Source organism: Colletotrichum costaricense (assembly GCF_030867565.1).
Source record: "Colletotrichum costaricense strain IMI 309622 chromosome Unknown Scaffold_18.1, whole genome shotgun sequence".
Taxonomy (NCBI): domain Eukaryota; kingdom Fungi; phylum Ascomycota; class Sordariomycetes; order Glomerellales; family Glomerellaceae; genus Colletotrichum; species Colletotrichum costaricense.
This window is the reverse complement of record NW_026848247.1, coordinates 702,031-970,430: the sequence shown is the minus strand read 5'-3', so window position 1 is coordinate 970,430 and position 268,400 is coordinate 702,031. Positions and strand designations below refer to the sequence as shown.

The 268,400-nt window shown below is 49.7% G+C and overlaps 84 protein-coding genes across 84 annotated transcripts in view, besides 1 other annotated feature; 43 read left to right on the top strand and 41 right to left on the bottom strand.

The window, feature by feature from the left end:
- CCOS01_13866 (U2 snRNP auxilliary factor) overlaps positions 1-1,396 on the bottom strand; it is a gene marked incomplete at both ends in the record, with an annotated part of 1,950 nt that extends 554 nt beyond the window's left edge. Inside the window, 4 exons of the mRNA XM_060462010.1 lie at positions 1-52; positions 106-1,209; positions 1,267-1,295; positions 1,372-1,396. The exon at positions 1-52 is cut by the window's left edge and continues 210 nt beyond it. Of these exons, the coding sequence (XP_060307730.1) occupies positions 1-52; positions 106-1,209; positions 1,267-1,295; positions 1,372-1,396 (1,210 nt within the window). The remainder of the gene's footprint in view (positions 53-105; positions 1,210-1,266; positions 1,296-1,371) is intronic.
- Positions 1,397-2,547: 1,151 nt separating this feature from the next.
- On the bottom strand, positions 2,548-2,796 carry CCOS01_13865 (uncharacterized protein; the record flags this gene model as incomplete). The annotated part of the gene is made up of 1 exon (XM_060462009.1): positions 2,548-2,796. The coding sequence occupies one exon, from the start codon at positions 2,794-2,796 to the stop codon at positions 2,548-2,550; it is 249 nt and encodes an 82-aa protein (XP_060307729.1).
- Positions 2,797-4,102: 1,306 nt separating this feature from the next.
- CCOS01_13864 (extracellular serine-rich protein) lies at positions 4,103-5,528 on the top strand (the record flags this gene model as incomplete). The annotated part of the gene is made up of 5 exons (XM_060462008.1): positions 4,103-4,291; positions 4,346-4,537; positions 4,590-4,694; positions 4,750-5,255; positions 5,315-5,528. The coding sequence occupies 5 exons, from the start codon at positions 4,103-4,105 to the stop codon at positions 5,526-5,528; spliced, it is 1,206 nt and encodes a 401-aa protein (XP_060307728.1).
- A 1,175-nt stretch (positions 5,529-6,703) lies between these two features.
- On the bottom strand, positions 6,704-8,976 carry CCOS01_13863 (uncharacterized protein; the record flags this gene model as incomplete). Its single annotated transcript, XM_060462007.1, has 5 exons — positions 6,704-6,895; positions 6,956-7,724; positions 7,794-7,944; positions 8,038-8,573; positions 8,681-8,976. 5 exons carry the CDS (start codon positions 8,974-8,976, stop codon positions 6,704-6,706), a joined length of 1,944 nt encoding a protein of 647 aa, XP_060307727.1.
- A 659-nt stretch (positions 8,977-9,635) lies between these two features.
- Positions 9,636-12,337, bottom strand: CCOS01_13862 (beta-glucosidase; the record flags this gene model as incomplete). The annotated part of the gene is made up of 3 exons (XM_060462006.1): positions 9,636-10,271; positions 10,334-12,228; positions 12,277-12,337. The coding sequence occupies 3 exons, from the start codon at positions 12,335-12,337 to the stop codon at positions 9,636-9,638; spliced, it is 2,592 nt and encodes an 863-aa protein (XP_060307726.1).
- Positions 12,338-13,085: 748 nt separating this feature from the next.
- On the top strand, positions 13,086-13,304 carry CCOS01_13861 (uncharacterized protein; the record flags this gene model as incomplete). The annotated part of the gene is made up of 1 exon (XM_060462005.1): positions 13,086-13,304. The coding sequence occupies one exon, from the start codon at positions 13,086-13,088 to the stop codon at positions 13,302-13,304; it is 219 nt and encodes a 72-aa protein (XP_060307725.1).
- Positions 13,305-13,483: 179 nt separating this feature from the next.
- On the top strand, positions 13,484-17,277 carry CCOS01_13860 (sugar transporter; the record flags this gene model as incomplete). The annotated part of the gene is made up of 7 exons (XM_060462004.1): positions 13,484-13,595; positions 13,653-14,444; positions 14,574-14,850; positions 14,946-15,315; positions 15,711-15,762; positions 15,852-16,942; positions 17,260-17,277. The coding sequence occupies 7 exons, from the start codon at positions 13,484-13,486 to the stop codon at positions 17,275-17,277; spliced, it is 2,712 nt and encodes a 903-aa protein (XP_060307724.1).
- Positions 17,278-17,768: 491 nt separating this feature from the next.
- Positions 17,769-18,600, bottom strand: CCOS01_13859 (uncharacterized protein; the record flags this gene model as incomplete). Its single annotated transcript, XM_060462003.1, has 2 exons — positions 17,769-18,122; positions 18,190-18,600. The coding sequence occupies 2 exons, from the start codon at positions 18,598-18,600 to the stop codon at positions 17,769-17,771; spliced, it is 765 nt and encodes a 254-aa protein (XP_060307723.1).
- Positions 18,601-19,440: 840 nt separating this feature from the next.
- Positions 19,441-22,667, top strand: CCOS01_13858 (TAM domain methyltransferase; the record flags this gene model as incomplete). Its single annotated transcript, XM_060462002.1, has 9 exons — positions 19,441-19,620; positions 19,719-19,758; positions 19,967-20,076; positions 20,155-20,402; positions 20,467-20,597; positions 20,676-21,002; positions 21,431-21,820; positions 21,947-22,151; positions 22,208-22,667. 9 exons carry the CDS (start codon positions 19,441-19,443, stop codon positions 22,665-22,667), a joined length of 2,091 nt encoding a protein of 696 aa, XP_060307722.1.
- A 16,673-nt stretch (positions 22,668-39,340) lies between these two features.
- On the top strand, positions 39,341-39,532 carry CCOS01_13857 (uncharacterized protein; the record flags this gene model as incomplete). Its single annotated transcript, XM_060462001.1, has 1 exon — positions 39,341-39,532. The coding sequence occupies one exon, from the start codon at positions 39,341-39,343 to the stop codon at positions 39,530-39,532; it is 192 nt and encodes a 63-aa protein (XP_060307721.1).
- A 132-nt stretch (positions 39,533-39,664) lies between these two features.
- Positions 39,665-39,895, top strand: CCOS01_13856 (short-chain dehydrogenase; the record flags this gene model as incomplete). Its single annotated transcript, XM_060462000.1, has 1 exon — positions 39,665-39,895. The coding sequence occupies one exon, from the start codon at positions 39,665-39,667 to the stop codon at positions 39,893-39,895; it is 231 nt and encodes a 76-aa protein (XP_060307720.1).
- A 5,762-nt stretch (positions 39,896-45,657) lies between these two features.
- Positions 45,658-46,530, bottom strand: CCOS01_13855 (uncharacterized protein; the record flags this gene model as incomplete). The annotated part of the gene is made up of 1 exon (XM_060461999.1): positions 45,658-46,530. The coding sequence occupies one exon, from the start codon at positions 46,528-46,530 to the stop codon at positions 45,658-45,660; it is 873 nt and encodes a 290-aa protein (XP_060307719.1).
- A 1,183-nt stretch (positions 46,531-47,713) lies between these two features.
- CCOS01_13854 (PA domain-containing protein) lies at positions 47,714-50,235 on the bottom strand (the record flags this gene model as incomplete). Its single annotated transcript, XM_060461998.1, has 3 exons — positions 47,714-48,508; positions 48,582-49,148; positions 49,222-50,235. The coding sequence occupies 3 exons, from the start codon at positions 50,233-50,235 to the stop codon at positions 47,714-47,716; spliced, it is 2,376 nt and encodes a 791-aa protein (XP_060307718.1).
- Positions 50,236-51,436: 1,201 nt separating this feature from the next.
- On the bottom strand, positions 51,437-54,095 carry CCOS01_13853 (multicopper oxidase; the record flags this gene model as incomplete). Its single annotated transcript, XM_060461997.1, has 6 exons — positions 51,437-51,621; positions 51,677-51,860; positions 51,996-52,172; positions 52,232-53,029; positions 53,081-53,170; positions 53,265-54,095. 6 exons carry the CDS (start codon positions 54,093-54,095, stop codon positions 51,437-51,439), a joined length of 2,265 nt encoding a protein of 754 aa, XP_060307717.1.
- A 2,154-nt stretch (positions 54,096-56,249) lies between these two features.
- CCOS01_13852 (beta-lactamase) lies at positions 56,250-57,434 on the top strand (the record flags this gene model as incomplete). Its single annotated transcript, XM_060461996.1, has 1 exon — positions 56,250-57,434. One exon carries the CDS (start codon positions 56,250-56,252, stop codon positions 57,432-57,434), a length of 1,185 nt encoding a protein of 394 aa, XP_060307716.1.
- A 1,158-nt stretch (positions 57,435-58,592) lies between these two features.
- CCOS01_13851 (uncharacterized protein) lies at positions 58,593-60,124 on the top strand (the record flags this gene model as incomplete). The annotated part of the gene is made up of 6 exons (XM_060461995.1): positions 58,593-58,828; positions 58,899-59,061; positions 59,112-59,198; positions 59,253-59,682; positions 59,752-59,799; positions 59,859-60,124. 6 exons carry the CDS (start codon positions 58,593-58,595, stop codon positions 60,122-60,124), a joined length of 1,230 nt encoding a protein of 409 aa, XP_060307715.1.
- A 797-nt stretch (positions 60,125-60,921) lies between these two features.
- CCOS01_13850 (uncharacterized protein) lies at positions 60,922-62,178 on the top strand (the record flags this gene model as incomplete). The annotated part of the gene is made up of 1 exon (XM_060461994.1): positions 60,922-62,178. One exon carries the CDS (start codon positions 60,922-60,924, stop codon positions 62,176-62,178), a length of 1,257 nt encoding a protein of 418 aa, XP_060307714.1.
- A 545-nt stretch (positions 62,179-62,723) lies between these two features.
- CCOS01_13849 (acetyltransferase) lies at positions 62,724-63,431 on the bottom strand (the record flags this gene model as incomplete). The annotated part of the gene is made up of 1 exon (XM_060461993.1): positions 62,724-63,431. One exon carries the CDS (start codon positions 63,429-63,431, stop codon positions 62,724-62,726), a length of 708 nt encoding a protein of 235 aa, XP_060307713.1.
- An 856-nt stretch (positions 63,432-64,287) lies between these two features.
- On the bottom strand, positions 64,288-65,745 carry CCOS01_13848 (GEgh16 protein; the record flags this gene model as incomplete). The annotated part of the gene is made up of 3 exons (XM_060461992.1): positions 64,288-65,123; positions 65,214-65,564; positions 65,628-65,745. The coding sequence occupies 3 exons, from the start codon at positions 65,743-65,745 to the stop codon at positions 64,288-64,290; spliced, it is 1,305 nt and encodes a 434-aa protein (XP_060307712.1).
- A 3,710-nt stretch (positions 65,746-69,455) lies between these two features.
- On the bottom strand, positions 69,456-70,526 carry CCOS01_13847 (streptomycin biosynthesis protein StrI; the record flags this gene model as incomplete). The annotated part of the gene is made up of 1 exon (XM_060461991.1): positions 69,456-70,526. One exon carries the CDS (start codon positions 70,524-70,526, stop codon positions 69,456-69,458), a length of 1,071 nt encoding a protein of 356 aa, XP_060307711.1.
- A 1,627-nt stretch (positions 70,527-72,153) lies between these two features.
- Positions 72,154-73,735, top strand: CCOS01_13846 (uncharacterized protein; the record flags this gene model as incomplete). Its single annotated transcript, XM_060461990.1, has 3 exons — positions 72,154-72,180; positions 72,220-73,285; positions 73,332-73,735. 3 exons carry the CDS (start codon positions 72,154-72,156, stop codon positions 73,733-73,735), a joined length of 1,497 nt encoding a protein of 498 aa, XP_060307710.1.
- Positions 73,736-74,000: 265 nt separating this feature from the next.
- On the bottom strand, positions 74,001-75,831 carry CCOS01_13845 (phosphotransferase enzyme family protein; the record flags this gene model as incomplete). Its single annotated transcript, XM_060461989.1, has 4 exons — positions 74,001-74,424; positions 74,514-75,133; positions 75,258-75,626; positions 75,751-75,831. Coding segments are annotated over 4 exons (1,494 nt in total), but the record flags the coding sequence as incomplete, so codon positions are not given.
- An 854-nt stretch (positions 75,832-76,685) lies between these two features.
- CCOS01_13844 (uncharacterized protein) lies at positions 76,686-76,949 on the bottom strand (the record flags this gene model as incomplete). Its single annotated transcript, XM_060461988.1, has 1 exon — positions 76,686-76,949. One exon carries the CDS (start codon positions 76,947-76,949, stop codon positions 76,686-76,688), a length of 264 nt encoding a protein of 87 aa, XP_060307708.1.
- Positions 76,950-77,130: 181 nt separating this feature from the next.
- Positions 77,131-78,039, bottom strand: CCOS01_13843 (CCAAT-binding transcription factor subunit B; the record flags this gene model as incomplete). The annotated part of the gene is made up of 1 exon (XM_060461987.1): positions 77,131-78,039. The coding sequence occupies one exon, from the start codon at positions 78,037-78,039 to the stop codon at positions 77,131-77,133; it is 909 nt and encodes a 302-aa protein (XP_060307707.1).
- A 920-nt stretch (positions 78,040-78,959) lies between these two features.
- On the top strand, positions 78,960-79,331 carry CCOS01_13842 (uncharacterized protein; the record flags this gene model as incomplete). Its single annotated transcript, XM_060461986.1, has 1 exon — positions 78,960-79,331. One exon carries the CDS (start codon positions 78,960-78,962, stop codon positions 79,329-79,331), a length of 372 nt encoding a protein of 123 aa, XP_060307706.1.
- A 9,611-nt stretch (positions 79,332-88,942) lies between these two features.
- On the top strand, positions 88,943-90,388 carry CCOS01_13841 (flavin-containing superfamily Amine oxidase; the record flags this gene model as incomplete). The annotated part of the gene is made up of 1 exon (XM_060461985.1): positions 88,943-90,388. One exon carries the CDS (start codon positions 88,943-88,945, stop codon positions 90,386-90,388), a length of 1,446 nt encoding a protein of 481 aa, XP_060307705.1.
- Positions 90,389-90,660: 272 nt separating this feature from the next.
- CCOS01_13840 (uncharacterized protein) lies at positions 90,661-92,414 on the bottom strand (the record flags this gene model as incomplete). Its single annotated transcript, XM_060461984.1, has 6 exons — positions 90,661-91,015; positions 91,082-91,700; positions 91,786-91,858; positions 91,910-92,084; positions 92,158-92,221; positions 92,282-92,414. The coding sequence occupies 6 exons, from the start codon at positions 92,412-92,414 to the stop codon at positions 90,661-90,663; spliced, it is 1,419 nt and encodes a 472-aa protein (XP_060307704.1).
- Positions 92,415-93,104: 690 nt separating this feature from the next.
- On the bottom strand, positions 93,105-94,479 carry CCOS01_13839 (uncharacterized protein; the record flags this gene model as incomplete). The annotated part of the gene is made up of 4 exons (XM_060461983.1): positions 93,105-93,406; positions 93,463-93,692; positions 93,742-94,179; positions 94,271-94,479. The coding sequence occupies 4 exons, from the start codon at positions 94,477-94,479 to the stop codon at positions 93,105-93,107; spliced, it is 1,179 nt and encodes a 392-aa protein (XP_060307703.1).
- Positions 94,480-96,802: 2,323 nt separating this feature from the next.
- CCOS01_13838 (uncharacterized protein) lies at positions 96,803-98,246 on the top strand (the record flags this gene model as incomplete). The annotated part of the gene is made up of 6 exons (XM_060461982.1): positions 96,803-96,994; positions 97,054-97,285; positions 97,367-97,625; positions 97,676-97,744; positions 97,799-97,825; positions 97,880-98,246. The coding sequence occupies 6 exons, from the start codon at positions 96,803-96,805 to the stop codon at positions 98,244-98,246; spliced, it is 1,146 nt and encodes a 381-aa protein (XP_060307702.1).
- A 63-nt stretch (positions 98,247-98,309) lies between these two features.
- On the bottom strand, positions 98,310-99,171 carry CCOS01_13837 (short chain dehydrogenase; the record flags this gene model as incomplete). Its single annotated transcript, XM_060461981.1, has 2 exons — positions 98,310-99,034; positions 99,141-99,171. The coding sequence occupies 2 exons, from the start codon at positions 99,169-99,171 to the stop codon at positions 98,310-98,312; spliced, it is 756 nt and encodes a 251-aa protein (XP_060307701.1).
- Positions 99,172-101,151: 1,980 nt separating this feature from the next.
- On the bottom strand, positions 101,152-102,036 carry CCOS01_13836 (TPR domain-containing protein; the record flags this gene model as incomplete). Its single annotated transcript, XM_060461980.1, has 1 exon — positions 101,152-102,036. The coding sequence occupies one exon, from the start codon at positions 102,034-102,036 to the stop codon at positions 101,152-101,154; it is 885 nt and encodes a 294-aa protein (XP_060307700.1).
- A 650-nt stretch (positions 102,037-102,686) lies between these two features.
- On the bottom strand, positions 102,687-103,187 carry CCOS01_13835 (uncharacterized protein; the record flags this gene model as incomplete). The annotated part of the gene is made up of 1 exon (XM_060461979.1): positions 102,687-103,187. One exon carries the CDS (start codon positions 103,185-103,187, stop codon positions 102,687-102,689), a length of 501 nt encoding a protein of 166 aa, XP_060307699.1.
- A 343-nt stretch (positions 103,188-103,530) lies between these two features.
- On the top strand, positions 103,531-104,352 carry CCOS01_13834 (uncharacterized protein; the record flags this gene model as incomplete). Its single annotated transcript, XM_060461978.1, has 2 exons — positions 103,531-103,662; positions 103,723-104,352. 2 exons carry the CDS (start codon positions 103,531-103,533, stop codon positions 104,350-104,352), a joined length of 762 nt encoding a protein of 253 aa, XP_060307698.1.
- Positions 104,353-104,392: 40 nt separating this feature from the next.
- On the bottom strand, positions 104,393-105,352 carry CCOS01_13833 (uncharacterized protein; the record flags this gene model as incomplete). Its single annotated transcript, XM_060461977.1, has 1 exon — positions 104,393-105,352. One exon carries the CDS (start codon positions 105,350-105,352, stop codon positions 104,393-104,395), a length of 960 nt encoding a protein of 319 aa, XP_060307697.1.
- A 735-nt stretch (positions 105,353-106,087) lies between these two features.
- Positions 106,088-107,365, bottom strand: CCOS01_13832 (uncharacterized protein; the record flags this gene model as incomplete). The annotated part of the gene is made up of 1 exon (XM_060461976.1): positions 106,088-107,365. One exon carries the CDS (start codon positions 107,363-107,365, stop codon positions 106,088-106,090), a length of 1,278 nt encoding a protein of 425 aa, XP_060307696.1.
- Positions 107,366-108,077: 712 nt separating this feature from the next.
- Positions 108,078-111,831, top strand: CCOS01_13831 (uncharacterized protein; the record flags this gene model as incomplete). Its single annotated transcript, XM_060461975.1, has 3 exons — positions 108,078-109,079; positions 109,176-109,617; positions 109,673-111,831. The coding sequence occupies 3 exons, from the start codon at positions 108,078-108,080 to the stop codon at positions 111,829-111,831; spliced, it is 3,603 nt and encodes a 1,200-aa protein (XP_060307695.1).
- A 798-nt stretch (positions 111,832-112,629) lies between these two features.
- Positions 112,630-114,263, bottom strand: CCOS01_13830 (apurinic endonuclease; the record flags this gene model as incomplete). The annotated part of the gene is made up of 3 exons (XM_060461974.1): positions 112,630-113,069; positions 113,137-113,748; positions 113,807-114,263. Coding segments are annotated over 3 exons (1,509 nt in total), but the record flags the coding sequence as incomplete, so codon positions are not given.
- Positions 114,264-114,791: 528 nt separating this feature from the next.
- On the bottom strand, positions 114,792-116,410 carry CCOS01_13829 (diacylglycerol acyltransferase; the record flags this gene model as incomplete). The annotated part of the gene is made up of 2 exons (XM_060461973.1): positions 114,792-116,102; positions 116,165-116,410. The coding sequence occupies 2 exons, from the start codon at positions 116,408-116,410 to the stop codon at positions 114,792-114,794; spliced, it is 1,557 nt and encodes a 518-aa protein (XP_060307693.1).
- Positions 116,411-118,056: 1,646 nt separating this feature from the next.
- On the top strand, positions 118,057-120,344 carry CCOS01_13828 (kelch domain-containing protein; the record flags this gene model as incomplete). The annotated part of the gene is made up of 4 exons (XM_060461972.1): positions 118,057-118,104; positions 118,183-119,679; positions 119,731-120,012; positions 120,069-120,344. 4 exons carry the CDS (start codon positions 118,057-118,059, stop codon positions 120,342-120,344), a joined length of 2,103 nt encoding a protein of 700 aa, XP_060307692.1.
- A 392-nt stretch (positions 120,345-120,736) lies between these two features.
- CCOS01_13827 (WLM domain-containing protein) lies at positions 120,737-122,435 on the top strand (the record flags this gene model as incomplete). The annotated part of the gene is made up of 3 exons (XM_060461971.1): positions 120,737-120,869; positions 120,919-121,090; positions 121,139-122,435. The coding sequence occupies 3 exons, from the start codon at positions 120,737-120,739 to the stop codon at positions 122,433-122,435; spliced, it is 1,602 nt and encodes a 533-aa protein (XP_060307691.1).
- Positions 122,436-125,304: 2,869 nt separating this feature from the next.
- On the top strand, positions 125,305-125,835 carry CCOS01_13826 (uncharacterized protein; the record flags this gene model as incomplete). The annotated part of the gene is made up of 1 exon (XM_060461970.1): positions 125,305-125,835. One exon carries the CDS (start codon positions 125,305-125,307, stop codon positions 125,833-125,835), a length of 531 nt encoding a protein of 176 aa, XP_060307690.1.
- Positions 125,836-126,115: 280 nt separating this feature from the next.
- Positions 126,116-126,754, top strand: CCOS01_13825 (uncharacterized protein; the record flags this gene model as incomplete). The annotated part of the gene is made up of 2 exons (XM_060461969.1): positions 126,116-126,306; positions 126,448-126,754. 2 exons carry the CDS (start codon positions 126,116-126,118, stop codon positions 126,752-126,754), a joined length of 498 nt encoding a protein of 165 aa, XP_060307689.1.
- Positions 126,755-127,298: 544 nt separating this feature from the next.
- On the bottom strand, positions 127,299-128,279 carry CCOS01_13824 (HIT zinc finger; the record flags this gene model as incomplete). The annotated part of the gene is made up of 2 exons (XM_060461968.1): positions 127,299-127,909; positions 128,015-128,279. The coding sequence occupies 2 exons, from the start codon at positions 128,277-128,279 to the stop codon at positions 127,299-127,301; spliced, it is 876 nt and encodes a 291-aa protein (XP_060307688.1).
- A 484-nt stretch (positions 128,280-128,763) lies between these two features.
- CCOS01_13823 (uncharacterized protein) lies at positions 128,764-129,162 on the top strand (the record flags this gene model as incomplete). The annotated part of the gene is made up of 1 exon (XM_060461967.1): positions 128,764-129,162. The coding sequence occupies one exon, from the start codon at positions 128,764-128,766 to the stop codon at positions 129,160-129,162; it is 399 nt and encodes a 132-aa protein (XP_060307687.1).
- Positions 129,163-129,197: 35 nt separating this feature from the next.
- CCOS01_13822 (uncharacterized protein) lies at positions 129,198-129,974 on the top strand (the record flags this gene model as incomplete). Its single annotated transcript, XM_060461966.1, has 3 exons — positions 129,198-129,346; positions 129,503-129,608; positions 129,888-129,974. The coding sequence occupies 3 exons, from the start codon at positions 129,198-129,200 to the stop codon at positions 129,972-129,974; spliced, it is 342 nt and encodes a 113-aa protein (XP_060307686.1).
- A 2,081-nt stretch (positions 129,975-132,055) lies between these two features.
- On the bottom strand, positions 132,056-133,647 carry CCOS01_13821 (protein disulfide-isomerase; the record flags this gene model as incomplete). Its single annotated transcript, XM_060461965.1, has 2 exons — positions 132,056-133,449; positions 133,518-133,647. 2 exons carry the CDS (start codon positions 133,645-133,647, stop codon positions 132,056-132,058), a joined length of 1,524 nt encoding a protein of 507 aa, XP_060307685.1.
- Positions 133,648-134,761: 1,114 nt separating this feature from the next.
- CCOS01_13820 (uncharacterized protein) lies at positions 134,762-135,848 on the top strand (the record flags this gene model as incomplete). Its single annotated transcript, XM_060461964.1, has 2 exons — positions 134,762-135,024; positions 135,212-135,848. The coding sequence occupies 2 exons, from the start codon at positions 134,762-134,764 to the stop codon at positions 135,846-135,848; spliced, it is 900 nt and encodes a 299-aa protein (XP_060307684.1).
- A 1,143-nt stretch (positions 135,849-136,991) lies between these two features.
- CCOS01_13819 (uncharacterized protein) lies at positions 136,992-140,165 on the top strand (the record flags this gene model as incomplete). The annotated part of the gene is made up of 2 exons (XM_060461963.1): positions 136,992-137,669; positions 137,727-140,165. 2 exons carry the CDS (start codon positions 136,992-136,994, stop codon positions 140,163-140,165), a joined length of 3,117 nt encoding a protein of 1,038 aa, XP_060307683.1.
- An 850-nt stretch (positions 140,166-141,015) lies between these two features.
- Positions 141,016-142,287, top strand: CCOS01_13818 (uncharacterized protein; the record flags this gene model as incomplete). Its single annotated transcript, XM_060461962.1, has 1 exon — positions 141,016-142,287. One exon carries the CDS (start codon positions 141,016-141,018, stop codon positions 142,285-142,287), a length of 1,272 nt encoding a protein of 423 aa, XP_060307682.1.
- Positions 142,288-142,471: 184 nt separating this feature from the next.
- Positions 142,472-144,265, bottom strand: CCOS01_13817 (vacuolar fusion protein MON1; the record flags this gene model as incomplete). The annotated part of the gene is made up of 1 exon (XM_060461961.1): positions 142,472-144,265. The coding sequence occupies one exon, from the start codon at positions 144,263-144,265 to the stop codon at positions 142,472-142,474; it is 1,794 nt and encodes a 597-aa protein (XP_060307681.1).
- A 1,208-nt stretch (positions 144,266-145,473) lies between these two features.
- Positions 145,474-151,392, top strand: CCOS01_13816 (uncharacterized protein; the record flags this gene model as incomplete). Its single annotated transcript, XM_060461960.1, has 6 exons — positions 145,474-145,573; positions 145,630-145,757; positions 145,823-148,209; positions 148,265-148,509; positions 148,558-150,020; positions 150,076-151,392. 6 exons carry the CDS (start codon positions 145,474-145,476, stop codon positions 151,390-151,392), a joined length of 5,640 nt encoding a protein of 1,879 aa, XP_060307680.1.
- A 66-nt stretch (positions 151,393-151,458) lies between these two features.
- Positions 151,459-152,278, bottom strand: CCOS01_13815 (RNA cap guanine-N2 methyltransferase; the record flags this gene model as incomplete). Its single annotated transcript, XM_060461959.1, has 2 exons — positions 151,459-152,131; positions 152,196-152,278. 2 exons carry the CDS (start codon positions 152,276-152,278, stop codon positions 151,459-151,461), a joined length of 756 nt encoding a protein of 251 aa, XP_060307679.1.
- A 442-nt stretch (positions 152,279-152,720) lies between these two features.
- On the top strand, positions 152,721-153,889 carry CCOS01_13814 (GRASP55/65 family protein; the record flags this gene model as incomplete). The annotated part of the gene is made up of 2 exons (XM_060461958.1): positions 152,721-152,885; positions 152,960-153,889. The coding sequence occupies 2 exons, from the start codon at positions 152,721-152,723 to the stop codon at positions 153,887-153,889; spliced, it is 1,095 nt and encodes a 364-aa protein (XP_060307678.1).
- Positions 153,890-154,234: 345 nt separating this feature from the next.
- On the bottom strand, positions 154,235-155,073 carry CCOS01_13813 (DAD family protein; the record flags this gene model as incomplete). The annotated part of the gene is made up of 4 exons (XM_060461957.1): positions 154,235-154,301; positions 154,389-154,452; positions 154,506-154,563; positions 154,732-155,073. 4 exons carry the CDS (start codon positions 155,071-155,073, stop codon positions 154,235-154,237), a joined length of 531 nt encoding a protein of 176 aa, XP_060307677.1.
- A 600-nt stretch (positions 155,074-155,673) lies between these two features.
- CCOS01_13812 (uncharacterized protein) lies at positions 155,674-156,208 on the top strand (the record flags this gene model as incomplete). Its single annotated transcript, XM_060461956.1, has 3 exons — positions 155,674-155,676; positions 155,737-155,860; positions 156,015-156,208. 3 exons carry the CDS (start codon positions 155,674-155,676, stop codon positions 156,206-156,208), a joined length of 321 nt encoding a protein of 106 aa, XP_060307676.1.
- A 387-nt stretch (positions 156,209-156,595) lies between these two features.
- On the bottom strand, positions 156,596-157,021 carry CCOS01_13811 (uncharacterized protein; the record flags this gene model as incomplete). The annotated part of the gene is made up of 2 exons (XM_060461955.1): positions 156,596-156,813; positions 156,988-157,021. 2 exons carry the CDS (start codon positions 157,019-157,021, stop codon positions 156,596-156,598), a joined length of 252 nt encoding a protein of 83 aa, XP_060307675.1.
- A 521-nt stretch (positions 157,022-157,542) lies between these two features.
- CCOS01_13810 (prefoldin subunit) lies at positions 157,543-158,495 on the top strand (the record flags this gene model as incomplete). The annotated part of the gene is made up of 4 exons (XM_060461954.1): positions 157,543-157,576; positions 157,682-157,772; positions 158,174-158,366; positions 158,463-158,495. 4 exons carry the CDS (start codon positions 157,543-157,545, stop codon positions 158,493-158,495), a joined length of 351 nt encoding a protein of 116 aa, XP_060307674.1.
- A 4,476-nt stretch (positions 158,496-162,971) lies between these two features.
- On the top strand, positions 162,972-164,076 carry CCOS01_13809 (histone-like transcription factor and archaeal histone; the record flags this gene model as incomplete). The annotated part of the gene is made up of 4 exons (XM_060461953.1): positions 162,972-163,128; positions 163,463-163,573; positions 163,650-163,777; positions 163,864-164,076. The coding sequence occupies 4 exons, from the start codon at positions 162,972-162,974 to the stop codon at positions 164,074-164,076; spliced, it is 609 nt and encodes a 202-aa protein (XP_060307673.1).
- Positions 164,077-165,342: 1,266 nt separating this feature from the next.
- CCOS01_13808 (RNA polymerase I specific transcription initiation factor RRN3) lies at positions 165,343-167,403 on the top strand (the record flags this gene model as incomplete). Its single annotated transcript, XM_060461952.1, has 1 exon — positions 165,343-167,403. One exon carries the CDS (start codon positions 165,343-165,345, stop codon positions 167,401-167,403), a length of 2,061 nt encoding a protein of 686 aa, XP_060307672.1.
- A 1,353-nt stretch (positions 167,404-168,756) lies between these two features.
- CCOS01_13807 (uncharacterized protein) lies at positions 168,757-171,640 on the top strand (the record flags this gene model as incomplete). Its single annotated transcript, XM_060461951.1, has 3 exons — positions 168,757-169,054; positions 170,286-171,018; positions 171,100-171,640. The coding sequence occupies 3 exons, from the start codon at positions 168,757-168,759 to the stop codon at positions 171,638-171,640; spliced, it is 1,572 nt and encodes a 523-aa protein (XP_060307671.1).
- A 1,917-nt stretch (positions 171,641-173,557) lies between these two features.
- CCOS01_13806 (WSC domain-containing protein) lies at positions 173,558-177,393 on the bottom strand (the record flags this gene model as incomplete). Its single annotated transcript, XM_060461950.1, has 4 exons — positions 173,558-176,631; positions 176,690-176,826; positions 176,883-177,194; positions 177,254-177,393. 4 exons carry the CDS (start codon positions 177,391-177,393, stop codon positions 173,558-173,560), a joined length of 3,663 nt encoding a protein of 1,220 aa, XP_060307670.1.
- A 2,524-nt stretch (positions 177,394-179,917) lies between these two features.
- CCOS01_13805 (uncharacterized protein) lies at positions 179,918-180,465 on the bottom strand (the record flags this gene model as incomplete). The annotated part of the gene is made up of 2 exons (XM_060461949.1): positions 179,918-180,113; positions 180,194-180,465. Coding segments are annotated over 2 exons (468 nt in total), but the record flags the coding sequence as incomplete, so codon positions are not given.
- Positions 180,466-185,824: 5,359 nt separating this feature from the next.
- CCOS01_13804 (uncharacterized protein) lies at positions 185,825-187,056 on the bottom strand (the record flags this gene model as incomplete). Its single annotated transcript, XM_060461948.1, has 2 exons — positions 185,825-186,295; positions 186,379-187,056. 2 exons carry the CDS (start codon positions 187,054-187,056, stop codon positions 185,825-185,827), a joined length of 1,149 nt encoding a protein of 382 aa, XP_060307668.1.
- Positions 187,057-187,243: 187 nt separating this feature from the next.
- Positions 187,244-187,396, bottom strand: CCOS01_13803 (uncharacterized protein; the record flags this gene model as incomplete). Its single annotated transcript, XM_060461947.1, has 1 exon — positions 187,244-187,396. The coding sequence occupies one exon, from the start codon at positions 187,394-187,396 to the stop codon at positions 187,244-187,246; it is 153 nt and encodes a 50-aa protein (XP_060307667.1).
- A 1,077-nt stretch (positions 187,397-188,473) lies between these two features.
- On the bottom strand, positions 188,474-191,643 carry CCOS01_13802 (carbon-nitrogen hydrolase; the record flags this gene model as incomplete). The annotated part of the gene is made up of 12 exons (XM_060461946.1): positions 188,474-188,601; positions 188,675-188,722; positions 188,783-189,026; positions 189,180-189,307; positions 189,541-189,554; positions 189,608-189,630; positions 189,697-190,172; positions 190,238-190,310; positions 190,370-190,879; positions 190,958-191,350; positions 191,420-191,497; positions 191,590-191,643. The coding sequence occupies 12 exons, from the start codon at positions 191,641-191,643 to the stop codon at positions 188,474-188,476; spliced, it is 2,169 nt and encodes a 722-aa protein (XP_060307666.1).
- Positions 191,644-192,676: 1,033 nt separating this feature from the next.
- On the top strand, positions 192,677-193,882 carry CCOS01_13801 (Pex2/Pex12 amino terminal region; the record flags this gene model as incomplete). Its single annotated transcript, XM_060461945.1, has 1 exon — positions 192,677-193,882. One exon carries the CDS (start codon positions 192,677-192,679, stop codon positions 193,880-193,882), a length of 1,206 nt encoding a protein of 401 aa, XP_060307665.1.
- An 898-nt stretch (positions 193,883-194,780) lies between these two features.
- CCOS01_13800 (LYAR-type C2HC zinc finger) lies at positions 194,781-196,589 on the bottom strand (the record flags this gene model as incomplete). The annotated part of the gene is made up of 3 exons (XM_060461944.1): positions 194,781-195,923; positions 195,998-196,120; positions 196,569-196,589. 3 exons carry the CDS (start codon positions 196,587-196,589, stop codon positions 194,781-194,783), a joined length of 1,287 nt encoding a protein of 428 aa, XP_060307664.1.
- Positions 196,590-197,310: 721 nt separating this feature from the next.
- Positions 197,311-197,523, top strand: CCOS01_13799 (uncharacterized protein; the record flags this gene model as incomplete). The annotated part of the gene is made up of 1 exon (XM_060461943.1): positions 197,311-197,523. One exon carries the CDS (start codon positions 197,311-197,313, stop codon positions 197,521-197,523), a length of 213 nt encoding a protein of 70 aa, XP_060307663.1.
- Positions 197,524-202,543: 5,020 nt separating this feature from the next.
- CCOS01_13798 (uncharacterized protein) lies at positions 202,544-203,969 on the top strand (the record flags this gene model as incomplete). The annotated part of the gene is made up of 4 exons (XM_060461942.1): positions 202,544-202,759; positions 202,818-202,861; positions 202,955-203,593; positions 203,792-203,969. 4 exons carry the CDS (start codon positions 202,544-202,546, stop codon positions 203,967-203,969), a joined length of 1,077 nt encoding a protein of 358 aa, XP_060307662.1.
- Positions 203,970-205,509: 1,540 nt separating this feature from the next.
- CCOS01_13797 (NF-X1 type zinc finger) lies at positions 205,510-208,942 on the bottom strand (the record flags this gene model as incomplete). The annotated part of the gene is made up of 3 exons (XM_060461941.1): positions 205,510-206,731; positions 206,787-208,445; positions 208,497-208,942. 3 exons carry the CDS (start codon positions 208,940-208,942, stop codon positions 205,510-205,512), a joined length of 3,327 nt encoding a protein of 1,108 aa, XP_060307661.1.
- Positions 208,943-211,446: 2,504 nt separating this feature from the next.
- CCOS01_13796 (TAM domain methyltransferase) lies at positions 211,447-212,585 on the top strand (the record flags this gene model as incomplete). Its single annotated transcript, XM_060461940.1, has 6 exons — positions 211,447-211,599; positions 211,659-211,696; positions 211,762-211,899; positions 211,981-212,229; positions 212,323-212,493; positions 212,558-212,585. 6 exons carry the CDS (start codon positions 211,447-211,449, stop codon positions 212,583-212,585), a joined length of 777 nt encoding a protein of 258 aa, XP_060307660.1.
- A 1,148-nt stretch (positions 212,586-213,733) lies between these two features.
- On the top strand, positions 213,734-215,373 carry CCOS01_13795 (TAM domain methyltransferase; the record flags this gene model as incomplete). The annotated part of the gene is made up of 10 exons (XM_060461939.1): positions 213,734-213,772; positions 213,825-213,857; positions 213,964-214,054; positions 214,123-214,164; positions 214,225-214,379; positions 214,451-214,488; positions 214,551-214,688; positions 214,747-214,995; positions 215,065-215,235; positions 215,289-215,373. The coding sequence occupies 10 exons, from the start codon at positions 213,734-213,736 to the stop codon at positions 215,371-215,373; spliced, it is 1,041 nt and encodes a 346-aa protein (XP_060307659.1).
- Positions 215,374-216,790: 1,417 nt separating this feature from the next.
- On the top strand, positions 216,791-217,912 carry CCOS01_13794 (sphingoid long-chain base transporter RSB1; the record flags this gene model as incomplete). Its single annotated transcript, XM_060461938.1, has 2 exons — positions 216,791-217,104; positions 217,183-217,912. 2 exons carry the CDS (start codon positions 216,791-216,793, stop codon positions 217,910-217,912), a joined length of 1,044 nt encoding a protein of 347 aa, XP_060307658.1.
- A 951-nt stretch (positions 217,913-218,863) lies between these two features.
- On the top strand, positions 218,864-219,679 carry CCOS01_13793 (uncharacterized protein; the record flags this gene model as incomplete). Its single annotated transcript, XM_060461937.1, has 2 exons — positions 218,864-219,274; positions 219,335-219,679. The coding sequence occupies 2 exons, from the start codon at positions 218,864-218,866 to the stop codon at positions 219,677-219,679; spliced, it is 756 nt and encodes a 251-aa protein (XP_060307657.1).
- Positions 219,680-220,278: 599 nt separating this feature from the next.
- On the bottom strand, positions 220,279-220,473 carry CCOS01_13792 (uncharacterized protein; the record flags this gene model as incomplete). Its single annotated transcript, XM_060461936.1, has 1 exon — positions 220,279-220,473. One exon carries the CDS (start codon positions 220,471-220,473, stop codon positions 220,279-220,281), a length of 195 nt encoding a protein of 64 aa, XP_060307656.1.
- Positions 220,474-220,657: 184 nt separating this feature from the next.
- Positions 220,658-221,148, top strand: CCOS01_13791 (tubulin-specific chaperone Rbl2; the record flags this gene model as incomplete). The annotated part of the gene is made up of 2 exons (XM_060461935.1): positions 220,658-220,837; positions 220,951-221,148. 2 exons carry the CDS (start codon positions 220,658-220,660, stop codon positions 221,146-221,148), a joined length of 378 nt encoding a protein of 125 aa, XP_060307655.1.
- Positions 221,149-221,315: 167 nt separating this feature from the next.
- On the bottom strand, positions 221,316-222,380 carry CCOS01_13790 (tho complex subunit 7; the record flags this gene model as incomplete). The annotated part of the gene is made up of 1 exon (XM_060461934.1): positions 221,316-222,380. One exon carries the CDS (start codon positions 222,378-222,380, stop codon positions 221,316-221,318), a length of 1,065 nt encoding a protein of 354 aa, XP_060307654.1.
- Positions 222,381-222,954: 574 nt separating this feature from the next.
- On the top strand, positions 222,955-224,601 carry CCOS01_13789 (uncharacterized protein; the record flags this gene model as incomplete). Its single annotated transcript, XM_060461933.1, has 4 exons — positions 222,955-223,006; positions 223,078-223,840; positions 223,894-223,946; positions 224,069-224,601. 4 exons carry the CDS (start codon positions 222,955-222,957, stop codon positions 224,599-224,601), a joined length of 1,401 nt encoding a protein of 466 aa, XP_060307653.1.
- Positions 224,602-225,836: 1,235 nt separating this feature from the next.
- Positions 225,837-228,239, top strand: CCOS01_13788 (uncharacterized protein; the record flags this gene model as incomplete). Its single annotated transcript, XM_060461932.1, has 6 exons — positions 225,837-226,561; positions 226,774-226,987; positions 227,100-227,133; positions 227,218-227,276; positions 227,606-227,670; positions 228,188-228,239. The coding sequence occupies 6 exons, from the start codon at positions 225,837-225,839 to the stop codon at positions 228,237-228,239; spliced, it is 1,149 nt and encodes a 382-aa protein (XP_060307652.1).
- Positions 228,240-230,807: 2,568 nt separating this feature from the next.
- Positions 230,808-230,873: a sequence feature (Short protein (CCOS01_13787, KAK1514506.1) was converted to a misc_feature.).
- A 3,815-nt stretch (positions 230,874-234,688) lies between these two features.
- CCOS01_13786 (bZIP transcription factor) lies at positions 234,689-236,571 on the bottom strand (the record flags this gene model as incomplete). The annotated part of the gene is made up of 2 exons (XM_060461931.1): positions 234,689-235,733; positions 235,784-236,571. The coding sequence occupies 2 exons, from the start codon at positions 236,569-236,571 to the stop codon at positions 234,689-234,691; spliced, it is 1,833 nt and encodes a 610-aa protein (XP_060307651.1).
- A 2,972-nt stretch (positions 236,572-239,543) lies between these two features.
- Positions 239,544-240,089, bottom strand: CCOS01_13785 (uncharacterized protein; the record flags this gene model as incomplete). Its single annotated transcript, XM_060461930.1, has 2 exons — positions 239,544-239,741; positions 239,826-240,089. 2 exons carry the CDS (start codon positions 240,087-240,089, stop codon positions 239,544-239,546), a joined length of 462 nt encoding a protein of 153 aa, XP_060307650.1.
- Positions 240,090-248,649: 8,560 nt separating this feature from the next.
- CCOS01_13784 (Mob1/phocein family protein) lies at positions 248,650-249,900 on the bottom strand (the record flags this gene model as incomplete). The annotated part of the gene is made up of 3 exons (XM_060461929.1): positions 248,650-249,190; positions 249,238-249,349; positions 249,399-249,900. The coding sequence occupies 3 exons, from the start codon at positions 249,898-249,900 to the stop codon at positions 248,650-248,652; spliced, it is 1,155 nt and encodes a 384-aa protein (XP_060307649.1).
- A 2,097-nt stretch (positions 249,901-251,997) lies between these two features.
- Positions 251,998-253,255, top strand: CCOS01_13783 (uncharacterized protein; the record flags this gene model as incomplete). The annotated part of the gene is made up of 2 exons (XM_060461928.1): positions 251,998-252,252; positions 252,302-253,255. 2 exons carry the CDS (start codon positions 251,998-252,000, stop codon positions 253,253-253,255), a joined length of 1,209 nt encoding a protein of 402 aa, XP_060307648.1.
- A 10,677-nt stretch (positions 253,256-263,932) lies between these two features.
- CCOS01_13782 (patatin-like phospholipase) lies at positions 263,933-265,922 on the top strand (the record flags this gene model as incomplete). The annotated part of the gene is made up of 4 exons (XM_060461927.1): positions 263,933-263,992; positions 264,128-264,258; positions 264,328-265,144; positions 265,200-265,922. The coding sequence occupies 4 exons, from the start codon at positions 263,933-263,935 to the stop codon at positions 265,920-265,922; spliced, it is 1,731 nt and encodes a 576-aa protein (XP_060307647.1).
- Positions 265,923-268,400: the final 2,478 nt, after the last annotated feature.

Genomic DNA, 268,400 nt, shown 5'->3' with positions numbered 1-268,400 from the left:
GAATGGCGACGTCCGTAGCTGCTGGATCAACGTACTCGCAGAAAGCAATTCCCTGCAAGGATAGTTAGTATGGTACGTATGATGGCCAAATGCGACTCAGCTTACCCGAGACTCTTCTGTGCTTCTATCACGAACAAGCACAAACGCCTTGAGCTCGCCAAACGATACCAAAAGCTCCGATACTTGCTCGTCTGACAGGTAAGGAGGCATGTTCACAACGCTAATCTTGTTAGGGGTGTCGATCACCGTGTTGGAAACGACACCCGGCTCATATGGGACGTCGTCAACCACCGCGGGAACGATGTAATCCTTCGGGCGACGAATCACAAGGCCTTGGCTACCGGCGGCGCCATTCGTGGCATCGTCGGCCTCCATCGAAATGCCATCGAGAGCGAGGGCTACGGTGGCCTCGGAAGCGTTTCTGAACTCAACTACGGCGAAGGAGTTGTCCTTCGAAACTTGGCAGCTGGTGCAGGGGTCGGTGCTCTCAATGATGTTAAGGCCGTTCAGCTGCAAATTGAAGAAGTTCTGGAGGGTTTCTTCGGTTGTGGATGGGGGAAGGTTGTTGATGAGCAGACGCTTGGCCTGGCGCGAGTTGCTCGGCTTCAGCGCAGCGCTGTTAACTTGGCCACCTGGCTGGTTCATGATGGCTTGAAGCTTGCTGGGATCCATGGGTTGCTGGCGAGGAGCCCCGGGCAGAGGGAACATGCCTGACAGCTTGGCTTGTTCAGCAGTGACATTCTCATAGCCGGGGGGTTTGATATCCCACTGAGTCAAACGTCGCTTGCGCTCCAATACTGATGTGATGTTTGTCAGATCAGGTGTAGGCTCTCTCTTCTTGGGAGGTGGCGTCGCGCTGCGTTGGCGTTGCTGTTGTTGTTCACGGCGGCCAAATCCGGCATCCTCATTTCTGTCTCGTCCGCCTCGGCGTCGGTCGTCGTACGGGTCGCGATCTCTCCGCGGGCGATCGTCGTCGTCTCTTCTGGCATCGCGTCTGGAGGATCCGCGGTCGCGATCCCACTCTCGATCTCCACCGCGCCTCTCGCGCCCAGAGTATCTATCCTCACGCTCACGCTCACGATGGCTGCGACTTGTCGCGTAACTGTCCTCATCCTCGCGACGTCTGGAGCTTCGGTCGTAGGGGGAACGGGAACGTCTTCGGTCTCGGTGTCTGTCTCTATCGCCACCGCGTCTATCATCGCGCTCTCTCTGTATCAAGCGTCAGCTTTGGGTGCAGGTACTTCATCATGACTGATGGACACATACCGGATAGTCGCGAGATCCCTTTCCTCGACCTTTTCCCCCAAAAGGCGTTTGTTAGACACAGAGGCACCGGTACAGACAGGTCTGTTAGACATCGTGCAGACTTACCACGAGAATAGCCGTCGCCGTTCATGATTGCGATTGCACGTGGCGTGTTAAGGCTAATCGTAAATGATGGTCAACCCAGGCTAGAGAAGGCAATTGGCGATGGAGTTGAAGATTGCCGCGTGAGGCAGAGGCGCAGTCGTCCAGTCCACAGGCGCGAGGCTGGAACTTTTTTCCCTGAAGAGGTCAAGCTCTGAAACTGTACTATGATTGGCCAAGAGCTTTGATCAAAGTGGATCTGTCCTGACCTCTGGGCCCGCTTGAGGTGCTTCCTTCCGCGCTAAGGTGATCCCTGGTCGAAGTGCGTTAGTCAGCAGATACTATCCAGTATCAACAGCCTCGGACACTGGTGATTTCTTTTCGTCGATTTTGATCTTCAGGATGTAACATGATCTGGCCTGGATATTCTCAGAGGATTAGACTATTGGTCTCAGTACGTTTCAAAATATCTCCTTTTCTAGACACCGCTCCGCGCATACTGCATCTACTTCCGAGATTCATCTCCGCAGATGACCTGGATCTTATCAGTCGCTATCAACTCCTGATGGAAATCGACTCCTGAGAGCGAATCCACTCGATCGTTTTTCTTCGACGTCTGCTTCTCTTCATGGGAAGCCTGCTCACCAACCTCCTGACTCGCTTCTTCCGCTCTCATTGCCCACGCCTGGTGTAAGAGTTAATGAAGAAGCAACCACCATTTAACCATTGCATTACCTTCAAATTTCTTCTCGAAGATTCACTGCGCATGCGACTGATCTCAAACTTTGCTACCTCCGGTCCCTACGCACCCAAGTTGCGCGTACCAAAGAGTCTCGGAATACCGTCAGCCGCTGCGCGTCAGGGAGCTGGTCTGTGCGGCAGCTGTGCTCTCGCCCAAGCAGAGTCCTTACGCGCTTTGCCTCCAACAGCTTCTATGTCAAGGAGCCAGAAACTAAGGCATGGCTTTGGTATCGAATTTGCTATCAGTCACGGACATGGTTTGTTGAAATCGGGAAGCTGGAACTATGCTTCACCGTGCCGAGCCCAGCGTGACTAGGGTTTCTCACAGTGAGATGACCCCAACCATGCGAGTTCTCCATCTCGACACTCCTCAAGTATAGACTCAGTCAAAAGTTTGTTCTTCAGCTTGGTGTCTGCTTCCAGGCTTCATAACACGGCTCAGCCATGCAGTCAGCAATTTCAAACATCACAAGCCACCACTTCTGATTTTGAGTCTGGTTGTCCCGCACCTCGGCTCGCGGCTTTCACCTTGGACATCGTGTTAGTGTCTATGGAAGACACCCGCTCAAAGAGAATCCGAAACCAAGGGAGGATGGCCAGCTGTTCTTCCAAACATTGTCTCGTTCTCAGCCCTGGATGTGTTCCCCAGAGCCCGATGCTCGCCGCTAGTGCAACACTAGGACCCTGACAATGTCTTAGCGCCTGCATTGTCCGGACACAACTCGTCTTAATCGGTACGTCAGTTGTGTCTTCGGTCTCTTTCCAGGATAAATCTTGCTGTATCACCGCAGCAAAGCCGTTTGACTGGTAGTCTTTGAGATGGGCACTGCACTAAGTTTGATCGACAGTCAAGGGATATTGGTATGTGGATGTTATAAAGGTGAGCAGCGCAGCCACTCCAGCAGCCTCTTTTCAGATATCTATTCATAGTGCAAAGTTTCAGACCTTCTTCGTCTAGTCCAGCTTATTGCGTCCTACCACATAAGTCACTAGACCAGACTCACAGCAAGTAGCTCGGCGAGGGACCTCACTTATGCGTGGTTCTGCTTTCCCAAACGGCTCTCCCTGTAGGACAAACGCCACCAAACATTGCCCAGGTGAGAGCCGGTCGAGCGCATTCAGAGTCTGGGCTAGGGCAGCAAACATGTATGAAGCCGCCGGCTCCCATAGTGTGATAAATGACCTTCATGTTCTTCAAGTGGTCTTTTACGACAGTTCGCCTCATTCATCCTTTCTTCTAGCGATAGCTGTCCTTTGCGTATGATCGTCTATGACACTGGCTCAAGCCAATCCAGCTCGGCCATCTGCCCCGTATCACATCCTGAAATCGAGTATTTCTCTGGGTTTCGTCAAATGATTTATCTGCCGTGTTGGTCTGAATACTTCAAGTATCACAAGGAAATCGCACGTTACATTTTCACTCATGGGTATGCCATATTCGGCACTTCGCACGTGTGCCTCACGATGGCAAACGTCTCAATATCCTTGCGAGTCTTTGTCTCCTCTCTGTTTCCTCTCAGTCCGTTAGCGACGATAGAAGGGCGTAGTGAGGGAGCCCCTTGCTCTGAAGACTCGTCTCGTCGATCGACATTCAATAAAGGCTGTTTTGAAGGCGCGACCATTATTCAAGACTCATGGCTGCATAGATATCCGCCACTTTCCTTTCTTCCGGTTACCAGGCCTGGAGCATAGTCAAACCGAGAGCTGTAAAGCAGCCTCTGCCATGTGGGCACCAAACCAACGGGTCTTTCATGCATGCTTTGGGCGGAGTTCTCGAGCAGGATGCAGACTGATGGTCTCAGCCATCGGGCCCGAGTCCTCCGCTCCAGCCCCATCGTCAGCCCGGCCCGGCGTGTACATGGGGATGTTTGCCGCAATAAGTATTGCCATTGGGCCTTCACACGTTACATTCCCCCTCTTCCTTCGAGCTGTCCTCTCTTCTGGTATCATTCCCGTTACCATTGCTTGGTCCCAATCTCAATCCTGTGATTGAGCAACATAGCTTCCTGATAAAATGCGGTATTTCACGTTGGGAGTAGCCGCTCTAGCGGGCCTGGTGAATGCTCAGGTGCTGCCGACAATAACTATCTCGCCTTTCCTCACCTCTACAACATCTAGCTCCACGACTTCTGGGACACCAGTGGTAGCCTCCGCAACGGCTTCTGCTGCCGCTGCGCAAACGCATACTATTGCCGTCGGAGCGGTAAGTGACTGGATCCCCCCAAAAACCGCTTCAAATTAGCTGAGCTCTTGGTAGTCTGGATTTGCATTTTCACCCGCGAAGACGGAAGCCAACGTCGGCGATACCATCGAATGGATCTTCTATCCCGATGCTCACTCGGTTATCCGCGCCGAGTTTGGATTTCCTTGCACGCCATACGAGTACATCGACATTGGCCGCGAGGGCTTCTACAGCGGAAACCAGTCGGTCAAGGCCATCACGAATGATGTCAGTATGGCCCATGGGAATCAGGCGGGCCATGGGGAATAACATGATTCAGATGCCACGATACAGAGTTCGCGTCAATGACACCCTTCCGATCTTCTACTACTGTGGTGCTCCCGGTTCATGCTACAAAGAGAAGATGATCGGTGTAATCAACGAGGTAAGGCACACCAACAAGAATGCCAAAAGATTCACGTATACTCACAAAGTCTCAGAACTCGACCCAGACCCTCGACAAACAGCTCGAGGCAGCCCTCCCACTGACCACCCAGATTCTCCCTGGTGAACCCTTCCCGACTGAATCAGATGCACCAAAGGCAACCAGCGGCGGCTCCAACAACGGCGCCGTCATCAACAACTACCATCACAGTGTGAGCGGCGGCCAAATTGCCGGTATCGTGATCGGCTCTCTAGCTTTCCTCTTCCTGGGAGGCCTATTGGTATACCTGTGCGGCCGACGAGGCGGCATCAACCGCGCGTATAAGAGAACCTCTACCGCATACCAGGCACCTCCCACTGCTCCATCCCAGCCCGTGGTGGCGGAGCTCAATTACTCGATGCAAACCAAGAGTCCATCAACTCAAGGATGGAGAAATAGTCACTACAGCAACTTCAGCGGCCCCTACCGTGACCACGCCACTCCGACGGCCCAATTCTCCCCTCAACTGAGCCCCCAACCTACCGGATTCACACATCCTGTTAACGGCATGCAGACCTACTAGTAAGTATCTTCGAATCTTGCTGCTGTTTTAGTATTTTGCTAACCTAGGCCGGTCCCAGCGATCACCGGATCTCGTCTGTAGCTCCTAGCGTCGTCGTCGAAGCCCCAGATAACCAGGCGACGACTCCTGCTGCGGCCCCTCCTGCACCCGCCGCTGCGCCAGTCGAGCTGCCAACGGCGAGGGACTTGGGTAATTCTCCGCCACCCAGATACATGCCACGTTTCTCATTCGCAGAGCAGGAAAGTGAATATCGACCATCGATAAAGGAGTGATCTGTTGAAGAGGAGGAGGGCCGGGAAGTTAGTAGAAAATGATGAGCGGCAAGCTCGCTCAGTAAGGCGTTGGTGGTATGATGACTTGATATATGTCTTGTATTCGTTGGAAGGATGAGCCCTGGCCCTTGTTTAATCAGCCAGCTCTCCATTTTCGTACTAAATGGTTTGAATAGCGTCTATCGAGGATGAACGATATCCAGACCACGAACCCAATTTTTCTTCCCAAATTTTAGTCTTCTCAGTCCACAGTCGTTGTGATTCAAGTGACGAAGTCCCAACGGGTCTGGAAGCGCAGTTCGACAACGTATAAAGAAGCCGAGGTTGCCAAGTTGTGGCTTATTGACATGGCGATTCAGATAGCTCAAGCCAGAGGGGCCAGGGACTTAGATCAAGCCATTTCATTGGTGGCAGAGCCCACTTGGTCTCTTCGGGAAAAACTTGGGGAAAAGGAAAAATTCCCTTCAAAGTTTCATACTTCCCAGGCTTTCAACCCAAGTCCTCGATTGCACTCAGAAACTTTCCACTTTCATTGTATAATTTGTTTCGAGCATACTCTCGCGCCTTTGTTCCGAGCAAAGCTGTGGCGCCAAGCTGGCAAACCGCCCACCACAACAAACATTGCTTCCGCCTGGGCGCCCGGAAACTCGAGCAAACACGGAGGAAACAGGGAGACACGCAAGATAGACCCGCAACCGAGCGGTTTCCGGCGCAACCCAGGACCCGTAACTCAGTTGGTTAGAGTGTGATGCTTATACTTCGTGATCACCACGGCAGTATGCTTCTTCAAAGTCGAGAGTTCGAACCTCTCCGGGTTCAAATCTTTTGATTGTTTTGCCTTTATTCAAGACATACTCACTCCTTGTGAATGGGCTATTTACTTTTGGCCTCAAGGAACCGTGCCGGCAAGTTTTGGGCCTGTTTTGCTGCGTTGAAGGTGTAGCGATGCACCACGCAACACTGTAAGCCGCTAAGGTACTGTCGCTTGAGGAAGCCAACTACCAGTGACGCATAACATCACCACATACGATCTGATCATTTCAATACGATTCTGCTTTGAAACAGGATTAATGCCGTTTATATGCGACCCTCATTGGTAATTCGTGGCAGCGTTCCATAATCCGACACAGTCATCATTTTGACTTGTCGATGCCGAAATGCTGTAGACCACCCTGTCAAATTGCAGGCTCCCGGTCTATGTCGATCCAGCTTTTAAGACTATTTGTGTTCACAATTTCACTTCGATCGAGCCGTGATAATGCGCGAGTGAAGTCCCGCATGTACTCCACCGCACGACGGGCAGGCCGTTCATGGGCTTCGAACGGACAGTTGAGTAGTGTTACAGCCACATCGCGGACCTTGTACGCCTGGAGAGATGTGATTAGAGACTGAACTTTGCACAAGCTGGGATCGAGCGTTGAGCATACCAGGTAGAGTCCGTTTGGTTCCAGGTGAACATATGGAATACTGTGTAGCAAGTGCAGCATTTGACGGCAAATGTCCTCACGCTCAGCCCAGTTCGCTTTCAGGGCGGTCGACACTTCCTCACGTCCAGTTGTCGAGGGGTTGGCAATCGCGCTCTCTTGAGTGACACCGTCGACTTGTTCCAGCAGCAAGCTCTGCAACCACAGATGCGTGACATGGATGTTAGCTCTCATGATCTCGGCTTGGCCCTGAAGCACTTGTGAGTAGGATCCGGCCTCCGGGACACGGCTATAGTCTGCCGGGCTGCCATAGCTCGACGCGGCAGCTGTAGCTCTTTCATCGTCAAACCGCGGCGTGCTGGGGGCCGCATCGGTACCCCTATCGTTGGAAGCCCATTGCCGCATGGGGCCCGGAACGTCGTCGAGCATGTATCTCATCTCTTGGAGAAGATCGCGCATGCGTGCGAGACGGGCGGCGGGGGTGCGACGGAGCTCACATTCGCAGCCCAACGTGGCTATGGCTTCTTGGAGACCCTTGTGGAACACCCGGGAATGGATGATGAAGCCGCTGGTGAGTGTGAACATGGCTCGGGGTTCCTGCGCATGTGCGAATGGTGTTCCATGCGATGCCATTGGAGAGACGGGGTCTAGGATCCTGTCTCTGAAGATATGTTCATCGTCGATGCCGAGGGGCATGAGAGCGTCGTAGTTGACCTCGCGTAGCTCACCAGGCCCAAAGTATGTCAGCCGTTCCCAGCGTCCTGCTTGAACTCTGGTATGCCTGGTAGTTGTTAGTCTTTCATGATCGAAGTGGTATACTAGGGATGAGACTTTGGCTTACGCGTAGCCATAGAAGAGCATCCAGAAGGCCTTCTTCCGTAACTGGGTCTCGATGCAGTTGAGACCCTCATACTCGGAAATGCGATGCAGCCCAAGAAGTCGCGAAACTTGCAAGTACTCCACATCGAACATCCGGCTCCGGTTGACCTGACCTGTTTGAAAGCAGGCGACGGAAAGGACATAACACACCGCCCATTTCCGATGGTTAATGTGGTCCCAGTAGTTTGCAGTCCGTTGTCGAGTACATATCTCCGCGCAACAATTGATCATTGCAGTTCTATTTTCAAAGCGCATCGCAGCTTCGGGGTCAACTGCCCTATAGTCGCGGAAGCGCGACGGCAACAACCCGACAGTGAGCGCGGCTAAACTCATGAGGACAGCAAAGAAGTCCGGATCGGTTATGTCCCGATTTGTGGCCAGATCATGACGGAAACTGGGCCGATGGACCACAGGCACCAGCGGGTAGACCAAGTCGAGGTAATCTGCCATCAAGATGTGTATAAGTGCTCTTGAGCACAACTCATCTGTTGGGAACCCAACGCCGGCTACCGAGGGCGATTCCGTCTGGGCCGGGGCTGCGGCACGCGGAGATGGGCCATGAAGGGCAGAATGAGGAGGGCCATAGGGAGACCTGGCTTGTGAAGGTCTTGATGGAGGAGTCTGACCTGACAAGACGAGGACAGGCTCAATGCTCACTGCAGGCTCAGGAACTTGTTGAGATTGCTGCTCGACAGTCTCTACATGATGAGTCTCCGCTTCATTGGGAAGCTCACTCTCGCTCCTATCAGACATTGATGGGAGACGTTTCCTGCCAAGCCAGTAAGTGAGTGACTCTGGGTAGAATTTACACACAGAACGAAAACCCCCTGCTACCCCGGATCTTCATACCTTCGTTTAGGTCCCCGCGGCCTCGTGGGCACCAGGAAGCTGCATGGTATGCCGAGTCTGCAGCAATCACGACACTGCGTCGGAGACGGCCCCTCAGCATGGGGCGAAGACCCGTCAAAGTGGCATTTTCTTCTCCGAGCACGACAAGCGTCGCACGCTCTGCTGGCGATGCTCGATCTCACCGCTGCCGTCGACGATAAGCCTGTAGTCTCATCTGGCGTTTTGCTAGCAGCCCTTCGAATCGCAGTTGGCGAGACGCTGACGGACGCAGCCTGAGTGCTCGAGCGACGGCGCATGCTGGTGAAATTCGGACCGATAGGGATGGTGGTGCCGCACCCATCCTGCCGGGATTTCTGGAAAACGTGGAGAGGGAAAATGAGGGGGAGAAATGTGAAGAATGCGGAGAAATGGGATGAAAGGGGGTTGACATGCTCCCTTTTAGTGTTATTTGTTCCCAACGCTAATTCATGGTAAATGGGACTTGATGGAGGCGCGTTGTGGCCCCGGCCGATAAATCCCGGGGTCCCCAGCGGATTTCCCACTCTCGAATGGGGTTAGACATGGGATGGCAGCTTTGCGCGTGATCGGAAGATGTTTTACCACCAGGGATGACTCGGGCAACGCCCGAAGTTTGTTGATGGGTGATCGCGGCGAAAGGCCGACAATCTCTGAGATTAGATCCGTCAAGTGGGATGGCACGACTCAAATTAGCATACGGAGGTTCTCGAGTGGAACCTTTAACGTGAAGTTCTACGAAGAAATCTGCAAATCACCAAGATTACTCAGAAGGCACATCCCCCTGCCAACTGCTTTGATCGTCACCAGTTATATTCAACATTGAAATGTGCTCTCATGAGCAGAACATGCGTTATGAGGCGTTTCTAATCATCGTCTCAACGCACGATGTCTAATATCCCATCCACTTATGTACAAATGCATATCTAAGTCTATTCGTCTACGCCCGCAATCCCTTCCATGTCCTCGACTTCTCCACCTTGACTGTCTTCTCGAGGAACTCTCCACGGCTGCTGGTTCCCACGAGAATGCCGTAAGAGCCGGCATCGCTACGCCAACAGTCTTCCATCTCGCTCCAGTAGCTCGTCGCACGCAGAACATCCAAAGAGATCTCTGCCGTGGCGCTGGCTCCAGCTTCCAGCGTGACCTTTGCGAAGCCCTTCATCTCCTTCTTGGGACGGGTTATGGTATCGCGAGTTGTGCTGGTCAATGGCGTGCGCGCCGCCGGTGTGACGTAGACCTGAACGACCTCAGAGCCGGCACGAGAGCCAGTGTTGGCAACCTTGACGCGGACGGTGAGGCTATCCGCCTCTTGAACCGTGATTGTGTTGTTGCCATTGGCGTGGCCATTCGTCTGGGCCGACGCATCAGACACCTCGAGATCGGAAACCTCGAATGTCGTGTAGGAAAGGCCATGTCCGAAGGGGAACAGGGGCTCAATGTCGAGCGTGTCATACCAGCGGTAGCCGACGTAAACATCTTCACTATACAAGCAACGGCCATTATCTGAGCGGAAGCTTAGTGCTGCGGGGTTGTCTTGTACTCGGCGCGGCATTGTAAGGGGAAGCTTTCCGGCCTGCGATGTAGCTTGTTAGTAGGGTAACTTCACGCTCTCCGATAGTACCTGAGATAACTTACCGGGTTGACCTCTCCAAAGAGTACATCCGCAATGCCGTTACCAGACTCGTTGCCACCAAACCAAGCATGCAGGACGGCACCGGCCTGGTCGATCCAAGGCATGGAGACCGGCGTACCGCTCTGAACGACAACAGCCGTGTTAGGGTTCGCCGCCAGCACAGCAGCAACAAGCTCGTCGGTGCCAGGAGGCAGAGCCATCGTCGTCCGATCGAATCCTTCAGACTCCCATTCGCCGCTCAGACCGGTGCACACAACGACCTGGTCGACGCTCTTGGCGACCTCCACGGCCTCTTGGATCGCGGTAGCAGGCTCGAGCTTAGGGCAGCCGCTGAAGCGGACGCCGCCCTGGCCAAAGTCAACGGTGCCGGAGGCCTTGACCTTGCTGGTGGCCGAGCAGCCGAAGCGCACCAAGACGCGGTAGCTTCGTCCGGCTTCCAGGTGCATAGTGCCCGTCTCCTCGACCGTACCGCAGCCGAGGAAACTGCTGCCCAGGCGCTGGTTCTCCACATTGGAGACGACCAGCTTGCCGTCGATGAAGAGTTCGCCGGTGCCATGAACTGACAGGCCAAAGTCCCACTCTCCTGATCGCTCGGGGACGAGTGTGCCCTCAGTCTCGGCCCACCAGATGGGGTTGAGGTCGGCATTCTCGTAGTCGACGAACCAGATGTTGGCATCGTCGAGGACGCGCTCCTCGAGGGGTGTCCGGCTGTCGGCTGAGCTGGCGGTGTCCTTGGGTGGGGGGTCGTTGTAGATGCGGAGCACGAAACCCCTTTGCTTCCCGTTTGGTGTTTTGAGAGCCTTGCCAAGGAGAGGCAGAGACTGATGACCGTAGGCACCTTGTGAGAAAACGACGTCGCTTGCGAGGGACTTCACGCCCTCCAGAGGAGTGACGGTGTTATAGGCTCTGAGTCCGGCGCTACCACCGCCGCAGTAGGTCGCAATGTTCGCGTTGGGCCCGATGACGGCGATCTTCTTGTTCTTGTCAAAAGGAAGGATGCTTCTCTCATTCTTCAGGAGTACCAAGGACTTAGCGGCTGCTTCGCGCAGGAGCGCAATGTGCTCTGGTGTGTTCGCCTCGGTTTCCGGAGCGTTGGGTGGGATGGAGGTGTTCTCGAGGCCCTGCTTGACCAGCTTCAGGACGTTTCGCACCGCCGAGTCGAGCTCTGATCGCTTGACCTTGTTAGACATGATGGCGTGGGAGAGGGCTCCGGCGCGCCATCTGCTAGGGCCTGGCATCTCGAGGTCGAGGCCTGCCTTGATGGCCTCAGATGTGCTGTAGGTACCGAACCAGTCGCTCATGACCAGTCCGTCCCATTTCCACTCGTCCCGCAGGATATCCTGCAAGATCTTCTTGCTCTCCGCCGCATGGACACCGTTGACCTGGTTGTAGGCGGTCATGATCGCGCGGGGCTTGCCCATCTCAATGGCGATCATGAAGGGAAGCAGGTAGATCTCGCGCATGGCACGGTCGGTCACAATGGCGTTGACAGCCATACGCTCGCTTTCGAGATCGTTGCACACAAAGTGCTTCAGCGTGGCTGACACGCCTGACTCTTGGACTCCATTAACGTAGTTGCCGGCGAGGATGCCAGACAATACCGGATCCTCGGAGTAGGACTCGAAACCACGTCCGCCCAGGGGCCCACGCTGGGTGTTGATTGTAGGGCCAAGCAGGACATGGGCGCCCTTTGCGTGAGCTTCGTCCGACAGTAGGCGGCCGAGCCTTTGGACCAGCTCGACATCGAATGTTGCGCCAATGGCAGTTCCGCACGGAAGGCACGCGGAAGGTGTGCTGTCGAAGAAATGTGTACCGCGAACGCCGTTGGGGCCGTCAGAGAGACGGATCGGCTTGATTCCCAAGCGCTCGACTGTTGCAGTGTGCCACCAGCCAACGCCTTTTTCTAGTTAGAATTGAGCTCGAGTGATAGTTTTTGGTAACTGACCAGCCGTGAGTGAGATCTTCTCCTCCAGCGTGAGCTGTTCAAGAAGTGCTTCGACATCCATGATGAGACGTGTGACAGGAAGCTGGTCTTTGGAAACAGTTCAGACGGCGAAGAGACAGGTAAATTCCAACAACAAGATCCGAAATTCGTCTGAAAAAGAACAGAGTAGACACCAGCAATTGATCAAGGGAGAAACTGAGCCGATCGACGGGCGCTTCTCTTTATTCCGAGAGTCCAGAGCCAACGCGGGGAGCCCCAGGTCTCCAGCATGGTCTCTGTGTCTCCCCTCGACCGCGGGGTTCTGATCCACACGTCGGGCATAAAGAATCGCATTCCGAAGACCATGACGTAGTCACACTTGAATCAGTGAGTATTCTGGGTCTTTACCGTCCACTTTACTGCTTCAGAGTCGCGTGGATGGTGAGCCGACGCGCCGGCAATCTGGTCACGATGGGGAAACGGTTTCGAAGGCGGAGAAATAGAAGAGATGGTCTGAAAGCCGGCCTCAACTGCCACGGCTTAGTGGGGTGAGGCACAGGGCATTGTTTGGTCTAAGCAGCTTCAGCTATGGAAAGGCCAACGTTAGCCAAGACCACATTTCTCCGCCTCAGTGTTAATCCCCTTAGTCTCTTGACTCTTGAAGACCTCAACTCTGACTATTCCCGTCACATCAAAGCATGAACTGACTCAATTCTCCGCCCCCGTGTCCTCCTTTCTCCAGACCAACCTTACGACCTTACGACTACTTCGTAAACCACTTTTACCATTGTTTGTCAAGTGGGTCGTATGGGCCCCCGCGACGGCCTGCAATGGAAGCGTTTTCTCCATGGGGCGTGACACTGGAGAGTTCTGGCCCCTCCCCAATCCCCCATCCGACCCAAATCTGCGTTCCGGACGAACACGCGACGACCGGGGCATCGGGATGCCATGCTCCACCTCCTCGGTTTTTTTTCGTATGCAAATCGCAAGCCAGATTCCGACTTGCTTCCCCTGTTGTCACTTGTGAAGGGAGTATCGATTGTATATAGACCTTGCTTTCTTCCCCCCCGGACTGTGTGATGTGACCCTGCTTCACGGCGCTCGCAGGCTCTAAAGAGTCCAGACAACTTGACGACAACATCTTTGAGAGTTTCTCTTTGTATCCGGAAACTTCTGCCTCTGATCCTTTTGCCAGCCTCTCTTGCGACCCTGATAACCCAACGTCAACATGGGTAAACCTGTCGAGGACCTGGCCGTGATCCCCGGCGATGACCTCCCTTGGTGGAAGCACGCCCACTTGCGGAAGCTCAATTTCATCACCTTGTCTATGGTGTTGTTCTGTGTGTAAACTCGGCTCAACAAACAGTGGCCTGTTGTAGCTAACTTTGACTTTCCAGCTTCTGCCAACGGTTACGATGGATCCATCATGGGCGGTCTCCTCGCCCTTCCTCGATGGAACGCCTTTACGCACAACCCCTCCGGCGCATACCTTGGTTGGATTACAGGTATCTACTGGCTCGGGAACGGTATCGCTTTCCCCATCGCCGCCATGTGCTCCAACCGTTGGGGTCGCAAGCCTGGCATCTATGTCGGATACTTGTTCCTGGTTCTCGGTGTCGTCATGCAAACGGCAGCCCAAAACGAAGCAACCTTCACCTACTCCCGTCTCTTCATCGGTATCGCCGCCTCGTGGCTCGGAAACTCGGCTCCTCTCTTGATCAACGAGATCGCCCACCCGAAGCAACGATCCATCGCCAATGCCCTATTCATGGTCGGCTGGTACTTTGGCGGTACGCTCTGCGGTTGGGTCACTTTTGCCTGCCGTGACATTGCCTCGGACTGGTGCTGGCGTATTCCCGTCGTTCTTCAGATTGTCCTTCCCTTCGTTGCCTTGCCCGGCTTCCTCTTGTCGCCTGAGAGTCCTCGTTGGCTGATTAGTGTTGGACGCGTCGAGGAGGCCACCGAGATTCTGGCTACCCACCATGCAGGTGGTAACAGAAACGATCCCTTGGTAACCTACCAGGTTGTTGAGATCCAGGCCACCATTACCGCAGAAAAGGAGGCTTCTTCCAGCGCTTCGTATATGGATATGATCAAGACACCAGGAAACCGTCATCGCCTCTTTATCTCTGTTACTCTCGGTATCTACGCCCAATGGGCTGGTAATGGCGTGGTGTCATACTATCTCCGTGAGTTTTGACCGATAACATCGCATTCCTTGTCTCGATAGCTAACATCTGCCTAGCTCGTACGATATCCCACCCTTTCGACACCTTTCTATAGGTTGTGTCAATCTGACTTTGCTAACATTTGTCTAGTCATCCTGAACTCGATTGGAGTCACATCAGTCACGAACCAGACCTTGATTTCGGCTTGCCTGAACGTCTGGAACCTGCTGTGGGCAATCGCTGCCGCCACCAGCGTCGACAAGCTGGGTCGCCGTTTCCTGTTCTTGACTTCTGCCAGCGTCATGTTGGTGAGCTTCATCATCATTACTGGCCTCAGTGGTTCTTTCGCCACGACCCAGTCATCGGCCATCGGATCCTCGGTCATCCCATTCTTGTTCATCTTCTTTGCTGGATACGACATCGCCATGTAAGTCTATGTCTTCTGAGCCCCTATAGGGCGATTCCCGAACTCGCAAGAACTGGGCGGTCTTCTCATGAGAACACTCACTTACATGAAACTAGGACCCCCTTCCTCACGGCCTACCCTTGCGAGATTTGGCAGTTCAGCCTTCGATCCCGAGGTCTCACCGTCACCTGGTGCTCAACCGTCATCGCTATCTTCATCAACACCTTTGTGAACCCCATTGCACTGGAGGCTATTCACTGGAAGTACTACATTGTATTCATCGTGATGCTTGCTCTTCTTTGGATCACCGTCTTCTTCGCCTACCCCGAGACTCGCGGACACACCCTGGAGCAAATGGCTGTCATCTTTGACGGTGATGATGCTGCGGTTCCTCCTGCGGCTGCTGTGAGCGAGAAGACTGAGGCTTTGGTTACTCATGGAGATGATGAGGATAAGAGACAGTACCAGAGCGATGCTGAACACAGAGTTTGAGGCATTGCAATTCGCAAAGCAAGGAGCGTTGAAGCTTCCAAGTAAATACCCATTTCGCATTAAGTATCGTAAAAGTACTATGTAATGCATCTAATCCAAAGATTCACCGTCACATTTGTCCCTCATAGGCAGCTTTGCAATGTGTTTTGGTGTTATCCCCTGATATTGGTTCATGGTGTAAGTTCGATATTGGGTTCCCGGCCCATGTTCTGATCTTCACCCTGTTGACGAGTAGAGAGCAAGTAGCTGTGACAGTCAGAAAGAATGGAGAACACACAAGCTATCGTGCCAATTATGGTAAGTGACTATTGGCTTGGATGCAGCGTGACAAGCGACGCTATTGGTGCATCATGCATGTTACCTGCATGACTAGGATTCACGACAATCAGCTAGGCCCTCAAAGTCAGGCACCCGGCCCAAGCGGCATGACCGTTGATTATCGTACGTGTTCCACGTACTTTCCAGGGCCACTCTGCTACTCTTTGACAGAAAGCTCTACGACGAACACGATATCTAAAGCATACTTACAGGTCACCAAAGATTCCAGGTAGCAGATTCACCACGCAGCATGTCAATCCGGCTCATCGAAACGGAGACTCTCCAGTTGAGGCTCTTTACCGCCAATTTAGCACCAGCTTATGCTATTCTCTCGCATACATGGGTCGACAATGAGGAGGTCAGCTTCCAGGAATTCACGCAAATTAGTGAAACACCAGATCACAAGGCATCGCGAAAGTCTGGCTATAAGAAGATCGTGGCAACATGCCGCGAAGCCAAGGCCAACGGCATAGCGTACGCATGGATCGACACCTGCTGCATCGACAAGACGAGTAGCGCCGAGCTCGGCGAGGCGATTAACTCCATGTTCGGCTGGTATCGTGATGCCAAGGTATGCTACGCCTTTCTCTCAGACTGGCCAGCCGCCGGTGATAGGGGGGAGTCTACCGACGATGCTTTGAAGGACTGCAGATGGTTCACCCGCGGCTGGTGTCTCCAGGAACTCATTGCGCCCAAGGTCCTCCGATTCTACGACGAGAAGTGGAACTTCCGAGGACACAGGTCAGACTTCAGGGGCGCCATCTCTAGAATCACGCGGGTGGATGCGGACGTGCTAGGGGACTGCACACTACTTGATTCGAAGCCGGTGGCGCGCAGGATGTCATGGGCATCGAGACGGACTACAACGAGGGTTGAGGATATTGCCTACTGTCTCATTGGAATCTTCGACGTCAACATGCCGATGCTATATGGCGAGGGCGACAGGGCATTCCTTCGCCTGCAGGAGGAGATCATCCGGCGTTCAAACGACATTTCCATATTCTGCCACGCGCCGCTGCGCCCTGAATCAACGACAAAATTTGATGGTGAAGAAAAGATGCCGCAAGATCTTTCAGACCTTTATTTCTGCGGCATGCTCGCCAAGTCTCCAGAAGCATTTTCTGAATCCAACAGTATCTCGCGTATTAGAGGGACGTTGCTGGACGGACGAGAGTTTTCCATGACCAATCGCGGGATCCGATTCGGCCGGCGACGGTTTTTCGAGGTTCCGGAGATTAACTGCCTGGGAATGAAGCTTGACTACGCTGCTTCGCCAAATTGCAAGAACCCAGAGATATTCAATGTTTTTCTTCGAAAAGTCGGCCCGAATCTATTCTCAAGGGTACTGCCTATGACAGCAAAGTATCGATACACGCGTGTGGAATTGGATGACGCCCGGAGAACTATGTTGGTAGAGGAAGACGCCTGCGTGATCTCCAGAGTGACACCGTCTATTCAGAGGCAGATACAAGAGTCCGTCACCAGGAGAGTAGATGTATATCTACAGATATTACAGAATCACGAAGAGCATCTCAAGTTGCAAGTTGTGGAGGGCTTTCCCCCAGATCGTTGGGATAGTCTGAACAGCAAGTTTCTAATTCCTAAGGACGCGCCATATAGAACGAGCCTGCGGCTTAGAATAACTTTGGGACAAAACCACACTGATGTGTATCTCACCTGTGGTATTCCAAGCACCGGTGGAAGGGACGGACGCAAACAGCCATGGACTGCATTCTCTACCTCTGATTGTAGACAGTTGTGGTACAGCGGCAACTGGGGAGATGATGATGAAAGTCAGATGGCACAAGAAACTGCCCAGTACCTTACAAGCAACATGAAGGCATTACTCAAGGCTCGGATCTGTCAGGAACCTAGGAACATATGGGGTTCCATGCCATTCACGTGCAAAATAGACGCTTATCTGGCGCTGTAATTTGGCCGAGGGCAAGTTCGACTTCTTCTTGCATCTTCCACCTGGGAAGTAGCGAAGTTGACTTGCCGGATGAATATCTGCTGTCTGATAGCATCGATAAAACAGTCTTCCTGGCATCTGATTCATAGTCCACATGAAGTCCGGCTACTTGCATGCATCACTACTCACTTTTAACTTGCAAGATGTACTATTTAAACTATCTCAAGCCCTCTGTCTTTGCGACAGCCGTTTTAGCAGCTTGCTGCAGAGCATCCCCAAGGTCCTTGGGCATACTGAGGAACGGTGAGTGGCTGGCCGAAAGGCTAGCTGTGAAGGAGCTGGGAGAAAATTGAGAAGCCATCATGATCTGCAGATCAAGCGGTATGGCTTGGTCATCCTCAGCAAAGATGTAACCCATCTCAAATCCTTCGTTCCAAGGTTCGAAGCCGGATTTGTCTTGAAAGGTCTTGAAAGGCTGAGGACGCAGGGCCTCGACGGCCTTGGCGGCGAGAGCGGGCTCGACATCGGCATAGAATACGGAGATCGGATCGAGAGGTGAGATAAAGCCGTCCTAAGAGGTAAGAGTGATGAGCTATTGTCTCTGACTTTCCGGAACCTGCATATGAATGTTGTCCCACCTTGACGTCCCACCAGGGCACTGAGCCCGCGCCGTCGGAAAGAGCTGACCCGGCACCGATGGCAAAAGAGGTCATGTACACGACCATGAGAACGCCGCCAGTCTTGCTCTGCGCAACTCGATCTTTGTAGTTAAAACCCTCTACCGCATTCGCAGTAGGGACACCGCCATAGGAATGCGCAACCACGACAACCTCACGCCCGTCGTCGATGAGCTTCTGCAGCTCGGTGCGGACGGCTGCCGTGTCTTGTTCCAATCCCACGTTCACATCGGTGCTACCCACGCCGGCCAGTGCCACCGTTTCAGTACTGAACCCCCGGCCGTGGAGGTCATCGCGCAAAAGGTCGAAAGACCATGGACGATGCCAGGCGCCCGGTACCAGAAGGAAAGTGGGAGGCGTACGAGAACTCATTGCGTCGATGATAGTTGCGGTCTCGAGGAGTTGATTCAGATTGAAGAGGGTCCCGCTGAAGTTGATGGTGAGTGAGAGTGAGAACTGAGATGAGGAAGCTTGATCGGGTAAGAGACCTTGATCAGGGGAACACCATGTTACTTATTATTTCATTGAGCCGGGAATCGAATTTGGAAGGTGTTCATCCCCTGTTTCTTTAGCAGGCGGGATATGAACCAGAGACCGGCGATATTGGGGCGCATTTACGTCCAGATGGGCCCTATTTCGTGGGAATTGAGCTAGGGCACCTGGTAAGTCTTAGCTTGGTTGTGTTGGTTGGTGACTTGGAGTGGATATCGCACGACTCAAGCAAGCTACAGTGACATTTCCAGGGCAGCCCAAAACATGCCATTTTTTCGCACTACGGCCGACTCTTAGGGCCCTTGTCACAATTCCCTTCAAGTCCAATTGGTGATACTTGACGAGTAAGACGAATGCCAACCAGTCGTTATGTGGACCGGCGGGTTGATGTTCCAACGGATGGTGTAATAGGTAATCGGCGGTCCCAGGTTGTGCCCGGATCGTGGAGAAATCAATCTCGATTTTGTACCTGGCGGCCCCAGTTTCCGGGCGCAAGAACCAGGGCCAAGAGCCTAGTTCTGTTGCATCTTACTGTTATGAATCGAACCGAGTTATTGGCCAGCATGGAACGGCAAGTCTCGGTTTCCGGCTGGTCACACATAAACATGGCCATTGTCTGGCTCAGGCGCCCCAAAAAAAAGTCTGAAAGTCTAACCTGACAGATGTCTGTTCTTTCTTTTCCAGCCCAAGCACGGAATTCTTCAAAGAGCCGAAGGCAAGATGGCCTCTCTGCCAGTTCCGGATGGCATAGATCTCAGCGAGTCCAGAGTTGCCAGCATCATTGGTGCTCTCAGTTGCACGTGGGCACTCGCAGCCATCGCAGTTGCGCTTCGGTTTCTTGCCCGACGAATACAATCCAATAAGCTTTGGTTGGAGGACTGGCTGATCACTGTTTCCTTGGTATGCAACGAAAATCCGTGCCTTTTGGAATTTTTAATTTCTATTTTGCGATAAAAGTGCACGAAGGCAACGCATGTTCGCTGACAATTCAATTTTAGACCGCAGCAGCTGTGCACGTTTTTATAAGCATAGGATACAGTAAGTCAACTCCATGAAGTTTGAAATCACAGTCCAATCATTGAGAGCCTGAATTCTACTACATTCCAATACTGGTAATCTGATTCTTTTGTAGTGATACCGAATGGTACCGGTAAACACATTTGGGTAGCGCCAACCTCGGCGACAAGAGCGTGGGCAATTGGTCTTTTCGTATCAGAAGTAGCGTACACAGTGACGTTATCAACAGTCAAGTGGTCGACATTGGCGCTCTACTGGCGAATATTCAATGCCCGTAAAAGCATCAGGTATTACATCTGGGCTATGGCCGGCATCGTCTTAGCTTGGTTCATTGCTGTTGTATGTTGAAAGACCTCGACTCCGAATGCAGTCTAGGTGTTTGAAGATCTCTGGGAACTTCACTAACAAAGCTCGCAGATTCTCGTTACGATCTTCCAATGTCTCCCTGTTCATGCCTTTTGGGCACGCTACGACACAGTCAACCCCCTGTCGTCTGATCAGTACACATGCGGTGTTGATGTCAAGATGTTCTTCAAGGGAAACTCTATTCCCAATATTATAACGGATGCACTAGTTGTATTGTTACCTATCCCCTATGTGTGGAAGCTACAGCTGCACAAAGCACAGAAGTTCGCCCTTGCAGGTATTTTTGCGCTCGGCACTTTGTGAGTAAATTAGCAGTCTGCAAAATCTTCAGGAGAAACAACAGCTGCTGACGAATTTGAATAGCGTTACTGTCGTCTCCATGGCCCGGTTAAATGTGATTCTTTCAGTTGACCTCACGTCACCTGACATTACTTGGAATTTCATCGACACCATTATCTGGACTAATGTCGAAGCTAACACAGCTATCATCTGCGGTAGGTCCTCTCGCCTCACAGTCAGCCCAAAAAACTTTACAATGGGATTCAGCTAATACATAATTTGTCATGAACTAGCCTGTCTCCCATGCCTGAAACCGATCCTCAACCTCGCGCTGAATGGCAGACTGAAATCTTCGATCAGACGAAGTGGCCAGAACTCTGGCGGACAATACATACTCAATGACCGTACGAAGCCCAGCACTACAAATGGAAGCAGTTACCTAGGAGGCTCTGGTACTGGGGCGATGCGGAAAGGGGTTGGCGGCGGCGGTGCCGAGGACGAGCGCCCCTTTACTCGACTGAGTGAACGTGACTCTGAGCCAAGTATCGATATCGCCAATGATGACGGTGGCAGTGGACATGGAAGTTTGAGCAAAGCGGGAGTAACGATAAATACTCAAGGTGCGAGCGGGAAGCCAGCTTCATAATTATCGTCACATTCAGCTTCAGTTGAAATTTTTAGTAAAGATTTGCATGGCAAGCCTGTTTCCTGAGAGAAATGCTACTACGTGTAAGACGAGTTGCTCAATCAATGTCTCACAACGTATGTCCAACGAACTTCATTTGGTCTGGTGGGTTCGATGTCATCCCCATACCAGATGGATACAGGGTATTGGTCATGATCCTTGCTCTGATGTGAGCCCCAGTAGGAGGACCCAATCGAAGTTATCGAACGACAAAAATGGGGCGATAATGTTCCAGGCATGTCTGTTGGTTTGCATGCTGGACATTATTCCCCTCACTTCAACATCCCTTGCGTTGAGCGAGATATCCTGAACAGACTCTATGTCTGAACCCTTTCCCACAACCCACAACCCACAATATGGCAGAAGGGCGCGTCGGCGAGGCAGCCGCTGTGGAAGCGACCCCTGAAGTTCCCCCGACAACTGAAAATGCCGGAAATGCTACTCAACCAATAGCACCGGTATCACCGGCTGCTGTCGCATCGTCACCGGCCGCGCCAGTGTCACCAGCTGCAGCGATTGTGGCTGAAGAAGATCCAGACCCATCCACTGATGGATACGAGACTGGCAGCGACGGCAGTTCCAATGCCTCGACTTCACTGTCTTCGAGCGTTCGTGACTATGAATGGGAGAATAAGCGTCGCTACCACAAATTCAAGCAAGGCCGATACCTGTGTCCAAACGATGAGCCTGAGCAGGATCGCGAGGACATGAAGCACGCTTTGGTGGTTCACATATGCGACGGAGATCTACACAGTGCGCCTCTAGATAATCCGCAAAAAATTCTTGATATTGGTACTGGTACTGGCATTTGGGCGATCGATAGTACGTGAAGAGACTTCTCTACTGTATACAGAACCGCATTACCTGACTAGATGAAAGTGGGCGACAACTATCCAGAAGCAGATATCGACGGGATCGACCTGAGCCCTATCCAACCCGGCTTTGTACCACCGAATGTCAGGTTCCTGGTCGACGATGCGGAGGCAGACTGGCTGTATCCAGACAACTCAGTTGATTTAATTCACCTGCGGCACATGGCTCCTTTCATCAAAGACTGGCCTAGGCTTCTGCGTCAGGCATATAGGTTAGTAACCATCCGTCATAGAGACAAGTTACAAGAAATTGTGCTCATAATAGCAGGGTACTAAAGCCGGGCGGGTGGATCGAGCTGCAAGAGCTGAGATGGAGATTCGCTTGCGACGATGACACGATGGGTCCTGACTACACCCCAACCAAGATGGCGAACCTTATCGAAGAAGGTCTCGGTAAGTTCGGCTTCGAGCTCTACGCATCGGAGACCAACCCGGAGCGTCTCAGGGCTGGTGGTTTCGTGAAGCAGGTTCACGATGTTAAGAAGGTGCCATTGGGGAGGTGGCCCAAAGATGACAACCTGAAAACCATTGGCTTGTATTCTCAGGCGGTGTTGTTCGACGGACTACAGGCTATTACGATGGGTCCCCTGACGAGAGGGCTGGGCTGGACTCCAGAGGAGGTCGAAGTGTTACTGATGCAGGTACGGAAAGACCTCAGGAATGCGGCTTTCCATACTTATGTTTACTATCACGCTTTGTCTGGACAGAAGCCGGTGGAAGGAGCCTGAGAGTTGAGAGACTCTCAGTGAAGGGTCTGTGGTTCAATTCACATATTTGTATTTACTTCGAACTCAGCGCTGTATCGCCTACAGCCAGATCGAAACTTCGAAAGTGATGGTAACTGAGAGCGCCGGAACCATCGGCTGTTGCCCCTGCCGGGATTAAGCGTTCACTAATGACCAAACCGCAGACACAAGATTCATTGATATAGTATTGATCTTACATGCATCATTCGTCATGAGTCTGATCAAAATTGTGCTTCGCAGCTCAAGCTATTTCAATATATTTTTGATGGTATATAAAAACAGACTAAGTACCTTACGTATTGAACGTTTTGCATGTCTAGCCTTACCTCTTAGAGGCGAAATTATGAATTCCTTTCGCCCATCACTGCATCGAATTCAAGTAAGTACCGGCCTTATTCAAATGTAAAAAAACAGATTCAGTGTAAGGTAAGTGAAGTCAAGTCGTGCTTTGACTTCAACAAAGCGACAGCTAAGGTACTAGCTAAAGTAGCCATACTCCACGACTTCACCCATGTTCAGGAAGAACTGTAGAAGTGCACCAAATCGTAATGACTGAACATCCAGGTCATATTTTCTCGCTTCCAGCTGCCCCAGCTCTTCACAAGAATACAACATTGAGTGCTGAGATGCGGACCGCAAGTCGTTCCAATTGGTGTAAGTGCTTACACCCTTGCCAAAACTAGGTATTTAGCTGTGCTGGACCCTGTCGTGATAGTGTCCATGTGGAGTGCTTACACTCTTTTCAAACACTTATTGGAACATTGAACCACTAGGAATCAATTTCATTTGCGTTTACAACTCGTTCGACATTACTTCCCGCCCCTGGAGTAGGGCTAGACCCGACTTCCCGATCTTAGAGGGGATGGATCGTAATTAAGTACAAACCCCAAAAGCATCAAGAGAGGATATATTTCCAATTGTCCACGTATAGACGCATTACTTCGGCGAGTTGTAGTCCATTGAGTACCTCGAGTGTCCCTATTTTGATATATAGGTATTAGTATCCCTATTATAGGGTAATTAGTTCGAACCGTAGGTTAACAAAGAGATTAATTAAACTTATATAAATTTCTATATAAATATAAAAAAGAAGTTCTAATTATAAGTTAAGTTAGCTATAATAATTATAAATAGGGCCCCTAATTAGCCCCTATATAATTAGCTATATATTATAATTAAATTAAACTTTTAATTTAATACTAACTTTCTCTTTTTTTTATTAATTTACTTATTATAATTAAAAATATAATTTAACCTCGGGCCCGTTTACTAAGTTATCTCTTTTTTATCCTTTTTTTTACTTTTTTTATATAACCTATCCTTCTATTTATATATTAACTTTTTTATTATTTATAAATTATTCTAACCCCTTATTAAATACTATTTTTATAAAAAAGTTAATAAGGTTATTATTATTATTAATCTAATAAATCTTAAAGATCTTACGCTTTTTATATAATTACCTAAGGGCTATAATATTAATTATAAACCTCTTTTCTTTTATTATTCTTAATTTAATAAAGTATTTATATAATAAATAAGAATTAGTATAAATAACTATTAGGATTAATAAAAGGTTAAGTCGATTAATAATCTTTTTTAGTATTATTAAAATTATATAAGCGAGGTTAATATTATTAATTATATTATAAACTTTTAATACTAATATACTCCTTATTACCCACTTATTTTTAATTAATAAGTAATATATTATATTATTATATATAATAAATTTGCTCTTACCTATATTTTTATTAACTAAGATAATAATATATTCTAATTATAAAATAAAGTTATTATTATTTATAAATAACCTATTAATAAAGACGTAGAGCTTATTAATAATAAGATCGATTAGGTAATAAACGAGGCCTCGATTAAGATTTATTTATTACTACTTAAGCCGCTTATTAAGTACTTCGATATCTTATTTAGCTAAATCTATAGCCTATACTACTTTAATATAATTAAAAATTACCTCGGGCTAATATATATTTATAATATATATCCTTTGCGCGAGCTTAGCTTTATATTACTTTTTAATATCGATTATATTTAAGTTAATAAGAGTAATTTTTTTACCCTACCCCTTTTATTAAAAAACGACGTTTTCCCCTTTAATTATAAAAATCCCGCTATTAAATATTAATAAGTTATTTATTATAAGGGCCTCTTTTAGCTTTATTATAAAGCCCGCTTTTTAAAGCTCTTTATCCTCTTTTTTTATAAAGTTAATATTAGATAGGCTTAGTATATCGTTAGTTTATATTTTAATAATTTTAAATTACTTACTTTTATATTTAGAGATTAATAAGTACGGGTCGTACGTAGATATAATTATTAATAGTTAATTAATATAAAAATCGTAGTATATAGCTTATTAATAAGTGCCCGATTTTATAAGCTTATATAGTAGTTTAAATACTTTAATAATCGTACTTTTTAAGTATTTACTAGCTATTTCTTTTAGTAAGTAGGCTAGGATTTTTTTTATAAACCCTATAGCTAATTAAATATAGGCCTAAGTAATATTATAGCTCTAAATCTTATATCCCTTTTTTTATAGCAATATTATTAGTACTATTATTAATCGTTAGCTATAGCGCTATACTATAAGTAATTAAATAAGTAGCGTTACTTTTTTAATATTATTATATCCCTAAATTATATACTTAAATTTCTTATATAGTTAGGGTATTTTTTTTTCCTTAATTTTACGTACTATTTACGATTTAAATATGCAGAGATTTTTATATTTTTCGGGGTCGTAAAGAATAAATCGATAGACCCCTCGATTACGTAAAGTATTTATTTTAATAAGATCTAATCCCTTATATAGCTTTTTAATAGTTATAATAATACTATTTTTACGTAGTTTAATTATTAATTTAAAATCGGCTTTTCTTTTATTATATAAAAAGTATTAATTACCTCGTTATTAATAATAAATTACTATATTAGGGCTTACTATCGTAATCTTTTATAACGTCTTATTAGTAATATTAGTACCCTTTTAATAATTTCCTTTTTTTCGTTATTTATTAGTACTATTACGATAATTTTATTAAGGATAATTTCCTATACTTTTATTACGGGTTATATAGTTTCCTCTAGCTCTTTTTCTTTTTATAAATTAAAGATTACTTTAATAAGATCCTTATAATATAATTTAATTACTATAATTAATACTTTAAGTAACTAGTTACGATCTCTCGTAATTATATAAGAACGCTTATTAATAAAAATTAATTTATATAGCCTAGCCTATTACTAAGTAATTTCTTATTATACTTATATATCCGAATTTAGTAATATATCTAAATTAGCCCCTATATCGGGCCTATTATATATAGTAATTACCTTATTAACTTATTTTTTTATACTTATCTCGCGTAGCGCCCGTATTATTTTTTTAATTATTTAAGCTCGTTAGTTTATATTTAATAATAGTAATAAGGCTAAAGTCGTCCTTAAGTATATTTTAAATACTAATAGTATTAATATAAGCCTATTAGGCCCTATAATATCGTTATAGTACTTAAGTACCGTTTAGAAATATTCGTTATTAATAGAATTAGGATTTTCCTTTTTAATAATTCTAAACGCCCTTTTTAACTACTAATATACCCTTTTTACTTTTTTAATATTATAATACGCTTCTATAAGTACGATTTTTAGCTATATATTATAGGCCGTCGTATTTTCTTTAAATTTTATTAACTTAAAACTCGTATTAGCGTCGGTTCTAATACTATTTAATAATCTTTAGTATATATTAATCTAGCTTTTTTATAGGGCTACTTATATTATTTTTATTTATAAATCCTAGAGAAATTAGCCTATTTAAAATAATATAGCCTCGTTAATTATATATAAGACCGGTTAATTATTTAAATAAAAAATATTAATAACGATTTCTTAATTAAAGTTAAGCTTATTATATAATTTAAATTTAAATTTATATAGGCTCTACGTATTTATTTAGTATTAGTAATATATTTTTATTAATTACTCTAGCGCCCTTATTTCGATATTATTATTACCTAATTATTTTAAAAAGTTATATAGCTTTATAACCGATAGGTACCCGAATTTTTAGTATAGTCGTTTAAGCTTATTTTTTATTAAGTAATTAATCGATTTCGTATTATTAATAAGCTTTATAAACGCGTATCTTTATTATTATTTAATTATTTTAAAGTACTTATTACTAAAGATTTTGTTCTTTATATTATTAAAAATAATACTTAGTCGATTTATATTTTTTAGGTATAAAAGAAATAGGGTATTAATAAATAAAATATAGAAAGTTATCGTTCCGAAGTATATTTTTACTTTTATTATACCTAGGGCGACGATTTCCTTACCTAGGCTAAAGCTAATTTTTATAATACTTATTATTAACGTATTAAGTATTATTAGTGCGATTTTTTATAGCACTTAGAATTACCCCTTTTCTCTTATTAACTATTATAATACCCTAGTATTTAGGATAATTTTATAAAAATTATCTAGGCCGTACTTTTCGCTTACGTAAAATACCTATATAAGCTCCGTATTTAAATAATTTAGGTAGTATAAAAAGGACCCCTTTAGCTACTTTTAGAATTACTTAGTACTATTTTTTTTTAATATTAATAAAAGTAATATTTTCTTTTTAAATATTAAGAAAATAGAATTTTATATTATTAAATTCGTCCTTTTATCTATTTTTATATTTATTATTTAAAGGACCTTCCCTTACTATTTATAAATAAAAGCTTATTTATTAAGAGCTTTTATTACTTTTTATTTATTTAGCCTCGTATATTTTTTAGAAATTAACGGTATAAAAAATAAGTAATTAATATTATCGATTTTATTATAATTTAATTTATTAATATAGGGGGTAAGATCTTTTTTATTTTTTAAATTTCTTAGGGGGGGCGGATATTTTAAGTTATTACTTTAGCTACTATTACTAAGTTCCGTATCCCTAGATTTATTTTTATATATAATAAGGAATTAGCTAAACTAACGAGGGCTAGTTTTATTATTTATTACCCTCGACTTTTTATACTATTTATATAATTTAATACGCTCTTTTTTAAAATAGTTACTTAATTAATATTTATTTTTTTTATAAATAAAGTATTACTTCTTTTATTATCTTACTTATAAGTTAAATCTTTACTTATTTAATAAATCTAGGCCTCCTTATTAACGATTACTATACCTAGTCTCTTTTTTTTTTTTTTATATATTTAGTTAACTTAATATTATTAATAAAAGCCGTTATATACTTAAAAATAAGTTTAGTACGGTATTTTTATCTTAATATTAAAACTAAATCTTAGCCTCGAGTAGAGCGTTTTATAATCTTTAAGTACTTAGTATAAAATTATTTTTATTTTTAATATATACTAAACTATAATATATAAATATCTAACTTTTCGCTTATTAATCCCCTTATTTAGCTAGGTTTTTATTAACTTATCGATTTAATTAATAAGCTTTTTAAAATTTTTTATTTATAATTTACTTTTTATTATCCTAGCTATAAATATAAAAAAAATTACTTATAGCTTAAATAGGAGCTTTAGATTCTTATTATAAGTCTCGAAGCGGCTTTGAATTACGTTAATAATACTAAAAAAGTCGTTTTAATCGAGATTACGTACCGCTTTATAATAATAATTAGAGACTTTACTTACGAGTACGATATTAATTACTAAATAATACTAATATTCCCTAATCCTAACTTTTTTATAATAATTATAAAATATTATTAGGGTTTTTTATAAAACCTCGTACTTCCCCCTAAAATATAATTTCTTTTTTAAAAAGATCTTTTTAAAATTTATAAATTACTTCGTATTTATTACTATATTTTTAATATTTATATACGATCTTTATATTATTACGTATTATTAATAACTTTAGGTCGTTTATTTCCTTTTTTTATTAACTAATTAGTACCGAATTTTATATTAATAATAGTAATAAGCTATAGATTAAAATAAATAGAATTATTATATTACGACTTAATATATATAACTAAGACCAGGGCCCGCCCCGTAAGCTTATAATAGCTATAGTATACTATATATATAAAAGTACGGGAATATAGGGTAATTCTTATAAAATAAAAGAACTATAAATAAGTTATATATAAATAAAAAATAGTAATTATATAATAAAGTAATTACTATAATTACTCTAAATAAGCGCTTATTAGTATTTATTAAGTAATTACTTAATAAATAAGAGTAATTACTAATAAAAAATATATTTATAGTTAGACTTATATATAGTATAAACTTAAGCTAGGCTTAAGAATAGACTTTTTATAGCTTTTTTAATAATTAACTTAATATTAGATCTTCTAATTACTTTTAGCTATTTTTATTAAGAACCTCTTTTAATAAGATTACGATTAATTACTAAAGCCTTACTTATTTTATAACTTATAAATATAGTTTTAAAAAAGCTATTTATAATTATAATACTATTTACTTAGTATTAGTAGCCTTAACTTCTATTAATATACTTACTATAACTAGCTAGTTATAATACTTTAATTATTCTTATTTAGTAAGTTAATTCTATAAGATTTATAAATAGTAAAACGAACGACGATATTTTCTAAGACCCTAAGTACCCCTTTATTTAACTCTAAGTAACCCGTTAACTTAGCTAATAAGCTAACTAGGGTTAAGAATAATAAGATATTTAATATTACTTACGACTTTAATAATAATATAGTTCTTAAAAAAGTAGACTATAAAAAAATATAGCGTATAATTAAGAAAAGTAATAAGTAGAATAAGGAACTTATAGAACTCTTTAATAATAACTCTACTTAAATAGCTATAACTCTAGTTAAGAATAATAAAAATATTACTACTTTTTAGAATATAGTTAATAAAACTATAACTAACCTAGGAATTAAAAAAAGAGAAATAGACGACTTAGAATAAGAAGTTAGAACCCTCCGAGCTATTATTAATATTATTAAGACTCCTATAAATAAATAAGAGAAACTTAAGCTTAATATACCTACTATTTTTAATAGAACTACTAAATATTTTAAGGAGTTCTTAATTTAAATTAGAACTTACTAAACGTTTTATATTATTAACTTTTATAATAAAATTAAATAAATTATTTATATAGTAACCTTCTTTAGGGAACGAGCCCTAGAGTAGTTCGAACCCTTTTAAAAAGAATTCTTTAGTAATAATAGTTATTTACTATATTATAAAAAAGAAATTGCGAACATTTTTAGTAATATAGTAGGATTTTAAAGTACTCTTAAATCCCTATTTTAAGACTTTAATAAAAAGTAATAAGCTAAGAAGGACTTAGTTAATTTTTAATAAACTAAGTCTACCTCTTATTATATTACTAAGTTTAAAAAACTTATAATACGATTTAATTTTACTAAGGAAACCTATATCTTTTTATTTTATTAAGAATTAAAAAATAAAATTAAAAACGAACTTAGTAAAATAAAAATACTAATAAAATTCTTATAGTATATCGAGCTTATTATTAAGATTAATACTTAATTATATAAATAATATTAAAAAAAAAGGAGAAGTACGATGCCCTTAAGCTAACTCCGTTAGAAAATACTAAAACTACAGTAAACTACTAAGTAATTACTAAAATAACTTAAGAAATTAATAATAATAAAGTACGTCTTATAGATAATACGGAGGACCTATAGACCTTAGTATTACTAAATATAAAGAATTATAATAAAAAAAGGATTTTAAATACTATAACTATAATAAACTAAGATATATAGCTAGAGATTATTAATAACCTAAGTATATTTAATATTAACCTATTTTAGAAAAACGAGCTAATATTATAAATAAAAAAGTCCCCTATAAGTAGCTTTTATAAATAGCCTACTATAATAATAACTATTTTACTTATTAAAATAGTAAGGAATAAATAGAATAGTACTTAAAATAACTTAAAATTAAAGGACGATCTAGTTATAATACTATACTACTCCCTATTAAAACTTTAGTAATAGTAATAAAAAAAAAATACTTACTTACTAACCTTATATTCTTAAAGAAAATAATATTAAGTATATTATTACGCTCTTTTAAATTTATAAGAATATAAAAGAGAAGGCTAAAATAGACCCCGTTATAAGAAATATACTTTACCTCTTTAAAAACTAAATTAAATAAAGACTCCTAGCTAATATAAAAAAGTAACTCCTTAAATTTAAAAAAAGAGGACCTAATACTAAAAAAATTATAAGTAGCCTCGTCTATATAGTATAATAAAACTATATAAACTAAAAATAATTTACTAAGTTTAAGAAAGGACCCGACTTAGATAAAGTCCTAACTAAGTTTATATATATAATATAAAAAGTAAATAGTAATAAGAAATTTATTTATAAAGTTAAAAAATAACTTAAGGACCTTATATATAAAAATAAGATTAAAGTAATTAAGAAACTAACTCTTAACTTCGGAATTATAAATAAAAAAAAAATCGACTTTAATCTTAAGAAAAAAGAAAATATTAAAATAAAAACTAGCTTCTTTTATTTTAATAAAATAGAATTACTTTATAATTTAAATAAACCTCGTAATATTACTTAATAACGTACTTAAATAGAGATTAATTATAAAGTACTACTTAGTATTAATAATACTAGTTCTAAAAAGAATAATAATAAACTATAGTATAAATATATCTACCTATTTAAAAATAACTAAACTATTTAGTTCTATAGAACTAAAGAACGTAAGAAGGTTATAATAACCCCCTATATAGATAAAGACTATTTTCTACTTAACCCTATGGACCCTTTTTATAAGGAATTATTTTAAGTAGAGTACCTAGATAATAAATACTTCTAATACTTTATATATAAATAAGATAGCCGTTTTTACTTATAAAAATATAATAATAAACCTATTAAGGATGTTTATATAAAAAACTAATTACTTAGTTAGACGTTACTAAGTTTCGATAATAATAATAAAGTAATATTTAGTCTAGACCCTAGCTTTTTTATAAAATACTTTAATAATAAGTATATAAAATAAGAAAATTATAAATATAACTAATATTAAGTTTATTATATTAAAAAAGCTAAGGTATAAAAAGAATAATAAGAACTATATAAATAAGGCGCTTAATAAAAGAAATATATATTAAAAAACTAAGAAAGCTAATTATAAAAGAATAATAAGAGATAAGAATAAAAAAAAAGTTCTTACGTATAACTAAATAATATAATAATATATATTTATAAATTAACCTTAATATCTACGGACGAGGACTAAATACTATTATTAATAATAGTATATAAGAAACCTATATCTTATTAAGAATAGTAAATAAACTTAATTTATTATAAGTATAAAAAGATAACTTATATTAACTATAAATAGTAAAAAGAGAACGAGTTAACTATAACTACGGATATATTAATTAAGAGACTATATACCTCTTAATATATATTAATAACTAATAAGAATAATTATAATATAATATTATAAAGATCGGAAATATTAATATTATCCTAGGAATCTCGTAGTTACGAAAACATAACTTATAGATAAATTAGATTACTAGCTAAGTCCTCTAGGAAAATCTAGTTACTAAATAACCTAAGAAAAAAAAGGGTTTAAATAGATTTTTAATAATTCCTAAAGAACGAGAATAAATATAATATATAGCTTTTATTAAAATAGTAAAAAGCTCTAGGAAGTTTATATATAGTATTAATAATTAAGAATTGTAATAACTCTAAACTATATTTAAAGAGTATTAAATATATATAAAACTATTTATAAAACCTAAAAAAATAGAATTATTAGAATATAGTAGCTAGGATATAAAAATTAAACTAAAAAAAGGAGCATAACCTAGGTTCTATCTAATATATTTAATAAATTAAAAAGAATAAGAATATCTTAATAAATATATTAATAAGAAACTCGAGAAAGGATATATTCGATTATCGAACTCTCTTATAGGATTCTTATTATTCTTTATATTAAAAAAGGGTAAGAAATTAAAACCTATTATTAACTATAAAAAACTTAATAAAATTATAAAAAAGAATTACTACCTCTTACTACTTATTACTAAGCTTAGAGATCTACTTTATAAAGCTAACTAGTTTATTACTATAGATCTTAAGAAAGTATTTAACTAGATTTAAATTAAAAAAAGAGATAAATAAAAAATAGTATTTTAAACTCGTAAAGGACTTTTTAAGTACCTTATTATACCCTTTAGACTTACTAATACTCTAATAACTTTTTAAATAATAGTTAATTACGTACTCTAAGAGTACGTTAATATCTTTATTATTATTTATATTAATAACGTTCTTATCTTTTTTCTTAATTTCGAAATATATAAAAAGTATATTTATATAGTATTTTAGAAGCTCTAAAATACTAAACTATATACTAAACTCTCTAAGTATAAGTTCTATATATAAAAAGTAGACTTCTTTAAATATATTATTATACTAAGATAAATTTATATATAAATATTAAAAATAAAAATAGTTAAGAACTAGCCTACGCTATAGAACGTTAAGGATATATAAGGATTCTTAGGATTTATTAATTTTTACTAATAATTCCTTAAGAACTATACTAATATAATTAGATTTCTTAATAACTTAATATAAAAAAATACCCTATTTATTTAAGATCCTAAGTATAAGAAAGTATTTATTAAAATTAAGAATATAGTCGTTTCTAAACTAGTTATTATAATCCCGGACCCCTAAAAACCTTTTAAAATTAAGACTAATACCTTAGACTTTACTATAAAAGCGGTCCTAAAATAATAAAATAAATAAAAAAAGCTTTATTTATATTACTTCTATTCTAAAGTATTCTATAGAGTAGAATTAAATTAATAAATCTATAATAAAGAACTAATAGTAATTATTAAAGCATTTTGAAAATAAAGACTATAGTTATCTAGAACTAAATACGAAGTTATAGTTTATATAAACTATAAGAACTTTATAAACTTTATAATAAATAAGAACCTAAATAAATAATAAGTTAAATAGAGCGAATTCTTATTTAAGTATAACTTCTAAATTATTTATTAAAAAGGTTTAGAAAATAATAAAATAAACGCTCTTAGTAAAAGACTTAACTATAAAGTCGTAGTCCCTAAAAAAATATAAGTTATTTTTAAGTAGGAGAAGGATAGTAGCCTTATACTAACTATAAAGCTTCTTATAATAACTAAGAAGATTAATACTAACTTAATTAAAAAGATAACCTTTAAGCTTATTATAAAAATTTATAATATACTAATATATAGTTACTAAAGAGTTACTAAAATATAAAAACGGATTTACTAATACTATAATAAATCCGCTATATATACTAAAATTATAAAAGTAATTAAGAACTATACGATCTATAAAAAAAGTAAAAATAGCTTATATAAGCCTTATAACGAGCTATAACTATTATAACTACTAATAAAAGTATAGTATTTAATTATATAAGACTTTATTATTAAACTATTAAAGTTTAGAGAACTATTTACTAAAGTATAGTACGATAGTATCTTAGTTATAGTCGACCGACTTACTAAGTTTACGTACTTTATCCTCTATAAGGAATTTAGTATAGTAAAAGACCTAGTATACGTATTTATTAAGGTTATACTTTCGAACTACGGTTTACTAAAAGAAATTATCTCTAATAGGGATAAGCTATTTACTTCGAAGTTTTAGAAATTACTAATTTTATAATTTAGTATAAACTATAAATTATTAATATTATTTTATTTATAAACTAATAAATAGATAGAAAGGATTAACTAGATCCTTAAAATATACCTCTATTATTATATAAACTATAACTAGAATAATTAGGTAGTACTTCTATTAATAGCCTAGTTCGTATATAATAATATAGTTAATAAAAGTATAAGAGAATCCCCGTTCTACTTTAACTACGGATTCTAACTAATAGTATATAAAAAAGTATAATAAGGACTATAAGCTATAAAAACTATAATAAATATAAGTAAACTTAAAGAGATTTATAAATAAGTATTAATAAACCTTAAATTCGTATAATAGTATATAAAAAAGAATACGAATAGATTAAGGATTAAAGGATTATCCTTAAAAGAGGGGAATAGTACTTATCTCTTTTACTATAATATTAAAATAAAATAACTAAATAATAAGTTAGATTATAAAAAACTTAGACCCTTCGAAATTATTAAGAAAGTCTTACTAGTTAATTACAAATTAAGACTACTAAATATAATATAATACTATCTTATTTTTTATATTTTATTACTCAAGCCTATACTAAAAAGTTTATATATAAAAGATTATATTATTATTAAACTAAACTAACTAGAATACGAAGTTAAATAAATTATTAACTATAGAATTAGGAATAGAATATAAGAATTCCTTATTAAATAGAAAGGTTATAAATATAAAAAAAATATATAGGAACCTATTACGAACCTCTAGAACTCCTAAGAATTACTCTAAAAGTATTAAAGTTAAAATCGAAACTAGAACTCTTAGTTATTATTGCGTTCTAGTTAATTATATTAAAAGTACTATAGGATTACGCCTCCTATATAATAAATAACTTATTCTTATTAATAACTATTCTAAGAGGATTAGGAATTGCCTTTCTTTTTTTAAATACTATTCTCTTTTCTTTTTAAAAACGGTCTAACTTTAATAAAGACTTATCTATTTTAGCCTATATATAGCGCAAGGCCTCTACCCGTTTTTAAAAAAAAAGCTCCTCTATTTCTTTTTTATATTCTAGCTTATTAGCTTTAAATAAAAAATAATCTACTATAAGTACGATTAGTATAAAAAAATACTAATAAGAAAAAAAGAAGAAAAACTTATGATTATATATAGTATTAGTAGTTATATTATAAAAATAACTACGATATATATACTTATAATACCTTAATTTACCCTTTAATATCTTATATTTTCGCCTTAATAAGTAATAAAACGAGTAAGGTATTATAATTTTAAATCCTTACTCCTTAATTTTAAGAACAAGCTTTAGATAATAATATATTAAAAATCTAATAAATATCTTAGTATTTTTAGAAAAACTACTTAACGAGCCCTAACCTAGGCTATAATAACTTACTTATAGGTCTATAAGAATAAGACCTTTAAAAAAAAAACCTAATATTACGACCTAATATATATAACTAAGACTAAGGCCCGCCCCGCAGGCTTATAATAGCTATAATATACTATATATATAAGAGTACGGGAATATAAAATAACTCTTATAAAATAAAAGAACTATAAATAAGTTATATATAAATAAAAAACGGTAATTATATAATAAAATAATTATTATAATTACTCTAAGTAAGCGCTTATTAATATTTACTAAGTAATTATTTAATAAATAAAAGTAATTATTAATAAAGGATATATTTATAGTCGGACTTATATATAGTATAAACTTAAGCCGGGCTTAAGAATAAACTTTTTATAACTTTTTTAGTAATTAACTTAGTATTAAATCTTCTAATTATTTTTAGTTATTTTTATTAAGAACCTTTTTTAATAAGATTATAATTAATTATTAAAGCCTTACTTATTTTATAACTTATAAATATAGCTTTAGGGAAGCTATTTACGACTATAATACTATTTACTTAGTACTCGTAACCTTAACTTTTACTAATATACTTACTACGACTAGCTAGCCGTAATATATTAATTATTATACGTTTAGTATTATATTTTACCTTTATATATCTTTTTATAATAATAAATTATTATTAATAATTATAAAAAAGAAATCTAAGTCGTTTACCCTTTTTTTAAATTTATTAAAATAATTATATACTTTATTAACCTATACTTAGTTCTATAATACGAATTCCTTTTTTATAATCGTTATTACTAAGATTTTATATAGTTTTTATAATTATAATTACGTTAGTAATACCCCTTATTTATAAAAGAATTTATTAACTACTTTCGTAATTCCTAAGCTTATATTTATAAACTATTTATCTAGTTAGTAACTAAGGTCGTTTATAATTTTATAAAATAGGGGTTACCCCTATAGCCCCTTTTTTTTTATAAACCTTAGTTAAATAGATTATTATTATATTAATTTACTTATTATTAAGTTAATCCGCAATCCTATATATCTATACTCTTTAATAGTCTAGGTTAATATTTACTTATTTATAAAAGATTAAGATTCTATTTAAAATCGGGTTTCTTTCTTTTCTTTTTTACCCTAACTTACTAAGGGTCGTACTCTAGCTTATACCTATATTAATAGTTATTAACGTATTTAATTTTAATAAGAATATATTTAATTTATATACTAACTATAATAAATCCGTACTTTTATTACTTAACGAATTTATTAGGGTCTAAGTAATTCCCGCTTCTTCTTACTATCTTACTATTACTCTCGTTTTTACTATTTTTAATAATTATTATTACCCTTTTAAATTACTAACTATCGTACTTATTAAGATCCTCCTTTTTATTTAGTATAAAAAAGTAGGTTTTAATAGTTTTCTTTTTAATAATAATAATAAACGTCTATATTATTATAAAAAGACGAAATAATTAGTCTTGGGATCTTTATTAGTTACTAATTTCTACTATTCTATATATTTCTAACTTTTTAAACCTCGTACTCTCTATAATCTCTAAATTACTTCCTTTCTTAACCTACTTCTTTTAAAGTAATATTCTAAAAAAATAGTTAAAAATAGATATTAAATAGCTTATAAAAAAGCTAGATAGGTTATTAGGAGCTAAATAAGCTATTAAATATAGTTAGCGAGGTTAAGCTCTCTTTTTTATAAAATCGAGGACTTAAAAAACTTATTAAAAATACTTATTATTTTATTACTCGTATTAAGTAAAGTTAATTATTTTAAAAATCTTTCTTCTTATAGTTTCTTAGTACCCTATTTTATATTTTTTAAGTAGTCTTTTTTATAACTTAATTATTATTAAGTAATTATTATTTATTAATAATCCCTTTTATTATTTAGTTAATTTTTTAAAATTAGTAATCTCGTACTAGGAGTTAGTATAAAAAAAAGCCTTTTAGTAACCCTCTAAAAAATTCTTTTTTTTTCTTTTTAAATCCTTATTTTTTTAACCTTTTCTTAAGCTAATAATAACTTTATTAAGAAGTTATAAGACTATTTTAAAGTAGCTACTTTTTTTTTAAGTTAATTTCTAAGATTTATAATATTTTTAATTTAATATTATTAGGACCTCTAAATCCCCTCTTTTCTTATTAAACCGTTCCCTATATTATATTCTTAAGTAATACTTAGGGGGTAGTTAAGGGGGCTATAAGAAGATTATTTAAATTATGGGCTTAAAGTCGTACTTAAAAAATCCTCGTAATAATAAACCTTTTTATATATTATAAATCTCTTAGTTTAATAACTCTTATAAAATTACTTTTATTACTAAGTAAGAATATTTATATTTAAAGATCCTTTTTTTTAATTACATAGTACTCTTTTATATTATATTATTAAGCTTAGTTATTATATTAATTAATTAGGTAAGTAATTATTATATAAATATTTCCTTTTACTAATTTAGCTAGTTAATTTTTAATTATAAACTAGTTATAGAAAAATTAGTTAGTAAAAAAGCTATTTAAGACGACGGTAAAAAGCTAGTTATTTAAGTAATTTTATTAATTAATATAATTTAACGTAATAAACGTCGACCTTTTATAAGTAATAAAGGGCTATAATTATTTAATTCCGTGCGGTATTTAAAAGTTGCCCCCTTTTTTATTTATTTTTATAAAGTTAATTAGTACGAATCTTCTATTCTATATAGTATTAAGAGATCGTCTTTTTTATATAATAAGATACCTTACTAATTTATAATAATAGAATTTAATTACTAATTAGTATTAATATCCTTATTATAAAGTAGTTAGTTTAAACCGTAGGTTAATAAAAAGATTAATTAAACTTATATAAATTTTTATATAAGTATAAAAAAGAGGTTCTAACTATAGGTTAGGCTAGTTATAATAATCGTAAATAGGGCCCCTAATTAGCCCCTGCGTAGTTAGCTATATACTACGGTCGAATTAGATTTCTAATCCGATAATAGGGTTCCGTTTAGCTTTTGATCCGAGAATTGCCTTCTAGCTAAGTATATAAGGTAAGAGAGGTCTCCCTACTAAAAGCAGAATTTCCAAGTTAGTTATCGTTATACCGATTTGATCTTCTAGTCCAAACTGATTTACCGTTATTAATATTAGCACCATGCCCTCCAAAGCTGGCTTCGACGGGTTGACCTCAGCCATATGAATTGCTGATGCGTACTCTAGAAGTATTATAGGCAAGACTGTTATTGTTACTATCGTCTTACCGGATGGTCTTGCTCTGGCTACTGCTTCTGCCTTTGCTTCGCAGCGTCCGGAGCGCCTCATTCTGGCGGGCCGATCACCGGAAAGGGTCAGGCCTCAATCGCCACTTTGAAAGCATCCTACGCAGACGTCCAGTATGATGCTCTCATTATGGAACTGTCGTCTGTAGCACCAGTACGCGCTGCTGCCATCAAGACCAATAAAGACAGGAGAGTTCCTACGGCTGGAATTGTTGTCAATAACGCGGGAGTGATGGCCCTTCCGGACCTTCAACTTTTCAAAGTTGGCATCGAAATGACATTTGCCACCAATCACGTCGGCCACTTCCCCCTCACGTACCACATCCTGCCAAAGATTATAAAGGCAGTAGAGATATCTCCCATACCTACTAAAGATATCAATATCAGCTCCTCCGGACACCAAGTCTCGCCGGTTCAGTTCTAAGACATCAACTCAGCAAGATTCCTGAGGAAATTTCCGAAGAAGAACTTCTGATCTTAAGAAGGAAGCTTCTTGACGGGCCAAGATTGGTCCGACAAGTCTTACGTTGGTTTCCTGTCATACGGCCAGTCCAAGATGGCCAACATTCTATACTCGATGTCACTTACTCAGACGCTGGATGCCAAGTATTGCATCGGATCCTACGCTATCCATCCCGGCGCAGTCACCACAAACATCAATCGTCACGCCAAACCGGAGGAGATTGAGCAGGCACTTAAGAGGGTCAGGGAACTTGGATTCGAGGCTCCTGCTAAGACACCAGATCAAAGCGCCAACTCCTCAGTTCTCTCTGCCGTAAATCCTTAATTACCGAGCCCGGACCTTTCGAGCCTTGGATCAAAGGGCTTTTACATGACTGACTACAAGCTTGATGACGAGCACTGCGCTGGATTTGCGAGAAACCTAGAGTATGCTGACAAGCTCCGGGCGCTGAGTGAAGAATTCAATGTTGATCAAAGAAAAGTTTGATGTCTAGATACTTTACTTAAGGGAGGATACTTGCGCTACGCGTGTCGAACGAGATCTCTTAGTCAACTTCTCAAATTACCAGGCGACTCAGGGATATTAACAAACGCTATCTTTGAATAGTTCATCCCGTTCCAGGGCATGCAACTTTTACATATGGGGAGAGCAGCATCGATCAAGGCGGCGGATTCAGCAGAGGCCCATAGAATTAGCAATCTATCAATTAGGTTATGGCTTAAAAGTCAAGCTACGTTGCCGTGTAGAACCATTAGTGCACGCAGTTAAACACGAGATTCTAGATGTTACTTGATATAACTTAGTACTTATGAATAGAGTCAATGCTCTTAACGTAGGCTTAACAGCCCATCCAGATTAGCATCGGATTAACTTTTTACCGACTACTTAAGAAGGTCTTAAAGTATATAAACATCTTATTACCATAATTTCAAGTTCAAGTAGACGCTATCGAATACGATTAATAACGATATTTTCAATTTAAAAAGGCCTCGTTAGTATTACCTACCTAAAGTAGATTATAAATAAATACCCTTCTTATAAATAGGCCTAAAACAAGATTAAATAATCTGTTATTCGGTTAGATAAGAGAGGGTCTAACATATTTACGAAGCTTTTATAGCATTTTATATAATTTTAACTATATAGGGATTTATTATAAGCTTATTAATTTTATGTACTTAAATGAGATAGGTTCTAAATAAGTTAAACTACCCACTTTTAGCCTACCCCCCCTTTTAGCCCACCCTAATTTCCTTCTTAGCTACTAATTAAAAACCCTACTTACGATTTTTAATTTAATATAATAATTATAAAAATCGTCTAAATAAATTTCTTTTTTATATACTTATTAATCTATAGTTAATAATATTATATACTAAAAATAAAGTCTAATAGGCTCTTAAAGCTATTAAAAACGGTCTCTTTCTTAAGAAAGTATTATAACCTAATATATATAACTAAAACTAAGGCCCGCCCTATAAGCTTATAATAGCTATAATATACTATATATATAAAAATACGACAATATAAAGCAATTTTTATAAAATAAAAGAACTATAAATAAGTTATATATAAATAAAAAACGGTAATTATATAATAAAATAATTATTATAATTACTCTAAATAAGCGCTTATTAATATTTACTAAGCGATTATTTAATAAATAAAAATAATTATTAATAAAAAATATATTTATAATTAAACTTATATATAATATAAACTTGAGCTAGGCTTAAGGATAGACTTTTTATAGCTTTTTTAATAATTAACTTAATATTAAATCTTATAATCGTTTTTAATTATTTTTACTAAGAACCTCTTTTAATAAAATTATAATTAATTACTAAAGTTTTATTTATTTTACGATTTATAAATATAGTTTTAAAAAAAAGCTATTTATAACTACGATATTATTTATTTAGTACTCGTAGCCTTAACTTTTATTAATATACTTATTATAACCCCTTTAGGGTCTAGTCCGCCTTATTAGGGGCTAACTTTACCCTCACGGGTAAACTAGTCTACTAGGGTTAATACTAAGTTTTTATTACGTAACAAACTTTATAACTAATAATAGCCGGCCGTAGCTATTAATACTAACTAAACTTAAAATATTAATAACCCCGCTGCCGCAGTATATTAATCGCCCTCTAAATAGCTAAAAACTACCCCTTATTTTCCGCCCTATTTAATAACTCTAGAATATCCTTTTTAATCCTTCCTACTCTACTCCTACGCTACGTTTTTAGAATATTAATAGTACTTTAGAATCGGTTAGGCATTTCGAGGCTATTATATTATATAAGCTAGGCACTAATTAGGGTAATAGCTATATTGATATATATTTTTCCGATCTTTAAGTCGATAGTATCTAATCCGTATTCTTTAAAACGATCGTACTATAGTTCGGGGTCCTTTAGTATAATACTTATAGAATTAAACTTCTAGTTATTGAGGAAGTCCTAGGGGTCGACGATAACTAAGCGTCTTAGTATTTCGATAGTATATATTTAAGGTAAACGATTCGATAGTAATAGTAATAGGGCAATAGCGATAGGGTAATAGTAATAGGGCGATAGTAACAGACGGTAAGGGAAGCGTTTTTTAATTTTAATAAAAGAAACGAGGTAACGAATATGTATATGTATGCGAGTTAAAGTTAAAAGTGTTAGGGTAAATATTAGGTCGATATTATTTAACGATAGCGACGAGGGTATCTCTAATACTACCGTTATGAGCTACTATACTTAGAAGGGTAGCTAACTTAGCTAAGTACGTAGTAGGCTTATAAAGTAATAGTATCGGGTACCTAATATTACTATTAATAATCCGTAATTATAAACTTTATAAAAGGGAAAGTTTAAAAAAGTAAAAAATCTAAAAAAAATAGTCTAACGAGATAGTAGGAGTATCCACTAATACTATGTATTATTACTATATAACCGATATCGAGAATCGCCCGAGCAGCTAGCAAAAATAAAAATAAAAAACAAATACTTATTATAACTAGCTAGCTATAATAGAGAGCCTCGATTATATTCGGGGTTCCTAAGTTAATACTTCGGAATTATAAAAAAGGCTACTAAACGAGGGTAAGGGCATTCGTAAACTTTTAAAAGCTTTTTTTATAATAAAAAGACTAGCTAGCTTAGTAAGTTCGAATTTAATATACCTAAAGTATTATACTAACTTATTAATAAGTTAGAGAATTCGCTAAGTAAGTTCTAATATCTTAGGGGGATATTAAACAATTTAAAAAAAAATTAACGCTTTTATTAAGAAGAATTTATTAATAAAAGTCTAGAGAAGTTATCTAATAAATTCGCGCTATATTAATAAAACTATTATTAATATAATTAAATTATAGTTTAGATTACTTAATATACTAGAGATTAGTAATATTAAATAGGCTAATAAGTATAATATAAATAAGATTAGTATAATAAAAAATAAAGGAGCTAATAAGCTAGTTTTAAATATAATAGAGGCTATAGTAATATAAAAAAAAGAGCTTAGTTCGCGTACCTAAATAATAATTATTAAGTATATTTTTATTAATAATAAATCTATTAAACTACTAATTATTTATAAAGGAAAGTTAGTATAATAATAATAGTTTTTATTTTAACTTAACTCTTATAATAATTAAAAGTTTATAATAATAGATAATAATTAGATAACTAATAAAACTACTCTTTATTAATTAAAAAAAGTATTCTTATTATAAACTAAGACCCCCCTTATTAAAGGGCTTAGTAAGCTAAACTAGCCTCGACTATTAATACTAAATAAGTATAAGAGTTATATAATAATAGAATTTATATAAAAGTATTATAAAAATAATATTTACTTATTATTTTTATTACTATATACTTCCTATATCCTCTAGCCGTTAAATATAGCTATTTTTAAGCTTATTAAATCCTATTATAAAAAAGAGCTTAGTAAAGAAAATATAATAAATAATTTTACTATTATTAAAAAGTAATACTTTTTAAGCTACTATTAGCTCGCTCGTTTAGCTAATTTAACGTCGTTAAATATATAAAATAAATAAAAAATAACTAAACTATAGCTACTTAATATAACTAAGTTACTTCTTAACTTAATAATCTTATTTATATAAGTTATACTATTTAAAAGGGGTATAGAAACTAAGTAAACGACTAGTAATATTAATAAACTACTTAATTAAGTATTAATAACCTTTATTATTAACTAGTTAACTCTTAAGAAGGCTAGCGAGCTTAGTAACTACTTAAAACTATTTATAGAGCTTAGTCTAAATAATACTACTTAATAATTACTATTTAAAAAAGTAAAAAAAATATTTCGTAAATAGGCCTACTACTTAGCTATATTTTAGTACTAAATTCGACTTCTAGAGGTAAGGGTTAAGTATATAAGGCTTAAAAACCCCCTAATAGAGTAATCCGCCGGGGCCGTACCGTATATTACGTATTAGGGAAAATTAAGTATATTGCGCTCTATATTTAATTATTAATTAAAATAGCTCTTGACCTTCCCCTACCCGTTTAGAGGGCGAGCTATACCTATTTTAACGTATATAAGACCTCTTAGTACTAGCTTATATAAGTAGCTAGATCTCGTATTATATACTCTTTTTTATTAAAGGTTAGGGGGCCCCTTATATATTCCCTTACGTTTATAATATAGCCCGTATTAAAAGGATTTTTAGCTCCGTAAAATATAATTTCTAAGCTAGTATTAATATATTAAATTTTAACGTCTATATTAGCCTAGCTATTTATAACGTTTATATTATTACTTAGCTAAATTCTATATTATTAAAAAGTACTTTATTAATTTTTAAATATACTTACGTTAGCTATAATAGCTATAGCGTTAAGCTAGCCGAGGGTACCTAGCTTAAGAGGGATAAACTTATTAACGAGTATTTTTAAAAAGTTCTAACTTATTAATTACTAACTATATACTAAGAGAGTAGGTTCTTATTAAAATAATAGTTTATATATTAATAAGTTTATTTACTAAATTTATTTAATAAATTTATTTAATAAATTTATTTAGTTTAAATAGAGAGCAGCTTTAAATAATATTAAAAACGATAAAAATAAAAAAATCTTTACGAACTTTAGTATAAGTAATAAATATTAGCCTATTTAGCCCTTTTTTTTAAAAACCTCTACGTTATTATTAAAGTTTAGAACTTCTATAATTAAGGGCTATTTTTAATTATTATGGCCGACTATTATAGCTAATTATTACGGCTAATTTCTACTATTAACCTTTTTAGCTAGTGCCGTTATAAAGTAGCTTACCTATCCCGAATTATATAATAATTTTCGTATTAAAATTATTATATTATATTAAGCGCATACTTAGAGTATATTATGCGTATTATATAATTAAAAAGTATACCGTATTATATAATTTTTTTTAAAAGCGTAATCCTATTAAGGTCGATCTTTTGCGCCTATAAAGCCGGAAAAAAACCACTATCTAAGGCCTAAAAAAGAAAGAGTATTTTAATAAACCTAAATACTAGGTTCGTAAGTATTTAGGATATATAAAAGGCTTAGGAGGACTTTAATAACCGTTTAGTTAGTCCTAATCGACTCATAAGGGTCGAATTACTTAATAATAATTTTAATTATATTATTATAGTAGTAGAAGGTAGTTAATTAATTAACTATAGTTAATACCGATATTTTAAGACTATGTTATTGGGGTGGGCCAAAAGGGGGGGTAGGCTAAAAGTGGGTAGTTTGACTTAAATTCCCAACGAGACAAAGCGGATTTATATATACATTTTGAATGGAAGTCAATTCTACTGAACCGTGAAGATAAATAATCCAACCACCACCGGCGAAAGGCTCATCTCGCGTACAAGCAACTCCCAAACTCCCTCTGTCTAGAATGGTATCTCTTAGCCCAACCGCTATACAAATATGTACAAAATGAAAAAAGAATTTAAGTTTCAGAAATGCCAAAGGTTGGCTAAAACAACGCTGTTGCCGAGCTGAAAAGCCGCCACATTTGATGACGGCGTTTCAGCCCAGGTAGAATGTATAAATGTGTGTGTGTGGGGCAACGCCGGACCCTCAAACTATTGCCCAAGATGCGGCCAAGATCAACACGAGCGCCGAGGACTTGGTGACAAGGCCGCCGAGCAACTTGGCACCCGCATCGCTGGTCTTGACCGCATTGCAAGATAACGCTGAAAGCTTTCCCTCGGGGTCAGGCCAGGTCCCGTTCTGGCAATTTGCACGAGTGAGCATCGCCGCCTTGACCTGCGTCTCTAGAGCCGCGTCCATCTTGATTTCACAGGCCTCAGAAGTGGGCTCCTTGTCCGATACCACGGGGCAGATATCGCCATAGTCATGGCTGTTGCCTGTAATTTGGAAACTACCGACAAAGTCGGGACAGGAAGTCGTGTCGACAAGAGAGGGGATCTGTCCGTTGGGATCAGTTGTGAAGAAGGCGGTGCCGTTGTACGAGACGTCGTAGACTTTTGATGACGGGCCCTCGCCAGTGACGTTCTTTGGACAAGCGCTGAACATGGTCGCCGTGTATCGTAGGCGAAACTCCCGCTGCGTCGCGTTGACCAGGTCTCTCCGGGAAGTGTCGATGATGGTATACGTGTCAGCGGTTTTGTTCTTGGCCTCGGTTTGCCAGACGCCCGAACTGAAGAGCTGCCCTGTGTCCGCATCGTTGATATCGGTGTACCCCGTGAGATCCCACTTCACCCAAAAGTTGTAAAAGTTCTTTTCGTCGGACTCTGGCCAGAGCTTCGAGGCGTTTTGAACGGTGAAGACGAAGGGAAAAGGCCAGACGGGCTTGTAGGTGCTGCCATTGCGCGGGAAGATAAGGTCAACTTCGACGGAGGTCGTGGGCGTCGTTGTTATCGTCGCCGCAGAGCTGAAACCCGTTAAAAACGTCAGCAGCTGCAGCGAGCGGCTGAGTGAGACGTGCATGGCCAATTCTTTTGATGTGTGATGTGATTTGTCTTTCAGCTTTCAAAGAAAAAGTGACATGCCGTTGGGGGAACACAAGTTCAGATAAGGGACCCAAAAACGCGGGAATGTCGTCCTTCGGGAAGTAAATATAGATCGTCCAGGCACCCCGAGTTGCCCAAGGGGGCTGATCGTCATTTACATGACATGTCACCACCGGGCTGCGGCACGGCCGCACCGGGGGTGGAAACTGGGGCCAGGGTTACCCGGGATGGGTTGCTGAAGTTTACGAAGCCAACCTTTCCGATTTTCCGTGTCAAGAAAACTTAATTGAGAAGCGGAGTGATTATGAGTGGACAAGACCGCCGTGTTTGCGGGTTTTCGAACAAAGATCCAATTTCAAACTAGAGACTCGGCGAAGAGCCTCTGGCGCCATCAGCTAAAGCCCAAAGTACCTAGTTTAGTGTTAAATAACTCGTTTTTGGCTTTTTTATCGCAAAGCTTGGTCACGATATCAAGAGAGTGAGTAAGGCAGAGCTTTTTTATTGGTTGCGATTGCATCACCAGTAAGCCTACGCAGGGGTCGCAAGCCACGCGTAGTTAGCGTGTAAGTCGGTGCTCGTATCGGGCGTTCGATATGTCCATCTTACCCTTGACGGTTCGTTCCTTTTGCCTATCCGTCATTTGTCTAAAGCTGATCCCGCGAATCCTTCACTCCGTTGACAGCCTTCACAATAGTGACAATACTGAAGTTGATCCTTCAATTATCGCTAGCGCCAAGGCGTACATGGTCTAGTGCTGACCCTACCAAGCAACACGGCCACACTTGATGTGGCCAAGATACGGGACTTTGGCTCGTGTGCCTGACGGTTTGGCGGAATTCCATTGCCAGCCTAGAGGAAAAGAAATCACAAAGTGTCGAATACCAGATTACGTCAACAACGAAGGATTTTTGGTTTGAGATTAACAAAATGAATTGAGTTCAGCTACAGGCATTGTGCCTGAATGCGGCTCTACAAAGCCCCGCGAGCAATCTTCTCGCTTTTCTCGCTTTTCCCAAAGACCCACAGCTCGAAAAGATAACTCGACCGCCCACAAGGCTACTTCCTCCAGATTTGAAGAAAACATACAAACAAAGAAAGCTAAAAAGGCTTCGACGAAGGTTCTGCAACGGCGCGACAACAATGTCTCACGTCTACAGGAATTAAGCGGCATCTGGAGCCGGAATGCCCCACACAAACGACAGTGCGCTGCCCACAACGTGGGTTCCGTCAGACCACGCGAGTCTGCCCCAGGAAGTAGCGTCGGCGGTGGGCGGGGAGCTCATCGTGACGGTGAGCTCGAACGTCTTCTTCTCTCCAGCCGCCTCAAAAGTGAGAGTCTCGGGCGTCACAAAGGCCTTGGCCAAGTCAGCGTCGTTGAGAGAAATGTCGGCCTTGTACGTGCCGGCACCTCCGACGTTGGTCACGGTGCGCTTGAAGGTGGCGGTGTAGGATCCGCCCGAGGCAGCTGCGCTATCATAAAGAGCAGAAAAGGAGGGGTAGTTGAGGTCGTAGACGCTGTAGGTCTGGTTGGATGCGCAGGTGAAGTTGCTTCTGGTGATAGCGGTCGTGAAGGCGACGGTCGAGTTGACGGCGCAGAGCCAAGGGAGGTAGTCGGTGGGCGCGATGTCGTAAACGAGACCCGGGTTCAGGGCGGCGACGGGGTCCACGTGGCCGTTTCCGTAGAGGAAAGGGGTCGCGGCCTTGGAGTCGGAGGAGTCCAGGAGAGGGGTCTTGGCACCCTTGGTGTTGGTGTAGGCGGTTGTCATCATGGCTGAGCGGATGGCGGCCGGGCTCCATTCCGGACGGCGGGCCATGATCCAGGTTGCCAGACCGCTCAGGTGAGGGCACGACATGCTCGTACCCGAGATGACGTTCTGGTCGACTTTGCGGGTATCAATGTCAAGACCGGTAGGTCCAGTGCCGGCCCAGGCTGCCAGGATGGAAACACCAGGTCCCTGTCATTGTGTTAGTCTATTGACAATCATACACAGCCTCCCTCACAACTTGACGTTGTTGCTCGTAACGTACCGTGATATCCGGCTTCAGGAGCTGCGGGACGATGTAGTTCGGGCCGCGCGAGCTGAAAGCCGCCATAAGCGGAGCCGGGACTCCGAGTCTAGTGCCCTCAAAGTCCAAAATAGCCGTGCCGTTACCGGTCTTTGCGTAGGCCTCCACCTCGGCTCCATCTGAGGCAGTAAGGTGCAGGGCAGGCAGGATATGGGCGTCGGCAATCAGCTCGTCACCGTTAGCGGGTGCATTCACGAGGACCATACCGCGACCACCGGCAGCCTTGACGACGCCACCCTTCTCGGTTCTGCCGTTGTTTCCGCGCACGCAGACGACGACCTTGCCAGCAACCTTGGCGGGGTCAAGGCTGTCTGCCAGGCATAGGTTGGCGTTGGTGACGTTACCCTTGCCCGCCTGGCTTGCGTGGACGAGGGGAAGTACCTCGCCAGCCTGGAGAGGCGTGATATCCGTGACGGAACCATTGCTGTAGAGAGAGAAGCCGGTGTAGTTCTTGCCGTTGCCGAGGGTAACATGAGCAGGGAAGTCACGGTCAAGCGTGCTTGCGGCGACGGTCAGAGCCCAAGGGGCCTACCAGAGTGTTAACAAACCACACCAATGGAGTGAAGCGAGAAAGGAGAATGGAAGCGCGAGAGATACTTACAAGGTTGGCAACAGTGCCTGCTCCCGGACCAGAGTTACCGGCAGACATGGCGACGAAGATACCCTTCTGGACGGCAGCAAACGCACCGAGTGCTGAACCATCATCCTCGCTGAAGGAGGGCTGATCGGGGCCAAGAGAAAGAGACATGACGTTGACGCCATCCTCAATGGCCTTATCCATGGCCGCGAGGATGTCAGAGTTGAAGCAGCCCTCCTTCCAGCAGACCTTGTACATGGCGACACGGGCGAACTCGGCCATACCTCGAGCTGTACCGGAGGCCTGACCGAAAAGGCTAGCGTTCGGTACGGCGGCTCCGGCTGAGGTGGACGAAGTGTGCGTACCATGTCCGTCGTCGTCTCGGGGGGATTGGTACTCTCCGGTCCAGTTGAAGGAGCCCGTGTCGTTGGTGACGGCGGCGACGTATCCCTTGTAAAAGGCCCTCGCGCCAACGAGCTTCTTGTTGCAACTGGTGGCCGGGAAGTCCTCGCTGATCTCACACTCGCCCTTCCAGTTGGCAGGGATGGGCGGCATGCCGTCATCCTTGTAGCTGGGGTTCTCGGGCCAGACGCCCGTATCGAAGATGCCGACGATGAGGTTGGACTCTGGGTTGGTGCCGTTGTAGTCGTCTCTCTCGTCCAGGTAGTTGCCGACGTCGAGCCCGCGCCCAAGGAGCGAGGCATCGTCGATGCCTAGAAAGTTCGGGGTTCTGCTGGTGTGAAGGCGGCAGGCCTTGTCAAGAGTGACAGACAGGACGTCGTCCCGGTCTCTCAGGGCGTCAGCTTGGCCATCTGTGATCTTGGCGGCGTATCCGTTGACCGTGTTCTCATAGTGGTAGAGCACGTTGGCAGGATCGGCGGAAACGGAGATGAGGGAAGAGTCGAACAGATCTCTGCGTCGGAGACCGGAGGCCCCGGTGTGCTTCATCTGGACGATATACGTCTTGCGAAGCTCAGCACCATAGGCGGCCCCCGCGAAGAGGGTGCCCAAGAGGAGGGTGAGAGAAGTCTTTGCCATTGCTGCGGTATTGTCAACTCAATCTGGAGTTGAGTCCTTGGCGTATGGAGGAGATCTTGACGCTGGAGACAGGACGTCGTTGCATTCCACATGCCAACCGAACAGCTCTATATACTCCAATGTGACATAGCTCCCACGGACGGTGAATTACTTCCCCATGTCAGGGGCGGAATGAACAAGACCGTGGCACCACATCGGCGGGATCTAGCCCTTGAGGGTCTCGCAATCTGCACCAGTAAACTTCTCGTACCTGACGATCTCGCAAATAAGCGAAGCCGACATGCAGTGACCAGTCCCAGGAACACTGTTCGTCTGCACGTGTATCCGTTAGCGACCTACCCTTTGCGACCTAAGGGCCGGGATAAGAAAGCTTGAGATAATATAACCCAGGGGTTTATTATTGTTCTGATTGGCTAGAGACTCCGCAACTTGCGGCAGTCTACCAACACTCAAATAGAGTGCCAGGCAACCTTAATCCTAGGAACTAATGTTCGTCCGACGTTGCCGACTGTTGAAGATTTGCGCTAATCAACCAAGAAAGTTTAGCATAACGTTGCCCACCCCGGCTGGGAAATTGCCATGTAGCATCCCGCAGAAACCGGTCCATTGTCACACCCGAATCTCGGTGCTTGGTACAAGACCGCAGAGCTCCAGGTGGTAGGACGGGCGCTGCAGCCTGGAGTCAATGCAAAGGTTCCGTCGGCATACGTGATTTCTAGATGCGGGGGAGTCCTTTTACTTCACGATCGATCCAACGACGAGCGGAATTTCACTAGCGGCGGTTATTCTGTCGTGTTTTTGGTTATTTTAACACACAAGTCCACTCAGTAAAGTTCAGGTCAACTTCTTCCGGTAGCTTTTCGCTAACCAAATGCCATCATATCTGATAAATTGAAAAGTGCTCAGTCTCACTGGCCTTCCTCTTCTGGCATTACGTTTTTGATGACTGTCGGAACGATTACTGATTGGTCGCAAATGGCAATTATCATGCGGCTCTGCCGGCGCCGAAGACCTACGACGGGGCCGCCATTCAATGAAGCTATCTTGAATTGGTAAAATCATCGTTACGCTGGACGATAGCCTTTCAAAACCTCAGTAGCTGCACAAGTGTATCGGGTTCAGTACATCCAGTGTCTAAATGTGTACTCAAGTATTTACTTCTATCAACAGCTCTTGTCACAACCAATCTAATTTACATACATCAAAGGGTCCGAGGCGGTTTAGGCGCCCCAGTCTTAACGGGCTGTGCGAGAGGAGCACCAGATTGTGCCTTGGCCATGGGGCAGAATTTCTTCTTGATGGCACCGGCATCACCGTTGGCGTCCAATGTACCCAGCATGCCCGCGAGCTCGCCCATTCGCTGAGCGATGGAAACGAACATACCAGCTGCGGCAATGTTAGTTCATATTTTGAGCTATGGGAAAGTAAGTGGATGACCGACCTTCAGCGTGCCACAGATAATGGCAATGGAACGCCCAAACACCCGGATTGTCTGCTGTTATGCGGATTACCAGGTGTGAGTATCCTGGGATTGTGATCGTGTCACGGCGCATTGGGTTGTCAAAGTTCCATGTAGTCTTGCTGGCTCCGAAAAGGCCATTGCCCCAACCAATGACTTGGAAGTTCTGGCCTGTCTATAGATTAGCACGTTGGCGGAGAGTAGAGGGAAGTTTGTAAGTAAGTACCACTAAATAAACGGTCAGTCATAGGTTCAGAGTGGATGGTCGTGAAGCAACTTACTGCAAATGCCAAGGATGAACCATCATAGCGTCTGAGTTGACTACGATTTGTGCAGCTTTATCGTCTCGGGACACCAAGACGAACTGATCCTTTCCGAAGTCTAGTTTCGGCTGCGGCGAGTTCAGGTTCTCTGGTGTGATGTCCTGCTGCATGACCTTCCATAGCGAGGCATCGTCGGTCAAAGGTGTATACAGAGTCTAATCACTGTCAGCAGGGTATTATTCAGCAGAACAGCCAAGAGGTTCTTTCAACTCACATCATTGACGTGTGTACGAACGACATCGTTGACGCGCTCCTGCTTGAACGTGAAATAATGGTAATTCCTGTCGCCAACGTCGTAGGCCGGCCTGCTTCTGACAGGCTTTGGAAGGTTGTGTGGCAAATCCTCGCACCTGTCTCCCCATGGCTCCTTGCCTACGCCGGGGTTCGAGTTGGCGTTAAGATCCCACGCCTTGCCAATCGGCGGGACGCCAAGATCCGTCTCGTCATACGATAGGATGGCGGTGGCCCCAAAAGGTGTGCCGTGCATCATGCCCGCCTTATGGTTCTTGTGGGACATGTGGAAGCACCGCACCGCGGCGTCGGCACGAATCAGGTAGTTTCCGGCAGTCTGGTTGGCGTGGACGAGGACGGAGTAGCGTTGACCGGGATTCATATACACACGGGATGTGGCGATTGGAGCGACCTCGACGCCGTCAATCTCGACGATTTGCAGAGGGTGGTCGTCAATCGTAACAAAGATGGGGGTCGATGTGCCGTGGTTGATGAGACGCAAACGAGCTGTTGAGCCACTCTTGACCCGTGTATTGAAGAGGGAACCCCATGTGCACTTGGAGGGAGGCGCACCATCTCTCGGGGTGTTATGGCTTCCCATGTTCTCCATGTTGTGGCCGCTATGGTCCTCGCCTGACTTGGCCTTGTTTGAATCATGGCCTTCAATGCTGGAGCAGTTGAATGTGTTCTTGCCATTGATGATGACATTGTCAGGAGGAGGCTCTCTACCGGGCTTCTTAGGGGCCCAAGGTGGATTGGCGCTTAGGTACTGGGTGAGGAGCTAGAAACCTGTGAGAACCGAATGAGAGTGATAGAGGCCGAGTCAACTCACAGTGCCTCCATACTCATGAAAGAGATCTCCGACCATCACAATCTTGTCATCATCCACAGGGGGTATCTTTTCATCCGGATCGTGGATGATCTACATTGTAGAAGAGCATGTTAGTATCGTCAAGCGCTCACAGGCCTAGGCTTCACCAGCGATGTCTCATGAAGTAGTATGAGAGAAACCTTACCAATGGCCCAAAGAGTCCGTCAGTGACTTGGACTGAAACATGAGCGTGCCACCAGAACGTGCCCCGCTGGTCGGTGACATTGAATTCGTAAGTGAAGCTCTCGCCGGCAGGAATGGCACACTGGCTGACGCCAAAGACACCGTCCATCCAGACCGACTTTCTCTGGTCAATGCCGTGCCAGTGAATCGTGGTACTCTCCTTCAACATCTGGTTGTGCACCGTGACACGGATGGTGTCTCCCGTGTTTGCCTCAATGAGAGGGCCGGGAGATTGTCCGTTGACGAGGATCATTGACTTCTCAAAGCCATCGGGCGAGTGCTGCTGCCGCGTGATGTTGAACACATACTCCCGCATCGACGTCGCATTCGACACCTGGAATCCTGTCTGCAGATTAAACTGCTGATCAGGCGTCAAATTCACTTGCGGTGTTTGCGTAGGGACAAGAGACGAAGTCGTTGTTGGCGTTATCGTCGTCGTGAGTTCCGGCACTGGGTCCGCCGGTGGTGGTGGTGGCGGCGGCGGCGGCGGGGGGCTTTCTTCATGATTATCCTCATCGTGGGCCGGTTCGGCCGGCCGGTCCTTGGTCTGTACATTGAAGAATTGGGCGAAAATGAAAGGAATGAGTGTCAGGATAGACACGCAAGTGAGTACCATGATCCATCGAAACGTCTTCTTGTGGCCCGCATAGCGTCGGTAGTGGCCCTTCTCGCTGTAGTCGGCTGAGTCGGGAAGCAGGCGATCCTCCACGTCAGTCTCCGACGACGATCTGACGCCTAGCATGGGGTCTTGCTCGTCGCGCGTCCCGTCCCGCGGGACCAGGCCGGAGCTCATGGTTGCTGCGCTAATGAGGGAGGGTATACAAATATGACGGCTCAAAAAATATACACAACGAACCTGGGTTCGCTATCAGAAAGAGAGAAAATAATCAGACCCAACAGCAAGACAGACACCCCGGGTTTCTAGCAATTGATGTTCGCCATACAACCTTCGCTGCGTGGGTTGATAAGAAACACGAGAAAACGAAGAACCACGTGGTAAAAGGGGCAAACGGCTAGGATAAAGGAAAAAGCCACCACTAAGATGCAACGGGGATCCTCTCTTTTTGCTTGTATCCGGTCGGCGAGATATTCGGCGAAACGGGGTGATGGACTCCTGGATATATCATCCGTGAAAAGACAAGAGATAGGCCCCGGCGCTTAGCAGCTCGGTAATTGCAACTCTTCTTTAGCTCTTCCGGACCTCTGGAAATTTTCCTATGGAAATTTTGACGCTATGAAACGCGAAACTGCGATCCAAACTATGCGGAAACTTTCAGCCAATTGGACATTTACAAACCTTCCAACCACAGTTCGTTGATCGACTTGCGTCGCCTTGTCAGACAAGTGGTGTTTTCATGTGCATTCCCAATCAAGCTATCTTCCAATCTCTTAAGCGACACTCCGCCTCTCTACGAAGACTTTCCAGTTGAGAATATGCGTCTAATAGAGGGGAGGTTTCGAGGTGCCAAGTTTCCGGTGGGTTCAGGGGCCCGTGTTCGGGAAAGTCTGACCACTATCGTTCGCTAAACAGCCTCTCAATACGACGCCCAGAATCATCCCGTCTTGAGTTCCGGTGCATCGGAATAGGTGTTTCAATTACACGGTGTTCGCCTGCTGGCCCTTCCTTCAAGACCTACTGTCACGGTAATGTGAATCACAAGAAATCTTCGATCGCACTCCAAGTCTGGGATAGACTTTCTCTGTATGACCAAGAAGTATCAGGGTGTGACCCCCGCAGCTTCAATCGTCTCCCCGGCGATGGTCCCCTGATTGACAGGAGTGATCGGCGAACTGCTGTCCACTGTGTATGCCGGGATTGAATCGCTTGTTACTGGTTTAAGTGCATAAAATCCAGCCAAGCCAGGGGCCTGCCAACTTGAGCTATGTTCTTAACTATCATCTGGCACACCCCAGAATTGATGGGTAACGGGCAATCGACACAGACTCTTTACATCGAACTTATTGGGTTCGATACATCCGTACTCATGAGATAGGGTGTTAAAAAGGCTTGGAACAGCGAAGGTCTAAGTGGGCCTCATGATACCATCTACTCCAGCACTGCTCTCTCACTATTTAATTTCGCTCCTCTACCAAGTCGGGGCCAAAAGAGAACACATGGAAGCTGATGTTGCAGAAGCCCATCACCCCACATCACTTACTAGGTACCTAGACTGACTGATTGTTGTGTGAGAATGCACCAAGTTAAACCGATATGGCAACTGTTGTCAACTCCTAATTTATACTTACCAACTAGGGTACTGTTCAGTCGCTACACGACCAAAATGTTGCCTTACTGAGAAGCTGATTGTTGAGCACAAGGGTTCAATTGACAGCCTGTACCTGAGAAACATGACCAAGAAACCCCCCTCAGGCCTGCAGTCCTGTGCTTGTTGGACAATGCCAAAGGAACTTTCGTATAGACCTCGGCCCTCACCAAATTCTGGACGGATTCTTCAGAGGGTGTTGCATCGGCCGTAATGCCTAACATGGACTTAGTTGGTTGACATGGATACACTCGTCACAGTCGTTGGAGTAGGACCGGACGCAGAACATCAATTGAGCATGGTCCGTCTTCCGATCCCCACGGTCCAAAAGGGAATTCGCCAACCATCATCCACGGGCCCGTACGGAATGAAACGTCGCTAAGGAGGGGCAAGTGGGAGACCGAACGCTCAACAAGTCCGCTCCACGTTCCCGCAGGATCCTCCGCAGTTCGCGACGACTTGTCGATCACTCATGAGGTTTCTATCAAGGGCAACGGCAACCAACTCCGCAATGTGGCCATGAGTAATGTTCCTTATATATATATATATAAGTCCGTTCTCGCTCATGCGCCTCTTTAGATCGCACACTCTCAAACTAGTTCACTTGACTTTTCGGACTTTCTTGACGATACCCGACGCACCCTACTTATCAACATCGAAATCAGTAATATCATAATACGAAAATGGCCGAGACACACGGAACATGCGAGGCCAAGTTCCAGGGCGTTCGCGATAAGTTCAGTGAACTCTTGGGATCTGGAGTCGAGCTCGGTGCATGTCTCACTGTCACCATCGACGGCGAGGACGTCGTTAACTTGTGGGGAGGTTACGCTGACGCCAATCGCACCCGCCCCTGGAAGGAGGACACCATCGTAAACGTTTTCTCCACAACAAAAACCATTTGCGCGCTCGCAGGCCTCATTCTCATCAACGAGGGCGAGATTTCGCCCTATGACAAAGTCTCAAAATACTGGCCCGAGTTCGCAGCCAACGGCAAGGAGAATGTCGAGGTCCGCCATCTTCTGTCCCACAGCTCGGGTGTGGCGGCGTTCGAAGACCCCATTACCCTCCAAGAGATGTCCGACTCATATGAGGAGGTCATTTCCAGGCTCGAAAAGCAGCCGGCCCGCTGGGAGCCCGGAACGAAGTCTGGATATCACGCCTGGACCTACGGCTACTTGATCGGAGAGCTGGTGCGCCGAAAGACGGGACTGACTCTCACGGAGTTCGTCTCTCAAAGGATCGCAGGGCCCCTTGGTGCCGATATGCAAATCGGAGCAAAGGAGAAAGATTGGCCTCGCGTTGCAGAGCTGATTCCCCCGCCGGCCCCTCCAGCCCACATTATGCCTGAACAAGACGAGGACCCCGACTCTCTGAAGCACAAGATGCTCCATCCGTTCCCGGATCCTAGCTTCGCAAACACTGAGCCGTGGAAGAAGGCTGAGATTGCCGCAGCAAACGGCCACGGCAACAGCAAGGCTTTGGCAACGATTTGGTCCAGGTACCTTACGATTGGTGATGAGAGCAAGAGACTTTTGTCTCAGAAGACGATCGACCTTATCTACAACGAGCAGACGTACGGTCCCGATCTGTGCATGGGATTCCCCGTTCGCTACGGAATCGGCATGGGTCTCAGGGGCAATGGCAACACGCCGGTGGACTCTTGGTTCCCGGAAGGGAAGATCTGCTTCTGGGGCGGCTGGGGTGGATCGATGCTCATCAATGATCTTGATCGTCGAATCACCATTGCCTACGCGATGAACAAGATGTCGCTTGGTTCTGCAGGCAACGAGGCTGTTTATGCCTACGTTGCTGAGATTTACAAGGCACTGGCCGTTCCCGTAGGAACTCCTAACGCTCAGGCCTAAAGGCTTTTGTGTTGCGTTTGGATAGGGGTGATTCGTGAATAACATCGTCATCCATAGTCGCAGTAGCTGAGGAAACTCGCTATATTAGACACTAAACGCAAATGGCTCATTCATGGCCATGGGTTCAATGCATTGAACTCTGCCTAAAAGTGGTCTCGAAAGCGACTGAACGTCAAAATACCAATTTACAACAATTTGCATACGAATGCTGTTGGAAGCTAGCTACTGAAGACTATAATTTTGGGAAAGTGTGAGTTTTAAACTCTAGTCGCGCTGTTGCAACACCAATTTTTAAACTGAACTTCGCTAATGAACAACTTTTTAGATCGATCTGCTCCCTCATGGCATCGCTCTGATTTCAGTATTGGCAATTACATCATTCCATTCAACAGCTGAAGTCTACTTGTTACCCCGACTCACTTTGTGATCCGAAAAGCCCCATGCCTGATTCCACTGCCTGTAGCTGTCTTGTGTAACTACCCAAGTGAATGTTAAGTTACTTAGGTACGGCACATAGACTTCGTACATTGCATTGCCTTTTAGTTGTTTAAACAGGATAAAGGGGTATACTTACTTCAAGGTTGAGTTTTGTCGTTAGCTCGACCAATCTGTGTTCTTTCTCGATATCCTCGGCAAAACGAGCAACTCCGGCCCACGGGTACATGTCTCGAACCGGATGAATTGCTTCGTAGCGAGGCACACCGACTGACTAGTTGTCGACATGCTCCCATGCCAAAATTGCACGAACATATCTGGGGTCCGGACCCCGGACCCCTGTGGGGTAGGGCTGGCCGTATCTGTGATATCCCAGCGGTTCGTTGCCAAAGATATTTGCTGGGCACTAAGTGCTGTGGCAATGCTACATGCCTGCATTACTGCTTATTTCATTGCATATCTAGGGCGAAAAAACCCACCACTGCATGTCAAAATGGAAGCAATGTCACCAATGGCCCGTAGACTCGGCCCCGGGGTTCTCTTCTGACCCTTGGCTGCATTAGCAAATTCATCGTGGGCAGTCATGTCGGACTCGCACATATCTTTACGGGTGTCCGCGTCTCACTGCACTTTCCTTTCTCCTCTCTCTGCTGTTTAGCCAGGCAGGATTTTCGCTCATTTACTTGTCAAGTTCCTTGATCGCATCGATCGCCAATTTTCAATATGCGCCTTTTGGATCTGGGCCTTCTTGCCCTGCATGCCAGCGCGCTCAGTTTGGCTAGTCCCGTTTCCCGCTCAGCAGAGTCCGACATAGATCTTGTGACTACCGAGAGGCTCCAACAGCTTGCGAGCTTAGCCCAGACTGCCTTTGACAAGACAAAGTCAGAGGTCGAGGGCAGTGAAACGAAAAAGCGCAGCAGCGCATGCTCTTGGCATGATGTTCGTGTCCGGAGAGAGTGGTATGTTTTTGCCTGCCATCGTCAAAGAATTGTCCCTGTAGTTCGTTATGCTTACATTGCGATTTCTTAGGGGCACGCTGAGCAAATCTGAGAAGCTTGACTACATCAATGCTGTCAAGTGTCTTCAGTCCAGGCCGGCCCGCACACCCGCTTCACAGTCTTCTGGGGCTAAGACTAGGTTCGATGACTTTGTCGCAACTCACATCAACCAAACTCTCACCATACACTATACTGTCTGTTTTATGAGATGACAAAATGTTGATTAGATAACTGACCGTAGCAGGGTAACTTCCTATCATGGCATCGATATTTCACATGGCAGTATGAGGAGGCTCTGCGCAACGAGTGTGGCTACAAGGGCACTCAACCCGTGAGTATCTCAACTCATGGTTGCGTCAGTGTTCTTACTAACCTAATACAATAGTACTGGGACTGGTCCAAGACCGCGATCACAGGCTTGGAGACCTCTCCAATCTTCGACGGGAGCGAGACCTCCATGTCTGGAAATGGTGATTTCGTCCCAGGACGAGAGCCCATCCGTCTCGGTGGCCAGAATGGTCTTCCGATCATCGAACTTCCAGTCGGTACAGGCGGAGGCTGCGTAAACTCTGGGCCCTTCAAGAATATGACAGTCAACCTTGGCCCCGCTGCCCTTGACCTGCCCGGTGGTATCTCCGAGGCTAATCCTAACGGGCCCTTGACGTATAACCCCCGCTGTTTAAAGCGCGATTTGACAACTGAGGTTAACCTCTTGTTCGCCAACGTGACTGCTGTGCTGTCGAACATTCTTCAGCCTCAGAATGTGTACGACTTCCAGATGCAGATGCAGGGTGTGCCAGGCTCTGGCAACATTGGTAAGCTTGATAAACTTCGATAGAAATTCAATGCAGGCAGAAAAAATACTGACGAGAGTTTCTCGATAGGTATCCACGGTGGTGGTCATTACTCCCTTGGAGGAGATCCCGGAAGAGGTCAGACACACGAAATTCCAGCAGGCTGAGCGGTGCTAACTTGTGACTGTAATGAGTAGACGTTTTCACTTCCCCAGGAGATCCTGTTTTCTATCTCCACCATTCGATGATTGATCGAGTATGGTGGATGTGGCAGATGCTTTCACCGCAGGTGCGTCAATATGGCGCCACTGCTCTCAGCGGAACCAACACATTCCTGGACCAACCCCCCAGTGCCAACACAACCATGGATGATGTGCTCCAGTATGGCTGGGTTGGGGAGTCTCTCAAGATTCGGGACGCCTTGAGCACCGTTGCAGGTCCGTTCTGCTATGTGTACCTATGAATGGAAGTTCCAAAACAGGGAGGATTACTTCACATATTTGTGTACGGATAAAGGCAACCGTGGCTTCGAGATCAGTTTGGTTTCGCTTCTCCTACGTATCGTATATCTCAAAGGATGACGTTAAGATGAATCGCCGATCGTCATGGAGGCAGTACTTCACCACCAACTCGCAAAGCCGCGCCGGCCTGTCTCCGGTGCGGAGTCGAGCAGATCTTCCGAAGGCCGCAATCCGAAGAGGACCCCTACTCCGGGGACACTCCGGGGAATCGACCCGTAGTCCAGCCGATTGACCTTACTAGATCACTCAAATTAGCCCTGCGCGGCTAGCCGATGTCTTTCTAAATATGCATGGCGTTCCAGATGATGACGCGAATATGCTCAATGCGGATAGTGTCGCCGCGGTTAGCACGGCACAGCTTGCATCAGGATTGAGGCGCCAAACCTAGCGCCATGTACACGTGGAAGCTCTCTCGGGGGGATACGTCTTGGCAAATGCTTGATTCACCCGACTGAGAACTTGGTACGCAGAACGCTTGAACGTCTCTGAGAGCACGTCTTACCGTGTTTGAGGCGCCAGAATCTCTCTTTCCAGGACGATGGTTACTTTCTCCCAAAGATGGTGTATCGCTAGGCGCAGCCACCTCGAAACTCAGACACATTAGGACGAATTTGGGTTAGCAAACGTCAAAGTACTTAAAAGAAGCGTTTGCCAAACCAGAGATTACAGAGATATCTAAGCATCTCGCCATATTTATTAGGCCAAATAAGTCAAGTCGGTTCCTGGATCTCACAGCATCATGCGCATCCTTATTAGCGGAGCAGGCATCGCCGGTCCAACGCTGGCTTGGTTTCTGGCCAGAACCGGTGCGCGTGTCACAGTTGTTGAGAAGTGCAAGTCGATTCCTACCTACGGCCATAACGTCGACGTCAACCACAGCGCTATCACTGTCTTGAAGAAGATGGGCCTCATTGATCAACTTCGGCGCTTCAACACAACAGAAAAAGGAACACAATTCATCGATCCGAAGGGGCGGCCCTTTGCTCCTTTTCCTGTCAAGCAAGGCTCTTCCGCAAGCCCTACCTCAGAATTTGAGATCCTACGAGGGGATTTGGCTGCAGTGTTGTACGAAGCCACGAAGACCCATCCAAACATCGAGTACCTCTTCGGCACTACCGCCAGCAAAGTCATATCCAACAACGACACCAATGTCAAAGTCGAGCTAAGCAACGGAGAAGTACAAGAGTACGACTTGTTGGTCGCAGCAGATGGCCAGTGGTCAAAGGTGCGAAAGCAAGTCTTTCCCCAGGAAAGCATCACCGTCATCGACAAGAACATGTACGTCGCCTACGCCGCTATTCCCCGCCTCCCCGAGGACAACGACTGGTGGAATATCTACCAGGCCCTGGGATCGAGGATCATCACCACTAGGCCCGACCCGCACGGCACCATACGGGCCATGTTCACGCACATGCCCTGCGACGGCGCACAGAAGACGGCATGGCAGGAGGCCGCACGAGGCGACAAGAAGCTCCAAATGGAGCTCGTGAGGCGGGAGTTCCTAGACGCCGGGTGGCAAACGCCCCGGATCATGGACGCCATGGCGCAGGCGGAAGATTACTACTTCCAGGACCTGAAGCAGATCAAGATGAAGAAGTGGTCCAGCTCCCGTGTCATCTGCCTGGGAGATGCGGCCTTTGCACCGACGCCCCTCTCGGGCATGGGAACTACACTGGCCATCATCGGAGGTTACATGCTTGCTGGCGAGCTCACCAAACTCACACCCGGAGAGCATCCTTCCAGGGCATTCGAAGCTTACGAGGCTGCGTTTCGCCCCTACGTCGAGGAGACTCAGAGCGTTCCGTGGTTCTTCCCAGGAGTCGCGCATCCGGTCACGGCATGGCAGAGGTGGTTGCTAGGAACGGTTGTGTCGACGATGTCCAGAGTTGTTGCGATGCCTTGGGTGGCTAAGAGATTCTTTGATGATACGAACAATGACGATTCGGAGTTTCCACTGCCGGCATACCCTCTTCTAGACGATGAAAAGCTAAAATGAGACAGGTTGGCGGCGGTATCCAAGAGGCGGGGCAGTGGTGCACTTGGTACTAGATGAACAATTTGGGGAGGAAACATGGTCATGGCTAGTCTTGGGCAAAGACGAATTCGTTTCGCTAAGCATATTGAAGAGTCGATTCATAGGTTTATTCATAATTTTACTTACAAATTCATTTGCAAGTTGACCTTTGTTGACAATTTTTCAGAGAAAACATTCATAGACTTGTTAGTAATTCTATGGAGTATAACTAAGAGAAAGGGAGAAAGTGAAGGTACTATGCCGACCTCACTTTACCTTATGGTGGGCAGGAGCGTTAGCTATGAGCAAGAGAATGCAAGACCACCTGCTCAAGAAATCAGTCATATTAGTTGCTTGCGAGGTTGAATCGGTGAACCACCTGTCGACCCCTTTAAGCCTTGTTTATAGAGAATCTCCCGGCGAGGCAAAAGACCGAGTCCGTATCGCATGACCTCGTTGGTATAAGATATTGCCTCTTCGGGCAATAGAATATATGAAGCAAGTTCTAAGCAAGAGGCTCATTTATTTCACAACGGCCACTTTCCGCTCTTCCTCAAATCCCCCCTCGACTTGCTCCACGTCGAGATATCAATCTTGTAAATCCACCCAATGTTCTTCCCACCATAACTGACAGGACCCTTCGTCTCCAACCCACCCAAACCCATAGATCTCATGACCGCTCTCCAGGGCTCATTCTCAAGCTCAGTCTCGACGCGTACAACACTACAGCCGAGCCCCTCGACAGCAAACTCGACTTGGCCACACAACACCTCTCTGCCGTAGCCCTTTCCCCAGTAACGCTGATCGAGGACCACCCCAAAGTCGGTAAGATACGGCGTGATAAGGCGGCGAGCCTCCCCAGTAACACCATCTTCCGCAGCATCCTCACCTCCTTCTTGCCCATCTTCATCCCGCTTCCTCCTCAGCGCAACATCACACGTTTCCCCCTCTGCAGTCTCAAAACAGTTGAACCCGCCACACCCAATCAACTCGCCCGTCTCCCGAATCGTAATCATCAAGATAGCCTTCTTCCCAGACGCGTAATCCGGTCCCCACCTCTCGATGCGGCCGCGTATGATCTCGGGAGAGATATTCGTCTGCGCACCTCCAAAAGGGTGGTTCTCGGGCGTCGAGAGGAGGCGGCAAAGAGCCTCTGCATCGTCCGCGACGGCGCTGCGGATGATGAGCCGTGGGGTTGTAATTTTGTAAGCGGCTTGAGGGAATGGGGCAGTCATTGTCGCTGGTGTTTTCCGTGGCTTGGTGCTTTTCTTGGAAAATGAAGGTATGAAAAGTTGAGGAGGCACGTTGGGGAACGTCTTAGGCGATGCAGATAATTGCTGGCCGTTTGCTAGATGGCAGCACGCTCTGCAGGTCAAATGGAAACCTCTTGTCCGTGACTGTCTGGATCAAGCGAGTTGACCTGCACTTCAGATTCACACGCGAAGAGCAAGAGGGAAGACCTGAAGGTGATTTTGATGCCCGGAAATGACTAGGATGACTATCTCAAGCCTTATTTCGAAGAGAGGAGGGGAGTCCTCTGGTCTACGTAAGTACCTTTGCTTGCACTATCAACGTTGATCGGTCTGTCAGACGTTCAATTCGGAACTTTTGTTCGCTTATCCTTCATCCCTGTCCTGGCTTTGGCCTTGATGCATGAGATGAGCCATGAGTGAGACCGGAGATAAGGAGTTGGGTTGACCTTCTTAGTGAATGCATGAGTGGTCTCCAGAGTTGATGAGTAGGATTGTCCACCAATAAGTCAAAACTCATACTATCTGTAAGTAAAATGTGGCTGACTAGGGACAAACACATCGGACAGTGATTACGGGCAAAGAAGTAGATAACCGACAAATTTCTACCATTTTATCAACTTTACACGGCTCAATATAAATTTCCGCTAACTACCAACTAAAATATCATCTCCTCTTCCGTCTTTAATGGTGAACGGTCCATCGACGTAGAAATGAGAAACAGCTTCCAAGAAAGGCCTGCTCACACAACATGAAGCTCAAACCAAGGAGGAGGAAGTATCCTGCGGGGCGGCTCGCTGCCACCCCCAGTCCACCCCACCCCCTCCACCTTGCGTAACAATTAGGCGGCGCGGCGGCGAAGGTTCCTCCTGGCCCAGCGCGTGCGGAGCACGGCATCTGGTGTCTCGTCACGCTTATTGTTGTTGCCGTTCTGCTGGTTCTGGCGGTTACCGTTGCCCTTTCCAACAGTTGCCAGAGGCAGTGCGTTGTTTCCGTTGGCATTGGCATTGGCATTGGCATTGGCATTACCGTTGTTGCCGCCGTTCTGGGCGTTGGTGTTGGCACCGCCGTTGTTGTTCTTGCCCCGGGTCCGTCCGTTGCCTCCGTTGTTGCCCGTGTTAGCATTGGTGTTTCCGGTATTAGCATTGGTGTTTCCGGCGTTGGCGTTGTTGTTGCCAGCGTTGGCATTGTTGTTGCCAGCGTTGGCGTTGTTGCCGCCGGCCGCAGCATCGCCGTTGTTGGCGTTGTTGTTGCCATTGCGGTTGCCCTTGCCCTTCTGTCTTCCGTTACCATTGCCGGCGTTGGCATTGCCATTGTTGTTGTTGTTGTTGTTGTTGTTGTTTCCGTTGTTGTTATTGTTGTTGCCAGTGTTGGCGCCGGAGCCGGCAGGGCCGGCAGCCTGCTGAGTGGCATTGTTGCCGAGGAGTTCCTTGATGGCAGTAACACCCTGATCGTCCTGAGTCTTGGCTTCCTGGTTCGACTTGACGGCGGCAGGGAGGTCGACGATGTTCTGCTGGACCTGCTTCAGGACACCGTCCAGGGTCTGGGCGGTGGGAATGTTGGCAGGGGTGTTCTGCTTGGGCTTCGTGTCCGTCTGCTGAACAGCGAAGCAGCCGCCAAAGGGACCCTTCGCGTTATCGTTGAAGCAGCGGACGGTGCAGACATCACCGGTGGAGGCTATCAGCAAGTTTGTTAGTCATCGGCAAACTTGAAACGCGGCGGAGATTCCTATGGCGACGACCATAGAGGAACATGGAGTTGACGTACCTCCTACGCAAGCCAAGTCATCTGGCATCGTGACCTTGAGCTTGATCTGTCCGCTCTGGGCTCCTGCCTCTTGCACCTGAAGCTTCGTCTGACCCGTGGCACCGTTGGCGTTGCTAGTCAAGTCAAGATCGCAGCTGTACGGTCCGGCGCCGTCCGGGCTGACTTGGGCGATGGTGACGTCGACGTTAGACCCCTTTGTGACCTTCGTGACGGTGTTATTGCCCAGCTGAGCCTCTGTGGTCTCGCCGATATCGATGTTGCCCGCGAGGATGGTTCGGCCGCACTCGTTGACGACATTGTCCACAATCTCCTTCTGGTTGATGATGTTTGCATCCGCCTTGTTTGCATCGACTGGAAGCATTTGTCAACGATGCTTCCTAGAATTTGCGCATCTCGTATCATAAAAGTGCATACCTAGAAGACCTGGACTAGCAGGGCCGTTGGGGCCTTGCGCGGCAAGAATGACACCTTGGGCCTGGGCCATCGCCAACATGGCGGCAGCGGCCAACGCTCTCATCATGGGAGAAGACATGGCTGTGAGAGGAGACAGGTGGACCGAAAAGAAAAGGTAAACACAAGCCAAAGTTGGATTAGTAGCGAAAGGAAGTTAAAAAACAATGTGTCCAGCACCGCGTTGATGGAAGGGAAAGAAACGAAAGAGGTTTGGTTATGGCCTCTCTCAAGAAAAGAACAGACCGGCTGGGAGTGTGAAAAGGAAGAGAAGGGAAGAAAAACCCAAGAAGAGATCGAACTCAAGGAAAGTGTGAGCGAGCGATCCAAACGGGAAGAGCACAGGGAATCCTGCGTTTTACCCGATGTGCGAGGCCTATTAAGTTTTATACATGCCTGCTTCCTATTTCCTCTTTTTGGTCTTACCCCCTTTGGCGATGACAAGAGGAGTTACTTCAAGGGTAGAGCTTGTTTCGACAAGGGGTCACAGACGTTGAGGATGGGAGGGTGGGCGATGGGGCTTGTTGGAAAAGATGAGAGCATGTTTGTGTAAGCGCTGCTCAGCTGGTGTTGAGCCGATGGGCAAGAGTGAGAGCCAGGTGGGAGAGAAGAAGCAACAGGACCGGGGGTAGGAGGGAGTGGAAGAGCCACCCAGAATGGACCACATGGGCATGAGAGCAACAGACTTTCAGGAACCGTGAACGTTGTGCCTGTGCCTTGTGCCTAAACTATCCAGTCTTTCTGCAGACTGCGGCTCTTCCTGCCCGTGTTTCCTCAAAGGTTCTGGGCAGGCTGGGTAAGGCAGGCGAGGGACCCCGGGCTAGCACAGATCCCCTCCGCGGCTCCGACGATCTTCTGGAACGGATGCCGTCGCGTGGGTGGAGATGTCAGGTGGGGACGGGGGCGTTACGCGGGTTATAGACTCATGGAGACCTCTGTGGAGTTGGAAGGGGGTTAATGGAGACTCTTGGAGGCTGCGCTGAAGTCTCGAGGTCGCCCATTCGAAGACAAGGACCAAGACCGAGTCTTCTCCGTGGGGGCATGGCTGTGTCGCCCAATGTCTGCGTTCTTGCTAGCCATGCCTAGTGACTGGTCATGGGGCGGATAGGGCAACGAGAGCGACAGGGGGCGACCATCCCGTCATGTCGGCCGGGGATGCATCGATTATGGGCAGATGTTGAGCTGGGAGTCCAGACGAAGACGGGGCTGCAACCGCGTTTCAGGCTTTTGAAGATGGGCCATGATCGGTTATAACGCTGCGCCCACGAGAGAGTGGATGAGAAGGAGAGGGATCATTACCAGTCGCAATGGAGAAAAGTTGAAGCACAGTCTGGTTCCGTCCTTCTCCATTGTCCCCCCCCCCCCCCCTTTCTTCTCTCCATCATGGCGGTCCAGAAGGTGTCGCGGCGGCGAACCTCCGATGGCAGCTTTTCGTTCCCGCCCGAAGGAAAGAAAAGTTCAGACGGGCCCGCACTCTGAGACGAATTCGTAACGCACGGGAGTCCAATGACAGGTTTTCTTGCGGCGACGCTTCAGGCTTGAGCGTTCGAGATGTTGACTGAGGGGGTATTTAGACTTGATGATGCTCCACGATATTCTTGTCTTCGGGAACAAATATGTTCGGCTGCCGGACCACTTCTCCCTTCTCTTGTCGTTGCAACCTTGGTGGGAGTCGAGAGGCTAGCTGATGTTGGGCGCCCTGTAGATCCGGGATTGGCGTCGGGAAGTCTCCCCCGACACTGCTCTGCACAAGCTTTGTCAGCCCCGGAGACCAGGCCGAAGAGGACGATCCTCAAGGGATTTCCTGTAGTTTCCGGGCTTTGAGACGTGCTTCGGAATTAAGGTACAGCAACAGAGTTGAATTAGGGGCAAGCAATAAATTGAAGCGGGAGCTGCCATATTGAGGTGGGGAGAGTTAATCGGCCTAGTGTCACTCTTGTTGGAGCATGCCAGAGAGGTCCGTTCCAACTTCCAGGGCATTTTGTCCTTCGCAAGCAGTAACTTACTAAGCGTTACCAAGTTACAAGCGCAGCGAACTCGCATATCATGGCCGCTTCAGGGTTGCCCGGGCAAAAGGGAAACGCTAGGTCCAGCACCACTACCACCCACAACCGTCGTCATCGCACGACTTTGAAACAAGCACCCGGCCACTGTTTGACCCATCCAACGATTAAGGAAGGGAATGTCCCGCTGTCTTGCCAATTGATGACTGACTTGGTGGGGAGACAAAGTTCAACGGCTCTGACTGGGGTAGAGGTTTAAACACCACGGGCCGGCACACTCAAAGACCCAAAATACCTACGCAGCGTTCCTCTCGTTGGACTGCCAAAAACTCTCGCCTTCTTCCCCTTGAAAATGAGAGGGTTTCCACACCCAACCATCTTATGTGGACTGCGCCATGAAAGACTCTGGGGATGCTTTCTGTGTGAGATATGAGGACTTTTGTGACTCCATAATTCCTGTCGCTCCTGCATACTGGCGTCTCCTTGCTATTAGTGCAGCACGTGGTCGATGCGGGCTGTTATTAAGTGCACTCCTCGAGATCCCTCCTACCTTACTTCAGTCCTCTCATCTCCTTCGGGCGAACGGCTCATTCCTCTTGGCATACGTGAACTGCTCAAAATTCAGAGGACTTCGCACTGAAGCTGACTGTAGACTTTATCAAGCTTATAGAGAGATGAACATGTCCCTCACTGATGAGACTGTTGAACCTCACTACGTCTGGTGCCACTGCTTCAAACTGTCATACTGTGTAGAAATGGTGGCAGCATCCTGCGCATCAAACAACGGTAAGGAGGAAATGCGTTTTACAAGCTTCACATGCCTAATGTGGGATTCGCTCTGAGCAAAAAAAAAGTCGAGAGTCAATGCAGTCACGCTTCCAGCTTGCAGGTGTCGCCGAGGTCCCGTACATGGATGATCGTGGCCCGAATTATCCACGGACCAGAAACAACTTTGGTGCTCGCCATTTCTAACCAGAGAAAGAAGGAGTTATGTACGAATTGCCCGATGAGATGAAGTTTATTCCCCTTTTGGCACATGCCATTGTCCACTCAAGTTGCCAGAGACACGATGAGCCACACGAGGATAGGCTTGAGCTACCTTGACTATCTCTGAGGTAGGAAACCCTATACTCGTCGATAAACCGAGTAAAGGTGTCGGGGCAGAGACCTACTTCAAATACATATTCCTGACAAACATGAGTTCTTTCAATTATTTAATCATAATCAAGCATCGTGGAAGGAGAACCTTCAGGCAGTCGAACTTCTTCAGCTTTATTTATTTAATGACAGTTATAATTTTATCGGCGAAAGGGAGTAGAGCGTTCTCTGAGAGTAAAACATTCTGCGAGCCCAGCCCCGTCGAATGTGTAATAATTTGTATTTGACAGCAGAGAGCAGCAATGCGTGACGTACTAAGTAAGTAACAGGTGAGTTGATTATCTCAACTCGGTTTTAACTTACAACACGAGAAGCAGCAAGCACCTAGAATTGCTCAGTGGTCGCCGCGATACATTGTTGTATTTTTTTTGGGCTTTTTACGCCATGCTTTATAATTCTCCGACGGTAATATCAAAACCAGATCACTAGAGGTATGCCATTCTAGCACCTGCTGGCTAGTTGCAAGGTAAGGAAGGAATCCTTCAGTCGCTAGCCTAGTGAAGATATAAGTTTCCATCATGCGTTGTGGCCGAAGGATAATAATTTACTGGGCTGTCATACATGAAGTCAACTTGATGGCAAGCCGGCATTTGTCCAGGGGTGGACACTATTCTGTTCGGCTCAAGCACGTTCACCGGCCAAGGAGATTCTTTTCCAATTTTGCCCACCAATCTTGCCAGTCCACAATCTTCCTTCCAAGTCGGGCTTCTTCCGCAGCAAAGACCATAGCATGGCTCACGAATGCTTCCTTCAACGTACAGCCAACATGTCTCGCTTGGGCCTGCTCCACGCTGAGCTCACCATTAATGACAGCCTCCACAGCCCGAGAGAAGTTGTTCATCAGACCGCCATCGCCACCTTCATGACCGCCAGAAGCTGTTGGCGGGATGAAGACTTTGGCTGCCCCCGGGTCCCGAAATCGATCAAAGGTATAGACTCGGATCTCGTTACTGTCGTACTGCATCTCTCCATGGGTGCCCGAGATCTTGCCTCGCCGCTTGGACTGGGCTTCGGTGAACGCCGCCATATGAAAAATCGCCGTCTTCGGACCGCGGTCGGGGAATTCCTCGTTGCCCACAGCGCCTGAGTCGTCATCCCAGGTCAGAGTGACAATTTGATCGTCAAGAACATCATTATCTGACTCCCAGACACAACGACCATACCACTGTTTAGACTCGATGATGTCCCTTGGTGTAGAGGCGTCGTAGTCTGTAGAGAGAACCTCTTCCAAGACGGCACGTCCATGATCTTTCCCCAATGTAGCAGTGATATCTTCTATGTCAGGAACAACAACACAAATAGGCCAATCTCGTTCTCCCTTGTCATAGAGCTTTTCGAGGTACAGTTTCTTGGCACTCCAATCACAGCTCTGTTCGTGAGGACAAGAGAAGCAGTTCGTGGCGTTTCCCGCTGCCTTGGGCTTTCGACGCTGGGTAAAGAGTGATAGGTTGCCAACTGAGGAAATCAGGCTGGGCATATGGGCCGGTTGACCAGAATCCGTTCTGTAGCTGAGCAGCCACAGTAGAAAGTCGATATCATGGCAAGCCTTGCAAAGGAGTGTTGGCGCCGCAACTGACTCCTTTCGCCAGTTGCCTCGCACGTACGAATGTGAAAAATGGAACCAGCCAGCTGGCTCTGTATGCTCCACAGATATAACCTCCCCGATCACCCTGTCTTCTAAGAGAAGTTTCCTCAAAAGCATGTTGTGAGGGCTGTATCGTAGAACATGACCGGTTGAAAAAATTGTTTCCGGTGTTGCACCGCCGAGGCTGACGTATATATCCTGGCAGTCCTGTAGAGATGTTGCAATCGGCTTCTCGCTCAAGACGTGAAGTTTGAGTGGTCCAAAGGCTTGCAGGATCTCTTTGTGTGTTTGGTCCTGAGTGCAGACAATGATACCATCGATACCCGCATAGACTTCCTCTCCAGAAGCTTCGGCTTGCCGTCGCTTACTCTCATAGTCGAGAAAGTCCTGCCACGAGTCGAGACTCTGGTCCTCTCGTGGTGCCCCGTCATCCCAAACATATTTCTTGCCAAACGAAATCCGTGTCGATTGTAAAGGTTCTGCAACCGCCGCAATGATGGCTGGCAGCCTCTCTCGTCGTACTGCAGAAGCGTAGGCGGTTCCGCGCCGGCCGGCTCCAATGATGAGAAATCGAGGCTTGCGATGGACGGCTGAGCTCAATGCTCTTCGCGCCGAAGCCGTCAATCTCTGCGAATCGGTGTCGTCTACCCCTTTTATGTCGAATTATTCATAGTTTGTAAGTGATTGGTGATGACACTTTAACCGCGAGTATTGTTAGGTAGTGGGAGTTTCAATATAGGAAGCCTTCTGCTGTGCCCCGATAACTGATGTAGCCTGCCGACTGATTAGGCTATGGGACCTAATAGACGATATGCTGCTTAAAGTATATTGGTGCCCGCTCTGTGTAACCGGCTAAAGTACCTGGCTTTATTACGTAGTAATATTGAATTTTCGTATGTTCGTAATGTTAGGCCGCGGCTCTATCCTTAGCCTCGTAGAGTATATTAAACTCACTTATCGTCTGGTCCGTTGTTTGTCTGAGGGGACTGCCAGTTCTATGTTGTTTTACTTAATCAAGTAGGTCTTTGTTCTTTGATTTTTCTTTTGCTAGAAGTGACCTTTAAATATATCTGGATTTGATAAGGTGGCTTGCAATGGCTTTATATGTCTATACCGAACTCTAAGCTATAATAGGTGACTTGAGGCTGGTTATCTTGTAGCTAGGTAGCTACCGCGACGAGTTGCGCTGTAACATTCTTTATTATCTACTTCTCGAGCTAAAGGAACCTTTCAAGGACGAAAGGCTGCTTGTGAGCGAATTGTAGAAAACTCTTCTAGATGGCTGGACGGTGGATTAAACTTTGGATGGGCGATGCCTGTTTATGAGCCCACGCTACCTACTTAGGAATCCCTAATTCTTGGAAATACCTAGATCCCGAATATGATTCGAAAGTATATGCTATGCTAGGGTATTCTGTGAGCGATATCTTTGCGTAGTACGTACTTCTATATGAGGCCTTATCCTATTCCTGGGGAACTGCTAATGACGAAGAATTTATTTACATTACCGACCCAGCTAGTACTTATAACACGCTAGCCTGGTTAAGGATCTGTAAAAATCTAGCTACTGCCCTGAGATATCTTAGATACGCGGATTAACTGCGCACATTGTGGATCGATGCTATCTGTATTAACTAAGCTAACGTTGAAGAGCGTGGGCGATAAGTTAAGCGGATAAGCTAGGTTTACCTACTTTTCGAAAAGGTGATAATCTGGTTGGGCTCTGAGTTTGAGGATAGTAAATATGTGCTGGAGACCTTGGAGTATTTTAGTAAATAGGTGGAATATGTGATTTCTTATCGGTGGGGAGATGCCCCTAACGTCGAGTAGTTTGATTGGTGGCGAGACGACGTTCCTCTGCCCTGGAAGGATAGGACTTGGAAATCTATATCTTCGCTACTCCATCGACCATGGTTCGAGCGTGTCTGGGTTCTGCAGGAAGCTCTTTTGTGCGACCGTGTGGTGCTTCAATGCGGCCGAGACGCTATCGCCTGGGTCGATGTACGCAAGGCATTACTGGTGCTCCGACAGAAGTCAAGTCTGCTGCCAGACTGATATTAGGCGTCGTCTCTTCCCATATGCACGAGGCTTGATGGCACCGCCGCTCGCTTCATGTGAGCACCTGTTACTCTGGGCGCGGAATCAGCAATGCTCAGACCCTCGAGACAAGGTGTACAGAATTTTGGGCTTAATGGATCCCAGAATCGTAGCCAAGATCGAGGTGGACTATTCTTTCCCTCCTTGGAAGACATTTGCACAGCTCGTCTTAGCTGAACATGACGTCTACCAGAAATTGAACATGATCAATAATTGCGGCATAGCGACGCGTCCCGAGGGGTGCCCATCGTGGGTACCAAACCTGGAGCAACCAGTAGAAGGTGCCAACATAGGGTACTTGAGCATTCGAAGATTTTATGCTTCTGCACGCTCCAGTGCTGTGGTGAAGCTCATCGAGCCGGCTGACCATTTACAAGTCACCGGGAGACGCGTGGCCATCATCAGTCGTGTTAGCGATGACCTGAACGGCACATTCGTACAACTCATGGAAGTGGTCCGAGATTGGGCACCGAAAGATCCACAAAACGACAAGTACGTCTCGGGAGGACTTTCTATGGATGCATATGTCGAAGTCCTTGTGCGCGGTAGGACCAGCGACAGAGCTTTGGGGGATAATCCGCTTCCATCCATCCGGCGGCTTCGCGAGCTGTTGACATCGGCATTATCTAAAGACAAACTTGATGGTGAGGTAGCGCGGGCATTCAAAGATTGCTTCTTCGCGAAAGAATGTCTCTTTGTTACCACGGAAGGGTACATGGGTGTCTCTGCGAGAGGCCTGCAAGAAGGCGAGTCCCCTCCATCTCAAGACTTACCTCCAAGGTAGTCAATCACTTTCGATCGTGTGAGGTTAACCTCTAGAACTAGGCGATCAAGTTGCTGTGATTCTTGGATGCGACTTCCCAATGATTCTACGGCCTGGAGATCCCGGCCGATACGAGGTCGTTGGGCCGTGTTTCGTTCATGGGCTAATGCTCGGCGAGGCATTGAAGCCACCTTTAAAGCCGCCGTGGAAAGATGCGCTTCCCGTCACCAAAGGTTGGGCGATGCCGTATTTCATCAACACCGAGACGCGTGAGCTTATGAAGACCGATGTGAGGCTCGGTTCATTGCCTCTTGACTGGGAAGAGGTGGCGTCAATCGATCCCTTTTTGCCGCCCTTCGTGTTCAAGAACAAGAATGATGGGCGCATCAGTGTTAATGATCCAAGGATGTCGGTAGACGCTATACAGAAAAGGGGTATCGAACTAGAAACTCTAGTGTTGACATGATCCGGGGCAATGTCCTTGGATTTCCCTGGGTCACATCTAGAAACGTTGAAGTTAAGTATCAGTAATAGTAATAATAGTCTATGAACTCCACGTCTTGAGACCTTCTTGTCATATAGCTTATTGACTCACCCTGCCTTACGACATGTCATCAAGCACAATATACCCAAAGCACTTGCGGAGAAAACACCATGTCACAGCATCACCCAATCTCTTACATGATTCGCATCTACCCAAACGCTGGCTACATACACCAACCCATCCCACCTCACAACTTCGCCTTCCCCCCACTCTCAGCCTGACTCCTCCCAACAAGCTCCCAAGCAAACTCCGCCAACGGGCCCCTCGTAACAGCAAACCTCTTTGCCTGCTCACTGCTCGCCTGCCCCTGCGCCGCCCTCGCCGCGATGCCCTGACACACGCCCGCCAGCCGGAACAGGCTAAACGCCGCGCCCCACGACAGCTCCGCCGCGGGCGTCCACCCGCCGCCCACGGGCGAACCGGCGGGGGCCTGCGCCGCCTCGGCCGTGTACCACCCGACAATCTCCTCGATCGTCGGCAGACCCGGGGTAGCGCCGGGGAGGAAGCCGTCGTTGGCGTAGAGACCGCTTCCCGCGCGCGAAGCGGTGAAGTAAGGGTGGAGGAAGTTGCAGAGGTCGGAGAGGGGGTGGCCTACGGTGGACATTTCCCAGCTAGATTGTTGTCAGCCTTGAGACAAGTTCATAACTTGACTGGGGAAGAAGAGAACGAGAAAGAAGAACGGGGGGCAGGGAAAACATACTCCAGAATACCAATGACCCTCGGCTCCGTCTTGTGAAAAACGAGATTATCAATCTTGTAATCCCCATGAATCAACGTGCCCCGGTCCTTGGGCTGCCGACTCTTATCGCTAAAAAACGCAACCATCTCCCCAAAATGCGGCAAATCCCCAACCTTTTCCCCCGTCTCCAGATCCACCGCCGCCGCCTGGCTCTTGCAAATCGTAGTCCACGTCTGAATCTGCCGATCGTAGAACCCGCTCTTCTTGCCAAACGTCTGCAGGCCGACGTCCTCGGGCGCGACCCGGTGTAGCTTCGCCAGCGTCAGCGTCGCCGCCTTCCACAGCGCCTTGCGCTCCTCGGGTGAGGCGACCTCGGGCATGGCCGCGTCCTCGAGGATGCGCCCGTCGAGAAACTCCATGATGTAAAACGCGGTGCCGACGACCGACTCGTCCTCGCAGAGGCAGTAGGCCTTGGGGACCGGTACGTCAGTGGGCTCGAGGGCGTGGATTATGCGGTGCTCCCGCTCGACCTTGTGCGCGGCCTTGGAGAGAAGCTTTCCGGGGGGCTTCTTGCGCATCACGAAGCGCTTGTTCGTCGCGTCGGTGAGTTGGTATGTCGGGTTCGACTGGCCAAAGCCAAACTGTAATGTGTGGGAAAAGGCCAATGTCAATCGAGGAAAGGAACGTTCCTTCTAACCACGGGCAAAGAAAAGAACAAGGCATTGAAGAGGCAATGCTGGTACGGAAGGCGGGCCGTAGACGTACCTGTTTAATCTCCAGTGGCGTCTTGATCTGCGGCACATTCTTCTCGATATATCGTTCCAGCGCCTGCTGGTCGATTGGGTGTCGCACGCGTCCTGCCATCTTGTGCTGTGCCGTCCTTGGAGTGCGGAAAGACTGGGTTCTGAGCTCAAGGGTCGTGTCCGCTGCTGATTTCCAGTCGAGTATCGCGGATTGTAGTCGCAATTGGCTTAAATAGTACAGGTTCTCACTTCGTAGGGATACTTGTCGGATTAAACCGGCTGCCGATGAAGATATGTAGTCAGTCGAGGTCGTTGCAGGTCCGCCGATGCCGTCAAAGTTCTCGGTCGTAGAGAGGTGAATTTCGGGGTACAATATTAAGGTACCACCCACCTAGGTAGGCTGGCCGGCGCATCTCTGGTTCGGACCTTTGCCAGCCTCGGTTCGTCCCCCAGTGACGTTTTAGCGGGCACGCGGGGGTGAGCCGGGGCCTGGAATGCTATCCAAAACTCCATACAAGGTGGGCGGCCGAGAGAGCAATCTGATTGACTCCCCCAAAGCTGCCCCCAACCAGCACAAAGATGCCGAGGTCCACCGGCCTAAGGAGCCTCAGAGCTGTCTTAGCTTTAGGACTGTCCAGTCTCCAGAGCGGGGGAGACGGACGCACTTGGGGAACCTGCACCCGACTCAGCCCAGGGTCTCCTTCACAGATGGTCCTTGGGATGCAGCAGAATGCGGAGGTGGAGGCGGGCCTCGATAGCCGCACCCGACCGAGCCAGAGATCCAATCTGAACTAATGAAGCCAGCCATTCCGTTCCTTCATGCATGGCCCTGATCGAGGATACGTCGCCGCGGCCCCTTCATCTGCTGGCCCAAAAGCCTCGTTCCTGTGCTGCATGATCCATCTTGTGGGTACTTTGGAAAGAAGCCCATCCTAGCTCCGAATCCCTCCTTCACATAGAGTGTTAGTGTAAATCGTAGATAACATCCTCCTAGTCACCCTCAATGGCACGCATTTGCAATAAAAAGACTAAAAGGTATAAATTGCTCAAAAAGTAATAAAAAAAAGTTCGTTAAATCCGTGTTTCTCTCCATACATACGAATCCGGCGACGGATTTTGCCAGGAAACCCAGTCTATCTCCATCAATCCAGCAAGTAAGAAGTGGTGAGGCAGATAAATATAAGCGTAGATATCATCTTCAATCATACTCTTGTTCCCGTACATCAAACTCGCGGCACACCACTGGCTGGCGGCTTTTCGTTTTGGGGTTTTCTTTTCTCTTCGTTTCAACTCCCTGCTGAATCACGAAATATAAAAAAAAAAAAAAAAAAAAAAAAAAAGGAAGCCGTTGGTAGCCAGACCATCTGCCCAATTCCCACACTACCGACCATTCCCCAAGAAGAAGAATCCCTCGTCCAGGAAAAGAATTGTGACACGAAGTGAAGTCAAATCAAAAACAACAAGGAGAAGGGGGTAATCGAGTAAACACAAGAGGGGTATCCGTCGTTTCGAGTCGTCCATGCATTCTTCCCTCCCATTTCCCTTGCGGCCACCCGTCTAAACGGGCGCCATGCTGTTGCCAGTCGATAATGTGTATTAGCCGTGAAAGCGAAAAAAAAGAGGCGCGATAAAAAAAAAGCCAATGACGACCGAAATGGCATCGGCTAGACCTGGCAGCCAGAGAGCAACGAGAGTCCTGTGTACCGGCCCGCATGCTGCGTATAAAGACATCTGGAAAACTCCAGCCCCTATAGACACATCCCGTACAAGCTCCCTCCTCTCCTTTGTAACCCCAATTCGAAAGAGTGGAGATGGCTACAAGTCGTCTCTGCAGACGGTCGTGACTTCGTGATCGAAATGCGCGACAAAACATGAACGAATAGTATGGCTGCGAATCAAGACTCGTCATCCTCCTCCTCGTCCTCTTCAGGAGTCTCGGATGCTTTCTTGGCCTTCTTGTTCGAGCTGGAGTCGTCAGCTTCCGATTTCCTCTTGGAGCCGGCTTTGGACTCGACAACGTCCTCGGGACCCTCGCCAGAGCCACCACCCTTCTCGCGCTCGATGGCGGCAACCTCCTCGGCAGTGAGGAAACGGCCTCCAGGTCCGCGAGGCCGGCGCATAGCATGGTTGTGCCTTGACTCGTGAAGGTATGGCTTGCGGCCCTTGGACGTCAGACGCAGCTGCTCCTCCAACTTTTGGCGTGCGACACGACGCTTGAGGATGCGATGGAACTGCTTAGCATTGACGTAGAGGGGCGATTCCTCGACACCACCGGCGGGCATCTCGGGTGATTGCGGGTGAGGCATAGCTTGAGCCTGAGCCATTTGCGGCGGCGCAACACCAGGTCGCGCGCCGACGTGATTCATCATACCCTGCGCCGTAGGTACTCCGGGGCTGGTGACTTGACTGAGGCGTCTCTGGCCCGGTAGCTGCGAAACGTTGTTCATCTGGGTGGGTGATCTAGGATCGCGACTCTCTTTCTTCGCTCCGCCCATTCGCGGCGAGGTTTGGGGCAAACTGGGGTCCGACTGCATGTAAGGGTAGTTGGATCCCGACGCAGCTGCAGTTGCCGCCATGGCGGCGGCTTGGATTTGAGGCATGCCATAATGCATTCCCTGCTGGGGGACGTTGTACTGTGGCTGGTACATGTTGTGTCCCTGTTGTTGAGAGGGTGATTGCTGTTGAGACAGGATAGGTGACGTCTGTACGCCGTGAGGAGAGGTGATGTTGTTTCCTGTGGTGGAGTTCGTGTATCCGGAGTGGGCGTTTTGAGGTTGTTGAGGATATTGTGCGTATTCCATCATACTGGGGTCAAGCTTGTTCGAGGGATGATCAAGCTATGCAATGAAGGCTATTGTCTTCGTCGCGTAGGGTATCGGAACCAATAAGAAGCCAGCTAAGTGGTGTAGCTTGACAGCAGCTTTGGCGCGGTTGAGAAAAACGTGACCGTGGGAAGGGAAAAAAAAGGGTATCACGGCTATGGGTCGCGAGTGACGAATGAGTTGCGACGAAAGCTGCCTTTCTCGTGAGGAGTGAGCTTTAAAATGACTGGGACGGCCCGTCTGCTTGGGTTGAGTTGGGCACACGGATTGGGAGCCGGCGGTGTCCTAGGGTCCTTTTTCCAGTGTATTGGGAGCGGAGGGGCTCAATCTATTGGTGATGCGTGGATGAGCTGGCAGTGGTGCGCGACGCAAGTGGCCGACCACGGCATATGCGGGCTGATGTAGTCGCGGGGCGGACGAGGTGGGTGGCTGAGCCTGGGGTCAGAATGACAGCCACGTGAGAGCGGCGAGAGTGTGTGGGTTCGACAGAGGCGGGCAGGTATGTCGAGGCTGCTACCGTACAAGGCGGAGGCGAGGCGGCGTCGGTCGTGTTGCTTCTAGCCGATCAAGGGCTCCTTGGTCCTGGGCTGGTCTACCGGCTGCACAGCGGGAGCGGGTAGGGCAAGAGTCGGCTTGTCCTTGTTCTTTTGGACGAAACAGGTCGGTCGGTGCCTTGAGTTCTCCAGAAATTAGAGACCGTTTAATCCTTTTCCACTTCGCGTCGTTAGATCTGTCCAACCAAGAATGTTAGTTTTCCTGTATATAAGCCAGAGCTCGGGATGATGCGACAAAGACAAGCAGATGGGGTGGGGTTCATGTTTCTCTCCTGGCGTCTCGGGCCACCACTTGATGCGCTGGCAGACCTCGCATGCATGACGGAATATGCAGAGACAAGGCCCACCATGCCAACCTACGCCGCGACACTTCCCCTTGATGCGGTTATGGTGGCGGCGCAGAGCCAAAAGACAGTCCGAGCTGCGTTGACAGAGCCCGTGCTTGCACCGGTGGAGGGGAAGGGGTGCCTGTACAGGGCGCTGTCGTGTATCGCTGCCACAAGTCAAGCTAAGCTCACTGAGCGCTTCGCAACAACGTCCATTCCACTGGGAGTGCACCTCGATGTGGTGGTAGTGGCAGGCATGAGAAACCTTTCCAATGCGCTGCTGGTGCTGGTGCTGCGTCGATATGCCGCCGAAGGGGTGCTTCGAGAAGTCGTAGAAGACTTGATGCGAAGCACAACAGTCGAGACAGCGGAACGTCAGAGGATGAGGAAGTGAAGACCCTCCCCCCTAAGGGTGACGCGAAGGCCCGCAGATGACAGGAAAGAGACAAATTGACGTGTACATAGTGAAGGGGAGGGGGGAGCACCGAGGGATGGGTGGTTACACCCCCGGAGAGCACGGGAAGAGTACGAGTGCTGGAGATGCTGAGGAAAATGTGATAATGAAGAACGTACAATAAACGTACCACGAAAGTTGGAGATCTGGGTGTAATCGCCGATGAAAGCGATGTGCCGCGAAGGAGGTGTGAATGTTATGCGCCCTACTCAAGTCAGTAAGCATGTGTTGTCCGTCCCGGTTTCAAAGAACAATAGGTGCACACAAATCGTGTGTGTGAGGAATTGGGAGAAAAGAAAAGACAACAGCCAGAAGAGTATCCGTACTGGTTCTGTTCCAAGATTTCGTCAAGTTTTCTCCCTCTTCCACTTGGCAATGCCAGATAGATAGGTAGCCCGAGATATGAAGCGCCGAATTTGACAGAGGAGCCAAACTCGGATAGCGTACAAAATAGAAATGACCAGGCGGGATAGGGAAGGAAGATGGCGGCCGTCGTCAGGGACAAGGAAGCGCGCGTACAAGGCTGGACAGGAGGGGCGCCAAAGGACTTGAGTCGAGTGGCATGCGAAACGTACCTGGTTGGCTGAATTTTTGGCTTTGGGGGTGAAATTCTCGGGGATTGGCTCCTGGTCTAAGTCGAGACGAAGCTTTCTGATAGGCTTTTGACTCGAGTGTCACGATATGAGCTTGAAATCGCCTCCGAAGAAGCTATGACGCGTTGCGCGATAGAATGTTTGGCGGGAGGGCGAAAGTGCGACGCGGTTGGGCTGAGTGGCCTTTTGCTGTGGTCGCGGTGCGCTGCGCTGATGCGATGCGATGCGTGCGATCCGGAGCGCTGCGGTCAAACAGGCAGAGACGGGAAAAGATGCTCTTTTCCGCAGGTTGCTTCAGTCACCTGATGAGCGAGCAGTTGATATTGCTACTGGTGTTGGGCCAATAGACAAGATGCTTGGTCGCAGGATAGCGAGAAGATCAAAGTCGACGATGATAGGACCTCTCTGGGGGGGATTCCAAGTCGCGAACAATTCACGACTGTTGGGTGAGTGGTGAGTGGTGAAATGTGAGTGGTGGTGTCAGGTCGGGGGAGACGTTTGGAGAGTTGAGGGAGGGACGTGAGTGGTCGCAAGAAAAAACCGAGCTGATTTGCTGGGTTTTGTGGGAGGGCGGGTTTTTTCTGGCTTTTGGCTCGTTGGATTCGCTGGAGCTTTTTCCTTTTGGCGAACTGGGGCTCTTTGGCACTTTGTACGCCTGTTTCGGAGGGTCGAGAGGGTCGAGAGGGAAAAAAAACCAAGCAAAAGGTGCGTGGATCCTGAAGACACGAGTGTGAGTGTGTGGCGTCGGCGGAAGATGGGTCACCTTTTTTTTTTTCCCTCTTGCTGGGATCAGGTGGGCCTAAGGCTGCGAAGAGAAAGAGGGGGTGTGTTTAACAGAAACTGCGGTAGGAAAGACGGAAGGAGGGGAAAGGAAAGGGAAAAAGGCCAGGGCGAGGAAGGTGAGAAGGGCAAGGCAGCCAGGCAGAAGAGGGGTAGGGGGGGTGGGAAGTGGGAAGGGGGTATGGTTTGCTGACGTTGACGTCGCAGTGAGGGAAGGAAGGAGCAAAGCAGACACGGGCGGACTGGGAGAGGGTAAGGGCGGGAAGTGAGGAAGTGAAGTCTTGGGTAAAGCCGCACCGTGGTACTCCGAAGTGGTGGTGGTGGTGGTGGTCCAACCTACAGCAATGGAAGGTACGCACACACGCCCCCTCTCGCGTTGAGGTGTAATTATTTTCTTTCCACTTTCTCAGGACGTCGTCGCCAGTGCGAATGCACCACGCCAGACAGGAAGTTGGGCTGGCAATAAAAGTGGCAGAGTCGGTAGGCAGGGCCGGGCAGGGCAATGTTGCGTCACTGCTTTTCTTCCTTTCTCGATCTGAGTCGTCGAAATCTGCGTTGTCTGTCTTATTCTTGGGTTGCCTTCCCACCACCGTTTTCTGGCGGTGTGTGTAAGTGACCGTGAGGTGTGTAGAAGGAGGCAGGAAAGAAAAGGTGCGCGCGGGCGTTGTGCTCGGTGATGCGTTGCGTTGCCGCTGACGGCTTGCCTGTTTGCCTGCCTGCCTGTCGCGCTATGTTTCCCCCTCACTGTCACTTGCAGACCTTTTCTGCTTTTCTTCACGTCTGCTCTTTGGCGATTCTTCGCGCGCGTCTCTTTGCAGCTTTGCTAAGATGTCGTCCGCACAACGCGCCCTGGTTTCAAGATTGATAGAACGCCAAAATGCGGAGCGGATAGGCTTAGCTGATGATTGGCGACCGATTGATATGATGGTCGAGGGTCCAATGGAATGACACCAGCTTGGGCGACCCTGGTGTCTGTTTCCAAGTGCTGTTGAGGGACGAAAGCTGATTGAATGATTCGACTCGCTCGCTCTCTTGCTGTTTGCTCACCCTCTGTCTCGTTCTCCCGTCCTCTCTCTTTTTTTTCTGCCTTCGCACCTTGTCACGTTTGGGTGGGTCGGGAAGAATTGATTGGTTGGGGCGGAGGAGGAGGTGGAAGACGAGGGAGAATTCTGGTCCATGATTTGAGGGGCGGGGACCATTAACCCTTTAACATCTCTTACTGGCTGAATAAGCGGGTCCGGATGGGACATTGGGTGTGGCTGGCGTCGCTGGCTTCGCTTCTGATTTGCTGTCATGACGTGATTCTGAGCTGGGTCTGCTATGCTCACACCTCTTTTTCTCCGACAGAGAGGAAGGAGGGGTGCGCTCTGGATGGATCTGTGGGAAGAAGTGGGTCTTTCCAGTAAGGCATCCAGTCATTTTCCCATTCTCCCGTCGCTCCTTCACTGCTTGTCGAATTTCCTGGCCTTGGTTTTTTATTTTATTTTATTTTTGAATTCATGTGCAAGAAAGTCAGGTGCAGAAGTAAGTATCTCCCATTGTCCTAGGAAGGTACCAGTGTTGTTACTGAGGATGGAGGTCCCTCTAGTTGACAAATTTCGTGCCGAACATCTCAATTGTTATCAACAAGTTAGCATCTTCCCGTGTGATTTTGATAGTGTCTGCTAGAAAGAAGTTTACATTCCCGAACGTGGCTCGTCGCCCTCTTCCGTTCATGGCGGCCTTTCTTTTCCCTCTAGGTTCCTCCGAGCGCTCAGCGTCTGCCTGTCAACCTCTTTGATTTTCTGCCCTGGTCCTCTAACTCTCGACTTTTCCGCATGGGGCAAAGTCTCCATCTGCCACGTTACTTCAGCACTTCCCTCTCTTAAAGCAAGGCTGCACACGCCAGCGACGATAGAAAACATGAGACGAGGAGGGACTCATCGTACCGCTGTCGCTCAATGCCCATCCCGACCTCCCGGCAGGATGACCACTTTTGGTCCATGCTGACCCAAGCTCCAGCTCCAACACGACACGCGATATGCGGTGCAGCGCTACAGATAGACAGACTGCACTCGTTATTCTCCCGAAGCTCCAAGTTCTAGAGCTGTTGAGGCGGACCCTACTGCACTGTACCTTGGGCTACCTCACCACGCCTCTCATCCGTGTCTTCCCATTTTCTCAGCCGTCGTTTCATAGCACGGCTGCGGTATGCGCGTACGGTATGGGTGACGCAACAAACCAGCCGGCCAGCGTCGGCACTGAAGCGAAAACCTGATCCATCATCCAACACTCCGAGGAATGAAGCCGATCGACAGCTTGTGAGCTGGCACCTAGCAAGGCCTAAATTTAGTGACCGACGATTCACTCGGGCTGCGCATCTTCTGTCTTCCGCCTTCGACACTGCCAGGCTGCCTCATTTTCCTCGCCGCGACGGGTGCGGGAGTGGGACACGGACAGTGCGAGCAAGGGGCACTTGAGCGGAGAGCAAGAAAAAAAAAGGAAGAGGCGGTGACGGCTGTTCTGCTCTGCCCAGTGCCGCCAACTACTCTGCTAGCCTCCCTCGGCTGTTGGCTTTGGAACGGTGAGGGGCAAAAGAAGGTCAGGTTGACGAGCGACGGGGAGGCTGGGAACGAGACGTCCTGACGACTCGGTTCATTCGAATTGAAATCCCCAAGGGTACTGCTGCCGGATGTGATATTGTTTCCAATGTCTGGTAGCATATTCAGGGTAAAAAGCCTCAACCTGAGTATTCTTGCCAGCGCTTAATTATCACAGGCCGGTTACGGTGCTCTCATTTCAAACGACCGGGTAGAATTCCGAATCACTGTTTCCGGGTTTCATAGACCACGGCAAGATCACCAGCTGCTGGTACGAAATACCTACCGACACTGCTGGTGGTCCTGATGCGGACTGACGGTTTGCGCTGGTTGGTAGCTCGCCAGGGGATGGGCTCGAAGGCTGGAGCTCACACTGTCGATCGGCTGGGCTGGACTACACGGTATTGGTGCGAGCTGGGATGGTTCCCTGCAACTGTGACGCGACTCTGTGTCTCCGGGTTTCCTGTCCCAGCTCCGTCCGCGCCGCATCACACACCTTTCTTCTTTTCACGGCTTGGGGCAGCACAACGAGATATTGCGAGGGCCCACCTTCAGCCACTTCGGCCCCACGTGACACACACCGCATAATTTTCTGACGAAATATTTTTACGGCTCTGGATTTCTGAAGCAGCGCTTCCCTGACGAGCCGCTGTGCTCTGCAGGTACGTACCTGCATCCTGCGCTGCCTCTCACGGACTCCTCGCGTTCCTCACAGGCTCCCACCCTCCTCAAGCAACTCGAGCGGGGGAACTTTGGGGTGGCGCTCATAGAAGCTCAGAAGGCGGAAAGTGGTGCACCAATTCACAGCTCTACAGTATTCGTATGGATACAGACAACTTGCTTCAGTTCCCAAGGCTTTGGAACAAAGTAGGCAATAGCATGGATGAAAAAGCAACATATCGCAAGCACGACTATCGAAAAGACACCAATATCAAAGCTTGCCGACAACGGACTGCCATACAGATACACAACACAGCATACGCGGTTTAGCCCGTGTTTTCGTACCGCATCCAGTGCGAGGTCTCCGTCCCGAGTGACTCGGAGTCACGAAACCTGCATCCGGCCGCTCGGAGATAGCTACTTACAGAACTCTGACTGCAGCAAGGACATGCAGCCTGGGTATCAAAGGCTTGATGTCTGACGCGCTGACAGTCGCAGTGGGGTTGCCCGGGCGCATCGGTCGTTGCATTCGCTCAAGCAGCGGCTGCAAGTTGACAATAACGCGGGGAGTGAGTCTGAGAGACTGTACCTAGTCTGTGGCAGCTGGACAGACTACAGAGTACGGAGCACGAATATAACAGTACGGATATAGCCTGATAGGCAGATATCTGCTCACTCCTCATGTCTGCCCCGTGCTTGGAATGCTGCGCGAGGTCAGGTGCGCAGCTCCAGCAAGCGGCCGAAGTGAATCCGCCCGCGCTGGTGATCCCTCGTGGGCTGAGAGCCGAAAGTTGGAACGTCGCAACAGATCTCAACCATCTGTCCCTAGACGGAGAGCCTCCGCCTCGTCCTCGCACGCATCGAGTAGCGGGCGAACGTCGTGACGCGACAATGATAGGACCAGAATTCCCCTCGAACGGATTATTTGAGTGGTTGGAAACACATGATTTCTGCAGCTGCTTAATGGTCAGCTGTCTCTCTTGCACCATTCGAGTGGGCGAGAAAGCGTCACGCCTCTTCCAGGGTACACAGACATTGAGCCAGTCTGAGGGCAAAAGACCAGGGCTGAGGGACACACCGCACGCTGCCTACGCTAATCTGCCACTCCCGTCGCCCGGCATTTACTATTAACGTCTATCAATGCTCGATCTGGCGTGACAGGCTGACAACATCTCGGACGAGGGCCACCCTCAGTCTGGGAACGCCGAGCCTCCTTGATGTTACAGCTATCTAGACCAACGTTCTGGAGGCACATCTCCTTGCACTCCATGTGTTGCTTCATCCTCACCCCATGCTGATCCATCTGGAGCAGTCACGAACTGATACAGGAATCAGAGGCGCTTCGGACCCCTTTTCACGAAGCCGTGCGGTCACTGCGGTCTAGACTCTAACTGGAACCGAGCTTTGACATGGCTCACTTCTCAATGCTCACCCATCACGCTGGCGGTTATGCGACCCAGGTATCCGTACTTTCGTACAGATACATACTACCTAACTTCTCCTAGTCGCCTTGCCAGCTTCAGTCGTATGTTTACGTTGGGTTCAGTTCTGGCTTTCTGCCTGAAGCGCCCAATTAGGCCATCGCCCAGCAGCAACACGATCCGCCAACCGAGTTGTTCCCATTGATCCGGCAGAAGAGACATGCGCCCCCATAGCTGAAGCTGGGGGGTGGTCAACATCTCACGTTCGTGACCGAAGGACAGAAACGTGTATCCGTACTCTGGGAGAGGGCGGGCAGCATATCCTTTCCGCACGTTCTCGGACAAAAGTCGAGAAAACAGCGTTTGTCAATCAGTTTGGGAGAGAATCCGTGTCTTGCTTCCAAAGCGCAGGAGCACAGGACACAGACGTTCTCGCACGGAGGACGTCTGATGTCTACTGAATTCAATCTTGTTACGTCTATTGCGCAATCCCGTCCCAGGGCGCTCCCGCACGTCGTGCGATCGACATATGGCCCATCTTATTTTGTCACCAGGCTACAGTCTCCTTCGGCCTTCGCAGGCTCTGAATGACATGAATAGTACGTACGGATATTGGAACTCATGATTACTCTCAAATTTTCGCCAGACGCGGCTCAAAATCAGTAGCACCGTTACACAGTCAACACCTACGCGCCCGTACTATTTGTTCCATTTCCCGATTCTGCAATCAGCTACCCCTCCACCCCGATCCCAAGAAGGGATCTCCCGCAGCTCTCTCGCGACGAATGAGGACCGTTTTCTCGACTTCTGCTTTCCTATTCGGCGCATCTCAAACCACTCTATCCTCAAAAGCTAGCACCACGCCACGATCCCCCCCCCCCCCCCCCCTTTCTTACAGTTTACTCGTCCACTGCGCTAACGAACCGGCTGTAGTGGATGGATGTCTCTTGTTCCTGGCGCTTGAACTGTGAATGACGCGGGGCGTCCCCAAGTAAGACTGGCGCGATCATCAACTGGCTGGTGAACGAGTGCGTCGACGCGTCGAATTTCAAGGTGTTCATGAAACCTGTAGTCACGATTTTCTTTGGTCATTTCGCGGCTCGGTGCACGTGAGGGTTGACGCTGCCGTTCGTCTTTACCGGATGCGCCGGCGAAGCTTGCTTTCGTGGATGGTTTACGAATGTCTGCGGCGCTTGCGAGGGACCATTCTGCCCCCGGTGAAAGGCTGCCAGACGATATCACGGGATACCACGGTGGCTGGCTATATCTTGTTCCAAGCCTCCGGGTGCCTTGGTCTCGGTCCATTGCTCCGTTATCCACCTTGAACGCCTACTACTGTGATGGTGACAGGTTTCGGATCGCAGATGGACATTGAGACGTTTAGTTGGACGAAGTCGACTAAGCTCTTAGGGATTGCCGCCGTCTCGTGATCGTAAAGTCGTACTCTTTCATCATACAAGCTTTTGTTTGCCAGGTTTTCTTTACGAATCAAGGACCGGCGACCGGGCTGCCGCTGCCAAGTTCTGATTTTCTACAGCGGGCCCGGGCTTCACGCCGATAGGCGACTGGGTTTCCCGGTACCCGGCCTGTTCCAATGACTTTACAAGCACCGTCGATCGGTCACTTGGCTTGCTTTTCTATTCAAGTTCCCGGCGATCTGCAAAATTAACAATCTAATCTTACCGCTTTGGCGTCGATTCCAAGCCAAGATTATCAGTCAGTAAATGAGGTAGTTGTAGGGGCAAAAAGGGAGCCGACCGCAAAAGATTTCCGAAACCGAGAATCGAACTCGGGGCTATGCCTAACCTCTCGCAGGAATGAGAGGGCATCATGTTGGCCACTACACCATATCGGATGTTGATGAAACTTTGAACGAATAGAATAATAAGTATGGTGAGTGGAATGACTGGAGAAGGCCCCGTTGGATGTGGAGATGTATGCGTGGATTCGGAGTGGTTGTATGGCTCCTCTTTGTGCCATCCGACTAGCTAGATGCCTGCGGGTTTCCGGTCAAAAGCGGGCGACTGCCCCGTTTGCGGGTTGGTTGAGCCTTTGACCTCTTTTTCGTAATGGACTTGGTTAATTTATCCTAGACCAAAGTACCTAGAGAGAACAGGTTACGCATTCGTGAAGTAGTTGAAAAGTTTGAATGTGAAAATACAGCCACTGTATAGACTATCGACTCGATCAGTTATGTGAAGACTGTGCTTCTTACTCACATTATACTCAATATTTGCGACTAGATCTTCGGGGTTATGATGCACATGTTCAACTTTTAGACATGACCTATGATGTGTTCCTCCACAGACCGATAGTGGGCTATCAATAAAATCTTCATACAAATCACCTGTAACTTTGAAAGTACCAGAGACAACTACTCACGTGTGTGCCAACTGAGGATGGAAGCAAAAACCATTGTCGAAATAGACTTCGCTGTCGAGAATTTAGAAAACACTCTAAGTTGCTGCAAAACTCTCGAACTCTCCGTCTCAGCTGTGTCATGTCCTATGCACGTTCTAAACGAGATGAAAAATTGTTGACAGAAGATATAGACGAGGTTAATCCAATGATAGCACTCACTCAATGCAACAGAATCATCTTTCAAACATGCGTCGGTCTGGTCGACTGGCGAAATCGTGGAAGTCGATTAACTCTGTTGATTGATCAGTTGCTTGATTTGTTTTGAGTGAAGTATTGAGTTTCAGTTGAATTGGAAGACAGACAAGACTCAAGATGGTTCACATCTTGTCTTTACAGCCAAAATATTAGATATTGAAAACACCGGGTGTTGCGATGACAAACTTGGTAAACCATCTATGGCAACAATGAACCAACGACACGAGAAGGGCGTTAAACCTCGCGATACTTTATATACGATACTCGAACAGAACAGCCAGTACTCGGGTACGCGCGCGGCGAGCACACGCCAAGTCAACATGACAGCTCGGACTCCGTTTACGAAAATTGTAGCATGCCATTGAGGCTATATTGACAACCTTGCGTCAACACCGCTAGTCAAAGCTTAAACGGACTTGGTGGAGCCCGGGCAAGCCATTTGCACCGTTAACTGTCAAGGTCAAAGTTTCCTTCTAGATTAATAATAATCTCGTTCACTCTGCAGTCCGGCATTCTGCTCTCAACCCTTGAAAGCTAGTGCGCCCGTGGCTACCATCAGTGGTCACTTCGGGTGTCATGACACTTACACGGCAACCGGGGGCTGTGAAGGATGCGGAACTTTGCTTGGTTCGGCACTCGTAAACGCCCGCCATTTCGACGTCCGGGTCGTCCGGCCGTACCGGCAAAGGTTCTCTGGGAAGGTTCATGGCCCTGGACAATGTTCTGGTAGGAGTAAATTGATAAATACAGCAGTTTGTCCCGAGGAATATGCTAAGATCCTGTTCTTCTTGACTTCCTTCCTCTACATGCCGCATAGCCAGCTAATCTTTAATACGGCGTGCGCTTGCTAATACCACTTAGTTCAACTACAGTCACTCCTTGTCCTAGTTCCCTTTCACATCATGAAGTTCAACCAGCTCGCCTCGCCCGCCTGGGCTCTCCTGCTGTCCCAAGCTGCAGCGAAGCCCTGCGCCGAGGCAAAGATCGACGTCGACGTTGCCATCATCGGCGGCGGCAGCGCCGGCATCCACGCCGCGATCCAGCTCAAGGACGCCGGCGCCAAGATCGCCGTCATCGAGAAGAAGTCGCAGATTGGCGGCCACGCCGAGACCTATATCAACCCGCAGACCAAGATTCCGGCCAACGTCGGCGTTGTCCTCCTCGAGAACAGGGAGATTGTCAGCAACTACTTCTCCCGCCTCAACGTCTCAACCATCAAGGCCAACCCTCTCACCAGCGCCACCGCCGGCGCCTCGAAAAGCTACGACTTCTCGCTCGGGTTTCCTATCCCTGCGCAAAACGCCTCGGCCTCGGCCGCGCAGCAGCAGGCACTCCAGGCCGCCGCGCAGGCCTACTCGACCAACGTGTTGGCCAAGTACCCCTGGATCGACCAGGGCTTCCTCGTTCCCGACCCTGTGCCGGAGGAACTTACGCTCCCCTTTGCGGAGCTCGCTCAAAAATACAACTTCACGGCGCTCCTGACCGTCATCGCCCAATTCAACTGGTGGACCGGAGACGTCTCCACGATCCCGGCGCTGTACGGCATCAAGGGCCTCGGACCCGGTCTGCTCCAGAGTCTCTTTGGCGAGTTCATCCTCTCCGGCAACGGCGACACCAGGGCCCTGTACGACGCCGCCGCCGCGGAGCTCGGCGACAGCGTCCTTCTCAACTCCGACGTCCTTAAAGTGAAGCGCGACGTCAAGATCGACAAGGCCACCACCTCGGGCGTCACCGTCCTCGTACAGCAGCCAGGCCAACCCAAAAAGCTCATCCGCGCCCGCAAGCTTCTCATCGCCATCCCCCCTATCCTGGAGAACGTGGCAAAGTACGACCTCAGCTCGGACGAGCACGCCCTCTTCTCCAAGTTCTCCGCCCTCGGCTACTGGGCCGGCGTCGCCACGATCCCGGGCCTCAACACCAGCCTCACCAACGTCGGCGTCCAGACCCCCTTCAACCAGCCCGTCATCCCCGGCACGAACGGCTTCAACACGGCCGGGTCTCCCAATGACTTTCTCGTTGCCGTCGGCTTCCAGGATACGAACTACACCGAGGCGGATGCCAAGGCCGTCCTCGTCAAGAACCTGGCTACGCTGGCTGCTGTCGGCGCCGTGCCCAAGGACGCGGCCCAGACGGTCACGTTCCCCTATGTTTCGGACCACAAGCCCTACAACGTCCGCGTCTCGACTGAGGAGATCAAGGGAGGGTTCTATGGCAAGTTGCTTGCTCTGGAGGGCGCGCGTAACACGTACTGGGCTGGCGCGACTTTCTCTGGTCATAACAGCGCGCTGGTTTGGTCATTCAACGAGGGGACGGTTCTGCCAGGCCTGAAGAAGGATCTTGGTCTGTGATGGAAATACGTCATTAATAACATGGCGAAGGAGACTGGAAGCTTGAAATGTGCATATTAGAGCCACGGCTGAAGGGCATCGGCCCCTAGCCTATATAGAATAATTATCTCAGGATCAGTTTCTGCGCCACTTTCAGTCTCTGATACTACTTGCTGAAACCAGTGAGACGACAAGGGCGTTTGTAAATCCATCACCCCAGCTATGATGCAGGAGTCAATTGTGAACCTCCATAGGCTCTGGTCGACAGGGCGATCTAGAATTCGGAGCAAAGATCATGCTTTTGACCCGGAGTTGATTTGTATCTGCTCCGCGTCAGATTGCTCGGCTACGTTCACGTCCGAAATATCTGCGTCGCTGTCCCGGCCAGATACTTCACCTGGGAGTCGGTCCCTGACAAGGAGGGCAGCCCATGTAGTCGCTGGTGCTCCCACGTAGAATACGACTACAGATATGACCAAGTTCGTCATCAAAGAGGCGCTGCGAACAGAGCCGACGGCATACGCCAAAGCCGAACCCAATGATTCCCCAGAACGAAGGACACCCATCGACAGAGCAATGGTGTCCGCTTCAACGTCAAAGGTCCCGAGAGTCCAGTAGAGCCATACGCCGACAGTCTCATAGGCAATGCTAAGACCGCTTTATTAGTATTCGCCGTCATGGTTGCTTTGGAGGTCGCCGAGGAGAACTTCTTACCGGTAAAGGATGAAAATCGTTACTCCCTCGCCGAAGCTCTCACTGACCCAGTCGATTTCGCCAGGACTCTTTCTTGCCCATCTCTCCTGGACGACCAGATTCCAGATCCAAACCAGTGTGAAGAGAGCCAACAAGAAATACCAACTCCAACGTGCTTGGGTAGTTCTCTTCAAGTGCTTTGAATCAAGCCACCACCCTGCAAGAACGTTTGATATCGCACCGACAACAGCAATGATAAAACCCGCAAGAGTACGAGCGCGAACGGTGAAGTATGCAGCCATGTAGTTGCCTTGGTACGTGACGCCCCACTGCGCGGTGATGAAGGCCGGGATGAGAAGCAAGACCTCCCTCCGTTTGAACTGCGCGAGGAAGCCCCTGAATTGTGTCTTGAATGTGCGCTGAGAGTTGGCAAAGATGGGCTTCTTCCCGTCTTTGCGGATCAGCTTTTTGGGCGGTGCCAACAATAGTGAAAGTGGTAAACCTAAGCATTGAATTGCAACGAGAACCAGGTAAGTCGAAGGTGAGATGGCACCGGTTGTGTCGCTGTCTTTGTTGATGGCAAGTTGAATCGCGGTGGCGATGATGGAACCGAGCTTCCCAAGAGCCATCCAAATGCTGACTGTGCGAGAGATTAGCAATGATGGTACTCCTTTGAGGTCTGCGAATGTCCGGAGATGGGGTTACGTGGCTCTGGAAATACGTACTACAGACACCACGACGAGCAACTTCGGGATAGCCCACAGCTATTGCGGCTTCACCAGGCCAAAGTGCCGATGCCTACTTCAAGTCAGAGACCTATGACTGCCGCTGTGATGAGAGAGAACCTACTGAAATTCCACACGTAACAGCACCAAAGATCAGAAACCACTGCGTCCCCCAAATCGAGTTACAATAGAGCGCAGCGGAGTACGGGACATAGCCCAGAGTTCCGATGACGACAATCCACTTCATGCCAACCAAGTTCCCGACCATGCTCGCCAGCGGTGACAGCACAATCATGATACTAAGTCATTAGCAACACAGACACGATATCTCTGGATCTCTGGAAAGACTGAGACTAAGTGAGAGTAACTTACACGAATGTGATGACGTTCACAGCATTGATGACGTATGGCTCAGCTTGACCACCAGCGCCCAAATCTTAAGAGATTGATCAGCAGTCACATACCGCAGTAAGAGAAACGCATTTGGCCAGCTTACTGTTCATTGCCGTCCATATTCCGGGTTGAGTGAAGCTGATGAGACCCAGCAAGACAGCTTGGAATATCGTTCCGCGAAAAACATCGTGAACCCTGCTTTTGGGCTTCAGCGCCCGAGGGCTGACTTCAGACATGTTAAGAGATCAGAGGAAAATGATACGTTTTGAGCTGATAACTCAGGAAGACATCTTCAAGGCTTGTTCTTTCTGTTTTTAAAAGCCTCTCAACCCCTACCCAGGCCAAATTCTCTGCGCGATAACGGCATTGCGCTATGGCAGGTCTTGATGGTACAACGCGCCAAGTGGATGCGATTCCGCGAAAAAGTAGCCTCAAGGCCCTCGAGAGCCGCATAGAAGTCTTCCATTCACTTTCCAATGCTACACAGTTCAGGCAAGAAAGTGGAAACTCGAAGATGATAATGCTGACCACATTGCTGCTAGGCAAGGGTGATTTTCCGAAATCTTTCCGATAGCTCGTCACGCCATAGCCCTAGTCAGATTGGGTCTCCTTTGGCTCCATTAAGGGACAAGAGAGTCATAGGTTGGCAGATGGTCAATTGAAAAGTGAGAGATTCTTCAGAATTTGGATCAAGTTGCGCCTAATGTTTCCCAAGTAAACTACCAGGATACTTCAACACGGCTTCACGAGCAACAGTACAGGCAACCTTAGCATGCTTATACGCAAGCGCAAATTCTGGCTCAGTCACACGAATTGAGATCTGCAATGAAAGAACTTTTTACATCAAAACCCTCATCACTCTGAACCACATGCCCGCTAGATGCACGTGTACTCCTCAAAAGTTTGAATGGTTATTCCTTATGCTTTCATAGATAGATGTAGCAGAACGGAGTGTCGTCAACAGTGTTCAGCAGCTCTTTGATAGGGCGATCTTGCGCCAAAACGCCCATCTCAACTATGTCCTCCTTCGTGGCGTCACGGCTCGGTGGCAGGTTGAGAATTGTGATAGTCCCAGCAATTTCAAAAGCCTCCCAGAGATGGAGGGCTTGCCAAATCCAGTAAACGCGGTCGACCATGGCATGATGGAGGAAGAAGGTCGGATCGGTCGGGGAGGAGTAGAGATCACTAGCATCTCCATTTGCGACGAAATGGCCTGAAGCGTGCATGCCTGCATTCGAAATGTTAGTCTCAACTATGGCTATCTCAGGAATTCGTTAAACATACCCAAGAAGCCATCCCAGAAGCGACCCTGGAGCTCATTCTGGAATGTTGAGATATTCTTAGAAGCTTGGCCAACGGTGACGTTAAGTAGGTTAGGGGTCGTCAACCAAGTAGACGCTGCGTATGAGCTCAAATCGCGGCGCAGGCAACGTGGGTTGTACTCCATGGGGCCATTGGGATTGGGGTCCAAGCCATCCATGCCGGGAGATACTGGACCAAGGTTGACAGTCATGCTATATCCTATTAGATGATGGCTTTCATGGAGTTAAGGATGCCGCTTACTTCACGAGAGGACCGCTAGTTACACAACCGCCGCCATTGCCAGACGGTATTGCAATCTCGCCATATGGCGAAGCACTCACGCTGCCATTGTGAGCAACGTAGGCGCCATCACCACTTAGACTGGTATCACTCCCATCGTAGACTGGTGACTTGCGCGGATCATCGGTGTGAGCGAACCAATTCCAGTAGGGCTGAGCCCCCTTATAACCACACTCGGTCTTTAGAGCATTCTCATACGCCCAGGTAAAGTACCTATGCCATGTCAAGAAATTGCCTGTACCATGAATGGTCCGAGTCTGGTTGATATGGACGGCAACGAAGTCGTCATATCGGTTGCGGGCTCCTGGTGCGAAGGATGGGTCGGACTTGGAAGGAGACGCCAACATGCACTGGATGGCACTGATGTACTCCTTGCGCTCCGTGGTAGAGAAAGCAGCCCTGAGCCAAGATGTTAGATGTGTGTGCTAGGGCTAGCCACTCCGTCTCATAAAAGGGCCTCGAAAGAATTATGAGGCAAGACACGACCTACCAATTCCTGCGAACGCTGGCGTTGAAGAGGTTGCACCCACGCTTGGAAATGGTCCCATTGGCTTCAGCCGCCTTCAAACTCTCCATGGCTTGAGCTTGCAGGTCTGCGAGCACATCTCCGGCGTCACGAGCCTCGAGAGGGGTGTCGAGGGGGGCGCCACAAGCGACGACCGCCAAGCTCAGGACGGCTGTGATCTTGACGGGAAGCATCGTAATCGGCTAAAGTCTGCTTTTGATGAAAGGGGGTTCCAGACGCAAGCTTCCGCTTTAGGGGGGGGGGGGGATCTGCAAGGGCAGCGGAGCGAGGTAGGTGAGCAAAAGGAACAGAGAAACGTGGCATTCGAGAATGTGGGCGCTTCTATATACACCGAGACATGCTCCCACCGGTGAAGCATTCCCATCACTGCCGAATGTAATTTCAACATATTGATACCAGTCGACTTGGCGAGCGTGTTCATCGCCACCATTGACCAGATTCGTAGAGTTACTCATGTGTTGGTCAACAACTTGCATGTGGATGTTGGAAGGCCTACGGAAAGGCTCGTTTTCTCGGCACTTCGGTGTTGATATCTGAACTAGGCAAGTCGTCCTCGTTACTGACCCCTGCCTCTTGGGTTTGAGCCCGCTTCTTGACATGGTGGGGTCTGAGGTCGACACTCGATCAACGAGCCGCCTGAAGGATGGAACTTGGAATTGCAGAAGAGAATAAAGGGCAACATTCCGAGGTGACTTTACTTCCTTGGAGCTCTTTAGCCGGAAAAGCTGCACGTAAATATAGCTGGTCTCTACGCTTAAATCTATAGAGATTCTCACCTTGTGTAGGCCTTTCCGTCAACCTCTCTCGCCTCCAATAAGTGTTCCTAACTCCGGAATACCAATCTCACCTCATGCAAGAAGTCGGGCACGCCATTACTTTTACTCTCCCCACGGCCCACATGCACTTGACTCAGTTTGAGTGTAAGAAGAAGGCGTTGGAGGCGGAAGCATAGGCTCTCAAAGTTTCGAATATGCAACCAGTCCATAGCAGGGGCCGCTGAACTAAGGAAGCTTCGAAGATGTATTGCAACTTGTAAGTCTGCAATTTGCAACCAAGGCCCCGCCCCCGCTCGTCAGAATGTCACATCATATTAGCTCCAGCGTTCCAACCCATGCAGGGGCTCCACAGACTGTCAACATTAGATGTTAGTTCCAACGGACACACTAGGGGAGTTCGGGGAACATGCCCTACAACGGCCCGTATCACACCACTAAGCATGGATCTAGTGCGCCAGGATCGGATATGCCTGCGGTTGCGGCTGCGGTTAAAGGCTGTCGACGAATGATTAGGCTCCTTTCATTCGTTAACCCTTGGCCCCGAAGCCTCCAATGCCCTGGCTCGACTAACATCCCGCTTTTGCTAGAGAATCACTCACATGAAGGCCTTTACCCGCGATCACTGGGGAAAAGATCATCTAACGCGGTTCATTTACCTCAAAGAGACTTTTAACAGTGGAGAAATTGCGTCTCTCGCCTTGAATCATGTTTATGCCAAGTTGAGCTCCCCTGATCTTTCGGACAATCGTACATCGCATAGGGAAATGGTATCGTACTTCTTGTTGACCGGGAGGCCGACGACTGACATGGGCCGGCCTGGATGGATTTTCAAAAGACCTGGCGACATATGGTGTAGGCAGATATACATGCAGCCAAGGCTGTAATACTTGGTGAAGGAAATGAACCTCACAGCCCAGCCTGAACGATTAGTTTTTGGACACAACCTCGCCACCGTCTCGCAGCCAAGGCTCCACTGATCCCAGCAAGTTGACGAAGAACACATCGGTAACGAGCACCACTTTGAATGTATCTTCCAAGTTAGATCGGACTTCTTCGATGATATGTTGCTCGGAGATAAATTCACCAAAGTGCGCTGTCAGCGAACTTGAAGAAAACGCCGTGAGAAAAAGGAGTGAATTACTTTAAGAGTTTCTAACCTCACTCACCATTTCTATCTCAATTTGACTCAATCCACCAGAATCTTATACGCCTTACTCATTCAAGGGAAACGAAATATCCGGAGAACTTGGATGGCTGGGGGGCGGCACACCTTTCTGTGCCGCAGCTAAGCAGTTGACTGAAAACAGTGCAGGTTCCATCCCACCGGATGCCTGATTCTCGATGAAGACAGCTGCAGGAGTGAGCTCGCCACACCAGAGCCATGCTTACGAAAATTCCACACTCTGAAGAGGCAGGTGGACTTCAAACCCACTTGACACCTAAAGCGAATGGAACGTGACTGAACGAGCAACTCGCGTCCATTCACTTCCAACTTCGCGCACCAATCCTTGGTGTGAGACGGCCGTGCCACGCTTTTGGATCCTGCTTTGCTTCCTGCGTTCACAGATGGCAGACTTTTTGTAACATGCTGCATGTAAATATTCAGAATATGAACCCATGACTCGCTCTTCCATGCGGGCACAATATCTCTATCATCTATGTATTCGTTTCTCATCTGCCTGGTCTCAATGTACGTCTTGTTCAGCTATAACCGGCTATAATGTCTTCAGCTCCTCTACCTACCACGTCCTTTGACCCGGATTGGGCCAAGGAGAGCAATACCTCCATGATTTTCGGTGTAACTGGCGGCTTCCACGCCCTTGCTCTGCTTTTCGTTGGCCTCCGCGTGTACACCCGTGCCGCCATCGTCAAGCTTATGGGGAGAGACGACTACGTCGCCATTGCATCCGTGGTACGTCTGCTTATGTTCGATTTTGGGTTCTAAGGGCTGAGAAATTTTGATATTGGAAGTTATGTGCCATGGCAGGCATGACAATCTTTTCAGTGCAATCCTTTTACGGTCTCGGGAAGCACACACTCACCATCCCTGCCGAGAATATGGTCATCATGAGAAAGTCAAGCTTCTTCCAGTCAATCATATCTTCCATCGCTGGTTTGGCATTGCTGAAAGTATCGATTGGCCTTTCTCTCCTCCGGCTCAGTAATGGTATCTGGTACTCGAGATGTCTTTGGGCATTAATCGGTAAGTACCTTACTGACTGCCTTGAGCTGTGAATGATCAGACCTTAGAGGTTACGCATGATTCCTTTCTAACTGCGATCAGTATTTGTGTCTGCCTATAGTTTCATGGCCTGGATGACGTTCTTCTTCTATTGCCAACCACTGGAAGGATATTGGGACAAGAGTTTGGAACCCAAATGTTATCCAATCACTCTCTTCATCAAATTTGGCTTGATCAACACTGTCTTCAACATCTTCACCGATGTATGCTTCGCTACGCTTCCTGTAAGCATCATTTGGACGTTGCAGATGAAACTGAGGACACGGATTTATCTTATCATTGTTCTCAGTCTCGGTTACTTGTATGTTGAACCCCGATTGAGGTGTTATTATCTTTACTAAGTGTCCATAGTGCGGTAGCTATGGGTGTCATCAAGTCAGTCTACCAAATAGCGTACGGGAAAGACATGGACAAGACTTTGTAAGTCGTGTACTGCTATCACCTCGCAAGTGTTCCCAACTGACAACTCCGAAGTTACCAAAGTATTCAATTCTGGGAATTGTGAGTTTACTTCTCGAATTATCATCTGCTTTGACTTACACTTGATTGTGACAGCTTACAACTCAACCTCGGAATTATCGCGGCTTGCGCACCATCTTTAAAACCTCTTGTCGGCCATGCCCTCAAGATTTCGTCGAGCGACCGCTATCACGGCGAATTATACGAGAATCGAAGACGGACCGGGACAAATACCTCGAAACGCCGCCAGGGCTACAGAGTTCACGACAGTCAAGTTGAATACGAGATGCATGGTCGTACTTTTGCTGGATCCTCTGAGGTACAGCGCAGTGCTGTAGATAACCTGCATCAAAGCCCATACGGAAAAGACGGCAGCAGGGGGTCTGGAAGCGAGGATATGATCCTCCAGGATGATAAAGGACAAGGGATCATGCGGACCACAGAGATATCGATCAAGCGATGAGCTGGAAGCCCCGAGATCCTAGCGTTCAAATACTTTGATACCCACTTAATAATACTGGACTGATCACCACTGGAACTGTTTCCCATTCCTCTGGAGAAACTTGCCAACCTCACCATCTCTCTTCCCCTCAACAATCTCAAGAATGCCCTGCGCGCTGGTTTCCGAACTCTCGGCGCCTCCATCGATCCTGTTCTGCCTGTCGTCTTCACCCGACAGATTGGTGATGACCCAGCCAGGACAGAAGGCCCAAACTTTCGCGCCCCAGCTCTTGTAGGCCCACAACATATGGGCCGTCGCCATATTCAGGGCCGCCTTGGAGATGCGGTAGGCATCGGCGGGAACGTCGTAAAAGGCACCGCCTGGAGTCGTACGCTCGTGAAGAGAACCGAGACCACTCGTTACATTGATGATTCGCGCGTCCTTAGAGTTCTTGAGTAGCGGTATCAGGGCCTCGGTGAGGAGCAATGCGCTAGCTGCGTTGGTGTTGAAGGTGTCAATCAGCTCGGAGCGGCGATCCTTGGGTTGCATGATGACGATGCCGGCGTTGTTAACCAGGACGTCAAGGACGCCAAAGTCGGCGGTCAGCTTTTCAACTCCAGCCTTAATGGAGTCGTCGGAAGTGATGTCGAGCTGCAAGAGGCTCACGGTGCCGGCCGGCTTCCGGGCCTGGAGATCCTCCACAGCCTTGGCGCCCCGCTCCGCGCTCCTGGAGCCGACGACGACGTGGTTATCAGGGGATGCCGAGACCAAGGCCCAGGCGCTGTCGAAGCCAATGCCCTGGTTTGCACCTGAACATCGTTAACTCTCATTCTGATCGGTGGTTGATGCATGTCTTCTCTATTTGATGACCAAAGACTCTTGCCTCTTCGTTAGTGATCCAGGGTGGGAACTTACCAGTGATGAGGATGATCTTCTTGGAAGACATATTGAGATACTATGTTGGTGTGTGGATTACTGCGAGTAAGAACAATGATGTGCGGTGCTTGCCCTCTGTTATGGGTTTCAGTGATGAATACTTTTCAGTCGTACTTATAGACCCATGTCAAACAGAACCGTTGGACCTCTCCCGAATGCATTTCTCGGGATCGGCGAGGTATCGTTGTTCCTCCGTCCCGCGCGCGTTAAAGCCATAAAGTCCGGAATTAGAAATCTAAAGACAGGCGCACAGGCTGATTCGACTCCGAAGTATCAACGTTATGCACCAATCGTAAGTTGGTGGCGCTTATGTTTTGGGGGATGGTGATTCAGCATGCTCCTAGTGCGGCACATAGAGATATGCAGCTTATGCCAAGGAAGCGGATACTTTTCAGGCTCGGATATGTTTCTAAGCAGGGCAGGTTTCTATAGCATTCTCCGAATGGGATCTCTCTATGGCTTACGAAGATGGATCTTGATGTAATTCTGTAATTACATTGAGACAAAAAAATCTTGTGAAGACGGCCAATTTTTGGTGAGCGTGCGATGCCTCTGTGGAGGAAAGCCCCCCCAATTGCGGGGGATTTGTACATCGTGGAAACACAGAAACAGCGCTAATTTTGGTGTAACTCAGTCTGTAGGTCTTGCATGACGTACGTTTCAGAGAAAGATGACGGCCGGAAATAGGAGATAACCTCTATTGGAACTGTCGCAGTCCGTGAATTGGCGTCTGCGGGGGAGCTACGAACCGTTGGCAAAAACACTTCAAATTCAAGCGATTACACACCACTAACGAAGTTAGAAACTAAGATGGCGACTAGAAGAAAGGCCACCTTCAGTTCAAGCTCTAGCCACCTGTTCATACCTAGTGATGGGCGGATAAGGTAGTGCCCCGGACGCACGAGCTTCTAAGCATGTCACTGCATGTGTTTACTCTCTCATTTCGTTGCCCGATGGAGGTCAGAAACACATCTTCAGCGCCTCCTAGTCAGCACAACTACAAACAATCTTGCTCTTGCTTATGATAAGAGTCTGGGGCATTTGGTGACTGCGGGAAGATGTCTCACACAACATTTTCGGGAGATATCAGGCACCACGATGTGGACAGCCACTACTGCTACAGACCTTGATGAGCCATGTGGGCCAAATCCCGAAAGGCGGCAAGTATGCGAATGCGACAAAGGCAATAAGATGGCCGTGACAACCTCGAGACTGAACCCCGACAACTTTGACCCTCACCTTTACGTCAGGTAGCTCCAAGAACATAGGCATCAGTTGGTACCCGAAGTGGAAGGGAAAAAACGATACATGGGAAGGAAGAAAGAACAAAATTGGTCCTTGTGGTGTTCGAGCTCACAAGCTACAGCTCGGTAGCTTTGCACTTCAGGATTAGGGGTATAACCAACTTAAGCTTCTGTGCAAGAGTCCCTTGTACTGCTGTTGAAAATGCCAGAGGTGAGCTTCCCTGTATCCCAGCCTGTAACGGTGGTCCTATATCTCGCGGGTATTCCATCACTGAATACTCTTTCCGCCAGTACGAGGACTGGGCTGAAGCCATTGACCGAGTTGCTTCATACCATCGCAAAGACTTTGGCGTCTCGGTGAATTAGCTCTTCGCCTCTACGACTCGTACACGAAGAAGCGAATCAATGCAATTTTCTCGTTATGGCAGAAGGTGTGAAGCTACTCGATTTTGAAAACCTTCAATAAAATACCAGCCTCGTGTGAATAAGCAGGGAGCTGGAGGCGTCGCCCATACAACTGGTCGAAAAGTCAGGTCTTGACGGAGCCTTTAGGTCAGTGGTCGATGGCAACTGATTCTGAGGTTCAAGATGAGTTTCCGAGTTTGTAGATAATTATTCAAGACCAGAGTGCATAATGATGCACCGAACGTAAGACGATAAATGTTGTTGGGTATCTCGAGACGCAGAACTTCGGAAATAAAGATCTGCTGCCTTTAGTCGACCATAACTACTTCGTTGTCCTAGACTCAAATCTCAACCCCCAGCGCTTGTACTGCTTCCAGAGTAGCAGCATAGAAAGGGCTGTCATCACCCACAGCCTCCTTCTCGAGCTGCAGGCCCTTCAACGCCAGCTCGCGTCCTTCCTCTCGCTTTCCCAAGTCAAACGCTTTGCGAGCGGTAGCGATATACATCGTCGAGACTTCCCGTCCGCGGATAGCCTCCGCCTCGTGAGCGTCCAAGAGCGCAAGCATCATCATGAACTCGTCCTCCGGATCCTCAGAAGCAGCTTCGGCGAAGAGCTCCAGCTTGCGCTGGATCTCCGCCCGGCGCACCTCGCCGGCTTCTGACGAGGTCGTCGGACTGCAGGCAGAGCATCCACAAGTGAAGCCGTACCCATCATGCAACGCGGTCTGTCGGGATTGCCGCAGGCCCAGATGTTCGTCGAGGTAGGAGATTGTGATTTCTTCTTCCGGCTCAATGTTTCTAGTAGCGTGAATGGTGAATGCGTTCAAGTCCTTGTTGAAGTTTCCTTGCGCGTTAGGGACACATGAGTGGTTCAAGCGCGCAACTTGAGGAAAGAGCGCTTGGGTCTGGTTGCCAATGTTGAAGTTGTTGTTCCGAAAGATATTGAGAATGGTGTGGTTAGACACTGTGTCTTGTGGAGCAGACTTGCTTCGCCATATTGACTCTAGCCAGCTGAAGACGCTTGACTTGCTGGGATTGGTTGATAATGAGAGTAATGAGTCCCGGCCAGTTGTTGAGAGAAGTTGGGCTTGTCGCAGGATCGAGTTGCTATCTGAGGATGTGATTGTGAGTAGAGCTTGGTCTGTGAGGATTCTTTGGCCTGTGAGAATTGGTCTCGAGGCAAAGACCCCGAGGCCTTTCCCGATTGCATGTCGAACAGTGAACATCTTAGCACGCTAGTAGGTTGGTTGTTTTTGCGAGTGATGTGTTGACATTGAAGGTTTGAGCGGCCCCTGACAGAGGAAAATATTCCGTGGCCTAAAGAGGCAAGGGGCGATTGCGGAGATTGCCGATTTCAAAGACATACCGGGACGCCAAAGGTTCTCGCGTCTCTTATCGCTAAAGTTTCACAGACCTGAGGTACTACTACTGAATAACATAGGTTCACCAATATCCTATGAGTATTCAACCATCAAGATTCGGCTCCTTTCAAGCTTGCACCCGCTCAAGCCCACTTGTCTCCAGTGTTAAATAGTATCAATCATCTCAATCATCTCAATCATCTCCACTCAGTTGCCACTTGTCAAGCTACTGCTTGCTGGTTGTAAGACTATAGGCATGTAGCTTAGAGCACGTCTGATGGCAGCTTATGTCTAGATAACCATGATCAGGCACAAATGGTTGATTATTTCTGGTGTTGGTTCATTCAATGTTGTCTAATTTGGGAAGGTGGAAAGCACTGTCTGCGAATATATCAGTGTTGGTATCCCTATTACAGGGTAGTTGGTTCGAACCGTGGGTTGACGAAGAGATCAATTGAACTATATGAATTTCTGCGTAGGTGTAAAAAGGAGGTTCCAACCGTAGGTTGGGCTGGCTACGATAATCGTAAATAGGGCCCCCAATTGGCCCCTGCGCAGTTGGCCGTATGCCGCGGTCGAATTGGACTTCCAATCCGACAATCAGAGAACCGTGATGACTGTAGAACGACATGGCGGAATCTTGCCAAGTCTTCGAAAGTGAACGCATCCAACAAAGCCCCCGCGGACCGGTAGTCCCCGAGTGAGACGACCGTTTTTTGCAGATCGATCCAATGAATCGCACTACTTGCCGCCGAGTACGTTGGTCTATGTATGGGCTTGGCGTATGATTGTTCCATTAGCCGCCGCGACTCCTTGCAAGCGAGGCCTGCTAGATAGGGAGCCGGACCAACATGGTTCATGATGAGGGGCAGATGGCTCTTGTTGGCGTTGTTGGTTGCGGTTGCTTTACGATTCACAGCCCAAACGGATGGCACCGAAAGCGCTTCCGTCCATATCTGCAGTCGTAATTCTGGGGGCAAAGCTCCGAAATAAGTAAAGCGATGCGCTGCGTCCATGTTGTACCCCAAATGAAGAGCGGAAACGAAGGAAGCGTAATACTTGCTGTGCTAGCGTGACTTCGAAGGCGGAGAATGTGGGTTGTAGTCTGTAGATGACAAGTTGGCTGTGAGAGGCTGCCCAGCCGCCTGGCCATCTTCTTCAGCAGGCAGTGTCTCCACACGTCCGCGGTAAATACAGCGGCCTGGGGTAAATATCAAGACCCAACCAACTTGCTTGACCACTAACAATATTTACATACACATGCTGTTCAGGTCATACGTTGAATGGCCATGATCTCATCACACATCACCAATTTCCAAAGAACAAACTGGAGTCGCAGGCACTGTTCAATGATCAAAAATGCTCGGAATGTTTCGAACTTCAGAACACTTTGTAGAGTCGGTTTTCTCGGCCCTCAACGCATCAAAAACTCCCTGCGTACTCTGGGGACACTATCTGCTTAATGTCCACGGCGTGCCTTCAATCATAGGGGTAGGTGCATTCCGAGCATTTGCATTGGTGTCTTGAATACCAAGGCTAACAAACAGAAAGTCTATAGATTTTGTCGTCCAGGATAAAATGCTTTCGGTCGGCGCCGATGCTATTTCAGAATTACCCGAAATCGAGCAATGCCCATCCGTGGAACTATGCTTTGCGAGCTCGCCTGAGCGCCGAACACCACCGCCTGCATTTCATGTGCACATCAAATCCTCGGAGCTCACCATAGGGTTATACCTACAGTCAGAAACACTATGGTTTCTACCAGACTTTGACGATTCCCTCTTAGCTTTCGAAGACAAGCAATCAGCGACATTTGCTCTTGCTCATAACCGAGATGTGCTTCCACCCTGGCGACCGGGTCGCGGATCTGGTGCTTTCAAATCTACCGACACCTCCATTGTCGTACCCAGATCTCACATACTGTTAGAGGCTTACCTGCGACTCTATGCTCGTGACTCAGGCAAGACAATGGGCTCCTTCGCCATGGCCATGATCGCCTACATGGAGGAATATGTTGACGACGACGGTTTGCTCGACTCGAAACAACTGCCGGAACCGCTGAAGTCATTTTACGACGAGCTTCGAGTCGGTGAAAAGCCACTCCGACAGTGGACAAAGGAATTCAAAGAAAGCCTTAATATTCCTGACGAAGAGTCTGAGGATGAGGATCTCTGGTACTGAAGGATCGGGCAGGTCATTGTAATGTTGATACTATCATTCTTCACCCTTTCACATTCGCGGGGCTATCTATCCTGTATATTGCCCTTGCAGTATTGAAGTATCCTTCATATTCAATAATGTCTTCCTCTCCTTCGGCTTCGTAATGATAGTGACCTCCAGCATTCTTTCCCAGTGGAGAGAACGCGTGCGTATGCTCAATCCTCAAGCCCATCTTGTTGCCCGGATCCGCAGAGTGCAATACGCATAGTCCCACAACGGGCGAATCGAAATCATGAAAGGTCAACCATTTCTCAACTTCCTTTCTATCCTTAAAAGGCAGATCGCTCTCAGCAGGGAAATCAGGCATGATGTGGTAAGTTGCCTTCCCTGCCTTCACAACAAAGGCTCCGCCGAGACTGATAGTTCTTTCATTGCCATATGCAGCATTCAGCCCTTTCCGGATACACTCGGTAAAGCTCTTTTCAGAACCCTTGCGGCCCTTTGCTGTAATCTTGAGGACCGGTCCTGGCTCGCCCAAGGAGCCGTACAAGTTGACCATGAGACCGCAGTCTACAGAAGGGCTCGTTCCAACGCTGACTTCTCCGGTGGTGCGTTTGATCTGGATGACTTGACTTTTGTTATCGACCTTGTCAAGACCCCCTTGCCAGCTGAGATTCGGCGCAAGCTCGCTGTTCTGCCCGATGACGTGGAAAGGACCGGCGCCGGCACCGATCAAGCTGCCCTTTTCAGGGCTCATTTCCATATTCTTGCCAATCTCTGGTATGGACCAGATGCTGTCAAGCCGGGGGCGGGGAAAGAGGTTCGGCTGGCCGCCAACATCTGCGATTTTTTCCTCCCCTGAGAGGCCCTCGGTCGCCAAGTGAAAAGGTGCTTTTCGCAGGTCGGGACAATTGACCACAGCCACTGATGCGTGCTTGTAGTTGGCGTCCAAGGGAGCTTTGAGTCGCTCGACTAACTCTTCCAGGCTCGGGGGCGATAGGAGGAACTTTTCGACACGCATCGTGAGAGTGTGAGGGGTAAAAAGTTCTTAGTTTTTTCCGAGAAGCTGGTTCTCGACGTTCGAGGTAAGTACGAATTGCTGCCTTATTTGAGTCGATAAGACGTTGGTATTATTACTAGAAGTGTAATGTACTTAGTAGAGGTATAGTCGAAGAGGTTATTGTTCGGCCCGTATGACGTGATGCAAGAACCCCGCTGTGCGGATCGGGAATGCCCCGGCAGTCGGTTCAGAGCTTTTTGAGTGCAGCCACGACACATGCACCTCAATTTGAATGGTTTTGGTGTCTGCAATTTCAGGCGGCGTCTTCTGAGACTTTTGTTTTACTTGCTCTACCTTCTTCAATCTTTCCCTAAACTGCTGCAACCCAAGTACCTTAATATCATGTGCACGTCTCCATACATTATGTTTTGCTATAATAATAACAAAGACAAGATTTCTAGGGAATGTTTTCTGTTGAAAGAAATGTCTCACTTACGGCCAAACCAAACCTACCAATAGTGGGGGAAGAGAAATCCCTGAAGTCATGATAAACCCTCGTACAGGCTGGGAGTAACTTAGGTAGGCTACAGTAGTATTAAACCATAGAGCACTGAATCAAAGCACTAGACCTACGTTGTGGAAATAACGGCCGTATTCAACAAAACCTAAATTTCACTCAATTACTAATTATAGCTAAGTGACCACTGAAATTATGCCAAAACATATGCTCATAAAAACTTGTCCCATTCTCTGATGCTATCGCGTTAATGGACATGGAAATGTTGAGTGAGCGGAAATAAGCTCGAATAAAACTCCAGTCTTCGCAAACGCTTTCGAAATTTCATCAGAAGTATTGCCTCTGTCGTGTTCGTATGTTGGAGTCTTAACGGCTACCTTTCGGAGGCCAGGTAGTTGACCGGCCAAGCATGATGATGCCAGACGAAGCAGCATCACAGTCAGAGGTTCAGTGCTAGCATCTAACCTCTCATGAATCCAAGGACGAGAGCCTGGGGCTAAAGAGTACAGGCAGTATCTTGGGTCCGAGTACCAAATGTCATGGAGAGTCAATTGCGTGAGCTTGGGCGGCAGACGCGCAGTGATGTCTGCGTTTGCCATGTCTTCGGAACTTCTGAAGATGGTTGGTAATTCGGTCTCCAACACAGTCAGATCTTCCAAATCTGTGAGACATGTAAGACATGGTTCATCGGGGGTCCGAAGAGCTGAGAGGTCCCCATGTAACAGCGTAAGTCTCTGCAAACGCGGGCAGAGTGTTGAAAGCGTCGTCGATAGGTGAGTGGTGATCCCCGGGTGTGTGGTTTGCTGGAAACAAGGAGCGAAAAAGTGATAGTCAATCTCGATTTCGAGAACTCGAAGACCGGGGCACAGCTGGAGTAGTCGGCATAAATCGGGTCCGCGGATGGCAGTTTCGTGGAAACGAATTTGCTCCAAAGCAAAGGGTCCAGCCGCGGCGACTTGGGCGAGACCTCCCCATCTATCGTTGTCGTATCGCGTAAGAATCGAAGTGAGAGGAGGCAGGGCAAGCAGGCCAGTGAATATACGAGGAACCTCGGGAATGTTCATGAAGTACACCGCAGGGTCTTCCAGTTCCAAGTGCCGCAAATTGGGTAAGGTCCCCGGATGACCTGTCGCATTGCTATGAGTTGGTGTAAGCCGTTTCCGCAACCCCCTCTCACATTGCTCGGCTGACTCCCATATTACGCGTAATGTCAAATGTTGCACATGAACCCCAAGTTCAGGTGTTTCGATGAGGGACCGGATGAGAAGACCAGCGGCGTCTTTGGATTCATCCAGGTTGATATTAGAAAAGAGTTGAGAGTTGCAGAGAAGGTGAAATATTTGACAAGTTTGTGAAAGATTCGACAAGGTCCGGGTATCTCTAGCACCATCGTATCTGTCTCTTCTCAAAAGAGCGACGGAGTCGACGATGCAACGGATGAGCTCGTTGGGAAGGTCCAGCAGGCGTTTCTTCGGCATCAGCATTGACCCCGAAGTCGCCAGCGTTGAGTATTCCATGATGATGCTCCTCTACAACGCGTTCACAGCTCTTTAAGAGCTAGGTGCGAAGTGTATTGGCATGTGAGAAACATGCAGAAACCGGCTGTATTGCGATGAGCGAACTCGAATCTGTGACATCAAGTCGGCAAGAAGGGAGTGAATGGGGTGGCGTCATTCTGACTTTTTACTTCCATATTCGAAGAGGCTGGACAAGATAGGGGCACAAGGGCAGAACCGGCCACTAAGATCAGACGGACCGAGCGCTAGAAGAGGCCAAACGGAGGGCCGAGGTTTTTTTGACGCTAAAATCTTTTGTCATTATTAAATTCGCAAAACGGTTCAAGCTTTGTTACATGATGAGATTCTTCCTTTGTGTCGAAATGGATGACGTGGGAGTATTACATGGAAGTAGCATAACGGAATAAATGGAGGCGCACTGCTACTTCCTAATCTGGTAAGTACCGTTTGGATAACTGACGATGAGGGCACACCGAGCTCGGTGAAGAGCAAGCGATTACATAAGCGAAGTGAAGCCCACCGTTGTCCCAGCAACGTGCCACATGACCCACATGGCCGATCTGTTATCGTTATCAATAATCAACATCACAACACTGGGCATCCTTTTCTAACGCTACCCCATTTCGAACTTGAACATCGACAACCTAGACGCAGTACTCCAGCACCACATCACTCGGAGACGCGACGGCAACTTGCCGCGACGATACTAACCATGGCAGCCTCCGACGATCTCATCAACTTCGACGTTATTGAAGCACAGAAAGAAAACATCCAGGCGCTGCCCAGTGGTCGCTCCGCCAAAAAGCTGGCTCAGCTGTTCTCGCCCTCGCCTCTGCAGAAGCTGAACACACCGACACCCTCAGACACCAAAAATGTCAACGATTGCATTCGAATCGAGTACGAAGAGGAACTCCAAAACATCTCCGAGTCGGACGATCCTCTAGACATTTACGACCGTTATGTGCGATGGACCCTGGACGCATACCCCTCGGCGCAAGCAACACCGCAATCTCAGCTTCACACGCTCCTCGAGCGCGCAACTAAGACCTTCATTGGTTCATCACAATACAAGAACGATCCCAGATACCTCAAGATCTGGATTCTGTACATCCAATTCTTCGCCGACTCGCCGCGAGAAACCTTCCTCTTCCTGTCGCGACACAGCATCGGAGAGTCACTTGCCCTTTTCTACGAAGAATACGCCGCCTGGCTAGAGGGCGCTGGCAGATGGAGTCAAGCAGAGGAGGTGTACAAGCTCGGCATCGAGCGCGAGGCAAGACCAGTACAGCGCCTGATTCGCAAGTTCAAGGAGTTCGAGGAGAGACTTGCCCACCAGCCCGAGGCCGACAACGAGCCCTCATCGCCAGCACTTCCCACCGTGCGGCCCGCTTTGGCTGCAAAGATTGACCCCTTTGCTGCCGCCCGCGCTGCGGCCGCTGTAGCTGCGGACCCCCAGGCCCCTCGACCCAGCCAGGGCGTGAGCACAACGGCGGCGAAGCCTGGCAAGGCTAAGATGTCCATCTTCTCGGATGCCGACTCCGCGCCTCCTGCGTTGTCGTCGCGTGGACCAAGCTCGAAGGGATGGGATTCAATCGGCTCCCTGGGCGACCGGAAGAAGGAGAACGTAATGGAGCCCAAGCCGTGGGCAGGGGAGACATTGAAGGCTGGCGGGAAGAAGAGCACTGCTCCGAAGATGGCTATCTTCAAGGATACGGTAAGCACCAATTTACTTGAACTTCCCAATGCCTGGATGTTGATGATTATAGGACTAATGTTTGGCTTTATGGCGTTTCATGTAATTCAGTCTCAGTTGCAAGCAAAAGTGCAACCCAAAGCCCAATCACGATCATCACGAGCGCAAATGTCCAAGTCCCATATTACACTCGTGCCATCAAAGAATCAAACAGTAGTGAACCCCGTAAGCGGGAAGAAGGAGCGCATTTTTGTTAGCCTCGAGGCCCTCTATCCCACTCCCGAAGAACCTGGCTCAGAGCTTGGTTTTGAGGAAGTTTGGGCCATGAACCGAGGCTGGCTGGATGTCTCCTGGGACGACGTATCACTAACTGAAGAGATCCCTTCCGAGATGATGAGCGTTGAGCCTTCCTTGGTTGACGATCTCAGCCATTTAGTACGGGAGAAGATGGTTGTTCACACAGAAACCGTAGTTATGGATGAGAACGGAGCCATAGTCATGAAAAAGGGGGGCAAGAGCAAGAAAAAGAAGACGATGGAGGTGAACGAGACTCAAATCAGTAAGCGGCTTCCATTTCCACAAGTTATGTCGTGTTCAAGCTGACATTTTGATAGTCAAAGCAAATCTAGACTCACCGTCTAGGCCGAAGCTGAAGAAGAGGAACACGGCTGAGCCAACGATGACGCTCCATACTCGTGCTGCTACGGATGAGATCTACGAGATTTTCAACCAACCCATTCAGTCTAATCCTCTGGATGATGAGGAAGAGGAGGAAGAAGACGAAGAGGAAGATAGTGACGAGGACGACGACTACGAGACAGATGGCGACTACACTGAGGTTGAGAACACCATGACTACTCGCCTGATTGAAAACGACAACGCCGTCGAAGAAGCTGACGAAGATGGCTCGGATGTCAAGAGTATCAGTGAATGGTCTGACTTCTCCACGCGCAAGCACGTCCCTGTTCTTGACGAGGCCGCGACCCAAGCCGGTGTAGACGATACCCAAGCTTCCGACTTGATGAATCCGGACTACGCTGAGCGTACCGGTCCTCTACCAGATGAGCAGACTGCCTCCCAGGATGGCAGAGAATCAGGCGATGAGCAGGAGGCCGAAGAAGAGGAGGAAGGTGATGAGGATTACCCGCCAAGAACGAAGACTATTTTCGTTCCGATACCCCCAGAGGATTATGAGCCCAGGACACGACCGTTTAGGGATCCGGTCGAGATGGCCAATAACCGTCTCCCCTTCATGACTCCGATTACGGAGAGAACCGAATCTTCTCTTGCGTTTACAGAACGGAAGGCGAGGTACGAGACTCCGTCACGTGAGGAATATGAGTCCACTATCCATGAGGAGGACTCTGACATGGAAGAGCCGGGTAGCAGCCCATTGAGGGAAGTGCTGAGCGAAGTTCGACCTATCAAGATTGCGCAGCCCCTTCTCGGTAAAGCAAAGTCTGCTCCATCAAAGCCGACACCTCCCAAGGGACCAATCATCAAGGAGCTGCAATGCAACCCAGTAGATGAAGCTGTGAGGAATGAGATCCTCGCCAATATGCATCCTTCTCTCGACTCATACCCTGGATTCTACGACCATAGCCACGAGAAGTACGAAAAAGGCAATGAGATCCGCAAATTCGCTAAGGCCATGACGAAGGCAGCCAAGGGTGGAGATAGAGTTAGCAATGCTTGTGCCATGGTCACAATCGAGTTTCCCGATATTGCAACAGAATATACCATCAGGAAAGAGCTCGGTGCAGGCGCTTTTGCCCCAGTATATCTGGTTGAGAACCCGGACGCAGACCAAGAAGACGAGGACGAGAACGGGGTCGTGGCCATGGGCAAGGGCGCATTTGCCGTCAACCATCGGAGCCCTCTGGAAGCACTCAAGATGGAACTTCCTCCAACGCCCTGGGAGTTCCACATGATGCGTCTTGCCCACACGCGCCTGGGTCCTCGGCACCGCGTAGCCGCCTCTGTTTCTTACGCCCATGAGTTCCACCTCTACCAGGATGAGGGCTTCCTCTTCCTTCCCTATCACCCCCACGGCAGCGTCCTCGACGTTGTCAACTTCTTCCGCGCCGAGCCGTCTGCCGTCATGGACGAGCAGCTGGCCATGTTCTTCACCGTTGAACTGTTCCGCACCGTCGAGGCCCTACATGCCCACGGCGTCCTCCATGGCGACCTCAAAGTCGATAACTGCCTCCTCCGTCTCGACCACGGCGGCAACGACCAGCCTCTATCAACGCAATATAGCGCTACCGGCGCAGGCGGCTGGGACGCGCGGGGCGTGACCCTCATTGATTTCGGTCGCGGCATCGACATGCGCAACTTTGCGCCCGACGTGGGTTTCATCGCGGACTGGAAGACGAGCGCGCAAGACTGCGCCGAGATGCGCGAGGGTCGGCCGTGGACGTGGCAGATTGATTACCACGGCCTCGCTGGCATTGTCCACTGCCTGCTGTTTGGCAAGTACATTGACACGGTTCGCTGTGACCAGGGCGGGATCGGGGCAGGCGGGCGCAAGTACCGCGTCCGCGAGAGCCTCAAGCGGTACTGGCAGACGGAGATCTGGTCGGAGTGTTTCGATTTGTTGCTTAACCCGGGGTCATTTGTCGCCACGGAGGAGGGCGCTCGCATGCCAGTCCTCAAGAGCATGCGTAGCGTCAGGGAGAAGATGGAGGCTTGGTTGGAGGGTAACTGCGAAAGGGGTGTTGGGTTGAAGAGTCTTGTCGGTAAGGTCGAGGCTTTTGCCAAGGGCAGGAGGTGAGGAAGAGTATTGACATGCCTATCTTGCGTACGATTTGACGGAGGGGAGCGGCAGGTGGGCGTTCCGGGCTCTCTACAGGAGGAAGGAGATTGTTTACGTCGAACTACTTATACCACTGGTGCGGTCTCTTTTTTGCCTTTCTGTTCTCCTAGACTCGGGTCGTAAAAGAATCCTATCACAATAGCGTCTATCTAATACATGTTATGTACACAAACAAACCAAAAAAAGAGTTCACCCCCCGGTGCTGAACTGGGGGCTACATCTCTTATTGCTCATGCTGGGATTCGAATCCGGGTACTCTCGTATGCGCTGAGCCTGTCGTCGAGTAGGCTAGTTAGCGTAGAAAATTGATGTCGACCTTTAACCACTCCACCACCCAGCCAGTTTGACCTGACCCATCGACCTAAACAGGCGCCTGCTGGCTGGTGACTGGAATGAAGTTTGGGGGACCTATATGGGCATGTTGTCGTGATCGGATACAAGGCCTCCTCGAGCCTGAGGTTTCCATGGATAAGTCAAGTGTTTGGTGCCTGATTCATCAGACGAGAGATGGGTAGGACAGGTCCCATCACGAGGCCGAGGTCGACGAGCCCGCCTGATCGCAGAACTTCCTAGATACCTCGAACTCACCGTACATAGATCCCAGGGCCATGGAATATGTCACTGTGGCTATGTTGCCTCTTAGACTATTGTTCCGGGCTTATAATTGGATTTTACACGGCGAACCATCCAGTCGCTCATAAGGTAACAAGGTACATATTGATACACAGCCCAGACATCGAACCCAGTCCAGTCCTCTTACTCGCTCTCATCGTCACTCTCGACCTTCTTCTTCCTACCCTTCCCAGCCGCCGCGCCCTTCTTCGCGGCCCCCTTAGCCCCTTTGGTCCCCTTCTTGGCATCCTTTTCAGCCTTGCGGTCGACCTGGTCCTGTATCTTGTCCCTTTCGCCTGCGCCCTTCTTCTGCAGCTCCACCTCGAGCGCCTTGAACTCGTCGCTCTCGGCGTCCATGCCAATCATGCTCTCCAGGAGCTTGATCTCGTCCGCCCAGACCTTCTTGTCCTCGACGGTCTTACCGTTTGCGTCCTTGTGGTCGATGGGCGTCTCAAGGACCATGGGGAGATTCTGGAAGGCCTCGTGGTTGACGAGGCTGTGAAAGGCGCGGAGACCGAGGAAGCCTGTGCCGATGTTGGCGTGGAGGTCGCGGTGGGAGGCGAAGGGTGCCTTGCTGTCGTTGACTTTGTGGTGTCAGTAATGACGTTCTTACAGTACCGAGTGATCTGGACCAGGGCAGTTGAGACTTACGGTGGAACGCCTTGAGGTATTTATTACCAACGACTTCGTCAAACTCCTTCATCGTCTCATGGAACTTTTCCGGCGTCCGCAAGTCGTATCCTGCCGCAAAGGCATGGCAAGTGTCAATGCACACACCGACTCGCTCCTTGTCCTCGACCTTGTCAATGATTTGCTTCAAGTCCTCAAACTTTGTACCAATGACATTGCCAGTGCCTGCCATGTTCTCCAACACTGTAATCACTTTCTTCGTCGCCTTGTGCGCGGTGTTGAGCTGCGCCGCGATGCGCCCGCACGCCTCCTCGCGAGCCTCCCCTCCAGTGTTGCCCGGGTGGAAGTTGTACAGCTTTATGCCCAACTGCTCGCACCGCTGAAGGTAATCTATGAAGCTCTTGTATGCCTGCTTCGCCTTATCGGCATCCGCTTGGGCGAGGTTGACGAGGTATGAGCCGTGGGGAAGGATGTGTGCGGCGGCATCGTAATTATTTTCCTTTGCGAGGGATACAAATTGGTCTCTGGCATCGGCTGCCAGGGGAGGACTCTCCCACTTCCTTTGCGACTTGAGGAAGAGGGCAAAAGCATTGGCACCGATATTGACGGCATTCTGGATCGAGTTTTGCACACCTGTGGTAAAACTGTCAGCGCAAAGGATTGAGGATAAGGAGGCGTCGCGAATACTGACCGCCAGCGCCGCTGACGTGGGCACCAATGTACATCGCTCTCTTCAGCGAAGACACTGCTGTCCTGTCTGTCAATGGCATATCGTCCTCCTTCTTCGCCTTGCCCTTCGCTACTGTGGTCTTTCTCTTTTTCGCGGGCTTCTCTTCCTCTTCTTCAGCGCAGCTTCCGCAGGCCTCGTGCTCGTCTTCTGAGGACACCTTGCGCTTTGCTGGTGCTTTCTTGGCGGCGGCTACGGTTTTCGTCTTCGTTGCAGCGACTGTTGTGGTCTTAGCGCCGTTCGTCTTCGTGGTGGTCGTCTCTTCGACCTTGGTCTCGACGACTGCTTGCGCCTTTCTGCGTGCAGAGGTGCGGGGAGGCATGTTTTTGGTTTCTCTTCTTCTCAATTCGCGCTGAGGTGAATGATCTTCGCGACAAGATGCGTATCTAGAAGGACCAATTCTCGAGAGATTGAAAGAAAGAGGGGGCAGTTGGAGAAGTAGGAATCAGGCCTTCCAAAAAAGCAAAGACTCGTCGTCGGCGGGCCAGTGATTGGCACGCGTCGAGATCCGCGTCATACATGCGCGATGTCAGGTGACTTTGATGAGCAATTAAGTAGGTACTAAGGTAATGCAGCTGTACGGGTAGAGTCTGTGCTCGACCTGGCTGCTGTTCTCTGTACTTGACGCTTTGCCTTACTTGAATGAAATCTCCCAGTTTGACCGAGGTCATCCACGAACATTTCCATCGTCCCAGTATATTAGATTAGAACCAGTATGAATGTAATCAGACTTTCAATTGAATACCGTAGTGTTTGCTAAAACTGCACCTAGCCATTCCGATGTTTAGTGTACTTTGCTTACCCCTTTTCAACCCGAATACCCTCCAGGCGCCAAATTCAACCGCCGCTACCGTATTTTGACGTGAGTAAGACAAGAACGGAGTACCAAACTCAAATAAAAGTTGCAAGAAAAAGGATATACTGCTGCTCGCAGCTGTGCTATGCTACTTCAAGCAATGAACTGAAGCTCGGCCTTGCGCTCAGGTACGAACTGGTCTTTGTAAGTATCCCAAATCTTCTGAAGTTCGGTCATGTACAGGTCATGCAGCCGGTCAATATCTTCCTGGGTAGGCTGTGCTGTGGGTGACGTGGTGACCTTGATAGGCTTGCCAACCACAATGTTGAGCGGTCTGCGGTATGGCATCATACCAACATCGTAGTTAAGAATTCCCCGACCATGAAGAGCAGGGAGAGTAAACTTAAAGACGCGAAGCACAAACATCTGGAAGTTGTGCACCCAAGGATGGGTTTTCGGGCTGAGTTGGTCGTAGAGGTCATTCTCGCCAAAACCCAGGACGGGCACGAGGTCAGCTCCGGTCCGCAGCGCCATTTTGATAAAGCCCTTACGTCCCTTCAGGATCAGTCTGAGAGTCCCGGGCTGAGCCTCGAGTGACTCCCTGGCACCACCCACAACAATGGTGACTGCACGTCCCATTCCCTCGCCATTGGCGCCGCCCTTGCTCAACGTGTTCCAGATCGACTCCTTAGACACAGATCGAACGCCCATGAACAGGATGTAGTCGCGGTAAAAGGGGATTCGGAAGTTGTTGTCGAGTGTCAACAATGAGTTGGTGATCCCGGGGAACTTCTGGGCGAATCCGAGGGCATTGGTTGCAAATGCCGCGAAAGCACCGTGTGAGATGATTCCATGAGGGTGGTAGCCGAAAATGTACTTCCTTGTCGGTGGAAGATCGTGAGTCTTATGGAGCTCAGCAGGATAGTAATCAGCGAAGAATTTCCAAATGGGAAGCGATCGTAGCCATTCCGACCGTAGCTTCAAGTTGCCATTGGAGGCAACGCCAGAGAGTGACAGGTGAATGAGGTAAGGGACCAAGAGTGGCCAGGTAAAAGGGATTGCCGCGAGGAAAAAGAAGATTGAGACGAAGGTCAGAATGGATAGGCCGTGAAACAGAACGGCTCCGGTCTGGAGACGGCGCTGAAAGGGGACCTGAAGAGGTGCGAAGCGGATGCCTGCAGCCTTCAATCCGAAGCGATGGCTGTTCCTTCGGCCTTGTGCTGCGAGAGTGAGGCGTGGGTAGTTGTCGTCGCTCATTCCCTTGATGCTTGTTGACTCTGATCTGTCAACATCAAATCCATCGACGAGAGTCTCATCGGCGGTGCCCTCGCTACCAAAGCTCTTTTCAGGGTCAACAGCATTGCCATTGCTGTCGTTCTCCTCGGCCTTACTGCCGTTGCTTCTCGCCGAGGATGGGGATCGTCGATGGCCTCTGCTTGGGCTTTTCGGGGAATCGTCTAGGCCCTGTTGGAGAGAGCATGATCAATAAGATGGCACAGCAGCTACTTCAATCCATGTTGACTTACAGTGGCGCTGTACTCGTGACTGGACTCCTTTCTCTCAGCAACAGGTCTCTCGGTATCATCAGGAGCCTGCTTGTCGTTGGTTGAGGACGCTGGTGGCCCAAGCTCTGGAGCTTCTGCTACAACGTTAATCTTGCTGTTCCCAGACTCAGCTGCCTGCGACGCGAGCTGAGGGTTGCTGAATTTCTTGACAGGTTGCCTCTTGGTTGGCGACTTGGAACGAGCTGCGGAACCCTTCTTGCGAGGCATGATGGCGGATGTTGAATGATGGCGGCTCGTATGTCGATATCGGCAACCCAGGTCCAGTTCTCGGTGGGAATGTGTACAAAGAGAAGATGCGGAGTCCAAGAGCGTTTATAAAGCAGGTTGTCTCTTACCTGAAATGACAGCCACCTTGGTCCCGTCCCCAAAGTTAGACATGGTTGCGTCGGCGTCGGATGGCGGCAGGGCCGGACCTCGGACAGGCGTGCGGCGTGGGTGTAGGCTGGGAGCTCGAAGGAGACCTCCTTTGCTAATCGAAGACCCACGGCTTGATTCAGTAAGGGCGGTGGTTTGAGCAGAGATGATCGGAAACTTTTTGGCGCACAGGGTCCGAAGTCTATGAGGGAGCGGGCGAAGGAATGCACAAAGGGAGAGCGGAAAGGTTGTTTGGTGGCAGCTAGCCTGATGTTGCGAAACGAGGGCAGGTTGGGTGCATTACGCTGGGTGCGGATGAGAGGGACGTGGGTGTGCGTGGGAGCATCAGCAGCTAGCACCCCGGAGCTGCCGCCAATGACGATGACGTTACGGATTGGATCTCGTCCGCATACCGGCAAGCGGCTGCAGTCTACGACAGCCCCCCTGAGCACAGAAGGAGCTGTCTTTTGTGCATACATTGTGCATAAACATACATAATATGCGAGATATGCACAACTCACGATATGTCGATAAGCACCCTAGTCAGGCTCCATCCCTTCTTCTCATCACCACCCAATCCCTAATTTGCATGTGATTATCAAGCTTTAAGAATGGCCTTATTCTTCTTACGAGAATCGGATCCCGATTGACTGGCGCGGTTTCCATTCAATTCATGAGAATTGGAGGCCGTCATAGAAACGATTCACCTTTCACGGAAGATACAACAAGGCTTCATGGGCTTGCATTAGATGCTCGGAAACGATCGACGCGACTGTCTCGAACATAGCGTCGTTGAGCTGTTGGTCTGAGACTTGCCTACCTAACTAAGACAAAGCTATGGGATAAGGAAGCACGGAAGAAAGCAAACGCGACGGGGTACCTTCGCATGTTCACGGACGCCTCCCTGGGACCTTGGCCAGAGCTCCTTTGCCATCCTCAACACTGGCGAAAAGCCTCAGTGGGGCTGGACCAGCCCAAACATGTGAAAATCACCAGCTGTCAATGCCATCTTGAAGGGCAGAGCCTCCAAAGAGACAGCGACCAGTCAGCTTCCGGCCCGTGCCAAGTCAATTGTCGAGGGATCGGGTGAACGGCAGGGGGAGCACGCGACATTTAAATCTACCACTGAGCCGGCAACGTGCATGCCGCATCAAGATTCAACATGCATGGATCGGTCTTCTGTTGTAAGAGAATCATTGTGAATGATCAATTGACCTCATGGCGTCGAACCCGGACCTGTGGCTTCGAATACTTGCAGGCTCGATATATCAATTCGCACTGTTCATTGCGCCCAAAATGCGCAAAGGCACAGTAGATGCGGAGAGATGATGACTGTATCGACCAATGCAAATTGCCCCTCCATGACTGGACTCAAATTTTCCCCAAGGAAGTGAACCCCACCATCATCATCCCACCATTCACCCCGCCGACGTCACAAACGTCAATATTTGAACTGATCTGTCCGCACGTCTCACGGCCCTCTACCCAAGTCTTTCACAATGGCCAAGGCTAAGAAGGGGAAAAGTGACGAGAAGGCAGCTAAGCTAGTACGTGTTCCACTGCCTCGTCTTCAAGGGCTCCCAAGAGCAAGCAGAGACACTGTGCCTAACTTTGATATGGAGTAGGCTGCAAAGAAGCAGAAGCAGGCCAACAAGGGCGAGAAGAAGGCAAAGACCAAGACCGCAAAACTCGAGGGGAGCGATGCCGAGGATGTTGACCTCGAGCAAGTGCTTGAGGAGTACAAGAAGCAGCAGGAGCAATTCCTCAAAGTCACGGAGACCGTGTGCGAGGGACCTCCCAAGGCCCGTTCTGCTTCCACCATTATGGCCTCGCCCTGTGACAGCAACAACTTGCTGCTCTTTGGTGGCGAGTACTTCAATGGCTCGCTCGCTCATTTCTTCAACGACCTGCACATCTACTACATCAACCGTGATGAGTGGAGGTGCGTGACGTCCCCGAACGCACCCTTGCCGCGCTCTGGACACGCGTGGACGAGGGCCTCAAACCCCAATCATGTCTACTTGTTCGGCGGAGAGTTCTCGTCGCCAAAGCAAGGGACGTTCCATCACTACTCAGACTTCTGGCGGTTGGAGCCTGCCACGAGAGAATGGACAAAGATTGAATGTAAGGGCAAGACGCCCCCCGCCAGGAGTGGTCACCGCATGACATACTGGAAGCAGTATATTATCTTGTTTGGTGGGTTCCAGGATACCTCAAACCAGACCAAGTATCTTGCCGATGTGTGGATCTTTGATACCCAAAACTTCTCCTGGCACAGCCCAACTCTGCCTCCTGCACAGTTGAAGCCTGATGCCCGGTCTTCTTTCACGTTTCTTCCTCACGAGCAAGGTGCCGTTCTCTATGGAGGTTATTCAAGAGTGAAGGCTACCGTAGCGGCCAACAAGCAGGCCAGGGGTTCAAGCCAAGGACAGAAGAACATCTTGAAGCCAATGGTTCACGATGACTGTTTCTTCCTGAGGATGTCTTTGCCGCCTGACGGATCGCCCCCGACAGCGCCTCCAGTCGTTCGCTGGGAACGGCGCAAGAAGCCTGCCAATGCTCCCAGCCCCAAGCGCGCAGGCGCCACCATGGCATGGCACAAGGGTCGTGGAATCCTTTTTGGAGGCGTGCACGATGTTGAGGATAGCGAAGAGGGCATGGACAGCGAGTTCTTCCGAGAGCTTTTTGCGTGGAACATTGAGAGGAACCGCTTCTTCCCGCTTGCCCTTCGCAAGGCCCGTCAGCAAAAGAAGGCCAACCCGGCTGAGCAGCGTGGAGGCCGTCGTGCTCGTGCCCAGGATCGAGAGGAGGAACTCCTTCGTCAGCTGGCTGCCTTGGAGACTGGCAAGTCTTTGGAGGATGCCGACGACATGGAAATTGAGAAGAAGGAGGAGGAGCCCGATGAGGACGCAACCCCTATGAGAGAAATGCCGATCACGATGGAGCTGCCGCACCAACGGTTTAATGCTCAGTTGGCTGTGCAGGATGATGTGCTCTACATCTATGGCGGCACTTTCGAGGCCAAGGACCGTGAGTTCACGTTTGACGACTTGTACGCAGTGGATCTTGGCAAAATGGACGGCTGTAAAGAAATTTTCAACAGGCCTGTCGATGACTGGATCGTAAGTCAGATAACTTTTGGAGACGGGGTCTTTTCACTAATAGCATTTCAGGAGTCCGAGGACGAAGACGATGATGACGATGAAGATGACGATGAAGATGACGATGAAGATGATGACGATGAGGAGGATGAAGAAGGCGACATCGAGATGGAAGAGGAGGACAAGAAGCCATTCTACACGCCGAGCAAGCGCAAGAAGAAGCAGGGTGATGAGGCCTCTGTTGCCGGTTCCGAAACGACCAACGCAACCTCCTCGACTGCTCCTACGAGCGCGACAGAGGATGACGATACCGAGGCGGCCGAAACCGTCGATGACGGTCTCCCGCACCCAAGAGTAAGCCTTACCAGCGCCTATCTTCGGAAGCAACCATGCTAACTTACACATAACAGCCCTTCGAGACAAGACGTGACTTCTTCGTGCGCACCACGAACGAGTGGCAGGAGATTCTCATGACCAACCTTCGCTGGAAGAACATCCAGCCGGAGACGCTCGCCATCAAGGAGATCAAGGCCAAGGCCTTTGAGCTCAGTGAGGAGAAGTGGTGGGATTGCAGAGAAGAGATCACGGCGTTGGAAGAGGAGCAGGAGGCTGCTGGTATTAGTGAGGTTGTATCTCTTGCGGAGAGAGGCGATGCAGCTGCCGCCGGTGGCGCCAGAAGACGATGACCACTTCAGCAGAAAGATTCAAATAGTATTGGGACATAGAAACGCTGAATATGCCAATTTTTCATGGCAAAAACTTTACCCTTACTTGATCTTGTGTAAATCAGGTAGGCAGCCATCTCTTTGGAGCCTGGAAGGCGGCGAGAAAGATGTCACCGAATACCGGGAAAGTGGGGCACGTGACTGCGCGTCACTCCCGCTCTGCCGTCTTTTGCCCCTCGTCACGTCCTGGTCCAGTCTTAGACGCATCACTTCTTTCCATCGAATATTCCACTCCAGATATCATTGATACCCAGAAAAGACTTGAAACTTTACGGAAAGATTGGTCAAGAAAGCAAACGATTCCACGGCTTTTACCTTCGGCATTCCAGTCCCGAATCCTTGTTAGTGCCAATATGCCGATCGGCATCCAGCGGCTGAATGCGAAACGTTCGCATCCAAACGACCGGATCATCTTCATCAAGCCTCTGAAAGGCCGCGATGAAAAGATTGCCCAAGATTTTCTCGAAAGGATCGCCGCACAATGTTGTAAGTGGCTCTTGTTGCTATAGAGATGGGTCTGGCTGATCAGATTTAGTACCGATCATGAAAGAGCACCACCTTTCGGTGATGTCTCTAGAGCAGTATGAGTTCAACAGAGAGTTCGTGGGCAGGAATTTCAACGCTGGTGAAGTCATTCAACTAGTGCTCAAGTCGCAATCAGGACGATGGCTACCATTTGAGTACGTTCAGATGGTGATGATGCACGAGTAAGTCTGCTGCAGTGTCCCCGATGATCCATAGCTGACGGGACAAAGGCTGGCACACTGCAAGCAAATGAATCATTCTAGAGCATTCTGGGCAGTCAGAAACAATTACGCCGAGCAGATGCGAGGGCTTTGGCATCGAGGGTACTCTGGCGAAGGCATCTGGGGTCGTGGTGCCCTGCTGGGGACGGGACAATTCCAACGCAACGTCGCGCTTCCCTCTGAACCGCTTCCGGAGCACCTGTGTGGCGGCACATATCGCTCCCGTGGACGCAAGAGGAAGATCAAGCCAAAGCTTTCCTACAAGGAGCAAAAGGAGCGCCGAATCCTCAAGAAGTTTGGTGCCAACGGCACCGCTCTGGGCGCTGATGAGGAGACAAAGGTCAAATTGGAAGGCGGCAAGCGCACGCTAGCGAAACCTCGCGTGGCTGGGAGTGCTCGTGGACGTGAACTGCGAGCCGCGGCGGCGCTCGCACGATTCGACCAGCCGAAAAAGGAGCCCGAAGAAGACATCAAAAACGAGGTTAAGGATGAGGATAGCGGCGAAAGCGAGTACGAGGACGATCCGGCGGACATCAAGAACGAAGACGCTGTCGACATCGATGGTATGGTGATCAAGGACGGCAAAGGCAGGGGCATGATCAAGGTCTGCGAAGACGAGAACTCCGATGACCAGGATGCCCAGAACGAGCTACAAGAGTTACAGGCGTCGGTGAAGCAATGGCGACAGACGCATCTCAAGTTCAAGCGCGAGCCCGTGGACGAAGCTGAAGCTTCAAGTGTGCCGCCACCGAATCGAGTAGCAGAGTCATCACACAAGAAAGCACCGACGATCCGGAGACCAGAGCAAGAAGTTCCTTCGCGAGTCAAGGTCAAGGAGGAGCCGGATGACGATCAGGAGGCGCCAATTTTAGATATCGCGAGTGCAGCCCCCACAATCAAGAGAGAAGCGCGAGACGACCCCCGGTCAATAGCAACCCGTCATCCGATCTCGCCGCCCAGCGCACCATCCGCGGCGTCGCCATCGGCCGAGAGACAGAGGGTGACGGCAACGGCAACGGAGTCAGCGACGATGACAGCGTCAAAGTCTAATAGAGCTGCGGCCGCAGCGACAACGGCCGAAGATGGACGAGAGAGTGAGACCGGGTCCATCTGTGGAGTCTGCTCGTTTGCCAACTCTGCCCTGTCGATAACGTGCGCCGTCTGCTCCCACGTGCTGGACCCGGCAAGCGTACCGAACGCCTGGCGCTGCGAGGGCGCCGCGTGCCAGGAAAGCGAGTATCTTAATCCCGGCGACTTTGGAGTGTGCGGTGTCTGTGGGCAGAGCAAGCGAGAAAAGCAAGGCTGAGTTTGGGTTCACGACATGATAAGGTTAGGAGTGACACAGGACTTTTGCAGTCAAACGAGATGAGTTCGAGATAATGACAAATTGCGGCTATTGCTAATTGACCGTGGTACACCGTATAATCGCAAACAATTAGACAAGAAAAAGTATGTACGGATCTCTTGAGCAGGGAAAAAAGGAAGCAAACAAGTCAGGACTTTTAATGAGGCGATGAGCTCATGTTAATATCGAATCACTATCCGCACCCTCGTCAACTGACTAAGTGACGGGCCGCCGACGATAGACGGTAGGGCTCGTTCCTGGCGGTGCACAGCTTTTTGCGGTTGATTTGTTTTCCAGGAACGGATAGTTATTCTAGGAAACTTTTTCCCTCGCGCATTTCCCCTGCGCAGAAAAAGGGCAAGCGGGATTATACACTCAGCACGTACGCAATTTACGAAAATGGCTCTTATTCATTTACGACTGATATGTCAAGTTGTCAAGTAAAGTTTTGCTGGTGGGTTCGTCCAAAGAGTCAAGCCACCACGGTCCCATGCTGGCCACGGACAGGCTCAGCATGGGATGCCCCTTTGGCCACAAAGGTCGGGCCAGGGGGGGACAATAACGACGAAACATGGAGAAAGAGCAGGCCAGGCAAGGCGGACAGCCGATCGATGGGGCCAGGGGGACCTTTTGAAGTGGGCTGTTGATCATGAACTACGGCTTCATCAACGCTGACTCTACGTACGGACACGAATAATACCTATCGCATTCGTTCAGTGGAAGTTGGCGATTCAAGACAGGTCATGGGATAGCGCGGCGGGTATGTCAGATATCTATCCGCGAATTTAGGCCCGTCGAGCAGAATGCATCGTCGAAATGTCATCATCAGCTCGGGGATCGCCAGAGCCAAGGGAAGACGCGGAGCCTCGCTTACTCGGCATCTGGGAAAAGGACCTGGACTGGAGATTTCGAGGAGTCCGAAGAAGGAAGGACAGAAAAATATGGTTAACGGACCCAAAGTCTGGGCAAACTCGCCAGAGTATCTGATAAACAACGAGATAGACAGATGACTGACCAATAGTGCAATAGCATGAAGAACCAAAGACCCAAGACCACTATTCACCTTAGTACCAGCAGTAGCAGCAGCAGCGGGTGCGGTTAGAAATGAATTGCACTCTGTGGCTATTCTCGGGGATCTTCTATATCGCTGCGCATCCTATTGACCGGCAGCAGCTTATCAAGATAGTTGAGACGAAAAGAGAAGCAAGCAACACCCGACCTCTGGCTGAGCTTAAGCTCCGGCTGGCCTTTTGCGGTGCAAGTGCATGCAAACGCAATATCACCGAACACCCAGCGTCCGTTGCCTTCTCCATCCTGCAGAACTGCAAACAAGCGCTTTTCAAGCTCTCTTTCTGCAGACGGAATAGTTATTCTCAGCCTATCGTCCATCGTTCACCACCAAAGATGCACTCCAGAAAGGGGAGGCGAGTCCGGGGCAACTGCACGACTGTGGTAGGTGGTATTCGCAGCCCATCCCTCCCCCCCAAAGTCGTGCTAGGCGTGGAGAGACGCGGGAATACCGGGATAGGGGTCCCCACCCGTCGAGTTTCAGAAGGCTTAAAATGGGCACCTATCGCCTAGGCCGAAAAGGACTACCGTTACTCGCGGGTTGCAGCAGTTTGCGAGAGAGTGCTCGAGTACCTACCGACAACCGCTACCGCACGAATGAGCCAAAGTCGCCTGCCGCTTTGGAGGGAAGGGGGGGCGTGGCTGGTGGCCTACTTTGAGTGCTGGGCCGCCGCTGGCCCCGTTTCACCTTGCGACTCCGGATGACCGCCGCCGTGTCAATTGGACGGCCAAGTGATCACCGAAACTTGTTCCTTCAAGAGATCCCGTCCTTTTGGTTTTTTTCTGCTCTTCAGGGGGGACTTTGACTACCACCTTACCTTCTGTGCTTCTGCATTCTATGCTGCAGGCCAGTGTCCGATCATCCCTTGGGCTGCGTCCATCACCGTCCCATAGTTGGCTGGCAGGGCATGATGGAATGACGATGCTTGGCTTTATCCGATGGAACGCTCCCCTCTCTCCCTTTCTCCCGCACTTTGGAGTTGATACCTATGTGGTGTTACCCTTGCAAACTCGCCCAGTATCGAATCTCATGCGCCCAGCGACGGTCCTAAACAGCGAACCGGCGATCCGAGGGCGGGAACGACGCCCCATGTCCTGGACATCGAGCCACACCACTCTCATGGGAGTAAGAGAGCGCCATAGTAGAGGCCGACTGACTAAGAAATTGCATGGCCAGGAGAGAAGAAAAAGAGGCATTGGTTTCATCCGTTCACACAGCCATTCTGCTCTTGGCAGACTCTAAACACAGGCTTTGCTTTTAGTGACACCTACTCTAATGATACTAAGGTTAGTAGGTTAGAACCCCCTCTTCAGACGACAGCGTCAGGGCCCCCGTCAGCCTTCAGGTACCAGAACGTGTCGGGCTCGAAGCTGTGCTACACCGACCGAGGTCGAGGGAACTCCCACATACAACGTCCGCTTGAGCGAGTCCCGAGTCTCGAGTCTCAACTCTGGTGAGCAAGTATTCAAGCAGGCGGTAAGGCGGACCATATCTGCAAAGGCACAGAAGCGATCCCGGCGCGAGTCTCTTTAGGTAGTGGAAAGTTCCTCCCAGTTTCACCCACCTCACCGGGCCGGCACCAGGCAAGAGGAGAACTTGTGGCTATGGAGAGACGAAAGCACGCAACGCAATCCTCGCAACGCAAGCGACGTACGCAACCGCACAAACGTGACAAACGTCTGGTTCCGCGTCCCGCAGCCGGCGTCCCTTTTCTTCCTGCCTTTCGAAAATGGGAAGGAGAAATCAGGGATCCATATTGAAATGGGGCTCAGAGCTCCATACTGCGTACATCCAGAGGCGGTTACCAAGTTCAAGACCATTCTCTTGCGGATACAGTCAGCCAAGTTTCGCGCCACCCCTCCCCCCTGGACCCTCGCTCTTCATTGCGACATGGGGAAGCCGGCTCTTGGATTTGCAAAAGACTGGGGTCCCAGGGTCCAGGGGGGTGGTGCAAGTGAAAGTGAGGAAGTTTACAGAAGTAATACCTTGCGGATGCAACCTAGTAATAGCTCACTGCCCAAAGTGCGCGCGGGAGAAGAAGGATTTCTGGGTTGTGAATATGGCGGCTTGCGAAACCTACTTAGTGGCTTGCTCGTCCTCCCTACTCTTTTCCTACTTCTCCTCCTCCTTCAGCTTGAATTGTTCGAAACTTGTTTCTCTTTCCACATTCTTTTCGAAAGAAACAATCCAGACAGTCTGTTGACAGTCACTTTCCTTCTTTTCCTTCAACCTTTGATGATCTGTGATCTGTTCCATTCTTTCTTCCAAGAAGCCCTCTTTGCTCCGTTCTAAACCAAACCTCGTCTCGACGACCAAACACACCAAAACTTACAAACCGAACTCACCCGAGATATCTCACGATCGACTTGCCAATACTACCCCAAAGATCACTCTCAACCTACAACGCATCGATCTACTCATCCCTCAAATAAAACGAACTCTCCGAAACGAAACTCTTCTTCCAGTCATCCCATATCCACGACTGAAAGCGATCAAAACCTCCAAATTTCACTTACACCAAAATCCTCTCTCACTCATCCTATCAAACTACCTACTCGTAACAACCGCAACCATGTTCTCCACGCTCATCCAGACCTTTGTCCTCCTCCTCACAGCCACCGCGGCCCTCGCCGCCCCGGCCGGAAGACACAACTGGCCCCGCTTCACCGTGCCCCAGCAGCACTTTGAGGTCCTCAGCATGCGCATGCAGGAGCCCGTGAACCCGGCCGCCATGGTGGAAGCCACCTGCGTCGACCGCAACGCGTACGTTTCCTCCCAATCTGACTTACACAAGAACCCTTTCCACTACATCCTCTCCTCTCTTCCACCGAAAACACATCAAGCACCTTTCACCCATCAACTTCAAACTACGAAAGAAACTTTTTTGACTAACACCACGCTCAGTCACATCGTCTTCCACGACCAAAATGCAGCAGAACTCGCCATCTGCGGCGGCATCTCGGGCTCCGTCGACGCCTGCCACGGAAACCCCTCCACCACCGTCGGCCAAGCCGGCTCCGCCCGCTTCAGCCTCAAGACTACCGTCGAGGGCGCGCAGATCACCATCTCAAAGACAAAGTGGGAGCAGTGCGTCCGCGCCGCCCGCGACAAGTGCCCGACCGGCAGCCTCCGCGCAGTGTGCGCCGGCGGCGCGACGGTCGGCGACGTGGAGTTTACGCTCAAGAACTCGTTCAGCATGGACGACTTGTAAAAGAAAACTTCGAATGTGCGCTTCAGCTTTTGCGTTGTTCTGGGCGGTGGATGAGGGGATGTTTTGGTCGTGTCTGATGTGTTATCTCTCTCTCTTTTCTCCTTACTTTCTTCTCACAGAGGCTGTTCATATCAGTTGATATGCCTCGTTTTTTCTTTCTTGCTGCGGGCATCTTCTGTGCCGTGGCTTCATGATTTTGATGAACAGGGTTCTGGGATCGGAGTTTGTCTGCCCTTTTTCAAGGGCAACATCTTCAACCGTATATATATGCAACGCGCTTGTAAAAAAACACATTCGCATCTGTACAAATTCCTCATAGGGGACGTTTGTCTGAAATCCAGACCAGTTGGCGATCAAAGTCATCCAGTTCAAATCATCTTTTTCCATCCTTGTAAAACAAACTTGACAAAAGGGGGGTATCATAACGCCTAACCGTTCACCGTCCATGCTTATCCCATATCCAAAATATAATCGCAAGGTGTCAACGACAGCGGCATATGCACCAGCAAGCTTTGCCAAAACAGCCAACAAGTCCTTGATGCTCTCAAATGCCGTACCTCGTAAAACACTCCTCCCGATGCGTCTCAAGACAATCCAAAGCGCAAACCCTCGTCCCGCACTTGATACACTTCACCCGGCCCCAATACCCGCACACCTCGCAGAAACTCCGCTCAGGATACCGCGTATCGTCGTCGCCCCACTCGGCCCTCGCGTCCCAGAAACTCAGCATCGGCCGCGAAAGTAGCCACCTGAGCTCCTCGTCCGTCGGCATCGCAGGCACCCGCGACACGAGCAGCGGATCATCGTCGCCAGGATGCGGCGCCGGTCCCGGTTTATCGTAGGGCTTCAGCACCGGGTCTGTCGCCGTCGCCGAGTCCTCTTGCGCTTCTGCTGCCGGCGCGGGCGTCATCTCGACGTCTTCCGGTTCCGCTGGCGTCTTTGGCGTCGATGTCTTGGAGCGCTTGGCGGCGTTGCGCTTGGTGTGCTGGTTCGGATGGGGCGGTTTGTTGGCCGGTTTGGCTGTGTGCTGGTTCGGGTGCGGCGCGGGCGTGTTTCCGGCGTGCGAGAGGAGGGCGAGGTGGTCGTCGCAGTGGTTGTGGAAGGTCTTTTGGGACTGGAGGATTTTGCGAATTGCTGGCGTGCTCTTGTTCTGGCCTGTGATTCCGTTAAATCGTCGTTAGTTTGGCTGTCGCTTTGCGCTTCACTACGTCGGCGCCCTACAGCGTAGTGGGAGGCATGGGGTGATGGGGACAGACGTACCTCTCGAGGCCTTGGCCGGGATGGGTATCGAGGCATCACGACCACCGTCGCGGTCCAGCTGCTCGAGTTCCTTGCGGATCTTGGCTTCTTGGCGGACGGTGAGGTCTGAGGCGGTTGGGTTCGCCTTGCTTCGAGCGGCGCGCTTACGGTTCGCGGGCTGGAGGGCGGCGGCGGCCGGGTTAAGGCCTGTATCGGGAACGTAAGCCCATCCCGGGGCGTTTGTGACTTTGCTGCTGGCGAGCTCGTAGACACCAAAATTATTCATTTCGAGGTTGAAGATGTTGCGGCAGGGTTTTTGGAGAGGGTGGAGGAGTGTGGTGGTTTGACTAGGAGCTCTCTGGGTTCTGGAGTCTCTGCGCTTGAACTTTTTTGTAGCGAATCAGAAGAGACGACGTTGAGTGGCTAATTATTGGCCAATGGGAATGTGTTGGTTACAGACGAGCACCTAGCGGAGAGCTTCCCCAGGTTGTAGGTTGAGACCTCGGTAACTAATACGTTATTTATATTCAAGCAATTGACACTCAGGTACACAATGAGTAACAAATTAATAATTCAATCAACTTTGAAAAGGATTCTAACGCCGTGACAAGTTTTCATACGCTCAGAAGCCGACAAGTGCCGAATGCGCCCATGAGCCGCATTCCCGAACCCCCTTCAGTGGATCATGAAGCCACTCCCCAGAGTCCCAGACAATCCCCAGCAAAAGCCGGCTGGTCGACCGCGCCATTCTGGCCAATAGGATACTCTTAATGGCGTCCCGGCTAATCCCGCCCTCTGTGCTCTCGCTGGTCCGGCGCAGGCGGAGGCGGTACCTGACTGAAGTACCTCACTGCAGCCGTGCAGCGCCGCAGCGCCGCCGTAGAGAGGTAAACGACGTAACACGGCTGGGACAGAGCTTCCACGTTCCCGCCCAAGTTAACCGCACCTCGCCCCCAAAGCACCGACCCGACCGACCTCATCGAACCTGGTCTATGCCATCTCCAAACCCCATAACTTCTACCACCACCACCACCACCACAAAACACAACATCACCAACGCGCAAGCCGACCGAGCTCCCTCCCCTCCTCATTTCCACACTCCGCGTCCAATTCCGACCGAGTCGCCTTCCATTCCTCCCGCCGACAGAGCAACCATCCTCCCTCTTTAACCGAGCTCCACGCACGACATCACCCGAAAACCACAATGGCCTCCCGCATCGTCACCCGCGCCCTCCCCCGCGCCTCCGGCCTCCCTCTCCGCGCCGCCCGCAACTTCCAGACCTCATCTCCCCTGCGCGACGCCGTCGCCGCGCCCCTGCCGGCCCGGAAACCCGTCGGTGCTTTCCGTGGAGGGTATGTCTTGAGCTTCTCTGCTCCGGAGGCAGCTGTCCTGCATCTCGTCCACGAGGCCAATTAGGTCTCGTGAGGGTTTTAGGATGCCGGCCACCACTTCATGACCATATGGAGAGAGATGATGATGTCTTTGCTAACGAATCAAACCTCAAATAGTCTGTTCGGTTTCTTCCTCGGCAGCTCCCTCGCCGGCGCCGGTGTCTACTCCTACATCCTCCAAGAATACAAGACCTCCAACGAGCTCCTGACAGAGGACATTTACGTGCGTCATTACATCTCACTATCTACCTTCTTGCCTACCCCTCAAGGCTTTTCGCATCAATCAACCTGTCCTCTCCTACATCCTTAGCAGTGCTGGTTGTGGCGTCATTGACCGTCTTGTGCGCTGCACCGGAACGCTCCCCGGTGTGGTCTCGCTACAACGCGGCGCGATCATCCTCGCTTCTCCTGCTCTCTCAATGTCCCAACAATGCCAATCATCGCTACTGCAGACCCTACATGATTCCACAATGAATGAGCTAACCAGACTGGATTACTTCAGGCACTCCAGGCCGCCGTTCAGCGCGTGACCAAGTACGTCGAGGTATTGGAAGAGAAGATGGACGCCATCGAGCGCAAGAGGAAGTAAACGAGATATCGCAGCGTTTAAAGGGGGACAAGGAGGACGTGAGTGTAACGAGGACGCGAGATGCAGAGGGGGACGCCGTGGTAATGGAACGGTGAGGTTTTTCGAGGCGAAGTCAGCACAAAAAAAGCAGCACAGCACAATGGTTACGACCGGAATATTCCAAACAACGTCCGATTTCTTACTCTTTCCTGCGTGAGGTTCCTTCGATTCAATGGTTTGGTTTACGAAACATGCCGTGGAGATCGAGGTCGAGGAGCTCGTGTATATCAAAGACTGTAACAATATGCTTGTAGGGCGTGGGAGTTTCTGCAAGTACGTGTCTAAACGTGTCCCCTGAGAGTGACTTCTCTTTACAGTCGGGGTCGTGTTCACCAACCCGCTCGCTCAAGCTCAAGGTACAACCGAGACAGCCACCCGAGCTGACGGCAGCCGAGAATCTGAGAATGGCCATGTCAAGGAGCGACCTTTCCATGATGTTAATAGCTCATCTCGACTTCAAGTCTACCGCCTTCGGATATAAGGCTCTGGCCCAGTGTGTTCAGATGCCCTCCCTCAAATAAATACGATGAGCAATTGTCTTCCATTCTTCCTTCTTCTTTGAAATCGATCTTGATGTTCCAACAATGACGAACAGCATTGAACACTCACCCTGCCATCTCTCATTGAACTTGCGCCATTCGAATCTTAATGTGGATTGGTATTCGTGAGTAACCCGACACTTGAATCGTGACGGGCTGGCGCAGCTTGAAGCATAAGACCTGTAGTTCCACTCCTTTCTGCCCTGCTCTCTCGTATCCATATCTTGACTTTCACGTTGTCTGGGTTTCACATGGAAAAATTGGCGAAGCGAATACGACTTGAAGCACCTTAATGAAAGCTCACGCAGAGAATACCTGATAATCTAATTTACCGTATCCCTCTGCCTCACTCTATGATCTCGAGTACGTACGTCCGCAGCAAACCAAATGGACGGTAACGAGTGTGATTAACTGCTCTAAACTTGTAAGCATACCAGAGTCAAAAGCTAAGAGGGTAAGAAAAGCTTCCTGTGTGGCCCCGGATCATCTAAACGCAGATATACAGAGAGCATATGCGCATCACATTGAGATACTTGGAGGCTAACACACCGATTCAATGAGCTACAGATTGACGTTATGAAACGACCAGAGTATGTGTACGACACCTCAAGAGCCGCTACCGCTTCGCATCTAGACCATATGGCTCCAACGTGGCTCGTCTTCAAGAAAGGCAAAAAGGCGTAGCGAAAACGCTACTCCAACCCTCCAAGGCACACGTCCTTTCCCTTCTCCCCGGAGCTCTTGTGATGCTTCACCACGATCAGCATAAAAGACTGGCACACGGAGAATCTTTGGTAGCAGTATGTTCACTACGGCTCAAAGTCTCCATTTCGCACAACCTGACTCCTGTCAATCTATGGCCGATACCACGCCTCAACACAACTGCCGAGCAAAGGGCGAGGAAGCTCGGTGGAGCGAGTGACTTTTCGCTGGAAATTTTCTTGGTGACGGCTATCACCTCAATTGTCAAGGGATGTCAATCTTACTGCAGCCATTGATAAGGCAAATCTTCCAGAAGGGGACTTCTGTGTGAAATGAACGAGAACGATCGAGTCTTGCTGGAATGAGACATTTCTGTGAAGGCCAAGGGCAAAATAGTATCGGAAGTTGCGGCGTAAAAGAAGGCTATGCTGAGGAGCCTGTAAACCAGGACATCCAGGGAGTAGGGCGGAATTCTTGGTATAAGACTACCTTTTAGCCATTGTAAGGTCGGTGTAATGCGCGCCTCACGGTCCTTAGGTCGTGTTGCTCTGTGGTTCCCCAGGCCAAGTCAACAGACAATAGATTAATTCATGGAACCGTCAAAAGCCAAGTAGAGTCACTAAGGCTTCAGGTCACGATTCACGCAGTGGAAATAAGAAGTTTAGACATGTGCTCGAATTTCATAACGTTAATTTACCCGCAGACCATAATGCAAAGAGTCGACCTAACGCGCAAGAGGTATATAGTCCCTATCCCATGGGACGTCCCAAAGTGTCATTTCATAGTGAACCCAGAATTCTTTTACAACTCGTCGTGAGCATCCTCCTTGGCCTTCTCGGTCTCCTTGGCCTTCTCAGCCTCCTTCTCGGTGGCAGCAGGGGCGGCCTGGCTCTCCTCGGCGCCCTCCTCCTTGACGGAGACCTCGGCCTTGTACTTGCCGTTCTCCTTGACAAACTCGATCAGGTCCTCAATGGAGCGGGAGCCGGAGTAGGTGACGGCAGCATCCTTGTTGCCTGCGGGGTAGAGCTTGATGGTGGGGAAGCCCTGGATCTCATCGGGAACGTCGTTGGCAGTAGCGTCAACCTTGGCGATGACGACCTTATCCTTGAACTCAGACTTCTGGTACAGCTCACCAAGCTCCTCGTACTTGGGGGCCAGAGCCTTGCAGTGACCACACCAGGGGGCGTAGAACTCAATCAGGACATCCTTCTTGTCATCAAGGACAACCTGCTCGTAGTTCTTGGCGACAACGACAGTGACGGGGCCGTCGTTAGACTCGGGGATGGGCTCGGACTTGATGCTGGGCTCCATCTTGCCGGAAGAGAACTCCTCAACGAACTTGGCGATATCATCGTGGGTGATCTTCTTCTCCTGGTCAAAGGGGAACTTCTGGTTCTTGACGGTCTCCTGGATGGCGAAAGAGGGGAACTTGTCGGTGGCGAGGTTGAGGTTGCCGGCGTGAGCACCGAACGCCTTGGCGTCGATGGTAGCGAAGTTGATCTTGCCGCGGTACTTCTCAGCGATGGGCTTCAGGGCAGCGCCAAGCTCCTCACGCTCCTCGGGGGTCTCGGCGAAGATGTAGGCGAGGGGAAGGCCAGCGGACATGTAGCCGGAGTAGGTCTCGGGGCCGACCTCACCGATCAAGGGAGTGGCGGCGGTCTGGGCAAAGGTCTCAATGGCCTCAGCGTCGAACTTCTCAGTGAAGGTGGCCTTGCCCTCATCGAAAGACTTGTAGAGGACGATGGCAGGGGCCTTGATGCCCTCAGCCTCAGCAACAGCGGCGTCGTTGACGCCACCGAAGAGGTAGGTGTCGCGGAGCTTCTCGGCGACCTTGGTGAAGGTCTCGTTGGAGGCCTTGTCAGCGGCGTCGATGTAGGCGACGAGAACGACCTTGTCGGCGGTCTTGAACTCCTCAAGGGTGTCCTTGGTGAGGATGGAGACGGCGGGCAGGGACTGCTTCACCATGTAGGAGGTGATGGCAGCAGCCTTGCGCTGGCCAGAGTAGGGAGATACGTTGTCGGGGCCGCGGAAGACCTTGAGGGTGGGGTAGCCCTCAACGCCGTACTCCTGGCAGAGATCGGACTCCTCAGTGCAGTCGACCTTGACGAGCTTGATGTTCTTCTCCTTAAGGGAGGTGGCAGCCTCCTCGTACTCGGGAGCGAGAGCCTTGCAGTGACCGCACCAGGGAGCGAAGACTAGACGTCCACGATCAGTATTTATTCGACTCGAAGGTAGCTAGGCAAAGGGGGGGGGGGGGGCTCACACTCAGCGAGGACGAGGTCGTTGGTCTTGATGAAGTCGGCGAAGTCATCCTTCTTCAACTGGGCAACATCGGAGGCGGAAACCGCAGCGGCGGCGGCCAAAAGGCCAAGGGCAACACGCTTGCAGAACATCTTGATCTTGCGAGTAGGAGAAATGTTAGCTTTGATACGATCAATTGGTGATGCTATTGCGGAGAGTCTTGATGGTGGACGAATCGTAGAAAGAAGGATTGGGGCCTCTGTCCAGCTTCAGAAGAGGCAGAGCTGTGTAGATTTTGCGGTGGTGGCGACCGTCTGTTGCTACCTCATGCGCCCGATGAAGCTTGGTGATAGCTTGGGGAGTGAGTAGAATGTTGAGAGGAAGCTTACCTTTCTTTGATCTGAAGAATGAACAGTGAAGAAAGAAAAAAGTACACTCGTGGAGAAGGCGAGGCTGTCAAGTCTAACTTCAGACCGGAGTGAATGGGGAAGGCTTTGGTCTTAAGTAGAGGGTGGAAGAGGTTCTGGAGAAAGATTCCGGATTTCTAAAGGGCAATTGAGAACAGGTGTCCCTTTTTCCAGGAACCGCCCGTCAGCTCATGCATTCACTCAGGCGGCTGCAGTGTCTGTGGTGGATGAGTGGATGGGGGAACGCCCCTCTCCTCTTTTTGGGCTAAGTTCCTGTAAGTCTTTTCAACCGTAATCATGCAGGAGAAGTACATTAGCCGGCCAAGAGTATACTTACCCCAATCCACAGGCGAGCCCGTGCCTCCTAAGGTACCTTGCGGTTGTGAGGGGCAAACTCGCTTTCACTCCCCTCCCTTCCAGGTACCCCCCCCACCGTTCGACCGCTAGGAACACCAACTTACGGTGAATTGATAATCAAGCCAGGCTGACCAGCGGCGGTTTGAAAGTGAAGCTGAGCTAAGGTAGGAACGGCTATCCTTTTTGCCGTGGAGAGTACCCGTAAGCTCAGTTTGCCATCGTTATGTACCTGGGCCTTCTACATTGGCATTACGCTTATTTCTGCCTACACCAAAGTCCCCTCTCAAGTCTCCGCCAGTGCATGAAGAAGTTGCTGGAGCTCCACGATCCGATTGTCAGCAGTCTTCCGAGGCTGAGAGCCTCAAGGACGTAAAAAGAAGCTGGGGGGCAAATGCGCTCGGAGGCCATTGTCTATGACAGCCCCCCTTTCCTTGCGTTCCACCTTATGCCTGGGCGGGTCTGAGACAGATAGGACATCGTTGATGGAGGAATGGCTTTCAACATGGCACAAGCACTGGCGATGGCACAGGCACCATGGACCTTGAGGCAGGCCAGACACGTCTTCTCTACGACCTCCATCCCATGTCCTCCCAGTTCCAGCCCGGACCAGCTTAGTGCGCGCCAGGCTCGGGTTGGTTCAATTGCGACGGAAGTATGTGGTGGTGGTGGTGGTGGTGGTGGTCTCATTCCTTTCCCGTTTGTGTCTCTTGGTCCTTCCTCTACGGCGAAAGGAATGCAACGCAGACACAGCCAACAATGGGGTCCGTATGTCTTGGAGGGCGGCAAGGTTTCCTAACGTCCCAAAGGACACATTTCCACGTTTTGCCGTGTACAAGTTACAACAAGCTCTTCGGTGCATTTGGGGTTGCAAGCTTGTCCGTTCCAGCACAAGGATCACCCTCTTGCCATTGGATCTGGTCGTGGGATTCTAACGTCTCCACCACCCGCCAAGCTGCCCTGCCGGCTCGAGATCCATCGGCAATGCTACCGTGGAGCGGATCACTAAACCAGATCTGGCCAGTTTCGGCAGCTTCTTATTTGGTGCTTCGACTCGCAGTCCGACAAAAGAGTGGAGGTGGCTGCTGCGAGAAGCTCCAGCCACCCATTATTGCTCACGACACACGCTGCTCTACTGGATACCGTGGTCAAACCTCCCAGCCTCATTTCCAGGGTCCAACATGGAAATTATCGACGCAAACCATAATCGCACCTGCGATACTGCATCTGGACTTGCTGTGGGGTTTGAGTTGGGCGTTGCCGGCAACCACGGCAACACTTTCAAGCAACGGCATATCTATTCAGAAGAAGAGATAGGCACTTGGAAACCCATGAACTCGAACAGGAACACTCACATCGGCAAACGCATTTCGTTATTTCGCCTCTACGGAAGAACTCCCAGAATGCTACTCCGTCCTGCCCCTTTGCTTCGCCGCCTACAAAGTGGAACCGTGTCCCGAACAGCGCAGCGGCTGACATGCTCCGTGTCGCCCCAAACTCTCCATCTCATCTTTGCCTCCGACCCGGCCGCTCCGCCGCGAGTGGGGTTTTGTCGAAGAAGCTTTAAGAATCCGTCTCATGGTTTGTGCTAAGTAAATGGTTAGACAAGACACATGCTGGCTGGAGCGCCGTCGTCGGCATCGTATTCCAATTTCCGTATATTGTCTCGCGAACTATTTGTCGCGTCACTGATTCGTTCAACGATCAATGAGGCTGAAAAGCGAAAAGGACAGATGTCATTTATCTACCTTACCCAGCAAAGAACATGAGCATAGTGTTCTATTCGCATCGGTCTGTCGAATTTCGCCCAGGAAATTGCTCACCACATGAACCTACTGATCCTCAAGATGATTACCTAAACAGGCAAGTGCCACTACAGGGCAAGCCTACCTTAATCAAGTCATCGTGCCCTCAAAATTGCCAGGTTCAGCGACTCAACTGTTCATCACCCCTTCGATTTTCATGAGTTTAGATGCGTACAATCTACAAATAGACAGTCCAAAGCCTGTATGGTCGTTTCTCTGTCGTCCTCAGGCCTGGAAACTTCATCTACGCAGTACACATTGTGCACGAATGGCACATGACGATGAATGTCTAATGTAAGCTTCTAGGTTTAGTTCTGTCTTCTTACTTTTGCCGGCCTCAACTAGAAGGTAGGTTTGCTTGCAGGACTGGCAAGAGAAGGTCTATGGTTCCAGATGGACTCGAATAGCAGGCTGAATCGCCTTCCCTTTCAACATCTCATCTCGCTAGCCACGATCATGTCTAAATTTGAGCCGAATCCTCTGAGAACGCGACTTTTCACGTTGCAGTTTTAAGCAAAGGCCTTCTCCTCCTCCATACAAATAAGACTGGGGAAGGAGGCTCCCTATAAGACAAGATGAGGGACGTACTTGGAGGAGTGCCTTCCTTGTGGGTTCAAATCATCGCGAGGTAGGTGCTCTCTTGCGATGGCGAACCAGATGAGCATACCTGCGTTGACGGCATCGTCGTCCCTTCCTATTTTGACTTCGCAAAGGAGTCAAGGTCAACTGACGTCCACTCCGCTGCCGACTCTGCCAAAAATGTTTGCTCGACACAATGCCCAAACATGCCAGCCTGCCGGCCTCAACATAGCTTCATGTCGACTCTTTAGGATCTCTCTTTCAGTGACCGACGATTTTGCTGTGTCTGTTAAGTAGAGATACTTCATTTTACCATATACCCGTGCCACGACCTGGTCAAAGTCTCTCCGAATGGAGAACATTCACGCTCAACGTCGCTCCGCCAGCCATGGCTCGCTTCGCAGCAGCTACAAGTCCCATGCTCGACCACCCATTGGATATGGTCTGCCGCGTCGACCGTTGAGAAGCGTGAACGAGAATGCTAGTTTACTTCCGTCGCCCGGTCCTCTTGAGAGCATGCTCAAGACCACAACGGAAACAGGCGACATAGGCATCTTCAGCATCAAGCCAATAGCTCCAGCGGCTACAACACACCAATGCGCAAGATCACGGACCGGACTCGATGTTAACACAATCTTCAGATCTGAGTCTCGTGCCAGCCATCGTACCATCTCTGGAGCCGGCCGCCGATGGAACAGCTCGGACAGAGACACCAATTCAGAAATCATCTCCATGTATGGCTCAGAAGGCCCTCCGTCCTCCTTCTCCAGCTCATTCTCCCCCAAAATTGATGGGCCGTACCAGCGTTCGTACTCCCTGACCACATGTGGTTCTCGGAAATTGTCCAGTAACAAGTCATCTGGTACTCTCCAAAGCCATTCGAGCAGCGGCATCTTGCAACGACCACGCTCCCCGTTTCCCTACCCAACTCGACTGAAACGCCCTGGCGTTCGGCCATCTTCGCCGGCTCTTACGGAGAATGGACTTGTTGACTACAGTAGGATGGTCGAAATAGATCGAATCTCATATGTAAGCACTCATGGCCCTCCACAAAGCGTAGCGTAACAGGAGCTCATTAGTTATCAGAGGACTGTGCATGGCTCGTATAAGCCAACCTTTCCACAACCGCAACGATTTGGCCCTCCCAATGCGTTTCGCGGCGGCATCAACCAATCCATGCCGTCTCTACCGCATTCCAGCTCTTTCGTGTCGCCCACTGGATCCGCTCTTGGGTATCGTGGGTACCATAACCCGTGGGGTAACGAGCTTGCGAGCAGACCACGACGACCATCCACGGATCATAGTGCGAGATCCTCAAGCCTGACTTCGGTCATTGAGATGTACTACAGATCACCCTCAAACTCGGAACCCAATCTGTCACGCACAATTCGCCCCGCAGGATCTTTCTACTACGACTACACCGAAGCTTTTGAAACCCCGGAACGCCAAACAGATCCTCGGGATTCTACCTTGGCGCTGCCTTTAGCTCCGATTCCTCAGCGAGCATCGAGCCTTATCAGAGCCTTAGTGCTTCGAGACGAAACGAAGGCTCGTCTGGATGCTGTCATCGACATATCTGTGAAGGACTCTAGCGATTCGTCCGGTGATGACTGTCGAGCCTTGGACAAGAAACCTGCCAATGACATCGAAACGTTACCTTCACAGCGCTTGAGCTCTAGAACCGCCCCTCCGACGCTGGAACAATTTCCGTTCGAAGTTGATGGGACATCGGCTTCTCGTCCTGTCGACGTTGATAGCGATTTGAACATGTTTGTACCTTGTTCACAGACCGCCGATACTGCGGCTTTCCAGCGATCTCAAACGACTCCAAAGCCTCAAAACATCGGACGTAACGAAATCGACGATGAAGAAAATGCGGAAGGCTATGCTAATCCGTCTCGAGGCCATGAGCAAGGGAATGAAGGCCACACAACGAAAGCGAACGCTGATGCTTCCCATCCCGCTGTGGAACATGCAACGGAGGCACTGTCTGAATCCCATTTCAAGAGTGCGGACGAAATCATCCCAGGCCCCAACGAACCCAGTACGTTGCAACTAGAGCTGTTGAATCGAGATTGGCTATCCAGAAGAGCCCCGTCCCACAGTGGCCTCGCGGCGCTTCTCCGCTCGAGTTTACGCCATTCGGTTGAACCTGGCCTATCCGACCTTGCGGCATTGGTCTCGTCATTCGAGCGTATTGCCAAGTCACCGTTCATGAGCAAGGATGAAGACTCGACTGGACTTCACGAGGTCGATGTAGATGAGCCGAAAGATCTCAAAGCTGAAATGGAGCATCATCACCCCCTGGAGGGGGAAAATATGGTGAATGGGTCTGCCGCAAATGGCGCAACCCATCCTGACCTTCAGCGGAGGCCTTTCTTCAGAGGCCATCGCAGAAACCGAGCGCTTGCTCGAATCAGCACAGCAAGTCTCCGAAGTCATACAGCGCCACCAGCCTCCAAAGCGGACAATCTTCTCCTCTCCTCGACGCCAAGTCCTACGAACCGTTTCTTGAGTACAAGCAGCAGTGTCCCGCACTTGATGAAGGCATTGCCCTCCCTCCCCAAGGAAGCGCAAGCTCAACTGAGGCGAGTGTCAGGGGCATCTGGAGACGATTTGCGATTTCCAGTCAAGTTTTCACCCTTTCAGCTCGAAATCCTTGCAACTCCACGGTCGAGTCCTAGAATTACTGCACATTCCGATGTGGAAGACCATGAGTCTTTCCGAGCTAGCATTGAGCTCGAAGTCATTCAACCCAAAAGAGAGCACAAACCGGCGGATCATGATGCACCGAGTCCGAAAATGAAGGTGACTGTGGTTCCAAGCCCATCGAAGCGAAAACTTCGACTCAAAGCGTCTCGACTGGATTTGGATGTGGAAACAATCCCGGAAGACCAGACCGGCACAGTCAGACGTCGCTCCAGTGTCAAACAGAGCATACTTGCCGACTTACCGGCTCACCAGGCCAAGGACTTTTTCACCCCAGTGCTCCATGAGGAACGTCAAGGCAGCATGGCTTACCGGCGAAAAGGAAGACGATATGTACAGCTCACACCAAGTGATGGGGAAAATCTACCGGCCCGTGTCTCTCCAACAGCAAGGTACTCCAGAGATGGGCACCTGCATGAACGTGACATCCCTCTGGCGCACCCAGTTGACACGAACCTCTATAGGTTGAGTGCGTCCACTGATGGATTTGACCTCAGCGATTCTCGAAGCTTCAGCTCTGATTTGACTTTTTTCCGGCCGAGGATCCTCAAGAAAAAGCTGTCGAATCTCAGACTTCGCATCACCAAATCATGTTTTAACCTTCGAGAGCGTGCAAACAAGCACATTGGCAGGCGACCCCAACCAACCGGTCTGGCCGGCTCGAAGAACTCTGACGCGACAGTTGTACATAGTGAATGGGCCACGGCCACCCCGGGTCATTCGAAGCAAGTACGAAGGAAGATGAAGAGATGGGTCCGGCAAGCTGTCTCCATCTGTGTCAAGGGCCGGCGAAACGAAAGCGAATTCAGTTCTTAACTGTCAGGGAGAAAATGTTGGAGTCATTATTATCGTCATTGGGTGCGTTTCTTGCTTTTGATTCTCAAGAACATCAACTCTTTGGGAAAGAGACTTATAGCTGTTTTTTGGAGGGGTATGAGCGAAGTGATGGACCCGGGCTAGAGTAGATGATACGTGCGGTTGGTTGGGACGTAATAGGTGATGGCGGGTTTGTTGAGAACGAGATATCGTGAAGTGGCTTGACCAGATCAGGGTCAGGTTCACAGAATGAATAAAATGCAATATGATTTAACACATTTCGTTGTGATTAGGAGGCGCTAAGCGAGAATTGGAGGGCTTGCATCATGATGCTGACCTTACCGTATCATGTATGGCCATGTTCGGGATACATGACGGAGGGGCTGATTGACCATGAAGGTTCTCATGGCTTCATGCCCGGCCATCACAAAACCGAGCTATCCCCACGGGAATCTATTGATGTGAAGGTTTCCTCGGTACATACTGTCCACGCGACCATCGCACATTCGTTAAGGTCCTCCACCATACCGCTCGTTCAACCGACACTCGTTAGAAACTATCGTGATACAAATCGAAAAGTCGTCTCTAGACTTGAACATTCGCTACGCATTGCCATTCGTTTCACCAATAGCTACACCTAGCTATACCTGTAGCTACATCAGCCTCGCCATCGGGCATATCGGTAACTTCGTCAATAGCTTCATCATCGGCTTTACTATCCAACTCCTATCGACAGCTCCATCAAGCCTCGCCGACCGGACTCGGAGCGTAGCCCAGAAAAACAATTCCATTGACATTATCATTCCCCTTCTCTGACTTCAACAAAACAATCCCAAAAAAAAGCCCGACAATGATCTCCTCCCTGTCAGAGATGAAGGACCTCAGGTCACCTCTAGACCGTCTCCCGCTGGTCATCCAACATCCTTCCTTCTTCGAGAATCCGACTCAACACCTCTCGTCGTCGCGTTCGTCTTCCGCGGCGGGGCACCATACTTGTCTTGACGGGGACCAACTCTTCCACCTGGAATATAAACCAAAGTACATCGTCAAGGATCGTCGCGCCGGCAATGGCGTGGATGCGGATGACACCATAGAGCGCAAGGATAGCGTCATGGCGGATATTGCCGACGCGGGTGACCCTCTCGATGACAAGACGTCTTTGTCTGTGTCACCGCAGTCATTGTCGTCGGTTTACTCGTCCGAGTCGGGCGGTGGTGGTGAAGAGCGGACCGAGGTGATGATGACGGTCCGCAAGTTGGTGAGGGAGTTTGATGAGGAGGGGGAGAGCAGTACCGCGCCCTGCGAGGAGGAGAAGAAGAAGGCCGAGGAGATGGAGATGGAGAAGCGTAAGAAGGAGAAGGAGATTCGGCAGAAGGAGGTGGAGAAGCAGCAGAAGAAGATGAACAAGAAGAGGAAGAAGAGAGACTCCGTGGCGTTGTTGTCTGGTAGTCCGTGGGGCGGCGACGCTCGATGGATGAATGGGCGACGAGGGGGCAGTAGGAATGGAGGCCACGACGCTCCCGGTATCTTTCTTCAACCCGAGGCTCCTCGGCGTTCGCCTCCGACGCCGATTGATCCCGTTGGCGTGTTCCCGCCCGAGCTGAAGAAGAGCAAAGAAGGGAAGAAGGCGAAGAAGGAAAAGAAAGAGGCTGAGAAGGAGGAGCTCCTGGTGCTGCCCAAGGTGCCGTGGTGCCACCAGAGCGGTGGGTGTCGCCAGAAGCGTGGACGCCGGAGGAGGAAGATGGCCGGGTTCGCGGCGCGGTCGGTCGATTTGCTGCGTCAGCTATTCGGCGGGAAGGGCAGGGAGAAGGAGGACAGGAAGGGGAAGGGGAAGGGGAGGGCGAGGTGTCGGATCTGTGGCGATGAGTTGGGGTTTGCGGTTGAGCTGGCGGAGTGGCAAGAGGATAGAGAGTTGGGTTCTGCTGCTGCTGCTGCTGCTGCTGTCATGGGCAGGGAGTCATCGAGCGGCTCTTGTGGAAAAAAGTTGGAAGCGGACTCGGACAGGAAGGGCATGGATCGAATCGAGGCTGATATCACAGCGGTGGCGGAGTGTGAATCACGTTCGACGCTGGCGACTGTTCGGCTCACAAAGATCCCAGAGGCGTGGTGGACCACGATATAGATGGCTTTGACTGCAGAGTCATCTTTGTATTGATACCCAAGTAGCTTGTCGAGAGAATCTTTCTCTCTCAGTCAGCATGGCCACTGAGGGTCAGCTCCTGTAATTCCTAATAGCTAATAGCTAATCAGTCCAAGCGCATGAGCCGTACCCGAATATTCAAGGGGTCAACTCGTTTCTCTCTGGATCAGAATACTCCTCCGCCAATAATGAAGACCCGTTCCTCCTCGCGACGGGCCCACTGGATAACTTTGTTGGCGCCTTGGGTGAGTACGGCACGGCTCACGTTGGGGCCGGCTACGCAGTAAAATTCGAATATTGGTGTGATCCAGGCTAAAGAAGTAGCATCCTCGGAGACGGAATGTAGAACACGCATATGGGAGTGTTTCGCGTGGACGGCAGCGTGCAGTTGATGATATAGGCCCATGAGGCGGCGACGGGCCATCAGGGAGGAGAATACGGGGTCGAGGGCGGACATGCTGAACTGCACGTTCGCACGGGACTTGTAGAGGAAGTGCGATATTTGACCACCAGGAGCAATGTCTGTGGTTTTTGGCCGTCCAGCACGCGCCGCGGTCTGTATAAGTGAGAGATGGCCCGACTTGGCCAGAGAAGCCGCGACGTTATCACGCATTTGCTTAAGCTCAAAGAAGGACTCCTTGTCCGGGCTGATGAGGATGATGGCGAGTTCTTCATCCTTGTGTACCGGCGCCTCTTGCCCCGTGGCTTGCTCGCCGTCGACACCGTCGAAGAAGCTGACGTACATGTACAGGTAGCCGCGATTGTTGAAGGCCGGCAAGCACAGGGGAATCCAATTTTCTCCGCCGCCGGCTTTGATGCCACCCGATTCGAATAGCATATTGAAAATGAGTTGGAGGTCGCTTGGGTGCAGAGAGTGGCGACGCGGACGAATAACACTGACCAGTTTACCACCGGCTACAATCAAGCCGTACAGAAGCTTGTCTGTCCTCTGCTTGAGGAAGGCATTGTTGATGGCATGTCTCTGGGACTTGCGCAGCTTGAGACACTCCAAGGCGCCAAGCAGTGCTGATGGGGAGCCTTTCGTGAAATTATCGGCAAGGGACGAAATCAGGGGCTCAGTTCCTTCGAGTGGTTTTCGAAGATCGGACGATGGTCGATGGACAAAGATGTTTTTCAGCGTGGGCAAGGTCAGTGTCGACAGGATCTGCATGTACAGAGCCTCGAGTTGCGCTCGTAGCTGCGAGTCACTTTCGCCGAGCCGACTGATGGCCACGAAGTAGAGGGGCCCTTGCGTTGCAACAACAAATCGCGTAGTTCCAGCGGTGAAGCCGGACAAGGGGTTCTTAGCCCCTTCATAAAAAGATATGAGGGTTTGAATGACACCCATGGACGAGTTGATCAGCCCCAGGTCTCCGTGACGACTGTAGATGGGTTTGCCCGCCGATGAAAGGATCATGTAGTGCTTCAACTTTGCCTTCCACATGGTGACTCGATCTTCGTCTTTGAAACTCGTGTCGGCCTCGTCGGGTAGGTCGTCGAACTCGTGCTCGAACCCAGCCAGATTACGGGTTATGTTATCCATCCTTAAGGTTTCGAAGGGTGGCACAGTTGCCGATTGCGACCTGAGGAGGTTCCATGCCGGACTTCTCTTATTGAACTCCCCCATCAATAGGCTTGCGATGTCGTTGGGCGGCCGCAGGGTCGGGGAGAAGCTGGCGATACTCATAGAATCTTCGCCCTCACCCAGCGTCCTCGTTGGAGTAGCTTGTCCGCTCGAGGACTGTACTGGGGTTGAAACGGCCCTGCTGCCTGTGGTCGAGAAAGTGCCGCGCGAACCATCTGGGAAAGACAGGGTCTGGATATCGAGAGGTGTAATGGCGGTAGTCGCGGCTGCCATGGCCATTCTCGAATCTATCGAGTCGTTCGATTCCATCGACGGCCGTGGAGGCAGAGGGGGAGGTTGCTCCTCGCTGGGGCCGTTTTCGTGGTCCTCGCCCATGATTGCGATGGCGGGAGCATCTCAGCTAGGTGGTCGGGAAGTGGAAAGAAGCGCGGCGATGTTGCAGACTACCTAGAAGTAGAGTAGATTCTTGACTTTATCTGGAATTTGGGTCGCCAACCAGGTTCAAGAGGCCATGACTGGCATTCGAGACCTCACCTAGGGTAAAGGTAGGCTGGTAAGTTGAGAACGTGAGGTTTAAAGACGGCACGGGAAGAGGAGCGAAAGAGGGACCCGACGGGATAAGGACGAAAGTCGTCCCAAGTTAGCGCAGACCTGCTGATGATGCGTAGGAGGGGCCGCCGAGATCTAGTGGTGCGGCAGCCTCTTCGTAAAGTGCCTTAGTGGGAACGGTCCGCTAATCAGAGCCTGTCTCGGCCCACTTGCTCGCCTGACCTGGGACCGGAGCTAGGCCAAATGCCCCCAGAGCAGGGAGCAACATGGGAATTTGCAAATCCCATGGCCGAGCGGAAACTCCCTTGCCGGAGAAAACATTCCGGACTTTGACAGCTTACTTCAGCAGATGCAATACACTGGCAGCTGATTATCTAGACAAAAGTAATGCCGTTTGCTCTAAGAGGTTGTGGGCGCACTTGGTAAAAATGCATGGGAATCTCAAGAATGATCGAGACCCAAGTCAAGGAAGGCATGGACTGAACCAAACTATTGTCCAGACCAGTGTGCATGCACACTACCTAGTAACTGACATGACCGGGCACAATACACCAATTTCCATCAAGTATTTTGTCTCTAGTGCTGAAAGATGTGTCTCATATCGTGAGGCTCAGTGGTGGAGTGTCCAATCAAGGTGGAAAAGCGACAGAACGCATACAGCCCACAATTTCCAGGTGCACCCCAAATCCAATGCTCAATGACGTTGCGCTTTGTCCTATCTCGGCGTTGATGGAGAGTGTTGTGCCAGCCTCGCCAGGCGAGAACGGTCGCTAAACTAGTCTGCCCAATGGGAAGCTTGGGAGCTGTCAGGGTGCCACCCCACTGTACACCTGTCGTCTGGAAGGAGACATGGTAGCCTTTCGAGCTCAAGCAACACTGGGCTCTTTAAACCCTGTTCACGATCACTGCATGCGACGACTACCGACGCCAGCTTGATTCTCCAAGGCTAGGCAGCGATGCGATACCGTCCTTACAAGACCATAAGAACAGACTGATGTACTCACTCGTTCAATCGACGCCCATTCTCAGCAATCATGGCCCTTGAGCCTGGCTCTGGCCGTCGGTCTGTCTCCCCAGAGAGCTCAGGCCGCGAGTCTCCTCTTCCTCGTCAATGGAGAAACCAGCTCGGAGCTGGTAAGCGATTTGTCTCTGAATTTGGGAAGACTTTATGTATTGATTCAATGTGATAGAGGAAGCACCGACCAAGGACAAGCATTACCGCAAATACGCCTCTGGTGTTGAAAGGGCCCTTACTCTGTTTGAAACGGCCTTACAGGAATGGGCTGACTACATTTCCTTCCTGAATCGCCTCCTGAAGGTAAGAGTCTTTTTCACGATGGCGAACCGATGTCCAAAACGACGAGAGACTGATCGTACTCATAGGCACTGCAAGCCCGACACCCGTCGGTCACGACTATCCCTTCGAAAGCCATCGTCGCGAAACGCCTGTCGCAATGTCTCAACCCCTCCCTCCCGTCCGGCGTGCACCAAAAAGCACTCGAAGTCTACAGCTACATATTCGCAACCATAGGCACTGATGGACTATCCAAGGATTTACCATTGTACTTCCCTGGCCTGGCGTCGACTCTTTCGTTTGCCTCTCTATCCGTCCGATCCCCCTTTCTCGACATTCTTGAACGCCACTTTTTAGACATAGACCCCCGGTCTCTTCGACCAGCCATGAAATCAGTTGTTCTGGCCCTTTTACCTGGCCTCGAGGACGAAACTAGCGAGGACTTTGAACGAACGTTGCGATTGATGGAGAGCTTCAAGACCACGATCCGACCCGCAGGCAGCGACGAATTGGATGGACCACATTCATCAGGGGATGACTTTTTCTGGCAATGCTTCTTCTTGGCCTCTATCACAGGATCAAGTCGGAGAGCCGGGGCGCTAGCATACCTTGTGAGGAACCTGCCCAAATTAGGCGAAACCTCTTTACCAGGGAAACCAGGCAAGAATGGCGTCCAGGAAGACGAGCATTCTGCAAAACTCGCACAAATGGTCACCTCTCCAGAACCTGGATTGCTTTTACGTTGCTTTGCTGCTGGGCTTGCAGACGAGCAACTCCTCATTCAGCGAGGATTCCTAGATCTCTTGGTCACTCACCTTCCCTTGCACTCCAAGGTGTTGCAGACGAATGTCAAACCAGGCGACTTGGAGCTTCTTTTGCGTGCGGCGGCTGGTGTTGTCATCCGGAGAGATATGAGTCTCAACCGAAGGCTTTGGGCATGGTTCCTAGGCCCGGACCCTGGACCCGGGGAAAGTGAGAGCGGTATCGAGTCTCCATCTTCCACGGACCATCATAACTCCTACTTTGCGTCTAAGACGACTTACTTTGAAGACCATGGGCTCCAGCCTTTAATCAGGGCGCTGTTGAGCATGATCAATGTCGACCGCGATTCGAGCCCAGCAGAGAGAGCGAGACCTTACAGAATATGCTTGTCGCTCATGGATCGATGGGAAATTGGCGGGCTGGTAGTTCCTGAGGTTTTCCTTCCGATTGTCAACAGCGTCCGGCAGTACAGAGACCATGCACCCAGCAAAGCTGACTTCAACGAAGTCTTCCGCAGCGCCAGCGTGTTCTTCGATGGTGTCGAGAGCGGTCTGATTTACGGCGAGATTGTCAGTCTCTTAGCGCAGGCTATAGGACCAGGAAACCTTGCAGAAAAAGAACGGCTCGACAAGTTGGATTTGGTCAATTTCATCCTGGCAAACTTCAATGTCCGCGAGGAGGAAATGATCACTATTCATGCGCCTCTTACAGCTCTCTCGATTATCTGCATGCTAGAGGACACGAGAGAAAGACAGCAGAACTCTCCCATAAAGTCGTCGCAAAAGACTGCCGACGAGGCATTGCACATTGCTCTAGCTGTGTTGGACCTTATTCCGGATCGAGCCTTCCCGTCTTCAGATAGCAGCAAGTCCAAGAGGACAATGGAGGCTGGTGTTCTGGCCTCACTTCCTGCCGTCGAACTTTTGAAACGAATCAAGGCATTCTATATCGACGAGCAAGGAAATCTCGATGCCGTCCATGTTCCACTCTCGCCTATCGAGGTTGGAGAATTGCTGTTGCAAAAGTCCGGCTTGCTGGTCTGCGAAGGATTGAAGAACCCCGAAGCAGGGTCCGAACTAGGCGCCAAAGGGAGGATTCTGACCGCCCTACTACTCAAAGTGCCGACTACGTACCAGCTTGACACGACGTCCCTCCTCTCTTGTCTTCACGAGCGTTTGAATCACACAAGCACATTATCTTTCACCTCCTTCAACTCAATTCTGTACCTCTCCGCCCATCTTTACTCTGCAGAGCGCATAGAGGTGCCAAACCTAACCGAACTTGTCACGCCACTCGTCCAACAAGCTTGGGAGTTTCTGTCAGCTTCAGAACCAAAGTACCACGTCGAGACTGTTAGATCATTGTGGCAGCTTCAGACTGCTCTCACATCACATAATCGAGATATAGAGGCTGCCTTGGCCAGCCTCATTATCGAGAATGACGTTCAGGGGTCCTTCGCATCACGTCCCGCCGATGCTGGCCGCAGGTTCAGCGTGCTTTGGTCTCATACGTTGCAGGATTCCAGTGCTGAAAGGCGAGGTTCAAAAACACCCATGACCGAGAAGCCTCCACAGATCCGGCTGGCTGGGTCAGAGAACTACGATGTCATGTTGACGCGACCTCTCTTTCTCATGCTCGATGCCCTTTTGGATGAACGAACCCAGTTGTTCATGACTGTCAAGGGATGGCTGAATAGTTTGGTTGGTATCGATAAGTAGGTTTGCCCGTCTCTAGAGGCATTGACCCAGAGTGTTTACTGACGACGATAGACTCTTCTTGCTTTTCGTGAGGAAGTTTTCTGCATTAAAATCCCTTAGAGCGAGTAACGAAATTGGATCGGCATCAACTTCGACCAATTCAACGACGTTCACGGCTGAAGACGATCTGGATCTTTGCCTTTACTACCTGAGAACTCTGTCGAATGTTTTCCGATGGGCGCCAGACGTGATCTGGGCTGTTTTGGCTTCTACAACGATCACCGTGGATGGCGGGCATCCGGATGTCGCGCAGATGAGTAAGTAGGAAATCCTGACTGAAGGTATTTGATGCTAACCCGTAACAGCTGGTCATGAAGGTGACATCTCAATGCAAGAGGTATTCATCCACGTTTGTCTACGGTGCATCGCTGGCAACAACGAGCCTGCAGACGAAACCATCCGAGTCCGAGCAACTCAACTTCATCGCTATGCCTTGACCGTCATGCACCAAATTCTCCTGAACCCCTACGCGGAACCCCTAGGAAGCCTCCATCTCGAGAATGTTCTCATCGAGCGTCTCCTCCAATCGCTCGCTGGACCCGACCCCTATGTTCAAGTTCTTCTGCTTGACGTCGTGTTCGATGCACTGAAACTCCGAGACATCATTATTTCCGATGTACCTGTTTCTCCGTCATCAGAGAAGAGAAAGCTGAGTCTTGAACCGAGCAAGAGCCTTAGAGTATCGACACAGTCAGAGGCCAAGCCGACGTCACCGCCTCCCAACTTGCTCAAGTGTCTCCAGGCTGGCTTAAGCTCTCCCAGCAGTCGCAGTGTTCTCGACAGTTGGGTCAGCTTCTTGACGGAATGCTTACCGTTCTACTCCGATACCATCTTCCAGGTTCTCATTCCTCTTGTGGAGACTTTATGTAGACAAGTCTCCAACACTTTCAGTGACTTACAATCCATATTCCGAGACAACGGCAATTCAAAGAAGGATGACCGGAATGCGCCAGAGTCTACACTGATCTCGTTACTCAACGCTTTGGAGCAAGTACTGGCCCGGGCACACGAGCGACTTCTGATTGAAGAGGCCAGAACGCAAGTTGTGAAGGGTCCGGATCAGCAGCCATCGGGATTCTTTGGCACCATGGTATCCGGTGTCTTCACCTCGGATGCCCCACAAGCGCGGAGTGCCACCGCAAATGATAGACTCACGGTGCACCTTGCGTTCGCAGATGCTGTTCGCATTTGCTTCACAATTTGGTCCTGGGGCCAAGGGGGCGATATCAATGCTCAGGACTTGACATCTGTTTCGTCTTTCAACTACACATCTCTTCGAATGAGAAACCGGGCAAGACGACTGCTAGAGCACCTTTTCACAGCAGAGACCTTGGAGTGTCTCGAGACAGTCATCGAAATCTGGCGGGGCTCTATCAATATCACAACACCTGTACCGCAATCCGAAGTATTCAACCTCTTACCAGCGTTGGATGGTTCACGACCAAAGCACACTATCCCTGCCATCTTCAATGCTATTTACAGCAGAACGAACCCCGGGGCATTGGACGCTTCAAGAAAATCAACGTTGACAACATCTCTCCAAGACATTGACCTCGTCACATTCTTGGTTGAATATGCCCGCTCGCTGGAGGACGACGCAATGGACGAGATTTGGCTCGACTGCATGGCGTTCCTGCGTGATCTGCTCACAAATCCTTTCCCACACAGACAGACACTACCAAGTCTGTTGGAGTTCGCGGCTATCCTGGGCGAAAAGGTCGACAACACCAATTTCGGGGAGCAGCGGAAGATGAGACGCGAGCTTGGGGTAAGCATTATTACCTTACCACATGCTATAGAGAACATACTAACAAATAGGACAGGATCTATTCCTCCGGCTCCTGACGGCGATCTTCACAACCAAGCCCCTGACGTTCTCAGATACGGCCCCAAACGACAAGTCAGAAAAGAACCGCGACGGTGTTCGCCGCGCCCCCACGATTGCGCTGGTTAGTGTCCTCGATAGAGCCGAGGATGTGGTCGCAATCTTGGCCTCAATCGTGCCGAACCTTCCCAAGATCCTAGTCGAAACGGACCGTGTGCTGTCCGCAGCCGGTACAATTTCAACAAATGTCATCAATCCAGCTTTCAGAGCGAAGGCATTCCCTGATACTGTGTCCAAGAACACACTTGTCTTACTACAAGAACTGTCCAGGCTACCCAATAACCAAAAAACGTGGAAGAAGGACGTTGGAGACGCGTTCAACGATGCTCGGTTCTTCAGCTCAAGCATTGAGCTCGTCCGAAGCGACTGGTTGCCGTTGCTTAGACAATGGACCGTCAGTGACAAGGAACGTATGCCTGAGCTGCTGACCCGCATGACTCCGCCCACCACGGCCGGCATCGTGTTTGGTGTTGGTGCCACTTCCGCTCGATTGGAGGCAGATCGGAAGACGCAGCTCAACCTTCGTCGCACTGCGTCGCTAGTCCTCGCAGCTACGGAGGACGCATTTGTCACAGAGCTTCCCATCATCACTGACAAAGTAGTGGAGCTTCTCGGCGCCACGGCGACGTCCTCGCCTTCCTCTACAACAAGAGCGGAGATCTTCATGCTTGTCCGCGCACTTGTGCTGAAGACCAGTGCTATCCACCTGGCTATGCTATGGCCGATCATCAACGCCGAACTTCATGCAGCCATCGCGTCTGTCGTGGCTGCCGATCACAGCACCGCATCTGATACCTACAACAACATCTCTATCCTACAAGCCTGCAAGTTGCTAGACCTGCTCATTTGCGTTGCGCCGGATGACTTCCAGCTTCATGAGTGGCTCTTCGTCACGGACACCATTGACGCTGTGTATCGATCCAGCAACTATCAGCCTGTTGCACTTGTCGATGAGCTTGCAGAGGAGCTTGGCACTATGGGTGTCAGCTCTTCGCTGGGTAGCAACCCTGCGGCGCACTTGGCCACGAGCAGCTCCCATAGACGACCACTGCTTGGACCTGGCGGCATCAATGATGAAGTGAGCATTGATAGAAAGGACGAGCTCGTGGGCAAGATCCTACGGCCGTTCTTTGGGCAGCTCAGTATCTACGCTTTCGAGTCGACGTACGCGATGGCGCCACTAGACCGGGAGTTTTGTGTTCAGGGGGTATTGAAGGATTTGTTCGATGAACGTAGCGTTGTCAAGGCGTTGTGAAAGCAGGTTTTGCTTGTGTTAGAGTGTGGCCCTTAGTGAAAGAGCTAGAACAAGAAGAAATGTTCATTACGGTTTTGATTGTGTTGTACTCAACGTTCCCGGTATGAATGCCACCATTGCCTTACTCGCCCCTTCCATGCAATACTGCACTACTTCAAGCTTCTCCCCCTCCGGGGCTAATTTCGCCACCTGTCTCAGATCACTCGTTCGAGGGAGATACAGCGCATGATCCATGGGTTTGCAGGCCTCGTGCAGGTCGTCCAGATTATACGGTTCCATCTTGCTCAGATTAAACACCTCGGCGGTCCGGTACCCCGGTCCACCCCAAGGCGGCGAAGCAAAGACCACCGTCTCGGCCATGTCCACCCTCAACTCCTCGCTCAGCTCCTCGGGGCTCTCCCTCAGCTTGCGGAGGTAGTCGAAGCAGTCCCCGTGGATCCAGGTGATGTACTCTGCGACCTCGTACAGCTCTGCGTTGTGCTGGGCGCACGCCAGGGTGGCGGCGTCGCGCTCGATGGAGATGACGCGGTCCCAGCGGGCCGAGAGGGCGAAGGCGATGGTGTTGCCGCCGGCGCCGCCGAAGATGTCGACGAGGACGCGTTTTGAGGCGTCGGTGTGGTACATTTCGTTTGCGACTTGGTTTGCGACGGGTTCGGGGGTCACGCCGAACCAGGCGCTATCTGTGAGGTAGACGCCCTCGTCGTACCAGGAGAAGAGGGAGTAGCGCTGGGAAAAGTATCTAGATGTTTGATTAGCTTTTGTTGCGATGTGACCTTTGATCGAAAGGAGAGGGCTTGGCTTACTTTTGAAGATCCCAAGGCACTTCTGCTTTGGACTTGTAGTGATGGCACTCATCCGTTAGGGGGAGTCTGGTGGCCGCCTTCATTTTGGTGGTGATGCATAAGTGGAAGGTAAACTCAATCCCAGTTCCCTTTGTTAACAGGAAGATTTCTATGGATTAAGAGTCTAGTTGATCAGACCCATCGAGACAATATCACATGTTGAGACTTATAAGAGAAAGTCGCCCAGTGATGGAAAATGAGATGAACGAGGCTGAAGCAAAAGGAAGCTAAAAAGTCAGGTCCCACTTGGTGACCCCACTAGTGTGGGAAGAAGCTTGGATCATCTGCAAGGCTGACGGGGGACCTTGGATGACAGCTTGTTCCAAGTAGGAACGAATGGAATGCTCGCAACGACAAACACCGAGTAAATAGCCACCACAGACCTCAATACTTACCGATCTCGAGCTAACATACCGAGATTCCCGTTCTCAACAAACACGACACGACACAAGAAGATAACTCAGCTCGAGCGTCGAGCGCATCACCATGTTCAATGCGCTGAACCGCTTCATGTCCCGCCTGGACGGGCAGCAACCAACCCAGCAGAATAACCAGGGCTCCTTCGGTTTCCAGGTGCTTCGCAACACGAATCTCGAACTCAACGTTGAGCCTTGGTTTGACTTCATCATCGGTATCAATGGCCGGCCCATCGTACGTAATCTTCGTGACCTAGTATACATCCCATCTCAGACATAAAATACTAACAAGCCGCCCCTCCACACCAGGACAACCCCGACCCAAGCCTCTTCGCCCAAGAAGTCCGCAACTGCGCAGGCGGCTCCGTCTCCCTAGGCCTCTGGTCCGCAAAGGGCCAACGCACTCGCGAGCTCCACGCCCTCGTCCCCCACGACACCGCCTCCCTCGGCCTCTCCCTGCAGTGGACCCCCCTCGCCGTCGCCGCCAACATCTGGCACGTCCTCGACGTGGCCGCAAACTCCCCCGCCGACGGCGCGGGCCTCCTCCCCTACGGCGACTACATCCTCGGCAGCCCCGAGGGCGCCCTCCACGGCGAGGGCGGGCTAAGCGAGCTCGTCGAGGACCATATCGGTCGCCCGCTGCGCCTGTACGTGTACAACAACGAGTACGACGTCACGCGTGAGGTGACGATCCAGCCGACGCGCGAGTGGGGTGGCGAAGGCGCGCTCGGGTGCGTGCTGGGCTACGGTGCGCTGCACAGGTTACCTGCGCCGCTGAACGAGCCCGTCGACGCGCCGGGCGAGATGATGTTCGACGCTGGCGGGGAGAAGGCCGACCCGGCCGCCGCGCTGTACGGGAACGCGGGCCCCGTAGGCGAGGTGCAGCAGAATCTTTTCTCGCCCGCCACGCCTGGTCTCGGCGCACCTCCTCCTCCTCCGACAGGGGGTGACTTCTTGGTCCCTGCGCAAATGATGGACGCGGGTGCCGCGGCGCCGCCGCCTCCTGCGGGCACGGCGACGACGAGGAAGAAGAAGGAGAGGCATCACGGCGGGAACAATAACTTTATGGACGACTACTTCAAGGAGGAGGAGAAGAAGAGCAGGGAGGCGGATAATGCGCCCAGCGGGAGGGGTACCCCTGTTGCGCCGCCTCCGAAGATGGGGGGACCGCCGCCGCCGCCTAGAGCTGGTTCGACAGGACCACCGAGGGATCAGCCTGCGGCCGAGGGTGCTGAGTGATAGAGAAGGGGTTGGGAAGCTGAGGCTGGTGGGTGGCTGTCAGGATTATAGAACTAGAAGTTTGGAGTCCACTGTGATGATGATTCCCAGAATTGCACTTTTTTTTTTTCTTCTCTGACATCTACCGTGCTGTGATGCAACGCCTGCTCAAATAATGTACATTGCTTTGTTCGTTCCGCATGCTCATGCGATTGTGATATTGTTGCGTTGATGCTTCATCACCAATTGGTCTATCCACCCTATTTCGAACCTCAGTCTTTGGCCTTGAGGACGGACACCCCCTTTTCTTGTCCTGACTGAAGATAAAAAAACTTGTCTCCTGTTCCTTCCATCTGGTACGTGCTCTTAGTTTATGAAGTTGACGCAGAAGAAGTGCAGAATCAGACTGCACGCGACGTAGTCGGCAAAAGCTCTGTCATTGTAGTGTTAGTCTCTGTAGTCGTTGTCTTCTGTTCGTGGTTTTTTGCGACTGAGGAGAGGGAGAAGGAAACCGGCATACCTCTCAGGTGATACGGAGGGGAAGTCGGACTTGTTGGCCTCGGTGGTCTGGATGCGCAAGGATGCTAGACGACTAAAGTTAGCGATTGTCAAGTGTGCTGCCATGATTTTGTCTTACCAGTGAGGACGAATTGGCCGACGGTGGCAGAGAAACCGGAGAGGAAGGCGTTGAAGGGCTGTTTCGCATCATGACGTTAGCAGTTGTTCTTCCGTAGGTTTCCATATGATAATCCACCAAATTTCCTTCCTCAAGCCATAACTGTACAAATAATCCCCATCTGTGATTTCCAAGAGGCAAGAAGCCTCCAACCAATTGAGAGGGTAAGATGTAAGAAAAGCCATACGTAATTTCCAGCAACCACGCAGTACAAGAACTGCAGCGCGCCAACAACGACCAAGAAGGCCATGAAGACGTCAATCAGCTTGGTGCGCTGCGGCGTGCTCTTGACGTAGTGGTTGTAAATGTTGGCCAGGACCTGGTCCCAGTTCTGGGCGCCGCTGCCGCTGCCGGTGCTCTTGGGGGTCATGGTGATGGGTACGGCCTTGGGCTGCGAGGTCATCGTGCCCGGGATCGCGGCGGCGGCGGTCGGTCCCGCGGGCGAGGTGGGCGGCTCGGGGTGGTGGACTGCGGGAGCGGCAGTAGCAGGTGCTGCTTTTTGGGAGGAGGCGGTTCGCTTGGGCGCCATTATTGGGGATTTTGATCGTCGGAATCGGGGGGGATGGGAGGGGAGAGTTTGGCGGTACTTTGAGAGGAAATTCGGGGTTCGGGTGGGTGGTGAACCGAAGAGTTGAGGAAATGTCTCCTTCCAGATTGTCTCGATTGCTGCGTACGTACTACGGTCACCAGTACAATTGAGAGCTGGGGGGGGAGCTCTGGAGGACACGAAAGCTTGAAGCCACAGGGCGTCAGGTGATAGATGTGGCTGGTGTGGCCTTGTACGCATGAGCAAGAGCGTTGCCAAGCCACGAATCTGGGGTAGCAGTCCAGTGGTGGTCCCTGACGACTCCCGCTGCGGCGTGCCCCTGGGAAATGTCGTGATTAGTCAGGGTCACGTCGATGGATGAGATCATCCAGCAGCTTTCCCAGAAGCTGTTCCTTTTTTGAGTGGGTGGGAGGCCGAAGCTTTGACTTCCCGAGGCACCGAAGCAAGCAAACAACGGAACTTCCTCACCTCTGCTCACCAAGGAACTATCTTATTAATTCTCACTTCAATTCATCTCAATCGCAATCCGACATCGATTGAATTTGTATTCCCAGTAATTTCTCCCAAACAAATCACTCCAAAATGGTACGATGACTTGTCTCCTTCGCATAAGAACGTAAAGCTAACAAAAGACAACATGCGCAGTCCTCTGACCTCTCCGTCCCCTCCTTCGCCCTGGCCGTATTGACGGCCGGAGGCGGCATCGCCGGCTACGCCCGGACAAAGTCCGTCCCGTCCATCGTCGCCGGAGTCAGCGTCGGTCTTCTCTGTACGCATAATTCCACCGCGCCATCATCCCCTTTCCTACATCTCTCAACATCCCCCCTCCACCCGCTTCACAGCATCCATCTCCTGCCCCGCGTTGTCGCATAAGTAGCTTCAGTAGGTTGGCAACATGAGTGAGCTAACCCGAACTTACGCAGACGGCCTCGGCGGCTACCGCATCCAGAACCGCGAGCCCTACGGCGTCGAGCTGAGTCTGCTCGCCTCGGCGGTCCTCGGTGGCTCCGCCATCCCCCGCGCCATCCGCCTCCGCAAGCCCGTGCCGATCCTCCTCAGTGTGCTGTCTGTCTTTGGTCTCTTCACCTTTGGCAACGAGTTCCGTCGCACGTTGTGAAGGGAATGAGTGTTTGGGAGGAGTTGTAGGATTGTTGAAGGATGAGAAGAGTATGGGTGTTGTTTTGTAGGAATACAAATTATCCAACAATTTTGCCGTATTTCTTTTTTGTCTCTGCTGACGTGAGAACATCGATCGAGTATAATCTATGGTACAATCTCTTGCTCCCTCATAGGATGCCCCAAACCATTAGATCGCTCATGTTATTTTTGGTATTCCGTCCCGACCCAGATGCCGTCGCCAAAAATCAATGTAGTTGCGAGTGTTCGTAGTATAATACAATTCGTGTTTTTTTCCCTTGTTGCCGACCTGTCCACCAGTCGTCTAGGTCAGAAAAACGATTCGGTCGTTTGTCGGTCGTCTGCTTCTGTGATTTAGCTCCGCAGTCTAATCGAGACCGAGCGACTTGTTGAGCTCCTTTATCCGGTTCTCGCGCTCCTCCCTCTTGGCCCTCGCAGCAGCCCGGTTGGCCTCGGTGCGCCTTGCGCGCGCGCCGCGGAGGCACTCGCTGACCTTGTCCTTTGCGTCGTTGCAGCCACCGAGGGACTTGAACATGAAGCCCTTTGCGTGGCACTCTTCGAGGGCGACCATGATGTCTTCGCACTCTGTTTCGCAGGAGGAAAGCGGTTAGTATGGATGCTTCTCGTGGTTGGTACGATATCCAGGGGGTAAAGGGGGGAGCATGTGGCAATGCGACGGGGTTTGAATGACCCAAAGGCGAGAGGGAGGAGGAGGGGCGCGGATGGAAATCATGACGGATGCATATGTTGGTGACTTACCGAAGTTGTCCTTGGTGTGCAGGTGAGGATGCATTTTTGATTTGGCTTCGTGGGTTGTTTACGGAATTGAGAAAGGTCAAGTCAAGGGAAGGGTTGTCAAACTGTCGTGGGAGGAAGAGTTTGTTCGTCGTCGGTGTTTGCTTTGTGATTACGATTGTAGATGCGCCAGAGGAAATTCCCGGTGAGTTTCCTATGGGATAGAAGATTGGGAATTGGCCTGCGAGGGATTGGATAAGACCACTTCGGTTCGGTGGGGCAGCAGGCGGCGCGCCGGGCTTTGTGCATTTTCGGGGTGGTCTCAGTCAGTCAGTCACCTGTGAGGTATCCGGAGAGAGCGCGGCAAAAGCTCGGGCCACATCGAATACCCTTCTAGAACTTCCATCCCACAGTTGGTCACTGCTCGCGCGCGGTGGTGGAGGGGAGGGTCGATTACCTCAGGCTTGTCCGTTCGCTCCCTCACTGTAAGATTCATAGCCCTGCATTGTACCTACCTTACTTTCTTCAACGAGGTCTTATCAACCCCGGCCATTCATCTCTCATAGACTTGACTTCACGATGGCGGCCCAAGTGAGCCAGAAGAAGCAGCAAGGTTAGTTGACTCACTCGCTATTCCTCGACCGCCGAAGGGGGGAAAGGAGATGTTACTCTTGGAAGAATAACCCCGCCATAGTTTTGCTAACCTGCTTTTTTCTAGACCTGCAAACGCAGTATGGCGTCTACAAGAACACCCTGCAACAGATTGCGCAAAAGATTGGCGATGTAGAGCAAGAAGCCGAAGAACACAAGTGCGTCTTTCTCTTCCTCTTCTGAGTCTTCCTTATCTTCACTTCATCTTATTCCCTCACGGCGCCTTCGCAATATTGAGAGACAGAGAAAGGCCGTCACCCATGCCCTGGATGAGATCGTGAACCCTGCGTCGTCCAAGGAAAGGGGTGGTATAGGCACATGATGGATTTTCTCTCCCTTTCTCGTTCTCAAACCGGAACTCACTCCGGCATGGCCCTCCGCCAACTGTTCGCCCTCATCACACCGCTCTTCACTCTTCATTCCTTCAGAAACTCAAATGACGAACCCTTGATGAACCCCCCCCCCCTCCCGCCTTCCCCCTCGTTCCCTCTCTCCCCGGCACACCGCCTCCCATGAAAAATGAACCATTCTTATTCTAACCTTGACTCGTTTTACACAGACTCGTCCTAGAGACCCTGCAACCGCTATCCGAGGACCGGAAGTGCTTCCGCCTCATCAACGGGGTCCTCATGGAGCAGACGGTCAAGGACGTCATGCCCGCCCTGACGACCAACTCGGAAGGTCTGAAGAAGGTCCTGGAGGACCTTGTCAAGCAGTACAAGGCTAAACAGGACGAGCTGGAGAAGTGGAAGGTTCGTGTTGGATGCAAGAGACGTTGCTCCTTTTACTTTCCCCCTGCTATGAGGTCACTGGGTTGTAAACGATTGCTGACGAATGTGGAATTATAGAAGAAGAACAATGTTCAGGTTGTCCAGAACTGAGATTTAGGAACATTGGGTTTGGATCACCATAATGTTGGTCTGCGACGTTGACTTCGATAGTCTTTGTGCAACAAACTGATGACGACGGCCTTTCGGTCTGCTCGGTGCACATAGATCGACGGAACGGGTGATTTGGACGGGGAACAAAAGACAGCTTTTTCGTCGTGTGTTCTTGATCAGGCGTTCTAGTTGCGGCCTCTACTGAGAAGAGCACAAGGGACAGCAAAATCGTTATGCGAACATCAAAGGCGTCCAAAATGAGGCGGCATCGAATATACCCATGGGTTGATGCTACGATGAGAGGAGGAAGCCAACCCAGCAATACATCTCAGCCTCAGGAAAATAGAGACATGAAGACCACGCAGTGGCAGCAATGCGTTGTTCGACGTCGTAGACATGTGAGACATTCAGAAGCAATAGAGATAACGGCGGTAACCGCGTTTCAGTGCCCAACAAGATCGTACTTGCAAAGGTCGTCAGACTGGCAGACCACTGAGAAAAGATCATTGGCACATCTGGCATTTCAAGATGGCTGGCTGAGATCGACCCAACTGGCGAGGCGTGCTTACTGGCTGCCTGTCATGCGGCCTAGTGACGAAAAGGTGTGCTGCGTGTGGCCTCTGACAACCTGACGGCAGTTCGCTCGCGTCTGAAAGCCTCCTTTTTCCGGGGCTACGAGACCAATGCCTACCTATTAGCTCACGTCGTTTCTTTCGAAAGAATGACGCTAAACACTTGAAATTTGTCTGCCACTCGGGAGAGAAGGCACCGCGGAGCGGAGGCGGACCGGCCCATGGTGACCGGCGACGGGTTGGAGCCTGGCCAGACGTCAGAAGCTGTACCGCGTGTGCGTATATGGAGCCTATCTGTCTAATGGGCAGAGGGCGGTCATCCGATTCGTAAAGTGCCAAGTGATGAAACGTGAGGTCTGCGGTGATCGACTGATGTTCCCGTTCTGAGGGTTCTTACAGCCGTGATATCATGCTTGGTCGAGCTAATGCCCAACGAGCGGCACGATTTGGCCCTGATCCGTGGTCAGCCGCGGGCTAAGTAGATGCGGGAGGCAACCAGTGGTCTAGATCCGCCTCGCTCTTCCATGGAGTTTCCTCATAGTCGCATGCATCCTGTAGGTACAAGTACGAAATCGCATTCAGTAAGTGGGTTGGCAACATCATGGACTACCAAATACGGACATGGTCGCGGACACAAGCAGTGGGTTATTGACGACCGCCTGGACCTAGTAATGCATGGCCGTACCCAGGCCTCGGATGATGTCGAGGAATGTTCATATTGAGTTGTAGACAGGGCGCAGGACTTGACAGTCGAAATTGACACAGCGACGACATTGCCCGATTCCCCGATGCTGGCGTCGGGCAGTTAAACAGCTTGATGGCTCACGCAGAGAGACCAGACCGGTACCCCTCGGCGCTGCTGTAAGAGACCAGGGTCGACACAAAATGTGGCTCTGAGTTGTCACCAGCTCTGGGGTGAGAAGCAGTGCAGCCAACACATGCAACCCTTTCGCCTGTGACATGAAATCACCCGCAACGGCGAGGGAAGGCCGAAGTGCGAACGGATACTGATACGGTATACATACTGCGTACCCCTCTCGCCATGATGAGTGGGAAAAGGAGGGGTAGGAACCGCATCATCCGGACTAGGGTCGTGGAGAACAAGAGTGGAAGGTCAGCGCATCACTGCATCGCAGGAGTTTTTGGTGGTGGTCCTTCATTTTTGTTGCGGCAGGCATCGTCCAATCCGAGCCCAATCCAAATAAAGGGTTATTGGCTCCCGACAGAGCAGAGGAGCCCAACTTCGATGAGGGTGACTGGCTGAGTTGGCGGTTGTCTGTTGCAGCGCTGCATGCAGGGTCGGGCGTACTGTAAGGCGATGGGCCGCCGATTGGTGACCGGCGCCTCCTTGAGACAGATTGGAAGAATTTCTCCGCGACTTTCTTCCTCCTAAAGGTGGTAGTTGAGTCGCACGTCTGGCTGGTGTACCCAGGGCAACCAACGTCAACCGGGCTCTCTCTCGTCTCTTGCGAAGCGAAAGAGACATCATTGGACGTCATGTTGCGCAGCCTTGTGTGCGTGTATCTCGAATGGCCCATTCAAGAGGCCCCTCTTCAGAGTTATCCCGCCCGAAGAGGAAAGTAGCTGTACGAGCCAACCAAGGTGCACGTTTCGGCCCAAGCGGTCGTCATCCAGGGCGCTTGCTTAGGCTGCCGTCAGCCTTCTCGTGCCTGACACGGGGGCGATGTTGAGAAAGACAGCTGACAGGTTCGACGGCTTGTTTACTCCAGACGGTGCCATTGTCAAATCAGCCGGCGCCCTCGCCCTCCCACTCGGTCTTGTCGCAACGGATGAGCTACCCAAACTGCCACAAGTCGCACGGCCGATGAATCCACATTGGTATAAGTAACTATCGTATTGCGCCAGCTGCATCTTTCTTTTTGATGACACCTGTTGAGGGCGATGGGCATGGGCCCGCGCGATAGAGCTTACCGATGCTCTTGAGCGGACGTCTTTGGTTTCCCCACCTCAAGATCAAAGGTATCATCAGCAGACTTGCAAGAACAGAAGCTCACATCATACTTCCGTCCCGTTATGTCGGTTGTGCTTCATGCACCCGCTTGGCGTCCGCCATGGGCCGGTGAAAGGCAAGGTAGCTGTGCTTGCTACCCTCCTCTGAGCTTAGTGAAGTGGCTTTGCGCAGCCCATCCGTACACCGCTCATATACGGGAGGACGGGCAGGATGACCAGCGTCCGTGTTGATACAGCATGAATGCATGCAATGACACATCAAATTTTGCTAGGCAGGAGTATCGGAAGGGATGGGAGAGGTGAGTATGAGTTGCCTTTCTTGTACCTTTCATCGATCCCGTGGTGGTGCTGGTAGACGACGGATTCTTAGCTTCCGGAGGGTAGTTTTGATCTTTGATCTCGGATGCCTCGTGGTCTGACGGGGGGTTTTGCAGGGTCGAAGATGTCGTCAGACTGACAGACGCCCGAAATGACATCCGAGCGCGTGAGCTTGGTAAACCGTAAATAAAATGGAGTATGCGAAAAGCAGTCGCAGCTTCCAGGTTCGGAGCGCATCCCCTCAGCCGCGTGGTGTTAGGGAAGAGGATCAGATGGATGGGGGGTCCAGGTACCGCGCTAAACCTTGGAGGACGACATGGAGCTGACAGGTACTTGCAAAGGTGGTGTTGAATGAATACATTTCAGAAGTACTCATCACGTTATCGATAAAACTGCTGGTGGGCAGCGCGACTTTGAGGGACTTTGGCCTTGTTATTGTGTTTAATGCGCCGGCCTCTTGTTGACCGCACCTTCATTGCCCGCTTTCCCTCCATTTCTCCCTTCTGCACCAACCCCACGTTCTTGCAGCCATCAACAAGTACAGGTGTATCCTCCATTCAAGGCGCATTGTTAGGGTCTACTACGACCTCGATCGAACAACTCAGACACCCCAAATTCATGTAAGGAAAAGAATTCTACAACCCCTTGTCGACGGCACTTGCTGGCCCCTCTCCCATGTTTCCCCCCAACCACACACACCACACGCACACACAACCACACACAACGCGCGCGTTGAGTGCTTAGGTCCTCACTGCTCGGCCTCTTCCCACTCCTCTCACGCCCCGTTTCCCGTGCCTCTCTCTCACTTTCCGTCCTGTTCGGGTCAAGCGAAGCTTTTCTCTGACGCGCTTTTGCAGCTGTTACCTTTTGATTCCCCTATCACGGCTTTCCCGTCCGGTCGACCGGTGTGTAACCATAGGTCGACTCTTTGCGCGCCCAAAGCTCCGCCAAAAGTCTCAACGACACGCGAAAATCCGTACTGTACCAGCAACGGACCGGCTGCCCACGCGCCTCTTCGACGCAGCGCTCCGCAGCTCCGCCCCGAAAAGCTCACACAAGTACCTTACCTCTCTTCGCCTTGGGGATACCTGATTCGACCCAACTTCACCCACCCCCATCGCGACTCGCAAACCCCATCTACCTTCCGCCTTACAGGTCAAACCCGCGCCGAGCTTCGAGCACCAACCCGGAGGACTGCGCATATCCACAGCTGCAGCAGGGCGATCGAGAAACGTCTTTGCCAGTTCGACGCTACCCTCTCCTTGGACTAGACGTTGGCCATTCCTGTGGGACCCGCAAACGCAGCCACCCTCATCCCGCTTTTTTTCAAGTCTCTGTCGCCAAACTCAACTCGGGCAAGGCAGCATACAGGCCACCCCAGGAAGATCCGTCATAGCCTGAAGTCAAGACAGGGCCTGCCAGGGGATCGCGAGTAAAAGTAATCCTGTCCAGGACAGGATTGACGCACACTTTCTGCAGCTAAGCCGCCAGACTTGCAAGCCCTACGGACCTGCAACGTGTCAGGGAACACATCATCCTAAGCCCGTCGTGTGTGCGAGCTGCAAGAGCCCAAGCAAATTACAAGAACGCCAGCAGCCGCTGCAGGTAGCCAAATATGTCGGACTCCCCCCAATCTCCTCCCAAGGATGTCGACCAAGGTGTACAATCACCGGAAGAGGAACAAATGAACGAGGCTCAAGACCCACAGTCCGGTGGACTCACCTATGAGTTCGAGGTCAAGGAGCAGGACCGCTGGTTGCCCATAGCCAATGGTAAGCCACATCCCCTTCCCCAACGAAATCAAGAAGCCGGCGACGACTACGGCGACGACGATGCTTGACCTGAGGCTTTGTGTTTGCTTGCGGTTGCTATGACTATGGTCTGTGAACTGGATTGGCCGGTCTGCTTGCTTGCTCTCCGCTTCCACTCGCTGTTCTTTGACGTTGGTTGCGAAATAGTCAACCAAAACATCACCAAAGACGGCAGCGCAGGGCTAGAAGGGATCAATGTCTCACGAATCGTCACCAAAGTCGCCAGACATAACAGGTGCTTCCGGCGGTGAGAAGTACGATGAACTTGACGCTAATATACGAAACTTTGCTCCAGTCGCCCGCATCATGAAGAATGCGCTCCCTGAAAACGCAAAGATCGCCAAGGAAGCGAAAGAATGCATGCAGGAATGCGTCAGCGAGTTCATCTCGTTCATCACGAGTGAGGGTAAGTGCAATTCCTAACCGCTGCTCTCCCCGAGTTTAGGGGCAACGAGACTGAAGAGATATCTGACCTATCACAGCCTCGGAGAAGTGTCATCAGGAGAAGAGAAAGACGGTTAACGGAGAAGACATTCTATTCGCCATGACTTCTTTGGGGTTCGAGAATTACGCAGAGGCCCTCAAGATCTACCTCTCGAAATACAGAGAAGTATGTATAGTCTATATTTCGGCTCAGAACTCTGCCGTCATCAACTTCTAAACAGGACTAATGAGCTCAACTGACGATTCCAGCAGCAATCCCAGTCCAACAGGGGAGAAACCTCCCACCGTCCAGGCAGCAGTGGCTACGGCGCCAACCCGCCAACCGGAGCAGGAAGTTTCCAAGCCGAGCCACAAAACAGCGTCCTCGGAGGCCAGCAAGGAGATGGCACCGCCGACGCTCAGGGCTACATGTACGGCGCGCAGACAGGGCACAATGGTACCGGCGGTGCCGACGGCTACCAGTAATGTGATTCACACCTGAGACGGCTGGATAGTGTTTTGAAAGGGCGATTTTATCTTTTTTTTCCCCATCTCGACATATATGTACTAGTTGCGACTTGACGGCGACCAAGCCCGACGAATGAAGGACGCCTGGACATTTGTTCAAGTCTGTATAAGTACGGAGGCAGGGGGTCTCAGACTACCTGGCCATGGATGGAAACGGGGCACATGGTTGTATATGAGGGCCTCAGGAGTCAGTTATGGGAAGGGGAGCGGAACGGTTAACCCAAAAGTGTGGAGTGGAGGGGGTTCGTCTTTTCTTTGACTCAATTGTCTATTTGATAGATTCCCCCCAATGGCGTTGCGATTCAGTAAGTCATGCTCAACCAATCAGTGGTTTTGAAGCATCGGCAGAGAGCAGTTCAGCAAGCATCGAAGCTTTTGGAAACGGACCCGGGCCGTATCTCCAAAGCACTGGTAGCTACAGCACTTCAGATAGCTTGTTATTCCACTTCCGTCGCGCAAACGAACGAGGCACATGGGCTCCATTGTCATCTAATGTTTGATCTTGTGCAGCGCGGTCAGGCTATAGCTGCTGGCTGCCTTGATCATCCAACTTCTTCATACCGTGAGGTGTGTAAAGTAGACATCCAAGGTATGTTGAAATAGATATCCAATAAGAAGCTCAAAGGACGTCGTCATAGGCTTCAAGGTTCCCCAGTATCTTGGCCGCCACTTAGATTCCACCAAGCTCCCGTCATTGTTCCATTACCGAGAGTGCACGGTCCAGACGAATTCCAGGGGTCTTGAGTGCTCTGAAAGACTGAGCCTGGGGGCAGCCCACCAGCCCAAGTCCAGGTTGAACGAGGCACGTGCGCAGCCCCTCCAGTCTCAAAATTTTCCCCCCTTCGCAGCCAAACAGAACGGCGGGCAGCCCACTCGACGAAAAAAAAGCGTCGGCGGCAGCTCACGCCGAACTAGAAACTTTACCAGGCAACCAACCGCCACCGTACCACGAAATAATTTCGGTCGGCCGACACAACAACGTCCAGAAACCAACACGTTCTTTCGAGGACAATAATTCGAAACGATTCCACATTGTCGCAAGAGAGCGAGACATGCATAACGACTTTCCCTGCAGATCCTCGCGCCACACAGTGACCCTTCAATGAGAATTGCCAACCGCCGACCACTGTGAAGATCTGACCTCGAGCCTGAGCCGCCGGAAGAAAGAGAGGGAAGACGAAGGCGAGAGCACAGAGCCTCGGCCACCACAAACAACCCATTCTCATGCGTCCTTTCACCCCCATCTCCAGACACCGGTCTGGTCCACCACCGAGAACGGCGACGCCCATAAAAAGCATCTTGCGTCAAACGACAGTCCTCGGCCGGAGGAAAGCTGACGAAATCGAGTTCGATGACCCGCCCTCGAGCCCGACAAAGAGGCGGAAAGTCCTCATCAACGAAATGAAAAACCGCGTCTTCGAGTTTGGCAGTCGCTCAATGGACGAGGTCAACTCGGAAGTGAGGAAGGCACTGGAGGAGCACCTCATGGGCGAGGACGAGGACTACGACATGCTCAAGGAGATTTTCGCCAACGACAAGCAGCGATACCTGCCACCCGTCGCCGGAGAAGATGAGGATACGCTCAAGCCCCAAGAGCTCAAGGGCTACGTTCTGGCGCTGACCAGCTGCGTGCCGCTGCTGAAGAACAAGGCTTGCAATGGCCTCGTGAAGACTGTCTTGCAGGTCTCGTGGTTGGGCCGCGACGAGGACTTCTTCAAGGTGTACATCCAGTTCCTGGCCGCTCTCGTCAGTGCTCAGGGATCCTATCTGACGCATGTCTTGTCCATGATCGTCGAAAAGTTCTCTCACTCTAGACAATCAGAGTGGAGCGTCGCCGATTTTCCCACCGTTAGCCGAGCAACGATGCGCGAAAGGCTACACACCGGCCTTCAGTACATTCTTCAAATGTTCCCCGCCGCCACACCTGTTCTCCGCGGCCTCCTCGAAACCAAGTTTCCCTTTGATGACGACCCGAAAAAAATGTTCGTTGCCTACGTCAACAACCTTCTGAGGTTGAAGGAATACGCGGGAGATTTGGACCTCGAAATTGTCGACGTGCTGCTGTCACGACTGGTTAAGATTGATGTCCAGATGCAGACGGATCTCGACGACCTCGACGACGACCTTACGGCATCGGTTGCCTACGCGCTCAGCAAGTCATTGGATACCGGCTCATGGGAGGGCGATGAGGAAGCTTCGGACGAGGACAGCGATGACGAGTCCGTTGACAGCGATGATTCCGACTTTGATGACAATGAAGAAAAGATCCGCGTGGTCAAGGGCAACGTTGAAAAGCTGGATGCTATCCTCGATACGTTGTTTGCCCACTACACACCCCTCTTCGAAAATCCCGATTCGGATCAAGCATGGGAGCGATATGCCTTGCTCGTTCAATCATTTGGAAAAATCGTGCTGCCAACGTACAAGTCCCGTCATACCCAGTTCCTCCTTTTCCACTTTGGCCAAATGTCAGCTCGCCTGCGCGACACCTTTGTCGGCAGTTTGATGCACATTTTTGGTTCGCAAAACCGACCGAGCTTTGTTCGTCAAGCAGCGGCAACATACCTTGCCGGATTCATGGCGCGAGGCGCCCACGTGCCGTCTGACTTGGTGCGCACAGTCTTTGCGCTGTTGCTCAAGCAGATGCAAATCTACCGCCTCAAGCACGACGCGGACGCCCGAGGACCAGATCTGAGAAGACATCAGATCTACTACGCACAAGTACAGGCCGCGCTGTACATGTTCTGCTTCCGCTGGCGCGACTTGATCGTGTCCACACCAGAATTTGTCGACCCAGAGGACCCCGCATCGTATCTTGGTCACGAGCTGGAATGGATGCAAGGGATGAGAGAAGAGCTCTCTGCCAGCGTATACTGCAAGATGAATCCTCTCAAGATCTGCGCACCGGCTATTGTCGAGGAGTTTGCGACACTATCACACAAGCTCGGTCTCATGTACATCTTCCCGCGTGTCGAGGAGAACAAGCGGATCAGACTGTCACAATTTGTATCAGACACCTACGGCACAGGCGGCGCACTCCGAGATACGGGCTCGGGAGCGCAAGACGAGGAAGCATACCAGCTTGACCCCTATTTCCCGTTCGACCCTTACCAGCTGCCCGTGAGCAAGCGGTGGGTCCAGAACGATTACGTACACTACCAGGCTATCCCGGGTCTTAATATGACGGCCGACAGTGACAGCGAAGACGACGACGAGGAGAACGTTCCGGAGACAGACGTTGAGGAAGACACTGCTACCGCCAGCGAGGACGAAGACGACGACTGAAGCGGGTTCCGTGAGAGAGGCGGGGCAGATCAAATGCATTCATACGGCGTTGGGTGGTCACAAAAAAGTAAAAGCGAATTTGGGCCAATTTGGCATTGATTACATGATTCCCGCAAGGCGTTTGGGGGTGAAGAAGACGACGAAGAGATTTGAGATGTTGGAAAGTGGTGGAAAGATTTCTGGAAGCAGATCATGTCGAAGATGTTAAAGAAGCAAAACTTCTGAACCGCTCTACGAATAGTGGGTGTGAGAAAGATGAGAAAGAGATACCTAGCTTTCGTCAACCCGCAACAAGGTCGCTGCCAGTATAATGAAAACCAAATCATTGTCAAGACTTGTTTCTCAGCGCTTCAGCTTTTCAGCCGCTACCATTCCTTTCGTTTTTCGCTGCCCTCCCTCATCAGTGACAAATCGTTGCACCAATTTGAATCTGATTTGAAAAGACGCAAAGGGATGGATGGATATGCAGTACCTTAGTAAGATCTTATCAAGGTAACTCAAATTCTTAGATTCTATCGAGATTGCAGCTGAGGTGACACTGCCTCCCTCCCCCACGGTAAAATGGTACGGTGTTAGGCGCCAGGCACGTGAGGTGATCGGCCACTTGTCCCTCAATTGGATAAGCGCCGTCCCTCACCTCGCTTCCCTCTCCCCTCAGGCCTGTCGGTTAGTTCCCTTGGCATGCCACTGTGCCGCCCGGCAGACGGATGAACAAGCCCCAGAATCCCTGAGAATCCCGGGAGGAGGGGCGGTTTCCTGTGCTGTGTAGGTAGGTAGTGCTGTACTCCGTACGCTGCGGCGCTCCGGCGGTCCCTGCCAACAGCGAAGAAGTTTAGCTGGCTCTGGCGCTCTCTCTATCTCCATTCTCTGGGCCCTTTCCTCCTGCTCTTGCGGAGGTGCGCTGATGAAGAGGAGGAGAATGAGGGTCTCCCCCCCCCCCCCCGAAGGCGGGCAGAAGAAAAGAAAAAGGCGCCCATGGGAATTTGGAATTCGCCCATCTTTAAGGCGGACGAAATCCCCTCACGGGCTGCTCCTTCCCATAGTTTTGAAACTCCGCTCCGAACCGGTGGGAACATTTCCACCTAATTATCTGCAAACGAGAGAGGGAAAAAACGTGACGACACTTTTTTTGGTGAGCGATCGATCAAATCGGAAGTCATCGACGCCAAACGTCACCCCGCTCATCGCACCTCTCATCTCATCACTCAACTCACCTCACGCACTCACTCACTCACTCACATCTCACCAATCCACCAGAGAACGCCGACCGACACCACACATCTCCCATCGTCGGCGGTGAAGTTGCAGCGCCCAGCTCATCTCAATTGCAATTCTTCACGGCGTGTCGCGGTAATGGCGGACAATCAGGTGCGGCTGCAGCACGAGGCTTCGGTGAGGGCGGGGGAGGGGCAGCACCTCAGCCAACACCAGGGCCAGCAGCAGCAACGGCAGCAATATGACAGGTCAACGAGCGGCGACAGTCGAGCCGGCTTCGAGGAGTACTGGAGAGAAGAGAAGGAGAGCGAAAGGGCTGGGAGGGTGCAGTTCGTGAACGAGGGGCCGCCTTACCATCATCAATCGTCGTCGTCGCCGTTGGATCACCAATCGCAGCAGGTGTCGGGAGGAGGAGATCAGGAACTGCAGGGTTCTCGTGAGTAATTTGTGTTGTTTTCTTCATCCTGATGATGTTCGGTTTTGTAAAATTTTGTGTGTTGCAAAGTTGCGATGACAAGTGTCAGGAGTTGTCTTTCCCTTCATCCCGTCTTATCTTTGATTCCACATGCGCTCGTCCCATTTCTTATTTTTATTTTCCTATTCTCCTCCCGCCCGTTTTTGATTCACATATCCACCTCCCTTTCTCGGCCTTCATGATTCCACACACCTTCGTTGCTTGTTTTTTGATACTCCATACCTGTCCTTCCCTGTAACATCGTGGCCCGCTCGTTCGCCCGCCCGTCCCCGTTCCCGATCGACGAGTGCACCGCCAGGGTCCTGGTGAATCGCATCCATCATGTTGGTGGTTTCAGTGACCTTGTGTGGAACCGGTCACCTTCCCCATAATCAATGTCCATGGATGTCTCAGAGAGAAATACATGGGGATGAAGGGACCAGAAGCCGACAATCCATGATCCAGAAGTGGTGGATGGTAGGATGGGAATAGGGATGGGGATGGGCTTTGTGAGTTATGCTATGTCAACCCCATGCCGGATTCCTCATGATTCCTCATCATCATGCCACCCACATCACACCCGAACCCTCTTGTGGCGTTAGACCCCTTCCCGCCGCTAAGAAGTCCGAAGTTGGTGTGGTGGATTGGGGGGATCCGCGAACCGACCACAACCGCTGCTTGCTTGCTTGCTTGCTTGCTTGCTCGGCCTGCCCTACCAAACTAGCTATGCCCATGGGCCATTACCCAATGAACCACGTTTCCCATGTTGGTTTCTGGAAAAGCCGCACGAGCAATGCCGGGGGATGAGAGCTGGTGTCCTGGCATCTCTCCTTCCCGACTTGATTCCAACGTCTCCCGGCTCGACGGTTGCCCGATGCGGCACACACCGCTGGTCATGGACCCCCGCGAATCACGTCTAGACGAGGCTTGGCTCCTGGAATCATCCATTCCCTGTTCGGAGACTATCCTACCCGTACCTTAACCACCCTCACTTCACTTACATCCACACCTGTACCCATATACGAAATACCCATGCCACCTTTACGATCATCTACATTCCCAGATTCCTCATGTCTACGTCCAAGCTCCCGCCTTGGCTCCCATTCTCATATGCTTATATCCTCTTTCCCTCCCTATTTCTTTCTCCCACGTGGGAAACCCATCACTTGAGGAAAACCATGCAACTCCAGACCAGACTAGAGAACTAATATAGCCCAACCCCCAACTCCAGCAGAATCAACAACACCCGGCCTCACGTCCGCAGAAAAGGCCAAAGAGAAGGCCAAGCTTCGCCGCCAGCAGGTCCGCAAGGCCCAGATCCAGCACCGCACCCGCAAGGCCAACTACATCAAGCAGCTCGAGCTCGACGTCTGCAAGTTCAGGGATATGATCGCCGCCGCCGAGAAGGAGGTCCTCGCCTTCCGCCGCGAGAACGAGAACATGAGGGGCGCCCTCACCGCAAGAGGATTCGCGGTACCTCCTGAAAGCGCAAAGGGCGAGAGCGTCGTCGTCAGCGAAGTGCGGATCCGCGGATCGCAGGAGCCCGTGGCGGTGCCGGAAGAAGTGTCGATGGCGCCGGCGGTGGTCCAGCAGCAACAGCAGCAGCAGCAGCAATTACCTGCCGTCCCGGCACAACGACAACTTTCCCAGCAGTCAGAGGACCAACAAGCACAGTACTCGGCGGGTGCTCCCCCGGGCGAAGAATCCCAGGTGGTGGCATATCAACCTCAGACGCTGGACTACGACCCGTACCCTCCGGTCGACCTCTTTGCGGACGTCAACATGGGCGAGGTCACAGTCACGATGAGCAAGGACGACGCCCTCGGCACGCCGTGCTTCCAGATCTCGTCGCCGTCGGCCGCGATCACATATACCCAGTCCCAGCCGCCGTCAGCAGATCAGCTGTCTGCGGAACAGGAGATCATTGCCATCAACCTCATTCTCGCGTATGTTGCCACAAACCCCCCCCCCCCCCTCAGCAATCATCGTCGCTGTAATTTTACTAACTAACCTCTCTTTACACACAGCATGGAACACATCTGCTGGAACCACTTCCACCCCCGCCAATTCCCCGCCCACGGCGACACCTGCAAGGCCGCCTCGGGCCACACAATGATGGCTTCGACCCTCTGCATGTCCTCCGCCCCCGCCCGCGTCTACCGCACCATCCGCCGCGGCGAGGCCTCCACCGTCTCGCACACATGGCAAGCCGACACCGGCGCGGGATCCTCTCTATCTCTGAAGTCCCTGCTGGCCCTCGCCAAGACGCTGAACCCGGGCGACATCGAGCTCACACCCGTGCAGGCGTGGTTCGAGCTCGCGGCGCGGTACGGGGCCGCGGCGCTGATGCGCGGAAACGTGATTGAGGCGCTCAAGAGGGAGTTTAGCGGGGTGGTGGATTGTATTCACTTTGGGGCCATCATTGAGCGGGATGCGTTTGAGAGTGTGGTGGCGAGGGTTATGGAGCAGGTGGGCGTTCCGGAGCTGGAGTGGGAGATGGATGTTGATGAGGGGGCTGGTGTGCATGCTGGGGGTATGGTGTATGGTGCGCAGCAGATTACGGCTTGAAGGTGAGGGCTGAGAGGAGGCATTCACCCCCGTGACCTGGCATCTTGACTGCGGGAGTGGGAAGGCTTTCTTGAGAGTGCTGCGAGGTGTGGATTGCATATCGTCTACTGCGCCGAGGCGACTGATGAATTTACGACGGTTTCACGACTTTTACAAAAGGGAGAGAAGGGGATTTAGGCCGCATATTTTGCATCTCTAGACTGAAGACAGATCATGGATGAGATACATATCAACTGCACAGAGAACCATGGTCCCCTAGAAAGCAGGGGACTTCACAAAGACTACATATCAATTAAGCAAGCCTTCAGTTCGTTCAAGAGAGAGTCTCAAGTTTACTCTACACATATCCAGAGCCTCGTGTAAGTACACCTACCCATCGTCTGGTACGGAGCTGGCCAGCAGGGGCAAAGTGGCCTCATTCGGACGTTGACTCTGACTGGCCCCTGAGGAAAGAAAAAAAAAGATACAGGTCCCTGACCTATACCCTCCGGTAAACGTCGGTTCTCAAAGATCATTTAGTCCAAAAAATGTAAGAGACGAAGTGAAGTCAAACGGTTTGTCAACGGGGCGCTTGCCAAGCTTCACCATGATTGGGCGGCCAGCCGGGCTGACTGCTCCTCATGTGAGAAGGTGGAGATGTATGCAATGCATGTGGAATCTTCCTCTCTGTACCTTACACAATGTATCCGTACCTCTCCCTGTCTTCCGTCTCCTCACACCGAACTCCTCGCCCAGCTCTCAGACGTGTCTACCGACTTTACCAAGTAGTGTATTCCAAACGGTGCGTCAAAAACCGAAATATCTCCACATTGTCTCAGACCGTCTGGAAACAGCGAAGACGAAACTTGGCTGGCTGGCTGGATGTACGGGTGTACGAGCCATGTATGTAATACGTCGATCCCTGCTTTGGGAATTTTTGTCATCTTTTGGAATCATTGTTTCCCTTCTCCATTCACCGCTGTAACCTCAAATGCAGACACAGGGAAGGAAACCGGGGGAAATTCGATTGGGTGGAGAAAGGAAGACGGGGGGCCCTCTTATGGAGTATGCGTTTCCACAATTCTTGTTGACGGAATCATACTACGTACATAGGAGTCTTTGTCAGATCCGAAGGCATGCATGAAGGAAAGAGAATCGAGACTCAGTCTAGAGATGGTGAGTGTATTATTATCTCCCCATGTAACTCGCTATAGTATGCAGGACGGGGATACTTTTCGGAATCTGGTCGTTCGGCTCTTTTCCTAGTGCGGTGAGTAGCGGTGAGTTGATCTTCCTCGTCCGTAGGGGTTTTGCTCCGATAAACGCTCCATTTGACCACAATAACGTAGCACGAAGTCCTAAGACTAGCCTAGCAGGAATTGGAGGGGTCTAACTCAATGCCTAGCTTGCAAGATTCGGGACAGATTCAGCCTCAATAGCAGCTCATTCCTTACAAAACTTCTATCAAGGTTGCATTTGATGGATGCCACACTTTATGCACTTTGTAGCCTGGGAACAAAGTCACGAGAGCACATCACCTCCAACGGGGTGCCACACGATGGTGAATTTTAAATGATTATAATTATATACTAAAACTAGTCTGCAGAAATGCCAAGTGTGGCCTCGTCGTTGTAGGAGATTTACCCAAGTCCTTGATGGACATCGTCATGAGTATCTGAATTCCCTTTGAATAACGAAAAATAAACTCCCAAATCATATTTCGCCATAGTGACTGTGTGTGTGTCTGTATGTGATCAGACATGTGTTTTTATCCCTAGGTCTAAAAGAAAGAAGATGCCCGAGAGAAGGAGAGAAGAAGAGAAAGTTTGGGATATCGCTTGTGAAAATAGTCAGGTAAAATGAAAAGAGCTCCTGGGACACAAAGCTCAAGTCTAGTTGGGAATAAATGACGCTTTGAATGTTGGAAAGATGTGGCTTTTAGACACCAGGCACCTTGAAGCCGGAGACTTGCGGCCAGTTGCCCAGGCTGGCGGGATCGCCACCGATGCGGACATAGACACCGACAGCGGGAATGCCGCCGTCGAGGACGAAGAACTGGTACCAGCCCGGAGGGGCGATACCGGCGTTGGGAGGTGCTGTGACGGTGCAGGTGGTAGGCCCGCAGGTGACAGCGGGGAAGAGAGTGCGAGCACCCATTGAGTTACCGTGCGTCGATCCCACAGCACCGAGGAGGGAGACCGTGATGTCGCCGTTAAGGGGGGCGTGACCAAGGCTGACAGAGATCTGCTGGCCGTAGGTCCAGTCCGTGTTGGCGATGGTGAAGGTAGGGCGAGTCTTGCCGGAGGTGAGGTAAGGAGGCTTGAAGACCTCGACACGGTACTCCTGGGGGTTGACGCCATCTTCGGGGTCAGAACCACTGACGAGAACGCGACCGTCAAGAAGAGTGATAGACTCAGAGTGGTAAAGGCGGGCAATGGTGGTGTTGGCCATGACTGTGATGCGCTGGCCAATCTTCTCCGAGGGGTCGTACAGAAGAGCATTGAGGTTGGGGTCGTTGGCGAGACCGAACCCAGCAACACCGTGCTGAGCACCGTTGTTGATGAGGTAAGTTCCATCAGGAAGGGGGGCAATGCAGGACATGACACGACGCGAGGGCATACGCTCAATCACCCACTTAGGGTTGGTGCCTTCGGGCTCAATGGAAACGCAGTTGTCCATGGCAGTAGCAGGACCCTCGGTAGAACCACCGCAGATGAGAACGCCAAGCGGGTCAGTGTAGGGAGCGTGCTGGGGAAGAAGAATACCAGTTCCCTCAAGAGGATAAGTGCGACCGCCCTTGGGGTTGTTGACAGCACCAGGGATGTTGGGGAGAATCGTCTTGGTGTTGAAGGTGACGTGGTCAAGAATTCTAGCCTCGTTCCAGTACGCAACGAAGATGTCCTTACTGGGGAGAACGGCAACGAAGGGATACAGGTTGTTGGGATCAGTGCGCGCGAGCCAATCCATGTACAAGGGCTTAGTGCCAGTGCTGGGTAGAAGCTCGATGGTGGGCACAGCGCGGCCGTTGGATCCCTCCTCACCACCGATGACGAAGATGGAACCGTTGGCCATGATCATAGCAGAGGGATACCAGCGGCCATCCTGCAGGCGGAGGTTGGTAACGTCCTCCTGCCAGTCATTGGTGCCAGGGGTTCCAGGCTTGCCATCGGGCCAGTACAGGCGGACGCCGTAGGTAGAATCACCAGACCATCCACCAATGTTGAGCTGGCGACCAGCCTTGTCAGGAAGGGTGATGCCGGCAGAGCAGAAGATGTCGGTCTTGACGTGCATCTCTCTCCAGGCTTTGCTGATATCCGGGACGAGGGAAAGGTCGAGCTCGTAAGCGCCGGTAGAGTTGGGCGGGCCAGTGCCGAACTTCTCGAGGAAGGAAACTTTGCCGGTGATGGTCTCCATCGTCATCAGGGGAATGGTCACACCGCCAATAAGGTTCTCGTAGACACCGGCACTGGCAGCATCGGTACCGAAGTTCCATGAGTAGAGAGGCGTAGTGCCAGTCCAGAAGTAGGTCGAGAGGCGAGCACCACCACCGCAGATGGAGCTGCGGTTTCCAGGGCAAACAATGTTGCACTCAGAGTCGTCGACAAAGGCGGCCTTCTGGGTGACGATATTGGCAGGGTCACCACAGTAGCATTCTTCACCATACTCGAGTCCGGCTGCCATGTATCCGTACTCGGCGCACCTGTCCAAGCACATACCGGCCGTCATGGTACCGGGAAACAGGTTCTGCCAGTAGAAGGTACGCGGGTTAGGCTGAGCTCCGACATTGTCCTGAACACAGCCCTGGTAGGTCCAGCTTCCGTTGAAGCCGCTTCTCTGGGGAACGGGCGGAGCGTATGTCTGAGGAGTGCCCTTGGAGATGATGGTCATACGATTACCGCCACCGCACATTTCGGAGGCCTTACCTCCACAGGCAGTGTTGCAGGATGTCGGGTCAGATGCCACAGCACCGCCGTTGTAGATGGCGTTACCGCAGAAGCACTGAGTGTGATACTCGGCACCAGCGACAGTGTAACCGGCATCGGAACAGGCCTTGGCGCAGGAAGCGAGGGTCATTGCCGGGTCGTCTTGAAGCTGGTTGGGAAGAATGCGGCCTTTCAGGTTGTCGACCCAGCAGCCCTGGTTAGTCCAGCCAGTGGGGAACCCAGTGGCAGCGGGAGCTGCTGTAGAGCTGGTAGATGAAGCGGCACCAGTCACTGAGCCACTGACAGTTGAAGATGAAGCTGACGAGGATGAGGACGAAGACTGAGTTGCGCTTCCAATGGTGTAGACAGAAAGGCGATTGCCCTCTCCGCAGTACTGGAACTGGTTGCCCATGCACTTCATGGAGCACTGGCTAGACGGAGCAGCGACTGAGCCAGCGGCAAACGAGTTACCACACCAGCACTCGCGAGAGTATTCGACACCGAAGAAGGTGTTTCCATCGCAGAAAGCAGCACACTTCTCCAAAGTCATGTCGTCAGAAGCGGTTGTCTTCGCGCTGAGAGCACGGGCGTTGGTAGCTTCAGTCTGGCAGCCATACCACTTCCAAACACCGACAGTCGCGGGTTGACTGGGGCCAGTCGGGGTGGGGGTCGCGGAGCTGCTGGAGGAAGAACTGGAAGAGACAACAGTGCTGGAAGAAGATACAACACTGCTAGAAGAGGAAACCACGCTGCTGGACGAGGAGACTGCGCTGCTGGACGAGGAGACTGCGCTGCTGGACGAGGAGACTGCGCTGCTGGACGAGGAGACTACGCTGCTAGACGAGGAGATTGCGCTGCTGAAAGAGGAAACAGCAGTGCTCGAGGAAGTGCTGGTGCTTGAGCTGGAGGTCGAAGCACCTGTTGGCGCAGGGGTAGATGTTGAGGTGGGAAGAGGCTTGTACTGGTGCTGGAAGTCGTAGACATTCAAACGGTTGGGGCCACCACAATACTCAGAAGAGTTGCCGTTGCAGAGCATGTTGCAGCCATCGACGGCAGGGGCACCGCCGTTGGAGATGGTGCTGCCACAGACTGGTAGCATAAGTGTTAACGATTTACTACGAGAATCACAAGCGCAAGGAGAACTTACAGCATTCGCCAGAGTATTCGACACCAGCGAGGATGAAGTTAGCATTAGCGCAAGCAGCAGTGCACTTGGTAACGGTCATCTCGCCACCAGGAATGCTTCCGATTCCGTACGTGAGAGCACGGCCAGTGGTTCCCTCTCTATTGGTCTTGTCAATTGTGTGGTCTTGAAGTCATCGAGGCAGTATTCAACTCACGAGTAGCACCCAATGCTGCTCCAGTCGCCAACACCGGGGTTGACAGAGGGGCCCAAAATGAGGGACGTCTGATATAACGACAGTCGGTTGGGGCCTCCACAAGGCTGAGTAGCGTTTCCGCTGCATGGCGTTGAGCAGTCGGCCTCGTTGGCGAGAACACCGTCCTTGGCCAAGGCATTACCGCAGTAGCATTCATTGTAGTACTCGGTACCAGCGTAGGAGAAACCCTTGTTGTAGCAGTACGTTGTGCAGGCATCGTTGCTCATCTGCCCATTTGCCGTGGTGGCATCAGAGATTGTTCGGCCGACATCGCTATTGTTTGGTCAGCACTTTGAGTTTTGTTCAGAAGCCTTTCTCACGGGTTATCATACACATAACAGCCCTTGTAGGTGTAGCCGTGAGGGAGAGTTGCGGGAGGCGCCGCGCGTTTGTAAATGCCAGGTGGATAAGCGAGTGCATTAGCGAGAGAAGACGCAGAAAGAACAACGAAAGACAACTGTGTGGTCCTCATGGTGACAAGTGTGTGCCAAGAGGCAGAAACCAACACAAGATGTTGATACTAAGGAGTGTATAGAAGAGGTGAAGGGTGAAGAGGAAAGAGGGTCATGATGAAGCCGGGAATCATGAAGGTATATATGAATTTCGATTCACGGCATGGGCAATCTCATGTGGCAGCGAGTGGCCCAACACGAAGGAGCCCTAGGGAAACGGGTACGCGATAGACCCGACTAGGCTCCCGGCGACTTCTACCACCTCGAGAGAGAGGCGATACCCCCCTCGTGGGCCAGGGGTTCCCGGAAGGTTGCAACGGAACAGAGTCCAAGAAGGGGACTAGGGGTTGCCATACTCACATGGAGGGCTAGTACACAAGAGTATCAGTAAGGCTAACCGGGGAAGCCAGATGGGCGTAAGCTGTGCACTTGCAGCATGTAGTGTGGGATTAGCCTACGTGGTGGGCCGGGAGCTGACTTCTTGGTGCCAGGCTGGGATGATGGGAGAAGACCGAGGTTACTCGTAAGGGGTGGAAGAGAGAATTGGGACATTGTCAGGTCGCGAACCTGGCTTGAGGGCTGAAGACGATACACACGAGGCGAGAAACAATGAGAAAGAACTAGACGCTAGCCGTGAATAACCTCTCGACTCATTACGCCTGGGTAAGAAACCGTTAGCCGCCCTGGACCATCCCAGTGGTGCCGCTCTCGCTATTTCCATAGCTATGTCTGTGGCAGATAATATTGTCCGTCTCCTCCACTTAGGTGTGAAGGAGCGAAGCGCCTTGTGTGTGCGAGACGGCAAGAAGGGGGCAATATGGGAGAGGGGCGTTCTAAAGCCCAGAGTAGGAGGCTTCGTGGCTTCGGACTAAGGGACGGTTGTATGGCCAGACGAGAGGCAGAAAACGCCGGGCTCCCAGACCAGCTCTTGGCCCAAATGACAACCTTGAATATGTGGAGATTAAGCACCAGACGCAAGGAGATGGGCAGAAAAGACCAGACTGAAGGGTGCGTGCGCTGACTTTGTTGCAATTCGTTCAACTGGCAAGTGACGGAAAGATGTGTGTGTTGTGTTTTCTCCAAGATGCGCGCTTTGGGATCAGGGTCGTCGAGCAGACTAGCGCCAGAGGGGTTCGTACCCGCGGTACCTTGGGATGATGTGGGGTCTGATCATGCAGGGGCCACCCCAGTCAGCACTTGGCCATCTCTCTTTCCGGCAAGGGGGCAAGGAGCAGGGAACTGATGTTATTGCCATTCTTAGCCGTTGTATTCTTACCAAGTACCTTACCCAGGCAGCGACGAGAACGAGATACGAAGACGCTGTCGCCGTTGTAGATGCAAGGTTCTTTCCTACACAGTTTTGTGGCTGGAATACGAGTAAGAGACTTTAGGTCTGGTTGGCACCAAGACCCGAGGATATCCTTACTCATCCAGGATGTAGGGTGTTATTTGTGTTTGCTTGTGGTGTCCATTGCCTCAAGGTGGGATCTTCGGTGAAGAAAACTCCGACATTCGCCGCGGTCCCATGAGCAGATCCTCTTGATCCCAACACCATGCCGGTCCATGATCTCGATACAGAATTACAGGGCAACAGTTACACGTCAAACATTCGGTCGTGGAACTCCAAACTCACGAAGAATAGAGCAAAAATGGTCAGTGAAGGGTCTGGAACCACGACACCCGAGTAATTATTGCCCTGGCCAAGCTTGTTTCCTGAAGCACTACATGAGCCGCACCGCAAGCCATCTCGAATGCGGCTGAGAAGTAGTGCTGGTGACGATCCCACGCCTTTGATGTTGCTTGTTATTCTGGGCTCGGTATCCTAGAGATGGAAGATCTAAAACTCGAACTCCTCGTCTGCGACGTTGTGATTTACGAGCCGCATCCAAATTTGGAGCACGATAGCACCCGTTTCAATGACAAAGGATTTTCATCTAGAATGGGCCCGAGGCGTTGCGTCGGTGGAGCTCTGCCGTGGTTGACCAGACATCAATGTCATTGTGGGCTGTGAGAACAAAGGCCAGCAAGAATTACCGCTGTGGTACCGGATGCTTGGGAACTTGGTTTGCTGCCAAGAAGTGTCAAAGGAGGGAGCGAGGCTTTTCCTTCTCCATTGATTCGAGCAGTCGGCCGTAGTTCTCGTCCGAAGCCCAGCAACCGCTCTCTTGGCTTGAGATAGCCGGGAGAAAACCCCCGCCCAGAAAGTGTCTAATAACCGAGACCCGTTAAGCCATTGCGATGCGAGTTAGACAGTCGATGGCCAGTGCTTTTTGTATCAGTTTCTTGCCATCGGACGATACGAGATGTTAGTTACTGACTTGCAGTAGATTGGACGAGTCAAGATGACTTGACTTTTCCCTTTGACTGGCATTTCGACCGGCGGCAACCAGGTCCCCTGACCCGTGGACCCCGTGGACTGTGGTGCGGATTCACGGAAGGAGGGACCCCTGCAACTCCACACTTGAAAGGTACCTCCCTAAGTATATTTCTGCATCTTCGATGCCCTGGTACCCTGTCATTCTGGTCACCTTAATCCAGATTAGGTTAAGTGGGTAACGTGGGATCGAATGCCCCTGGGCGAAAAGGGGGTGGATAGAGGAAGGCGTGAGATTGAGTTGCTGCTTCCAGTTCAGAGCCGTAATCCTGTGCCGCCTTCCTGCTGTTGAACATCCGATGTTTCCACGTTAATCTGATGCTGGCAACTGCCTTCTTGCCCAAAGCGAGTGCCGCCGCCAAATACCTACCATTCTAAACGATGGAAAGTAACAACCTGGAAGCTACCTATCTGAGGGAGGTACGGATGGACCTTTCCGTCCTCACCTTCCTTCCGTCAGCGGAATGGCAGTAAGGTACATCCCGAGGCCTAACACAGAAACGCCTAGTGTGTATCCGTCCCATTCTCCGAATCCTCCGGTAGCCACACCGTCCACAAACACAAGAATAAACTCGAACTGGACCACGTTACCAACGACACGGTAACGAGCCTCGTCCGTTGATATCAAACGTAAAGACGTACGGCGTAGTCGGATGCAGACAACTAAACCTAAAGCTAAACCTTTGGAGATATCCACACCGTTCGATATCACATCCCACTATTCAGTTCAGCCTTGAAACCCGGCGTGGGAAGTGTGTAACGGCCTGCAGTTCGTGCAAGACATTGCAGCAAGTTTCTTTTCAAGTTTCGATCCAGCATACGACAAGGCGCTCCCCAGGCTCCTCACAAACGCTTGGAGATCTCTTTCCCCCGCTCGAGGCAGAATTCCCTGCTCTCAGCTACGGCTGGAGGGACAGTTCTTGATTCGACCTGGCCAACTCTCCCAAAGTTTCTCCACTTTAGCGCTGCAGGCCCAGATTGCCCGGTTCGTATGTGATCAACTCGCACCTGGTCGGGGCTTTGTGATCCGTACAATTTCCGCCATCATTTGCTGTCGTCGAGGCGCCCACACTCCGGAATAGCTGAGGCCACGCAGGTGTCATTATTGACAAATGCTGACCACCACCTAGAAGACCTGCATTATGATACTGCTCGCCGAGACAACCTTATCGGTCGGAAACTTGGCACTTGATCGATAAGGTACGTTCTCAGTCACGGCAAAAGATTGCGACCGATCTAGGGGTCAACAGTTGCGGAAGCGTTTACAAATCGAAAGATTCCACGATGCAGTCCTCTCTACGCTGATTTACCGTAACAGAAAAGCATGTACGTTAGACTGAATGTACTTGCGAAGAGCCACGAAACAACCAGCCGACATCGATGAAGCCACGAAGTAACTAAAGCTTGACGAACATCTCGACTGAACCGCCCCGCGGTTACTCGTCCGCCACTCACCCACAAACGAGTCCAACGACTCAGTTGCCGGGAAATGTCCCAAACGCTGATTAACTCTATTTGAGTCAACTAGCTACTTGGCTCGGCTCAATAGCGTCAGCCAAACCAGCAGCGCTGGGCGAGGCCAGCCTCGACAGCCCCGACAAGTCGCAAGCCACTTCCTGTGCCGCCTTACCTTTTTCTCTTCCGTCGATGATACAAACGCCTCATGCCTTTCTGCATGGCTCAAGAGCCTTCTCTCGAAAATGACTGCAGTGGATGCTTGGGCCTGTTCCTGAGGTTGCAATCTGATGTGGCGGCCAAGCCAACCAATGCCAAGCCGGCCTTTCTGTCAGATGCACAGGAGCTGACAATCATCGCAGCTGCACGTATGCATGTAATGCATGGCGATGTGACCTCAGAACCTCGTATACATACCACATTCTCAAAGATCGCGGGGTCTTGAATGGCCTCTTTGCCACGATGCAAGTGGGAGCTTTGGCCCAATTACACAGAGCTGGCCAAAGACTTTGGCGAGCAACCAAGATCGAAAATGTCCAGTCTTCATGACGGAATCAAGTAACACAACCAGCGCGCTTTCAATACACAGACTGTCATCTCTGACGTTGTTGACATGGATCGGAGAGATTCGTCCAAGCAAACCTGGAGAGGTTTCTCCGCCGCTCGTTAATGTCTCTGAACTTGTCTAGCCTTACACCAACTACCGCCAATACTCAAGTTTCTTCACGGCCGGCTTGAATCAGTCAAGGTCATGGACACTAGGTACCTTATGTGGTTATTGCCTGGAGAGCAGCTCAATCAACAGCCGAGTCCCAGTGGTTTGGGAAAGCACTCGGCGGCGTTGAAAGTGGCCAGCGCCACCCTTGCTGGTTCACATCGATGATCGAGGGCTTGAGATGTCGTCGCTCAAGACACTTGGACATCAAGTTGCGTTCTTTTCTCTATGTTCTGGGCCATCTTTGGCTTTCTTTACTTGCCGGTCAACGGCCGTGACTTCCATTTTGGGAACTAATGCTTGCCGATGCTGACGTGCTGCCTCCTAGCGATTACCGCCAAATATTGAACACCATGGGAGAAAATTCCTCTTGGGTCAACTTTTGCTTCCACAATGCATCTAGCGTTGGGATATGAGACGGCCATGGCCGACGTCCCCCGACATTTTAACATTAGGCCTACGCGGAACCCCGCCTTACTACGCCGATGCCTTATCTTTGAATTAAGGTCGGCTGGACGTTCCAAAAGAGTCTAATCAGACTCGTGGAATTTGTGAGCGGGATCTATCAGCTCCTCCCTTTGACCCCTGACTAGTGGCTCTATCCGCAAAGTTGTACTCTAGAACTGTTGGCACCGCTAGCCCAAACAATAGTCTGTTTCCTCCTCTCAGCTCTCCACACTACTCACTCGCATCTTCAGCCTTGACAACGCTGTTTGTTTTTCACCACATGAGAAACTCTTGCCACTGGCAAAATATCAAGGCTCAAGATCGACAGCAGCGATGAAGTGTGCAGTGTAGGTCGCATACTCTGACAGATGTGCAGGCCTCTTGGCAACAATCGGCTTTTGGCCCATCCGAACTCGACCTCTCGCACAGACTGCGGAGTTAAACAAGCCAGTTCTCATCCATAATCTCGCGAATTGAAGAGTTCGTCCGAAGAATGGTCCGCTTGCTAGGTGTCACCCGCGCCGCCCGAGCGGTCCTGAAGCTGAGATCTCGCCCACGGTCTCTTGCTTGATTGAGCCTCGAGAAGTGATGTGATCACGGACCTGCACTGGCGTCCTAATGGTCTGGATTCTCATTTCCACATTGCCAATCATTTGCACATCTTCAATGGACTCTTATTGGGCATTCTACGCAGGGGATCTCTATGGGCCACGACAGCCTGCTCTGCATCGATCTGCACTGCGCTGGCATCTTTGCCAAGAAGCACAAGCAGAAGCCATTTCTCTCGGCATGAGGTCTCTTGGTGATACCAAGCTTTGTGGCATCAGGCTGGGAGCTCTGTGCTGGCTTCAGGTGCGGGAAAAGCTTCGAGTTACGTGCGGGAATACATGGGAGCAGTTACTGGAATGCGCCACGATGATATTTGGATGCACTGCTTGGCACGTGTTCGTCGAACTTAAAGAGCGCATGATATCCCCGGTGATCACGCAGATCGTACGTGTGCGACAAGAGAAGAATATCGTCGGTTGACCAACTCCCACCGCCTTGTCCGACAAACAGGATTCCAAGTGTCACCATGGTACAAGGTGCTTGACCGCGACTTTAAAATAGCCGTCTTCAACGACACAAAACGAGTCCAAGACGCCAGCCTGAGACAAAAACGGATCATGTCGCGGGAAGCTCAGTCAGGCAATATGTGTCAGCCATCTTTTCTAGCCCCGATGTCTTGCCGGCTGTGACGGCTACGAAAGAATGGAACGCGATGCCCGACAGCCGCGTCTGCAGGTTATTACCTTTCAACAAACAAACCTTATTGCACCGTTGAACAACCCGCAGCCCTACCGATCTCGTCAGTTTGGGCGCCGTCACATCCGCGGAGGAGGAATTGGTCCCGATGACCACGGCCGAGTTACACAGATGTGCTGGTGGCCGGCCTATTTCGATATTGACAAGAAAGGCCCCGAGAGCTACTTACGCAAGTCCGCTACTGAGTGGAAACTATCTTTTAATTCGGCTCTGTCAAGAGGATGCATCGAAGAGGATTTCAAGGTGGTTTTGTAATACCGTCAGGCAAAGCAGCTGCCCGGAGCTACGTTACCTGCAGTAGGCGGCGGGCGGGCTTTGACGTTGGCGGGCCCATTTCAGGTTGCTGCGATTAAATCCTTATTTATTTTTTTCACCCGCAGCCGTTGCAGATCTGCTAACGTTCGAAAGGCCCCAGCGATGGTCTCGATCTCAATCTGCTAGCTACTACCGAAAACGACGCGAGCGAAAAGGTAAAGGGAACAGGCCCGCGTTTTCAAAGAAAGATCAACAACGTCGTCTTCAAAGTGGAAACGCGGAGTCCCCTTGCCTCTAGGAAACTGCAAGGGCCCACGATTGGGAAAAGGTTATTTCGTGTGCAGTGCTCTTTTTCTCGGAAGCTGTGTGAGACATTTCTGCTTGGAGCATCTCCCAGACCCAATTCGAGCATGGTCCGCTTGCCGATCTCGACTTTTCTTTTCCGGATTTCTGAGACAACTCGACCAGGGCCAATCGTCGATTATCGAGGTTTTACTAGTGCCGATTTCTTGAGGAGAGGACTTCGATTCATCGTCTGCTCATTCGTCGACATTTTCGCTTTTTGCTGAGACATTTGGACTTGGCAGGGAAGATACTGCAACTGGACGGACAACCCTGCGCTCTGGTAGATTTTCTCTCGCTATGTGGAGAATGTGATAGCTGGACTCGCCCAGCTACGACTTTCTCAATGTCGACTTGCTCGACTTGCCGCGGAATCCCTCCACCGAGACACAGAGTATCAAAATTGCCTTGAGGCTGGCGCAAGCCATCTGGAAGTGTTTTCTCCGACACTGGTTACCCCTCGTCCCGCTACAGATTCTTTCCTCCCTTTCTATTCGGAACCAGCGTGGGACTGGGAGCTTGCCTCGGGACTAATTCCTCCCTTGCCTTTGCATAGACAAAATAGGTAAGATGGGTCAGTCAAAGATTTTCATCGCTAGATGGTGCAAGAAGCAAAAAAATCCCGACGGGAATTGAACACAGAAACAATCGTCAGCGCAGCAATGTCTTGTGTCTCCACTGACTTTGCTCGGGAGGATTGTGGAACGGATGACACCCGCAATTCTCTTTCGACGTCTTGTGACTATTTTGACAATAGTACTGTACTTTGGTGCTTTGAGTTATCGGGTTGCGAAGTCGACAGAAGTTTCATCTCAACATGTTCCGTATAGTCGAGGCGGCAATATCTTTGCAACAACACTGGCCGTTTTCCTTCTTTCAGTGTAGTTTGTGAGAAGTAGTCGTATAGAGGTCATACTGAAATATCAATCGATATTGATTTCAATGAGTTGTACGGGTAACACATTGTGCTCGGATACGTGATCCCAGCGCGCATGGCCAAAGGGTTTCTCTCGCGTAGCCTGGCAATCTTGACAAATTTCATATGGTTAGCATATGTCAGAATCTTAAGTCTATCTAATTACCATGTCTTGATTATTCTAGTTTGAGTTGCTTCAGTGGACGACAAGTATCATTGTAAAGAGCGTACTGTTTGACTCTTCGGTCTCGAAACTATGTGCAGGTATCTGACATGGACAAACTTTTGTGATATTGGATTATCAGATGAAAGAGTGAAAAAGTTGGATCTCTACAACGTCAGTCCTAGCAGCCAATCGAGTCGAGTGCATATACTAAGGATGAGGTGCTTTCGTGGAATTACCATTTATCAAAATGGCAACCGGGATTCGACATATTTACTTCTTTAACATGAACACTTTGGCCATGAAGAGACTCACGGACTACATCTGACAACTTTGAGGAAATCTGACATCAGATAAGAAATATAGAAGATCTAGAGAAGGCAGGAGAATGGTGTAATATCCAACCAGCAGGAAATTTTCTCCCCTAAGGAAAGCATCCCATTGCCCCTTTTCCGAAAGCCTAACAGCTTTCTCCCACATTATGCGCACGCAGCAGTCGCAGCAGCAGTGGCAGTAGCAGCCGGCGCACCACCGCTGAAAGCACCAGTACCGCTAGGCATTCCACCGCTGGGCATGTCACCACTCAGTCCACCATCCGACTCGCCCTCGACCGCGACACCACCCGCCTCGGTCAACTCGAAATCGTAGCTGGTCTCGTAGGAAGCAGAGCGGTTGACGCCGATCGTGATCCAGCCGAAGAGTCCGTCGGCGACGTCATCGCCCAGGTAGGCGTAGTCGAAGAAGGGGTCCGAGTCGGCGTTGGAGCCGAGCTGGCTCGTGACGACGTGGTCGTCAGCGTTGAGGGTCACGTCGACGGTGTTGAGGGTGTAGGGGTAGAGGGACTCGACCTCGGTGATGAGGTCTTGGTCCCAGAAGAGCTGGCCGATGTGGGCTGCGTGGGAGGAGGAGAGGGTGTTGTTCGGGAGGACTGTCGCGTCGAGGAAAGCGACCTGGTTTTGCGTGCGTTAGTATAAGATGCTCTCTGGTTGGGGAAAAGAGGTTAAGAATTTTGCTCTCTGGAGAGAGAACTAACCATGTGGTGATGCGTCGCGCGGCCATCATAGTGACCGGGGAACTTGGTCGTAAACTGCACCACACCATCGGCGTCCGTCTTCTGAATACCGCGAAGGAACGCCTTATCCAGGTTACTCGCGTCATTCACATCGCCGTTCATGGAACTCTGCACGCCAGAGTAGACGCCCGTAGCATTGCAGTTCCACAGATCCCAGTACAAATCCGTAATCGGCTCGCACGTCTTGACATCGATAAACTGCCCGTCGAGAACGACATCCACGCCCTCCTGGTCGTCGCGCAGGTCGGAGCGCAGGTGCTCCCCCTTTACCCAAAAGGGGCCGATCTCGCCCTCCGGGTCGAGAATGCAGGTGTGGTTGGAGCCAAAGAGGTCCGCGGACGCGGTGGAGGTGTCGATGCCGACGTGCGAGGAGGTGAGGTTGTGGCCTACGCCCGCGCTGTCGGTGGCGCGCTTGCGGATGGCGCGGTGGTAGGCGATGGCGTCGGCGCGGCGGACGAGGGCGCGGGCTTGGAGGTCGCGGTAGACCTTTGACGAGGAGCAGGCTTCGAGGCCGCGGCGGGCGAGGCCGTGGTGGGCGTGGCGGGAGGCGAGGAGTGAGGGGTGGGTTTCTTCGTGGTGGCCTGGGTGGGCGGTGCCGAGGAGGGCGGAGGTGAGGACGAGGAGGACGGCGGGATGCATTGTTCGTTGTTGTTGTCTTTGGGGGGAAAGAGTGGTGGTTTCGTTGTATGAGTGAGTGAGTGAGTAAGAGTCGTGAGACTGTGAAAGAGAGTATGGGTTTGGGAAAGATCTGTGTGATAGCTTCTCAATGCTTGGATTGCTGATGTCTCATTCTTCTCTTCTCTCGTTGAGGGTGATTCGACGATCCTTATATACTTCCATCTCGTTCAAGAGGCCTCTCTCCTTTTCCGTTGTCTCCCACTTTGGCGATGCTTGCTTCTGCGTTGTTCGCCCAGTCGTCACCCGTCGTCGTCACGTACATCGTCACTACAATTCCGCTGCCGTCGAAGCAAAAGTTCATCCACTCCTCCAAAGTGGACTATGAGAACCTTGCCATGTTCCGGATGAACTCCCGCCACATAGGAAGCGAAACAAAAAAAAAAACACTGCCCTTTCCTGACGTTTGCAGATCTCCATGTTTCTCCTCCCCTTCACAGAGAAGCATACGCACATAGCTATGGTCCACATCCTAAATCGACCTCACTGACTACCTTAACTCAGACACCGCAGGACATGTTCAGACGGAGCCACGACCGTGTTGGCCAATAAGCTCACATGCTTAGCCATCACAACCACGCTTTCGAAGGGAGGACGGGGAGATGGGGACGGGAACAAACGTCACCCTGCCCCTTAGAAGTCTTGGCAGGAGGGCTGGACTGTGCAAGGAATCTCGCATCGTGAGAGCGTTACCGCGTACTCGAGAGCCTATTGTTCAATCCCACCGTGTATATGAAGTACATGTTGACATGGGTTCCTCCCGGAGCCACCCACCCCACCTGGAGAGAATTACCATCTCAGAACCGCTGATTGGCCACATCGCACTTGATATGTTTGGGCAGTGATGGACTTTCCGGATCCGAAGTGAGGTAATAGTCGGATGGACAGCCGGCGCTCTGCCGGAGGCTTGTAGTCGGGAAATGTGGGGTAGACTGTGGAGGGGCGGGAAGGGGGAGGCAGCAGCCGGCATGTGGGAGCCGTGGCCCGTAACGAACAAGCTCTACAGAGGTGGTCCGTAGGAGAGTCCAAATAACGAATAGGGAGCCTCATTACACGCGTCCTTCTGGTCATTATACTCTGTGATACAGTGTTCGGGGAATTTTGTTAGATTCGGGGTCCGACGATACCGCGGGATCCATGGAGTCTATGGGTGGTATGGACCCAGCATCTTGTTTCTAGCGCAATTCTTCTCTCCCTTAAGGAATCTGTTTCCACCTCGATCGCCGGAACGCTAGCCCTACGCTGTGGGTCGAGTGCGAGGACCCATAAGAATTACAGGGCCCCTCGTTCTCCATGCGGAACCATGCGGACTATGCCTCCATCATTCTCTACCTCAAGGCAGGGGGGGTTACGGACTATGGACTACAGACTACGAATACACTTATGCCTTGGTCTTTGCCCTCCGCTTCTCAATCTTTGCAAGCTCCGCATCAATCTTTTTGAAACTCCAGCTCTTCCAGAAGGGGGGGTACAAGAAGGGTCGGAGGTCGAACCTATTGTCGTCGGGTGCTATTATCGACCAGTCAGTGACTTACTAAACCGGGGGAAAAGAAAGAAACTGGGTTGCGATGTGCTGCCATACAGTAGTCATTGCAGTGAAGAGCCGGTGTAAGCGTCGTCATCTTGTGTCCTGTTCACCAAAGTTAGAACAACCTAACAGCGATCGTCTCACAAGGCAGGAACAACTCACTATTGATGGCGTAAAAGTGGAAAAACTTCTTGACCTTATCGGCCGTCTGGCTAGGCTCGTACGCGGGAGCATCATCATCGGGACCACGCTTGCGGTCGACGCTCCAGTCGTGGACAAGGCGTTGGAACATGCCGTACGGGCCCAGCTTGTTCACCTTGCGGAGGCGGCCCATAATGGTCAGCTCTTGATAGGTCATGCCCATGTCCACCTCGTCGCTCTGTACATAGGTCTCTGAGATGGGTTCCTACAATGCGATTGGGATCACGTAAGTCAGGCTGTTTGTACCGCAAAGTCTTTTTCTTGTCAAGACAAGGAAGGATGCTGGCGCATGAGTTGAGCCGCAGCTCTTGCGCGTTCAGCGGGCGGGGCTTGAGGGGCTAGCGGGTATATCACGTACGAGCTCTGCGGTCGGGACCGCCGTTAGGAAATCATGGAGACATGGGATGTTGAAGTCCTTTTCGGCCCACGCGATGAAGCGTTTGAGGTCGGCTTTGTCGATGGAGCCAATCGGGTTGATATCCGCACCTAGATTTTGAGTGTCAGTCAGGCATGGAGTTAAGGTAGACTTCCTCCGATGCTGTAGAGTCGTCATGCAGTCCTTGCTCCCTTGCTAGTACTGGCAATGATACCAGGATGTAGGCAGGGAGTAGGATACCGGTACTGTTGAATAACACGCAGACGGACTAGTCTAGACTTCTCTTAAAGTGATGTGGGGTACTAGTTCCCGTGAACAGAATGTAGCGGGTATGAAAGCTTACTGGAACAATCATATCTCGAAATTAGTTAGTATGAGTCACTCCCTGTCGTCAAATTTGGATCACTGACTTGGTAAAGTAGCCTCTGAGGGACTGTGGCAGTTGTTAGATGACAGCAAAGCGGAGATGGACGTGGGTATCAAAGCAAAGCAAACGCACCTCTCCGACATTTGCACTGCCCAAAACAAGCAGACCGCCACCGCCAGGTCGTCCGCGGGCCGTGGGAAGAAGCTGCCCAAACTCGTACGCGGTCACCATGCGGATTCTCGCCTGGATACACTGAAGCGTCAGATTCTCCTGGTTCGTCCCGCCCTCGACCTTGAACCTCGGCTCAAAGTTGAGCGCCGTGACGGCGAGGCTCTTTTGGGCGTTGTAGACGTCGTCAATGTCGAGGTTGATGTGGTAGCTGCCAATGGCTTCGGCGAGGTCCCTGGCGCGCTGACGCGTCTCGACGGAGCTCTGCGTTTTCATGCCCATGTAGATGGTTGAGAAGATTTGGTTGCAGAGGACCTGGGGCGTCTTGGGGAGCACGTCTTCGCCGTCGTACTTTGCCAGGCGCTTGACGTCCTCGATTACCTGGGCGTTACCCTCCTCTACGGCCTTCATTACGATGCGACACATGGAGAAGACGATTGCTGTGAAAGGGGTGTCAGTGGCGACTGATTTCAGGGGTGACTGGCGAAGGGAGAGAAAGGCGTACTCGCTGTGGCGCAAGAGTCGATTCCTCCACTCAGGGGTACCAAGTAACCTGCAGTTCCGGATCTGCGGAGATACTAATAGGGGGAGTTGGGTCAGCCGGGCATATAGAAAAGGAGTACTTGGCCCAACTCACATCCCAGAGGTAGCAGCCAGCACATAGAGCAATCTCTTCCTCAACCGAGTAATACTTGGGCTTGATAGGGGGCGAAGGGGTGATCATGATATCCGCGTCCTCGTCCTCGGAGCTAAGCTCAAAAGCAGTCTGGATCCGCTGATACTTGGCATCAGATCGCGCAGCCTGGAGACCGCGAGAGATGGCCGAACGGTAGGCGCGAACTTCTTCAAGATCGACAGTGGCCGTGACGACCTCAACATCATTCAGGCTGAATTGCGACCCCTGAGCCACGACGTCTCCGTTGACCAAGATCATGGCGGAGCCGTCGTAGTACAGCCTGTCGCCGTCGCAACCCTGTTGATTGGCGTAGAGATAGACGCCGCCGCACTTGCGCGTGGCTTCCATGATGAGCTGGAGACGAGTGTCGAGCTTCTGCAGGGTGAAGTGTGAGCCGCTGGAGTTGGTGATGATCTCCACGCCGTCGAGGCTCATTGCGATGTGCGGGGCGTTGGGCGTGAAGAGCTCTTCCTATGGGCGAGTTTGTCAGCTCATTTTCCATGGACACCGAGCCAATGAACCGCCGTGCGTGGCCTCTGACGAACTTACACAGGTCTCTGCTCCAAAGCACGTATCGGGAGTGGAAACCACGGCGTCGCCAAAGATGACGTGGGTAGACCCCTGGATATCCTGGAGGATCCGGGGCAGATGGTACTGCTCCGTCTGTCTGGGATGCATCCAGGGCGTAAAGTGGCGCATCTCGCGGTAGTTACCATCGTTAGCGAGCCACATCTTGGGCCTGATCATGAGAATCTTGCCGTCGAGGCAGAGCACCCGGCAGTTGAAGCGCTGGTTGCGGTGCTGCACGGGCATACCGATGTCGAGGAGGATGCCGTGACAGGTCTCGTCGAGCAGGATGCGACGAAGCATCTCGAAACAGTGCAGGTAAAGGTCCTGCTCGAGGAGGTGGTCGAGACATCCGTAGCCGCATATCTCCAGTTCCTGCGGTGGTGTTAGACTCTAGCGCATCCTTGCAATGCTGTATCGTAGCTGGAGCTTCACAATACTTACGGGACCGACACGCAGGCGAGCTCCAGCTGCCTTTGCCTTTTGAATACTCTCAACAATTCGAGCGGCATTTCCTTCCCACTATATGTGATTCCATTTAGCATCTGCCTCCTGAACATAGATGAGGGGTCGTATGAATGGCACTTCATCTATGTTAGTTGCGGAAACCTTACGTCCAATGCCCACTGGTTCAGCGAACAAGTCGCAACAGTGATGAGATGTCCCATGCTGACCAGCTCGAGTTATCTGGACACAACGATGTGTTAGTTGTCGCCTTGAAGTTGACAAGAGACTTTGTGACGCATGATATCTTACCTTCAGTGCACCTGCACGAACTTGGCGGTAGTCAGTATAAGAGTAAATCACCGCGGGGTATGAGATGAGTCATCTAAAGGTCGGATGAATTCACTGAGCCTCTGTTTGTGGGGAAAAGCCTTCGAGAAGTTATAAAAGTGCTCACAGTCTTGTCCCTGATGTTGAAAAGACCTCAATGCCCTTCTCAACCGACTTACTCGGAGAAGTCTCGGATAGGTGGAAGCTTAGGTCGGCTGGAGACGAACATGAGCTTTGAGCGGGAAGTGTTGAACCCCTCGTGCGCTATCGGATGTTAGCACCACGGCACCGGGTACCCGGCCGCCCTAACGCCGCTTATCTATCGTGGAGTAACTTCTCTCCAGACCTTGTCACCAATACGACAACTTTGTTCTCTTGTCTCGTGCAAATTTATGAAAAACCTCAAATTATGATAAATAGTTAATCAATTGACTTGCTCAAGAAAAAGTCACCATCAAAGTCATCTAAAGCTGTTCATACGTCTCACATGAAAGACAAGAAGAGAGAGAGATACGCAGGGCGGCAGGGTATCTACATCGAACCCCTGCCAGTACCCCCGGCCGTGGAACCCAAGCACTGACACTCCGGCGCCGCTGCGTTGGCTGCCACACATGCTGACCAGTGACAGACGCCGCTGACAATCGGCCGAGCTCTCCTCTCCTCCAAACCTGCCCCGGCACCCAAATCGCCTCGGCTCAAAAAACATCCCAACCACGGGCCCGGCTGTACCTAAACCTCACGACTTCACCAAGGTACTTTTACCAACTCCGCGATACCCTCAACGAGCAAACGCCTTTGCGACTCTGACCTCACCTCACTAAAAGCGCAAACGAAACCTCCCCTTCAAAACCCACGCAACACAACAATTGGATTCACAACACATCTCAACCGCGCGCACGCAGCGCAAATGCACAACACCTCTCCAAAATGACCTCGCCATCACCATCACAACCATCCTCCTCCTCCTCGCCATCGACCCTCCCCTCCTCTCCCTACCCCTACGCCTCCGCCCCAGACATCATCCGCGCCCACCAGAAAGACGCCTACTACAAAGGCCACCTCTCAAACACCCTTACCTCCCTCCACCGCCTCCTCCTCGGCGCCCGCTCCGCCCACTCGGCCACCGCCCTCCACAGGCTCCTCGCAGACACCCTCTACCTCGGCCTCACCACCCTCCCCGGAAACCGCACCCTCGGCGAGGAATACTGCGACCTCGTCCAGCTCCACGTCGGCGCCGCCGATAACGACACCGACGACCCCTCCGGCGCCCTACCGACCCTGGCCCGCCGCGCATCCTACATCGCGACATCAGTCCTCTTCCCCTACATCGCAGGCCGCGCCCTCCCCACCATCCGCGCCCGCCTCCGAACCCTCCTCGAGCCGTCAACCTCTCTAAAATCCTCCTCCTCCTCAACAAAACACAAGACATCCAGAAAAGACGCAATAAAAGCCTACCTCGCCACGAACCTCCCCTCCCTAACCTCCGCGGCGCCCATCCACGCAGCGACCCTCGCAATCTTCTACTTCACGGGCACCTACTACGAGCTCGCCAAACGCGTCCTCGGCCTCCGCTACGTCTTCACCCGCCGCGTCCCCGACTCCCCCGACCGCGCGGGCTACGAGGTCCTCGGCGTCCTCCTCGTCGCCCAGCTCGCCGTGCAATCCTACCTGCACATCCGCTCCACAATCTCCGATGCTGCGGCGGCCGCCGCAGCAGCACGCACGCGGTCCAATAGTTCCTTGCTAGACGTCTCCCTCGATGCAAACGCCTACGCCGCAAACACGGGGCTCCTCCTCACGGAAACAGGAACACCAGGCGGCAACGGCGCAGGGGGCAGCAAAGTCGACATCTCGGCCGTCACGCACACGCCCGTGATTCCCTCAGCAGACGCCTCCGGCGAACCCGGCGCGCGCTTCGATTTAAGCGACGAAAAGACAATGGCCTACATCTCCGGCGCCGCGCAGAGGAAATGCACACTCTGCCTCGAGGAGCTCAAGGACCCGTCCGCCACGCAGTGCGGACACGTGTTTTGCTGGACGTGTATCGGGGACTGGGTGCGTGAGAAGCCAGAGTGTCCGCTGTGTAGACGGGAGGCTATGGTGCAGCATATTTTACCGTTGCGGATTGCTTGACTTCGAGACGATGGGCTGTGATGTGATTGTGATGTCAGGGGTGATACGTTGTAGATATGATCATCATGTTGTAAAGTTTGGTTACATAGCACTTTCCCGGCCGACATCAATTTGATGGAGTGAGGAGGGGCGTTGTGGCATTTGTATACCTACGAAATTCTATTGATAATGGATACACGGCTCGAGAGGGGGGGGATATCTCTGACGAACAACCACAATGGTTACAACATTTTGCGATTCCCAAATTTGTGTACGAAGGCAAAGAAGATGAACAAAGATATAAATATATATACCAAAGAACTGATGCCACGCCAACTTCGACTCTCCCCTCTTTCCCTCTCTTCTTCTCCCCCATCATCATTAAATCTCCTTCAACACAGCCAGAGAGAAAACTAGACGAAAAGAAGAAGAAAATAACTTTCGAATTTGCCTAATCAAAGCCTCAATCGTTTTGTACACGCCCAAATGGCTCGGTGAAAGGCTCGAAGACCAGCTAAGAGCATGTGGGTGTGGGTTAAACGAAGAGTGCGACGATATCGGTATTTCAGAAGAAGCGGGAATCAGATAAAGGAGACCGACGCATCGACCCAAAAAAAAGTAGAGTAATATCCGATATTTCACGGCCAAAACCCCCTTGCCTTTCTCCCTTGGCCCCGTTTCCCATCCAGGGCCATTGATGGTTTCCGATCCATCTTGTAGGTATCATGTGCCAGAGTTGCCTAGCATGGGAATATGAAACAAGAAGTAAGATAAAAAAAAAACGAAAAAAGTAACAAAGATGACGCTCGATAACTCCGTTGTCCTTTATGAGTTTACCCCTTGGATATCCCGTCCGAGCCGTAGAGCGGCTAACCCCTCGAGAAGAACAGCATGATTGTGTACACATCGACCATCAGATTCAGGCCTGAAAAAGTACAATCTCGCCACGGTCGTTACGCCTCATGCGCAGCGAGCGCCAAAGCTCCTTCTCTTCCGAAAGCTTGCCGAGGCCGTCCCCGGAGGAACTGCGCTCGCGGTGAAAGCGCTTGAGGGCTTTGTTCATGCTGCAGCCGCGCTCGCTCTCGGGGCCCTTGTTGATAAAAGACAGGAACAGGTCGGCGCGCGGGCGGTAGACCACCATCTGGCCTTCGTCGTCTCCGTCCTCGCCCTTCTTACTGTCGCGGGAACCGGGGCGGTACTCGATCAACTTGGGAGCTTTCTCGCCGTCTGATCGGTGGCGGCTGGATGAGGAGTGCTTCTTGGTGGATGATGAGACCTTGCGCTTCTTGGTCTTGGACTTGGTGCCGTTCATGTTCAAGAGACCCATGAGGTTGCTGCCAATGCCGCCCTCCTTCTTGTGCTTGGAAGACTTGGTCTTCTTGAGCGGGCTGGCCGGTGACGGGTCGGCAACGTCGCCTCCGGAGTAGTCTGGCGAAGGAGGGAAAACAGGGCGCGACATCATGCGGTTCAGACCGCCGGTTAGACCAGAGTGAGCCAAGGTTGTGGGAGGTGCGTCGACCATCATTTGGTCAGTGTCGACATGGAGACGCTTGCGCTTCTTATCCTTCTTTTCGCTTCCATCCTTCCTTCTCCGTTCGTGCTTGGAAGCCGGAGTCTCGAAGCCTTGAGGAATGGCGCCAGTGCCGTACTGTACGAGGGCGCCCGGGTCCTCATCGACCATTGCTCCCTCGTCGTCCAGATAGGCCTCGGCCTCGTACTCGTAGCGCACCAGCTGTGTCTCCTCGTTCGGCTCCTTGGCACCTAGGGCAGACGCATTCGGCGTCGCTGAGGGGTCGAGAAAGTCGAAGACGTTGACGTGACCCTCGGCAGCCGAGGGAGGTGTTGGCGCTTCGGGGAGAAGGTCCGCGGGGGAGTTGGCATTGTCGCTGGCCTCGTAGGGGAAAGTTTCGAACTCGGCATCGGGAACGTCCTCAACGTATGCGTGTTGAGCCATGTCGTGCTGAGGGGCAAACGCCTGGTTGTTGTTCGTCTTGCTCTTCTTGTTGTTGTTCTTTTCCTTGTAGAGAGCACCTTGGTATTTCTGGGCCTCGCTCATACAACTCTATTCGCCGCCCGAGTCAGTGCTATGGTTCATACAAGTGACTACAATAGCCAGTGGGAGCTGATGCTACTAACCGTGTGGCTGCGATATTCAGTTCCAGGAAAGTAGACCATGCAATCGATGCAGGTGTAAGTGGCGCCTCGACAACGGTTTCTGTGGGGATCGAGCTTCTTCTTGGTCATAACATCACCACAGTTCTGCGGTGGAGGAAGAAGGAGACAGGTCAGTTATGTTGCGCAGCAAGTATTCGAGAGATTATTGGATTTTGTTGTGTTTAGAGAGGGGTGTATGGTAGGTATTGTATGGATTTGGTCTGGGAGGCGAGGGAGGGACGGGACGAGACACTGGCTATTAAAGACAGCATCCAAAGGGGAAGTGGAGGGGGGTTTGTTTCTGTAGTTGGAGGGGTGTGTGTCTGCGATGTCTTGCCATGTGTGGTAGGTGTGGTAGGTGTGGTGTGAGGATGTGATGTCAGGCCCCCGAGTTTATAATAAGACGACATGGGGATCTTCGAAAGGGGGGGGGGGAGGGCAGGTATGTACGGAATGAGTGTAAAGGGGGACCCTGGAAGACGGGATCATGGGGAAGGGAAATGGAAGGAAGAGAGAGATACGGAACGGGAGAAAGAGGGCGGCGACGGCTTACCTCACACGAAAAGGACACCATGGTGAAGGGAGCAACGCTGTATGATGATGTGTTGGTCTTGCGATGGGAGTGTCTATTGGGCGCGAGGGTTGGGCAGAGAACGGCTCTGACTGGGTCGCGGTTTTTGACGGAGGTGAAATGGGGGGTCGACGATATGGGAGGCGACGAGTGCGAGCGTCAGTTTCTCTTTGGTTGGCGGTTCTGGACGGTGGTGTAGGTATGTCGGTTTGTGGATTGGCAGGATGCAGAAGCAAGGACGTCGCCTTACTGGCCGGGTTGATGGGTTCGGGGGATCGTCGAGAAGTGGACTGCAATGCAAGCCGGGACGTGCCTTGTAACCAGGAGAGAGGGGACAGGGCAGAAGGAGACCAAGATGGGACTCTTTTTTTCGGGAGGATTTGGGGAAAGAGAGTCCAAGAGTCTGAGAGCTTTGAAAAGCGGAGTGGTGAGACGTTGGCAGTCCGTCGCGGCTGTGCGAGAAACTAGTGTAGCGGGTTTGATAGATACAGCCCGAGAGGTGGGTGTTGGTATGAGTGAGAGTGAGAGTGAGATGAGGTGCTTGGAGGCGCCACGAGGGGTCGTGAGTGTGTGTTTGTGGAGTGAGTGAGCTGGGGAATGAGAACGAGAATAGAGAGACAAATGGCGAGATGATGGGGTCTCTCAGTCTCTCGGCTTGGTCGGGGAAGTGAGTGAGCACTGAGAAGGAGACCAAAAGGTTCAAACTTCAGAGTTCAGCTTTGAGATGTCAGGGGCTCCTCTCCGTGTTGGTTTCGCGTCTCAAATACGCAGCTGTGCCGTCGATCTCCAATGTTGGAATCCCTTATTTGGAGGGGTCCAAGGGGGCGTTTGGCCGGCAGGGGTGGCAGGGGGAATGGAGGGGCGAAGTGTGGTGTTTCGCGCTTCAGGTTTGTGTTGGAAAAGTAATAAAGAGAGACCGATGGCAGACTCGGACTGAGAGAGATGGAGAGCGTGTGAGTGTGAGTGACAGCGAGAAGGGAAAAAGTGTGACGAGGGACGGGCAGCAGGAACGCAACACAATTTTGTCTGTTCCCGAGAAGGAAGCAACTGATCCAGAAACGGTCCGTAGCAATGGAGCGGCAAGAGCGCAAGAAGCGACTAATGACTGCAAAATTCCTGAACCTCCGCTGAGTGAGTTCAATTTGAGAAGGTTTGAGCTGAACTGGGGGCCCAGAGTTGGTTCGCGCGGGAGTGTTGTGTTGTGGTGGTTATGGGATTTTGTTTTTTTTTTGTTTTGGCGGGCAGAGAGGATGGGCGAGCTGATGGATGGTGGCGTGCCGAATCGAGGGGCAATGGCGCAGAGACTTTTGGTCCAAAAGTTACTCAAATGGCAGATGGCGGCCGTGCTGTGAATTATTGGATTAAATGCTGAGATTACTTTGATCTCTCTATCGTCCGAACCGAAAGAAAGCTTTGCGCGCGCCGAACAGCTGGATTCTTTGGGTCTACGGATGAAGTTGGGAGAAGAAAAAAATTATCAGGTAAGATAGAGATAAACGTAGGTGGTTGAGAGAGAGCTGGCTGCACTGCAAATTCTACCTAACGCAAACAAAGTGGAATCGGCCGAAACTTTTCGCAGTGAACTTTTTCTTTACTTTTTTTCCCTTCTTCCTTCTCCCACCACCCTGCCCTTTCGTCCCTTTCGGATTTGGGCCCCTCCTCAGATTCTTTTGCGCGTGGGGACTTGGGGACTGGAGACTGGACTGGAGTGCATCTCTCGGAGAGACTGACGGTCTGTCAGGTTGGGCAGCTTGACATATTGTTTCTAGTCACACGCCCATCCCCTCCACCGTTGACAGGCGGTATCCCAGGGGAACCAAGGTCATTCAGCATATTCAATGTCTCGAGTGGCCCATTGGATCCCAAACTCAGCTGATGCGCCTCTGTCATTGGCTTGGACTCTGATAGCAGATCATGTCCAGCAACCCAATCATGATCAATGAGTCCGGAACGGTGGGGGTGGTTACATCCGTCCGCCTCATTCCAGTCTTCTGCGAGACGACAGACGCTGGGCGAATCTGTATTCTGGAGGTGTTCACTGCGAACTGCTGTCCTTCACCCTAACTCCCTGATGGCGGTTGTGTAGGGCCGTAGGCACCCCATAAAGTCCCCTCTCAATGCTGCGATGTCGCTGGAAAGTCTCTTCAGATTCTGCAGCCGTAGACCGCCCCCCATTTCTTCATAAGGCGAGACCAGGTGAAAATAGGAACGTGGATATGCAAAGCTAAGGGCCTACTTAGCCTGTGGGTTCACCGTATCGCCGCAAATCTACTAACAACGGGACTCTAGCTGCTTCTGCCCTGAACCTACGCAGGCACCATCACTACCTCCCTCATCTCGCAGTGACACGTAGTACGCCATGCATCGCCGTTCGGCCTTATATCGTGAACTAGGAAGTGCGCGGCTTCGCATGGGTGTGGGCTTTGAAGTATTCGTATACTGCGGTAGACATCGCCAGTAAGGGAACCTGGAACCGACATGGCGGGGCTGTTGATCTCGGGCGGTAGCGTAGTCTCGGGTCGCCAGAGATGGCCTGTCTTTCACTCTCCCCGTTCCCGCCCTGCCGCGGTTTCACGGGAGGTGATGAGAACCTTGCTTAGCAGACGACGACTCAGGGGCCGAGAAGTCCAAGAGAAGAGTTGGTGCTTCTGGCTCTGCTTCTATTCTGGGCATATTCGTAGAGTGAAGAGCTTCTGCATCTTCTTCCATGACCAGGGGTATCCAGCACGGCCACGGAAACCCCTTCAACCTGGCGTCTTGCTGCTGTTCTGACTCCTGCAGACAAGCAGCATCATGCAAGACCAGGCAAGGCCGGGGGTCGGACGAGACCAAAGTCACCAAACGACGAGTGCCCCTATCCGTCTAGAAGGCATTGGATGCTGCCGCGAATCAAAGGAGATGACGACGACAGTCCCAGAACAACGGAACGGCTGCTGCCGCCGCGTTGGGCCTTGACCTAGCATTTTCCACAGGGCCGTCACATCGCCCTCTGGTACATTGATTAGCGGGCTGCATGACGGGCCCCCAGTTGCAGTGCATCGCCAATTTGCCCAAACGAGATGCATTTTCAGCGCCCTCCAAAGCGCGCGTCTAAGTTGACGGAGGATTCAACGACCACCGCTGGTTACAAGTTGGTCAATGGCATCGTCGGCTGTGTGCTTGTAGCTTCCGCTGCTGCATGAACGACGGCTTGTGTAGGCAGTAGCTTTTCATGATCTTGCACCTTGGGGAAGCTCCGTGACTTTTGCTGGTTGTAATACGTTGTAGCGCCTGATCTTTACCAAATAAATGGATCGCTTGCCGCTTGCCGGAGATCCTTCGTCGTTGCTTTTGCTTTTCCCTTTGCGTTGGGGCGGTCTTCTGCGCACGCTCCTGCCCCCCGGCGTCTCTGGGCAGTAAAGTGATGCAAGTCATTGAATCGTGGGTTCCGACGTGATCGTGGTACTGTATCCGTAGAGGGGCCGAGATGTGGATGTTGGAATGACTTGCAGAGCTTTTGCACGGCATATCTGCTTGCTCTGCATGTAATGTGAGACGGAAAAGAATGGGAAAGCCCAGGTCCAACGCTGCAGTCGCAGAGAGCCTTTCCATTCGCCAAGATCCATATCAAGTCGTTCCACGCCAGTACTCCGAATGGACAGACGGTACTCAACACCAAGGGCTCAAGGAGTCCGAAGCCCGCCGGAAGGACGCCAAGCTCCAACTGAAGCTCAGAGGTCAAAGTCGAACCTTGGATGGGGCCAAGACACGACCACTGAAACCCATACTTAGTCGTCGGTATTCAGTATCCACCCGTACTTTGAGGTAGCCCAATATAAGTCGGGGGAGTCTCACCTGTCTTTCTTGATTCTGGTATGGAATCTGGGTGTCCGGTGACTGGCACATCCGGACAGCTCGGGGTCCTCAACTGCTCTGGAATGAGAGACGCGCTCCCCCGCTGATATGAATGACAATGTGCAATGAGCTGTGGGCTGTGAATGTACAGGATGTTGGTATACGTAAGGTAGACTGATAGTGCCTGATATGAGGTGGTGAAGGGTGGATGTTAACAGAGTCCACTTCAAGCCACGAATGCCGCCGGTCGTTTTTCATCGGGAAGCTCCCATCACCGTCGCTGCTTCCCCTTTTCTTCCCGGGCTTTACCCAATCACCGGTTCCCGCTAGGTCATCCCACGGCGCACCTGGAGGTCCGAGATTAGCAGGGCAACTTCGTCTTCACTCCAAAAAAATCCATTTATACTTTCATCTTCCATAGCAGAAGGATCAGTCCGACAGGTCACGCGTGCAAGCTACTTATGTAATGTAGGATTGCTTCCCGTCGCCAGCTAGTAGCGTACGGAGTAATAGTTCGACGCCAGAAAGCGGTGACATTCGCATTGATCGCCCCCCTGAGCTACTTTATCCTACTGTGTAAGTTCCAAGGTACCTTACAGCTATACCTCCCAAAGCTTGAAGAGGTGTAGGTAGACGGCTGTTGATGAAGCTTCATGCAGGGAGAGCGAGTGGTGTTTATTGCTTCATGCTAGTCGCGTTTTACAAATAAACATAATGAAACCACACACGACCGCGAACACGTTTTCATCTCATAACCTATCAGGGAGCTCAATTCACACTCACTTTTATGCTTCCGTCACTGCCTCTTTGACCGACCTAAGGACGGATATTAAAGCCATCATCTTCTCGGACGTAACTCAAAGTAGAAACGAATAGCGGATGTGGAAGTGACATCGGACTCGGCGCTTCGTTTCGTTTGCTAGCACCTTCGCAGTACCTATCAAGTTTGAACTACCCACCATCATTACCGATCGCATCGCATCGCATCGCATCGCATATCGTATCTCTTGACTCTCTCCCCATTCTCACATTGATTACCTCCGCCACTGAGCTCCATCCGGCAAGCCTTTGGCAAGTTGCAACTTGCGACCCTTGTTTGCCGTGCACCTCCGAAAGCAGCCCTGCGGCCTACCACCAAATCAGGTCACCTGCGGCATCAACAAGCCTCAGGAGACCCGCCGCAACTTCTTAGCCCCCTCCTGCCCCCAATATCATCCCACGATTCACCACCAAAGACTGGACACGACGGGGATTCCACAGAACAGCGGCATTGAACCGTCCGCAGCCACATCTCTTCAGTAGACAGCCATCGGCCATCCATCCCGGCCGCACGGCTGCCAGATCCCGCCCCAGCACAACTCCCTCCTGACCTGCATCATGCGGCCTTGCTAAAGACAAACCGCACCACCATCACGACTACGGATACCACCACCTCCAATCCTACCTCTCGCGTCGTGGATGCCATCCTCCACAGCACAGCTGGATATCGACCTTCCTGCGCATATACAGTACCTTAATCGCCTCCACACACACACACACCTAGAGGCCAGCGACACCTCACAAACGACACTTTTGTGGATACTGACACATTTGACCATTCGACGAATACACAAATCAGCTCTCCGATCCTCGCTTTCGTTCCGGCTAGCAACCTCTTTTTCTCTTTCCCCCAGCCAGGGTTCACCACCAAACACCCACCACCTCCGCTTCGTGCACGACCCCTTGTTCGTTCGTCCGTCCGTCCATCCTGCCCACACCTCAGTTGTCCAGAAAGAGAGCCCCGGACGGTCCCAGTACCAGGTCCAGGTCCGTAGTCGCCTCATGCCAACAATCGACTACGCCTAACACGCGTTCGGTACCCGCTACACTCTAGTCTGCCTACCGAGGTACCTATGCCCCGCTAGCATCGGCCTCCACCGCCTTCGCGACCAAGGGCCAAGGCAAGGCTACTCCGCTCTCTCCTGGACTCTGCACCGCTTCTCTCTCTTCGCTTCGGGCCTTACCTTCCCCATCAAACAGGCCCATTCCTTTCTGAGGACTCGCCGAACGGTCCAGCAGCAAATACGAATATAATCTTTCCTCCGCCTTTTTCCCTCTCGCCTTGCTCGCGACTCTTTCGAGCAATGTCCTCTTCCAATTCAGCATCGCCGTCCTCCAACAGTTACCTCGAGCAGACGGCGTCTATGCTCAGTACTGTTGGCGCGTACATGCGGCTACCAGCCATAGCCTCGACGGTATGGCCATTCCCGCCTCCTCGTCCTACGGGCTACCCATCTTCTCACACCGATATTTTAACCTTCCTGTCTGCAACCCCTCCTCTTGGGCCTGAGCCCGAGGTCGTGCCTCGATTGCCTCGCCTCGCTAGTGCTGCATGCTAACTCGTCTTCTCTTACCTAGGGTATCGCAGCTGTCTTGACTAGCCTCCTCTACTTCAAGCAAAAGTAGGTCCCTCCACCCCCAAATGTCCATGTGACGCTTCCTCATCCCACCCTCAGCGAACCAACCGACTGACTGATTGTGCTGTGCCGCTCCAGAGCTCTCATCTACCCCTCGCATATGCCCGCAAACTCTCGAACCGATGTCCCAAGACCCTCACAGTATGGCATCAAGGATTTCGAAGAACTCGTCATCCCCACAAACGATGGCGAGAAGCTGTCGGCTTTCTACATCCGCGGCCCGCGCGATGGGAAGAACTCCAATGTCACCATCCTGATGTTCCATGGTAACGCGGGTAACATTGGCCACCGCTTGCCAATCGCCCGCATGCTTATCAACTTTATCGGCTGCAACGTTTTCATGCTCGAGTACCGCGGCTACGGCCTATCAACAGGAGAACCTGACGAATCCGGCCTCTTCCTAGACGCCCAAACCGCCCTCAACTACCTCCGATCTCGCGCAGAGACGAGCAACCATAAGCTGATTGTTTACGGACAGAGCTTGGGCGGCGCTGTCAGCATCAAGCTGGTGTCGAAGAACCAAAAGGATGGGGATATTGCTGGTCTGATCTTGGAGAACACCTTCCTCTCCATGCGCAAGCTTATCCCTTCTGTGTTGCCACCAGCAAAGTACTTGACGCTTCTCTGCCACCAAGTCTGGCCAAGCGAATCAATCATCTCTAGCATCACATCCGTGCCGATCCTGTTTCTTTCTGGTCTCCAGGACGAAATCGTACCGTAAGTGTCATGCAACCCTTTCTTCCTGCTTCTTCTCCTACACCATATGATGATCGCAAGTCACCACCCACAAAATATGAGTCCTTCGGGACGCTTGATTTGAATTTTTACGACATAGAGTCTGATATTGGTTTTCTCTACACCGGCTTTTTTCGCGTGTCTCACATGTTGCCTCTTGTAGACTAACACATGTCTTAGACCCCGTCACATGCGCCAACTTTACGAACTCTCTGCCGCGCCCTCTAAAATTTGGAAGCCCTTGCCCGCAGGCGACCACAACTCGAGTGTTTTGGAAGAGGGTTACTTCGAAGCCATCTCGGACTTTCTTGGCAATGTCGCCGGCGTGACAAGCAAGGAGGAGAAGCAGCGCCTCTAGAAGGACCTCTTGCTAACCGAGAAACGGTTCCAACAGCACGTGGCTCACATACTGGAGGCAGAGGCGGACCGCCAGTCCGTCTTCACTGGCGTGTCTCGCCGGCTCCACTGCAGGAGTCCATCCATGAAGGATAATGAGTTGATGTAATGCCCACCCCTTTATCGCGACCTGTGAAGGTGCCGATCACCTGGATACACTGCGGCAGCAAAAAGGAGGCATGGAACGGAGAAAACAGTACGTGGCGGCGGGTGATCTTCCTCTCTCAACACACCTTTTTTGGTCCTTCAAAGAATGATACCCCCCGCTCCCCATGACGGACCGGGATGCGACAGCATATCTTAGACGCAACATAAACATAATGAAGCAATGAGTACGAGCAGCCATGCAAAACCAGTCAAAATGTGAGATATGAAGTGAGGCGCCGGTGACATGCTGACCTGAACGGGGTATGGCCATGTCTCTCACCGTTAACAGGGGCTTGAGAACAAGGGATGCCAGGCGATGTAATTACTGTTCAGCAGACAACCTTGGTCCCCATGAGCAGCAGTGGGCTCTATCTACACAGTACAATGACAGGCCTCGAACTTCATTCCGTCCCATCTCCTTCCTGTCAATCTGCCGTCAGGCATCTGACAGTCAATACCCAAAACTGGTTCGCCGCGGAAGTGGGCGCGTCGATCTGGCGGAATGATGCTCAACGGCAGGAGGTTATCACGATCGTCCGGAGCCGGGGTCAACCTTGCGCCCCGTCCATCCGCACCGGACAAGTACGGAGCAGATAGCCAGTCCCAAGCGGGGATATGCCCATGACACCTTTTCCTGCCGGCGACGAGCCAGACTTTATTGGAATTTGGGGACAACATACGGGGACAGGATAGGACGTACCCGGGTTGGGGATGCTTGGGGTTCCGGGGCGGGGCTTGTTCGTCTATCCCGTTTTCCCCGTCGCTCGCGTATAGAGCTTGTGGGTTTTATGCATGTGTTTCTCTGACGTGGCAGAGAGCTGGACGGTTGGCGCTTGCTCTTTACTTTGATGTGAGGGATGTGAGATGTCGCGGGGGTCATGGGGGAAAGGGAATGAAGGAGAGAAAGGATCCTTCTTGGCTTGTCACGATGGACGAATGCAGAGAAGGGGAGGGGATGCTCAGTTGTTGTAAATGATGATAATCGCATCACGCCCTGCTCTGATATCACGATGCTCTTCATTTTGATGCCGTATCTTTCCGCTTGAGTTCTGATATTCCGTTTTTCTGTATTTCACGTTTTTCTTTTCAATAATACTATATCATCCTGTTGTTGGGACCTCCCATCCCATCCGTCTATACCTCGTAACAAATCTTGGCCTTTCCGTCATCGACTTCCCCGTTGTGTAGATACATCGCCAACACCACAAAGGAGGTGTGGAGAAGCAAGGCGAGCAACGCTGCAAGCTCCGCCGCGCCAGGGCACCTCCCTGCTTGCATTCAAGATCGAGAGAGTCAAGAAGCTAACAACTTCCTTGGCCGAAGCAAGAGAAGCTTGTGAGGCGCCGCGGCGCGCCTCACTCATCGCTCTCGGCGGCCGCCTCCCAGTCATCGGCGACAGAGTCCTCGACGACCTTCTTGCGCGCCAGCTTGGAGAAGCTGACGAAGCCGCTGGCGGGACGCGCGTCGGCGGCGGGCTTGGGCGCAATGGTCCTACGCTGTGCCGCGGCGCGGCCGACGACGGCGTTCCAACCGCCGCTGCTGCCGTTCGCCGACGTTCCCTCGCGGCGGAGGACGTTGAGGTTCGCGTCGGCGTGGACCATTGTCACGGCTGCAGCGATGCCGTCCTTGGTTACGGTCCGCGCGATGAGGGGTTTCAGGGACGCGAGAGAGGACTCGATGGCCGAGGGGGTAGTGCCCCAGGAGGTGACGGGGACCGCGCGGATGAGGATTTCCTCTGACGGGAGGAAGGCGGTAGTGAAGGAAAGGGTGTTATAGGCCTTGAGATGGTTGGCGAGGGCGGACTCGACCTCGTCAATGGTCAGGCCGAAGCGCGGAGCCGAGAGGAGTAGGGCGTTGAAGGGCTCTGGTGCCGACGCTGCGGCGGCCGCCGAAGACGATGCTGCAGCTGCGGCTGCTGCTGTCTTGGCTGCGTCGGTGCGGATCTTGACGCACTGAGCCAGTGTCTTCTTCGGTGCGGCGACGAAGCGCGGTGTCTTGAAGATGGAGACGTGACGGTGCGGCTCTGGGTCCTGGCTCTCCGAGTCGAAGCCGAAATCCTCGGCAAGAGCGTGCAAGAAGGCGCGCTGGAACGAGGGCATAGGCTTGAAGCGCAGACGCTTCTCGGAGGCTTCCGAGGCGAAGACGCGGAACTCGCGCTCCTGGTTCTGGGCCCAGGTGTGAGAGAGCTCACGGAAGAGCTTGAGCGTCGTGTCCGAGTAGGGAATGTGGTCGTCGTTATGATCCGGATCGACATTGAGGGCGACAGCAAGGCGCTGGTTGCGCTGGAGGCGAAGGCACTCGTCGTCGCACTTCAGGATGTCGCGATCCGGAGTTGGGTTGGTCTTGGTAGCCATACACTTCACCTCCTTCTTGCGGTGCTGACAGTCACAAGTGACAAAGGTCTTGCTCTGGCATGGCCGGTCTTCCTTGCATGGATAGGGGGCGTGGCATGAGTCCTGGCACGAGTGGTCGCAGGATTTGCGAGTCTTGCCGCAGGATTGGGCGCAATGAGAGCCAGGAATATCAGCGTCTTCGCATTCCCCAGGACGGTGACACTCCTTCCTACATGTGTGAGTTCTGCCATCTAGTCAGCACATGCGATGGATGCTGTATTAGAGTCAATATCACTTACCCGCACTTGAGCTTCTTCCCACACGGCAGACCACAACGAGCCTCCTCCAGCCAGCAAGGCCGGTTCTTCATCCTCTGCTTGCCGCAGATGCACGCTTTCTCTACCAAGAAAGGACACTTGGGACAATCGACATCGTCGGGGTGGCAGTTATGCTTCACCGTGGGGTGGCCGCAAGGAGGTGCTCTTCTGCAGTCGAATCGGCATTCAGGAGGCCTGGTCCCGCACGGCTGTGGAGGTTGCAGGACAGTCCTGCCGCAGGCACAGCTGATCTCCTCGAAGACGGCTTCGAGGCAGCTTGGGCAGGGCCCAGCATGACAGATTTGCGAACACTGGTGAGTTCCACACTTCAGTGTCCTACCGCACACGCGAAGGCAGATGTGTTCCGCCTCAACCTCGTCCGGAGCCTGCTGCTGTCTATGCTTCCTCTTGGCGGCCTGTCTCTCCATTGCCTTCTTCTCCCCAGGACAGCAGCGCTCTCCACACTTGTGACGACTGCAGTTCAGCTGGGCCTGGCAGACCTTGAAACACATTGGAGTTGCAATCTCTCCCTGATGGCAGAGGGTCTTGCTCACAATGCGGGTGCATCGACAAGAAATATCCTGCTTCTGGAAGCATGTGTTACAAGGACCGGTATGGCACGTGTCCATGCATTGGTGGCCGCAAGAAAGAATCTTGTCGCATGTCTTCTTGCAGTGAGGGATCTTGTCCTGACAAGACTGTCTTGGTTGTTCGAGAAGCTCTTCCAACGGTGTCTTGCCACAGGGGCAGTGAACAATAACATCTGGAGCCGACGGGCAGTGTGCCGGCACTTCGTCCTGCGCATGACAGGTCTTCTCACAATCGTGCAAACCACAGTCGTATTTCCTCCCACAAGTCGCTCCGCAGTCAAATGAGCCGTCGAACCAGCTATCCTCAGAAACATCCTCGGAATCCGAGCTGGAAACTTGGCCATAGTTGAATGACATCTGAAGGTCGTCGCGGCGATCGCAGGGAATCTCCTTGTGCTCTTTGCCACAGTAGCATCTTGCCTGTACAGGAATCTCGCAGCTACCACACAGGCCAGAGTGGCAAGGAGTAGCGCAGAAGTGCTCGCCGCAAGGTAGCAAGTCTCCGCAAATCTCTTTGCAACTCCATCCGTTTCCATAGTCCGTCTCGGTGCAACGCTTCGTCACTTCGTGTTTGCCACAGAAGCAAGACTGTGTTGGGCCCATGAGGGTGCATGGCGGGCATGGGCCGGCGTGGCATTCGAGAGGGCATGGATGCGGGCATGTTGCTCTGGGCTTTGAGCAAGTCTGTCCGCAAGAGTGAGGAGGAAGACCAGGAACATTTCGAGGGTTGATGTCCTTCCCGCACCAACAGTGGTAAGCACTCGGCTCCTCAGTCAAACTAGAATTGCAGCCGGGGCAGCGCCAAGAGCGCGTGTCGTCGTCCTTCTTCAGTTGGCTCGTGAACCACTTCTTGACGCAAGACAAATGTAGCACCGTCCAGCACAGCCCGCAGGACCATACGCGAGATGGCCGCAATACTTCACTGGAGCAAATGACACACTCGTACTGGCCATTGCTGATGTCCTCATGGATGCGCGTGGGTAAATCTGCGGCTACAGATTTTGGTGCCAGTGGATACTGAGGCTTCTTTTGCTTCGGCGCAGGTTGTTTTCTGGTGATATCAGTCAGCCCAAGTTTCAGGATTTGGTGAGAATGAACATACCCTCTGTGGACAACAGGCTGCCCAGGAACGAAGTCCGGGGCATCCGCACTCAGCCCCTGTGCATCCGACGCATTTGAATCCGCGGCAGTCGTAAGGCTGCCTCCAAATGTTCGCTGAGTTCCTGATACCGTACCACCGCGGACCGCTCCACCTCGCCGGCCGCCCCGATTACCGCCGCGGCCACGGCCTCTCCTCCCTGAGCTAGTTGGCTCTGATTCGGGTGCATTTTCTGTCGAGGCTTCGGGAGCCGGTGCTGGCTGTGCTTGGTTCCGGGGCTGGGGGTTGGCATTCCTGCCGCCACCTCGCCGGCCGCCACGGCCGTTGCCTCCTTCTCCTCTCCCTCTCCCTGATCTGCCTCGACGGCTTGGCTGAGAACCTCCTCCGGCTGACGAGCCCGCTTGAGTCTGCGTCTGGGTTTGGGTCTGTGTTGCACCAGCGTCCGACATGTCTGGTAATCTAACTAGGGTGATGATATGATGAGGAGTTGATGAAATTGTGATTGCGCTTTTTGAAATACAGCGTCTTCGAACAGGTGCTGCCAGATTAGGCAACGAAAGTGAATCAAGAGGCCTCGCACTCTCGCAAGAAAAGGAGAACTTGAAAGGAATGAAAGTGAACAAAGATCTAGGATCCCACTTCCACTCAGTACCCGGACCTGGGGAGGCGACTTTAAAAGAGAATCCGCAGCAGAGAAAGGGCAAGACTCCGTTCGAGTGAAGTCGCTGGGGCGGACTTAAGCGTTCGGATGGGTGGACCCGCTAAAATATTGGGAGAAGGTCCCTTCCGGGCTTGGAGCCGACAGGTGTGGCGAGACTGCCACTCTTCGTCCGCTGTAAGGCTGACAAAACAAGCAGGAGGTCACCACCTACCGTACCGTAGGCAAAGCCCGGGCCAGTCACTATGAGTCACCATCAATCGTTCCTGCGGCTCGGCTCTGCCACCAGCTAAGACAAATCTTAAGTTTGACTCAGTGATTGATTATATTGTGCAGACTGCGGTCATGTTTTGTGCAGCTTTAGACCGCTTTGGGATATGCACCGCTATCTTCACGCTGGTTGAAGATCTTATTTCGTTGCAAGGCAAATGGCCTCAGTGGATACGGTGCATACCTACCTCTGCACCTTACATCTTGCACCTCACAAGTCGAACTTGAGTTGATACTTGTCTGGTTGCTCACTTGTCAAATGTAGAATTCTCAAGACACAGCGGTTCTCGAGACTTCGACAGTTCTCGGAGCGGGCTCACAGATCTAGATTATCTTTACTTTTTGTGTGTCGTCGCTCTGTTAAACTCTCTGGACAACGGCGCTCGCAAAGCCCTTGATAGGTCTGTAAAACCTCCCAAAATCTCAACAGCGTCGATGGTTTAGTGGTAAAATTCTCCGTTGCCATACAGCAGCGTCGGGGAGCCGGGGGTTCGATTCCCCCTCGACGCATCCTTTTGTTTTTGACCCATCTAGTCAGGTCAAAAGAGAGCTTGCTATTTTGTCATTAAGAGTCATGTTTATCGACCCTTGCCAGTAATCTCTGTTTGGAGAGGCTGGTTAGCCGTATTTTCTTGATACATGGGTGAGTGAGAAGGCAAACATCATCATGATGTTGATGAACCACGTTTGCAGCTTCCACCAGCTCCGCGTCTACTAGATCTGATTTCTGCTTCAATCCAGGATGCTACGCTTGAGCGGTACGTTGTTCGATACTTAAGGCGTGTGAATGGCGTGGTCAGTATTGACATGGTCCTACTCGGTCAGTCGAAAACGTTCCGATGTCCTCAGTCGACTTAGATTATGACTGAAGAATTTACTAAATTTGAGGTGTCCAATGGAGTAGGCTTGTTCTCAGAGCCAGCAGTGAGCAGTAAATCAGGTGGCGCGTGGAAAGAAGAGCGTGTCCTGTCCATGTGTGCAGCACGCAAGAAACTTCACAAGACGGGACATAACTACAGACCATTATCAACTCTCACAATCGAAACCGCCTGACCGATGGGATGGATCTAGAATCTGGCAAACTCAACAGCACGACGGAATGGGAGGGGCAGATCGGGGGCCCAGACCTGTCGCTATCTCCGTGCATCACGACGAAATCAGGTGAAGACTCCGGTCCCCTTGGCGCCCTCGCTTCTGGGGTTGCGCGGAGAGCCAGTTCTCTGATTCGCCTGTGCCTTGGTCCATATCCACATGAGAATCCCTGTAAGTGAGCAGTGAAGGCAGCATCGCCGTCGACGTGCATGATGCAGGTTGGTTTGCTCTGTTGGTTTGGGGAGTTCCAAAGCCAAAGAGGAAGATTGGAAATGATTGACCTTTCAGGCGTCTGTCCTTCGTCACAAACCCCCCAAGTAATTCTGTTCTCAACACTTCATCTATTTATACGGGTAATACATTTTTAAACGAATATTCGTTAGGAGACCACCGGACGGTTCCTGATTGATCTTGCAATATTTAGCGTCGCCGATGCTGCAGTATACAAGCAACTCCGCATCTCACATCATCCTTCTTGCTCAGTCTCCCGGGCACTCGCGATGTGGGAGACATATCAGGTCATCGCTGCCGATAATGGGGTATGGACTCCTCTCCATTGGTCTCATAAGAGGTGTAAGACTGACGCAGAAGGGCAGCAAATAGACGAACGCTCTGAAATTGAGGTTAGCCTTGGCACATCGCCACACCCAAAGGCATGATTTTAATGGCATCGCAGAGCATAGCCTCATCTAGTATGAGCATCAGCCAATCGATCCTAGGATACCGAATCGAGAATGGCAGGACTTACCACCGATATAAAGATGGCAGTAAGCTAGCTTCCGTGTCTTCACATAGCACAATGGTGTATCAGCTCCCCGGTTGATAACTATGTGATCAGAATATGTACTCCCAAATGATGAGATAGAGAGCGACAGACTAGGTTTGCTTGACGGCTCATTCCTTTTCTGCAATCGCTTAACATACGAATTAGACATGCAGCACGAGATATTCACATATACAATCGGCGATAAACTGGGACGGGCCCCGCCATGCGACGAAGATGCCAAGGTCGGGCGTGTCCTCGACGTGGGGACTGGCACCGGCATATGGGCCATCGACTTTGGCGAATTTCATCCTGAAGCTGAGGTATTTTAACCATTCATACATCTCTCATGGCCGGCTCCTTACCCAGACGCTGCAATCAGGTCTATGGTGTAGATCTTTCGCCCAACCAGCCAGAATAGTAAGAGAGCCAGCGGGTGTCAGATGACGGCGTCTCGTTGATACTGACATGTCCTTCGAATACAGTGTGCCGGAAAATGTGAGGTTTGAGATCGACGACGTGGACGAAGACTGGACATACTCAAAACCATTCGATTATATCCACAGTCGGTTCATGACAGGTGCCATTAACAACTGGAGAAAGTTTTTCGAATCCGCTTACGAGTAAGATTTCGCTCTCTTTTGCCCTTCTTCATTCCCTCGAGAACAGCGATGAGTAATGACAGCCTTCGCGTTGCTGAATAGCCATCTTAACCCCGGCGGGTGGTTCGAGGTCCAAGATGCCGACATCAACCCTCAGTCCGACGACGGCACCTTTCCAAAGGACTGCGCATTAGCAGAATACGTACAACTCCTCCAATCTGGCGCCGAAGCCGCTGGCTGTTCCTACGTTGATATACCAGCGCTAGCGGGTCTCATGACCGAGGTTGGTTTCGTGGACGTCTCGATTCAGATGTACAAGTGGCCCATCAATGGGTGGCCAAAAGAAGATAGGTAAGTATAATGCACAAACGACGGCCCCAAAGCATCCATCTTTCACTAGCAAATGGACCTTTGTTAGGGCTCGAGTACTAAGGACGATATCAGGTATAAGAAATTAGGCCTCTGGACACAGGAGAACTTCAGCAGTGCTCTCCAGGGGTTATGTATGGCTCTTTTTACGCGCGTCCTTGGGTGGTCGAGAGCGAGGGTCGAGGGCTTCCTTATTAATGTGCGCCATGATGTGAGGAATAGGGATTTCCACGCTTACTTTCGAATGTGAGTTGCGAGCCAGCCCTCATGGTAGCCACTTTACGTCAGCTCACTAACGATTGTTTGCAAGATACTGCATCATAGGTCGAAAGCCGTAGAAGGGTGAATTAGAACACATCTGTTTGGATAGATATCACCAGCAAGAAGAAGACTGTGTGTATAGGAGGTATTACATTTACACAGCCGCAAGGCAAGACTTAACATTTCTTTCATGCATTCAAGATAAACATTCTGCTTGCCTCATCTTCATGACTACAGTTCCAAAGACGTGAAAAAGTAGGCTACTGTGCGCCACAGAATTCCTGAAAGTTACGAATCTCGACACCTAGACTTTAGGAAAGATTGGTGTACTAATGGTCCGTTGACTCAAGATCAGAGGCATGCGTCGCAATATGCGCAAACCAATACCGCAATGTCCCTAGAATACAACTTTTACCTGACAAAGTACCGAATCCCATGCGAATGGCTTTAATCTGAAAGCCGGCAATTGGACAGTGGGTTCAGAAAGGTTCGTTTGTAGCGAAAACAAGACTTGATTCCAATGACTTGCTGGAGGTGTTGGGAGTATATCCCGAGTTGTGTCCAGAGACAATATACATCAATGTGGCCCCCACGCGAAATGAACTTTGGCAATCGACTTGAACTTGCCTCAGCAATCATCGGAGGAGTTTCCCTCAGTAGACAGAGCTTCTCGTTTGGGTGCCCATGTTTATCTCAAATGCAGGCTGGTGGATTGGTGACTGTCCGGGCCGGGGGCCTCAGACGGGGCATCTGATCTGGTTGGCAAGGGGTCCGGGGAGCGCGGGATGTGTTCGTCCTCCTTCCACAAATTGCTTCCCGAGCAATCGCAAAAGTTGCGGCGGGTACAGAAACCGTCATTTCTCATTCGCTTGAGCGCTTTTGAGCTCCACATTGTGACGCGAAAGCAGGGGAAAGAGACATCTTGCCAGTCGCTGTTGGTTGCATGTCTTCAGGCCAAGGAAAGAGGGGTCGCAGATGCAGAGTTGACCGGTCAGGTCTCTCGTCACAAAAAGCAGAGACCTCCCCGTCAGGGTTTTATCTTGCTTTCCGGGGTTCTTTTTTCTCTTTCATAGCCGGCGCCGAATTCAAGCGTTCACTCAAGTCTTTTGCCTCATTGTTGGGCCCAGAAACAAGCAATTAAAGAGATAGAACGTAGGCCCTTACGCCCACCGGAACCAACAAACCCTGTTACGGGACAGACTTTACGACCGATCACGACGCGACAATGGCTGAAGTTGACCACGAAGTCGAAATCGCCGCTGAGGTACTTCTTGGATTGTCCAATTCATGTGGTAGAGAAACTTAAATTCCTATAGGAATCCGATCACAGTGGATCTGAAATCGGTGAGGTACGTTGGATCTTAGGGCCCACAAGAACCATGCCTCCAGCCAGCATGATCGAGACAAGAGCGCGAAGAGTTTTGGTCTTTGAACTAATGCAATTCAATCGCATAGAGCGTGGCATCTTCGACGACCAGTCTCAGTGCCTCCATTCTTGAATACCGGATTGAGAATGGCCGGACATATCACCGATACAAGGACGGAAGTGAGTTTAAACTTGCCAGATGACGAGACCCGAGGACTGAATGTACTGACCAATCTTTATCTAAACAGAGTATGGCATGCCTAACGACGAAACGGAGGCGGAACGGCTAGGTACGCTGCAGTGTTGCAAAGTTCCACTGCCGATTTGCTCTTTCTAACAGGTTGGTCTAGACTTCCAGCATGATATTTGCGTCTACACGTTCGACGACAGACTTGGAATGGCGCCGCCATGCGATGATACCGCAAAGGTCGGGCGAGTGCTTGACATTGGAGCTGGAACTGGAAGCTGGGCTATGGATTTCGGTGACTTACACCCTGAGTCCGAGGTACGCTGCAGCATGACCCATGTTTACCTCAGTGAAGCGGGAAACAGCTTGAGATCTAACTTAATATTCAGGTATTGGGCGTTGACCTCTCGCCTGTAAGGGCGGATTTGTATGAGATCTCCTCGCTCTAAGCACATCAATTCTTTTTTAAAGCTAATGAAATGGTTACAGCGTACCTCCGAACGTCAGGTTCGAGGTTGACGATGTCGAGGAAGAGTGGACTTATTCTCAGCCTTTTGAGTATATCCACAGCCGATTTATGACCGCAGCTATTGACGACTGGGATGTATTTATCAAGAGATGCTACGAGTGAGTTACGCAATTAGAGCTGTACTTTCTTTTGAGCTCCCTGTACTGATTGAAGTAGCAATCTTACCTCTGGTGGATACCTGGAACTTCAAGAAGCCGAGGTCATGCCCAAGTCTGACGACGACCTGTTGCCCAAAGACTCTTCAATTGTCAAATACGTCAATATGTTGCATGAGGCTTCCGAAATTACGGGTCGCAAATTTATTGAGGCGCCTCCGCTGAAGAACAAGATGATTGAGGCTGGCTTCGTCGACGTTGAGCTCCGCGTCTTCAAGTGGCCTCACAACACCTGGCCCAAGGATGAGAGGTACCCTACTCACTGAAGCAGTGTGAACACACATGAGAAAAGAAGAACAAGGCTAATAGAACCGACTAGGTATAAGAAGCTCGGCTTATGGACGCAGGAGAACTTCGGCTCTGCGCTCGAAGCCTTGTGCATGGCCGCCTTCACCCGCGTGCTCGGCTGGACGCGCGACGAGGTCAACGTCTTCCTCATCGACGTTCGGAATGACCTCAAGAACAAGAGCTACCATGCGTATTGCCCGGTGTAAGTACCCTATTTTTATCATGCTGCTTCGGGGTGCTGATAAGAGAGAACAGCTACTGCATCACTGGTCGCAAGCCGGAGAAGGAAAAGACCCCGCCGGTTCCTCAGGAGGAGACGGAGGCAGAGGACGGAGCGTAATGATGATGCGAAGTCAGTGGCTCTCGGCTGCTGGCGGATTTCTGTAGTCCAGGTAAAAGAAACCTCTAGGTTGATGAGAATATGCCTCTGTCCTAGAGGCCTTTCCACGTGGAAAAATTCGGATCTCTCGCAGCAGTGATCAATGAATCGATTGATGTCAAACATACTGCGAGATTCATACCAATCATCTGCCCCGGGGCTTTCAAGGCGAAGCTACCCGCTGGCCTGACGTTGATCGGGAAGCAGCCACACGTCAACCTAGCGCCGCAACCGTGAAACGATCCAGGCATACGCATGGTGTTCGGCCAATCCTAGGTTGCTTTAAGCAGCGGCTATGAGAACCAATAGTAAGGATTCCGATACATGACTGCGCGGTAATAAGACCAACAAGGCCAAAGGCAACGCCAAGTTGGCAAACTTTACGGAGTACAAAAAGAATATTGAAGCCAGCGTAGTGCTTGCATTTGGATAGGGGGGCTGAGGCGGCAGGATGTTGGAGGAGAAGCGCGCCAAGGGTAACTTAGATGCGCCGCAGTGGCCTGCCACCAACAGCCCAGCACTGAGATGCCCTGGTCCATCTTCCGACGGTGCGTACAGAGGCCCTGTCAAGTTGAAGTAGGCAGCCGTTAAGATCCCCTCGGAAAAGCAAACTAGCTTGGCGTTAGGGTCAGTTTCTAGTAAGCTTAAAGGGGAATGTCATTTCAAGCATTCGTGAAAGAGGAGAAAGGAGGAGACTCAAGATGAAGCTAGAACAAATATTGGACTAGGAAGCTTTTGGTGAACCGACACTGGGAACCGGTCCCCCGGCTCAGCCAACCCACTCCCTGGGGTTACGGGTGCCCAGAAAGGTAGAAGCTCTAGCGGTTTGGCCCAGCGTGCTGGCTTCTCATGCCCCCCGGCGTGTCCCCGCTTTTCCGTGCGGTGCTGCGGTGCAAAGGCCCGGCGAAGTTCGCTGCGGCACTGCCACTTCCTGCTTTTCTCCACCCGAAAATAAGCAGAGAACCTGCCAAACTTCTACCGCCGTTTCTAAACTTAGAACCTTTTGGCGGTAGGCAGGATGCAGACACGGCCACACTATGGACACTACTACGTCTGTCACCAACAAGCCTTGCCTGCCTTACCGACTATCTGGTAGATCTTGGAGGATCGTTGGGAGATTGTAATTTTATACTATCGGAACCTTGGTATTTCGAGCTCGAGGTCACGATGCTTGCTGCAACATATAACCACGGTGGTACCGTCATCGACAATGTAGGTGGGTGTTGTTACTGCACCTCTCATCCTCTAATACTCATCGACCTCGAACGAGTGTGACACTCGCTCTAGAGAGTCTAACTTGATGTCCGTCTCGATCTCATCTTGACACCAAAACCACTTACACCGACGCATCATCACCAGCAACATCACACCGACCGGCATGACTTCATCACCCTGCACGCTCGCGACGTGCGACGTCTCCGACAGCCCGTACGGCTACCGCCCAGCACTAACAGGCAGCGCCGTCTTCGCCACCGTCTCGGCCCTCTGCCTCGTCGTCAACGGCGCCGTCGCCGCCCGCTCAACACAACGACACGCAACAACCCCCTTCTCCGTCATCGTGACCCTCGCCTGCGTGCTCGAGTTGCTCGGCTGGGTGGACCGCATGGCCGGCTGGAGCGATCCGTGGGCTGTGTACCCTCTCCTGCAGAGCAAGGCTCTGCTCACCATTGCCCCCATCTTTGTGACTTCAAGGTACGTCTAAGTTCTTCTGTGGAACCGTGCCAGTCTCTACAAGAATTCTGAATCTGATTCTGATTCTCTGTTTTGCAGTATCTACGTCTGCCTCGCACCAATGGTCCGGATACTAGGCACAGAACACTCCTTCATCAAGCCAGAGCTCTACACTGCCATTCTCCTCCCGCTAGACGGCCTTGCCCTCCTCCTACAAATCGTAGGCCTCGGCATCGGCTTCCAAAACGTGCCGTACACCCTCTCACCCCAGGACTCGTACGCACCCAACGACGTGGGCGCGAAAATCGTCTTGGCTGGGCTGGCCGTCCAGTTCGCGACCCTAGTCGCCGCGGGCTTGTCCCTCGCCTTCATCCTCCTCCGCGCAGCCCGGTCCTACCACCAATACGGCTACACCACCTTCCACCGAGACGTGGGCTACGTGCCTCTGACGGGCCGCTTCCGCATCTTCGCCGGCGCGGTGCCGTCCGCCATGGTCGTCTTGTTCGGCAGGATGTGTTTCAGGGTCGCCGAGTACGCAGAGGGCTTTCGGGGCCCGCTGGCGAGGGGAGGCGGAGAGGGACTGTTTCTCGGTCTCGAGGGGTTTCTTATCGGGTACGCGCTCTTGGCGATCGTGGGGTGCCACCCAGCGTTGTTTCTAAAGGATGGGAAGATGGTTTCGAGGATCGAGTCTGAGCCGTTTGTCGGTATTGATGGTGTTGGGAGTACTGGTGGGAACGGCGATCACGAGAGGGATTTGGAGGAGCTCAGCAAGGTGTACCAGAGGCATCACGAGGAGGAGCAGAGGTTGTCGAGGTTTGAGCGTGTTTGAAGATGATACCCCCGTTTTAAAAGTAGCGTGCGTTGATAATATCTGGTTCATGATTAAGGAACCTAGTCGAATTTACAGTTTACATATTTTCACTCTGCTTTTGAATTTCTAAGACTTCCCGCTCATAATGGAAACTTGCAACATTTACCGCATGTCTTAATTATAAATCAAATGATCTGCAAACCGGCAGGAAGTCTCAGTAGCTCACGTAGGAGAATAGTTTAATCGCAGTGTCTAACATAAATGGCGGAACTGCAACTAGATTGCACACTGTGTCTCAGTAGGTTAGCGTCTACAAAGTGAGAGTCGGAAATCTTCACTCAGCATGTCAACAACAAAGTAGTTAGTCATTGCTACAATTAGTAGCTCAGTACATTTTATGAACATTTTCTACGTATAATCAAGTCTTTTGAACGAGGTTCGACAATTATGTAAGTCATCAACTGTACAAGCTTATAAACATGATGGAGCTCTAGTAAGCTCTCCAGACACGGTAGTATTGACAATGGGGTCTCGACTTCTCGGCTCGCACATACCTCGGCAACTGGGGTCAATTCCTCCATACAGAAAGTGTATCCGTCGTCTTATTCTGCAACTCGATCAACACGCATGCGGGAGGGGGCAGGTCTGACAGAACGACTTTACTCAGACCACAAAGTCCACACTTACTGGGACTTTGGGCGCTAACATGATTGGTCTCGAAACGCGATGCCCAAGATCGTCAATAGTGCTTACACGTTGAAAGATGACCGAGATCCACACCGGACGCCTCAACCGCCAAGGCAATATCACTCTGACTAAATAGACACGGAAATCCATATAAAATGCTCATTGCCATTGCGCAATGGAGCCCGTAGGAACATGAACTTTCATCTCTCTCGTAATCTACTCAGACTTGCTTTCCTCTGTTTGCATAGAAAAGTCTAGACCAAACCATAGCATCCTCCCACAATGTCCAGCAAACCCGTCATCGTACTCACCCCGGGAGCATGGCACTCGCCAGAGCACTTCCGAGACCTCCGCGACGAGCTACACACAAGAGGCTGGGAGACCCGCGGCGTGAGGCATCACTCCGTCGGCTCTGAGCCGCCGAACAAGGGCTTATACGACGACGCGGCCGCCACCGCTGCCGTGCTGCAAGAGCTCGCCGAACAAGGTCGGCAGATCGTCCTGGTCGCTCATTCATACGGCGGTCTCGCGGCGGCCGAAGGCGCAAAAGGGTTTGGGATCAAACAGAGAGCCGCGGAGGGCAAGCCTGGCGGCGTAATTACACTTATGTACCTCGCTGCGTTTGTGGGGCAGAAAGGGCAGAGCATCTTGAGCATGACGGGCAATGTGTATCCCCCGTGGACGAGAATAGAGGTAAGGAACCTTCTTCCCGGCTTCCTTCGAGAGTCTCGATGAGCTGACAACATACGTTAGGACGGCCGGATCCATATCGTGACCGCCGACGACCCCCTCTACGGAGACGTTCCTGCAGAGGCAAGGGAAAAGGCAAAGAGCTTGTTGAAGCATCATACGACCATCTCGTTCGAGGAGACAATAACGTACGAGCCCTGGCATGACATTACCTGCATGTACGTCGGCTGCGAGGACGACCAGGCGATTCCGTACTTTGCGCAGGAGCAGATGCAGCAGCTCCTGGGACCCGAGGCGACCAAGTTGAAGTTGAAGTCTTCGCACTCGCCGTTCCTTTCTGTTCTGTCTGAGACGGCTGATGCTGTTGAGCTTGCTGCGAAGAAGGGGTTGGAGGCTTTATCGGCTTAGACTACACAGTTTTGTTTCGCTGCGGTGGCATACTGTAGCTATGAGTGACGATGAATGAACTCATGTTATTCATCTCCAGTAAACCAGCGCTAAATATAGCCAGTCTGAAGACCAAAGTAGATGATATGTGATGGCGCTTGTGCCGTGCTTGTTGCAGCCTTTGATCCAATTTAGATATAAGTTTGGTTGAAGGTTCGTTATAGGTAAGATTGTCAGCGCAAAGACATCAAAATCATCTCCAAATGCATTCAACGCATGGGCTTCTTCATACGCGGCTATCAAACCCAGCAATGCCATTGTACGATTGTCGTCTCAACTTTACTCTAACACGTGGGAATTCATGTATCACTTTAATCAACTAAATGCCAATTTCATTAACACGTGTATTTCTGAAAGGGCAATAATTTGAGTGGCATGGAGGTTGTTGCCTAGGTTAGGTAACTGAACGAGAGGGCACAATATCTCTCACACAATATATGAGCGTAATGTCCTGCACCCTAAGAGACTAGCTGAACCGGCATGCAGAGAGCAGTAGGCATCCATCAAAAAGGTGAGCGATATCCGCGGTGCTTGAGAGATAGATGCCCACGAATGGTCGCCTAAAGAAGACGAGTTCCCCAAAATGGGTTGCTGAGATGAGGTAAGGTTGCCGGGATGCACCCCGCCGTGAAACCCCCACCAAAACCCTTTCCAAGGCACCAGCCTGAGTGCACCTTGACGTAGCCAGCCAAGCAACAGGAACAGCCGGGATCCCGTGTAGTAAACAAAAGCAGGAAAGCAATCAGCCGAAGCATAGGAAGGTATGTAATTACAAGACTGACTACACTTCGACTTACCTTACTTCACCGAAAGACCCCATTCTCACGCATCACCACCGCAGAAGACTGAACCCCATTCATCGGATATAACTACAAACTTGAATCTTTCACCCCGCCGCTACTCAAAACTTCATCAGCACCACCTCACCAACAGACAACCATGGCGCCCCCCTCCCAGCTCACCGTCGCGACCCTCTCCGTCACCAGACTCCTCAAGGAGGAGATCTCGTACGAGAAGGAACTCATCCAGCAAAGAGGCAAGGTCACGACTCTGGAGAATGAGATCAAGGAAGGCAAGCCCGATGAGGACGGAAACCGGGAGTACATGCTCAAGCAGCTGGTAGGTTTTCCCATCCGTCACTTACCATTACCGCTGGAGTTCTCGCTCCTCCGAAGTATCAGTGATTCGTTTTTGCGTGTAACACCCCGGCTGACTGACTTTGGGGGGACTAGAAACTCGCGGTGGAGGAGACGCAAAAGGTGTTCCCCGAGCTGAGAACCCGCGTCGAGGACGCGACCGTCAAGCTGGAGGAGCAGATTGCTCTGGCTGAGAGCGGCGGTGCGTCGCCTGAGGAGCTGGAGACGGCGAGACTTGCGCTCGCAAAGGGCAAGGAGGAGAAGACGTATCTCAAAGACGACGTCTCTGCTTAGAGTTATGATTGTTTCTTTTTCCCTGCATTCTGATATCAAAGATGAGAAGAGGTTCGGGATTGCGTTGTGTTAAGGACAGGCGAGCGTCAGAGGCAAGACAGCTACCTAATTTAATGGGTATCTCAATTGAGGGACTATTCTAGGATCCTGCGAAGCACTTGATTTGCTTAGCTGTCCACCTCCATGCTCTCCGGTGCGTCCACTGTGATTTGAGGCGTATCGCCTCCCGAAGTAAGTTGGGTATCATGGCGGTCATCCATCTCAACGTCCTCTCCCTCTTCAATCTCGCCCTCATCATCATCTTGAGGCTGAGGAGTGCCATTCTGACTCGGGACGGCGCTGCCAGATCGCGAAAAGCCGCCCAGGCCACTCGCTCGAGGCTTGAGACCCTCAGATTGATCCTCCGACTGACCCTCGTGCGCCGACGCCGGTCTCGGCACGGCACCGCTGTCTGGGTGCGGCGTGACGTTGCCGCTAGAGACGTGCCGAGGCGTGTTGCCCCCTCTAGAAGCGTCGCCGTCCTCCTCGCCGTCTTCGTTCATGCCCTCCCGTCTCTCGACCTCCTCCTTCTCGTCGCGGATCTGTCTGCGCAGTTGCATGCCTTCATCCATAATTTTGCTGAACTGATCGCGTCGCTCCCGCCACGTCACCGCATAGGTCTCACTTTCCTTCTCCAGGTCGCGAATCTCCTCCTCGAGCTTCTTCAGGTTCGACTCCTGCTCCCCGCGCGGCCGCAGGCCCTTAGCCATGAGCGCGTTGGCGAGCTTGTCATACTCCTTACGTTGGGCAAGCGTCGCCCTGGCGCCATCCAGCTGTTCGCGCAGCCGCACGTTGTTGTCTCGGACGTTTTGGCATTCCTCGAGAATGCGTTGCTGGTCAGCTTTGTAGCGTTCGCGCTCGCGTACATTCGCATCAAGGAGGAATTGCAGGCGGGCAATACTGCTATCGAATGCGGCGAAGTCGAGGGTGAGATCGTCTTTGATCTGATCAATCTCTCGCAGGGTTTGAGCGGTCTTGGTCTCCTCCTTCACTTCAGTATCGACGTCATTGTCGCCGTTTGCGCCCTCGGGCGGAGGGGTAGGTTGCTGTTTCGAGTGGGCATTTACAATCGTCGAGATGGATGTGAGCCGCTTGGTGATGCGCTTGAAGGGCTTCTCCTCGATGTTGACCAGTCGCGTTTTGTGCAACTCCTGCTCCTCCTTATCATCCAGAAGACCCCAAGTTGACGCCATTTCGCGGGATTGAACTAAGGAAAGCTGTACTGTGTCGCTTGTCGAATTGTAAAAGCTAGATGAGCTTCGACCCTGGGGCTGTGCTGTAGGAGGTCGATTCCTCGCTGGTCCTGCCAATCAGCTCAAGAACAATAAAGCCGTAGTTCTTCTGAGCTGAGTGTTGCAAGATAGTGCGATTGATGTGAGCGACAAATCGGATACCACAGTTGACGATGATGAAAATGCAGGACTGAACTCAAAAGGAGCAGCTGTAGAGGAAAAGAAGCTCCAGGTCGTGCACCTTTCTTCTTTCACAGCCTTGCAGTAGCAGGCCAGCAGCCACACATGCCTTGCTTAGCGCAGATTGGTCAGCTACCTCTCGAGCCTTAAGCGCTGTGAAGTGGGTCACTGTCCCCTCTACCTGCCCAAGACAAGGAAACTCCGATCGCACTGTCAAAGCGTCTACCTTCCCAACATTCGGTGATCTCATCTTCGCAAAAACACACCAACTCCCTCAGGCGCAACAGCATTTCTTTGGTTGCAAAGCTCAGAAACACCACAACAAAAAGACAGTACAACTCTGCAAAACTAGGACATGCCATCTCAGGAAGAACAAGAACTGCTGGCCAGAATCGGCCAGCTTGCGGGTACGTAGTGCTTTTTCTGTAACCAGACACATGTGACAAGAGCGCGTATTCTCTAACGTAGTGGCAAACAGGCAAGATCAACCTTCACAAGGCCCAGCAAGCTGGCGTTCAATCGGTCCCAAGCAGCCAGGCTTCCTATCTTCGTCGTATGTTTAATCTTGAGACCGATAAAATCATCCTGCGCTTACACATCACAGACAACACTCACCGACATGGCGCCTTCCCTCACAAGCATCGAGTCCAGCCGTACCCCTCCACCCGAGGAGGCCCGACAGGTTTTCGGCATCGGTCCTTGGTGGTAAACAAAGATGGAACCCAAACACCTCCTTCCGATGCGTCGTCTCCGGCTGAGGGTTCTGTCTCGACCACTTCCTCAGGCGCTTGGATCTCGAAGAACACCCGCGGTCAGAGGTCGCTGATCAACTCGGCCGTTTATGACAAGACCAATGAAGCACATGTTAAGGCCATTGAGGCGTCGCGCCAACAGAAGATTCGTCAGCAGGACGCGCGCGAGCAACAACAGCTCGCCAGCCATTTCCAACGCTACAGCGGCAATGCAAGCGCACCGCATACTCCTACTAACCCGACAGCGACAGGTAATCACGAGATAGAGATTAAAGGCATTCGCTTCCGTGTCGCGAACAGCGGCAGCAAGCTCATCAAGGTGTCGGGTGCGTTACGACTACAGCCTTGCACAGCGGAGCAAACTTACAATCGTACAGGAGATCTACACCCAGTCAACGCTACCCCCAAAGTCGCCTTCGTTGGGGGTGTCAAATTTCATCGAAGCAAGACCGGTAATCTTTACCGTGACGGTGTGCTCAAAGCTCAACGGTATGAACCCTTCCCTCCTGGCCGACAATTGCTAACTTGAGTCGCTCCCCCAGCCAAACTGGCGTCAAAAAGGTCGACGTGCCTTGCAGCATGTTTTCGCTGACTGGTATTTTACTCACAATCTTATTCGATTGCCCACGCAATATCCGATCCGACAGATTTGGATGATTTCTTGCTCAAGTGGGTATGATATACCGGACTCCACTAACCACCATCATTTCATTTTAGGTTCATGTGCCAAGGGACCATCTTGTCGATACAAGCACGATGCTACGAAAGTTGCCATTTGCCGTGAGATGCTGCACAAGGGAACCTGCGCCAGTGGGGATTCTTGCGATCTGTCCCATGACTTGACGCCCCAGCGCATTCCGACTTGCGTTCACTTCGTCAAGGGCAATTGTGCCAACTCTACTTGTCCCTATGCTCATTCTAGTGTATCCTCAGGTGCTCTGGTCTGCCGTTCCTTTGGGATGTACGGCTACTGCGACAAGGGAGACGAATGCGAAGAGCGACACGTCTTCGAGTGCCCCGACTTCAGCAACACGGGCAAGTGTAAAACCAGGGGCTGCAAGCTCCTTCACCGCGAGAGGGCAAGCGTCCTTCGAAAACGGGCGGACGGTGACGAGATGGAGGATTTGTCGAGCGATGACGAGCCGGTCGACAGCGACGACGTGGACTCAGACGAAGTGGAGGAGTTTATCACCGATGGTGCTGGTGATGATACTGACTTCAAGGTTCAGAAAGATTATATCTCTTTCTGATTGTGACCTGATGCCACCTTGCCGAGGCCGAATGGTCTCTTTTCACTACTAACATGCTTGCTATCCAGTCCTTGAAGGGGTCCAGACCAAGAAAGGCCTCGAGCCATTTGACGGCGGACATACTTCAAGGTTACGAAAACGATTGGGGAAGAAAACCACAAACTATACCCACAAAGGAAATGCAGGAACAGAGCATTGATACCAAGATACCAAGCACAAAGCAGAAAAGAATAGATAATCATGATAACGATTATGAACAAGAAGAAAAAGAAGACCGAAAAGAAGTAGCAGAAATGGATAGAAATATACATTATGGAACACGAAAAGCAGAAGCAAAAATATAATACATGGTATGAGCCGGGGTAAAACAGAACGACATTTCAAGACTCTATGTCCTGTCGATGTTTGATGTCTCCTTGAGTCTCGAAAAACTTGATTCTAAAAAAACATAGAATTCATTGTCTACTATTAGTTTCATCAGTATGCGATATTGGGGAAGAATTCTCCATGTGGAAGAGTGACATTGGGCCAAGCATCATTTCCGCGTGCGGGCCGGCCCAACTGTTCGCGGGTGTCTCAACTAGATCAATTAAAATTTCCATTAGAATTTTACCCCGCCATTCCTCTCCCCTGTGGACTCCTGAAATCAGCCGTCATTCGATGACAATTCCTTGCGCTGACACACCACACAAGCTTCAAGTTCCCACTGCCCAGAGACCCCTCTTGGCCCTTTTTCGCCCCCATTTCCAGTCGGAGCAGTCGGCGCCACTGTCCACATGTTGTCTTCTGATCAGCCCTCCTTTGTCCCCCTCGGACAGCGGGCTAGGGGAGCTTATTGCGAGGCGCTAATGGAGACCCGTCATTTGGCAGCCATATCGTGGTCGGATCGGGGGGCTTGCTGATCTGAGGCTGCTGCCGCTGCCTTGTGGGAGGATTCGCGTCTTTGAACAGCACCGCCATCTGCTCAGCCCCTTGGACTACACACTCTCTTCATCCTTTCCCGAAGCTGAGAATAGCACCAAGTCTGACAACACTGCCTGTCCTGCGTTGAACATAGGTCGTTGTTGGATTTTTACTCATGGATAATTGAACAATTGCTCTTTGCCAAAGACACCTTCTTTCTTCTTGTCGCTATTTCTAATTTCCCGGCCCTCCTATTTCTAGACCTGACCTACCTAGTCCATGAGCTTCAAGCATACATGCTGGATCAGCACTAATTCTTTCCCGACGTCATCATGGGCATACGCGACGTTCTCAAGAAGAAGGAGAAACTCGACAACGGCGAGCACAGCAGCAAGGATGCAGTAGACAGGCTGGCGGCCCCCGAATTCAAATTCATTCGATCAGACACACACACCCAAGAGGTCATCCACCCCCCGAGCGGACCCCCGGGCTTCGACGACGGCAAGGAACACTACCTGAACCCGAACGGCAACGACGGCGGCAGCGGCCAGAAGCCCCGGCGCAGCCTCGACGTCTTCTTCGGCAACAGCCGCTCGCGCAGCGCGTCCGCCTCCTCGCAGGCGAGCTCGACCTCCAACTCCCACTCGAACAACAATGGCAAGATTGGGAGACGGCTATCGGAGCGGCTGCACCTCAGCCGCTCGCCCGCCTCGTCAGAAAACGTCCCGCAGAACCTACCCGACATTGTGACCACGGCCGAGGGCGGCGAGGGGGACGAGCTGCAGTGGGAGAAGCGCGCGACCATGTTGGCTTCGGCGAATAAGAGCAGGCCCGCGACGCCGTTGGCGAACGACGCGGGCGGTGGAGGGGATATGACGAGAGGCAGGACGCAGGGCGCGGCGGTCTCATCTCCGGCCATTGACGAGGATATTCAGGAGGCTATCCGGCTGCACGAGGCGGGAGACTTCGAGAACTCGACGGCCATGTTTGCCCGCTTGGCTGACCCGAAAGGGGCGAATAACACCCTGAGCCAGTTCCTATACGGTCTCTCTTTGAGGTGAGTTGCCTTCTGCCTTGCATGTGGAATGGTCTCGGCTACTACTCGGCACTTTTCCCGTACCTATAAGACGGGATCATGGCGCGGGGCGCGCCACGGCTCGCCGGGCGATCATGTTGCATCGTGGGGACTGGGAGGGCTTTGGGAGCATGACATTACAGGTGCCACGATACTTGGGCTATTTGGACGGGTTTGCTGACAGGGTTTGATAGGCACGGATGGGGTTGCGAACCAGATCCAGAAGGGGCCATCAAGTATCTCTCGGCGGCGGCGTCGAATGCGGCAACCGTCGAGCAGATGGCGTTGAAGGCAGGGCTTAAAAAGGGTGGTGCTGCCAAGGGTGAGCTCGTTCTGGCCATATTCGAGTTGGCGAATTCCTTTCGACACGGCTGGGGCACAGCCAAGGACCCAATAGCGGCAAAGCAGGTGAGTTATCCCGTCCACAGACCAGAGGATGGGAGAGGGGGGCAAGGAATGCCTTTGAAAGCCCAAGGTGGATACGCCTCGAAGGTCTAGAACTGACATCTCGTCGTCATAGTACTATGAGACTGCGGCGAACCTTGGAGATACTGGTGAGTCTGCCATGATGATGCACTCCGAGGCGTTGAGGCCCAATGAATGTGTAGCGGTGCGCTAATCCGCCTTGCTCGTCTCAGATGCTATGAACGAGGTAGCCTGGTGCTATGTAGAAGGCTTCGGATGCAAAAAGGACAAGGTACGTTTGGTCACATATCACCCATCATTTCGAGCGGCATTGCGTCTACCGGGTCCTGCGACGTGAGGTCCAGAACCTGGTCTTTAGGGGCAGACAGCATCAGCCTCAGCAGCCTCAGGTATTGTGTGGCTTGCACTCAGCGAGACCACACAGGTCATGAGATGCGTGAGAGAGCACGCTGATACTGGTCGACGTCCTACTTGGGTTGTCAGCAACCTGCGTCGGTCCAGGTTGGGCATCAATACGGCGACCCTAAAAGACGGCCGCAAACAGGAACCCGCGCAGGACGCATGCTCAATGTCATCACATGAGGCTGACAACATGTCCAGTTTGCAGCAGCCCGTTACTACCGGTTGGCTGAAAAGAACGGCAACAAAACACTAGGCAATTCATGGTAAGTCGAGCCTGTTTGTTCATTCCTTTCTTTCTTATCCACTGGTTCGTTGAGGGGGGTTTTCCCCAGAGTTGGATTCGGCGCATGCATCACTGGAGAAGGGGGGGGGGGGGGGGAGCTGCAGCTCCCTTGTCGCGGATGACTTGCGCGCTGCGGCATTGATAGGCTCCCAAGGCTTTGTTTTACTCTGCCTTCCCCCCAAAATGTGGGAGCTCGCCCTGTCATTCAAACTTGGATGACCGTCAGCTTTCCCGGAGCTGCACGCGGTTACCTGCCTCTGCAAGCCCTCCTGCGCTACGCCGCGTTCCCCAAAGCGCCCGCGAAGACTCGATGCTGTTTCCCGAGGCTGCGATTCGTCGCGATTACTCTTTGCCTGCCTGCCAGTTCACTTGCTCGCCTGTCCTTTCTCCCCCTATCTTTGCGTTCCTGACGCCATTACCCACACAATCTAGCACCACCCCGTTTGGCCAGAATTCCTCTGTGATACCCAAAGGCTAACCACCCGCGAACTCAATAGGATCTGGAAGGAAAAGTACGACCCAGATGCCGGCGACAAGAAGAAGAAGTAGAGATAAGGAGGCAGCAAATCACGGAACAGAGGGGCCCAGTGTGTGCATGAAATGACTGAGCCACCGGTGACACGGCATCACATACTCGAAACGGGTGGCACGTTCCGATTCCGGTTCGGCAGTCCCGCTCAGCTTCTACCCGGCGGTTACACTTTCTCTCTCCCTGTCTTTTCCTGTCGCGGTTTCGCCCAACATGCGAGATCGTAACACGAGGCTTCGGCCGTTCCTTGGGCCATCCTGATTATGTGTCCGAAGCACAGCGACGGTGTCGAAAGGAGGGGGAGAGAGGAATGGGGACACAAATCATGGCTCTTTTGTCAGCCTTTCCCTTGATGAGTTCATGTTTTTGTCCCCTTACCCCTCTCCTGAGCGCCCTCACCTAGCGGGATAGGAGTACCACGGCGATCTCATCAGGCGGGACAAGGTGCGTACGGCGACAAATAGACACAGGTACTCCATGTGGGGAACGGCGATTTGTCGGCGTGCTCTACGCTGTGCGCCGTCGGACGGGCGAAACCTTTTGGTCTCGCGAGTGTGGGGAAAGCAGAGAAGCTGGCTCCCGGCGAGGCAGGGAAAGGGGTGGGGGGGGGGGGGGGAGCAAGCTGTTCTGGTCCTCTCGTGAAGCCTTTGCTTCGTCTTCAGTATTCGTTGGGATGGACTTGCAGGTTAAGCACCTGGGTTCTGTATGCGAGACACGGAGCTTGTGGCCATGTTGATGCCTATAGCAAGTTCCCGGCTGCCGTCGCAAAGGCTGGTACTGTCCTCTTGCTTTATTATTTTACTGTTCTACATACCCCGCATTATCACCACAGGGATTCATATTTTAAGAAAAAAAGCGATGCATTCTATTTAATGAGATCCCATCGACCGTCTATCTTGCGGGTAATGTGACTGATGACTGATGACGGAAGCCGGGTAGACGGGGCCACGGGGCACGGAGAACGGGTGCACCCGACCCGGGTATCTACACGGGAGGGAAAAGCACACCGTGCCTTTCGCCGGGCCGAACCATCATCTCAATTTTGTCCGAGTCTCGTTTGGGTTCCCCAAGGCGCCACGAACTTGCTTCTTTCAGCAGCATATAGAGGGCGCGGGGCTGTCAGGGCGGGGTGATACGCAGACGTTGCAAAATCGTAGCACCGTAACGTCAAACCCCTCTCGTTCTTTCTCTCCTTCTACTCTTCATAACTCTTTTGGCGCTGCCACTGTGAACAAGCTCATACAAACGTCATGGAGTTCCACGATGAACTACCACGATACCCTACCTCACTCACGCTACCTCCTCGCCCTCAGCCGCTCATCCGCCCCTTACTTCTTTCTCGCCTTTGTGTTTGTTCCTGCGGGTCCCCTTTTACCTCAGGGGTACCTGTGTGGAGAGCCATACGAAGGGTATCGCTAAAGGGTTACACTGCGTTTCGTCCTCGAGAAACATATTGATTGTAGTGAGTCACCAGGAGCCGATGAGACATGTCTTTGAACTTCCTCCGGTCTTTTCTGAATCTATGGGCGGTGTCTGAGAATGGGACCATGGAATAGATTACTTGAGGGTCCTCTGTCAAGATCTGGTGAGTTGAGGAGGTAGGTATGACCGTCTATACCAAGAACCGCCTGAGCAACCAGCAAAGACAGAACGACCAAATAAACGTACGACCGTCTGTATCCGTATTCACCGTATATCGATTCCGCTTTTCTCAAAGTACAGACCAAGCCCAGCGAAACGGTGGCAGCGCTTGCGTCTTACCTTGACTCACGCGCGCAAAAGAAGCGAAGACGCGAGGCAAGCATGCATCGTCATTGACTTCCTCCCCGTTCTTTCGGAAACTCACACCTGAAATCGAACAGAAGAATCTTGGAGACTGCAGTAGAACGTGCCTTAGTGGGAAGTGGGAATGGCATGGGGGGTGATTTGCCATGCGCATCTCCTCTCCATCTCCGCGCAATCCAGATCCGACAAACTCACACGTGCCGCGCGCGTTCTTCTTGCATTAATTCTGCATGGGTGAAGATCGATCGGGTCCATCTTCCTTTTTTCCCAAATTCTCCGCAAAGATTGAGGGAGTCACGGAGCAGCAGTTCATCTCGTCAAGCCCGCTTGCAGCAAAGGCGGGAAGAGAGAAATTTCTCTTGGGAGCTATGCTCATGAAGAGCTAGGTGCTAAGTAGGTGCAACGGCCCAATGAAAAGGTGCAACGTCAGCAATCCCGTCGACCGGACCTTCTAGATTACATCGCAAGACTCACCTTGGCTTCACCTTAGTTCCGCTTCGAGACGCGATGTCGGGAAAGGGGGGAAATTGGGGGGGGGGGGGGGGAGGATGTTCTTCTGCAAGAAAAGAGACGAACTGCTGCTTCCGTCTTCACTTTCTCCTCCCATCCGAACCTTGCGCATCGCGGCGACGCAAGGCTAACTCATGGCTTGCATGATGTTCCCTCTTTCATTATCTTCTGCTCACCTGCTCCCGCGATGCGATAGCAGTAAAGAAGAAGCCGAGCGGACGATAGCGAAGGATCGGAAGAAACCCCCATCGCCACCAGACCGTTTCTGCACCTAACAGCACAAGTGCAATCTTCTAAAGGTGAGGAAAAGGCCAGTAAGATGCGGGAAATCGCAGTGAGCAGAACCGTTTCGCCTCCATCCGCACCTTGAGACTAATGTATTCACCAGTCCTTGACCTAGATCCTGACCTTGCCTTAGCATCTCTCGCCTCCGAGGAAAGTACGGTGAGACTAACATGGACCTTTTCACTCATCACCTCACGGCATTCTTCTGGCGTTTTCCTCCTTCTCTGTTGCACGTATACATGGGTACTCACAATTTGCGACTTACACGCCCTCCTCGCATGGTTCTCTGTATCACGCACTGCAACAGCAGCGGCGGTAGCGGCGGCGGTGGCTCTCGCTGCCTGCAGCTGGGTTTAGGAAGCATCATGCGAACTCATGCAGGACAAGGAGGTCGGCGTGCATACGGGAATAGAGACATCCGTGGAATGAGAGACAGATAGATGACCTCTACATCAACGAACCCAGTGGAAAGAAGAACCACAATGTCCTGTCATCAGCTCAAACCCGTGACGGGCTCCCACCACTGCTTCCCCCGTGCCCTGCCTGCCTACCCACTGGGCAACTGCAACACATCTTGGCTCCCGTGAGCGCGAGCTCAAGCATGCGGCCTCGAGAGTGTCTGAGACACGCATACGAGCGACGACAGGTTGGGTGGGTGGGTGGTGTTTCCTCCCCTATTCTAGTGTGCCTCTGCGCACGATGGAGGTGATGAGTTCAGTGGAAAAGCCCACGCGAGGAACAGAGGGTTTATGTTTCTAGGCCTGTGATGTGTCTGCCTGTCGTCTTACGTTCCTATTTTGGAGGACGCCTAGATGGACCTGGTGCGACTCGTTGACATTTCACATCATGACCACCACATGGGACATCTCACAATGCCAATGAAATACGGGAGAATCTCAGTTGTCCCTTCTTCGGAGTGCCTGACCTTTTCTCACTTCACCTCACCTTCCCTCTCACCCAAGTCCCCTTCCATGACACAAGTGAGCTCATCGGAAAAAGACAAGCTACTCTTGGCGAAAAGTCTCTAAGAAAACCTGCAGGAAGAAAAGAAATCCTGGCAAAAAGCACCACCACCACCACCACCATCTGCATCCTTCCCACCCGCACCGCCCGAGTGACTACTCTAGCGTTGCGCGTACAAGTGTGGCTTGCCTCTCTCATTCACGGCACATCTTTCCGCAGCGTCTGTACCACCGCGCGAAACAAGGCAGTTCGGCGGCGCTACTCTGTAGTCTAGGTATACTTCTTCAGCCGGAAACAATACCATTCTTCTCCAAAAGCTCTCGGGTCTAAATTCTCAACCTAATGCAATTCACTTGCCCCAAGCTCCAAGCTCTCTCTCTCTATGCTCACCCAAGCTCCCCTTTCCCAGCCACCCAGATTTATCCCCGCCTCCGCCTCCGCCTCCAGACTTACACACACATCTTCAGTCGGCCCTCAACTCACCTTAGGTACGGAAAGGTAGATTCTAACCAAAGCCCGCGAAAAAGTCCGTCTCTTTGAACCTGCATGTCACTAGTATAGAGGCAGCAGAATATCTCAGCCCGTCCATCCCAGTCAACCCCCCCTTCGTTTGCACCCAGCTCTCACGCGCCGCCCCGAGCAGAATAAGCTGCATTATCAACCAATCCCACATCTCCAAAATCCCTCCCCGTCCATCGTCTTGCCCTCCTCATGCGACCAACGCTAACGCCCGCATGTCTCCCTCCATTACCACCCCGATCCTCACATACTACTCTTGCTTTGCCTCAAGCAGAAGGGGGACATCTCGCACTATTCCCGGATTTCAAGAATGGATCATCCCGAAAGTGGAAACGAAACCTTGCTGGTAGGCAGGAAAATACCATGATGCAACTTTGGTCACTCACCCACTTCTCTCGCATCTCAGTGGTCAATATTATTCAACACTAACGATCCCGAGAGTCGTTCCAAGACCAAAAAAAGACCTACCACTGACCAACGGAAACAAGTCACACTTCACACGCACACTTCGGAAACCGGGAACGATCGTGTACCCTCCCTCTCACCCTCCACTCTCCACACCTCGCATCGCCCAAGCCACAACCCCATCGGACCTTACAATGCCCATCTTATCACGTACACTCCCAAAACGAGAACCAATAGATGGCCTCATTCGCCTCTGCGTTCAACATAATTTCCCTGTGTACATCGTTTCGTTTCGTTTCGTTCGTTCGTTCCCGTTGCCCCGCCCTTCCCTTGCTCGTCCTCCTCGCCGTCCATATCTAGGTCGTCACGCTTCTATCCTCGGCCCTCATTCCAAGTTTCCGGACCGGCGTTGGCTTGTTTGCTTTCGTAACTTCGCCCCTCCATTCCCATCCCCTCAACGAACTCTACCCCGAACAACGAGCCACCCAGAACGAGGAGTGACCCAAAAACGTTGATCATCATAGTAGAACCGTTGTTATATGACACGGTAACCCGCCATCGCCCCCCCTCGGCAGGGAACCCACCTATGTACCTAGGAACTTACACCACTATACTAGGTACTCAGCCTCTAGGCTTGGTCCGCATTGGGTGTTGCCTAGCCAGTTTCCTCCTCCCCCAAACGTTGACCGAGAATCCCTTCCCTCCCCATGCGTCAAAAAGGTTTCCTGCGCTCCTCGCGGATCGGATCAACCGATCAGCGACGCACGAGGGACGATGACTCCTTGCTAGTCTTTGACTTCAACCTCACCTGGAGCCGGGGGGTTCACAAGTAGCAAGGAACCTGCAAGTGTCATCTGTTCCCATGGTCGGCTACTGCGCGTCACAACATGGTAAAAGCATAGATAGGCATGTTTTCAAGCAATGGTGAGTAAGGCAATGGAGAATCCTTGGTATCTTTGTTGGAGATTTGCAAGTAGCTACATGAATAGAATGATCTCCCCCACGCCAAAGGAAAGGCGAGGGGGCAAAAACATGAAGAAGATGGGGGCCAACGGCAGGCTGTTTGACTGCTCATTACCCGAATATCCAAATGCTCTCTCTCTCTCCTACTGTCTGTCCTGGTGTTTGTGCGCGTGTGTGCCGGTACTAGTGTCGGTTTATGTCGCAATGAGATGTGCAGAAAATATCAAAAGAAAAAAAGGCTTTCGTAGAAGTAGTGACGTGGTAAAAATTTCGTTTCGTTTGATTGTCATTGATCATGAGATTCGTTTCGACTCATTTCCGTTTCCACGTTTCGTCGCGAGACGCTTTCTCGTTTCTCGTCAACAATCTGCAACTTCGTGCGGTGCTGTCCATCTTTCCAGTCAAGGCCAAAAAAAAAGGAAATAAAAGGAAATAAAACAAAAGGAAAATCAGACAAAAGAACAAAAGCAACATGATTCCCAACCGAACACCACCTCCCTCTCCTTTCCTCCGTCTCCTGTGAGATGACGTCCCTCGTTGTGTGAGACCTGCTCTCCTCCGGTAACCCAAGATTCCATGTGACCACCCCTCCATTTCCAAGCCAACCCCGTTGCCCCCATTGTACAAACGTTGGAAAAGCTTGGCCGTCCCGTGTTCCCATGCTCTTCCCCCCCGTCCCTCCTTGCCTGAAAAGAGCAATAGATACCAAACTAGATATGTGAAATACAGAGATATCAGACTAAATCCAGAATGCTCGCTCGCTTGCTAGATACCGGAGGGAAATGGCGTCCCAAAATGAAAATCACAAAAATAAGGCGGTTGGAAAGTAAGTATGTCCGAAGAGCTTCGATCATTTGGCGGTGAAAAGAGGATTGTTTGGTGCGTGAGCAACAATGTCTGGGGTTTTGTCCGCGGGAGCGGTGGAAGTGTATGATGAGCTTCGGCTGAAAGAAAAAAAGATGTTTGGTAGAATGATATTTTGAGCTAAGAGTTGAGATTCGTTGATGTGATCATGGGATCGTAATTTTTTTGGTCTTCGTTATTCGTTAGCGCCCGCTTTCGCGCTGTTGCTTTCGGACACCATTTTGGCAAAGTTTCTGACGACTTCGCTGGGGATCTGATCCCAAAGTAGTGATCTAGTGTAGACGTCGGCTGCGGATTGCTTGTTGGTCCGCATCGCTGAGAGGGCATCGGCAAGGTTCTTGCGTCCTTGGCTGGTGGTGCGCTCGGGGGCGTTGTTGAGGAAATCCTGCGAGCTGACGCCGTTGTACTGAGCAGCCGAGAGTCCAAAGAGTTGCTCATTTGCTTGTTCATCGGTAGGCTGGGTGAGAGAGTCGCCAAGCTGGCCGAGCATCGAAGGCGCGACACCGCCCATTGAGGTGTCACTCATAGGCATGGCCGAGTTGTCGACCCACGAGCCGCCGGAAGGCTGAGGAGCGAGAGCGTTCAGGGTGTTGGATGCACCGTTTACGCCGGCATCCTTGAATACGTTCTCGAGGAGGGTGGCAGCTTCAGCGCGGACGTCCTCGGAGACCCGGGGAATGGCAGGGGTAGAGCGGCTGGACAGAACAAAGGCACCGACGAGGAAGAGCATGAAGAGAATACCACCCTGGGAGGAAGACTTCTCGGAATCGACGGGGAAGGAAACATCAGCCTTCTTGTTCGGAACCACCTGGAGTTCCTGCTTGACTTCCTGCTCCATGGGGTACTCGCCGAGGAAGTTGACGTTGTCCCAGCTGCCCGGCATGGTCATGCCGTCCATGTCGTCGTAGCCAGATACATAGTTGTTGTTGGCAGGAGCAGTCATGGCGGCGCTCTCGAGACGCTGGACGTGGTCGGTGAGGACGCTGACCTTCTTCCGGAGTTCGCCGGTTTCGATCGTGTGGGAGCGGATCATCTCCTCCTTCTCCATGGTGAGTGACTCGATGTACTCCTGGTTGAACTGCTTCTCTCTCAAAAGCTGCTCCATCTGTTTCCTCATGTCGGCCATCTCTTCCTCCAGATCGGTGAGCACAGCGGTGAATTGCTTCTTCTCATCTTCAAGCCGCTCGGTGTGTTGCTTCTTTCTCTGGCGAGAGTCAAGGCTGTTGCAATGTTAGTAAGTGGAATTGAAAGGAAGTGAGTGTGCACGTACGCTGCCTGGCGATTCCTCAGCAGTCGCTTTTGCTGCTTGAGCTCCTTGATCTCTTGCTCATCGGTGGACTGAGCGATGAGGTGATCGATGTTGCTGAGATTGCGCTCGGCCGGGATATCGAAGCGAGCGTTCTTCTTGCGGATGCCGTCACCCCTTCGCATGTCGTTGTGTGAGCGGATGGTAGGGCTACCAGGGCGCATCTTCTTGGCCATAGATTCCGCCTGGCCGATCCATCCCTTCTGTGGTGAAGTTGGTATGGACTGGTTGCCTGATCCGATGGGTGCGAACATATTGATTTGGCCGGTGGGGTTGGTGAAGGGCGTCTGGCCCGGGACGGGCCTTTGGAACATGGGAGCGCCATTGTCGTATTCAGCCGGCATGCCATCGAATTGCTGGAGGGGAGTGCAAGAGCCAGAAGTATTGCTCAAAGACCATCCGTTGCCTTGAGGGGCGAAAGGGGAAGGCTGAGCATGATCCAGGCGCATGAAGGGGTTGTTGTTGTGTTGCTGCTCGATGAAAGGGTTGTTGGATGGCACGGATTGCATATCGACTGACTGCCAGTCCTCCGTCTTTGGTGAGAAGAGAGAGCCGCCAACGGCGAAGGAATCTCTTCTGCTATCAACCATGGGAGGCGACATTTCCAGGCCCGAGTCGAGTGCGCTGTGATCCAAGATAGTTTCGTCGAGGATGCTGTGGTCCTCCTCTTCGTAGTACTTTTGCGCTTGTGTTGTGTCTACAGTCAAAGGTGTCGGTCTGTAGAAGGACGGCATCTGGTACGTTGAGACCATTTCTGGTTATGTGAAATCAGCAGTCGAGTGTGGACTGCGATGTTGTGCTGTGATGGCAATGGTGCCTATTTTTCTAATCTTGCGAGGGCGTGTTAGTCGAGTGCAGCGCAGCGGTGAGGACGGTTGGTGGCCCAGGGTTTATTTTTGGGTGTGAGTGAGATGTGGAGACGGGTGCTGCGCACTCTGAGAATTGCAGACGAGGGTATGGAGGAGTATGCGCTTGGGCTGCTGTGTATTGAGCGGCAAAGATGCATGTATTGCGCAGCGGAAACTTGCAGTCAGAGGCGAGAAGCGAGCTTTTTGTGCGAGACTCGTTCGGAGGGCCAAGCAAAACGTACGCGGGTTGAGTTGAGGGCAAGAAAGTAAGGGAAAAAGCAGAGGGCGGAGGTGGTCGAGCGGGATGAGTGATAAGAGAGGTTGGTGGGGATGGGATGAGAGGATGTGCGGGTGGAGGGTGGTCGGAAAGTTTTAAAGGGCAGTGCGTGCAGGACGAGGAGGTAGAACAACGGCTCTGAAGGGGAGAAACACACTCACAGGCTTTCGGGGAATCGGTTATTCTTTTTGTTCGAGTGTTACGGCGCTGCGATGCACTCCAGATCTTGTAGCGAGTCGAAAAAGTAGCTGGTCTGGTCAGATACACAGGGCGGGGGAAAAGCCTTGAGTATGTGTGTGTGAGTCGAGTCGATGAAGCGGCGTAAATGGGCTGCGTCGAGAGTGAGACGACGTGGGGAAGAGGGATGATGGGACAATAATAAACAAATGTGTGTTGCAACGATAGGGAAACCGTCTGAAGGATGGGGCGAAAGTATGTATATGTATGTAGGTATGTACGGTTGACGCTGGATGGGCGAGCGAGTGCGGATAGTGTCTGTATGAATGTGTGCGTGTGAGTACGCAGTAATGGTGTGTGTGTGTGTGTGTGTGGTGTGTGATCTCGTTTTCTTGGTGGGCGGGCAAGGTAGAGCTGGAGGAGGAAGAGGGAAGGTTTTGTATTTTCAACAGCAAAGGCGGCACTTCTGCGCGATTCCCGGGATGAGGTACCTGGTTGGAAACGGTGGCCGGGGGTGAGGTACTTTGCTTGGCTTCGAGAAGGATACGGTGGACATGGGACGGGGGGAAAGGAGGAGAGTCGCAGTAAGGCAATGTAAGGTCGCGGGTAGTGTGGAAGGTCAGGCTGGCCCGGGTCGAGATCCCAGTCCAGGGTTGGGAGGGCAGTGGGGAAAGAACAAGAGACTGAGGAAATCGGGATTTCACCTCAGACTGGCTACCTGTGGGAGCTTACGGAGGAAGAGGGTCACCACGGTACGGTACGGTAAGGTACGGACGGCGCGAGAACAGCAAGGACGGGAGGGGAACGAGACGGAGACAGCAGAGTGGAGCTGGAGAGGCAGAGGAAGGAAGGAAGCACTCGTACCTACCTAGAATCTACGGATACCTTGGACTACGGTAGGAAAGAGCAGCCCGTTGCGGGTGGGATGCGATGCGCATTGGTGGGTGTGTGGTCACTTGTTTGTGGAGGGTGGCCGAGGATAGGGACGGGGTGGGTGTGTGGTCAACGGGCCCAGTCAGCAAGAGAGAACCAGGCAAGTTTTCTGGCGAGTGGGAGCGGCCATACTCTTCGTTGATTATAGGACGAGCAAGATAGAAGAGTGAGCCGAGGGGAAGAGGGAGAGAGAGAGCGAGATCATGATGCCAAGGCGAGATAAGTCCTCTTGTCCCTGTTCCCTTTAGGTAAGATACTTTCGGGGCTTCACAGTGAATACCTGCTAGCCCATATTCGTCTTGTAATTCTGTGTGCGGTAATAGTAAACCTTCTCGCATTGGCTTGTTAATACTATTCGGAAGTTCATCCGTAGCCAGTGTCTTTTCATAATGTCTTGTGGCGATGATTTGATCCAAATCTGGCGAAACCGAGAGAGCCCTGAGAACGGCAAACGGATGGGCACCACTTACTATTGCGACGGACAGACGGCGCCGTAGAATGCTTCCTTGGAACAAGACACGGACGAGACGTGGGGCGCGGACAGAGTGAGGGAGCATTGAGCAGGGGTTCCGTTTGGCTTTAGACCGCCTCGAACTCTCCTTCTCACCTCACGGACTCTATCAAACTTGATAGACTTGCTTGCCAGTGTCTACTGCCTTCTCTCGGTGCCCAAGACTCAAGAGAAGGCAACAGGCTAGACGGGCTAAGGTATTGTTCGGTGTACTAAACTAGGGGCAATGTACCTGGAGGCCGAGAGGGACTGGTTTAGAAGAAGACCTGGGGCTTGCGAATTGCAAAGAGTCTGGGGATTGATAGGAACGCGGCGCGCGCGCTCAGGGCGGGCAGAAAAGGGCAAGATACTAGCCAATACAGAGAAGAGAGGGTCACGGAATGGAAGTCGAAAGGTGGACGATTGCTCAGAGCCAAAGCGAAACCCAACCCCACGTCCAGCCGATGTGCTCCGACTGGATTCTCTGTGCGCTCTCTCGGCCCAGTGGCTCACTGACTGGGGCCATTTGGGGGGGGGGGGGGCAAGTTGGGAAGTGTGGCCGGGGATGCGTCTGTCAGTGTAGGACCGCTGGGGGGAACGACGGCGTCCGGCCGGCGAATGAGGTCAGAGGTGAGCAGGATGACAAGAGATTCAGAGTTCTGGGCCTTTTGGGTCGTGACCTCGATGCGCCGGGTCTGGGTGGACGGGGATCTTGCCGGAAGACAGGCGAGCGGCGGGCAGGTCTTGTCAAGGGAGAGGGAGACGACAATGAAAGGCCCGGTGGAGGGGTTTACGGCTCGGCCGCAAGCCGGAACCGCCCAATAGAAGGCAGAAAACAAAAAGAAGTTTTTTTTTTTTTTCCTAAAAAAGAAGCAGACGGATTGGAGGGACCTGAGGGAAGGGAAACTTGATGAGCGAAAATGGAATGGCGGTCACGGCTCGCAGACGGTGGGGGTTGGGCTTGCAGCTTGGGCCATTGTCCGTTCGGCAAATCATTGTTCAGTGGCTAAGGAAGCACCGAGAGAAGCAGAGAAGGTGGCGTAGGACGGCAGTGGACGGAGGGCTGAAGCCTGAACGGAAGGATACGGAATAAATCGACCGTTGGACAAGGGAGAGGGGAGGATACCGTTGTGCCCGAGATGTCGTTGAGGGTAAACGGTCAACGTGGGGAGGTGAGTGGACTCCTTCCACATCTTGCTATCTCCTCAGGCACCACAATTCCTACCCTCATTTAGCGCTCTAACAAATGGCAAAACGGCCAAGGATGACGTACCTTCGTACCTTGATGGGCGAAGCCATGGTGATGACCAAAAACGGAAGGAAAGATACAAAGTCAAGAGGTGAGATGAGTCCTTTCAGTGGTGAGCACACGGTACACCCCAAAGGACCCTTGCGAACAACATGACGGCCCTGGCGGTTCTCGCTCCTTGCCTCCCGCATCCACTGGTTCAGACTGGACGAGAGCGGACTCGCGGAGAGGGCAGCTCCAACAGGTTGGGCATCGACGGCCGCTGTCTCTCGCGCGATAGGCTCACTTACTCTCATGTTATTGATACCCAAAGGGCCCAAGAATAACCCCCCAAACTTACCCCCCGAGACGTGACCTATGAAGCCCGTCGCAGCCCTCCTGCATCCACTAGCAAGCCACTGTTTCTCGTCTCCGGGTTCCTATTGCTCGGCTTTCAGTGGGGTGATCACACGGGTCTGGACACTGGCTACGAGGCAAAGGCGGTACACTGGGAGATTGACTGTGAAGCGTGGATGGAAATGGAAACCCTTCCTCCCGTTCCGTATCAGATCCCATGAGGATGATGCTATCGACTGTCATGTTCAGCTCTCCCCAGTAGTGCAGGCACGCCAGTGTCATTGCAGCCAAATCAGATAACGAGGCAAACCATGACAAGGCGAAGCACAACCTAATCGAAAGGAGCCACACTGAGCCAGGGAATCTGACCTAATCTAATATTGGCGACGATATCAGTACCTACCTTTGGGCTCAGAGATAGAGCATGACGAGTCCCCATTCAGAGTCGTATCGTCCAATATTCTCCAGATCATCTGGTCCGGGTCGCGACTCACCTGTTCAAGCCTCAACCACCAAAAAATGACACGAGAGATCCAGCAGGAAGACAATAGCCCCCTCCCGATCCGATCGATCACTCTGCCATCCTTGGCCGAAATGCCGTAGCCGTAGAATTTTTCTCTCTTGTTCCTAACCAACTTCCTTGTCTTAACTAGAATGCCCCGTTTGTTCTCCCGGGCCCGCGAGACACAATGCGCAATTGGCCAACCCCGTCCGTTGTGAAGTCGGGATGATGCTCGTACCCTCAGACGAAATTCTCAGCCACATCCCTGGAATACGGAAAGCCACCCATCGCCTATATTTCGGGCGCATCGACCGACGGACGAAAGTCAATTCTGACATCGGGAGGCACACAGGCGCAGAAAGGCCATACGGATAGAGGGGCAAGTTTGATACAACCAGGACAAAGGAGCAGGGGATCAAAAAGTCGGTGGCTGGGAAAACAACATCCGGGAAACCTCTCCAACGCCAGCCGGTGATGCCCAAGCAACAACGTCCAACACCGGCCAGCCACTCAGCCTGAAGAGACGCGTGAGCCACCAGCTCCACTGTGCTTCATGGCCGCATACACAGCGGCCCATCACCAACTTGAAGACCCTCATTCTGCTTTGTCGGTGTGCCACGGTGCTTGTTTCGGGCCTCGTGCCCAGAGCAGGTATGAATGGAACGAGGAGGTAGGTAGGCAAGGTGAGGAAGGTACCTCGAGGCCCGCTCTACAATATTGGAGGAACATCCGTCAATAAGGTACGTCTTCATCTCTCGTCACTTGGTGAGGTGTCCCAGAGGAGGAAGTGGTCTGGAGTAGACGAGGCCATTGTGTGTACGCAGTATGTGTTTGCTCCTCAATCCCCCGCCAGTGATTCATCACACGCGTTTCGCGTCCTGAAGCGCGCCAGACGACCGGATCAAGACCAGCGAGGTGCTCAAGGAGTCGCGACGTCACGGAGATGCATCGGCGACGTGAATCATGCGTGACTCCACTGATGGACCCCGGGGGACCACAATCTGGTGAATCTGCAAAGGCGAGATGCTGCACTCCCACATCCTCGCATTGAATCCGTATGGTGTAGCGAATGGAGGTGTGATTGCTCTCTTTCCTCTTCCTACTTTACCGGCCTTACCTAATGTACGGATACCTGGATACTTACCAAGGTCGGCTGAGCTAAGAAATTCCTCCGTAGCTGCGTTTCCCATCCCAACCCGGCAAGTGGATCCCCCGCCGTCGTTGTCGTCGGCGTCGTCTCCTCACCTTCTGGAAAAACTCGGCCACCGCGAAAGCCGGAAGGAAGGAACCTGCCATGCCTGTGCACGCCTGGAAAGAATGGAAGGTGGGAAGAGGTCGGGTGGGCACCTGGCGACAATGGGAAACGCGATGGCGCCGTTTGAAAAGTGGAGCATACACTTAAACGACCCGTTAATGGACCGACGCCGTCCCCGTCATGAACCAATCGTCCAAGTGAGGCGAGCGGATTCCGCTACCAAGACGCGAACGAAACTTGCGACATCCACTGTTCACTCTCGATTGCTGTGAATCCCAAGTCCACTCTACTGCGTACGACTACCTCACCAACCAAAACTTGAACGGCCCTTGGCCAGATCGGTCCCCTATTGTCAGGTCAGCTCGGCTCTCTGTCAGTGGTTACTGGGAGAGAAACCACTCGATGAGAACATCACCCACACGACAGCCGCGGATACCTGACCATGCCTCCGCCGTGCCTGAGGTACTTCGACTCTAGTCAACCCAAGTCCACGCCGAGGTCAGCGACCATGGGAGCTGGAGCCGAGCGCCGACTTCTCATACGCCGTCTCCCCTCGTTACCTCTCACGCGTTCCTGACGACGGAGCCCAACCTATGGCCTAGACCTGGCCAACTTCGGCCGACGACCCCTTCATCGTCTGAACGACTCCAGGTATACGACTTACAGCTTCAGACCGCCAAACCCGCCATTGGATGTGCTGCGTACGGTGTGCGGCACACCTCTCTTCGACGGCATCTCATCCCAATACGCCCGACGCCCGCATCGTGCCTGTCACTTTCGACTCGGATTGTCCACACGGAAAGCTCCCCTGTCTCTTCAACATTGATCGCGTTGCCTCATCGTGCTTCTCATGCGCCTTGCATGAACAAGAGTCTCACTTAGTCGTCATCTTGTTCCCCGGCCACGACCACAGCCCTTCATTTCCCAGAATGCCCACCGCCTCGCCCTTCTCTCCTGCCAAGTTCTTATTCTTGGAAGCCGGCGCGGCTGACATCGGAATCGTACCCAAACGTATGTTTTTGCCCGACCCAGCCTATCGGATCGAGATCACTTGCTCCTCTATCCTAAGACTCAGAAGAGCCTCTTCCATCGTATCCCTCCTCTTGGTGTGCCAAAGGGTGCTTCGGCAGGCAAGGAAGTCGTCTTACGGCAAGGGTGGTCATTTTCAAGTCGTTTGCCCTTTACCCAAGCATTTGGATAAGGCTTCATCTGGCGATTGTGGCTTACAAGTGAAGCCATGTGAGCCAGCCACCATTGACCAGGCTTTCAGCAAACATCCTGGAAAGGGTTGACCGCAGCCGATATACAATGATACCAGGAACTTTTTTTTCTTAACCGAGAAACTTGATTCAATTTTGTACCAGGTCTACGGCTGCCGACGAGAAGGAATATCTCATACAGCCACTCTTGGGACGGTTTCCTGACAGGGCTGACCCCAGCGGGGCATTTACGCTTCAGAGCACCCCTGTTCCCTGGATTTCTGGCTTAGATCCAAGACTGCCTCTCCGAATTAGCATCCCGGTGAGGATCCCCGGTCTCACTTCGCATTGAGAGCAATGGGTTCCCAGTTCAACATAGTGGCCAGTGTCGCGGACTAGCAAATTAATGACCAAGAACCTACGCGTCCTCTTCGATGATCGAAGAGTATGGAATAACTGGTCGTCCTTCTCGCGAAATCTCTTCAATTTGAGTCATAGACACATCCATCTCTGCCACCAGTTTTGTTCTTTGTCGGTGAGCCCCAACCGGCAGCTTAAGCTTCTCATCCCCGGGATCCACTCCGGAGCTACCGTCAGAGTCTCTCCCTTGCCCTTCCAGCTTCAAAGTCGGAGATTGAGCATTAAGCGACGGATCCGACCCCCGTCGCTTGCCATGATGCGATGCCGCGGTCCACAGCTTTCGTTTCACCCTCCCGACGTCATTCCAGAATCCTGGGCCATCGGCTGTCTTTCATCCTCGCTGTTTCTTTCGTTCTGCGCCAGAAGAAAAACCACCAGAGTTGATGCGCAAGGTACTGCCCTATACTAGAAGCTTTGATAGAGCTGTATCCTGGCATTTCAACCTCCGGAGCTTGGATCATTCGGTTCCAGATTCCCTTTCATGCACACGCCCAGGGTTCCCGCCGTGTTGCAAACAAGTGACTTGAGACTGGTGGATTCGAGAGAGCTGCCGGAATCTCTCCCCGTCCACAAATTCGGGACGCCTCCATGGCGGTGAACAGAGGCCGTGCAGGCCACCATCCCACGTACGGCTATCATCCCGCTTTGTATATGGAAATCTTCAGAAGCAAAAACTTCGTCTCCAGAGCAATGACTCTTTGGAAATGAAAACTCTGCGCTCTGGGCGCCAGACGCAGTCAGAAGGTCATCTTATCAGTTGTCACGATGTTCTTGAAGAAAGGGTCCCGCAGGCTGCAGCAGCAATGCCTATCGCACTCCTTCAACCACCTCACTCTGTCACTTCTCAACTAACCTCCACACGCAAGCGGAAAGTTTATGGCGCATCGCAGAAACCCGCAGCGCATGCGTTATCGAGGTGGCCCCCAAACGGATCCAAGCGATCAAGATCCTGTGCTGCGACAGGCCGAATCGTTCACTGGCACCTCGGACCCTCCTTCAGTTTATACGATCGTCAAGACTCTCCGTCTGTCCGTTGCAGAGTCGGTCGCAAGACTCCGTCACCGAATTTTTGCCTATTGTCCATCACTAAGCAAAACCCAGGTTTCCCAAACCTTGCGCACTGGTCTGCTTGCTTGCTTGTGTGCGCGAAACAGGGAACTGGGATCTCGTCTTAGGGTTCAAGTCCAGATGAGCGACAATGAGCCAACCCGGGAGTAAAGTTGGAACAAACTCTCAGCTCGGTTGAATTTACCCAGCCACTTCCATCATCTTCCTCGTCCCCTCCAGCCCCGAAGCTCCTGTTGGTTCTGCGGAAGTTCGAGATGTTGACTCATCGCTCCCTGCCCGAAGGGTTGGGCATGGTTGCTTCTTTCGTCCCACTTTTATCGTCCAGTCGTGCCTGGCAGACGCCTTCATCCCAGGTTGGCGGTGAAGCGTCCCCTTCTCGCTCCTTTTCGCTTCCTGCATATCCGGATTCGGACCCCTTGCTTGTACCGCCGCCGGGGGTGGGAGGTGATTGACATTTGGGACATTGAAAGACTAAAAACAGAATTGGTTCATTTCACAGTACTTTGGGGGGAGTTTCGCTGGCTCTTGAGGGGGAGCCACTCATCTGTACGTTTGACGGATATTCTGAAACGGAGCTACAGGATGCCTGTTGCATACACGCAAGCTTGCGCCGCACGCCGCACGCCGCGGGTAACTAGGTTTCCGGGCTGTCGTTCTCTTTGATTCACTGTGTAATATCTCTTAAGCTGCAGAGACACGGGATAATCTCCACTAGGTCAGTCATACGACTGAGACTCTTGGACAGTCACGGGCAACGATTTGTTCCCTCTTTGCGTCTCTCTGCCTGTCTCTCGGGCCACCGGGTGAGGCGGTCGATGGAGTCTTCTAAAATTAAAGGGATACGGAAGTTCGGTGCTTGGCGGCGGCGGTGACAGCCGTGAATACGTAGATGCGGATACTATTGCTGAGCTGTATTGCGATGACTCTTCTTTCGAACTTGGAAGAAGGGAATCGAGAAGGTTTGAGAATGTGTACGGAAGTATTCAGTATCACTCTCGCGTCTAGTAGACTGCTGTTGGCCGACTCGCAGTATCAGTACCGCGCGGGATGTGAATACCAAGAAATGGATGATTCCAAATGGCGCCCATTGACGGGCAAGGGTTAATAATATCAACGGAAGGGGGACGCTAGTAAGCCCAGTAGATCCCGGACTTTGCCTGAACAATGACGAAATTCCCGTCGGGGTCATGGAAGTTGGAAACACCTCCTTGACGTGAACTAGAAGGAGCGGGAGAAGGTTCGAAGCACAGCAGGTGCCAGTATCGGGTCGGCGCGCGCGAGAGGAAGAGAAGCTCTGTGCGTTGTGGTTTGGCTGGACCTCCGGTTGATTGAAGTGCCGTGTTGGGTATTTTTAATTAGTTTGGGGGTTTCTGGGGGAAGGGGGTTAAAGCACATGGCGAGGTTTTGTGTCGTTGTGTCAGGATTTTCTATTCTATCATGGGGGAGCTTGTTGGAGGTTGAGATGGGTGTGTATAACTTCTTGATTCCATGATCTGTGTGGGAGGACTATGTGGTCTTTGTCTCTGCTTAAGCTAGAGACACTGAGCTTGGTTGTAAAACCTGTCAGCTATTGAAGTCCCCGTTTCCCCCTCAGTTGTAAAATTGCATGGTTGTTCATAGAATATAAGGGATCTGGATATGAGTCATCGCTTTCGATTTGGCTGCTGTTGGCATGTTGCGGTACTATCCTCTTTGCCGACGTGAGAACAGACTATGTCAAAGCTATCTAGGTTTCCTTCGTTCCCGAGAGTTTTGTATACTCGGATGTCATCTAATAGAATTCTGTCTGCGTAAGCTCGTCGTCTGTGTGCGGATAGAGATCAGACGTCCGGAGCGCTCTCTCTATATATATGTCGTCCGAACTTCAGACTTTTCAATCCCATAAACTCTGTAAATATGACATTGAGTAACTCGTTGATACGGACCGTCAATCTGGCGGGACGCGGATCCGGAACCGAGAGAGAAAGTGTAGTTAGCTTTCCGGTATGTTCTCAGTAACCTGTACTATGTGCTGGGTTGGGGCTTTGGTTCGAGTTCACGGAGGTATGGCGGGATAGCCTTGGAGAAATAGATACCAGCATCGGCTATTTTGTGCGTAGTACTACATAATTGAAAAAAGAACGATATGAATCTCATAGATCAAATGCTTCCTGGAATCTACATCGTGATAGCGTGCACATCGTGTCGAAGCCAGGATATCTATCCCTCTCAGAACAAAGCTTGAATACCTTCCAAATTCCCTCTTCACTTCTACTGTAACTTTTTCCGAAGCTCAGAAAGGAAGTCATGCCGAAGCCCAAAGTCTTCAAATGAGGTGTACAGATGGAAGACTGGGTGAGAAAGCCACCTCAGGTCCATCGTGGACTTGTACCATCGGTTTGAACTTTGAGGATGGCTTTGCCATCTAAAATGCTTGGCAACACATTCTTAGCAGGAGGTTTGGCCGATGGGGGCAAGAGTAATTCCCACCAAACGCTTCTCAGTCCCGAGATATCCTGTTGTTGGAGGAGAAGAGGCTTGCTTAGTAGTAAGATGACTCGTTTGGGTTACCGTCGTGAAAACGGTATCATCGTCTGATGCTGATATGTAGGTTCCGTCACATTCTGTTCATTCACACTGGTCTTTCTTCCCCGCAGTTGACAAACAGACGTCTGATTGTCTCACGAGTCAAGCTCCACGAAAAGGACTCGACTACCATGTAGAAAGTAGGTTTATCTGTAAGCTTCAGTCTTTCTGAAGAGACATCGGATTGAAGTAGATGGACATGTAAGCTTGTGGATTCTCTCAGCTTTGACTTTCGAGCACGATAGAAAGAAAATGTCAGATATCCTACGCTAAGCTTCTTCGATATCGTCATCGAGTTTCTTCGGCTTTCTATTTTCGAAGAGCCTCATATGATAGAGTCGTGAGTAGGCACACATGGATCATTCAGTCTCCCAAATGGGCCAGACTGCTTACGCCTCTAATTAGTAGTCTACCGCTCGATTGACCTCAAATTTGAATCTCAGTAAATTTTGCCCTAGGCCTTCTACTTGAGAGGACATCACAGGGACGAGGAATAAAAAAATTGAAACTCATGAAGGATCCCGGAGGTAGTACCTACGCAAGCCGCCTCTTGGAGTCCTAACATGGGGGAGCGGGCCTGAAGGTGATCTAGACATACCAATATCCCGACTGCTCTGGATGGGATTTTATACAGATTGAGAAATTCTTTAGGTCTAGTGACTAGACGCTTCGCGAAGAGCAGGCATGCTCTGGTTGATACATTCTTCATGTATAATCCTTTAAATCCATGTGGATGTCGACGGACGAGCCAGAAGCCTCTTCGTCGGGCGTGAAGTAGATTTCAATGATACTCAGGACGACTCTCATTAAGGCTGTTTACGTACTTATATGTGAGAGGTCCACACACTCATGGAGACAGACTCACTACTCCATGTAGGCTCAAGGAGTCAACAGTGTGATGTTAATGAGCCATTTGCAGTCATGCTTTCGAATACGCCTAGTTGATTCACGGAAGGTCCGATCTGAGATCAAGTAGCTAGCCATCCAATCATCACTCGGTCAGTCAGGCTCAATGGAGCAAAGCAGGCAAGCATCCTTCTGTCAAGTCAAGTGTGAATTGTGTATGGAATCGTCGTCTACGAATAATTCCTCTTCCCTCCTCATCGCCGTTCCCCTGTGAGACGATTTGGCCGCCTCTCTTACGGGGTGTCTCAAGACCTTGCTTGGCCTCATAGCAAATCCGAAAACTCCAACATACAGCCCGTTTCTTTCTCTTTCCTCCCCGGGACTGCTGCAAATGCAATGCGTGCGTACGTGTGAAACCTGCGTTTCCTTATTGTTGTCGTGTTTGGCTCTGGAGGCCCCATTTGCTTCTTTTCCAGCCTTGACGAGCAAAGATTCCGGTGGTAAGAGCGTCGGCTACCCCCTAACCAGATGAGTCCAAAAAGTTCCAAAAGACTCAAGCTTTCCAGAACTCAGGAATAGCCGAAAGACACAATGAAGCCGGCCATCATCTGTGGAGGTTCGGTGCCTCTAGCTGCCGTGCCTGGCTCGTCTCCGAAAGAAGTCTATCAAACGCCGGCAAGTTGCATCAGGCGCTCGCCAGCGCGGAGATTGGCATACTCGTAAGCCTTGGACTCGGGTGGAAAGGTGCCGTTGGCAGCCCAAAGGTCGATTAGCGGCTGCATGGGCTCGAGCTCATGAGGCTTGAGCATGTCGAGAGCAGTGGCGGTCAGGATGAAGTGGCTGAAGCAACTGTTGAGGGACTTCTCAAGGTTGAGGTGGTAGAAAGGCTCGGTGAAATGAGCCCAGTAGAGGTGAGAGTAGACGCGGAACATCTGGCGGAAGATGGTTTGGCAGACGTCAATGAAATTCTGCGGGAAACCTGATCGCTTGCCGATCCAGTCGGGCTCACCAGGGTTTGTGAGCTGTGAGAGGGGCGTGGTGGTGATGTTTGCGTTGTGCGCATACGAGACGCCCGAGGGGTCGGTCGGGAAGATGTTGGTGTCGTCAATCTTGCCTGAGATCCATCTCTGCATAAGAGTCATGTATTCGGCGGCAGGAAGCTCGACAGGTTCCCGACGGCTGTTAAGCCAAGTGAATGAGTGGTTCCTGAGAATTATTAGCTTGTGACAGGAAGAAGTGTCGGCGAACCTTACGCTCCGGCGGACATCCTGGGACACGTAGTGCCGTTGCAGATCGTCGAGCCATCTTCCTCCTTCTCGTGGAGAACACGAACGAAGTTCCAGAGGTTGCGGTAGTGCTCAACCACTGCGAAGAATCAGTAACCAGAGGTGTAGGAGTAAAAGTGGCTACGTACCTTGATGCGCGATCCACTCGCCCTGTTCGACCGTCTTGGGTCTCGCACTCAGAGTCATAAAGTTGCCCTTGACGATATGCTTGCCATAGTTGGAGTTCAGCCAGATGGGCATAGGCCGTGGCAGATGGTAGGAGCCGAGAAGGCCGTCGCCGTCGGACAAGCCACCCTGGTCGTCCATGCCAATGGAGTGGGCGAGCGAAGGAGAGTTGGGCAGAGGCGGGACTTTCGGAGCCAAGTTGGTGGATGACTGGCTTCCCTGAGAAACGGTCGGTGACGTAGGCTGACCAGCGGTTGAGGACGTTGGAGACTTGTTCGAGCCCGGCGGTTTGGCGGCTTGGCCCCGGAAGCGGGCGTTGCTATTCATCGGAGTCTGATTAGTCGATGGTATCTCACGACTGATAGAAGCACTGCAAAGCATAGAAAAATGTCCAGCAGGATAATGAACCCAACCACCAGACCAGGTACCCGAGGGAACCAGGCCATAAGGGTTTGCACCAGCCATGTTGTTTCTTGCTGAGTGAGACACAGCATCAGGGACTTCTGAGGGCTTCTTTTGGTAATGGAAGGGATGTCTGTCTGAGACCTGTGCCAACTAGGCCACAAGGCAGAGCTGGTGTTCTGAGAAGATGTTTTGGGAGTGTGGTTGTTTGACGAGTGTTTGTGTTTGATGAGATTTCTTGGAAGGAAAAGAGTTCAGGCTTGTTTTTGATTTTTGAAGTGTCGTGGCTCCTGGCAAGTAGGCTCATATTGCCCCGCTTGAGTGACAACAATGATATCCTGCCCTTGAGGGCCCGTTGCCGATGGAAATGGCCATGTCAGATAGATCATGTGCGTGAGACCCAGTCTAAGAAAGACGACGATCCGGGGATAGTGGAGCAGTGAAGGACTCAGATATATCTTGCAGTGACTTCTTTGTCGTAGAGGCGATGAAGTAACGCGAGGCTTCCGTCCTGGTCCAAGAAGCAATCGATTTTCTTCCTTTTCGAGATCCCTTTAGGACCCCCTCAAACAAAACATGCGTACGTTGAACGGCTTCCAGCTCAGCTCAGCTCACTTGACTGTTGGGCAAATGACTTCGGTACGATATGTCGACAGAAAATCATGACATTCCAGTTGTCGACGAGATCTCATGGCTATAGCCTCCTTTGTCTCCATTGCGTGCCTCAATGTTGGCGGTTTCGAGTGTGGTTGGGTCCTTGCTGCCACCTGTCTCTCTCTTCCTTTCGAAGTTGAAGGTGCATTCTGCAGCCGAGCTGAAAAATTGGCAAAGGATGATACTGAGGCCGAAGGTAACCTGAGCATTCAGTCCCCGCTGATGCCTCACATGTTTCTGCTGTGATGGATGATCCCAAGCCTGGCATTTGGCCATGGCAGCAATGTCACACACAGCCGAGGTAGGTTATCCGATAGCCCCTCCTCATCAAAAGAACAAGTAGCCATCAGAAGTTCCCCAACTGTGCTGCTTGAATCCCCAGGGCTGGTTCGCCTCTTGATCTCGGATGTTTTGGCAATGCCTTCATGTGTGATAATGCACCCCATGTCTCGGCGGGTGATGGCCGGGCCGTGTTGCATGTACCAAAGTATGGGCTGCCGCGGCACTAGCCGAGGAACCAAACTTCACAGCTGTCTGCTGTGCAGCCACCGTAGATCGCCCGCTGGGTTCTCGGTCTTTCCATCATGCAGAGAACAGTGGGGGTAAGGGAGAGCAGAAGAAGCAATTCGCAAAATGGAAAAGGAACAGAATGGACAATGAAAGGCAACTCACATTCCTGAAAAGAGGTTCGACATGGTAGGAGGAGGTACCGCGGTGAGGGGGAATCGGAGGGGGTTATAAAGTTGGGTCGACCGGCGCACCTCCTGGGAAGACTTAAGAGGCTGGGACTATCGAGTTTCAGCTCTGCTGATTCGAGTTCAGTCCGTTTGATAATCGAAAATGATCGGATATCGAGCAAGGAGAGAGGGTTAAGCTGAAAAGGGGCGATTGAAGGTGAGCTTCTTCAGACTACGTTCGCTCCTGCATCCACGAGGAGTAGCGGCATAAGAAGCGCTAGACTTGAAGTGTCACATTAAGCGAGTGCACAGGCCCGATCCCCACAGCAATTGGGTCCGAATGGTCTTGCTCCATCGCCATTGGGCTCACGCTAGAGGCGTTGGGAGGGACGTTTCTCAGCCTCGTGTGGCGCACAAGAGGTTGGGGAGGTGAGCGCTGAGCAAGCAGTCGCACAACTTGTACTCTGTAATTTCCTCAGTAATAGGAGAAACAAGACGAGTTGGAGATATTACAAATTACCTCCAATGAGTCCCCTGAACAAGATCCACTGTAGCTGGAGCATGTGCCGAAGTCCCCGCTCGGCAGTTTTACACATACAAAGTGGCTTCAAGCACGTGTGGCGGTGCTTCAGCCTCACTCGGGCTTGAACTGACCTCCAGGTGGGTCAGAAATTGGACAGGGATATTTCAAGCCTCACGCTGCATCTTCCGCGCGCAAGAGGAAAGAAGCTAGGTCATCTACCTCTGTGTCAACCACACACGCTCAATTGACCGCCAATTCTCCAATACCGAACACACTACATCGCCTATCGCACGAATCAACGCCATCATGTCGGATTCCGAAGAATTGAACGAGCTTCCCGAGGATGAGGAGGAGGAGGACCTCTTCGGCGACGAGCCAGCAGACGATCTTCAGGAAGACAGAAGTCGCGCCGGTAGCGTACGCGAAGACGCATCCGACCGTGATGAGGGTGATGGCTACGGTAGAGATGACGAGGCCCCTTTGCCGACCGATTATGAGACGAAGGTCATCGAGGCCGTTGAAATGCAACGTCATCGCACTCCCAAGTCGAAAGACCAGAGAGTAAGTCATGGGAATTTCGATGCACCTGACGTGCCCTGACAATCACCAGTTACGGTCTCTACGCGTCCCCAAGTTCATGAAGATCATTCCCACGATCTACGATCCCGAGACTTTCGAGCCTACCGAGCACGATATTGAAAACGCGAAAGCCGACGTACCGAAGGCCGACATCCGCGTTCGACGACAAGGAAACAAGCTGCAGAGCAACACCATGATTCACAGATGGAGCGACGGTTCTGTGACTATGACGGTCGGAGACGAGCATTTTGAAGTCTCTACCAAGGCACTAGCCCCCGGACCTAACGAGCCATACTCTGAGCTTCAGGATGGACACTACTATGCTGCTGCGGCGGAGTTGACCAGCAACTTCCTCATGTTTGTTGGGCATGTCACCGATCAATACATTGTACGGCCCGGAAAGGAAGTGGCGGACGATGCGCTCGCTGCACTCGCCGAGCGCATGGCGTCGATATCGCAAAAGCCTCAGGAGAAGGACATGATCATCAACACCATCCAGGATCCCGAGCTGCGCAAGAGGCAAGCGGAGCAGGCAGAGAAAGAGCGCATGAAGATGCAAAGACGTCGCGAGACTCAGACCGCACGTATGGATGCTACCCGCGGCGGATTCGGTCGCAGTGGAGGCCTCTCCATTGGCGATCTTGAGGGTGGACGACGTGGCGTTGGTTCGCGCAAGAGAGGCATGCCTGGCGCGCCGAAGCAAAAAAGAAGACGTCCCGAGTATGACTCTGACGATGATCTGCCTTCTGGCGCCCGCAGAGGAGACGAATACGACATGGAGGACGACTTCATCGTGGCTAGTGATGACGAGGTCAGCGAGGTTGAACATGACGATGACGATGAGGAGCTCCTTGACGAGGCACCACGATCCAAGAAGCGTCGGGTTTCGGATGACGAAGACGCCGATGGAGATGATGATGACAACATGGAGCCAAGTGGCAGAGGAAGGCGCCGTCACGTTGTCGACGATGACGATTCGGAGTGAGGCGTTGAGAACGAGAAAATATGCTTGACTGCAGATTCGGGCTCGGTGGAGAGGATCAAAGTTTGTACTATACCACGGCATTTTCCTCTATGCAAGCTGCGCGCCGAGAGCGGCGACTACTATTACTACATCCAAATTTATACTTGCCATGCGGAAGATGATCGTTTTCAATGTGTCTCGATATCCCGAATGAACCTAATCAGTACATGAGAGTCGCTTCGTGACAATTGTCCTCCGAGTTTTGGCCGTACTGAGACTGGCGCGAACAAGCGGCACGACACGTGCAGCGTTTGAGCTAAATCTTTTGTCATGGCTCTCAGACCGGACCGTTGGTAGCCAATTTGACTTTGTTGGGAGCTGCGCAAGTGGCACATCCGTCACTTACTGTGGCTCAATGATTTAGCGGACTCTACAGCCTGCAACCTGCTCTGATATGATTTTTTTGCTTTTTTCGAAAATGTGAACATCTCTCGGTGCTCACCCGAAATACAAGTACCTCGGGCGAATGACGTGAAGGGCCGTGGAGCATGCCCAGCTCCCTTGCACTGCCAAATTGCAAGCCATTATCACATGTCGAAGCTCTCCGCCAGGGATGAGGCATTGGGGTACTGGGGCGGGCGGCACGCATACCTAGCCAAGGAGCTGACAGAGCTTTGCCCACTGTTTAACTCCATCGTTTTACATTACTAGAGGATTGCCGTAGTATATATAGACGCTACCCTACCCTCGAATTCCGCACTATTTAACCTTAACCCTTTTTATAAGTTACCTATCCTTTCCTTTATTCTACCCTCTCCCTTATTAAAGGATTATTAAAATCGTAGTTTCGATAGTTTTATAAAAAATTAAGCTATAAGTACTTAACTAGCAAGGCTATAATATAAGTATAAGTATATTATAAAACTAAAGCTTATAAAGTCCTTTATATAAGCTTTACTTCTTAAAAAGTTCTTTTATAATACGATCTATATACCGGTTACTAAGTTATCGGTATTTTATTATTAATCGTATCCCGAATTTATTATAATTACTCCCCCCTTACGTAACTTTAATTCCTAAAGTTATTATATAATATCTTTTTTTAATACTAATAATAAAACTATTAACGTCGTTATTTATAATAAATTCCTTAAGGTATTAATAATATCTTTTCTTACTTAGGAATAAAGTATTACTCCTATTTTATTATCTAACGGATACTTTATTATTATTATTTAGTAATAGCGCGCTAACTAGTTACTAAGTTAGTAATACGTATTTATAATAAAGTATTCTAATCGTCGTAATATATAAGGGCCTACCTAACCTCGTAATTATTATTATTACTAAGCTATTAAGTAAAGTAAAAGATTTTTTCTTATTACTAGTTACGTATTTACTTTTTTTTTCCCCCTTTTTATTTAGTAACCGTTTTACGAATTCTTTCCTATATAACTATACCTTTTTTTTTTATAATATTCTAATTCCGTATTGTTTTTTAATTATAATTCTCTTACTATACTATTACTAAGTATTTATTAAAATATTTACTATTTTATATATTTAAAATATACTTAATATAAAGTATAATCCTAAAAAAAGCTTTTGCGATCTCCGTAATAGTACTCTCTATATACGCTACTTAGTTAGTATATATTATAATATTAACGAGCTTATTTATATTACTAGCGTTTACGTTACTAAATATATTATTTATTAAGTTAATAAGAAAAAGTATTTTACTATAAGTTATTAAGTCCTTACTAATCCGTTACTAAAATATTTAGTTAATAATATTTTTTAAATTCTCGAAGAGCTATATAGCGCTACCTAGTTTATTTAAAATACTTTTATAAAGTTCTATAATACTAAGGTGTAAAGTAACTTTAACTCTTATAAGCGCGGCTACGTTCTCTATACTTTTAGCTATATTACTAGCGCATAAGAGAAAGTTACTACTTATATTACTAACCCGTTAATAAGTAGTATAAAAAAAAAGATCTACTTCGAATAAGCTACTTTTTAAAAACTTATTATTAACTACGAATATCTAAACTTATTAATCTTAATTATAATAAGTTATTAATAATCGTTTAGTAAATATTTCCTCTTACTAACTTAAATTTTTTTTTAAGCTAGTATTATTAATATTAATAACTAGGCTAAGATTATCTCTTGCCTTAGTTACTTTTAGCTAGCTTACTTTTATAATAATAGCTACATAACCGCTTTATAAAATAGCCTCGACGCTCTAATTTAGTACTATAAAGAGACTCCCTAAGATATTACTATTATACGTATTTAAGAGTTTTTTAATTTCTTTATTTTTTATAAGCGCATTACTAAGTACTTAGTAAATAAAGTACTTACTTATATTATTATTATATATAGTACTACCTCTATTTCCCGCAGTCCTAAGACTCGGACTCTTATTAAGAAGTATACTTTTATTACTAACTATATTCTTAATAATAAATACGAGCGGGACGACTTTAGGTTTAAATTTAATAAGTCCCGGCATAAGAATAACGACTTTAAAAAGCTCCTTAATAATTTAAAAAATTTTCTTTTTTAATATTATAATAAGCGCTATTATTTTAATACTAACGACTTATTAACCCCTACCCGTACTACTCTTTTTAATATAAATAAGGGTTCCCTAGCCCTTAATTACGTTACTCTAAACCTCGATATAGTTAATATTATATTCCTCCCGCTCTAAATAAAAGCTTTATAATAGCTTAACGTAGTTATTATTATAACTAAAGTTAAAGCTACGGGTCGTAGTTAGTAGTTCGACGTTAATAAGTTTTTTATAAATATTAATATTACTAAGGCCCCTTAGTTTAACTTAGAGGACGAGAGTAGTATTTTAAATAACGTTTATTATTACTAACCCGTTAATAACGATAATAATATTATACCCCCTATTTTACTTTTTATTATACTTCTTATTATAGTTCCCATTATACTTCTTATTATAGCTCTTATCGTACCTCCTATTATAGCTCTTATTATACTTCTTATTATAGCTCCCGTCGTACTTCTTATTATAACTCCCGTTATACTTCTTATTATAGTTCTTAGTAATAATTAAGTAGCGAACGCTTTATAAACTACTATTATTATTATATATAATAACCTATATAACTTTAACTACTTTCTTTTTACTTATTATAATATTAATAAAGTTAATAATTTTATTCTAAATAATTAACTTAATACGCATATAAAGCCTCTCTACTTTTTATTTACTAAGTATAATATTATTATTAACTATTACGCTTTAAAAATATATACTAAAGCTATTATTATTATTATTAATATTACGTAGGTTATTCCCTTTATATAGCTAAATCTTAGTAATCCCTTAGTAACGTATTACTAAGGGTTATAATATTATATTTTTTTTTTAAAAATTACGCTAAGTTAAATAAAAAGGGTTCTATAAAATATTATTAATTAACTTATTTTTAATAACTTTTTACTACGAACTTAATATTTATTATCCTATTTTATATATATCCTTTTTTTATAGTATTCGAATTTTTTAATTACTTCTACTATGTTTTTAAGATATTTAATAGGCTCTTACGTATTATACTCCGTAAGCTACCTAGCCTATTTAACAAAATAACGTAAGTTTTCTCCTTCGCTTTATTTTATAACGATTTTTTTAACTTCTTAAATATCTTACTTATCCTCTAGCTCTAAGAAATTTGCTATTTAATTACTAACCGTTCAGTAATTTCCCTATAGTTCGAGCTAAGAAACTAAGAAAATATTATGCATTTTTTAATATTACTCTAATAAGTATACTTAATAAGCCTATTTACTTACCCTTTCGGCTATTATTATTTTAATATATCTTAGTACTAGTTTATTATTTTTAAAACGTATATTTTTCGTTAATAAGCTAACGACCTCTTTATAATTAAACTCTTTTAGAGTATATTTTTTATTATAATAAGCTACTTAGCTTTTAAAAACTTATGCCTAGGCTTACGTAGCCTAGGCCCTAATCTTACTAATTTTTTAAACCCTTTTATAAACCCCCTAGACTATAGCTTTATAATTAAATATATATTTAACGTACTTAGGATAGTAGCCGTATAATACTATATATAAAAATACTTTTATAATAAAGTATAAGCTATTATTATATATAAACTTAGCCTCTTCTAACTATACTACTTACCTATTTAATAAGCCCTTAGCATAAATCTTTAAATACTTTTTTAATATTTAATAAGTCCGCTCTATTTAACTATCCGTTTATAAATAATATATAATAAATAGTTAATAATATATCGCCCGTTTTTTAATAAACTCCTCTTAAAATACGCTTATAAAAAGCTTATTTCTATCTATAATAATACTTTCTAGCGTACTAAACTTATATTCGATCTCCTTATATAAGATACTTATTATTTATACTATATTAAACGTCTTAATAATAAATAAGAACTTTACAAACTTTATTATATAATAAATAATAACTAAAATATAGTTATACTTAGCGCCGTTATTACGAGCGCTTAGTAATAACCCCGTAATAAAGTTTATAAATATTTTTTAAAATAAATATAAGAGTAATAGTAATAACTATAGCTACCTATACAGCTTATATTTTAAAGTTATAATTCCTAAATAATACTCGTAGTTCTTAATATATTCCTAAATATCCTATTAAATATCTTCTTAATAAAACTTTCTTTAAATTAGCTTAAGAGTTTTTATAGCTCCTATATAACCTACCCTATAATTATTATAATATTAGTAAAAGATCTCTATTTAAAAAGACTTTATTTAAAAAATAATAAATCTTTTTTTAAAAAATAGTATACCCTATTTGTTAAGTAAATATACTCTTAGCTCGCTAACTATAATATAAACTCTTATTAATTATAATATATAAAACTCGTTTTTAACTTATAATCCTTTAATAAGCTCCTTAGTTTTTAATAAGAAACGGGAAGTAAATACCGTTTTACCCCTTATAAGCTCTTTTATAACGGGACGTAGGATATACTATTTTAATATAATAACCCTAGCTCTATTTAACTCCTTTTTATCCTTACTAAACTATTAACGAGCGTTTATTAATAACTCTTTTACTTTTTTACCTCGAGTTATTACGGTAGTAACTATTATTATTTTATTAGTACGCTCTATAATACGCTATTAATATAGGGAGGAGGATTCTCTATCCTTAGAGCTAGTTAATATCTAATTAGGATTACGAAAGGAGGCTTCGATTATTTAAATATATACTTTAGTAATATTATTTTTTCTTTTTAAATTAATTATTTTTTATTAAACGTCGGGTAGTAGTTCGTTAATAAAACGTAGTTTCTAAACTAATATAAAGAGGACGTTTTTATAAAGTATTTCCCCCTCTATATAATTTAGCTTTTTAAATAGACCGTTCGCTAAGTTTATTTTCCTTAGCTAGTATTCTAAGTTAAAATTAAATATTAATAATTTATATACTTATCTCGCGAGCTTTTTTTAAAAGTCCCGCGCTAGTATACTAATTATTTTTTTAAAGGCTTAGTAATCCGTTAAGATTATAAACTTTTATAAAAAGCCCTAGAAGTAATAAGCCTAGTACTCTAATCCTTTTATTATAATAAGTAGTTTTTATTAACCCGTAGCCTATTATTATTCTATATCTAAGAGCTTTTATAATTAATAAATAACGGGTCGCTATTCTCTATTAGCTTATTATAATAAAATTACTATAATAACTTTAACCGAAGTATCGGTTTTTATTTATATAATACGTTATAAGTTCTAGTATATAAGTATAATTACCGAAGTAAAAGTAACCTTTAACTAATTAAACGCCTTATTTATTTCCTTAGTCTATTAAAAATCCTTTACTTACCCCTTTTCTATTTTTAGTAATACTATTATTAGTATAATAATACCTAAGTATTTAATAATAAACTTCTAATAAAAGTTATAAAACCCTAGGAATACTTAAATATCCCTAATAAACTCTAGCGCTTTTTAATTAGCAATCGTTCGTACTCATAACGGGTTAATCTTAATTCTTTTTAATATAATAATATAACTTAAGAATTCGACCCTTTTTTAATAAAACGAGTACTTTAATAGTTTAGTAAAAAGCTTATATAACCGTAGCCGTTAGAGAACCTTTTTAATATCCTTTATATACTACTCCCTTATTATTAAATAGATTATTAAATTATCTATATATACTATATAATAAATATTTAATAAGTTAGTGAGCGTTCGGTAAATATATGCTTAAAATATTATAAGTATGTTCGTTAGTTTAAAAGGTATAATAGTATATTTAAAGTGGCCGTATTAGCTCTAGAACGCTATTTTCTATTAGTCTTTTTTTTTAATCTAGATATAATAATAGGCATCCTTAATATTTATTTTTAAAATCTATTTTACTTTATAAAGCCTATTTAGGAGCTCGTTAATAAGTGGTAGTAGGTATCGATTTTTTATAATTACTTTATTTAGCCCGTAGTAGTTTATATAGAGGTATAGCGTACCGTCCTTTTTTAGTATAAATAAGATTAGTACTCTAGCCTTACTAACTAAAAATATAATATAACTATTTACTAAGTTCTTAGTAATATACGTACGAAGCTTATTAAGTTATTTTTTACTTAGCGAATAAATAGGGCTATATAGTAGTTTAGTACTTAGAACTAGGTTAATTAAGTATTCTACCCCGCTATATAATTACGGTCCTTTTACTAACTACTTATTAAACGTCTTTACCTCTAATTAAAGTTTTAATAATAGACCTCTTTATAATTTAGTCTTTATTATCCCTATAATACTTCTTATAATAGTAATATATAATATATAAGCCCTTTTATAATTCTTAATAATATTGCGAGCTATTATTTTTAGTTTAGTAATAAAAATAAGCTCGTATAACTATATATTCGTTATAGTATTAATATAAATACCCTCTTAGCTTATTAATAGTTATAATAATAAAAAGTTTACTATTTTTTTATCCTTATTAACTATAGTAAATAATTACTAAATCTTCTTTAGCTACTTATAATAGTTAATAAGGAAGAGTATTAATTAATAAGCCTTCCCTTAGCCTATAGTTTTATTCTAAAAGTCCCTTAATAAAGGGGCTATAATAGTAACTAGGGTTAACCCTAAGTAAGTTACGAGCCTAGTATTAATAATATCTATTTTAAAATATATATCTATATTAACTTCTATTAGCCTTTTAGTAACCCCTCGTAAAACTATTATCCTACTTTTTATAATTATTCTTATTAATACCCTTTTAATACTTAGCGTAAGTATATTAAGTATATTACCTATACCTATTCGTTTTTTAAAAAGTCGACTTTTATAACTCTTAGCTCGGTAATAACCCGTTAAACGGTTATTAATATTAACTTTAATTAGGGGTACGTCGGCTTATTATCGCCCCGACTTCTTAACTTATTTTTTTAATACTTATTAAATATATAGCCTAACTTATTATATATAAAGTACTTAATATTACTACTACGACGCTTTTATAATAGCTTAGTATAAGTATTTTTATTATATAGCTTTTATAATATTACTCTTAATAAGTCTCTAAAGCCTAGCCCCTTAAAGCTCTCCCTACTCTTTTTTTTATAAAAAGGGGATATTTAATACGGTTACTTTAATAATAAATATAGCCTCTTCTTACCGTCCTTTTATAACTAATTACCGCCCTTTTACTAATTTAATAACTATAGTTTATTAGCTTCGTAAGCTATATTATATACTTTTTTAATTAAGACCTTATAACGAATTAAGTCGTCCTATAATTAAAATAGTAGTTTAAAAAAGAATTAGTATACCTTTATTTTTAAGTTCTTTATATTTTTTATACTTAGGTTATAATAAATTACTAACTATTTAGTAAAGAACTAAGTAGGGGTCTAACCCTCTTTTAGTTTCTTTATTCTTAGCTTTTTATAATATTCCCATTCTTATGTTTTAGGGTTTATGTATTATTAATAAACGAACGCTAAGAAGTTACTTTAAAAAAGGGGATCCTAAAGGCTTTTTTTATAATTACGCTATTACGTTTATAACGATAGGGATATTTTAAATAAGGCCTATTTAATATACTATTTTATAGTACTTTCTGTACGAAGATTATTACCTATTTTTATAATAATAATTTAGTTTATTACTTAGGTACTCGTAAACTCTTCTCTAATTAGTTTATAATTATAAAAAAGAGGCTTTTTATATTCTTATTAACTTAGATACGTTACTAATTACTTAATAAGCTATTAAATAAGCTCTTCGTATCGACGCTATTCTTAATTTCGGTTTTTAATTATTATCTCTATTATTTTATAAAAATAAGTTATTATTAGGTTTATAAAGTTTACTAAACTAGCTATTTTAATATTACCCGCACCTTTATATATACTTAAACCTCGTATATCTAATAATTAGTTATTAATAAACGCCCCGTTTATAACGGATAAGGTCCTCGGGGTATTAACGGGGTAACTAATCCGTAAGAGTAATTTACCCCGATTATTTTCTTTATTTAGCTCTTTTATAAATACTAGCATTTAAATAGGACTTACCCTATAATAAGCTCGTTCCCCTAAATAGAATAGGGTCGAGTAGTTAATTCTAAATAGCTATAACTCGTTAATACTAATAGCTCTTTACTAATAACTAAGTATTACTTTGTTAATATTCCGTTCGTTTTTATAATTTATTATTATTTATATTAATTACTTTATAAAAATAAAAGTTTTAGAATTATAAAAAATTAGGCTATAAATACTTAACTAGCGAGGTTATAATATAAGTATAAGTATATTATAAAACTAAAACTTATAGAGTCCTTTATATAAGCTCTATTTTTTAAAAAGTTCTTTTATAATACGATCCGTATACTAGTCGTTAAGTTATTAGCGTCCTATTACTAGTCGTATCCCGAATTTATTATAAGTTTATTAATAAGCTAGTATTATTATTTAGAAATAGGTAACTTATTTTTATATATAAGTACTAAGAGTTTTATTATTATAAAAATAATAATAAATATATTAGAGTACTTAAGAGAGTTTTTTAATAAATTTTTAATACTATTTAAAATAATTATTTTCGAGCTATAAAAAAAAGCCGAGGCGTTATATTAATACGGCCCTATTTATTTTATTAATATTAATAATACCTTTTTTAATATAGGATATATTAATAATATTTTATAATTACGTTACTATATTTTATAAATTGTACTTAACGTTAGCGAGGTTTTTAGCGTTATTTACTAGGTCTTTTATTAAGGTCGTTATTATAAGGTTAGTTTAGTTATTAATATTTTAATAAGTATTTTAACTTAACTTAGAGGCTCTTATAGCTCTTAAGGAGAGGTTTTTAAGGGACTTATAATTAGACTTTTTACTTATTATAAGCGAAGCTATTATAATTAAAGCTATAGTACTACTTACGGACCTCGATAGTAAGTAGTTAGTAATATAGTTATTTTTCTTTTATAATAAGTTTAAAAAAGTATCTTAATTTAAGTGCTAGGTAGGTACTATATTGTTTTATTAAAACTGTATTCTTGTACTTGTGACTTAGAAAGAATTAACTTTCTTCGATAACAAGGTACTTAGACAGAGCTTGCCTGCCCACCCCCAGCTTTATGTACAGCAGCTCGGGAAGCAGCGGCAGCGCAGGTGTGTGGGGTACCTTTGGGGTCTCGTGGTCAACATGAACCATGACATTATCCCACAGTTACACTGGGCAAATACAGCAACCACTCACTGTGGAGGGGATAATCCTGGGGGGATGAGGGGAAGGAAGCTGCTGCAGCCTGCCCCAGATCATCCGGCAGCATCAAAAGGGAAACATTGCAAATGGAAGTTGCTGTGGGAATTCGGCGGCAGATCCGGACCCTGCCTGCTACCTTGCCCTCCGTGCAGCAGGCCGCAAAACATAAGAGAGGTAATGTCCGTAACCCTTTTATTGCCGTGGGCCGAGCCAAACCACAGACACCTGTGACCTACGTGCCTACCTACCTTACCTATCCGCACCGAAACCTCACAGCTGTCTGGCTGTCATCGGCACGGTGGTTCGGGTCGAGTCAACAAGTACCTTTCCTTCTCCAATTTGGCATAGAACGAACTCACGGGCTTCGAGTCAACTCATCGGCCCTCCTCTCCCGCAGCCGCCGGACCGTTCGAAGACACGATTCTACCTTACTCTCGCATCCCTCTCCCTCTCCATCTTAGCGTCCACCATCCGCTCGCCCGCTCGTTCGTTCGACCGCACGCGCGCTTCTTCTTCTACCACTTGGTACTACTACGGACCTTGGATCTCGATCAATCTTGTCAGAATCTGCGAAAGCTCACCCGCAACACCCAGGCTCGACGTCGCAAACTCACCGTCCTTCTCTCACTCTCTCTTTATCTCTGTATATCTATCCTTCTGCTTGATCTACAACCCATCCTCCCAACCTGTCTTACCCGTCCAGCCCTCTCCCTAGGAACTGGAATGCAAGCACCATCCTGATCAGAGACACGACGCTCGCCTCACGCCACCCGCCCATAATGCCATAATTGCCATGAACACCAAATATCACTCGTCACTATCCTCATCAGCATTGCTTCCCCCCGCCAGCTTGGGATCCTGCATGGTCTTCACCACCACAGTCGCCGTCGCGCAACCATGGGAGTAGTCGTTGCGCTCTGGCAAGTGGCCGTAGATGTGACGCAATTCTGGCAACGGGTACGTATGGTCTTGTAGTTCTCCCCAGGGTATCCGTTGCATTTGCTCTGCTCGTTTGACACGAGCTTGTTCGCAACGGATACCTTAGCTTGATTAGCATGTGCTGCGGCTGACCTCGAATGCGCCCATCAACAGAAACTCCGCGATTGGTACACACGCAAGACCCCCATCGAACTATGGCTCGAACTACTTCGCCATGCCGAAGCCTTCGAAGACTGGGAAGAGGCGGCCCTGCATCTAGATAACCTGCTTGGGCTGGACTTGTGGTGAGAAAAGACCCCCATCCAAATCGTGTTAGTGTCTCACAAACACATGCTAAAAGGCTTTATCAACAGGAGGAATAATCCAACGTCCAAGTACTACGATTACCGCCTAATCAACGAGCGCCTCAACTCTCTCATTACTGCGAGAGAAGATGGGAACCTGAACCAACTGGTCAACCTCCTTCGTTCCGGCCTGATTCGCAACTTGGGCAACGTCACTGCCCCGACGCTTTACAACCGGTCCTTCGCTGGCACCAAGTATCTAATAGAGGAATACATTACGCAGATTGCTGAAGCGGTCGAGGATATCACCCACTTGCCGACGACGCCTGGGTCTGATCCTCATGGAGCACCTGTCGGACTGACAAACCAGATGAAGCTGGATTTTATCCATGATACAAGGCAGGCTTTCGGTAGGAGTACGCTCGTCCTGCAAGGCGGTGCCATATTCGGAGTATGTCATCTTGGTGTCGTGAAGGCGTTATTTCTTCGAGGTCTCCTGCCGCGGATCATCACCGGAACCGCGACGGGCGCTCTCATTGCCGCATTGGTGGCCATTCACACCGAAGAGGAGCTCCCCCACGTCCTCAAGGGAGAGGGTATCGACCTGTCTGCTTTTTCTGGGAAATCCAAGTCTGAAAAGGGCCCACAAAAGGAGCAGTCCTACGCAACGAGATGGAATACTCTTTTGCGGAGGCTAAAGAGATTCACTCGAGAAGGCTATTTCCTTGACGTCAAAGTGTTAGAGGACTGCGTGCGAGCCAACGTGGGTGACCTAACTTTCGAGGAAGCGTATAATCGGAGCAAGAGGGTGTTGAATATCACCGTTGCAACCGCCGATCAAGGCGGTGTTCCAACGCTGCTCAACTACCTGACAGCACCCAACGTGGTGAGTACTTGTTTTGTTCTTCAAAAGGAAGCGGCAGCATGCTGACATATACAAGCTTATCTGGACTGCCGCGGTCGCTTCGAATGCTTCCACTGCAACATTGTATGGTCACCGGGAAACCACAGTTCTCTGCAAAGATGCCCATGGCAACATCGTACCATGGGCACCCGCAAACACAATCGACTTCCACCACTGGACTCACGTATCTTATTCGGACCGCGAGTCACCCCTTTTGAGAATTGCCGAGCTGTTCAACGTAAACCACTTCATCGTCAGCCAGGCTCGGCCTTACCTTATTCCGTTCTTGCAGAGCGATATGCATGGCCCATCCCTCATGGAGACGCGTAATAGCACAACGTCCATTACAGCATTCCTAGCTCGTATGGTTGGGTTAGAGCTCAGGCACCGGCTGCGCCAGCTGGACACGTTACGCCTCCTTCCAGCAGGCATCCGGCGCTTCCTCGTCGACGAACAAGTGCCAGGCGCGTCCATGACGTTAGTCCCAGAAGTGACCGCTGGCGACTTTGTGCGCCTGCTCGAGACGCCGACTAGAGAAACGCTGGACTATTGGATATCGAGAGGGGAGCGGAGCGTGTGGCCTGCCGTTGCCGCGCTTCGCATCCGTTGCGCGGTTGAAAACGAGCTAGATAGGTCCTATCAAACCGTCCGAAGGTTGAAGGCGGGCGGGCTCAGGAGAAAGGGCTCAACGGCGGCGGCGGCATCGATGGACAATAATAGCAAGGAACGGAGAGCTAGCAGTCTCGGGGCCGCATATTGACAGCGTCGCCCGCAGGCAGAGTGTGGATCGCGGCTGGTCACAGGAAATGACAAGGGGGCTACAGCTACGATTTGAATAATCCGATATGATCCTGGTGCATGCAACGCCCACGTTGAGTGAAGACGCACGCAAGCTTACCCTCTCTGCGCAAGGCGTTTTGCAGTTGGGGGCGGGCTTATGTCCAGATACAAGCATGTTCTGGTTGGCCGTGGTGGGGCGGACGTGCAAGCTCCGACAAACGATACGGTGTTGTCGAGGGCATGCGGAATGCGCATCGGTAGTGATCGAGGGCAAGATGTTCTCGAAGCTTGCCTCTTTGGGCTGTCAGTCAGGCGTTGGAGGTGGGCTCCGCAAGGTGTAGGAGTTGCAGGAGGTTCAGCTCGGCCGGGATGAGGGGAGGAGCGATAGGTGTTCATAGCTTTGTATGACGAAGAGAAGCGTCCAGTGACGAGTCTGATGACCCAAATTCACGAGAGCCTTTTTTTTCTTGTTGCTATATCCATACCCTAACTACATGATGCCAAATCTGGAGACCGACGGGTGTGCACCTGATGAACCTACATGAAAAAGCAACAAGCATGAGCAGGGAGCGGGACCGTGAACGCCTTGCCGCGCGCCCTCGCCATGCAGGTGTTTGCATGCTCGTTTATCCCTCATCAGAGTCGCAGTTGTCCCCCTTGGACGCTTGTGAGCCTTGCCAATGGTCCGGATGGCTAGGCGGAGGTTCCCCGTACAAGTCGTCATGCATGCCGCGGCCACACACCATAGGGTCAGCAAGCAGATACAGGTACGAGAGCGTGAGCAATTGGGATAAAGGGGTGGCAGGATGGCCAGTGAAGGAGGAAGTAAGTGACAGCCTGCTGCATGTCTTGGGCGGGCCCCGGCCGGCAAGGGTCCGGCGCAGAAGAGACCGGCACGCTAGAAGTCTTCTCGAAGGTCGTGGATGGGGCACATGAAAACCAACGCTAGGATTGGTGGCAGGGCTGGCGGCGATGGGCAGTAGTAACAGATTCGGGGATCCTAACGTTCTTGGCGCCGTTTTCCCTGGATGAATCGGCACCACAGCTCTCGAGACAGGCAGCAAGGATATGAAAATATTTCGCGCAGAGGTCACAGGAACGCAGATAGTGCGTGGACCTCCTCCTTCTCGAGCAGGGCGTTGGCTCTTCGCAGGGGGCTGGTTGGTGGTTGACGATCGACGTTCCTCAACCCTCATGCCGCCGTGGCTATCGTTGCATGCCAAGGAGTTCGGGGAAGTTTTCCGGGCTGCTTGAAAGCATATCGAATTCAAGGGGCCGGGTCAGACACGTTGCCCCGTCTCTGGAGGCGTCACTTTGAGAGCAGCTGGACAAGCCGACAAGGTGGTCGCCCAAACGCCAAATACAGTGTTGCAACGTGTAGGACTCCCTCAGGAGTCCTGCATGTGTCCTGCTTTACAAATCGCTAAACGGGACAGAATCCAGGACTCGCGCCCGAGAATTGTGGCTCGGCGTCTCAAAGCTGCCGTTCGGTGCTGCCCGGCCTCTTTGCCGTCATGTGAGAAGGGGCACCTCGAAGATCTCTTTCCTGTAGCGGCCGGCGATGGGCCCCGTGCTTCTCTCGGGGGCTCCTGTTTACTCAACAATACTCCCTTGGGCCTTGGGTGCTATTGTGCATATAGCAGACTGATATAGCCTGGCTTTTCGTGTGGTTCGTGGTGTGTAAGCTTGCATGCTCTTCCTGCACCGGTCCTGCTCCCCATAGGCACGCTGCCAGCAAGACCGACTGCGGGGAACGGGGGAAATATTCAGCACAATGGTTGGCTGCCCGGATACTGCTGATACAGGCCGGCGCAAACGTCTGGCGCTCGGGTTTAGTGTCGTGACGTCGACGGACCTTGTCTCTTCAGAGGTACATCCATCAAAGACAGCTGAAAGGTTGCCATTGTGTGTGCTGGCACTGCTGCTGATGCAATGCAGGACCAGTATGTTGGCAGGATGCTGATCGGAGTCCATGCCCGACGTCGGGCCCTGTGCGGTGACAGCCAGACTGCAAGACATCAGATGGCAGAGCGCCAAGAAATCGGAGCCAGGTGCAGAGTTGAGTCACAGCCCAAGTTCCGACGAAGATAGGTTACTCGGATGGCCTGATAAGTCGTCGCGGGACATGAGAGGTCCTAAATCGGCTGGCTGGCCGCCGGCACGTACCCAAGAGCACCTTAGGGGCAGATTCCGCGCGGAACAAAGCTTCGCTAAACAGAGTTTCGGTGTCGATCCAATGACGCTGCTGGCCCGAGCATCTGGGGAATCCCAGGCCGCGAGTAACCGCGCCATACCAACAAGCTTAGGCAATGCCGTTACGATCTTGCTCGGTAATCTTGTACTCGTTGAGAGCGAGTGATTGGACCGGGGAGCTCCTATCTGGCCTTGAAGCCGGCGGAAGGTAATGGCGTGCGTGCCTATGTGATTTGAAGATGGAATTGGATAATGGTCCAAACGA